The 288,358-nt window shown below is 44.3% G+C and overlaps 3 protein-coding genes across 5 annotated transcripts; 1 reads left to right on the top strand and 2 right to left on the bottom strand.

The window, feature by feature from the left end:
• Positions 1 to 45,982: 45,982 nt before the first annotated feature.
• LOC120902500 lies at positions 45,983 to 47,708 on the bottom strand. The gene is made up of 4 exons (XM_040311295.1): positions 47,182 to 47,708; positions 46,774 to 47,116; positions 46,615 to 46,713; positions 45,983 to 46,554 (listed from the first exon to the last, which is right to left on the bottom strand). The coding sequence occupies exons 1-4, from the start codon at positions 47,685 to 47,687 to the stop codon at positions 46,348 to 46,350; spliced, it is 1,155 nt and encodes a 384-aa protein (XP_040167229.1). The 5' UTR covers positions 47,688 to 47,708; the 3' UTR covers positions 45,983 to 46,347.
• A 31,784-nt stretch (positions 47,709 to 79,492) lies between these two features.
• On the bottom strand, positions 79,493 to 237,217 carry LOC120901567 (protein O-mannosyl-transferase TMTC2). Of its 3 annotated transcripts, none has more exons than XM_040309607.1 (13): positions 237,059 to 237,217; positions 230,387 to 230,399; positions 228,118 to 228,690; positions 216,264 to 216,350; positions 168,371 to 168,926; positions 150,869 to 152,672; positions 128,325 to 128,439; positions 113,458 to 113,543; positions 96,726 to 96,970; positions 83,404 to 83,544; positions 83,216 to 83,300; positions 81,843 to 82,000; positions 79,493 to 81,713 (listed from the first exon to the last, which is right to left on the bottom strand). In XM_040309607.1, the coding sequence occupies exons 3-13, from the start codon at positions 228,138 to 228,140 to the stop codon at positions 81,537 to 81,539; spliced, it is 3,477 nt and encodes a 1,158-aa protein (XP_040165541.1). In that variant the 5' UTR covers positions 228,141 to 228,690; positions 230,387 to 230,399; positions 237,059 to 237,217; the 3' UTR covers positions 79,493 to 81,536. The 3 variants fall into 3 exon arrangements, with proteins under 3 accessions (XP_040165541.1, XP_040165540.1, XP_040165538.1); XM_040309606.1 differs by having other exon boundaries at positions 236,883 to 237,217; XM_040309604.1 differs by lacking the exon at positions 230,387 to 230,399.
• LOC120901568 lies at positions 164,435 to 167,467 on the top strand. The gene is made up of 2 exons (XM_040309608.1): positions 164,435 to 164,963; positions 165,278 to 167,467. The coding sequence occupies exons 1-2, from the start codon at positions 164,726 to 164,728 to the stop codon at positions 167,464 to 167,466; spliced, it is 2,427 nt and encodes an 808-aa protein (XP_040165542.1). The 5' UTR covers positions 164,435 to 164,725; the 3' UTR covers position 167,467.
• Positions 237,218 to 288,358: the final 51,141 nt, after the last annotated feature.

Raw genomic sequence — 288,358 nt, forward strand, 5'->3', positions numbered from 1 at the left:
TTGGGGTGGAATGCAACGAGTGCAAAAGTGAAGGAGTCTGCCTGATTTCGATTGCAAAAGTCGAAAATCACACGTGAGTGAAGGCTTAAGAATAGGGAATTCAACCGGGTTGGGAGGGGGGGGGTGTTTCAACGGGCGAACGATTGTGGTTGTGTGTGGCCTTCACCGTGCGGAACGGTCGATTAGAGACGGCTCGTTATTGTGGAGGCTTATAATGAACGAGCTAGCGGACGGATTTGAAGGATCAACTGCGATTGAGGGAAGAGTGCCGAAATGGACGGAAGCGTTCGGTACGTTGTGCACTGTCACTCGACGTTGGACGTCAGCATCGATAGACGTTTGAGCGTATGATGGGTTCGTTCGATTGGGGAATTGTAGTGTTCCACTGACTTGGATAAATAATCACCAATGCAGGTGTATTGTTCATCGATTATGAGCTTTGTGCAAGTGTGGTTTGTACTATTCGAAGAATATTATTTGTGTTATTATTATTTTTATGAAAATTATGGAAATTATTGTCTCTCTCTGATGGTTGTCACTAAAAATTCGAGGCTTTTTATTGAAAATGAAGCTAATATTAATGTTTTGAAATCTTTAAATCTTTCGAAACTTGTGTGGAATAATTTATGATAGTTGGAAAACGCGTTGTAAAGTTTTTAAATTAGAAAACTTGTTCAATTGATCCTCAAATGCAGAAGAAAATTGTTGTAATGAATAATGTGTAATAGTTCCTAAAATTGCGGAAATGATAATTTTAATGTCTTTTAGGAAATTATACGAATAGAAATGCCTAAAACACACGAATGGTGTTAAAATACATACAAAGATACACAAAATACAGACAAAGGATAGCCGAAAGGATGTACAAAAGGTTCAGTTTACCACCGGGATTCAAAAACGAGTCCCTCACGAGCCATTCTGTACGACAAATGAGTCCATTGTCGAGATGTAGCGTGTTTACAATTAGAAATCACACGTTTAATCCGTTTGCTCGCCTCCCCGCCGCGCGGTCATGGCGTTGATGAAACAAGAAGCCATACAATCTGTGTGTGTGTGTGTGTAGATTGTATAAACCCTCCAACCCGTCGAGAGTAAGGGTGGAAACGGTGGTCTTACATTAGCTGCCCCCGTCGGCCGTTGTAATCGTCGTAAAAAGTAACTAAAACCCGGCGCGATAAACCGACCGACCGTGTGATGGGGCCCGCTGGACGCGCTTGCCAATCGTTCGGCCAGCGCGCCGTTATGCACCGGGAAAAGATGTCGAAAATCATTAAACGTAATGACCGTCGTCATGGTGTGCGCCGCCCCCTTCCAGCCCTGGTTTAAGGGGCGCGTGGGGCAGCAGTAAAGAGTCGCAGCGAATTAACAGCACCGGTACTCGGCCGATATTTGAGATGACTGCGTTGCCAATAATCGGAACGTGAACCTTGACTTGTGTGTTTATCGATGTAGGTGTGTGTGGTTGTATGCGTTTCCGTGCTGTGAGGATGAGGGGCAGTATAAAATCCGATGCGCTAGCAGATTCCAAAGGTCTCCAAACCTGGGAGAGAAGGAAGTGTGTGTGTGTGTGTGTGTGTGTGTGTGTGTGTGTGTGTGTGTGTGTGTGTGTGTGTAAGGGTTGCTCTCGGTAATGTTTTGTGTGTCAGTTTCATCCTACTCAAACATACATAACGGCGCGTTGGGTGGTAATGAACACACACACACAGAGCGCAAGGCAGGGTGTGAAGTTTTGTGATGTGTTTGTTGAACTTTATGATGTGTGAAGCGAAATTACTTTCCTAGCGATAAAACGCATGTTTGCTTGTTGTTTCATTTAGTTGCACATCCGGGAGCCGGGTGTGTGTGTGTGTGTTTGCGGAAAATGTTGCGCCGGTTTGGTAGCGAGCCCGTGCATGTAGGTTAATGTTGCTGAAACGTAATTTAATTCCTGGAATGCTGCTCGGCACTGATGGTCGGTTTCATGCGCAGGTCTTTGTCGGGAGCGGAAGGATGGTTTCAGATTGAACGCAAGATAACGTCTTATAGTAAAATTGTATGATTAGGGCTCAAAATAAATATGATCTATTATTTTTATATATTAGATAATAGTACATGAGATCTACTAAAAAGTGTTGTTCTGTGTAATGCACGCATTCCAGGAAATAGTAACTTCTGGATAAAGGGAAGATATAATAGTTCATGATGATTGTTGTGTTCCCAGAACCAGTAAAATGTTAATAAAATCTCTGTTGCTGAAATTAAATACAAGAGAGCTTTAACATTGAGAAGTTGGATGTAAATCACATAAAGTTTCTCACTCAATGTTGCAAACAGATGTTAATTTAATGTTCAAAACAATTTAGTGATTGAGGCTTTTATTTGAACTAGGTTTAACAATCCTTGTTGGGAGTTTAATTATTTTTAGACCTATTCGGAACTCCCAGAGATAGATTTAAATGAATTTTAGGAGTTAAGCTTTTTGTCAAATGTTGCAATATCGGTGTTTCCTAGAATAGACGAAAGTTTACAAGAATATTTTACAAAACATGATCGCATCACTTGTACTTTCATGATTTAATAGCAATAATCATGGTTAAAACTAGAAAAACTGGTAAAATAATATATTGTTTGGTTTGGATAAAGATAGACGAAATTTAACTGTTTAAACCAATAAAATAATTTTCAAACCCTATCACGCGCTCTTTACTCCGACGCCAATATCTATGCAAGCCTCAGAGTCTTCCGTAGCAACCATGTGCCGCCACATACGTGCAGCAAAACAAAGCCCAACAACCATCACTGTCAGGGCATGTGTCTCCCATTTCGAACATCCTTTTTTCTTGCTCAAGTTTTCCACACAAAAAAAAAAACCCATCTCTTCTACCAATGGTCAACCCGTCCGTGTTCAATTTCTTTAATAGCATGTGTGTGAATGTGTGTGTGTGAAAGTCGAGGGCGCTTTATACCCATCGGCCATCGGAAGTATGGCGACACACGTACACACAAAGAGAGAGTAAGTTAAGATTTTAATTTAAAGTTTACAAACGCTAAACCGAGATCGGTTGCCCAGACAGATGGCCAGCTTCCTCGAGCTGCATCGCCCGAAACTCGAAGCCCCCGTCGTTTGGCAACTCATAAGAAGGGAATTTTAAGCGAGAAAAGAAACGAAGAAGCAAAAAAGCAACCCCACACGAGCCACCCCCAATCGACCAAACTTTACTGTCCGCCCGTTCGATTTCTTGGGCGTAATGGAAACTTCCTGAACGATTTGGTGACGATCGGTTTGCCGGTAGGTTTCGGTCTGGCTGACAGCCGATATAACGCTGATGCCTTCTCCCCGGGTGGGGAGACGAGGGTAAGTTGGCCGTTTAGCTTTTGGGTGAAAAGTTTTTCAATAATATAAAGTTACACACACACATACAATGCCCGCCGGAGACTGCTCGATCGTCTGCTGACCACCCGGTACGGTGCGGCGGGATAGCCATTATGGTGAGCGAAACGAAGTTTGCATTTTGGGTTTTATGCCCCGGCACATAAATTCTTCCCATGGAGTTCACTGCTTGTTGAATGTATGCTTTGTATGCTTTTCTTAAGCAGAGAAAACAGCCACAGCATGTACACCATACGAGCGGGTGAGTGATGAGAAGCTTACCCGCGTGACGGTATTCAGCAAAAGGGAATGCTTTTTTATGTCATTTGCACCGAAAAAAGAAGCGGATTCTAAATGAAAGAATCATTTACGGTGCCCTTTCGTTAAATTTGCTTGCTAGTTTTTTAAGCTTCTCCTTATTTTTGGACCCGACACAAGTGCATGATTATTTTGAAGTGCACCGTGCCACACACATTGTGAGACCGGAGCTTCAAGTGTCCACCGTATCTACTCGTTCACAAGTGTTGTGCTGTTTGCGTCACACAAACATGGTTGGAAGAAAGGCAGCAAAAGCAGCGCCATTGTTTGGCCGAGATGCGATAGTTTCGCTGTGAAGCAAATGTGTAATATTTTTCACAACTTGAATGCACTCTCGAGGCGCACAACAGTGTGTGTGTTCTTGAGGCGCTGTGATGTTCTGTAAGCGGCGGTGTGTGTGCAACGACCCTTGAACACGTTCCAAGACGCCACACCCAAGGGTGAGATGCCCCAGTGCTGGTAGCGAATTTTCTTTCGCAGCAAAAAAAAAAAGAAAAAAAAAATAGTCTTGAAATAAAAAATGCAACCCTTTCTTAACTGGGTTATGTTTTGTAAGCGGTGCTAAAACACGATCATAATATCACCCACCCACCCCACCGAGGAGAAGCTGCGACGGCTTAAATGTACAGCCGGGGCAGCAACCGGGAAACCGTTCGCGCTGCAGTGTTCACTCCGAAGGTGCAGACTCATAAATTGCCCTCTTAAACGTTGATCCTCGAGTGCCAGAACGATGCAGTTTCGTGTGAGCGTGTGTGTGGCTTGGAGGTCGCGAAATACGGACAGTTTTGCAGGTTTGTTTAACAGTGTCCCTGCCCACACTGCTATAGGGCAAAGAGAATAATATGTGCAGCTCAGGAGAGATTTGTTCGCTGTTATTCAGCGGTGCAAGTGATGGAAGATGGAGCATAAATTATGCGACCACAAGCTACTGCGCTTGTTGCGAAGTAAAGTGAACCAAGGGGGGGATTTTTGTTAGGGTGACAGTTATTTTTGTGTGGCTTTCGCGTAAGCAAGAACCCCGTTTCCTTAACCGAATTGTTTGCCCGCGAGTGACAGGCAAGGATGAAGTGGTGCAATATTTTTTGCAGCAATTTCGTAAGCGATACAAATGTACGGTAATATTTTGGGTAGATTTTTATTTAGAAGATGATTAGTTCAATATTTCTGGAGGTTGAGGTAAATTGGATGTGTTTTATTAGCATTAGTGTAGAGTATGAGTGCTAGAAACTGCCGCTAGAACTCGAAAATAAGTGAAAATAATGCATTCTTCAGGCTGACACTGAAGGTGTAATTATTATGTTTGGTTTCTTTATTTTCTCTAGAATGCTCCCCCTAATTCTCACAGGGTTTTACTTTTTAGCCATAAAATTTCTGTGCACAAGTATCGTATCATTTGAATTGTTCCAACAATGAGTATTTGGAGTCAGCATGGGAAAGTGAGACTAATTTTAACAGTGAATTAATTGAATCATACTGAATCATTAATTTAAATTTGGCCTTTGCAAGTTAAATTTTCATGCCTTTGAATGTTATATAAATATAATCTTATTTGAATCTCCACATCAACCTGTTGCTCACATCGAATTGAATGATTCATGAGTAAAACAATTAGTTTGAGGGTTGAATCTCGATGCGTGATTTAACTGTCCACGTGCACTAGTATCTCACTCGCAGCGAGTGATATCAGCACCGAGAAACCGACGTGACACTTCGAACAAAATTAGCTTCAAAAGTTGTCTCAAAAAATTAGCCACGAACAGAGCTCATTTTGACAAAAGTGATCGCCTTCATTGCAAATGATAGTACTTTCGTGTGGGACAGTTTTGTAACGCAAGTGTCACGTCGGTTTGTCGGTGATATCAGTTGCTGCTAAGTACCATTTCTGTAATGAAATGTTGATTGAAAGTTGAATCTTCATGACGAGTAGCTACTCACTTTGCTGTAGTTTTTCATGAATGAAACATTTTAGGATTTTATCCATTTTTTTAACGGAGTTTACCGGTTGACAACTGAAATCATATAAACGCTCCATGCACATCAATTTACCAAGCCCCCCGAAGCATGGACAAAATGTAATTAGGTTGCATATTCAATAAGGTTTGGGTATGGTTGAATATTTTACTGATTGAAGTTTAAATATTTTGTCAAAAAAGTTCAAAAGCTATGTAAACGGATGTTTTAAAACTGATTGAATGTATTGCACGTTTTAGGGGAATAAATCGATAGTACAGAATTTATGCCTAATTCAAAACTAATATTGCGGAGTTTGGCTATAAAAACTACAACTCTTATAATATTGATATTAAAATTGTATGCACTGACGGTATGAAAATGCAGCATTAAAGTAGTTTCACTGGATATGGCTCTAGAGACTCCCTCAGCTCCATGATTCGGGTGTTTAATGAAGTTCGTCATTTGTTTGATGTTGGAACTTCAGTGAAATCCTTTAAAAACCGCCTTCGAAACGAGTTATTAAGTGGATCTTTCTATTTATTTTAAACTAATATTAGACTAATATTTTTTCAAACTCACACGGATCACTCTTATGCATTGAACGAGACATAAACAATTAAACAATAGCTAATACAATCAACGCGAGCGTTCTAAGACAGTGTTTTAAGTTCTTGTCGGTACTTTTATGACAAAACAGTGCGATAAATTCTAGTGATTTTGCAATACATTTCCTATCTTGAAATAGAATCGGGAAAGAACGTTAATTGTCTCAGATAGTATAGTAAATGCAGTATCATACTATTCATGAGTCAATTTTGTACTTATTAGTTAAAAGCGGAGCGATTGAATTGTCTCATCTAATAGTTCTAATCATGCTTTTTTATAGATAGAAAACAAATAATCTTCTGTTCCTCTTTTCCTGCAAACAGAACTTTCGCCTTTTCGCCACGCTCAATCGATGCAGCAGTAAAGCAAGCCAGGATAATAACATTATGATAACTGACCAATTCCACTAAAGAGCGTTCGGATGAAGATGCCACGAAATCAATTGAACACACACACACACACCCATATGAACTCAAAGCTTCATAGCGAGAGCGCACAATAATGAACCCCCGGAAATCAACCTCAATGGCAGTGAGCATAATTAAATCCACTTTACCACCGACAAGGCTGGGCAACCGTGTTTGCTGCCCCTATTGTAGAGGATCCCATTCCCCCATCGACTCTGCTCGGTGGTTTCGATCCTTCCTCTCTCCCCCTTCTCCCTTCCTTACTGCAGTGGCGATTTGCCAAGGGTTGGGTCATTACTGGCGCTGCTGTTGCTACCACAAGCAAGGCCAATGTTGTCCGCACACGGTTCACCTCTGCCGGTATCATTAGTCAATGGGGTTTCAATTGGTTCTGGTTCGACGGGGGAAGCATTGGGGGCTGGGGGCGTTGGGGCGGATATTTAAGCGTAGCAAATCGATTGATCATCGTCGATACAGCTTCGAGTGAGGTGTGGCGTTTCCCCACAGGATGCACTGGAACGCTGGTGCGCAGGTGGTAACCGGTCTGTAATCACTGTTCAATCATGGGCAATAACATATTCGATATCCCCAAAATGTTTTCCCCATCGCACGGGCCTCTGACCCCTCAGCCGGACGCAGAACGCCGTTGTTTGGTTTCCGCTTATTGTTTCGCATCGTTGTGATGCGGTGCAGCAGCAAACGGTCGCCGGTTTGCTACCATAGGCCATTCATATATGCAGCACGCGATCACACCAGCAGCAGCAGTAGCAGCAGCAAAAGGTGCTGAATCGTGCGAAAATATGCATCCAGCTGGTTTTTGGGAACTGGCAGGGAACAGCGGACAAAGAGAGCGTGTGTGTATGTGTGTGTTTCGGGACGTTCATTTTTCGAGGCGGGGTGGAAACAATATGAATCAATAATTTGCATTTTGAAGGTGGAACTTGCTGGTCGGCCTGGCCTGGTTGAATGGATGGGTTTTTGTAAAATGGATTGTATGGCATGTATGTAAGCGTACGGCTTCATAAAATATTCGATGCATTGTTTTGGTTGCAGCTGCACGGTGAGGATCACTGTTGGGAAATATTGCACAATGCACTGCGGCAAGGGTGCAGAATGCTTCGCGAGTAATGGCGTTATTCGTTGGAAAATATCGTTAAGATTTTGAAAGCGCTCGCAAATTGCGTTTATTTGTAATACTTTTACTCCATTAAAGCATCATTATCTCTGTAAAAAGCGTCAAACTTTCCCTTCGTTTAATCTTTTGGGCACTTTTTGCCGTACTTTTTTCAGACTTTACAGCTAACGTTTAGAGTCGATTGATTGAGAATGTAGATAACTATTTCGATGGTAGCAATTATTAAATTAAAAACAAAACATCCATCAACATGTTTTACTATAGCTTTAAAGCCACATTTTCAGCAAAGGATCTGGTAACTTTATACACATCAGCGTACAATACTAGCGCGAATGTAATATCTCGAGCTGTGCTAACATATTTCACCATATTCCCAAACATTGTGCTTGTTTTATCATTAAAATCATTGCTCTGTACGCTTGCAGGCTCCCAAACTTTGGATGAGATGTTAGCCAAACTTCTTTGTTTGGATTTATTAACATAGCAACAACAACCACACCACTCGCGTTTCAATACGCTTCCAAACATTATTCAATTTTCGATGCACAAAACAAGCATGGTGAATTGCAGCGAGGGCCAATAAACAATTCGCCTGCCCGAAAAATGGAAAGCAATCGCAGCCGAATGTTTTAGTGCAGTTTGGCGAACCACTTTTTGCGCGGACCTCGTACAAGCAGCGCCAAAATCACGGCCCCGCCACATTATTATTCGCGTGAAATGTTTGTGCATGCGGGTGTTCAGCTTTAGCCGGTACGTGACGCAGCGCCGGTACGCCTTTCCCGATCCGGCTTGAAGGACCACGATTTTGGGCAAACACGCCCCGGTTTCATGGTGGAGATTTTGTAGGGGTCGTTGCACGTTCCTTCTCTGCAGGTAGTAGCTAGTGGGTAGCAGAACATTTGGAAATTCAAATTGCGTCTAATGGGATTGCTCCGGCGCGGTGTCACCTGTTGGCAGAGGGACCGAGTTGACAGTTGAAGTGATTTTTGCATCTGGAAACGTCGCTGGGCGAAGCAGCGAGCGTTCCGTTTCGGGCACGGCCGAGAATCAGCATCAGCATAAGGGTAGGCCTTTTCCAAATGAGTAATCTGGTCCCGCCAGTGCCGCAAAAGGTTTCGTGCGAATGTGCGGGTTTGTGAAGCAACACAAAAAAAAAACTCCCAGTTGGACAGAGGGATAATTTATGCTCCTGTGAGACGGATGTTGTGTTGATCCCGGCAGCCAACGGTTCACGCTGAAGTTGTGCCAAACAAACGGCCCCCCGAGAATGTCGTCCACCCAAATGACCAACCCCCAAGGGGGAAGGATGGTATGAGATGAGGCTTTGTACGCATTCGAGACCGGAATAATGATGGAAATGAGCACCACCGAGATAGGACGGCCGTGGGTATATACCGTCCGGGCATATGTGTACGTGTGTGTGTGTATACGGTCATCATTTGTCAAACCGGTGTCTGGTTCGAGCCGCTGAGAGCCCCCGGGGCAGCTGGCTGTACGGCTTTGCCGGTGCTACCCCCGGGCGATGGGGACCTTCGGGGACCCGGAGTGAATTATAATAAAAAGCAAATAACAACCAACCCCAGGTTCGTGATGATGAGTGAATATTCATCAATTTAATTTCATCAACCAGTGACAAAAGTGAGTACCAGGAATCCGGCTTGTCCCTGGGCCGGCATCATCCACCATCCGGTTCTCTGTCCAGCTTCTGTCGTGAAATGAGTAACTTGTGTGGGAGGCAGGAATTATACGCACCGGAAGGAGATAAAATAGAAAGAGAGAGAGAGACAGACAGAGAGAAGGAGATAAAAAAGCAGGATGCTAATGCGTTGGGCGTGCGAAAGCTTGACGATGGTGGATAATTTAATTTGACAAGCGAATCGAGGTCAAGCCGGTGAGCCGGAATGGTGCTGCGAGCGGGTTCGATCTGGATGTGTAACAGTGTGAAAGCGAAAAGAAAGCCCCCGCTGCCAGCGAAAACCGGGTTTACCGTACCGGGAAAATCAAATCCTCCCTCTCTCTCTCCCCTTTTAATCATCTTGCGCGGAGGACAGGGTCGACGGGTACGGGATGCGTTTGGTTGGTTGGTTGGAAATGTTTTTAATGAAAATTGTGTCAATTTTCATTAGGAACCCGGTGGTCAGAAGATAAGGCAAATCTGGGGTTGGGAAGAGGCTTTGCTGTGCCTGCCAGTGCGGCCCGTCTCAACACCTCCAACCAACGGATTGGATGGTGTAACTGTGAACCTGCTGCCCGTGGGTGTACATTTAAAATTACTTACTTACCCGGTCTCGGTGTGTGTGTGTGTGTGGCCCCAGTGAACGAGTGCTTTACCTCAAAAGCGGGCTTAATAAAGAGCACGATCGGTAATTGTGTGCGGCTCACTCGGTCCATCCGCACCGGGGATGATTAATAGTAATCAGTCGCTAGCGCACTAGCCTAGGTTTCGGTGCGTTCAGAGAGGATTAAAAGCGTGAGGCTGCCTAGGAGAGGGGAGGAAGGAGAATGTGTAATGAGGAGACAGATTTAATGCAGATCATGGCCAAAACACCGCAAAGGAAGGGAAAGTGAGAGTGTGCGTATAACTTTTAATTTAGCTTTAGCTGTGGAATGAGTCGTACAATCGAGGCTAGAAGGGTGGATATTAATGATCGTTGAACTTTTCGAGACGCAATAAAGGTGTGGGGGAATTTGGAGTAATATAAAAGATTTGGAGATTTTGGTGGCAGGGGCTAGTAGTTTAACATTTAGCTAAATTTGTAACTCATGTTACGAATAAAATAATAAAATAAATAAATAAATAAAAGCAAAAGTATTAAGTTGTTATAGGACATTTAAATGTAATTCATTTGCACTTAAATTAGGTAAAAACTGATGTTTATTCAACGGGAAAATGAAACAGAAAGCAATATTATAACAATCAAAAATAAACAATAATGAAGTAATTTTTAAAAATCTTATAACAAAAGACATATAAATGGAAGACATTTCAAAATTGAATGAATGCAAAAAAAATTTTTTATTAATCTAAATTAAATTTTTTTTGAGTGGTGTGTTTTTAAAAAAAATGAGCCTCAAATCAAGCACTCACGTCAATTTTCATTTTAGAACGCTCCTCATGTTGCTGGAACATCGCTTCATCCCTTGATTCTTGCAGCGTTGAAAATGAACAGCAAACACAATTCAATGGATCACAGCCCGTCTAATGGGTAGATGAAGTTTAATTGGGCAATTACCTTTCGGGCTCTACACATACAATTTAACAGCACAGAAGAGAGCAACAAAAAAAAAAAAAACGTAAGTTCAAAAATTGGTCCGAGCATCGTCATGAACTGCAAGAGCAAAAGCATTTTAATAATTATCCTTCCCTGCACTCAGCTCGGCCACTCGGAAGCCCTCGGCGCCAAGGTTAGTTGGAGAAATAATTCCCCATTGCCCCGTCCGCGCTGCGCTCCAACTTCAAAGAGCTTCGATTTGGCTGCCCGCTTGGAAAGGAGTAGTTATAACGAATTCATGAAGCACCCGCTTCGTTAAGACGAGTGTGGAGGGTTTTCTTTCGTTCGGAAAAGCGCTGCACAACGCTGCGTGTATTGTGTTGTCGAACGGGGGCGGCAGAAGCGGCAGCAGACGGTTTTGGGGGTGGAAAAGTTACGCTAACGGCAGCACCACACACGCACACACATGGTGAATACAGAGAGTGCAGCTATCTGTTCACATTATCGTACGTTTCGGCCGCTTTGCGGAGGGAGGAAGTGGTGGGTCAATTTACGTTTCGGTGACGGTAGGACGGCAAGAGCCAACCCGAGGCACCCTTCGAGCTGCTCGTACAAAGTCGTCTGTATAATGCAAAGACTCGCTCGGATAAGGACTAATCCTTGAGATTTATTATGAATCATGAATATTTGTTGCTCATTCATCGCATCCCAAAATGTTGCCTTATCCAGCGGGGAGGGCGCGCGCACACGCTCGCTTTGTGGAGCAACGATGCACGGCGGAGGCTGGGCGACCTTCTTGGCCGTTTCTTGCGCACTGGTACACTGTTTCCTCCATCATCATTCTTGCTTCCCTTTGGCGGGGAAGAAGGAGAGAAGAGTGCCATCAGCGGTTCCTGATATAGCTTCTTGGACAAAAGGTTCAAAGCCTCGACAAGGCAACGCAAACGGGCAACTTGGTATCCGGCCCGGTGCTTAGACGGAATACCTCGTCAACCCCAAACGCCTGCAGGCCAGCGCGGTTGGAATTCACATTCGTTCCGAGCGAAAAAGGGACACTACAATCCTGGACGGGCATTCCGGGAAGGGTGATGTGCTGTAGCGATGTATGTGCCACGCCACCCCGCGCAGATACATCCCTCTTGCCGCTGTACGAAACCGTCCGATTTCTGTGCGGACCGGACAATCTGGGAGCGCACAAAGGTCGGCCGAAACTTGCCTGAAAGCAGTCTTTCAGCAAAGTTGTTTGAAAGCGATCTACCTTCGGGTGGCAAAGCTGTGTGGTATTTTGTGGAGGCCTGGAGGCAATAATGGAAACGGGATCAGGATGGCTTACCAGGGTCCTGGACCGGATATTACGTACGGTGGTGTGTGTGTGAATGTCTGTATGTATTTCGGTGAATAGCTCGAAGGAAGGAAAGTGAGAATGAAATTGAATTAACATTCAAATTCGTAAGCTCTTTTCATTGACGCATACTGATCCGAGCGACTAAGCCCTAGGAAAGGGAGGAAATGGACACAATCCCGCACACACCAACACTCTTGCACATACAACTTTCCCTCGTGGCGGGGAGTGTGCATCATTGGCATAATAAATACCATCATCAAATCCTTGGTAAAGGATGGGCAATTCGAAAAAAAAAAAAACAAAAAGAGAAAGACAATTTCACTCCTATGTGTTAGAAGTGCTTTGTGTGTTTGTGTTAGGTTCGGGAAGGCTCGAATGCAAATGCCGTGCCGTACCCCATGTTTTTTTTGTCTCCGCAAGTGGCAAACGAACATCCCTTCAATTGTCACTCAAACCAAAGCCGACCCCGGTTGTCACGGGTTCGTTGCCGTGCCTCAAGGGATGGGTCATTATGAATTCTTTCCCTTTTATCCGACCTGCCGAGCAATCGTAGCATATTTTGCCTGCCAAGACATGCGGACAGGGTTTTCCTAGAATCGAGAGCCCTGCACGTGTGTGTATGCAATAGTGGGTGCTGAAGGTGCTGACACTTCGCTCGGATGAGTTGCCCGGACGAGATCCAATCGGCCAAGCTTCTACAAGGCCGCCGCTCGCTGGAAAAACTGGAGGAAATCTTCATTCGGCTAGAGTAAGAAAATGAAGCTTTTCTCTTAATTTTCCGCCAGCTTTGCAGCATCATTGTATTGCTCCAAGGGGGAAGAAAACGTAAGCGGAACACATAACACAACACAATGGTGAAATATGAAAGTGAAGTTATAAAAACAGATTTCCCACAGAGGAGTTATTATCGTACCGGTGTGGGCTTTGGCCGGGGCATTATGATGAATACTTTACTATGTGACAATTTGCCCCCGGAGGGCCAGTGGTTTGCCCACTACCAGTACTGGAGGGTGGTCGTTAAGGGCTTAAAGGGAGCAGAGCTGGGTAGAGCAACTTTAAAGAGAATGCACAGAAGAGAATGCGCGGTAGCTTGTTTTTGTTTTTCTGCCATGATTGTCTGGGAAATAGTGAGCAATACATTTTCACTTCCACTGATAAGAGCATCAATCAATTTTTTCCCCGTCTCTTTATCGTTGGCAGAAATGCAGCAAACGCTTCGCCGTACGCAGCTCGTGGGAACATTAATTTGAGGCAAAATTCATTTCGTGCATGATAGTGAACAAAATACAAAACACGAAGCAAGTAATATAGCACCACACATGCCACGCATGCAGCATGTATCGTTTAGTTTAGCAGCGTTTGCGCTAGCCGGGAGTATTGCACCGTACGAGCGACCATGCGTCTCCATTAGCGTTGGGGAAATGAAAAACGAGCATGGTTTCATAATGAAAAATCCTTTTCCTTTTGCTGGCGCTACCATCGCAGCGTGGCTGGACAGTCGAGATCGTGTATGGCATATACGATGGTGTTACGGATGATACAGTTTCTGAGGTGGATCATATTTTGGGGAGGAAGAGGACGAATGAAGTTAGATGAAGACGAATTCGTTGGGGTAGAATGATGTGTTTAGATTTTTTGTTGTTGATGTTTTGTTTTTATTATGCTTGTACTGTTTTTCAATATGCTCGGCACAGAAAGGATAGTCGAGAGTGCCTTTTAATGCACTACGATGTTTATCATGTGCGCGTCGCTATAGGAAAAGTTAAGGTCGTGAATCAATTTGGAATACAGGAATACAGTTCTTATACGTGTCATCTGCATTTCTGACTAAAAATTTTCTGTATCGACACACGTTCTGGAATTTGGGACAAGAGTTTTAGAGGGGTAAAATTGCCACATTTTGTTTGCTGTCACAAATTAACATTGTTGTGGAGAGTAGCGGTATGTTGAGCTATTATGAGCGGATTTTGCTCCGGAAAAGCTAACTAATAGCTAGAATACTGCGGAACAGTTCGTGGTCAAAAAGGGTACGTAGGTGGCTGAAGACATAGGAGGCTACACACGAATGCCACGTACGTTAAATTTAAAATTTTCCAAGAAATTGTATTATTTTGCTCTGGTGGTCTTCTAGCCCCAGAAACAGTTATTCATTTTTTCTGAGATTCATTTGTATATGAAAAAATTGATGTAAAATGCTATTAGAATTAAATCGGATTTTGATAAACAGGTTTTTGGTGAGTCATAGCATGAAATGCTTAAGGTGGCACACTTGCCCCAAACTCCGCTACATGGTAGAGAGTTTTAGTTCTATCCCTTGAATTCCAAATGAACAAAATTCGAGCTTAGCTATAAAAAAAATCAATTTAAATGATTGATAAATGTTTACTTTAGGCCATTCTTGCATATTTTAAACATTGGACATGAGTTCTTGTTTCACAAAACTAAAAGAAAGTTTTCAATATTAAGTCATCACCATCACGTACAAATTAATCTTTATTTGGTGAAAATCTGCTACAGTTACATACAAACACAGCCATAAAAGATCACAACACAAACAAAGAGGTTTGCTCTACGCCCCTCTCATCCATCCATCATGGCCAGCTTTGCTGACCTGGTTCGCGTGCAGCTGAACGTGCAGAACATTATCAAGATTTCGGTGCCGCAGTGCATCCTTTCGGGCGCTTGCAAGCTGCCACCTGCTGTCCATTGAAACACAAAGTCACATCACCGGTGCCGAATTGCCTTAACTCCCCCTTGACCGGATGGAGTAGTTCGTTTGCATTACGATTCCGGATACCAAAAGCTGTGCTGTGTTTAGTTACAGCACACACACACACACACACACACTGAAGAACAAAGAGGCACTGTAAATATGCATCTCTTGCTTTGTCTCGGTATGCCAGACTGTTTGTGCGTGGCTATCAACAAAGTCTGCGCTGAAGCTAATCTTCTCATCGCATCCTTACCCATCTCCAGCGATCGTGTTTCACTTACACACACACACTCACACACGGTGGCAGTGTTTGGTAATGTCGACCGGGAAACTAAATTACGATTCCCGTTGCCCTGTTGCTGCACTGACGGTAGCCCTGCACCGTGGGCCACCCCAGGGGTGTTAAAGACCGCACCGTGAGCCGGAATCATCCCATTCTGGTAGGAAAAACATCACGCCTCTTGGCTGAAGCGACCAATGCGATGAGACACACGGTTTGGCTTCATCTTTCCTTTGGCCGACGGGAAAGGCAAAACCCCTGTACTACCGAGTATAAGCTGCATTTGCATGGCGTGTAGAGAGAGGGAGAGAGATTGCGAGGGACGAACGGGGGCGCAAAAGATGATTGTGTTGTTTAGCACCGTCGAACCGTTCGTTTCCGGGGTTCAGGGCCGAGCCGAGCTCCTTCGCCCGTACGTCATGCTTAAGCGGAAGGTAAATGTATGCAACATCTTCATCAAAATACGATCTATGTCCCGTTGCCTTGGACGCACCACCAACCTTACCTTGATGCCGATGTTTCCGTTTTCTACGTCGGATGCTTTGTCAATTCTTCTCTCGTTCGCTCGCTGCATAAGCATCTAATTGTATGCATAGTGCCGAACCACGATTATCCTCGTCAACGTCATCGCTGTCGTCGTGCCGGCAGTCGTCGATTGAAGCCATTTTGGTTTCCTTCTGACAAAAGGCGCTGCCGTAGACCCTGGGCGTAAGGGATGTTTCACGACGCGCAGGAATAACACTGACGAACGAAGACAGGCGCCTGTTCCTGTTCGTTAGGTTACGTTTTGCGCTCATTGTTGCTGTGTCCATTGGAGGAATAGGGGGGTCGGACGTAATTTTACTCCTTGTCGCGTAGCGCGCCAAGGTAGTGAAGCGAACTTGCTGCCAGCCTCGGGAGCTGTAATTTGCATTTATATTGCTGAAATAAAGGATTAAAATTGAGCAGCACAGTAGATGGTGGAGGAAATGGCAAAATAGCTCGCTAATTTTAAAACGGAGTCTTCCGCGGTTAGCTGCTACTGTGTTTGCTTCTTCTATTTCTTCGTTTGAATTGTGTGCTTCTTTTACTACTCCCGAACCGTACCACCGTTCCGGCTAGTGGCAGTGAAGCATTGTTGTCGGTAATTCGCATCCTCGCTGCCGAACAATAGCTAATGATCGCCTTTGAAGTGATCGTGAAGTATATTATTTTAACGAAAGCAATTTTCCCGCTCCGTTATTTAGTGTCGGCTCGTTTTGGGGTTGTTTGTGAATTGAATATACATCCCCGGGTTGATGGAATGGATGTTGAAAATTGAAATGATCTGATCGCAAAGACCGTTGCGGCTTCCCGATGGAGAATAGATGGTTCGTGGTGATTGATTTCTTCTTGTGAAAATTTGTATTTCGGCTAGCTGGGCAAAAAGGAAAAGCACAATGCTAAAAGAATTCACTAGAATTAATCAGTAATTTTCAGCGGAGGCACCGAACTCGAACGTGCTGCACGGTTGATTCGGCGAAATGTGATTGTGATGCCCCCACAGGATAGGGCTGATAAAATAGAGCCCTGATCCCAAACTTTCGCCGAAATCGTACAATCGTTTGGTTTTCGAATTCAGCCTGGACGCACCCTCACCACCCGGTTTCATCATTCATCCGGTTTCGATTCACCACCGAGAGGGGACAAGGGGAAGGAGTGGAAAAAGATAAAACCTATCAAAACTTTTCCTTCAGTTTATCAGCTATTTTCACTCCATCGTGGCCTTTCCAGCTAGCTAGCTCCGTTGCTGTTCGCTGGAAGTTCGTTGTTTTGCCACTGTTTGTTTGACAGGCCTCGGCTTGGCTGCTGGCTGTAGTGTGGCGTGATGGAGCACGTTCTCACATCACCGGCTGCGAGAGTGAAAGTTTGTGTGACGAAGGATGAATAACGAGAGTCAGACCATACAAGCGGGCGGGCAATGGAAATGAAATTTTGCAAAACAAAGTCAAACAAACACGATAAATTAACTGCGTCGAGCCATGCGGTGCGGAGGTGGCTCTGTTGTGCTGGGCAGGGGTTAAGGGGCAGTGGCTTAGTGAGTTGGTTGGTCTTTGGAAAACAATTCCTGTGAGCTCGCTGTCAAAAACCGACCGACAGACAGAAGGGAGATGGATTGTGCTGTGTGATTTACGAACGAGGGAGAAAGTTACTTTCCCCCGGGTGGGTTCTCTAATGGTTTCTAGCTCAAAAACTGAGTTTTTGTTCATAACTGGACGGTTAGATTTGGATTTATATCACTCGTCGTTTAGTCTATGGTCAAGTCTATGGTTTGAGCTCGCAGTCTAGGTCAAGTGGTCAAGTGGTCAATCTTCAATTGAAAATAGCATCCATTTTTTAATATAAAATTTAAAAATATATCTTAAAAGCATGTTGTGATACTTATTTGTTATGAAAGATTTAAGAAAATATCGCTGTCCTCCGCAGGGATTTACAAAATCGTGTATTTTCAATTTCATGAAAATAGGGTTTTTACCATACAAAAACAGTTTTTTCACTAGCGTTTTGGTAATTTTATTATTGATGTTGCCCAACGTGGTGCGTAGTCGTCAACTCACACGACATAATAACATGCTCGTCATGGGTTCAAGTCCCAAATAGATAGTGCCCCCATACGTAGGACTGACTATCCTGCTAGGGGTTATCAATAAGTCACTGAAAGTCAAAGCCCAATAATGGTGTACAGGCAGACCTTGGCCGACATTGGTTAATGCGCCAAAGAAGAAGAAGTTTATTGACATGAATATAGACAATACTAGGAAATGGGGATGTTAAAATAGTAACTGAAATAAAGCAGATACAAAGAAATCGAAGAAGAATCTTTTCAGGCAGTTGCCGTAAAAAATAAAGTAGACTGGCAAATGTACCAGATTTAACGCTTAGATTAATTGGATTTCAACTTATTGATAAGATACTATCTTAGAATTAATCTACTAGCTTGGAATAATTAAAAATCAATTTGAGGAAAAAATATGTGGCCTAAATGATTGAAGACGTTGATAATTTTATAATAGCAAGATCTGGTGCATTTGAAAACATTGAATGAATCGTTTACGCACCAAAAATTGATTGTACGGCATATTGGATCGAGAAATGAAGGAGTTGAATCATAATCTTTCATGAAAAAATATAATGATTATTAATTATTGAATATTGTTTTGGTGCATAGACCGTGTATTTGCGTGACCGTGTTAATAAAAATTAATTAAATATTACTTTTGAATGTCACCAATACTCACACAAGTAAAAACAAAACAAAAAAAGGTAAAAATAAGGAAACCCACAAACAAACCCAGGTAGGCAGGTTTTTATCCCACCGTACAACACTGGTCATGGACAAACAATTAAAATAACGAGTTTCAAGAGAAATAATTGGATGAAATATCTATTATTTATCAAAACTTGATCAAATATTAAAACTTATTTAATTTGTGTATTTTATTTGTTTATCTCTGATTATACTCTTCAAAAACACATTTTTCATTGTCACTTTCTACCATCAGGCAAGCAAACGATAACACTTTTTAGGTGGCTTGAAAAATGTCTCAACAAAATAGCTCACTGGCGCACTTTATTGGCGGTAGCAAAAGCACGCCCAGAAGAAAAAAAAAACGGGTCAATATGTTGGATTGATAGGTCACGCATCGTATTTTCACCATTTGGCCACCAAAGCAGCATTGATCGATCTTTGTTGTCGATGTTGTTGTTGGTACTGTTTGTGGAAGCGTTTCATCTTCGTTCGGTGCGATGTTGGTACATCGTGTTTGAAAGATATTGTGGGTCAAGCTTAAAATAAATACTGCTTCTACCGGGTTTGGGGTGGCCCGGTTCCTTTTTTTTTATTTCCCATGACGATGTGCGAATGGGATAAGACACAATCTCGAGACGGATAAGGCACATCACTCAAATGGGAAAGTTTGCACCGAAAGGACGTGCTGGTAAGGAATGTTTCGGGTGCGCCGAGTGTGCTTGGGGCAGGGAGCCCCAACAAGATCCTTCGCCAAAATGGTTTCGTGTTTCTTCCGGGAATGACCATTGAAGCGAGAAAAGGAAAGCAAAAATTGGAATACAAGCAAGCAAAAAAAAAAAAACGAAAAAGGTCTGCGAGGAATGAGGGGAGGATATGTTTTAAATTACACTTGAACCTTAACAATAAAAACATTCCAAAGTGGTCGTGTGCACGTGTATGTGTATGCCTTCATGGATCCCGCTCGGCGGGGACAAAACGGGAGGCAGTGGACGTGCGTATGGACACGAAACCCCGGCGGTGAATGTTTTTGTTTCATCCCGGCACGCCACATCCATCTCTACCGCCCGGGTACGGTTTGCGAAAGAATTCTTGTCCACTTGTTTTCGGCAGGTTCGGAAGATCTTTTGTAGCGTTTTGGGAACGGGAAAGTGTGTTAACCGAGAAGGCAAAGCAAATGAAAAACCTCTCAGAAACTTGTGCCGGCTTGGCTGTGGGATGATCTATCGTAGAGCATTTCCCCCCTCTATCTCTTTTTCTGTAGAATTGGCTTGACAGGGGGAAGGGAAGGGGAGTTTGTAGTTTGAAGCCCGTAGTACGAGTAGCCACTTGTAGGCTGTGTCAAGGAGCGGACACAAAAGCAAGAAGCCGGGTTTCGGGTTTTGTCATATCCAAATTAAATTTTAAGAAAATGTTAAACATTTTGCCAATTTCGAGCTTCGCAGAAGTGGAAGCCCTGGGGAAGCGAATTGCATCCCGCCGGCTGACAGTGTGGAGCGTGGAAGCAGCAGGAAGCACTTGACGGTTTGCTTTGAAGGATCATCCTCGTTTGCTTTTGCATAACAACTGTCAAGCTTTTTTGAAGTAGCAAACGAAGAAAAGTTTGGCATTTTCCCGTCCCCCGCCGTGACTGTATCGCCTGGGTCTCGCTCTCAGTCCCCTCTGGTTGTGCTCCCACCGTGCTGGGATCGGAATGTTGCTGGTAGGAATTTTGGGGCAAATATGGAAGGGATGTCGGTAACTTTTAGCAGTCGCAAATGTGCGCTGTACGTCACGTGGATTACTTGTAATTTCGCGGAAAGAAAGCTTACGCAGACTTTGTATCGTTAGTGACATGTCGTTTGCGTTGCAATCCGGCCAAAAGGCAGGAAGCCATAATTGAGAAAGGTATTAAGCTTACGGTAGACAGCACTAATGATGTACACAATGAGTACTGGAGGAAAAAAAGTCGTTTCGACGAAAACTTTTGGAGCTTTTCAATGTTTCATACATTGATGTTTCGTGATTCGTATCGTGTTTTATGAATTAATAAGCTGTTCTTGTGAGATTGTCGAATTCATTCATTCCATCATAAAAAGTAAAAAAAGCTATCAAATGCGTGTTTTATTTCAATTGGTACTTTATAACTACTCAACAATGTATCACACCCAATGGGATGCTAAGAAAAGTCACAAACTCAACCACTGTTTTTGTATTTACATTTCGCCATTGAAGTATCACGTTGCATGCTGATTAAAACCCGTTTTCCATTCCCACCTGAAGCAACGTTCGACGAGCTGGACCAACAAAACAATCCTATTCAACACTAACTTTGTTAGCGCTGGCACTTTGGCCGCCGACAGTCCGAAGACGGATGGAGTGAATTTGTAAGTTGATAACGATCATAAAATCGAATTAAGAAAACAATCGTATCGACCGAGTTGAACAAAAGGCGCACAAGCAAAAGTGAAAAAAAAAATCGTACCGGGGAGACGAGTTGTTGACGTTATGCAAAGACTTCTGAGCTGGTATTCCTCCTGCCCCAGGGTACACCGATCGCGTTATTGGGACCGTGGCGTAACAGTATACTGAACAGTGAACTTTGATGTCACTGGCTGGGATGGGGTGGAGGACAAAAACGCAACAGTCGTTCGACTGTTGTTTGGTGTAAGTTTATTCTTTCGTTTTTTTCCACCTTCCCTTCGATCCTCCCGTTTCGGTGGTGCAGTCTCTGTTATTGGATATCTTATCGTGTAAGGGAGGGTTTGAAAACAAAGGAAAAGAGGGAAAATCATTTTTATGGGCGCTTCTTGAATGTAAATATAATGATCAAATCAAACACAGACAGCAGACCTCCGACACCCGGGCATATAAATTTGGGGCGCAAACCGACAGAGGGCGCAAAGCGATCGGGGAGGAAGGAAAGACACTCTCAAATGGATCACACGCTTTTCCAAGCAGCCCGGCGCAACACGCTTTCCTGCTAACAATGTAAGTCAACAAAGTGAACGCAACACAAACGAACGCAAACGCAAATGACATCAGCAATGACTTTGCAGAACATTCGCTCGGATTGTGTATGTGTGTGTCTCTCTCTCTCTCTCTCTCTCTCTCTTTCTTATACTAGTGGGTTGATTTCCCACTCACGGGGCTTGGCTTAAAAAATGGACGGCAGTATAAATTTTAAAACAAAGCAACCAACGGTACTGGCGTGTGTGGACTAAAAAGCTTCTCGTGAACGTGCCGTTCGTCAGGTTGGGTCAACAAGTTGGGTGTTGCTTATCTGTTTTTAAATCTTTTCGTTTGCTTACAATTTTTGGTTCACTGATTTGTATTTTCAGTTTTGAATCCTTCTTTATGGAGATAAAAGTTTAAAAACAAATCCTTACTTGCTGAAATGAACCTCGCAAAGTACTGTTCACGACGAACAATTTCCCACGCTGAGAGCTCACAAGATGGCAAGATGGCACAAATGGTGATTGTGTGAAGATTGTACTGTAGGAAGAAATTTTTGTAATTCCTTTGCATTTGTTTTATTCCACTTCTAAGGATTCAACTTACTTACCACATAAAGTGAGAAATCTTGCGACGAAAAGCTTTCAGTGCTCGTCCCGTTCCACCACCTGCACCAAGATGGCCTGAGCTTATCGTAGGAAATAAATCAAACTTTTATCCTGCCGCGGTCGAGTGGTGATGAGTTCGTTCGTTTGTTTTGCTCACTGGTAGAGAGAGAAAAAAAAGAACAACCTTCGAATAAAACACTGGACTAACGATTTGTTCCCCAGTGACCAAAGGAACACTTTTAAGGGACTGTGTGTATGAGTGTGCTCCCGCTGCTGGACCTTATGTTTGTATGGTTTCTTTCAACCTTTCCTTTGAATGATATCCTCTCTGCTTCTGTGTGTGATGGCACTGAGAGGGTGTGTATTATTTGGAGTGTTTTTCTTCGTTACAACTTTGATGGCGTTTTTGAACCGAGAATGAGAAAGTGATAAAAGTGGTCAGTTTTTGAAAAACTTTTGGAAGATTATTAGAGGTAAAGAAAGGAAAGGTCTGTACTAAAACGAGAAAAAAACATTGTGCTTTGTTCCGTTTTTTTCATTTTTGACAATCCCATGTCCGGTGCCAGCTGGTGGCAGCTAGCATAATCTGCCCGAGTACATCTTTATGTTCGAAAGTCATCGCTCCCACAGTTGACTCCTGTAGTGTCAGGAGCTCTTGACCCGTTTGGAAGGAGAGTTTTACGCCGTGTGATGTGGTTTGCTTTCGTTTCCATCTTGCTCACGGTGCTGTTTTCTCAAAGAGCTGTCGTTGAAATGAAGATCTACTATGTGTGTGTGTGTGTGTGTTATCAAGATAAAAAATAAAGACAAAAACAGGGATGAATTCTGGAATACGAGCCGTTGATGGAAATGTTTAGTAGCTAAAGTTGCTTTCTTACGAACCATGTCATTCCTCGGTTCCACAGATCGGTCACAAATCGGGACCAAATGTTTGGAAAGCATCTTCTTTTTTACACCCCAGACAAAAGACAGCTGACAATGATAAATAACTGGTGAAGGTTGTAAAGAAAACCCAAGCTCAAGCTGTGAGGCGTCAGGGTAGTTAACCATAACCAGCTTCGGTTTACGGGGTATGAGTAGGTTAAGCGTCCTATTGTCAGCAATTTCTTTATATAATGCTTAGAATGGAAATAAAGTTTACGACTCACCAAACACCTCTTTCTCTCATCGATCGAATCGCTTTAATCGATGTTTGATGCGTTGCGATGTAGCCTGTTGGGTGTTAAATGTGTGCTTGAAAAATACCATCTATCAGCAAAATCTCGAACAAACTTGCAATAAAATGGTTAAACTTTCAACACACATTGCAGCGGGCGTTTACGGAGGCCGTTTGACCAGGATCTACAATTAAGTAATAACCCCGCCTGGAGTCAAACGGCCACATTTAATGGCGTCGCGTGATTCAATTTATTTTCATCCCCATTTTCTCCGTAGCATGTGGCTGGCCGTTAGAATCCGCCGGCCCCTTAAACCGTGGCTCGATCGATGCCGTTCCACTAAAAGGTAGTGTCACCGGATGTTGCCATAAAATGTTATCCCATTTTAAAATGGATAGCACTTGGAAACTTCACCCCACTCGCTGGACGGAGCCGGAGGGACCGTGGGACCCACTACTGGCACGCCGATAAAGAGGCTAAACTTATTTATTACCAAGATGATGTCGATATTCGGTGCCCACCCGGAGCCAAAGAAGCAAACCTCGGGATCCGAACGGTACCGAAAGCCCAAACAATCTCGTCACCGATTTTAATCGAACCCAAAGCCACCATCCTCGCTCCCGGTTTATTTAGTGTTCAATTCATGCGGAACTGAAAGGTCACGCAGGGGGAAAAGGATGTTCCTTGCTGTAATGGAAAAGCGGTGGCAAGATTGGTGTGTGAGTGTTTGAGTATACACCACTTTGAAGCTGTGAAATTCAGCCCTTCCGGGATAGTGTATTATTCTGTTCGGGCTGACGAGGGTAAAGTAATCAAACTCGTTTCTCGTTCCAACGGCCGGAAGCTCGATCCTTAACTCGCCCGTTGGCCCGCCAATTGGATGGCAGGCCTGGTGCAATAACAAACGGTGGGAGGAAATTAAATCGATCGAAACCATTGGGTCGGTTTTGGCGGACACAGTCCCTGGTTCCGCGCATAAAGTAGGATGACTTTGGTTAAAAATTGTCACTTTTATTGCCCCTTTGTGGACCGGCTCGAGAAGTGAAATCGGTTTCGATGCGGTGTACGGACCTACGGTGCTTGGGGAATCATTTTTTAAACTGGCGTTGGCAGTGCTGGATACGAGATAAACACAATTCCGATGCAGATTACAATGTTTTTATTAATGTTGGTCAGAGTGGCGGTGGCTAAGGGAGCGAAGAGCGCTGTAAGGAATGGTTGTAAAAAGAAAGGTTATGGTTGTAAAAAATGAAGAAATCAAAGAGATATATGGTTATGATAAGGGGTGAGTGAAGATAAAATTGTTTTACATCGATTTTGGTGATTTCTTGTTGGATCAGTTGTGTCTTTTCGATTAAGATAAAGATAACGAAGAGGTTTTGTAGATTACAACAAGCCTTAGTAAGCTAATAGTGTACGAGGAAAATATGTTCATAACGCTAAAATGTTAATTAATCGTTTATCATTTCTCTCTAGCATTTCTTATTTGTCTTTCGTATGGAAATACATATTTCTTCTAATAATGTAACTTTATATCAATCTTTTAGGAGAATAATATGAAAAATTTTTTTATTTAAATAGTTGTTTACTTAAAAATCATTAAATATCACACCGGCTATCATAAATCATATAGTTTGAATTCTGTATTCTGTAGTGTGTTCTATTCTGAATCTACTAATATGTCAAATACTACATACTCAAAAATGATATTTAGCTACTGCTTTGAGGTGCAAAGTTATTTAAAAAGAAATAAACTTCAACAATGCTTTCTAGACAACATAAGCACTGGTTACATCATTGCATATTCTTCAAGAGAACTGAACTTATTTGTTGGACTTGTAAGTTTGTTGACACCTCCTAGAGCATCACATAATCCAAGAAGCATAATTCGCATACAAATTGTTGCTGGTAATTGTTTTTTAAGGTGTCTCAGCTCTCAGTTTGCTCATTTTGTTGGGGTTAAGAACATGTTAAGAAGAACTGTTAAGAGAGTTGCTTGAGAGTTAAGAGAGTTGAACTGTTTATGGTGCTGAGTCACCTCCTGAACGGGGAGACAAATTAATTGTAGTGGTTTGAAGCATTTTGAACCCAACGAAGAATCTATACGAAGGCGCAATACTGCGGCAGGGAGACAGTGGATACATGAACTCAAAACTTTCCATCTTGTTGGTGGTCGTTTCGTCAATGTTGGATAGGCAGTAAACGTCTTACAAGACTCTCCACCGGACTGAAAATTGTACTACCGTCAAGTTATCGTTATTAAATCGTTTAATTACCTACTGAAAAACTTGGGTCCGTAGGTTGTCCATAGACGAAGTAAAAAAAAAACTACAACAAAAACATCCACCTCAACCCGTTCGTCCTTAAGTTTCCCCCACGGCAGTGGCAGCAAAAACGAAAGCACTTTTTCCATTAAAACTTTTCTAGCCCGATTAGCGTACTTTGAGCGATTAGGGAATAATTCGGTGTTCCCTGTTCCAGCATGAGCCACACGTCTTCGTCCTCCCTTGTACCCTGATGCCTTTTGGGTGTGAGCTGCCTTTAGTCAAATGCTTACTAACGACAACCGGTTTGCACAAAATTGTTTTCGTTAATTGTTCCGCCACCCAGTGCTGCTCGACCACCATACCACACCGCGTGCGCCTCCGCATCGAAACTCCGCTTCCGGGAGCTGTAGTAGAGGGAGTCTGTACGGCGCGTTTGCAAAAGTTAGGACGTCGCCCGGCCCTGCCTGATGGATGATGATCAGCCTCTATCTGACGCATACCGACGCACAGCATGTTGTTGCGCTCGGAAGGTTTGCAGGTTTTTGGGAGAGCTGTCTGGATGTTAAAATTATAGATTACCATGTTCTATTTGTTCCGGCAAGTTGTTCATCCCAAGTTGGGCTCAGCCACAGCAAAGCACAGGAAAGGGAGAGATAGAATGGCCCCAGGAGCTTGGTGGTGATGATCATGTTCCATCCCCGGCCAGCTACGGAAGGGTTCCGAATGAATTAATACGACCGTGAGTAATGAAGCTCGAAATGTTAAGCTTCAGTTCAGCCGCGCAACCAATTCTTGATGAGCGAATGATGTAAGGGCGTAGTTTTGGGGGTGACTATTTTTGCGCAACACATTTCGGCAAGCTGGGCGTGTGTTTGTTGCTTATAACGTGAACTAAACAAGACCAGCACACGGGAGGTTGGGCGGAAAATCAGCGTGAAAACATTTCCATCGGCACTCGCCTCTGGATGGAATGGAAAGTGAAACTTTACAGCTTGCTCCCAGTGTGTGTGTGTGTTTGTGTGTGTTTGGGATAAGTGGAAACTCTTGTAAACGGTGTACTGCTCACCGTGGCACTTACCTCACTGCCCTGGGATAGTGTTGTGTACGGATTCCGCTCCCGGCAGAGCTTACCTTCTGTGCCGTTTTGTTTTGGTTGTTTTTCCAGGGAGATACTTTAATACGGCTTCTTGTTTTTGGGGGAAATGAGTTGGGTGAAGGGAATGATTACGGGGAACGTGGAATGGCTGTGAATCGTTAGAAAGACTTTGCAAATTTGCTGCTTATGAAAGCGTTACCATTTTTGGATTGTGTTTGAAGAAAGAAGCTTTAGCTGTTGTGTTGCTGCTTTTCGGCACTGTAATGATTCCTTTAAGCTTATTTTCTTGTAACAGTTAAATAAAGAAGCTTTAAATTAAATGTTGACGTTGTGGGTCAAGATGAATATACAGTTGTTATAAAAATAACTTAGAAATAACATGCAGCTTAGTGTAAAAAGACAACTAAATAATCACAAGAATTACAGATTCCAGATTAAAAAAAAATTGAAACTGATTGTGTACTGAATTGTGAATATCGGATGAATTAAAATCTTCTTCAATGAGTGTCCAACGGCGGTTGCAAATCAAATTCTTTCTTTTGCAGTTTTGGTATTTGAATACTGAGGGATAAGGCATTCCATAGGTAATATACTATTTGCTTTTTATTCATTTTTTAGCGATTGGTTTTCTCCGTTCCAGCGAGCTCTTAAAAACGAATACTATGACCATCAAATCGTTAAGAGGACGCTTTGTTCAAAAGATATCTACACGCTGCATTTAATGTATCTGCTTCTTGCTTTTCAACTGATGAAATGGACCCTCAACCTCTCTGCACAGTAGCTTCCATCAGGTTTAATTACCTCACCAAAGAGAATCTGTTTATTATCACTACTTGCAACTGAACGGGCATGGATCTCTCTCTGACTTCTTCAACCAGCCCTCTCACGAACAAACGCGGGTTTCCCTTTCACTGCGTATCATCAATCTCAAACAAAGCAAAATGAATGAATGGACCAAAGCAGCAAAACGGCGCATTCCACCATTCAGCGCAGCCCTAATGCCCGTTCACGCAAACTGTTTCTTCTTGTGCGGGGTCCGTTTTCTGATGCTTTTGCCTTTCTTCTCCACACCCTTCTCCGCCCGCCAAAACCGTAGTACCATTCCAGTAATGTTATGTGATTACAAAGCAGTCACCAGCAGACGCCATCTTTCGTCAGGATGAGTTATGAGAAAAGTTATGAAATTTGTTGCTTTACCAGGCGCCTGCCCAACGGTTGCGGTTCGTTTCCTTTTGCTTAATCTTTCTGCACAGGCTACGGTGGCAGAAAAAGTACACAGGCGTGTGGAAGTGCGGGTTTCCTTGGTTGATTCTTTCGTGCCCACCTATCCAACGTCGCTGCTGGTTTTTATGTGTGTGTTCCAGAGCTGCCAGAGTGGCCATACAGCACTGATGCTAGGCGGGAGATGGTAGGTGATTGTCTTCCGCACTGTCGTCCATCCCGCGGCGGAGACATCTAACTACACAAAACACTAAACCACTGTAACTTTTCTTGCCGCTTACTACTTTCTGGCGCGGACCACAAAAACTTTCCACCCGCTCTGGTTTGGTGTGACGCCGTGCGCCTTATATTACCATCATTTCCTGTTACACCTACTACTTCTTATTGGCTCGTTTAGGGAGAGGGGGTGTTAAATGATGAGCTTTGTCGGTCAGGATAAAGGCTTGAGTGTCGGGCTACGCCTACACCCAGCGACACTGGCAATGATAAACTTCTTTACGGTATTTAATGGATGTTGACCAAAATGCGAGTGACAGAGAGCCATCGAAGCAAAAAGACATTATAATCGTTTTTGGGGTGGGAAATTGAAGAACGTACATTGATCATAACAGCAGCAACAAGTTTATGATACCCACAGAGTTAAAAAATCAAGTAGATATCACCATGTAAGCGTCTTTTTAGACGAAATCTTGTATGGATAATGTTTAACCAAGTAGACGTTCATACAAATCTGTTTTAAAGTGTTTATATAGCGTCGTAGCAATATAAACCCAAATTAGGAGCTTAAATGCTTATCATGTTTGCTATACAACATTTAAACTAAACTTGAAGATAATGAAAAAGATCTTTAAATCTTTTCGTTGAATGACATGTATTTTGAAATTTGACATTTATTACAGTACCGTCTTCCTTTCGCTACTTGAAGAAGGCCAACCCTCGTGTAGCCTTGGAACACCCTTCCCCGTATGTGTATGTGTCGTCTCCCAAAGGGCGAACGTGTACAGACCAACACCCAGGGACAGGGACATCCGTTCGCAAAGGTTAGCATCGATGCTTGTGTGCTTGTGTTTATTATTTACGCAGCTCGTATGGGAGTTCCTCGACCGAAGGCGACCGGATTATTCCAACCGGTTGAATCTGGAAGTTGGGAATAAATCGATACCAAAACTGGGAGCTGAGCACCCTCCTTTACCACCACCATCACCACCGCCACCAACACGATAAACTGGAAACAACGTTGCCCGGCTCGGCGAAAGTCAATCCGGCCGTCGCCCCAAGACGGTCGGGCGAAGAATTGATGTGGAAAATTGCTTAAGTGATAAGAAAATTTGCACTTAATACTGGGGCTGCCTTGACATTGCCATACACTTGGCAAACGGGGCGGGATAGCGGCAAAAGCTTTGAAAGCAGTTGCCATGGCGCGGGACGCTGGGTAAAGGGTTTTGCTTCGACCAGCGTCGGCGATAATGGAGTTTATCCACCAAAGCAATTCGCAGAGTGCTGTCCCGTGGTAAGCATGGCAGGTGTGGTAAAGCAAAGAGCTCACTTATTTCCCCCGTCTCGTTCGTACCACGCTGAAAGTAAACAATACCGCAGAACCGTTCACAACCCCCGGGCTTTGCTGTACCAACCCGGCGATTCAATAGAATGTTTTATTATATTGACCGAAGGCATATCGAAGGCGGGTTGGTGTAGTACCTGTTGGAGCCGTGCGTCGGGCACTTGCCCAGGATAGTTGGGATGAATACGTACCGTACGCCCGGTGCGATGGCCGCCGTCCTTTGCCGAAAAGCATATTCCACGCAACCGATCGTGTAAGCGATGATTTATGATGCGTTCGACGCTGTCTCGACCGGCTCGAGTTTCCTGCCTGACGTTCGATTAGTGAAGCTATTTGTTAGCAATTTGAATTGATAACTAAGTACACGGTGATGGGCCGTAGTGCGAACGAGCAACGGTACCGTAGCTTGCAACTGGGGGGGAGAGAAGATTACTTTGCCTTAGCACAGCCATGAATCATCCGGCGCACCGGTATCCATCATAACGGACGCCCATCCCATCCGACCCGGGAAGATCAATCGAGCTGAACTTTTCGGAAGCGTTTTGGCCCAACTTTCATAAAATTAATACTCCAGCTCTAATCACGAAGAACAAAATCACGGTTTCGGAGTGTAAATAAGAGGGAAGACAAAGTTCGGCCCCAAAAATTCGAATCGTTTGGGCCGTTTTCCCTTCTGATGTACCTTAAACGAAGCCGCGGCCTATCTACGGTCGAAGAAATTTAAAGCGAAACTTTTCCATTTCTCTCCATCCCATCGCTAGGGAGGTCATTCCGTGCTACCGTTCGGGTGCGGTGCGAAAATTAATTCCTACACCTGTTCCGATAAATAGAGCAACTTTGTCTGGTGCGTTGGTGGTGCGCTTGTTTCCAACACCACAGCTTCCAGCACCCTACCAGGAGGTGTCTGTGTGGTTTGATGATGGTACAGCGTTTTTTATTATTTCATTTTCACTGGAAATACGCACAACGGAAACAAAATCAACCCCCGCCAGTGCGTAAAGGAAGGAGGAACTGGGCAAGGAGAGAAGATATTTCGTTGTGACATATTTTTACCATCCATTAGACCGTAGTAAGTGCGCACGGATCATTAACATGGCATAAGGTACGCTGTGGAGAGCACAAAAGGGAGCGAAAAACGGCGAAGAGCATCGTTGAGGTAGAATGGTGAAGCAATTGAATCCTGCGGAACATCATTGTCGGTTGACTCTCCGTGCTCGGTATGACCCCGTGTCACCTCGTTGTGGTACCTTCTGCTGCCGCTGCTGATGATATGGAAATTTTGGTCCCCGGATGGATACTTTTTGCTGCACTCAACGTTTGCACCATCACTGGCTGTGCGGGAGTCACCGGAGTCATGTTGCTTTACACGAATTCCAATGTACGGAATGGAGTGACACTCTCACCCAACAGCTGCAAGCATATGAACGTATCGGGTATGGAAGGGGAAATATGTTTTTCGTACTGGAATCGCGCTTTAATGTTGTGAGCAAAGTGCACAGCCAGTTCGATTACCCACGGCGATATGTATGTGCGAGTACTTCTGGGTAGTACTACTTATGAGCGATTTTTTTTACAATGAAGTGCCCGGTGGTGGCGCCCTGGGGAGGGAGCCTTTTTTAATTTTCAATATTTCTGCACCATAAATGGCTTAAAGAATGGGACTGTGCGAAGTGTTGTTTGGGACGTTTTTTTCACATTCTCTTGCTTCAGAATGTTCTTGTTTTTTTTTTTTTTGCATTATCGTAATGGGACAGTTCCATGCATGGAGTCGTAAACGAGCAAATGACCTGTCGATAAAGCGACTGAAAAGTGCACCAAATGATACGAGGAGAATGATCATGTTCAATTCACGGGAATGATGAAATTGGTATGGTTTACCGGTGCATCCTTTAATGAGCTGAACATAGTATGGTTGGCTGTAATATGCAGTGGTTTGCGTGAAATAAACAGAAGGTTGTGAGAAAAGAACTTATATTTGCTGATTATACTTAAAAAATCGCATTTGAGGGAAAAAAAGAGTTACTTTCATCAAAAATCCTTATATGTATAGAGAAGTTGGATTAAACTTTTCAAAAATTGTTAGATGAATCATGTTTTTTAATAATTAGCAATAACATTTGTCATTTCGTTGTTCATAAACTGTATTTTTGATTATTTATTCAGATATATTTTTCCTTATTGGACTCATCAAGCTCAAACTAAAAGTACCATAAAAAAGAAACAATTCTTCATTCTCAAATATCTAATATCAGGATTGCCACCGTTTATTATAAATACCATTTTCCATTAGTGAAGCTGGATTCAATTTTAAAACAGCTTGTTGGAATTTCTGTTTACATTATTCTGTCTCAATTGGTAACCTTCTCAATTGGGATGGGTCAAATATCTTTGCCCAAACAAGGGTCGTCCGCAAAACTAATAGCCAAACAGCGGCTTAGTGGCATCAGTTAAAAAAAACAGTGAGAAAAAAGCTGCTTCATTATTTCGCTCCACTGTTTATTGCGATCGAAATTGCTTTTTTAATTTGTCCACTGTATTGGACCCATGAAATGAGGTTGTCAGCCTGCTTGTGTTTGACTTATGCGTTGCCGTACACGATCCCTTGCTGATGTCGTTTAGCATATACGAAGCAACCATCCCAAAAGCACGCGAAAGGAAACTGTGAAGAAAAAAAAAATATATGCATGAAACATGAACTAAAGGACAAACCAAAACACAATCACCCTTGGGACAAGCATGTTTTTTTCTGCCAAAACACGCATATCCCCCAGGAGGGTAATGCGTAAAGTTTCGGTTGCGTTTTCTTTTGCGCGGTCGTCGACGCTTGCTGGCGACTGACAAAAACTGTCATCAACTTGCACTGATTGGCGGGAAAGGATGGCAGCGGGCTGGTCCATCGCACCAGGGGGAGGAAATACTTAATGGCGATAGCAATTTTGGTACACTTCATAAATTTGATATTGATTTTTGTTATGGCTTTGGATCGCAACCCCGTGCGACGCTTTTGCTAACCGGGACGCACCGGGTGTGGTACAAAGTGGAAACTTCACAAAAACTTACCAGTTTGCGCTCCTTCCATGAAAAAAGGTGAGCGACGGGATGCAAAGTTTCGTGCGACCTGCGTAGGTGGCTGATTGGATTTTATTGTTCAGCGAAAAGTGCGTCCGATGAGGATGAGCATGAAACAAAAGGCATCATTTTGGGGTAACGGTGGGAAATATGACTGGTTGTGGGAAATATTAAGCCTGGAGCATGTTTAATCGCATCCACCGTTTTCCGTGGCTGACACGTACGACAAATGGTTTTAATTATCAACACCAGTAGACATTTTAATTTTGGCCAACAAATGTTCGTTAAACAGAGTTTATTATGCGTGTGTCAAATGTGTCTAAAGCGGTAGCGAGTGTGGAAAAGCAATCATCTAAAATATACTTTTTATTCTAAGTAAGCAGCAGACAAAGAAAATATTGTTCTACAGTCTTTTTTCGCATTGTGTGCTGAATTGTGTGTTGTGAGGCAATGTTGATGTATTTTGTTGTGTTTTTTGTTCAAAACCACCGTTACAAACACACTGCCACAGCGAAACACAGCGATGTATCAAGAAAGGTCGCCTCACTGCTTTGTGGTAAAAGTTTCAACTGTGTGTTTAAAGCGTGTTATTGAAGTGAGTCAGAAAACTTTACAGAAACAAAAGCAAAACACAATTTCTCACTTTATATGTTACACTTCGTTGAACCTGTCCAATACCGCCTTCGCACATTTCAATTTTTTTATCGTTTTATGATGTTTTATTACAAATCATCAAAAAAGGCCATCTACTTTGCACAACATCCAAGCAAACGCCACTGCTTTTGTCCTGAAAAGTACTTTATTGCATTTAAATATTAAAATTAGAAATACATTGGTGCAGAGAATAGCAGTTAACGATCAGGATATGTACAATCTGAGTTGTGAACATAGTTGTAACATTTTTGGAATTTGTGTTTCTTAATGTTATTAAATTTACGAAATAAAATTAAGACCCAAACCTAACTTAACTTTCACCAATTTAAAATGTCATTAAGCTCGGGGTACACTTGATTTCAGAGTCAAATTGCCCGAGCACCAGTTAGATAATACAGCCCAAAGCCCCAAAATTGGAATGAAGCAGAGCATTAACCCTTACGCCCTTCCGCCCTTGAAATCCGCTGTCAACGAGCACAACACGAACTTTGCCTCTGAGTAAAGAGGGGACCCACTGTCTAGAGGTTTTTCCGTTTCGGCATTGCTGTAAATTGACACATATCATTTGATACAGCGGGATATCATTATCCGGAAATAAATTTCCACTCCACACATTCACCTTCACCACCAGAACCTCCCCGACAGCAAGCGCGTGACATCTCGTCCGACGAATTTATGCGAAAGCGCAACACCGAAAATGTACATAAATCTAACCCGACAAGTCGCGCCCGGGCTTGTTGGGCATAATTGGCTTTTCCTCGAGCCTCGCCCAAAACCGGTGCGAAAGGGGTGCCAAGCGTGTTTTGCCGAAAGGCATCCCCCGTGCCAGTTTCGTGACCGGCGAGGCACTTCCCGGTACAACACGGCAGGCACGGTGACACCGAAACCTGCCCCGCGTTGTCCGCCGATCCAACAGCAGCAGCAGCAGCGGGATTGTGTTTCATGGTCGAATGTCGAATAGGCTTTCCGATTGGATTGGCAGTGGGAAGGAGAAGGCAGAGGATGGGAGGGGCGAGCATGTTAAGGAGACGCGAAACACGGTGGCACATGCAAACAAGATGGGATTACTTTGGGTGAAAGGCGCCAGGCAACAAGGGATACAAGAGTATGTTTGTAGCTAGTCAATTATAATAATCCAAGCGAGCGTGTTACTTTTGCTCGCTGGGTGCATGACCTTTGAAAGTCCTCCAGAAGGGTAAGGTTTTATTTTGGCAAGTTGAGGTTAGGGTACTGAGCAATATCATTTTCAATGGTTTTAAAGTTGATGCAGAATGTTGATAAAACTTTAGTAGGAAACAAACAAATCAATAAAAGAAATCTTACCCTTATTAAATTAATAAACAATACTCATCTGTTGCTTGGGAGATGCGTTATTTAAGATCGTTCAAAATAAGTCATTCTACTCAGAATCAAACCATCAAGCAACGGAATGAATATTCAATTACGAAAATAAAACAAGCAAATGATGAAATGAAATAATAAACTCCATCCTACATTCGCAATGAATTCGAAATGACGAAACGAAAGCATGACAATTGAAGGGCCCAAAAATTGATTATTGAACATTAATAATCTTTCTGTTGCGACTGTCATCAGGCCCGGCAGGAATCATGTTCCACCAAGCCACCCGGGCCGTGTCTGACTTCTATTCCGTTCCATTATAATGATCCCTAGCAATGAGGGAGCGCTTCCCTCGATACATTTTGATCACCGTGACATCATTAAAATGTGTTCATATTCTCTAGTCGTTTTGGCAAGTCGCTTGAATTTTAGAAGTCCTGGGAGGGTTTGGCTAAGGGGAGACAGGAAGGAGAGACAAAAAAAAACATTATCATTCATCTCGTCCCGTGTGCCATCCGCGAAACGACTGGCACGGCCGAAACAACCGAAAAATTATACATTCCAAACAAGTCTCCTCTAGAGGCGCCCCGCCGATATCTCCGAGCTGCGTAGGGTTAGTAGCAGTGCGGCGAAAAATGCCTCATCCGGATCATGTTTGATGGGACATAATAAACCATTAGATGACACGGGGCTAGGTTTTGACCAAGCGGCGGCATCGGGACCGGGAGAGGCGTACTCCCAGCGGACCAGTGCTAAGAACCGTCACCGATGGACCGATATTACGAGCATGACAAATTCTGCACCATTCACCTGTAGGATATCGGTCGTTTATCATTGCCGGAATTGGACTGAACGTAGCGCTCTGGTGTGCTATGGTGGGTAGGTGGGTGGTGCGTAGACAAGCTTGTTGTTGTTTCGTCCTAATAAGATAACCTTTGACCTATCCAGGCGTACGAACGAAGGATGACGCTCACTTCTGGCTAGCGCAAAACCCTCCGGTACCTCCGGATAGCGGGATGGCTTTTGGGCCTTGTTGTCGATGATGACGTTTGACAAATGAGTTCCGTGAGTATGGTGCATTAAAAATGAATAAAAGCACAATGGCAGAAGGAAGAAAAATGACACACCGGTGTGCGACAATGGGTGGCAGATACTGGGAGGGATTCCTGTTCGTGATGAGCGAGATGCCAGGATATTGTGTGGAGTGTGTATTTTTCACGCGTTGTTTATGTTGGATGTATCAATTTGAAGTTTTATCATGTTGCTATCTGTTGTTGTCATCCAGCAGGTGTGTCACAGTAAAGAAACTTTAATACATCATTGTGCTTTTTTCATTCAGTGAAAATGTTAGACGATCTATTCTGTTTGAAGTTTGATGGTGAATTTTCTTTGAAATTATATTATTGCTACAATGTTAGGTCATATTTTTGTTCTTAGTGAGTCAATGAAGTTATCAATGATGGAGGGGATTGTAATTATAAATATAAATAACTTGTTCTTATCATTTACTTATTTGAATATTAGATTGAGATCTTGCTCAGACTGAATAAAAACCTATTGGTGGCTAGATTCCTTGCGTCAAACATATAGTTATGCGAGGGACATGTTAAGAACTGCATTTCATATGTTTGCTTATGTTGATATCTATTCCGAGATAATATAAGACTAAGATTAAGGTACATTGTCGGTTTAGTATTATGTCTCAAATAATATCCCGATTTTACATACAATTTTTCTTCTAATAATAATTGCATTTTACTCCTTATTCCGACAACAAAGACACATCTGAGCACGCACAATCCTTGCAATGCATTTTAAGGCACTCTCCAAACAATCTCCTCTTCAGCCTGCCCCAAAACAATGCCATATGCCACCAATACACATGCACAGACTCAACACGCCCGAAGGGTCATCAATATGAAGGAGGGTGTAATAAATCACGCCGCTGCCAAATAACTTTCAACCCGTGCGATTTGCACACTCTATCATGCCATGAAGTGGCCCCCGGGTACAGCGAAGATGCGATGATGAATATTGAATGGAGCTGCACCGTTTGCCGAACAGGTGTACCGCAAAAGAATGTACCTGTTTGAGTTCTAACGTCGGTGAGCGCCGGTTGTCCTGTTGCCTCACGCTCGGAAGTAATTTCGCACACCTTTTGTGTATGAATTTAACATCAGCCGCAATCCGCAGCCGCTGCACGAAGGGATGATGTATTACGTTTTCTTCTAGCCTGGGATGTATTATTTTGTTCGCCCTGTGAATATCTTATTATGGAGATGAAAAGACAAGCTGGGAAGGGGTGGCTATGGCCTAATTTTATTCCGAGAAAGCACATGTGCCACTAGAAAAGTTCATTTAATTTTTTCGTGCAAGGAAAGAAAGCCAACTAGTAAGAGAAAACATTAAGCTAGAAGATAAGTTCTGGTACATCTTGTATTTTGAATTTAAATCAACCACCCGCTCGTCAACAAGCGACCATCTTTGTGCGAGAGAAAATCCCCTTTTTGCTCCACAGCATTGAATTGATTATCATGCGAGGCTGACATCTGTCGCGTACACATCATTGAAATTCCAGCTTGTCCTTATCTGATTCGAGCCATCGGGTGAATAACGTGGCGGCGGGCAAAAGTTCAATCGTAACCCGGTTCTCTGTGGTCCCCTGGTTGGGATAACTTATTTTTCTTTCCTCATTTCCCATCCATTGGAACGGCAATGGCTAATGATGTGTGAAATGTGAAGCGTTGCTACTGGAAGTTTGTCTTTGTGAGTTCGCTTATCTTTCTTGATGGGAAACCACGATGGAATTTGCTTGATATGATGTGCGACGATCAAGCTAGAAAATTGTGTACCATTATTGGTCTTATTACCTTATGATTTGACCTCTTACAAGGTCATCGGACGCATGGTACTACGACACGTAAATAGAACAAACTGTAGCTCTACTTAGCTCCAACTCCTTGCTTGCGTAAAGGATGCGTGTGCTAGCGGAAAGCGAACTTTTACTTTCGTGCGTCACTGACATCGTGCTGAGAGGTTGAGACAAAAAAGGGGGGGGGGGGGGGGTGGCATTTGTATGTGACTCGTGGCGCTGACGCCCAGTGTGACGGAAAGGATGAAGCAGTCGGCAGAAAATCGGGTAAAATTGTGCGCATTTTTCCCACGAGACCGCGTTCGCTCGAAAAACAACGCTGTAGATTGGGAAGCTTGGAAGCCCGTCCCTAGCCGCGGCATGACAGCTCGGAAAGTTTCCCACACGGCCGTTGAGACAGGAAACATATGTCAAAAAACGACTGCACGGCACAGACGGTTGAACGGAAATGGATGGATGAGGTGCCCAAGGAAGACACATCGCACGTACACGCACTCGGTGGAGAAAGAGGTTTTCCATTGCAAAGTGAGGATAAAGAATGCTAATCTCAACCCAGTTGGTGGTAAGTCGGTTTTGGCACGAAGATGCGTGTGTGTGTGTGTGTGGATTCTCTTTTCAACCACCGTCGAAAAGGTGGAAATTGTTACCGTACCGCACAGTTGAGATTGAGGTGGTTTTTACCCTTCGCTTTCGCTTCTGCATTATATTGCGTTCTCGTTTGATAAAGGCATACGTTATCAGGGCCGAATGAATCTTGCCACTTTTGTGCGTGGAAATTTCAGCGAAAGGGAGTTGAGATAAGCCCACTGGAACAAATGCGCGATTCAGAGACCTGCTCCGGTGGATGGATGGATGGAGCTGTCAAGAGCAAAGGGGAACCCTTTTGCGGTGAATATGTATCTCTGGCACTAAAAAAAAAGGGGGAAAGATTGAAAGGAGAAAATTCGTTCAGTTTCTCCGTAAATTGTCTTTCGCAAACGGACGAAATAAATGTGGCTGCGAAAGTTCATAAATGTAATTTATTTAAATTCTTTAATGCTTTTCTGCATGATTACGGCTGAAGCTCTCCGGCTAGGATGGAATGGGTGAGAGAGCAAAGACGCAAATGTGGTTGTGGCGTTTATGAGCGTTAAATATGGTTTGGTTTTGAGGAGATATAAACAGATTTATTCCATGTACAAGCTTAGAGATGAATGTCTTGCGAATGAGCTGGGTTTGGAGGAAGGTGCATGAGGATGCTCTGAGAAAAGAATTGTTTCACACAACCGCGCGGTGTAATTTGCTGGAATGAAGCGAGCATTATCCTTTCCGCAACGAGAAGGCAACGACTGTTACCCGTTCTTTGACGTCTCATTGCGTTAATAATACGTGCAATGATCTGTGTTTTGTTTGTACATTAATTACCGTACGCAAAGGGCGGCCTCATGTGCGCAAATGTGATGGTTAGTTAATGGATGCTTAAGCTGTGGAGGAGCCGCAGGAGCGAGATTTTGTTTGTCTTTTATTGAGGATGGACCGACAGGCCGCATTGCTAGCGTGTTTGGTGAAAATACTACTGTTTGATATACTATTTGAAATTATCGATTTGGTTTTAATCATATTTTTCCCTTGAGTACTTGAACATCTTAAGACCTGTTTCGAATGACTAGTTTATTCGATGACTGATATGTGCTTTTGTGCAAGTCCAGGCTGAGCTCAGCTCCAGTCTAAAATAACCCGAAAAGAAGTTCAAATAAATATTGGTTTGAGTCTAGTCATTTTAAAAAATCATTATAAGTGTCATAATAGATGGTAAAAAGATATTGTACGTCTCTCTCAGCAGTTTGGCAAGAATAAAAGAGAGGATTTTGTCCTTTTTTTCTTAAATACAGGGTTTTACAGTCCAATAAACAATCTTTAAGATGCTTAAAACAATGTCTGATTTGAAAAACATAATTGTCTACCACTTGTGGGACGGTCCCGTGGTACAATCGTTAACTCGAACGACTCAATAACATGCCCGTCACGGGTTCAAGCCTAGAATGGAACGTCTCCCCGTAGCAAGGATTGACTATCTCAGGCTGCGTGGTAATGAATTAAGTCTCGCAACAGTCGAGCCTGTATAAGCCGGCATGTCCGCGTAGGACGTCACACCAAATAGAAGAAGAAGAAGAAGAAGAAGAAGAAGAAGATTTGTCTACCCCTTGGAAATACGTCTACCAACATTCTGTACACTGTCCACATGATTTAAATAATTGTCTGTATGTAATAAAGATATTGTATATATTTTTAAAATAGTCTCTAAGACACTGAAGACACTCGGATTGAAATAAAACAGACTGCTGAAACTTTATACTTGTACTATTGTGCGACTATGCGTAACATACGAAGAGTTTTAAACGTTATTTAACTCAAAGAAGATTGTGCTACGCACACACATTCGGTAAAAATATTCATCTCACATTCATCCAAGCACACACGTTCCCGTTTTTGCACCGTTTAAGCTCGGAGAAGTGTATTTACTTCCCACTCTGTAATGGAGCCTACCACCACCACCACCACCATCAGCGGCACATCGGGGGCCACAGGAAACAGAGCGTGTGTATGTGTTTTCCATTAAAAAGTTTGTTCCGGAAGTTCGGTTCCACCGCTTTCGGTTACTTTTCCGGTACATGGGCACCAACGGTCTGGCCATGGTGGATGCCTGCCTGGCTGTTAAGGTGCCTTTCCTTTCCACCTCGAAGATGACGTTGATGGAAGGTAGTACTTTCTATTTTTTTTGCTTGTAAAGCAAAAAAGGTGCTGGCCCACACGATAGAAGAAGAGCGGATAGACCTAGAAGGCTGAAAGTTGGCATGGGGGAATGTTAGATGTGAGATTTACTTCCGTTTTATTGTGTGCTCGGTGATGAACTATGTGTAATGCGTGTGTTTTTTTTTGCTTTTTACTTTCGACGCAAGGATTTTCCCGCGAGATGACGTTTCTTGGAGTAGCGGGTAGCGGGTGAATTTATGTTCCCCCAGGGGACACACACACAGCTGGGAAGGGAAAAATGGAAGTAAGCGTAAGGGATGAAGGCAATCGGAGACGTTTTTCGCGAAGCACGCTACGGAGGCGCTTTGCAAGGTGGGCTGAAATTGGAAAACATAGACAGCCTAAGAGACGAGCGCCATTTTCGATGTGCATACGGTGTGACACGTTGCGTATTTACTTTCCCCATCCCAACGACTGTACTTACACGGTGTCATCCCTACGGAGGAGCGATGACGCTATGGAGCGTGATGTGCGTAGCGAAAACTTTCTTACGATGGTTTGCGTTTGCGATGTAAAGTTCTTTAGTAGTCATTGTTGCGTTTGCTAGCACTGAAGTTATTCACTGTTTTACTTCATTCGTATGTTTTCGTTCCTATTTGGCCTATGATTGAAAGTTTTCTATCGGCGTTTGAAATGAATCCAGGCTCTGCTAATCTTGGATAAGTAGGCTTTTGAACTACACAATTCACAAGAAATGCTTAGTATCATAGCTTAACATAGCTGTATGTAAAAGCAATCAGTATTATTTCAATTGAAATCCATATTATTTACGTTTAATCTATTCCGTTTGCCACCTGTTATACAAATCCAACGGATTCGGATTCGATCTTAAAGCACCTTAGAAAAAGGGCAATTTTGTTTCACTTCCAACGAACTAATGCAACCCAACTATAGGTAACATGAGCACATTTTCACCGGAAATCAATTCACGAGCAAGTCATAGCATTCGCTTCTACAGTACGCAAGCAGCAACGCCGAGTGAAGTTGCATCGTCAAGGGAGCGAAAGTGTCTTACATCATAAACCATCTAGCGCCTCATATATCATTAAAGCGGTAAGGTAAGATCTGCCACTGCCACTGCTCGGAACGCAGCTTAAAGCTGTACCACGAATCCAATAGCACCATGGCTACATGGCACCGTAATAGGTGGGTAAGAGTTTCCTTTCTTCTTTCTCTGCTCTAGCTACGATTTGGACCGCTACCAACCGGAAAGGACGGCTAGCCAACGAGCAGCTGGTAGCACAGAATGGTGAATCGTGCAACCAGCTCCAAACTACGCAAGCACAGCCGGAAGTGGTGCGAGAAAATTATTGCCGAAAGACATTTATACTTGCGATTGTTGAGTTAATGTGTCGTAAAAATGCTATAAAAATATTAAACGCATGATAAATGGCACACAATCCTTTCCGGGCGTGGTTGGAGTGGCTTTTCAGCAACGCTGTCTAGCTTCGCCGCACACACAGAGAGCTGTATCACTTCATCGAATGACGGAAACGAACGGTGACGGGTTTTTGACGATTCAAACTGCAGCAAAAAAAGAGAAAAGGACCCTTTATACCTCCAATATAGCTCCCAGTGCCGCGATGTGTAAGGTGAAAACTACTTCCCTCAAGCACCACACCTCAAAGTCGACGGTGAATTTTCACAAAGCAAACGACATTGAACAGAAACGAAGGCAAAAGGCAGTGGAAGCAGCAGCAGCAGCAAGAGCAATAACACCAGCAACATAATGTTTTCTCGAGTGTGATTTCAACCAAGGCAAAGGAACTGGTAGGTGGGATGATTTTAATGTGCATCATGCGGTGTTGGAAGCGGTTCGGTTGGCAGCGAGCGAAACCCCGGGGCAGGTGGTTTATGTGATTTCAAATGTTGCATGTTTTTCACCGCCAGCTTGCGTTTGCTGCTGGTGAATGAGCCTGGCGGGAAGGAGATTGCTTAAGCAGCTGTGAACGTCTGATAGGCACTCAGGTGGGCTGAGATGGATGAGCGATATGAATGATGATAAACGAGCAATTAGTGGATGGATGAAGGAAGATTTAGCGCTTGCTTGCGTTTTGGGACGCTTTGTTTAAATATTTACCTATTAGAGTGAGGCGTTTGTTTTTGAGCAATTACATTCGTTGTCTCTTTCTTTAGATAATAATCAAGTTGCTCTTCAACTCTTATTCGTCTCTTCGCTTAAAATCCTATACATAGTGCAAATTTTTTTTTAATGAGAATGTTCAACGTGTGCGGGTTATTTTGGTGAATTATTAAAATCCGTCACTCAAATACTCACACCATTGTGGGATAATAATTTTCCCCGAAGCTGAATGAATTATATTCTCTAGGAATTTCCAATTAAGAACGCACTTTACGAAAATTGGACCATTTCCATTTTTTGAAACGCTTCCCGCTGGGGTAGCCGTTGGTCAACCACTAATGCGATCCCAAGAACGGGAGAAAAGCATTCGGAAGGAAACCGTTTTGTTCGGGGTGTTCGGTTGTAAGAGCACTGGCATGATAGCCCTCGCTCATGCTAGATTTCCTATCAGACTTTCGTTAGCCGCTTTTCGAAGTACGATAAGATGCCAACGTTTGAGAAATTTGCTCACGTTTCTGTTTTGTTCGCGTTTGATGGAAGCGAGCCCAAACTGTCTACGATAAGAATAGGTGCTAAAAATGGCGCATTCTTTCGGTGGAAGGTGAAGAAGGAGAAATGAACCATAGAAAAAGGGAAAAAGAGGTGGCACCAAAGTGGCAGGGTGTGAAGGGTGTGAACGATGATGGAATGGTAGCCTAATTTGTAATATTTTACACCAATTTATCAGCACTTTGACGGAGACCGATGACGCGGCGCGGCATGACGGATGACGCGAACGGTTCAGTGGGCTGAAGGTGGGCAGGACAGCATGCGCTTTCCCATCCCCCGCTTCCCCGAAAAATCCTTATACAATTGATGATGATGGTAGATGAAGGATCTGTGAAAATGATTTCCCTTGCAGCGGACAGAAGCTGCCAGTTCCTCGGGGAGGCTTGTATTTCTAGTGTGCTGTATTCTACGGGCAGACGTGATAGCTTATTCCATTCGTTCGGACTTTGATACGCGATCGATCGCAGAACACACTCACACAGTCACACATATCTGTTACGCCGTCCCTGATGGATCATCAATAAGAAAAGGTTCGGTGAAGGACATGCCCTACTGCACGAGCTGCTATTCATTTCGCTCCTTCCAAGAGAGCGAATCGTTCGACTTGATGAGGAATCTTTTCCCCAAATGTTTCACCCGAAAAACGCCCATCGTTTGTTTGGCTTGCCGCTCGGAACAACGACCACTGGGACGGCGTTTTCGTATTCCATCCTGCGCACGTTCCACTGCTAATGGGTTGGATTCTAAGGGCTCGCATTTTTATGCGATCCAAGAGCTGGTGGACAAACACCGCACTGTGTCATTGCGATGGAGCACACGAAACGGAATAGCAAGACAGCACCACACCTTCGCCTTCTTCGCCTCTATGGCTCTGGTCCTTTCGAATAGCAAAAGGGATCCCCTAGCTTTGGTCGCATTTTGTCCTCACCGGGTGCTTCGGGGAGTGCGATCGATGTCAAAGTCAAGAAGTAGTGGACACAATTAGAGAAGGGTTTTGATCGATGTATGGTATGGATTCGATTTAGTATTTCGGTCACCTACGGTTTGGGTCGCCTGCGTGCACGGAATATGTAATACGCTTCCCGGGCTGACAATTGACGACTGCTTATGGGCGCCATGATAGGAAGGAGCAACGAAGCCGTACAGTCAAGTGCTGTTCGGGCAAAGGAAACTAATCATCTGTTAACTTCCAATTTGGGGACGCTTTACTTATGATAGGGTTATCACGAACTTCGGCTAGGAATTCTTCGAATCTTTCAAGAGCACGCAGCCCGTGCCTGACATCAATCAATCCGGGCGCTAGCGAATGAAGTGCTTCGGAAAGCAAATCACCCTTCCCCCGCATTTGGTAAATGTGTGAAAGGATGGGCAAATTATTTGAACTGTATTTAATTTATGCCGCATTTCATTGCCCCGACTAATGGAGGGAGAAGAAGCGCCGATGGTGGTGGATGGATTTTTGGGGAAGCGAAAAGCAAACATTCCAAACATTCACGCATCGTTACAAATCGCGAGCATGACGGCGGTGGCGGCTCAAAATCAATAAAGCTCAAGCATCCGCATCCAGACCGATTAGGCGCGCGTCAAAGTAATTCCTGCACGGGCACGCTTCAAAGGGAATATTTCATCAATGCATAAATCAAAAACTTTCGCGCCGGGAATGAGCCAGGCAAGCGAAGCGACTCGAATGGATTGCGGATGGTTTGTGTCGCTTGTCGCCATAGTTTGACTCGCCGACTTGGCCGTCATTCATGGTGTTCTGATTTGATGGTGAGCGCGCGCGAGACAAGGAGGAGATATTTATAATGTCAATTATTCATTGCCAGCTGCAGTGAAATTTCGGATTGTAATGATCTGTTGGCTGAAGGTTGTTGATGAATGGCGATGACTTTGGAGTGGATCTGAGTATGCTTAAAGGGAATGTTTGCAAATGGCAGATCACTTTAATTGTCTTGAATATGAGTGCCACTGTTTTTAATTACTCCCAGCATTGGGACAGAATATACCTTAAAGATAAAACATTAAGTTAAAGATACATCTATTAGTACAATGTACTGTTCACGCTCTATTCGAACATCAGCTTTAAAAAATTATTTTTTTGTTTGGTTTGTGATGAAAATAACTGCCGTATATTGGAATTTATTTATGATCTAGAAACATAGCCAAGAACAACAAAACAGTAAAAAAACTGATTTACTGTTTGTTCCACCTCAGCGATCAATTGCAAGTGAATTTTATGACATTTTTTTGTATCATTAAGTTCGACACGAGTGGCCTATTTTGTACCACACACACACAAGCACACCCTCCATGGAAAAGCCTCACTTGCCCTTTCGGATGCTTCTTTGCTAGCGGGGAAATATCGCGAATTGCCCCGGCAACCTAATTTGCATCGTGCCCGAAAAAAGGGAATGAATTTTTACGGATCGTTAAATTTCGTATCCCCCAAACCTCTCCCGCTTGCGTTCACTTCAAATTTCACGCAAAACTTGGCGAGAACATGGTAACGCAGGGAAATTGAATCTCCTATCGAGTGTGTATGTGTATGTGTGTTTGCTCGCATTCGTTTGAGGGAGAAAAAGGAGAAAAATCGCATCGTTCGTTTATTCGCTAATAAATACTGTCCCAATTTTCTCGTTTGTCGTCCTCCGCCGGCCCAACTTTACACCCCGTGGGGAATGATTTGAAACAATAAAACAAAGAAAAAGCAGAATCCGGAGAACATCAAACTAGAATGCTGCAGCACAAGCGCGGGGAAGGTTTGGATAGCGGAAACAGTATAATGTAGCTTCGTTCGCTGTACAAACCGCACAGGGCCGACAGTGTACCGCACGTGGGAGTGTGGCGAGGGGTCCTGGAGCTCGGGGAATCTACTCGGTGACAAAGTAATAACGCATAAACCTTCGGATGCGCTGCTGCAGAGGTACAGAGTGGGAGAAAGAATTTATGAGCGGAAAATATAATGGCTCCAGTTGATTGGTTTTCGTTTTTATGTTTACCCAAGATCATGGTTTGCGGAAATCGTATAAATGATTCCAAGGACATCGCCTTGGGTCGGGCGGGATATTTAGGAACGAAGGGAAGTGTTATTGGTGGTGTGTGATAGAATTAAATTAAACATAATATACTTGACATGAAGCAAAATCTAATTTCTACTAATCATTCCTTTTGCAATTCCGAAGCGTACACTGTATCATAAAACTACACAAGCAAGCCAAAGTGGTTCATATATTTGGATTGTTGGGGCATTCCAATGAAAGCCTCTTTTCATTAACGTTGAAAGGCGTGTGTGGGTTTCGGATGAACAGCAAGTGGGATCCTACACTAGTATGGGCTTAACCACAACAAGGCTGCAAAGTGTGTCGAAATAAAGTTTCAAGTGGATTGCTCCTCGCCCACTGACCACAGAACACAAGTTCCAGCGCAAACTTGCGTAAAGAAAACTTCATTCTGTGGTTTGTGTGGAATGAGCGGTTCTTACTATTCATCGTTCAAGATCTTCATAAGATGGTGTTTCTATTCGAATCTTGCAGTGTATTATTGATGTTTGGCCCCGAGTTTAAAACACATTTTTCAGCACCAAATAAAATGAGTAAGACTTTTGCACCATCTCACTGAACTGCAGTACATTGGCATAGAAAATCTTGCCAGCACTCAGGATGATCGGTTTCTGCGAGCGACGAATCATGAAAAGAAGCTGCTTTTGTATCGAGATCGACTGATCGTACCAAGCGAGCTGCTGGAGCGCCATCAGGACCTCTTCACCCTTGAGTTAAAGCAAAAAGATTATATTAGATTTGTCCGCATCTGGTTGTGTATTTCTTACCTTATCGGTCAGCTGCGTTCCGAGTGTACAGTACGTGTAGGTCTCTATCGTCACTATAAGCAGTAGTATGAGAACGTTCAGAATTCTGGAGTCAAACCCCTGAAAAGAAATCAATGATGTTTTAGTCAAATCATGATTCAAACACGATCCTGCACGTACCATCAGCAAAATGTAGAACATCATCAGACACCATATCAGGCTGCAAAACGTGAGCTGAAATAGAAGCGATAGATTGAGAGCTTCCTGCAAATATTGTGCGCACAACAAGGTGTCCCGATGCGACTTGATGACGACGCTTAGCTGTGCCTGCGAGATGTTATCTTTTAGTTCGCGAATCTGCATGGCCGTCGTTTGGAATAGTAAGCAAGTGGTCTTGATGACGGCCACATCCATTATGTCCTTGATACACAGAGAACCGGCGGATGTGATCGTTAGCAGACAGATAACGATCGTATAAAATGAAAAGTGCAGCAGATTGAAGCGAATGTTCAGGTAGTAGAGGCTTGAAACGATAAAAAAGGGGTTTCAATAAACAGTAGATACTGTAATGTTAAACCTCACACGCACTTCATCTCGCTGGAAATGATAAACTCTTCCGGTTCGGTCGTCTTGTTGCGCTGGTTGCGTACGTACACAACGGTCGATGCTATCGGTGGCATCGCACAGTACAGAACGTACGCAATTGTAAAATATTTGCAGCAAGTCACAGAAAGTTTGTTGATTTTGGCATTCGATTTGATCACAAATTGATCGATCGATTCCGAGTACTGTTTGTTTATGCAGGTTTGAAGCAAATCCACCAGCCGATACAAATAACTGCGTCTAAAATACAGGCCCAAAATTTGGGAGTAAAGGTACGAGACAAAAGCGAGCTCGGAGCCCAACCGAAGCAACATTATCGTATCGTCGATCTGTACCAAGACGCGTGGTATTATACTAAACACGAGATAAAACACACACTGAACCCAGTAGAGAAGCTTCAGCTTTTGGTCACGCCCCAGACCGAACAGCTTCAGCAGCCGGCAACCGATCGGGACGACTTCACGGGGATCGTCAATCTGGAATAGCTTCATGCTGTGTTGCACTATCGGCGAGTTGACTATTGACTTGTTTGCTGCAGCTGGACTAGTGAATCGGTTATATATAAGAAGACTGCGGGAACGATACAGCCAATACAATCCATTTTCATAATAATAGTTATTCAACAAACCAGGATGGTTTATGTTAGCCAAATATTGACTAGTGATGAGCCTGTTGTTTGAAGCACCTTCAAGTATAGAGCACATTTTTCAAGGGAAAGGAACCAGCTGGTTCCTTTGAGGGATAGTGCGAGTTGTAGGTTCAATAAATAAATCATTACAACAAATGATGACAACATTGCAGTATCTTTGCATTGCTGTAACTGATCGGGTTTACGGCGATATAGTGCCGTTTGTGTGGCATGTGCATTTCAAGGGTACTTCAATAATCATAGGCTTGTCGGTAATTTTGCTTGCAGTTGTTGTGAGGTTCACTTACCTGATTATCAACAACTCATTGTCTTTGAATAGCGGTGTGGGAACTTGCAATGTGTTCTGAATGCTCGGCAGAGTCATTGTGTGTTGTTTCTCTTTGGTTCTTTATTTTTACCCCAGAGCAATGATTAAAAGTAGGGAGAAATGGTTTTTGGTGTTAAAATCTAGCATAATGAAACATTCCGTACACAGATAAGCCTTAATAAATGAAGGATTGTTTTGAATGAAAATTGGCGAACAGGGATGAATATGGTTTTTATTGTTAGTAGTCTTTCGGAATAACATTGTCCAAGTTAGTGTGTCAGTAGGCTTCAACTGTGCCAAACAGCTAAAAGTAAAACCAGCGGGTTAGAGATGACGCTGACACACGCCTGTAAAAAGCGTCAAGCTAAATGAGTAAAGATTCAACGAGCATTTAATTGCAATGAATAATTTAACTGTAGGTTTTGTAGCCTGCCTGGGTGGATAGAGTTGAGCCTCGGTGCTTTGGTGAATGCCTCGAATGACGAAGGAGTTGGCTAATGTATGAGCCATTGGCAACACAGGCACGATACGCGTTATGAGCCGTTCTTTTTCTCACTCTCCAGAGAAACATTCTTTGTGAATGCTCCGCTCCGCTTTCGGATAGCGCCCGTGCCAGGCCCAGAGGAACCCTATCCAGCGGAAAGAAACGATTACTGGGAATCGTTCCCAAACTCTCTTCCCGCTCGCTTCAGGAATGCCAAAGCGGGGAGCGGTCTAGGGGATTCGGTCTACAATGATTGCATAAATTATCCATAATGTTCGCCTTCGCCGAAGGGCGTGAAACGAGATTTCATTAAATTTCTTTGATGGGCGGTTTTTGGGAAGCGAGGGAGGGAGGGACGGAGCGAGTTTTGCTTTGGGAGTGTTTGAGTAATGAGAGAAATTAAAATCCCGCCCAAGGGCTTAATGTTTCAACGAAGAATTTCACGTCCAAAGGCGTAGCAAAGCCGCTCCCGAGCGAAGAGTTTTCGCATTTCTATTGAGTGATGCTTGCCGGCTTTCCTTCACTCAGTTGTGCAAGCCATTGGGGAGCTTGATGGTCTGTCATAAAGCTTTGTGTGGCAATGGTTTTCGGCAAGGATTGGTTCAAACACGCACACAGACACACACACACATACCCACTGGGAGACGCTAGTTAAAGCGAGAGCTTAAGGAACGGAGCTATAAAGATTCCACACCGGACGGGGTTGCTCACTGTTGGGGTGATCTGGTTTGTGGTCGTAAAAAATCACGACGACATCGTTCGATACTTGGCGCATACGGATTGCAGTTTCTTTGCACAAGCTGAGGGAGCGTTCGTTTGGCAAGGATTTCTTTTCCGTAGAATGACTTAATGCAGTTTAACCGTTTTAAGCTTCGTTGGTTACGGTTTGCTAAAACGGGAACAGTGCACTTTGCATGCATCTGTTTATTGTCAACCTCCAGGAGTTAAAGAATCAGTCGATAGAAACAGTGAAGTAGCTGAATGTGTCAAGGTTCTCCTTGCATTCGATGCTGATACGTCCGTAACAGTGCTGCTGACTGGAAGGTCATAAAACGGCAAATAGCAAATAAAAATTAATGTTTTCCTAAAAGTGCCAAGTGTACTTAAGATATCTTAGCAATATGAGCTCACGGTGACTTAAAGGCTTTAAGGACGCAGGGAAAAGCTTCTGCATTTTGCAATGCAATGGAATGGACTTAAACAAAATCGTTTGGAATGCAAAAAAGATGGACCGAAAATGGTGCACTTGGTTTCCAATTTGGAAATGAGCCCGCGAGGACAAACTAAGCACGAAACTAAGCAGCGTCATCCTTTTGCGTTTCAATTTACCGCCACATTACGCCTGAGGAAACCTCAAACGTTAATTTCTAGCCGTCCGACTGGCTGCTTGCTTGCTCAACCGCAATCCACACAGCTCTGGCTCAATGCGAATCAAGTTCTGGCTTTTCCAGCTCGAAAATGAACCACATTTTGCGTTCTGCGGTGGCTGTGCCAAAAATGCCACCGAAACAGCACAATAGCTTCAAAGATCAGCTCAATACGCACACTAAAACCGGTGGTGAAATGCATTAATTTTCGCTACCCAAATGTTCACTCTCAAACCGGCACGGCACAAGTAGAAGCAAGTAAGTAGAGAGGAAAAAAGGTGTAGCCAAGGTTGCCGTTTCTAGCTCCATCACGGACGGATCGGTGGTCACCACCAGTTGCTGCTGTGCTTCGGTTGGAGTCGAATTTTGTGGAAAGTGTTAGCCGTTGCCTCTAATGTGCCAACCGTGTTTCCCGGCTTGATGTATGTGTGAGTGTGTGTGTGTGTGTTTGTGTATGTGTGTTTGTCTTTTTTGGCAGACGAGAATAATCAACCGAAATTGGCAACAGTTTTTCGAGTTGCTCGAATCTGTCTATGTTGCATCGTGGACGGTGGGGGCAAATGGATTCAACACGTTACCACAAACCATCAGACCGTTAATGTACCAGGCAATGGTCAAGCCGCATGGTATTGTCTCTGTACGGACCGGTGTCTGGAACGGAGCGGAGAAAACCTGGCTGGCTGCTGTCGATGCTGCTGTCTTCCTAGTGCTACCAGATGCTGGCGATTGTACTGGCTGTTGTTGTCGTACGGGTTTCAACTTCAGTGTCCAGGACCAAACCTCCGAAACCGATTTCAGTTTTGAGGTTTGTTTCGCATAATAACAATCACTCTGCATGCCGTGCGCTGTGTCGACGACAAATGTCATTCGGATGCATTCCGTCCGGATGCCGTGTAGCCCAGCCACGGGCAGGGACGTACTCAGGCTACAAATTACTTTGAATTCTAATTTCGTCAAGCTCTCCGTACTCACCGGTGTGCAGGGTGGTAATTTATATGTACATATAAAGTAACGGATTAATGCGAGACGCTTGACGACGGACGGGATGGGAAGTTTTCCTTTAACAAGTGGTTGCGACCATGTTTGGATGGGAAAACAATCGACAAAAGGGACAGCTCAACAATCAGCTGAATTCGACAAAGTGGTTGTCGTGCGACAATGTAAGAGGAATATGGATGAATGGTATAAGAACTCAATACACATCGGAGAGTTGGCAAATTGTAGAATATTTTATCTATTATTGTTGCTATGTGTTATTGTTTAAAATTCAAAATCCGCGAGTGACTTACAATGAAGACAACTTGTTGTATACTTAAGCAACTCATTTAACTTTTGAATGAAGGTTAAAAAACTTGAAGATCATAATTGTTGAATTTAATAATGTTTAAATGTCAGTATGTGATGACTTTAACATAACTCTACCTTTTCAAAGTTGAGGTGTAAATTATTTTATGTCATTTAAATTGAATATCTGTTAAGTTCGTTTGTTCAAACTGGTAGATCCATTGGTAAGTTTAGGATTAAAATATATCAGCTCGATTCCAAGTTTCTAGGCAAATTTTGATTAAATAAAATGTGTTTTAAATTTAACGAGTGATTTCAATACAATTGATACAATAACAATTTATCATTCGAATTAAACAAATCAAATAATCACACTACAGTTTCATAACACTCAGTTAGCGATGAGAATGTCAGTTTACTGTTACATGTAAAAACTGCAAAACAATTCCATTCCAGCAAATGTACCAGTTGTCGGTAATCGTTACAAAGCTCTATCCAAATACGCACCGCACGTATCTAGCATTCCAGCTAAAACCCGTTTCGTTTTGAACGTATTTTTGACTACCATTTCGGGTAATGACGCGATGCTGCTCATCAACAGGAACCGGGCTACCAGTGTTACCCTCCCCTACCTGTCTGTTGCGGTTCGGCCACATCCGAAAGCGGTCCGTATGCAAACGAACCGTTGCGCTGTCTCGTTGTCCGAAAAACTTGATGCCATCTTGCCGACCCATTTTCACGCCAACATGAGTGAAATGTTCCATCGTGGTGTATGACACGTTGACGGGTTGTGTGCTGCATCCGATAGAATGGTACACAGTGCCACTGCCTTTGGTCGGTACGATGTGGATGGATGCTGATCTGGACAGTCGGGTTTTACGGGGAGTCGGGATCGTTTGTTTGAGCAGGGATCTGACCGGTGGCATCAGTAAAAGAATCAGCGAAAACCAAGAGGTTTGCGGTTACATAGTGTTTTGACTGTTTGGGGGAATACAATGCGTTGTTTATGCTACATTTAATAATGCTGCTTTCAAAACATTACGGGTTTTTGAGGGTGGAAGTATTACTTGCTATGAGTATGAAATTCGGACAGTTTCAACTATCTGCTCGGTTTGGTCCGTTTCAGTAAGGACGATGCTTTTGTGGGAAGGCATAAACGACGCCGTTAATACTCAAGAACATGTGCTTGAAGAGACTTTCGGTGGTTGATGGTTTACATGAAGAATAAAAAGTGTTATTTAACAATTTGTATCTCTTTTCTGAAAATACAGTCATAACAAAGCAAACATACAACCATAACATCAACCTGATAAAATCAACAGGCTTACTCTTCTGGGAAAGAATGTAGCACGGATGTATTTTCGTAATCCAAACAAACGCACCTTTTCTTGAACGTCGGTTCGACCAAACCCTCGATCCACCAACTCCACGGCACGTGAAGTAAAGTGACGAAAAATATTGTTTTTTAATTTCCCCCTTACGGATGTGAGATATGGCTGGGTTGTGAGCTGCAAAGGCCGGATATTGGTTTCAACCCTGAGCATCATCACCGGCTTGTAAAAATATTTCCCTTCATCGAGTAGGCCTGTTGCCGCCGGGAAGCTTCGAGGTTTAAGCTTCGAGAAAGCTCTCCACCAAGCGGTTCACAGAAGGTAAGTTTGTGCTTGTGTTAGTGTGGAGTGTGTTTTTTTGGGATAAATTTTGTGCGTATGTTTGTGGTAAGAAAAACGTTCTAGGATGTACTTTTTGTTAGCTTTGTGTCGATTGACAAGGAGCAGATCTGTTTTTTTTCGCATGTTTATAGAAGGGCATTGTTATGAATTTCAGCTTTGCTCAGACACTGGGTTAGAGAGGTTTTGAGATTGTTTTACAACATGATGAACACATACACGGGCCATATCTTTCCGGCAAGGTATACGTGTATTTCTAACGAGATGTATTGTAATCTCAAAATCCGTTTAACGATTCATTGGAACAATGTGCTACGGTAAAGCTACGGCACTATGATATTTATTTCATCGATCGAAAGTTGGCTCAAGTGAATTTCATATCACAGAAATATCATAAAGAAAGCTTCAATTATGATATTCTACTAAACAACAATCGTCAAACAACATAGCTGCAGAGGTATGTAACGTTATTTTCCAAACGTTTGACGAGCAGAGCGGGGGATGGAAAACTATTTTCATAAGCAGCAAATATGGCAACCATTTCTCCGTGGCAGAGAATGTAGAACACGCGAACACCGTCGCACAGACTAACCCATCAAAAGCGATCGCTCGGTTATTTTGAGAATGGCGAAAATTTATCATTCAGTCCACTCATTCACAATTAATGGGCCTGCGCGCGGCTCGTTTTCATTTCGGCGGATTTATGGCACGGCAGCAGTACCAATTTTCACACTCGCGTCTGCCAGCCAGCTTAACAATTCTGGCCACGTTTTGTGTTGCAAATATCTCCTATCCTATTCCCAACTATCGGCGCGTTTCACACGATGGAAGCGGGTGTGAACGCGGCCAACAGGGCAGAATCACGGTACACGGTGGATCACAGGTTATTGTCACGAAAATGCAATACCACGTACTTGACTCCTGCTTGGCAGTGGGGAAGCCGATACAGGAAATGAAGCCCGGGAGAGGACAGCCATTCAGTTGTCACTGGTCACGCACTTGTACGCACTGTTGATATTTGAACCGTGCAAGTAGTTAGATAAACGGACGGCAAACGGTGATTTTTAAGGGGCGCCTGGGTGGCCCCCTATGCGCTTTGCCCGAAAACATAAGGTTATCAATCATTAGACAGTCAATGGTGTGTGTGCCGAGGTCGAGTGGAATTGTTTAGAAATGGGTTAATGCGACAGGGAAAGGATGCATCAGGAGGTGGAGTTGATGGTGTTGCGCAATTTGATACCGGAACTGGTGTCAATGAAAGGGGTAATAGGGAAGCAGCAGCAGCGTCAGAGCATAATGGATGTTCGATTGCAATATTTGCAAAATGGACCACCACCAGCCACAGGTCATTAGCTAGGCGGAGGAAAAGTGAAAAGTACAAGGGGGTGAGGGGTGCTGGTGTGCCGGTCCGGATGGTTGATGTTTTGAAATGGTTTTGCAAAATGTATGAGGCGCTGCATTTTGAATAGCTCATCGATGCAGCAGCAGCACACACGCTTTCGCCTGCAATAGGCCTTACTGTTGGCGCCTAAATGGCTGCAAATTTATAGATTGTAAGATTATAGGAAAAGGGTACATAGGATTACGTTAGTATTAGTGTTAGCAGGACTGTCAGGGTTATGACGAAAATATAAAAGGATTAGTAGCAATCAGACAGTCGACTCGGCAACATACTTTTGGAAACCACAAAAATATCACAGTAGTTTATGAGCTATCGTTCATTGGTCCTTCGAACCGGATCCGAATTACGGATATTATTTGCTATTTTTGTGGTTTATGCTATTTGGTTACCGAGCGACAAGTGGGAGTGCAAAGAAATATTGGATTTCTTAGCAGAACGGTGTGTTCTCCACTCCATTCGTGTTGATGCTACTGCTGCAGGAGCCGGACACTCATCGTTGGTTTGTGTGTGTGAGAGAGAGGACGTGAAGCCACGAAAGGAGTTGCGTATCTGTAGGCTGTCGGTAAACAGCAAAAGACGAACTGTGCGACGACGAAAGGTGCGAAATTGTAATACGGTGAATAGTTGAATTTAGTGCGTGCGTGAACTTTCCATTAATAACATATTTGTGGATAATTAGTGTCAGCGCAGAACATTTTTGAACGAGTGAGTGTCGTTCAACCGTAGTAGTGGAGTGGGTGTGCGTGAGTGACTATCCTAGCGCCATACTTGGCACCCAAAGCTGCGCGCGTATTAGTTCAGGTGTCGACAACTTCCAGGGGTACTCATTGCTGTGCGTTTTATTAAAAATTGTGTTAAGAAGTGCCTAAAGAACAATTATTGGGAGCAAAATGCCAGCAGCAGATAAACGAGTGAAAATGTTCAATTTAAAGAGGGTAGAAATTATGAACACTTTGCAAGATTTCGAAGAGTTTACGAAATCCTTTGATGCAACCATCGATGCATATCAGATACCTAGTCGGTTGGAACAGTTAGAAGAGTTGGTTAGTGAGTTTACGGAATTACGTAAAGCATTCAACGAAACGGTAGATGATTCGGAAGCGTTCGATATCATGCAAAAAGATCGGCGTGAATTTAACAAACGGTCTCACGAAGTAAGGGCATTTTATTAAAAATAGTTCCCATTCTGGGGCGTCGAGTGGGTTGAACACTACTCAGGTTAACACAACTATTAGTGCAGGAACTCAAAATCATCTGCGCCTTCCTAAGGTTGACCTTCCAAGCTTTGATGGTGAAATAACAAAATGGCTTACGTTCAAAGACAGATTTTCATCTATGGTGCATGACTCGACAGAAATGCCTGAAGTGTTAAAATTGCAATATTTATTATCGGCGCTTAAGGGTGATGCTGCGCATCAATTTGAACACATGCAAATAACGGCCGATAATTATTATGTGACATGGGAAGCTTTGTTAAAACGTTATGATAATTCTAAGGTGTTAAAAGAGAATATTTCAAGGCATTTTATTCTCTAGAAAAATGAAAACCGACTCGACGGAAGAATTGGCACGTATCGTGAACGAAGCAAGTAGATTAGTCAGAGGGTTAGAACGTTTGAACGAGCCTGTCGACAAGTGGGACACTCCGTTAACAAGTTTATTGTTTTACAAATTGGACAGTAAAACTTTAGTGGCGTGGGAGCAGTACTCGGTGGATTTCAAAACAGATGAATTCACAAATCTAGTGGAATTTTGGAACAGCGAGTGAACATTTTAAAGAGCTCTGCGCAAAATATTTGCAATCAATATTCGGCTAATTCGATCATGGTGACCGGCAGGCAGGCGAGAAGAGATGGTAGGAATGTGGCATTACCAGTACAGCAAACGAACAATACATTTAAAGGGTATCTCAAGTGTCCACTGTGCAACGAACAGCATCCTTTGTATGTGTGTGAGAGATTCGAGCGTCAGTGATAAATCGAGAGGAGATAGTAAGAAAACATGGCTTATGTTTTAATTGCTTGCGAAAGGGACACTCATCACGTGAGTGTAGATCGACGTATGTGTGCCAGCAGTGTAAAAGAAAGCACCATTCGAAACTGTGTAAGATAGGAAGATTATCTGAAGTGGAAGTGGTTCCGTCAACGTCAAGATTAACTGCTACGGCTCAAGCAAATTGTTCGAAGAAAACAGTTATATTGTCTACCGCGCAAATTATAATTCTAGATGTTAACGATCAGCCATACAAAGTGAGAGCATTACTCGATAACGGCTCTCAATTAAATTTCATCACGGAGAGAGTGGCACAAGAACTCAGATTGAAGAGAGCCCGCGTGAGTGAACAGATAGCTGGTGTGGGTGGAGCTATTATGAGAGTTGCAGGATCAGTTGTGGGTACCATTCGATCTCTCACCACTGAGTACACAACATGCTTAGAATTTTTAATTTTGCCAAAATTGCTACCGATTTACCATCCGAAACAATGGACGTACGAGGTTGGAAGTTACCAAAAGATGTTCGATTAGCGGACCCTACATTCTATGAAAGGGGCTCAATAGATATGTTGATCGGGGCAGACACCTTTGTTGAAATGATAAAGGCAAAAAGATAAAGCTTGATCATGAGTTACCAACACTACTTGAAACAGAATTAGGTTGGATTGTAAGTGGTGCATATAAGCATAATAATTTAAATCAATCAATGGCATGCACAATTGTTAGTCAAGGGGAGAAAACGACATAGCTTCTTTGATGAACACATTTTTTAATATCGAAGAAGTTCAAGATCAGAATTTGTGGAACGTTGAGGAACGAGAATGCGAAGATCATTTTCAAGCAACAACAAGGCGTGATGAGAATGGAAGATACGTGGTGCGATTACCACTCAAGGCGGAGAGGGAATTGGGAGAGTCCAAGGAAGTAGCCTTACGGCGGCTGATTGGACTTGAGAGAAGATTTGAGAGGAACCGAAGGTGAAGGAAGCATATGACGCATTTATGCAAGAATATATCACTTTGGGGCACATGAGTGTCAGAGAAAATGAAAATAGTAGTGACGGTTACTATATGCCGCACCACGCTGTTTTCAAGCAAGATAGCACCACGACAAAGTGTCGTGTCGTTTTTGATGGATCGAGCAAAACGTCAAATGGTCGATCTCTCAATGATATATTAAAGGTAGGTCCAACAATACAGCAAGACACTACGGATATTTTATTAAGATGGCGACGTAGAGCCATAGCAGTGGTCGGTGATGTTGAAAAATGTACCGACAAGTGTGGGTTCATGAGGAGGATCGAAAGTTCCAACGAATACTTTGGAGATCACATTCAAGCGAAAAATAAAAACATATGAGCTTAATACAATAACCTACGGAACGGCATCAGCGCCATTTCTTGCGATACGAACCCTAAATCAGGTGCTAGAAGACAATAAGAAAAAATACCCACTAGCAGCATCGCGTATAAATGACTTTTACGTGGATGATTTTATTTCTGGTGCGGATTCAGAGAATGAAGCAAAACAATTGTGCGAAGAAACCAAGGCAGCGTTAGCAATGGGTGGGTTTCCTTTACGCAAATGGGCTTCTAATTGTCCCCATATATTACCATCTGAAACCGAATTAGATAATGTACAAAGGGTAATTGAATTGAAGTCAAGAGAGGGTGCAGTATCAACATTAGGACTTGTGTGGAATCCGATCTTAGACACTCTAGGTGTAAAAATTAGTAAACCAGAAACTTGTGAGATATATACAAAAAGATCGATTATAAGAACAATCGCAAAAATCTATGATCCATTGGGGATTGGATACAGTTAAAGCAAAAGCAAAACAATTCATGCAACGAGTTTGGTCATTAAAAGAGAAAATGGTGACTCATACGGGTGGGATGAAGAAATTCCACAGCAAATTAGACAAGAGTGGGAATTGTTTGAGAGTCAGTTAACACATTTACAAGAAACAAGTACCGAGATGCGTAACGATAGTAGGAGCACGTAATATTCAAATACACGGATTTTGTGATGCTTCTGAAGAGGGTTATGGAGCTTGCGTATATGTGAGAAGCACGAATGGAGAGGAAATAGTTTCGCGATTATTTGTATCGAAATCAAAGGTCACCCCATTAGCTACAAAACACACAATAGCTAGATTAGAACTATGCGCAGCTCATTTATTAGGAAAGCTATTGGTGAAACTCAAAAGGGCCACAGAAGATCCATACGAAACATTTTGTTGGACAGACTCTAGCACAGTAATTTATTGGTTGAAATCGTCTCCAAGTCGTTGGAAAACATTCGTGGCGAATAGAGTATCACAAATACAAAATGCAACAAAAGAATTTGAATGGAGGCATGTGCCTGGGATTCATAATCCAGCAGATGCGGTTTCGAGAGGTAGAAATCCGGCAGAGGTTGTTGAGGATAAGCTTTGGTGGCATGGACCAGATTGGCTAAACAAAGAACCAGAACATTGGCCTAAAAATATAGAGTCAGGAAACACTTGTGAGACAGCGAAAGAAGAAAAACAAACGAAAACTACATTAACATGTATGGTGAAGAGGAAAGTTTTGTAAACAAACTATGCGAGAGAGTAGGTTCATTCACAAAACTAAAAAGGATTGTCGCATATTGTCATCGTTTCTTCGATCGTAAGCGAATCCATCGCAAATCTTATTTTGAGTTGAGGGAACTAAAACGAGCTGAAAAGACAATCATTCGATTGGTTCAAAATGAAGTCTATGCAACTGAATACGAGTGTATCAAACAAGGGCAACAAGTAGTGCGAAAATCACCATTGAGAGCAATTAGACCAATACTGGACAAAGATAATGTCATGAGAGTAGGAGGTCGGTTGTCAAACGCCGACATAAAAGACGAACAAAAACATCCTGTTATTATTCCAGGAAAGCACAGGATTGCAGAGTTGATTGCCGACAAGTACCATAAGATACTTCGTCATGCTGGGGCTCAACTGATGATAAACACTATGCAGTTAAGGTTTTGGATAGTGGGAGCGCGCAATGTAGCGAAACGTACAGTTTTCAACTGTGTGAAATGTACTCGTTGTAGACCAAAACTGATTCAGCAGCCAATGGCTGATCTTCCAGAGCAGAGGGTGAGACAAGCTAGACCGTTCTCAATTAGCGGTGTGGACTACGCAGGACCGATAATGGTAAAGGGCACACACCGACGGGCGGTGCCCACAAAAGGCTATATTTCAATATTTGTTTGTTTCGTAACAAAAGCAGTTCATATCGAACTTGTATCAAATCTATCCTCTTCTGCATTTTTAGCTGCACTGCGTCGATTCGTTGCGAGGAGAGGGCATGTTACGGAATTGCATTCGGATAACGGCACAAACTTCCGAGGTGCGAACAATAAGTTGCGCGAACTGTACAAATTACTAAATTCTGATACACACCAAGACGAGGTTGTAGGATGGTGCGCCGAACGAGACATGAAGTGGAAGTTTACACCCCAGCTGCACCACATTTTGGAGGTCTGTGGGAGGCCGCGGTGAAATCTATGAAATTTCATTTAAAGCGCGTGTTAGGTACAGGGCATTTAACGTTTGAAGATTTATCAACCTTATTAGCCGAAATAGAAGCATGTCTAAATTCTCGACCAATTACGGCAATATCAGAAGATCCAAATGATATGGAAGCACTTACCCCAGGGCATTTTTGGTAGGGAATCACTTACACACGGTCCCGGAGGTAGACATCGCAGATGTGCCAACAAACAGATTAAACCATTGGAGACTGATACAAAAACACATGCAACACATTTGGAATCGTTGGCATCGCGAATATTTAAGTACATTGCAGAAGCGAGCAAAGTGGAACAAAAATGCGATATCGATTGAGCCAGGAAGATTAGTAATTCTACAAGAAGACAATGTTGCAGTATCTAAATGGCCGATGGCAAGAGTAGTGGATTTACATCCAGGAAAAGATGGTGTTACACGAGTAGTAACGTTGAAATGCGCAAATGGCAAGGAAATTCGTAGGCCAATTCATAGAATAGCTCCTTTACCTATAGAATCGTAAATTGAAATCAATAATTTGAATTATGTTGAATTAAGATGAGGAATTTAAGAAATCAAATAGGAATATGAAAATGAATTCAATCATTACTGAATATGAAAAACATTCGTTTTTGGTGACCGGAAATGTTGGCGCCTAAATGGCTGCAAATTTATAGATTGTAAGATTATAGGAAAAGGGTACATAGGATTACGTTAGTATTAGTGTTAGCAGGACTGTCAGGGTTATGACGAAAATATAAAAGGATTAGTAGCAATCAGACAGTCGACTCGGCAACATACTTTTGGAAACCACAAAAATATCACAGTAGTTTATGAGCTATCGTTCACTTACCATTGTGCTTTTCAAAAGCGTGCACCAGGAGGAAGTCAGGCCGGGTTACACAACCAGCACCGGAAGCTGAACGAGTTGCTGAAATATAAGAGCCCACGACGTAGTTGCTAGCGCTTTGCAAATTAGTTCGATTCTAACGCCTTATCGTATCGACCAGTTTTTGGGGGGGTAGGGCGGAGACAGTTTGTTGCAAAATTAAGGCTGAGAGAGAAAGAGACGGGAGCACTGCGGAAAGTGAAAGGCAAACCTTTTGTCATTTCCGGGACACGGCAAAAGATATACGACTGCAACGAAGGTAACAGCAACAATAACGAGGAAGGTTTTGTTGTTGCGAGAAGCCTTGGATTAATGTGCAAATCGAGCGTAGACGAGTCAGAACCGGTGCAGGGATTGCATTTTGCATTGCATTCGCTGCTCGATGCAAGCAACCCATTGTTGCTTCAGTGGACAGAAGGCTGTGGGAAGCCGAGTGTAATTATTTATCACATACGCTCAAGGTGCTGACAGTTTACGGCGTTTGGAGCTGGGATTGGTGTACCTGGTTAGCGGAAATGTTCGGTTTAATCGGCGTTTGTGTTGCATTGGAAGCCGGGATGAAAATGAGAAATACAATACCTTTGATTCAGGAAATGGTTTTGAGCTTCGAAATGGATCTTATGGATAAAAAGTGCCTGTGTGAAAATTTCAAGAATAATGAACTGTTCATCCTGATTGTTGCGTTAGCAACGTCCGGTGATATATATTTTTCCCGCAATTATTCACTCGCGACGGTTAGTTAGGTTCTCTTAACTTCACTCTATTGTAATTCTATTAACGCAGTACGTAACAGTGGTACTGTAAAGTTCTTATAACGAAAGTGGTTAAAAAATTCCACTACTTCTAGTTGCGCGGTGATGACGAGAAAAGAGAAAGTGGTTTCCCAAATTTCCCTTTTATATTTCCACCATTGCAAATTCGCGGGCTTGCGATTACCTCGATCCTCATCATTAGTCGAGCAGTCCCACAGTCGAGCAGTAACGTGGGTCAAATGTCACTGCTTGACACTTGCGCTGACGTTCGATGTTTTCCTCTGTTATCAACAATAACACTGATATTATGATGATATTATGATATACATTGTGCCGTAGAAAATATTTAAATGGATGTTACACTTAAAACACTTAACCCAGTATCTCACGGAAACGTAGCCACGACAGTGGGAACATTATGATAAGTTTGACAACTTTGGCCGTTATAGAGACCGCAGATAAGCAAAAATCCGAGAATAGATGATTAACGAATGATTATTTTGAAGCATCGTAAACATATGCTAATTAATCGACTTCGATGTGCAATTGTAAATTTCTTCATCATCTTTTGGCTAACGTTCAATATTGTAAGCATTTTGTCCAGTCTATTATGATATTCGAAAGAAAATTTGTCATTAGGTCAAATTTCGATAAAACGTTAGGAATGATAGAAGTATGGGTGTGATCGATGGTATTTGCCATTCCCCTTTTTAATGTGTTTCAATACATAACACTGCAAATGTCATCTAAAATCACACGATAATGTTTTTTAATATAGCTTTTGTTTTTTAATATTCATGTGATGTTTATACTTGAACAGAAACGGTTGGAGCAAGAAATGTAAATAGATTGGTTATTGTCATTGCACACTACATAGAACAATCGACTTTATTCCTCCTGGTCTAGGTTCAATCAGAGTTCAATCAAGAAAATGTGGTTGTTTCTCCGCTTTGCTAACACACTTAACATCTTTTACACGAATCTAGTCCATTGACAGAACAAAGCCTAAACAAGTTAGGCTTCCAATGCTCAATCCCATCCGTCAACGTATCCGTCACGCAGTCGCCCACTCCCACTAGCCACAGCAGCGTAGCGAAAGGCAAATCAAGAATGATTGCACACAAATTGAAGTCTGCAGCTGCAAGCCCGGGCCCGGGTGTAGTATGATAAAAAGGAAAGCTCCCATACGATCACCAGGCCACAATCGAAGCTGATGTTGATAAAGATGATGATTGCTGGTGCGCTGCGTGAGCATTGAGCCAATGAATCAACCGGTCAGCACAACCAGCCACCACAGCCAACCGGAAACGATGTAACGGTAGTACGTGACCAAGTTGACGATCGGAACCTTTCAGCAACGTGCGTGCCGTATGTGCCGTGGCCTCTCTCTCTCTCTCTCTCTCTCTCTCATTTATGATGTTCTGCGTGGTTTTATCAGAACGGAAATTACAGATTTGGATCCGAACGAAGAAACAATACCCAAAATGAAGAAGTTTTCTGACTCGCCCTATATGCGTGAACACTGCGTGGGTAAAACGTGTGCCGAATGCCGAATGCTCTTAGGAGAACAAGTTTCCCATTCCGCACATACGCCCAACAACAACCAAAAAAAGGTCCGAAAGTAGGGACAACTGCTGATGAAAATTTGTCCGAAATTGATTTATCCTTCAATATCCATAAATTGTTCCGTCTTCTAATAAATCCAACCACACCGGTACCGGGGCTAAGCGTTCGGGGAAAAATTGCCCGCACAAGGGTGCAGGGCCGGTACGTGATAAGAAAGCAGCCAGGCAAGCGAACGACGACGAATGTCGGGGTTGGATTTCGGAGATCCTGTCGTCGTGAAGGGAAAGTGCAACGGAGGAGCAGCATCATCTTCAGAAGTCAATCCCCTGTGCCAATCTTTTCCCGCTCCCTATTTTGTGACGACTTTTCCTCCCTATTTTGGAACACGTACGCTCTGTGACGTTTGCACGTGTCCTTCCGGGAGGGTTTGGTGTAGGTGATGTGTGACAGCAGAAGCCAGCAAGGAAGCCTTTTTGTCCCATTCCGTTTGCCGTGTGCCCAGGTTGACCAGGAACGGTTTTCTAGGAAGCAGGGTCAGCATCGGGGTTGGAAGTTGTCATCTCTCCCTCCGGGGAATTACTGGGATTATTTTAAGAATGTTGCTCCTGCAACCTGCATACAGACAGTGGCCGTAGGATAGCGCAGGCCCGAGCGGCCGATCGAAAATGCGCCAACAACAAACGGAATTTAAAGCCTCAAAACATACACACACACATGCACAAAGCAAAACAAAAATGACTTCCAGCTCCAGGGATTGGGGCAAAACAATGGCATGTAAATCCGCCCGGCCAATGGGAGCAAGCTTGAGGAAGGTTGATTCTGTTCCCTTGCTGGATGGAAGGCATTACTCTCTCACAATCACATATATTCTGCTCCACTGCTCCCCGCCCTGGTTGGTTGTATGTAGCAGAAGCACAAATCCAAATACCGGATCTGAAATTATCATAGATATTGTTAGTTTCCTTTGCTGGGGCGCCACTCCACCGAGAGGCCTTGAACGGATGTCACTGCTGCCTTCTTGCCGCCTTTACCGTTTGTTGAAAGCTTAAAGATCCATCTATGCCTGGATTTGCAAGCAGATTACTGTTTCGTCTTGCGTTTGCCGGCCGGTCGGGGCTCGGGTTTGTGCAAAAGAATCCTTGGTGAGCCTGGTCGGTGCTTTCAGCGTGAGAAAGAAAGGTCACAAATCCGGCACCGGGTTTAGCTCAATGCCCATTGCCTTTTTCCGAAGAGGGGGAGGCTTTTATATGTCCATTACCTGGCGCACAGGTTGGCATGTACACAGGCGTTCCTTTCAAGCTGGTAGATTATATTTTTGCCATTTTTATATCGATACAGGGGTTGAAATTATGGGATGGGGTTGTGTGTTTGAAATTCCAGTTTTCACACGTCCTCCCCATGACCATTATCTTTATTGACGTTACAAATGGTACGTACGTGTAACGATAATGCTTGTTTGCGTTCGAACAGTTGCGGGGCAAGAGGCGATGCGTTATGAAGATTCGGGTGCCGCAAAACATTTTGCTTTTGCGAGTGGGAATTTATTGGCTTTGAAATTAATTCTTGAGCGTAATGGGAAAGATTTGTTCATGAATAAACCATACTTGTGGGAATTTGTCTCTTACTTATCTGAGTGCGAATGTGCAATTATCAAAATTAGATTTAGGTTATGTCGTTTATGGTTGGTAAAAAGGATTTTAATAAAGTTCGAATAATAAAGTTATTCATGTTGAAATTGATTGGACGTTTATTTGAGATTGTACATCATTAAATAATGTTTCTACGAAGAACTACGGTTGTAAGTACATGATATGTTTCATTCTGATTGCTATGTGGGCATGTGATGGCCTTAAAAAGGTTTATTAATCTTATTGATACACGTCACAGTGATGATACACAAATGATACACGTCTTGGCGTTTCTTCAGCTGCTGCATCTTGCATTAGAGCTCATAGCAGAATGAAGATTGAAGAGTGAAGATTGTTGGAATGTATGAATCTGAAACTTATCAACAGACCAAGGGTTTAATTGCTGACTTAAACATACGCGTAAAATAAATATATTAATGGGGTCCTTTCCGTTTTAAGTTGGTAGGTTGAAATTTCAGCCTGTCAGCTTTTTGCATTGTATGGCAGTTTTCGAGCAACTATCTTAGTGGGTATAATATATAGGTGGGCTTATCCCAAGGTGTATTAAATTAGAAGGCTGATTTTTATCGCTTCTGCTTCTGAATGAATATTTTAAGAGTGTTTTTTGTATTCGTCAAGCCTCCAGAATTCTTGTTTGAACAAAAAATTTCACCCATCCTGTCAAAAAGTGATATTCAAATTTTTTTATAAAAAGACCACCTGGACTACATACACTTTGATGCTGGATTCCATCACCAGATCTCTTTAATACACCTTGGGATAAATGTAAACACCACCTTGTTTTGCCATTTTTCGAACAGGTACTTGAATCTAATTTTAGCTTTAAGGCTAGACTATAATCTAGACTGAAAATTGCAGGCTAGTTTTATGTGTGGTTTTGTATGGAGTGTTTACATGATTTCAGCCTCCAACTGTCAAACTCCGTACAAAAAGCTGACTAGAATCGTGAAGCCTATGTTGTATTTCTAGCAAATTATGACCTCAATCAACGATTTAAAAAGTTTGATCTTCTAACGAAAAAATGTATCTCAACGCCCCCAAAGAGAAGATTATCTTTTTTTTCTCCCTAACGCTCTTGCTTGTAGAAAAGAAAGCAATATTGCATACCACGAAAAGACATTTCCTTTAATCTTTCATCAAATGTACCGCTTGTAAGCTAAACTAACGAAGGCGCGAGAATAAGCTCACGTGGCATGCTGCTGTTTACCCAGAACACTCCCAATGCCCTAACACCGCGCGGGAATTTGGCATATTGTTTCTGCCTTCTAATTAGGCTGACGCTTTCCGGGCGCCGGGGCAGCATGGCCTCTCCCTGTGTATGTGTGTATGGCTCGAAATGCCACACCTAATTTGCATAATAAACGAGTAAGTCCACGGCGTAAAGGCACGCTTGCGGCTGCGGAAGCACACCTTCACGGTCGGCCGGGGGAACAAGTTTTGACGCCCCGTTTGTCGATGTCGGGGTGCCGTGGCGTGTCAAAGGAACTTATCTTCCTTCAAATCCACTAAACACACACACACACACACACACATGGCCAAATCCCACCGTTCCGAACTTGTGGCCCTGTCCTGCCCTGTTCGCGTTGTTGCGCATTATTCAATTCCCCAATAAAGCTAATTTCATCGAAATTTAGCTTTCATACGGTGCGTGCTCATTCCCGTACCTAACGCAGACGAAGATTAAAGCCGGGGGGTTGTTGGTGTTCACCTCATGCTTTTAACCTCGCTAATGATCGCGCGGCAAGCGGGGGCTTCGTTAGCTCATCCCTACATTAATCACATTTTCCGCACAGTAATGTAAACACAATAAATATTAAATCGCTAATTGCAAAGTCACCGTAAGCGTAACCTGCCGGGGCCGCCGTCTTTTCCGACGTAACGGCTCGCAAAGCAGCGCCCAGTAAAAATGGCAAACGGAAGCGTTTCACCTTGAGCGTGGGTTTGATTCGAGGTGCCGCCCGTGTTTGGTTTGGTGGGGTGTAACGGGCAACGGGGTAGGGGGAAATATTTTTGCTCATCAAGGGCAACAGGGACCATGACGCGTACCATAAATCAGCCAACAGTGTGTGTACGAATCATGTGCGGGAGAAGGGGAAAGGGCTTAGGCCGCTATCCCGTCGGCCGTCAACTCGACTGACGAGCTTTGTCAGGCGTCATTACCCCGCGTGGAATATATAACCCTGTGGTTGTAGGCTACTTTCCTTTCCTTTGTGTGTGTGTGTGTGTGGTGGGGAAAAGTTTTTCCCACATCCAAGAAATTAGTTTGATCACGCAAAGCAATTGTTAGGGACATCCTTTACCATACCCACACTCGCTTAACAGCATGGAAGTGGGCGAAGAACGGACGCCCTCGGAAAGGGATAGCTGTGGGGGTGTTTTATTCCGTTCTTATCGCCAGGGGACAGGCACCATGGCCAATAGGTGCGTGCGTGGGCTATAATCTTACGGAACGTTCGCTTAGATGGCAGTAAAGGTAAACGAACACGTGTACTTCTTGATCTTGGGCGCGACATAAACACGCGCGAGTCCTGTTTCCTGGCGCCTTCGCGTTACGCCGTCTGCCATGGGGAAAGGCTGATGATGGTCAACTGGTCAACACGATTCGCAACTGTGGAGGTCAAGTCGTGGTGCAGTAAAGTTCACACGTTCGCTTGCTGATGGCTGGCTCACAAGCAAACACTTGTTGGATCGTTATTTACGATGAACTGGATAAAGGCGACACGCCGGGTGTGGGTGAACTGGTTGCAGGAAAGACAATGACAAGCAAGGATATTTGTTTCAATAGAGTAGTAATAGGTAGTGATGGGAAAAAATCGGAATTATTCCTGACTAGTTCCGCTGTTTCCTGAAATTGATTCCAGATAGTAGGTCCGAAATCAGTTTTCGGAATCAATTACTAGGGTTCCGGATTTGGGATCGGCTCTAGAATTAGAATTAACTCCGAATTTGCTCCGAAATTGACTACGGAATCGGCTCTGGAATCGACTAAGGAATTGGCTCCGGAATTGGCTCTGGAATTGGTTCCGGAATCGAATACGGCTCCGTTATCGAAATTGACTTTGAAATCGAAATCGGTTTTGAAACGGAATCGGTTTTGACACATCCATAAGAACAGGCGTTTGGGTCTAATGATGCTACTAGGTCATACGATTCATTTCACGACTTGACCCGGAGTTGGGTGCGACCTAGTCGGAATTGATTCCAACCTGCGGGTGCAACGAGATCAAATCGACCCGAATGATGAGTAGATGCGAGAAAGCACAAGCGACTCTGACTCGTTGGTGCAGCGAGTTTGGGTCGAGTATTAAACCAATATTGATTCGACCCGACTCGAACTCGTTGTACCAACGGGTAGGAGTCGATTATGCTCTCTCGCACCTACTTATCATTCGGGTTGACGCGAAAACGCCTTGACTACGGGTTGGAATGAACCCACCTTGGCCCCAAACTCGTTGCACTAACGGGTCGGAGTCGCTTATGCTTTCTTGCGCCTTTCGGAATCGTTGCACCTACTGAACATTCTTGTACCCTTCAGGTCGACCCGAACGACTCCGGGTCGTTTACGGATGGCTCCGACTCAGTAGGTTCGGTTCGACCCACCCATCACTATATGCAACTTATTTATAGCCGCATGGAATTAAAATTTATTTGTAAACTATCCATTCTCATGGAGATACCTGGATTGATTTCGCTTCTGAAACTTCTTATATCAATTCAGGAACTGATTTACATTCCGGAGCAAATTCCAATTCTGGATTCAATCCTGATTCCATGACCGGAGCAAATTGCTATTAAAGGTCGATTCCAATTCGGGAGCATATTCTGATTCCGAAACTGATTCAGATGCCGGATTGAATTCCGAAACCAACTCTGGAATCGGCTCTGGAGTCAAATCCGGAATCGGCTCCGGATTTGGATTCAAATTCAGCATCGGAATCGGCTCCGGAAATGATTCCGAACACGGGTAGGTCTGATCCCGGGCTCCCACCACTAGTAATAGGTAAAGACAACTTTTTGGCGGAAAAATTGACTTATTCATTAAAATTGTATATAAATTAAATTCTATTAAACACCTTCATTAGTCTTAAAATTGACTTCCTCACACGGTCTAACATAGACACCTCGTTAAGCACGGCATTGCATTCGCTTCCACTTAAGCAGTACAATTAGCGCCGACAGCTGCAGTACTGTTTGCAACCTCTGCTCCCACCCTCATGCTTCCCCCGTGTTCATCTCCTCCTTTACTTTCAACCGCTAAAAACTCCCGAAATCAAACATTTCAACTATTCCAACTGCGTCTTTTTTATGCGCGTACATCGTGCCTGCCTCCAGAGGCTAAAAACATGCAGCACCATCAACGAAAGCGAACATCAGCACAATTGCAATTGAGTTCTCATTAGGGGCCCCCTCCCAAATAGGATTGAAGCAGTATCGACAACTTCCATCAGGGCGCGTGGTGGGGCAAAAGTTTGCAAAAAGAATTAAGCTCAAACATCAACTCGTAAAGTAGAAGCAAAAAACGAAACCCACACACACACACAAACAACACCATTGAACAACAAATTATACTTCTTCACTCTGCACTGTGAGAAACCTCCCCCCCCCTCCTTTCTGCACTGGGTCGTAAATCAATCCCTTCGCAATAAGTTCGTTTCGCTGGCAGCAATTTCCAAACCAGTTCCGATTGTGGACGGTCGCTTGTCGATCGTCCAGCTGCTTCCTCGCCTAGTGCGCTTTTCCCGTTTTGCTGGAGAATAATCGTCTTGAGAATTTGCCGAAAGCGAATCGAACGCCAAGTGGCTGCCGGCGCGCAAAAGAAAGCAAGCGAACGTGGTGGTTTGGTCTCTGATTAGTTCTTAATTTCGACAGACTGCTGCTGTCAGTTTCCTTCGAGTCGCACATGCTGTATAAACAGCACTCCGCCGCTCGTGCCCGTGGCTGACTGGCTGGCTGGCTGGCTGGCTGTGTGCCATCCGTGTGCACACGTTGCACACGTATCGTACCGGGCGGTAATCACATTCTCCCTCTGGTGCGCAACTGAGGAAGTGCAACTCGCACAAGAGGACGAACCACGTGAGTGTGTTCAGTTTTTCTGCTCACGTACGCTTTCCATCCCACCCTCAACCAGTGCCGGTAGCATCTAATCGAGCAGACGGAACCCGGGCAATGGTGCAGCAGATTCGTTTCTTTCTTTTTTTGCACCCCGTTTCGCCACTGTTTACCGCTGCCACCCGGCGAAGGTGTGCTTGAATTGAAGAGATTTCTCTAATTGCTGTCGAAAAATGTTTTTCTTTTTACCACTCTGCACGTCTTCACCGGTTGGTGGTAGATGGGATCGGGGTTTTTCCCTCTTTGCTCATTCTGTTCGAATAATTTCCGGAGTCATGCTTTGGGGGGGGGGTGAAGAGGTCTAGCTTCTTGACTGGTAAGAGTAGAGCAGTGGTTGCACTGTTTGCATTTAACAGTAGAAATGTTTAGTAAAATTACAGTATAAAATTATGTTTGATGAGCTATGAGTAACTGTTTACAACTTAATTTTTGAAACAAACAATCTTATATACAGTATACTAGGTGAAAATAAAACATCTGGTTATTTTGCACAAATTAAATTACTCATCCATTGATTTCATTTCAAAGCATTTGTGCACTGTTGTTTTTTTCCTTTCGTCATCCGGTGTGTGTGTGTGTGGGTGCAAGCGTACGACACCGCTGGAATGAAAATATTGACTCACGAAGGCAACGAACGAACGTCTGCTGCTGCTGTTGTGGAGTGCAATCAGGGCAAACAAGAGACGTACGGTGTGGATGTGGCTTCTACCCGTTCCTTCGCCACCGGAAATAGCTGCCAATGAGAAGATGAACGACGTGCGGCATGACAGGAAGCTGATCGCACTGATCTCTTCCTTATTCTGCTATTTTGCTGCTGCTGTTGCTGCTTATCAGGTTTGATTTGGCAAGTCAGGCAATCGAAATGATGGTGGGGAAATATTCGTTCGATACACCTTTCTCTCATCCGGTGTGCTTTTGAGCTTTATGTGGAGGTTTTATTGTGATTTTTTTTTGCTGTAAATTGTTTCTTTTTCCAATCGAGTGTAGTTTAGCACCAAATAGCGCTTCATCATAAACGGACAAAGGAGTACGATATCAACATTCTTTTAACTGTTGTTTTTTTGCTCCACTTATGATTGAAGTACAAAATGATTCAGCACCATTAAGCACACTACCATTGATTGCTGCTGTTTTAGAGTAGATGTTGCTATTTTTTCCTCCTAAAAGACCTTTCCATGACTAAACATCAACCAGAGCTAGTAGCAGAAAATCCCCCAAAGGAAGAAAACATGGCTTTCCCATTAGATGTGCTGATTGTGTTGGGGGAAATGATCGGGGTAACGGGTGTTTAACTTTCAATCGCAGGGGTTTAGTTAACGATGACCAGACGAAAGGTTTAGTAAGACCGTGTTTGGCAGACAAATCAGACCGAGCGCAGGTAGTTTGTTGTGACAGTTGAATAATAATATTACTTAAGTTTTCAATTTATTAGCTATCCATTTTACGAGCCATTGCATTTGGAGCTGAGGGGGTATCGAAGAGGATTTGAGCTCGTTCGACTTGTGCTGCGCTTCAATGTAAACGCAAACGGTACAGTGAGGGGTATGAGTGTGAGTTAAAAGCGTTTTGTGTTATGTCAGTAGTGAACTTAAGAAAATCATTTCATTCCAATAATGTTTCCCGAAAGATTTTTTTTTCGGCAAATTATCCAAATTTATGCTATTTTTAGTTCTGTTGCCATTACGCAAATAAGATTTAGTTAATGCCCATTTCAATGGCCTCGTTAGGCTGTGTGAACCTATTTGGACATAAGAGTAGTTACTATTCGACAAAAATGTCATTAGCCGTATTTTGACGGAGCGATATCTGCTTGAAAACTTCTTTTAAAACCACCGTTTCCTATGGCAACGGAATATCGAGTCTTTGCTTGTAATCTTTTGACAGATGCGAAGAAACCTGTGTATTCGGTATTTAAACTTATTTTCGGGGGTTAAACAATTGTGGGAACCAACCAATAAATCGAAGGAAACCCTGAAATGTGTATTCTTTCCTTAAATCGCTATTTTCGAATCCACAGAAGAATCGTGGCAAGGGAACGCAAAAACGTTCCCGAATTTCATTTTTGACGTTGGAAGGGAAAATATACGCCGTCAAATAATTGTGCCGTGCAAAGTTACCTATTGCATTTTGAAACGGACTATTAAGGATGCAACGGATTGAAAAAAAAAATCATAACAAAATATGGAATTGATGTGGCCTTTTTCTAGTATCATAATCGCACTCTTAAATACATTCCCCACACTGTTCGTCGGAAAATACCATTCTTTCCAACCTCTTTCCAGGAGCAGCAGCTCATTGTAAATGCTTAAATACTGCAAACAAGCACAGTGCACAGATTGGAAAATGGAGCGCACTGAGCAACGCCGGGAGCAAGTAGCCTTCCATTTGCGCTCCCCGTAAGGTATCCAATGATACAGCACTAAAAGTAAGACCAACCGTGATGGTTCTAGCATCTATTCTCCAGAGCCATTCAATGGGTGGGTGGGAAATGTGAAAGGGTAGCGAAGGAAAAAGGGAAGTAAATTTCATTTGCCACCGATTTATGTTTCATCCACCGGTACTTGCTGCCGGCCGGCACTTTCCTGCACTTTACCTTTCACAACAACGCTGCTGCGTTCCTGTGGAAGTGAAAAATATTGTTCTGCACGTTGTTTTGCGAAACCTCCCCCCCTTCTTGACAACTAAACAGCTTTACGTTGCTTCCCACCGTGTTGCCTTTGTGCCTGTAGAAGAACACCGCGTCCGCAAAGAGGCGCAAAACTGGCTTGTTTACCAGCCGCGAAGAGCGTTGCCCTCTCGCAACGGTCGGGGCTGTGATGCATTGTGACGCACCGGCCGTACCGGCTTGGCGAAAGGTTGTCGCTGTTTTGAAGATTAATTCGGAAAATGCTCCACAAGCTGTGTGTGCGTTTGTGTGCTGGTAAGTGTGTTTGTGAGCACGCTTTGCAGAGCTTTACCATCCATTAAGCGATGAATTTCCCGTTGACGATGCTGTTTGTGCAAAATGCTTGCTTTTTTGCGGCGAAAACCAAAAAAATGTAATGCTTTTCATTTGAGCACGAGTGAAAGAAGAGTCCAATGGAAATTGGAGTGAACAATTTCCAAGCATCTACTTTTACCAAGCAAACCAGAACAGATAGGGCAAAAAGTATTACAGTAAATTTTAATACAAGCAGTTGCTGTTTGCTTTACAATTAAAGTTCTAGCAACAAAGGATTCAATGTAAATGGCCATTATGCAAGGCTTAAGTTATTGAGTGGAGAAAGTACCATTTCTTACAGGGCTCGGCTCACCTGTTGCCTAAGCCATGGCATTTTTATGCTTCCGCTGTATTAAACTCGTATAACAAACCGGTCCCCTATCGATGTCCCTGCTTTCCATCTCATTGCTGCTTGTCCCGCTAGTAATGCGCTGCTTTCCGCTCACGTTGGTGCAATTTTAAATTAAAATATATTGAAAACCGTTAGCTGGTAATGTTTACGGCTTCATCGCCGTACTTTCATCCTGTAGCAGGTAGCCGATCTTGGCCGTGCCATATCTTTCAACTCACTATAATCCACTTTAACCGTTCCCTTGTTCGCCAGATGGTCAAGAAAGGCATCTCAGGCATCGATATGGATGCGGTTTTACATCGTACCCTTTTCCCATTTCCCTCGCCCGAAGGATCGCAGTTCGCAGTAAAATCTTACCCAGGTTATGTTTTTTAATAAAAGCCAAGCCAACCACGGTAAAATGAAAAGACATTTACCACATCCGGTGGCATTATGAACCCCCCCCCCCCCAGGCGCGCTCACATCCCGTAGTAGCGTTTTGCGGGGTTTTGCGTTAACTTTTGCGCGTCGACGGTGAAGCGTGTTGCCAGGTTGAAGGGGTTTTGTTAGTTCGTTTTTGCTTCGTGTGTTGTTGTTGTACACCGCTTTTACCTTTCTTTTGTCGCGGTGAAAGGAAGCGAAGATGCATGGGGAGGGTTTGTTTTCCCCGCGTTTTGTACGACGACTCATGACGATTAATGTCCTGACCGCAATTTACAGCCCCGTGTGCGATTCTGCGGGGGATTTCCTTCTTGATCTGTTGTCACAATTTAACTCTGTTTGGAGGTGCGGGGTTTTGGGGTGTCGGTTTAGGGGAGGAGAGTGACTACGTGCACACAAACTCCTTCCGGCTGAGCAGCCTAAGTTCGCGTACGCCAGTGCTGAGGATTATGAAAAATATTGTCAATAAATTTCTTCACTGTGAAGGTGGTGCTGGTGGAGGATTTTCTATTCGATAAGGGTTGGCAGAGTTTCAGTTTGGTGGCGTTTGGCGTTCGGTGGAAAAGTGTGCTTAGTTTAGGAAATTAATTTTCATTTCACCGTAAGATTGTGTTGGGTCTAAGGTCCGTTTACCACGAGCTCGAATTTACTGGAATGGATGGCACAGGTCCGCATGTAGGGTAACATTCCAAGAAACTAAGACATTACTCTTTGTGTATCTCAGAGTATTCAGAAAATTCTGAAGCTTTAGTTTACGTGTAATAAAAAATGTAAGAAAATCATTTCAACAAAAGTTTGTCTTGATACAACTTATAATAATTTGGAAACATTTCCATGCAGCTATACATGCAGATTTATTTTAATATTTCTTTTATGTGGCTGGCCGAAGAGCATAATTATTGTAAGCATAATTTTGAGTGTGCAAAGTCATAATTGGTGTCAATATTAATCGCTAATAAATTGGTTTCAGACAGCAATCAATGTGCTTAATTTTAAAAACTTTTTTAAGGTTTGTGGCACTCTTTTATCGAATACATCGAATTTTGTTTGGGGTATGTGTACCAATAATGTCTATTATATGCCGTCAAGATACCGGCTTTACTCCTGTAAAAATAATAGTTGGGCTGGATGTCAAAAGTCTGTACGTTTTCTAGAAGCCTGAAAAATTGTAGAGTACTAGATATTTTATACAATTCGTAGTAGAGAAATCGTGGTAAACTTCCATAAGAAATTGCATCTTAAGTATCAATTACGGCTATAATGTTCTCAGTAATTCGTCATATATCTACCAATTGTGGCTAAAACTTCTGGATATTAACACCAAAAATTATAGGGTGGTAGTGTAATCTAGTAATAGTAATTTTACTGCAGATAAATAACTATTAGAATATCATTAAATGTGTTAACTAGATAGGTTCAAATATCCGTTTTCTGTCACTGGAGGAACTGCGAAGGAAAATGGTAGTTTCAGTACGCCTATTATGACTATTTTGGAATAAAAGTATTGTTCATTATTGTCATAATTGTTGCTATAGTCACAATTGGTACACTTACCCTAGATATTTGCCGAGATTGCGTTGGAATAATGTGATTTAATCGTAAAGGCCGGGCTACATTGATCGTACTCTCTGGTGTAATTTTGATTTTCACTAGCGCATCTGGCGGCGGCTGACCGAAGCATTTTTCCAAACAATTTGGAGCCGCTTCAGAAAATATGTTATTTTTCCATGTTTTTTACCTTAACTGGACTGGAAAAGCTTTGTAATTGATAGATGAATATGTTTTGCAAGTATTTCAGCCGTTTTCGCATCAAAAAACGGTGAAAAAACAACTTAAATTTGAGATCCGGCACGACCATTCCCTTGAAGACCAAAAAAAGCTTCCACCAGCCGCCGCCAGATGCGCTAATGAAAATCAAAATTACACTACGGAGTACGATCAATGTAGCCCGGCCTTAACATTTCAGAATAGAATAAAGAGATTAAAAATAAAATAATTAATCTAAATTAAAGTATCCAATCTAAACAAAGCGACATATTTTCATGCAATTATGTTTGAGCAATGCCACATTTTTATTTACTTTCACCGAACGAACGTTCCAAACCTTTCTTAAGTGCTACCGGCAAAACTCTGTTGTCCGATGTCCGACGACACGAGCATCGCTGAGCCCCTTCCATTTAACCGTGTCTGTCAGATGAAGCGTGCGGATTACCCCACTGCCACTGCCAAGCCCGCAACAAAGCGCAAGTATTTATCTTCATTCTTGTGCCAACATTCCTCCGCTCGAATAATTGCTCGAAGGTCACAGGCCGGTTCGTACATCCGCGGACATCTTGCCAACATTCCACCCACCCAAAGGGGCTATGTTTTCAACAATGTACTTTCACTTGGGCAAAGCTTCAAAAACTTGACGACCTTCCAAACCCCACCCATGATTGAGCGAGCAAAACTCAGAGGGGAAGGTGAAAGAAAAATAGAAACTTTCACGCGAGTTTGAAATTATATTGCATAGGCCGGAGGCGCTTTCCAGCAGCATGCTTTCTCGCATGAAACAAAAGCGGCCGAAAGAAGAATGAAGCGATGGAGCGCTCCGTTATGCAGGTCTGTCGCCAGCGCGTGAAGCAGCACGGGGCAAACATCACGGGGAAAAATTCATAAATCCTTTACATAATGTTTGCTGTGCTGTGAAGGTGTATTTTTGGAAAGTCGGTACCGGTGTGCAAACACCGACTGTGCCTTGTATGAGGTGAACACTTCCAACACTGTTTGTGGATAGCGTTGTCGTTGTCGTCATCAGCAGTCGCTCGTTTTTTGTGTGGGTTGTGGTCGATTATTTATGAAGTTTAAATAAATTTAAAACCCACACAAACGCATGCTGACTGAGCTTATTTCGTGGCCTTTCGAGAGAGTGTGTGTGTGGTTGAATAAGGCGGAGGCCAAGTGAGAATTGCAACATCACACGGACGCAGTGAAGCAGCCTACCTTTGCGATGGATCCAGACCAAACAATTACGACCGCAATTTCTTCAATGTTTTATCGCGCACACAGTCTCGAAGGATGTTGAGTGAGTTGGTGCGCTTGTGAGTGTGTGTGTGGGAGAAAGTGTTTTGGTTTGCAGCAGTGGCCATAAATTATAACCTATATTTATTCTCCATCACCACTCCGGCCGCAGGCCAGGAAGCTTGCTACACGTGAGAGGCGCAAGATGATTCCCGTGAGACCAGTCGGAGCTGGAATTGTTGTTTGCGTGAAATGAGTGCGTGAAATGTAGAGCGTGAAAAAATAAACCTCAAGTGCAGTAACATTTTTTCCGCTCACCACCACAAACCACCAACCGTCAGCCTCCGCAATCGCAGCACAAAATGACGCTTTAATAACAACAAACAGTGAAAGAAAAATCTGAGGGCGTAAAATCAGCGGGGAAAACCTTGCGCAAACATATTCCGCAACTGGTGTAACGGTGAACCCGCGGCGCGCGATTTATATCCGACGATAATTTCCACCTGTCAGAGGCAAGTGAAACAAATACAAATTTATTGCGGTCGACAAACGGTTGGTGTGGCTTTACACGCTTCTGTTCTGTTCTCGCTGTGTATGTGTGTGTGTTGGTGTATAAAGGGGATGGTGTGGCAAGCGTGTAATGATTTAGTCACCTTTTTTTATTTACAGTGAACGCATTTTGTGCGGTGCTTTGTGCAAACTTTAAAGCTTTATCGCTCTTCAGCACCTGGTTTGTCGTTCGGTGAAGGAAATGGGAAAATCAGTGAAAGTGATGTATTGGCGTCAGCTTGAAGTGAGTTATGAGTTATTCGATTCAGCGCTGTTTAGATACTTAAATCGGCTTTAAATCTATTTAAAGAAATCTCAGCACAGTTGTGCTCCAAGTAGAATGAAAGTAACAGCAAGAGAGAAAATTTATTTATTCTATCACTAGCTGTTTTTATTTCTCACAGAACATAAACGCCACTCTGTATGCAGTGGGAAAAAAGGATAGATCGTAAAACCGAATGATAGGATGATGATTTTATTACCATCGCAGGATTACTACGCAAAACCTAGGGAACGGAAATGAGATGAGCTGGGTTGGTCGGATAGTTTTCGCCACTGTTCCGGAATCGAGTTATTATTATTGACACGCTTGGGTATGGAAAGCTTGGCTGTGCAGGGTAAAGCAATGAAGTGAACAATTTATATTTACGAAGGGAAAAAGTTATGTTACAGACTCGCACACAAACACAGGGATGTGAAATGGTGTAATATTTGCAGTTGTATTGCACTTAGCAAAAAGACAGAAAAATCTTATGGAGTGAGTGATTTAACGAAACGAGTATCAAAAACAGTAGAAAAAGCTAACAACTTTTAGGGTAATGTTTTAGTAAAATATCTCTTCGTATGATTCAAAGATTAGGAATTTTATGTACCAATTCATAAAAAAGATTCATTGACGCCTTGATCAATGGAAATGGCTTGACAAAATAGATTTTCTAGTTTAATTTTCATTCTTATTGCTCATTGATGACAAATAGTAAAATTCTATTTGTAAAGAATTCTTGCAGCAAAACATTACATTTTGAATGAGAATAATCATGTCATACAATATTATACATACTGCCACCATTACCAAATCATACGGACGGTGTATTGCTTCATCAACCACTGTACTGTTCTCATTCCTCTCCTCAAATTCGATTGGCGCGCACGTAAATGTGTGTCTGTGCGATATCTTCGCAATTTATTGACCTTTCGATCTTCTTGCCATGGCTCCCTGTAAGTTTGTCCCACAGTCTCTCGCACCCATTCCATTATCCGAAAAGGTTGCCGTCGCGTTTATGATGATTACTACCATTTGTGAGTTTTTCGGTGAGGTGTCCCGAGGATTTTGGCACCGGGAGGAATGCTTCCGGCGCTCGGTTGGATGGATGATTTCCCTGGGTGGCAATAAAGGCATGAAAAATATTCTAATCTCAACGGTCGATGGTACGGGCCCAACACCGCAGTCTCTCGTCGTTTCTGCTGCTGCTGCTACTAGTGCTGAAGTGATTGGTTTTGTAGCTGGGTACACCGTGAAACCTTAATTGGAAAGTGTGGGTTCATGGTGTGTATCGATAGGAAATAGGATATTACATTGGAGTAGGGTTTGGGAAAGCAACCCTGGGCTGTACATACAACGTTAAGAGTGACAGTTTATGATCGGGTATGACGAACGTGCCCCTTTCGAGCTGCTGTTTAGTTAAATCTTACCGAAAGCGGCAAAGGTGCACATTCGAAGCGTACGAGTTTGTGCGAAAAGCGCCTTTAATATCGAATCTTTAGGGAAGGTTCCCCATCTTCGTTCGATTATATAATTAGCAGCAGAAAGGTGGCAGCCTCATGACGTATAAATAATTCAGTTTTGCCCTCATTCTATCGAGTTTGTGAGCGGCAACACTGAGATTGGTAAGTTAATTTGCCCAGCTGAGGAACGTACCCAGATGTTGCCGCTTTTTCACTGCGGAGGGAGACTTTATATTGGACCGTTGCGTGGATGTAAGTTCGGAAGAGTCATTAGCGTACACGTGTGCCCCCTGCTCAGGATGGAGGCGCCTGGTGCCGTTTAGCCTCGGTGGAGACGCCTGGTGACGCTAAGCGCTGGTGGGGACGCCAGGTGGCTTGTACTTCCGCAACCGTTACGCACCAACACTTGTGCGAGATTTTGGGTTGAAATGGGCGTTCAAGTGTGTCTACTTGCTAAGCGGGAAAGTTTTGCCAAAGCATTGGAAAATCTAAACGCCCCATCAGAAAGGTTATCTTGGGGCGTTGATGAAAGACGTGTGAAAAACGGAGTCGAGGTCGATCCTTTACTTACCCTTTGACGGCGGTACCGTAGCTAAACGCGACAAAAGCTACACATATTTTCATTAATAAATTTGCATTTTATTCATAAATTTATGTCCGCAGTACCGGAACGTGCCCGTACTGTACAGCTGGTTGCCATTTCTGGTCTGGTTTTGTTTTATTTTCGTTTGCCCTGGGGAACTTGCAACTAAACCTGTTCTTTGCTGTTGCCACTGTATGCACCTATTTTTTGTAGGTTCCGTTTTGTAAACCCATTTAGTCAATGTATATTGTATACTCTTCTGGGGAGGTTTTCCGGTGCGGATGTCTGGTGCGGGAGTGAGAAGAAGATGGGTATGTTTATTTTTGCATTCGAGTTTTACTTTACGCCACTTGGTTTATTGATTTTGAGGATTTTATTGTTTCCGCAACAGCAACAACACTGATTGCATTCTCACCGCTTTCGGTATGCGTGTGTTGCGTCGGGTGTGAGTGTTTCCTATTAACAACGATTCGATGCAATGAAGAGCTTGGGAGCGTACGTCCAGCACGGTTTCGTTTGTTTGCATTTCGATTTCATTATCAGCAAAAACAGAACAAAAAGCTTCATCTCATCCCTTCTCCTCACACATACACATACATACTCTGTCTCCTTTCTACAGGTTTCGTTTCAGTATGTAATGCATTGTAATGAGTATTCTTTTTCACTGTCTGATGATTGAACGCAGTAATGATAATGAGACGATTTTATCGTTTGTTTGCGGCCGTGTGCTGGTGAAGTGTGATTTCGGTTGTACAATTTCCACAGAATGGCAATGTTTGTTCGAGCGATAACGCCTGATTGACACCTATGAGTGGGAGAGAATATGAAGGGGAGAGAGAGGGAAAGAGTGCACGAAAAAGAGCGATTAATTACTATTGTTAACCGCACTTAGTGCCAGAAGGGGGCCGAATAGTAAAACAAGCTTTAATTACAGTTCCATTTCCACTTTATGCAACTTGGAATGCATTTCCTCAACACTGTACCATTCTCTCCCTCTCGTCACTTCTGCCTCTCTCCCGCTCTGAACAAGTGTGGCTTTCGATGGAATGGTTTGTTTGAGGGAGGGGGAAGTTGCTGCCTTTATTACTAGCGTGTGATTTTATGATAATATTTGTATCCCTTGTGTTGCATTCACAGTATCCGCGTTGTTTGCACATTGTTGGTCGGCCAACAACTGTCCACATTCTGTTTCGTTTTTCTGCGCCTGTTGTCTGATTATCAATTATATACAGCACTATGCTTTCTGTTTGTTTGTTTTGTTTATAAACTTCGTATGTACAATATAGGTATGATAAGCGGGCGCTGCAGAAACCCCAGCCAAGTGTGATGGAATTAAAGGGCAACACTAACCGTAGCCACCGCTCATAGCACAGCACTTCGCATCAATCCCTTCGATGGTAGAGAAACTAAACAGTAATAAATCGTTGTCAAACTCTCGGTTTCTCAGCATGTTTCAGCTCAACTAACAAAATCATTTCCTTTCCGTCCAGTTTAGGCTTTGTTTGGTTTTGGTTTTGTTTTTTTTCAGATATACTTTCAACGAATTTCCAACACAATTGAATCTAATGCTCTTGTCATTTTCCTAGTACGCGTACCCGTTCTTTATCAAACTATTCAATCGATTTTGTTCTCTAACTAACTTTCGCATGTTTTGGTTTTCCCTACGTAGCCTAATCCCGCATTTGCAACAAATCCGTTCCCAAAAACTCTCTACACACCACACCGTTTTATGGTTTTGTTTTCCCTTTTTTGTTTGTTATTTACAATCAATTTTTAGCTATATACTTTTTGTCCTCTTTCCTGTCTGGTTTCATAAATTCCTCTCTTTTTATTGTTACTCTACACACGCACCCGTATGCACATACACACACACGTCCTGTCTTTCCCTCTCGTTCTGTACAACAACGTTTTGTCCGATCAATTCCCAGCGAGCATATTTCCCGGTGCATCCGGTCGCTTCGCGGTGCTTGGCTTCAACACGCATCGCCCCCGGTACCGGTCCGTCCCGTCCCGGGTGGCAGCAATCAACTTCCGGGCTTTCCGCGGACACTTCCCGCCCGGCGGTGGTGGTTCGCCTTTCATGAGATGGCCGGCACGCCGAGCTTGGCCAGGTTCGACAGTGTGGTCAGATCGTCCGGCTGCAGGCGCAGCGCTTCCCGGTAGCTGTTGGCCGCTTCCTGCGTGCGCCCGAGCAGGTGCAAAATTGCTCCCAGGTTGGTGTGGGCTCGGGCCTCCTGCGGTCGAAGCTTCACAGCCTTCCAAAAAAAAAAAGAGTGGCGGGAAAAGAAGAAGAAGAAGCGGTTAATAATGATTTAATAATTATTCATCAGCGCGCCGCGTTGGGATTGAGCCGGATCGGGGGCTATTTTGAGTGGGCTGCTTACCTGCCTGTACCATCGTTCGGCTTCGAGCTTGCGGTCCAGCAACCGTAGGCTTGATGCGGCCGCCATCACCAGGGCGTAGTCTTCTGGGGCCAGTTCAGCCGCTTTGACCCGGTACTGGAACGCTTCCTCCGTTCGGCGCTGGGAGGAGAGAAACTCAGCTAAAGGAATAGGGGGAATATGAGAAGAAAGTAAAGGATGAGTATACAACTTAAAAAAACCAATTGAAATAAAGCTAAAGGAAACCTTCAAGTGTGTATCTATCTGGCAAGCCAGTTGCACTTTAGCAAAGATAAGCCACAGTCAAGGGAGCACAACTGCACAACCTTCCGCAAGCTTTCCTCCAAGCGAAAGCATAATGATAGCTTTCACCCAGAGAGCACTGACATCTGGTCGCATCCGTCAGGCTCCTTAATTGGATACTTGATATTTTATTTCTGATTCAAATCATTCAGTCCGACCCTGCCCCCATCCCGTTTGCAGCATCCTCGAGACGGGGTTTGCGAGCAACGCAATCTATTCAATTTATTTGCTCGTCATCTTATGCACGACGTTGCCTGCAGCGTCTTGGCGCCTGGCAGTGAAGGAAGACAGCAGAGCAGCATCCTTCCGACCGGCTTGTTACATATGATGGGTGGTTGATTGTTATGATTTTCTTTTGAATTGTTAGTCGCCCAACCGTTGGTGGAAAAGGGGTGACGCGGGTGACAGTGAAAGGAAGCATACATAACAAGAATGCAAACTCACATTCACAACAGCCGAGTCGAGTGAAGTTTTGCAGTCGGGTGAACAAAGCTTTTTTTTTCTCCCCCTCCCCAGCTGGAAGCAGGGTTTGGCTGGTTGTGCAGGGGTGAAGGAGGTAGAAGGGGTGGGTGTGTATAACAATAAAGAAAAGCGTACCGAGTGCCCCGTTACGCTCTCTCTCTCGACAGTGACTAATGATGGCGTTGACGTTTGTGCATCGCTTTGAAAATCTCGCAAGGGAACGGCAAGGTGCATGGCAACGAACCCGTTTCAAGGAACTCTTTGCAAGGTATCTTTGTCGTCCCTTTCTATCGCTCTGTAGCCCTCAGAGACCAAGGTGGGAGAACAGAGCCAAGATGTCTCGTGTCTCGTAATGGTTTTTTAGTTTTGCGGGTCAAGATACGATCAAAGCTTCGTTGGGGTATACACACAAAAAAAAAACGAATCTTCTACCAGATTGTCGTTTGCCAATGCTTGTGCTTTTCAATAACTACTTTTTACTCCGGCGCTGGCGTTTGCTGATCGCTCCCCCGCTGTGCTTATCGATGCAGGGTACAATTTGTATGTCTTATCATTGGGGGGGAGGGGTAACATGGCTGCCGGTTGCACTTGTGAACCGCTCGCTTACTTACCGTAATGATGGTGTACGCTGGCATCGTTCGGTGCTAGCCGCAGTGCCCTCCGGAACCACTGCTCCGCCTCGGACGTTCGGCTACTCTGTAGTGCGGAGAGGGGTGAGATGAAAAGTAAAGTTGTGAGTGTGCGTGTCGGGATTGTCATGTGCAAATTGGGATACGATTGGAAATCGTACGATACTTACGTTACGGGCCAGCATCGTCCCGTAGGAAAGATGGGCAGCAATGTGATCCGGCTGGGCTTCGAGGGCTGCCCGTTGAAACCGTTCCGCTTCGCTCCACTGGTTGAGGCGGGCGAAGATGTCACCGAGCCGATGGTAGATACCCTGCGGGAGTGCACAAGTGAGCGATAATGAGCGGACATTGTTCGGAGAGAGCGTGGTTGTAATACGTATTTTCAGATGAGTCAAATGAGATGAGAAGTTCAGGTTACGGATGAGAAAATAACACGTCAAGTAGGCATTGTACGATTGTTTCCTGAAATAATTCGTTTAAATCAAAACTCTTTATTGATCTTGAGGTACCGTTATGATTTATTTTCAACGGGTAGCTTCAAACCCCAGATACTCATGTTGTTTTTATTAAATTTCTTCATATACCTTCTTTGGCCATGGTCCTTTTTAATTTTAGCTACTTTCCATGATGTATTAGTGTTGAAAAACGTGGTGGGTTTTTAAAGAAAAAATACTTTATTTACGGAATGTGGTTAAATAAAAAAATTAGTGCACATGTAACGATTGTCAATTTTCAACTGCCAGGCCAGGAGTGTAAGAATCCTGACCCGTATCTCCTAACTTATCTTTTTTATCCTCCCTCTCACTCTCTTCTGTAGCGTTATAACCTGACAGGCTGTTGGGCACTTCCAACAGTTTCCAACAATTAGAATCAATTAAAATGTGACTGACCTGTGGTAAGACCTCAAGCCACGGTGAATAAATATTTTCTGTCGATCAGATCACCGGCGGAGAAAATTCTTATCAGTTTTTCTAAAAACCGACACTAATGTAATTCCTTCGACTAATTAATCTGGTTCAGATCCGATACAGCACATCGAAATTCATTTTAGAAGTAGTGATGAACCTGATAACAACAGTTACCACATTAGCTCTGATTGTCAATAAAACACGTATTAAATTATGAATGAAATTGGTAGCAGTTTTTTTGATTTTTTTTTCTGAATTGTCGAAGTTAATTGTGATTAATTGAATGAAAATATGTTTTTAAACAGTGATAAACCATTGTTAAACCCTGCTGTCAGTAAGACCGTCGTTCTGTCGGTCGAGCAGGACACCGACAATCGGTATTCGATGTTCGGACCTTTAAGGACGTACAAAACTAAAACAGTGTAGTGTGTATGTGAATGTGAAAATTATTGGCGATTTTTTATTGCTATCTGGAATAGGAATCAAAACGTCCATAATTCGTTGTAGAACAAAATTAATTTCTTGTAAATTGTTGGTATAATACTTGTTGGGACGTTATCAACAGAATTCTTTATTTCACCCGAATGTACAATAAATGTGAGATACAAAAGCGTTTTTTAAGCAACGTTAGTTTATTGTAGCTAAAAATTCAGTCGCTTGGTTCGGGGATCGATAAATGAATGGCTAAAGATCGTAACCTTTGCCACGTTCGGGAATTATCGTGCTATCGGGATTGCTCGGTTATCAGCACGACTCCACTGCGATAGTGTCCTCTATCGGGATTGAAGGAAAACACCACTGTGCCATAGAATTGACCGTGAATATTTATTTTAATACAGTAAACCCTCTCTTATTTGACACCTCTCCAATTTGAAAAACCTCTCTTATTTGAACATTTTGCACAGTCCCTTGATTTCCAGTAGGGGAAGGTAGGTAAAGACGGACACTGCGGGTAAGATGGACACTTCTCATAAATGCATGAAAAAGGTAATTTTCGAGTAATTCAACAATGTAGAATCCAAACTGAAGGTAAAACAACACATTTGAGAATATTTTTGGCATAATATATATAAAATTGGTTAAATCCACGAACAAAACAAATTTTCAATCGTGCGCACCTTTGTGGATCTAATTTGATTATTGCGGGGCTTAAGCTTTGTATCTTGCATTGTTTATATTTTTGGAAGTTTTATTACATGAACGATTTGTCCTGATGGTAAAGCAAAAAACTGGCGAAAGAACGAGAATGAAAGCAATACAAAATCTTGTTTTCTGATGGTTTAAACATCCTGACACTATAGCGGGAAAGACGGACACTTTGTCATAGGGAAAAATGGACACCGAATTTGTTATTTTGAGTTATTTTTCATCTTATATCAATTGGTGATAAATATATTTCTTCAAACACCTTAGATAAGGGTATTTTGAAGATATAAACCATTACACAACTAGAAAAAGAAATAAATAAGCGAGAAATAAAACACTGGTCAAAATAGCAGTCATGCGTTATGATACTCGCTGGACGCTGATGAGGTTCTTTACGAAATCCAATATTTTGTCACGACTTGGACAACTTTCATAATAAAAAAAGATGAAGTACTGATATCAAATCGTTCAGGAATAGATGAGAGATTCTATGGCTTTACAGAATGGGGTTCAAAAAGTTCAATCTTCAATGTAAGAAATGGCTGAACCCATTAACAAGTCCCTCAAATATGCTGTGGTCGCGGACTTTCTGCGGAATAATTTCCTAAAGCGAAGTTTTAAATTGTTGTTCTGTAAGCTGATGCAACGTAGACACTGTTAGTGCCTGATATTAAATAAGATGCCTTAAATTCTGCATTCTACGTTCTATTAGAAGCGGTTTCCTACAATTCCTAAATTCACCGTTGAATGAATCGTCGTTGCAATTAGCCAAGAATTGGTTTATAAACGTACCAGGACGTGGAAAGCGGTAGAATTTGTTAAAATACTGTAAAACTCTTCAATTTCCAACGTTTTCTAAAGGTGTCCATCATTCCCATATCAGGTGTCCGTCTTACCCGAACATTTCAAAACTGCACGAAAAAAATCATGTTTTTCATTCATGAAAAAAACGCAAAAATCGATAGAAATTTAAAAGTTTCAACACATTTTCTGATAAAACATGAAAGTAAGATAATGTATACACATTTTCATGGTCGTTGCACCTATATATCCTTAGATTTTTACCATTTCCCTTAACGTGTCCGTCTTTACCTACCTTCCCCTACATTTTTGTTCCTCTAATTTGGAAAACCTCTGAAATCTGTGTCCCTCTTATTTGTGTATGGTGTTGCCATGGTTATTGAATGTATGCTGATGTATGCTCAAATTGGCATTCCTGTTCGCAGTTTCCTATAGCAACAGTTAAGACTGCATACTAAATGTTCTGTCTCTTTCTTGTCTTGTATGGACCTTTCATTCACTTTCCACCTCTGTGATTTGAAAACCCCTCTTATTCGACAGTCCCATTGCCTCTCAAATAAGAGAGGGTTCACTGTATTTAACAAAACTGATTTAATATACAGTGGAGCGCCGTTTATCCGGGCTTCTCGGGACTTGACCTCGCCCGGATAAGCGAATAACATGGATAATGAGTCAAATGATATATTTTATCACCAATACCTGATTAATTTTTGGAAAATTATCTTATTTTTTGATAAAAATAACCCAGTTTTTATAACCTTCATGCTATTTATTAAGAATATTTGAAATTTGCCTTGAATTATCGGGTCTTTTGTTATGACAATGTGCTCTTTTAACCGCTTTTTCAAATATCCTCCTCATAACGCAATGTCACCATTGTATTGAACTGTCATTTCTCAACAGCACGGATAAACGGATAGCCGGATAAAAGGTACCCGGATAGACGGCGCTCCACTGTAATTAAAACCAGCTCTAACATGATGAAATGATGTTTTTTGCATCTCAGTGAAAAATGCATCTGTAGATGGATTTTATGTTGGTAATCGATGCGGCTGCTCATCTGGACTGATAAGCAGATCTATAAATGCATCAGTATGTTTGCATTTAAGCGTTATAGTCCCGATGAAATGTGTATGAAGAGCCATGAAATAATTCAATTTATAGTAACTTGCTTATAGTTAAATGCTATAGCAAGAAGTAGAGGAACCTTAGAAATTTATAACCATTATACTCAATGCTTGTTTTAACAGCTATAAACAAGTGTAATTGAAACATGCATTTCCTTTCCAATGAGTTGCGAACTGACTTAATATTTCGTCAAATAATGCTAATACCAGTACCAGACTAAATGAAATAGCGTTTAATAAAATGTACACAATAAGGAAATAGCACTGCGAAAGAAATGCTAGAACTGGCTGAAAGTAAAGTCTTCATAAAGCGTTAATAATGCTTTCGTTATGGCACACCATGAAACGAAATTACATTACCCATTTTATTCCATCCCAACTATCGCCCTGCACTGCATTCCACCCATTCCGGTGCGCAGCCGTTCGACGAAATCATATCGTCCTGTCCCAATCGAGACATACCGGACATACCTCACAAGCAAACAGAGCAGCAATTTTGTCTCGCTTGTCCGTACACGGCGTACACGTACCGGACATTTAGATACACAAACCCACTGAACCGTGCTACAATAACGCATTTATGTGCGCAATAATTTCGACCCGACGGTCCACAGAGCAACTACAAAAAACAGATGCAGCAGTAATACAGAACGGCAAAAAGAAGAAGAAAAAAAAGTGTTGAGTGGTGAAGTGGTGAGGAACTGGGGACAGAAAAATATGTTGACCCATAATCGTAAAAGTGCACAATTGCTTCGTTTTGCTCGGCGCAGGTCTATTGACCGATGATGACCTAGAAACGAAAACGAATGGGTGAACCAAATTGCTGGCCATACGAAGATATGGATGGGTTGGTTGTGCGCCAGTTGTTGGAGGGAAAATTAGATTTTCGTTTTTTTAGTTATATCGGCCCATCGGATGCCGACGAAAGTCAGAGACCTCATTGTCTCATTATCATTGGGGAAAGTGGGAAGATGTGCGAACTGCAAAAAAAAAAAAAAAAACAATGGCGAGCGAGACAGGTACAATGGCAGCCGACAGTGTGCAAATGAGATAAGGTGACAGTTAAGAAGCGTACCGACTGTACTGGGAGGCTTCTAATTAGAAATGATTATCCAATTATTTCCGACACTGGGTGCATTTTCTTGAATTCTCTATTTTCATGTCGTTCTCCTTTTCGTGCCACCGGATGTGCCACCGAGAGGCACAATTTTCAAACGATCGACTGTAAATTGGTGCTTTCTCTTTTATGTCATTTATGCTTAAAAGCAGTGAAGAAGCATCGGCACGTTTAAGGGCTGTTTTCTGTGAACTGCATACGGAATGCACTCGGAACTGCAAGGGACAGATGATTAGCTTTCCCGCGCGTTCAAGAACGAAGCGAAAAAAGCTTCATTAAATTTAATTTCTTTCAAAATGTTTTCAAACTCCTTTTGAAAATGGGTTAAGCGTAAAAAGCCATTTAAATTTTGCTGCTTTTGCTACAAACACATTCGTGCATTCGAGAGGCAGCCATTAAAGCCAGCTAATTTCATCCTAAACTGCACTTTCTCACCAAAATGATCGAGCATAAACTTTGCAAAGCGAAACTTTTCCACATCTTTTCGTGAAAATAACAGAAAGCCAGGAAAACCAAACTTTATTGCTTTGCTCATTTTCCAACCAAGCTGATGACGCTGGCGCCCTCCCCTCTGCTCACAGGGTGAGAAAACTTTAATTGATTATTTTGTTTTATTTGAAATGGTATAAAATTTAATAGGGTAATTCCGTACCTTTTACCGGGGTGAACCGATACGGGTTCGTGCACATGGAGTGAAAATGACTTCAAACTCACCTTACCCCGTGAACCCCTGTGCCCTGTGCCAGGCTTTCGGGGAGGGCAAAAAATCGAACCGGTGAGTCAATTTCCTGCCATAAACATATCTTTATCGGAGCGTCCTTCTGCTGCAGGTTCCTGTGGCAAAACCTCCTCCCAAAGGACATTTGGCGATGAGACGTTGACCATTACCCGCGTAAGCTCTCGTGGCAGGTAAGCACACGGAACGGAACACTGACACAACATGGTGTGGAAGATCGTTGTTCGGACGGGAATGGCCAAATAGATAAACGTTTATTACGGGGTGTGAATTGAATTGGTGGAAAAGATTTAAACCATGGCCGGGACGCTAGAGCAATCATTTCGCTCAGAGCGCTGATATTGGATAGGTTGTAGGATGAGTGTTTTTTTTTTTTTTGGAAAAACGGTATCAAAGACATAAAAGAAGTATTGCAAAATGAATGTGAGAAGCGAAATGGTGCGCTGAAATGGTGAAGCAATAAGCTATTAACATCCGCAACGTGTTTAGCTGTTATTCTTATCACCGGCAGATGATGATGATGATGGTGACCGTTCGAGGGAAATAAAATGATAAGGCGTGATTGAAGGTGGAAAAGGGGTTTATGATGCGGTAAACGATTATGTGTTAAATTAACGATTTTGTTGATAGCTATATGTGTGTATAATAAATTATTAGTTTAAAAGCTATCCATTGAAAGGGCGATTTATTGTTTTTCACAGAGACTTTCAATTTTTAATAAATATTAATCTACATATTATTGTGTTTTATTGCATTTCTAGCAAAATATACAGTTTTGTATGTCTTTTAAACGTATTGTATTAGTTCCCTATGCAATTAGGGAGCAATATTTGCACTGAACAATGTGGATAGAAAAAATCCCAATAACAACAACGTTCTCTTCTTGCACAAAACATTGTAGCGTGTTTGTGACCACTCCAAGTGCAATAACCCGCGGTGCCGGCACGTGGAATATTTCTTTTTTACAAGCTGGAAGCAACAAGCATCACGTGAATGTGTCTCTTTCCCCTCGTACACCATTTTATTCGCAGCTTTTCATCCTTCATCCAGTAGCTCACAGAGGGAAAAGAGCGTGAGCTTGCGAAAATGACATGCGCAGCGGAGCAAAGCATCGAAAACGCTTCACGTTGGGTGGACTACTGTTAATTTTCTTTACCTTACAATGGTTTTGTTATGAATTGCATGTATATTTGGATTGACTATTTGACTACAAAACCAATACAAGAATGAATAAAAGTGAAACACTAAAATTGAAATAAAATTTATACAATTATCGCTAGTCAAAGATGATGCATATATTCTTATCGGGCATGCAACGCAAGACTTTTTCTGCTGCGAGCAAGTGCAAAATCTGCAGAAACTAATTAAGAATAAACTTGTTTTCATAAATCACACACCCTGCCCCGCGTTTGTGATAGTAGCGCATATCACCAAACCACGTCTCCGTGCCAGAACTATTCTCTCCAACGGTGCAGCTGCGTTTAGCAGCGATGTGCTGCTTTGAAGTTGCGCTCGGCCCGCTCGAAATACGGCGAGCAAGATGAAGTTGGATGATTAAGAACGTCTCCAAAGATCTCGTCGCTGCACCCGAAAGCGGACATTCTTTTAATGAAAGTGCTTCCCTTGCCGCCAGGCACACTGATACAACAACGGATGGATTGCCACAACACTGAAGAAGGCGAGTGAGTTGTTTGGAGCGTTGAAAAAACAGCAAACACACACACACACACACACACACACACACACACACACAAAGAGCTTATCAACGTGACAGCACTTTGTGTTTTAAACATTTTTCCTTCACTATTTCGCTCATACAGGGTTTCCCACGATTTATTGGTCAGTTCCCATGATTTATTGGTGCGTTCCCACGATTTTTTGGTCGTATCCTATAGATTTTTGGTTCGTTCCCATATTTTATTGGTATTTTCCAATTGGATATCAATACAATTGGACCAACAAATTCTGGGAAACGACCAAAAAATCGTGGGAACGCACCAAAAAAATATGGGAACCCACCAAAAATTGATGGGAACCAACCAATAAATCGTGGGAAACCCTGTAAACAGCCCACGTGGCAAAAACGAAAGCAAACAAAAAAAAACAAGAAGCGAACAAATCTAAAATTGTCTACCAGCCGGTACTGCTTTACCGCTCAAACTTCACATGTGTAATTCACCCAGAGCAGCATAACAAGCGAAACCGTTTGCCGAGCGAAGTTTTTGGTGCGGGAAAATATTTTCTCTCCCGTTGAGCCGGCACGGAGGAAACAGGAGCTTTTTCCCAGTTTATCACAAAGTGTAATCATTTGCAACTTCGTTGTCACAGATTGTGTACAACTTTTTTGCATCTACACACACACACACATACACCCCTTTTCAGGGCCCTCCGAGGCAAACAGGGGGCTATACACTGTGGAAGAGTTGGGCAAAAAGTTGCGTCTTGTTCCTTTTTTTTGTGTCTCCCAGTCTATACTCACACATGTTCATATCTCACGTGCGCACCATCAGGCTATGGGAAGAAGCGCAAGGCAAGAAGGGTGCTGTGCGTTGGCCGGGAAACCGTTGAAGCCAAGTTTAGAAAGTGTGTGTGTGAGAGAGAGAAAGAGCTAGGGCGAGAAAAAAAGCATCAAGTTGGCCGGAAACATTTTGCATTTTGTTCCGCTTGCGTAACCGGAAAAGTCGTCCTTCAGCACCGCCACACCAGTTCGAAGGGAGAGAGAGCGGGAGAGAATGTTCCGGGAAGGGTTGGAATGAAAGAAGGACACATTGGCGTCGGGACACAATTGCTCACACACACATACACACATACATGTACGCACACACCCGCGCAAACAGTATGGAAAACTTTCACTTGTTGGATTTGCGTAAACAAATCGGTACCGGGTTTGTAAATATTTTAATACTTTTTCCCACTCGGTTGGGCCCAGAGCAGGTGGCGGTGGTGAGTGAGCGTGGAACAACACCCCTGTAGGGCGAAATTGGCGCGATGAAGATTAAATTCGTTCAGTTGACTTTATTTTCCAAAACGGGTTCCGGTATAGAGATGGGAGGTTTGCTCTGTGGATTCACCACATCGGTTGGTTGGGCGAGTTTATTAGATACCGCAGGGAGTGAAATGAGCAACTAGTGAAATGAACAAAATGTTACTAGAACGAGGTGGAATTTATGTTAAAACAGTCCAAAACTATTGTTGGTCAAGCTGCTTCAGCTGCTAATGCAATGGTACAGTTTTGAAGTTGTTTTGAGCTTAATTCGTTTTTGGTATGAATTGGTTGAAGTTCCGTTTCTGTTGAACCTATGATTAAAACTTGTTTAGCTGAAAAAAGTCATTACACATTTTTCAACTGAAAGAATGATTGACAAATCCTACTCTACCACATTTATAGCACAATGTGTACATGACGCTGTTGGTGTATTTAATAACTTTCCATACGATTTTTTCCTTACAAAGCTGTTTGATTGCATGATAGAAATTATTTATGTTAATATCGCATTCTATGCCAAAGGGACAACATTCCAAACTGTTGGATATTGAATGTTGTAACTCTCAGTAACATATAAGTTGTTTAATGTATCACTGTCGTTCTTATATTTCTACACGCCAGCATGGTTTCTTTCCTCGACGCAGTGTTACCACAAACCTGTTGGAATTCGTCTCCAACTGCCACGCAGCCTTTACTTCCGGAGCTCAGATGAATGCAGTATACACTGATCTTAAGGCTGCGTTTGATCGTGTGAACCATCGCTTGCTGTTGGCTAAGCTCGCCCGGATCGGTCTCTCTACTCCGCTGGTGAATTGGTTCAGGTCCTATATCTCTGAACGTAGCTACTACGTACAAATCGATGGTGTCTCCTCTAACGTTTTCGAGAGTTCATCTGGCGTCCCTCAGAGCAGCAACTTGGGACCACTGCTGTTCTCGCTTTTTATTAACGACGTCACACTGGCCATTACGGAAGCAGATTGTCTGCTTTATGCGGATGATGTTAGGCTGTTTCGTATCGTACGGAACACTTCCGACTCTCTTTCTCTGCAGAGATCGATTGATGTTTTCTCTGACTGGTGTATCAACAACGACCTGCTAATTTCTGTTGATAAGTGTACGTCAATGTCTTTCTTTAGAATAGCTAGTCCGATAAGGTATATCTATAGCATATCAGGGACACAACTACCGCGGTGCAATACGGTCAGGGATTTAGGAGTCACCCTGGATCGCAAACTAGATTTAAGACAACATTACTGTGATATTTTAGACAAAGCTAACAAAATGCTAGGATTTATTCGTCGACATTCGAGAGAACTCAATGACCCACACTGCCTGTTAACTCTGTATAAGTCCTATGTTCGTTCCATCCTCGAGTTTAGTTCTACAGTTTGGTGTCCGTTCTCTAGTGTTTGGTCCAATAGAATAGAAGCTGTCCAAAAGAGAGTTACTCGTATTGTCCTACACTTCACTCCGTGGCGTAATGTAACCCCTCGTCTATCGTATCATACTCGTTGTTTGTTGTTTGGTCTGGACACACTTGCTAGGAGACGTGATAATGCCCAAAGTACGTTTTTGTCCAAACTTATTGTCGGTGAGATAGATTCGCCAGAACTACTGGCTAGAGTCAACATAAATGTCCCTCCTAGAGTGTTCCGTAACTACAGACTAATAAGAACTGACCTTACAAGACGTGCATACAGCGAGAACGACCCAATGACTGCGATGGCCCGTAAGTTTAATCAGCGTTACATTTTATTTGACTGGCACCTACCTACTAGATTCTGTTGATCCGTCTTGTCATTGTACACTGCGTTAGTTATTAAAGTTTTAGTTTTAATTCAGTGATAAGGCCGCTTGTTTGGCCAATCACTTAATACAATAAACAATACAACAACAATACAATACAACAATAAGTTAGCCCTTTTTGGCCACATTGAAATCTCTTGACCCTAACATATCGCTGCATGACACTAGTTTATCTTTAACGGAAATAAAAATCACCTTCAAACGTTTTCTTCGAATGAAAATTGAAAAAACTATCTAATTCTAGTAATAATAGCAAGTCAGATAATAGCTCTGGGCGGTCCCGCGGTACAGTACAGCTCAAGGTTATGGGCTCAAACCTAGAATGGACTGTTCCGTAGCAAGGACTGACTATTCGGCTGGGTAGTAATGCATTTAGTCTCGAAAGCCGTTAAAGACCGGCACCTCCGCGCACAACGTTACGCGAAATAGAAGAAGCAAGTCAGAATTTAATTTTGGACTATTAACATAAAATCCAATAAACTCAAGAAACCCAGGTACTTTAAGGATAATAGAGACAAATCACAGTTTTTCTTTAACATTATATTACTGTTTGTTTTAAATTTGTGTTTCATTGCAACGTTGACGAAAACAAGTTTTATTCTCTTCAACACAATAACCAACTTTAACTTGGATATGGTAGCTCAACGTGCCATACGACATTATTCACATTTCGCTTTCCTCCAGTTGTTGTCCGCGTGCCTCCACATTTGTATGGCTCCTCCAGTTATCCAGTTCTCCAAACCTTGCCATAATTTAATCTTACCCAGCTTTACAAAAAATCAAAAATTATGTGCCAATGACATTTTTCCTAACCATCTACTACGCAGACCAAACTATTCACTCTTGTTCCGTTCGTTGCCGCCGCATCTTACTCCCACTGTCTACTCCTACGACGAAAGAACCCCAACAAGCGAAGCCAGCTCGTAAAACGTCAGAAAATACTGTCGATCTAATAAAACTAAACTGCACCGAGGCGGATCACCGTGAATTGTGAGCGATTTGGTAGGCTCCTGTTTGTTGCTACATTGCCTAGCACCGCAGCGCTGTCCACCGAGTTCATCCGGTACGTATTTCCGCACTGGGTTCCGAGGTGGGCGAGGTATTGGTGTGCGTTATAAGACTAATAAAATTTCCAATTTATACAACCGTTGGTAATAAAATAAGGATGTGAAATGGAAGTTTGGTTTTCGCTTTCTCCCAACATGATGCAGGAGAGAATATTGGCAAAAAAAAAAAAATACACAAAGAAGTCTTTAGTATAGTTGGACCTTGAGGGTTGGTCCTTTTTTAGTATTATTTTCTTGTTCCAAATAGGTTTTTCTTTCCGTCAGCAAAGTTGGTGGGATTGTTTTTACTTTCTAGAGGCGTTGCAATCATGCGCAAGGTTTGCAGATGCAGAAGGGAAACTCTCTCTCTCTCTCTCTCTCTCTCTCTCTCTCTCTCGCTTTTTCCCAATAGGGAGTTTTGGGCAAGCTCTCATGCGAGCGAGCATGTTTGTACAAGCAGCCCCGGGTGTGCTGAAAATGTGTGCAGGTACACTAGGGTACACTGCTGGGCGCGATCCAGCACGTTTCGCCGCCTAACCGAGGAAACACCGCCCGGTGACTTACACAGCACGAAACAGGAAACGTAGCGGTGCGATCCATTTCGGGCGAAAGCCGGAAAACCCAAACCCAAACGATCCGGTATAGACAGGGAGATGGATGAGATGGATGGTGAATTCCTGTGCCGTGTTTGTGTGTGTTTGTGCTCTCCCCGGTTTAGCAAACGACGAGTTAACGAGGTGTAGCAGTAACGAATAAAAAAGAAAACCGACCCAAACCCGGTTGATGATGAAAAGCCCGCCCCAAGCTGAAGGTGAGTGTGTGTGTGAAGGGAAGGTAAAATGGGGAAGAAAGTGTAAACACTTTTCCAACTCTCTCACCTTTCTCCCTTCACCCAAACACTCGCTCCTTCTCCGGTCGACGGGGGAAAAAATCAACCCAAAGAAATAGCGGAAATACGTTCATCCGTTCGTGCGCCATCGTAGGTAGGTTTGGTACCACGTTTCGACGCCTCGCCTTGCCTGTAGTTAATCCCAGTGGCTTTCTCCGTCCCGGCAAAGCAAAGGGGCAGGGACAGTGGTGCCAGCTGTGGAACCATAACTATAAATATGAAACGTCACCGGCACACGAACGAACGAACCAAAACCACCCCCGAACGTACCGATAGGTCAGTCTGGCCGGGCACAGCAGGAGCGGGCAGACTTTTCCGCACGGTGAACCGGCGAACGGTAGCGTGGGGCTGCAACGGCAAAGTGTTTATAAAAATCTCTGATATCCGGATTTGCCATTTCCGGTGATAATTTTTCCCCCGTGCGCACGGTGCTCCATCCGAGTGGCCCGGTTGCTCATGCTGGTGGCAGACGGTTGATAAACGGGGGCGCATTCGAAGCCGGGACGGTACGAAGTTGGAGCTGGTTCGGTTTCCGGAGCAGTGGGCCCTGGCAGCTAGTCTGCCGGGGGGAATGAATGAAGAAATGGCCCATGGTGTCTCTCCCGCCAACCGCCGAGGTCGACGAGGAACCAGGAACGGAAGGAAATCATTAAAAGCTTTTCAACACTTCCGCTTAGCCCTTGTGGTCTGGTGGGGTCGGCGTGGAAAGGGAAGCGGTGAATGAAGATACATGATAACGGTGGTTGGCACGTGACTTTATGAAGCCATAAAGTTGGTCCGCGCTAGCTGCTTTCGTTTGCCGCTAACGGTAAGTAATGCGATTCCTGTGCCACTTTCAAATCACACCACGAGTTTGTCCAAGGACACGAAAATGTAATGTAAATGATACGCGCTGTGGAAATGGGAATAGGGTAGGTAGTGGCCGCTTACCTGTGGCGGATATCGTTCCGGCAGTGTGTGCAACGCCTCCCGATAGATGGCCAGCGCGCGCTGCAGCTTTCCCTGATCGGCGTACAGATTGCCGAGCTGTAGCAGCGCACTGATGCGGGCGTTCTCGTGGGCGGCCCGATCGCGCAAACCGGCACCGTCCAGCTTGGTGCCCTCCCGCAGGACGCTGGCCGCTTCCTGGCAGCGGCCGAGCGCTATCAGCGAGGTTCCAAGGTTCAGATAGGCAACTGTAAGAAGGTGAAAAGAGGTAGAAAAATGCAGATTAGTAAAGTTAAGTTGCGCTGCGGGAAGAATTTCGGATTGACAAAATGAGTTGAGATTATAGTGATTAGGTAAAACACATAGGAGAACACACTGGATTTATGACCAAAAATTTGCCTTCCCATCACGATTTTACTCTTTGCAAGTCCATGCATTTGTGTGTTTTTGCTTTCCCTGTGCGGCGGAATATTCGCAATGAATACGAAATGAATATGAACTGTCGTCATCAAGCCAAACGACATCCGTGGTCGGTCCTCAACACTTTCCTTACTAAACGATTTATTTATCTCAAGCACAACTTACCAATGGGCACAAAACAACATTTCCCTGTTGTTTAACAACCATGTGCTTCGTTTCTTAAATACGGCAGGATAATTGGACATCACTCTCGCTGGCATGGAAAACGTGCAATGCCGCTGTCGCAATGAATGAAAAACGACCCTCTTGAGGATGCAAGAAGACGGAAGAATCACAGCTCTATTACGATGCCTTTTCATCCAGTTTCATTTTCATCCAAGCTGTGTGTGTGCGTTATCTGCACACTATCAACTAGCTGCTGCTGCTGGTGGTGGTGGTGCAAATGTTTGACGATGGTTTTGGTTTAATGCAGCATTTGGGTAATGTCCCTGCACAGGTGCTGCTTGTCCCGGCCGTGTGTGTGTGTGTGTGCGCGCGCTAACGTGTGGATGATGTTTGACGTATAGCCGTAAAAAATAAAGAAGAATGCACCATTCCCCATCCATCCATCCATCCACGAGAGCCTTTTAGCGTGATTTTATGACGAGTGAAATCGTAAAAAAACGAGCAGCGCGTGCTTCACACCGTACAGTGCAGAACACTCAGCCTCATTGACACAGCAAGCGGGAAATCTTGAACCGCTCGGCGCTCTCTTGCTCCAGTGGTGGATGGGATCTGGGCTGAAGGATTTCTCGAGTCCCGGCCACCGACAGCCGTCATGTCCCATATCCATTAGGTGTGCGCTAGGGAGCAACCCATGCAGCCGGTACCGTAGGAAGCGGAAGGATGTTCCCGGTAGATAACGCGCAAGCATGATGATACCGTCGTTCGGTGGAACGACAAAAAAGGCCTCCTGCTTTGCGTTGCTTCTGGCCGATCCGGTGCACCGGAGCGGGGTTGTTTTCGTCCACCTTGCTTGCTCGGTTTTTAGCACACTAACCCTGCCCGCCATCCTGTGGCCAGGCGAAAGGCTGAAGCTGCGTTGTGCAAGTGGTGTAATCATAATTACTATGAAATATTAAACGAGGAATGTGGTCGGGCAGGGCAGATTTTCCTTTCATCTTGCGGGGTGTTTTTTGACTGAATAGGTAGAAAGATGGAAAGGCAAACGAGGCTGAAAGACGCTGCTTACGGTAATGGTGGGCAACGTGATACACGGCTACGCTGGCAAGCAGACCAGCGAAAACGGTGTGGATAATCAGAAGGGAAATGATTTGCTCCCGTTTGCAGCAGGAAAAAGCACACAGTGTCAAAGGCATGCTCACGTTTTAGCATCGGTGGGAGTAGTTTTACGATCGTTTCTTTCTTTCCTCAGCCAAATGAGCACAAACACACTCACACAGACAGCAAAAAAGCACTGACAGCGTAAACGAGGTGAGCAAAGTAAGTAAAATCGTTGAAATCAAGCCACACACACACACATAGGGCTGCATGATAAAAGAGCACACAAAGTGTCAAGTGTCTTATGAATATTAGAGCACGTTTTTGATCAACGGTAAACGGTAGCGCTAGAGATGGCAGTGTGGGCTACGAGTACGCGGTGCACCGTGTCATGAGAGGAAGCTTTTGTGTGATTGCTTTTCACAGGAGGTTTTTAAGCCGTCATACGTCTTTTGGTTGACTTTTCTTTTTTAAAGCCGAGCAAAATGAACAAAACTGTATTTGAATGAAAGGCGTCAACGGGTGTCATTAGATTTACAGAGGTGACAAGAGGCCAAATACTTGGGCGTAGTACTGTTTATAACATGATGTCCTACAAAACTACTTTTCTACAAAATGTTTATTGTGTGATTTTAATGATTCTTTTTTTCAATCTTTAGTAATGGCTTAGCTATCAACTGCAATAATACAAAACCCACGTATAACGTATGGCTTAACGTTATAAATGGCAAACAACTGAACTCGGATCAAAAAAGCTATATTTACTTGTTGGCCAATGAAAAAGTATACACTCAGGAGTTGAAATTTAAATACAATTTAGTTAACAGTCCTAACTGTGAAAATTGTGGCTATGTTAAAGACATTCAACCCAAACTATAAGAATGTCGAGAGAGAAAGAGGAACTGGGAACTATTCAATAAAATAGCTCAAAAGCTCAAAATTAGAGTACTGCCGTACGATAGATTGATAAAACCAGACTTTAGAATAAATTTGTATAATATAAATATCTATTGTATAAGGGAATACAATTAATCAAGCTGAAATGAAAAACAACAACCCAAGTAGGAATAATTAAAAATTAACTCCACCCGCATGTAGATAAACAAGGTTTAAAGCAGATACTAAATTTAGTCTTAACAATAAAATAGGTGAGATTTAATATGGCGAGATTTTATATTTAATGATAGAAAGGCAACAATCTATAATTTTGGTGTATAAAATGTTATCTGAATACAAAAAACTAATAAAAAAAGTTCAAAAAGCTTAGCAAACCAAGCCAATTGATGTAAATAAAATTGAATGTACAGATGCTAGGCCCTCTTTTATTCCACTCAAGCTCTCATCATTAGTTGGGTAAGTCGCATGATATCATCATTTGAAACGGATTCTTTTCAAAACTCTTCCAGTACCCAAAAAAAAGTCTTTAGGTACCGTCGAGTCTTGAGCAAACAGAGCGAAGATGGCTCAATGAAAACAAGCAAGCTAGTGGATCATTCAGCACTTCCATGCGTCCATTGTACGCCACCAAACGAACAAAAGCAGTTGACAAACTACGTGCATCATGATTTGTATAGTATTTTGTGGCCCTTTCCAAAAGGCAGCCGGACGAATAAAGAATCGTGAGTCAAGTGAATTTGAACCTCCTTTAGAACGAACCGAGAGAGAGAATGAGGAAAAAAGAAGCACACACCAACAACCATCGTCCGATAGCACCGAGCTTCCCTTACACTGTCAGCCATCCGCACAATGATTGCTAAATGATCTGTGCAAAATGAACACAAAAATGGAATCGAGTTACAGGATGGTGTACCGTCGCCCAAAGACTGATACGCGTTCTCTACTGACGCTTTTCCAGCCAATTGCATCCCGGCTCTGTCTCAGGTTCTACCAAGCCATAGGAACAGGGGAAAAACTAATGCCCTGCGATACACACACGACACGAGCCAGTTAGCTCGCATGGCTAACCTTAAAGACCGTGGCACTGAAACTGAAGCTGCACGCAAGCATTATACGTGTGCGAGTGTGCTCACTACGACTATGTTTGCCTCCCTGCCGCACACCATCGGTACACGATGACAAAGTTCATCGCTTTCAATTTCTTTTTCCCGGCTGGGGAAAAGCGGGTAGAAGAATTCAGCTCGCTTGGCCAAACAAATTCCTTCACTCACTTGTGCAGAAATTCTACTCCCTCAGCACAGCTGTTCAGGTTCTGCGTGTGAGTTTGTGTGTGTATGTGTGCCACCTGTACAGCCACATCCGCAGCGAGTCCGCAAAGCTTATCAGTAAATCTGATCACGTCCCAAACTCGGGTCGTGTGGCCGGAAGTGGGCTGCGCGTCAGGGCGCGCGAGACGACAACCGAAGTCTGGAGTTGCTTAACGATGTCTTGTGAGCGTTGTTTTTCTTTTTTTTTTTTTTTTTGGTTTGCTGTTGCAGCAAGCAAGGCTAGAAGAATGGGGAGGGGGGGGGGAAGGGGAAAAGATGTATGGCTTCGGTGCTGGGGATTGACGCAGCTTTCTTACAAAGTACCGGGCGTCTCCATGACTTTTTAGTGGAGGCTGTTGCTTGAGTCGTTTTTTTCCTCTTCCTTTTGCTTTCTCCAGCCAATCGTTATCAGTTTTGTCATCGGCGAGAAATGGTGCAAAAGGGAAGTAAAAGAAGGTAAAAAAACACCCACCCAACCATGTTACTCGTTGATCACTTGTTCATATTTGCTTTCTTCCTGTGTGTGTGTGCGCGCGCGCGTGTGTGCACGTCCTGTCAAAGAGCTGCTGCCCGAGACACCCCACTCACACCCAGCCCATCATTCAAACACTGGTGCTGCAGTGAAGGCAGCAGACACACATCAGCAGTCGTGCTATCATAAATATTAAAGTCCATCCACGCGCTAGCCCGGGGTCGACTCCTGTCTCCTGTTGGACTACTTTTAGAAGCAAACAAGAAAAAAAACCCTCCGAGAAAGGGGAAAATGGAACGTACGAATTCTCGTTTACTAGCCGTTTATTCAATGCAACTCCGACGTGCTTCTCCCGGGTCCAGCCGATGCACCAGGCTGTCTTTTGTTGGCCTGAATGTTGCGGCCCGGGCAGTGAGCAAAGGGCTGCAAAGTTCAGCCCGTGCCGTAGAGCACATCAGTGCTCCGCTAAAGACCGGCAGCTAGGCTGCCCGGCTGCCCTTACGAGCAGAGTCGCTGCACCGGAATGATTAAATTCCCAACGGTCGCTCCCTGGAAAAACCGTGTCGTCATTCCGTCAAGCTCTCGTTTTTTCTTTCTTCTACTCAGTGCTTAGGGATGCAGCTGGGGGCCTACCCGCCCTCGCGTGGTGGTGCACACATTCGAATGCCGGACACTGTCACATTCGAGCTTTGCTTCGTGCCGTAGCTCTTTCGCAGCATGTTGTGACACTGCAGGGAGAAAACTTCGAGTGAATCACTACAGAAAAAAGGGGGGAAAACATCTCCCTCCCTTCCACCCGTTGTATAGGATCACCAGCAAAGCAAGGGTCAGAAAACCGGACGTGTCCCGTGTCCGAAAGACCACCGTTTGCGCGCGGACCGAACACCGAGGCACATCGAGGCAACATCGGAAAAGCAAAGTTGAATTATCATCTATTTCACAAAATTGGAAGTAATGGTGCGGAAAAATCATTTATATTTTCCCGCGCTTTGCCTCTCTGCCGCAAATACATTTACCCCCTCGAAAGCAAGATGTTTGTGTGTGTGTTGTATGTGTGTTTTCTTTGTTTGTGAGCTAGGAACGAAGTGCTGTCTTTCACCTTCGTTTGAAGATTGTTCGAAAATCATATCACATATGGCGGGCGGATTGTTGACTTGCGGAAAATGCTTGTACAGGAAGTATGCACACATACATACACACACTCATACACCCAAACAACCCTCATAGATTCTACAGCAGCTTTAGCAGTAGGAAACGAAGGAGAAATTAAATTTTGTGGCTCAGCTGAAATTGGAATTATTGCTTGCCAATCATTGCCCACCCCAACGGGAGGTTGAGGGAGTGAGCGCTGGCAGCAAGATGCAAGCAATTTTTATTTCCCAGGGCGTATCGAATTTGAAGCCAGACGTCCGGTTCAAATTCAATCGGTTGGAATCAAGCACGGAAGCATGTGCTGAGGGTGTGATAAAAAATAAATTGCACAATTAGCTTCATAAAAATAACATAACGACGCCGCTGGTGATGATGCTTCACATGGGGAGACAGTGTACAACATACCGAAGTACACACACACATTCTGGGACGAAAATTAAGCATAAGTGAACAGCATTTTCCGGTGGAAATTTTTCGGGCAAACACGTCAAAGTTGTTGCCTCCGTACAAAGTGCAAGCGGGGGAAAAATGTATTGGATGGGAAATTTACCCCTCTCTCTCTCTCTGCCTCTCGCTCTCTGTCTCTCTCTCTGCTCCTCTTAAAAAGTTGTATCTGTACACGAGTAGGGTACATTATGCTGCAACACAACAACACGAAGTAGTGTGCCTTCCACTTAGCCCACTTTTAGATGAATAGTGGTAAGCCCTTTTGTGCTGAATCACACACATTCAAACACACACACAAGAGGACAATAGTTAGTACATTCTCTTACATTAACGACAGTGGAGGGGAAAAATAATTCATACTCACATACTACTACTATACACACACACACACACTCGCTTACAGTAAATTAAGCAGCTTTCAACTTTTCCGGCCATAGTTTGGGGGCTTCCGAAAACAACGCAGCTCGGCAGGAGCAAGTTTTTCCCTTTGCAACGGAAAGCGTTACGTTGCGTTGGTGGAAAATGAAAGAAACAACGAATTGATCCTCACACACACCCACACACATGCAGCAGGACGAGCGTCCTCCAGGTCGATGAATCCTCTTAATGGGAGCTTATCATGTAAAAAAGTTTGCCCAACTGTTTTTTCACCTTTTTCTTCATGCTACATTGGTTGGTGTTTGGTTCGAGTAAACCATTTGTCTTATGTTCCGTAACAACATCCACCGGGGGAAAAAACGGGACGCTTCAATGTAAAAGTGCATACCATTGTGGTGCTAGTGAATAAATTATGAGTGAACAATATTATTACCCTTATGTGACCTTTTCGTTTTGGCAGCGGAAAGAATGCAAAACACTTGCCGAACGCCGAACCCCGATGAGAAAAGGCTAAGGAATTTGAGGGCAGAATGGGACAATGGCGTGATTTTCCCTTATTTTTTTGTGTGCTTTTTCTGCTACTTCCCAACCCAACTAGCAGGAAGCGTGAAGCCACGTTCAATCCGGAACGACAAAAGCACTTCGGTGCGCTCTCCCAGTGAAAGCACTCGTTAGCACGTTGCAACTGAATTGGACGGACGGATATATCGCTTCAGGGCGCGCAAGCACACACACAGAGAGCTCACATGGTCCCACGCACAAGACAGCGAACAGCGTGCCTGGTGCCCGGTTTGATGCGTCGCGATGCAATGCTACATGCGCTGCTGTCATGCCAGCCCTTCGGCGTGACTTTGGCCCGGTGTGCTTCTTCCCGAGCGAATAGACTGCTCCCGCCAAAAGCGCTGCTTCAATCGCACCGTAGCGTAATGGAAATTGATTTTACCCAGTTTCCTCGCTCGCTCCTGTGTCCAGCGCTAGACACAAACACACATACACACATGTCTTGGAACGGTGCTGACCACCGTGTGTGGTAGGGTTTGACCGCGCACAGTACCCGGCACGGGAGGACGTACCCGGGCCGGTGTGGTTGTTTGAGCTTGGTTTCAATTAAACTGCTAATAGACTTTGATTTAAGACTCGCGAGCGTCGTTTTGGAAGAGTATCAACGATCAACGAAAGAATACGGGATACGATCCATCGAGGTGACACCTCGCACGGCAAGGGACGACGACCCCCTTGTCAGCCCGATCGTTTAAAATGCCATCAATTACGCTTTCAATCAGGCGCTGTTTAGCAGTCACAACAAACGCCAGCACACGCGTTTTGTGCGCGATTAATCGGTCGTAAAATGGTGGTGGTGGTGTGCATACTGGCTGCAAAACTAAAACAGTGCAAAAATGTGTGCACTCTCGCGCGCACACAGATACAGGCGTAAATAAATAATTAAATAACCTGACGCTTGACTGTGTAATAGAATTCCCGCCACGCTCATTGCACGGCATTGCTAAAGTAAACAAGCGCGCTCTCTCTCTCGCTCTCCCTAAAACACCCTAAAAGTATGCAATTTGTAGTCGTGCTGGTGATTTAATCTTTTCTCCTTCCCATCGCCCACCGCAGTGCACACAGGCACACAGGAGCGTTTGCTGAAGCTGTCAAATTATATCCAATTATTGCCAAAAGCAGCAGTGCCGGTCGGGTTTGCACGAGTGCGTGATAATAAATCAGTACCAGTTTTAGTCTTTATTGCCTTTGCTTAGGAAGGACACGGGAGGAACAGGAGGCGGTGGTGATCCCATTGTATGCCATTAGAATGGCAATGGTAACTAATTTGCACTCTCCGATGCTCTCGCCGATTGCTGTGCTGCAACGGGCAGCCTGCACAAACAAACACCTCTCCCCTTTTCAGTCATAACAGCACGAATTTTATGTCCACTCAGGCGCGCACCGGAACCAAAGCACGCCGGCAAACACACACACACACGGTCAACACAGTGGGCCGCCAGTGGGTGCAGTGTAAAGGTGGGCCTTAATAAAATATAAACTAATTTATAACCCGGCGCGTATCCGTCAAGGGCGTTACCTCTCGGCGTTACCTTCCCTTCCCGTTCCGGTGGAGCGTGTGGTACGATAGAACGGACCGTTGGTGGTTTGGTGGAGAGAGCGTCCACCGTCACCCATTGCAATCAGCGCCCGCGTTGCGTGCCAACGTCCAAGAATCAACAAAGTGCTGTCCGTCGTGTGTGCGTGTACCCGCCACGTTTACATTTTATCCCCTTCCATGCCAACCGTGTCAACCACTCCTGCTGGAAACTGTTTGATTAGGGCGCTCATTTGGCTTTAGCGATGGACGGACCTGCCCGACATCCATCGTAAACCGGCGACAGAGGGCAAACATTATCACTTGGCGGGATTTGAATTGATTGCCGCTGCAAGTTGGCCGCTGGTTTTTGGCGGACAGGGGACAGTGGAATGGATAGATGGATGGATTGGGCACCGTGACCGCCGAGATGAAGGATGATGCTGTAGCGCGGTAAAGTGGTTGCACGGCCATGCCCCGGAAGGGCGTTCGGAATCTGTCGGATTTGATTGATATGTTTAGCGCGTCCACGCGCCCCAACTCGGCGGAAGATGTTTGTCTTCGCTCGCATAAATTATCGACCGACTGGGACTTTGGGATGGTAGGGAAGGGGTCGCTTTTGCGGGATTGAAAGTAAGCAGCTGCGCAAGGATTGATGTAAGCAGCATGACGATGTGCTGATAAGTGTTGAGCAAGCTATCTTGAAAATCCCACATGTACACAGCTGTACAGTGTTAAAGTCGCAGGTGGAGCTTTCGAGATGAAATATTTAGCTGCAGAAACGGGTGTTCCAGGAAAATTACTGCAATTAATACTTCAATTAAAATAAACTCTCCATTGCCAACTGGACTACAGGCACAGGAGTTGAGCCTGCTATTGCCATCTGTCAATAGGCTGCTTCGCTCAATCTACCGAGACCTCAAAACATCAGTCACTGCTCGGTACATAATTTACTTCCAGCAAATTCCCACTCCGTAAACGATTAATCACTTTGGGGTTGCCTTTCTCGTTTCAAACCCAGAAAAGGGTTGAGCAAAAGAAAAACCCTAGTTTGGTTCATTTTTTTCCCCTACAACTTTTTCGTCCCCAAAGTTTCTCCAAAAACCCTTTGGCAACTTTGCACAATTCTATGGCCGAAATGGAAATGAATGGAAAACGGAAAAGAAAGCTCACCAACCACACACACAACAAAAAACGAAAAAACGATCAAAAGTAGCCCTGCCTTTGCGTAATCCTGCGCCTTCCCTTCACCAGGACGGGACTGAACTTCTCCTCGGAGCGCGCTGGGAGAAAGTTTACCTCTTTTTCTAAAGATCTTGACGCTCTCTCCCACTGCCCGGAAGTGAATCTTACCGGGTGGTATAATTTCAATTCAATTTCCGCTTCCTCGCCCCCATCCCATCCGCTCACGCATCTCGCACCGCTCTCAAACTGTCAACCGTTTTACATTAATGAAATCATCAATTTCACGCACACCTTTTTTTCCTCCGGAGGGATTCCAAACCGGCACTGACGTGGGGACTGACGGTCCGAATTGAAGAAAGGAGCTTCGTTTTCCATTTTCTCTCCTCGCTTTCTCGTTTGTGCTGCTACTGCTGTTGTTGTTATGCGGTCGATTTTTGGCCCTGTCGTTTTCGACAAAATGCGTCCTTTTCTTGGGACGACCTTCCTTTTACATTGCTTCTTTCGCCCGAAACCTGGGCAAACCTTTTTACCGGCTGGTGAGGATCCATCACCGATGGGAGAAAGACATTTCAATTGGTCAACCCATTTCAGCTAACGGTGACCAAATTTTACTCGTGGGAGCGTTCAGTTTCAGGACAGAGGTAGAAATGGTTTATTTTGTTGAGGCAGATGGACAGAATCACATCGTTTCTATCGCCCGTTTTCAACTGGGAATAAGTGTGTGGTGCTGTGTTAAGGTGCGTTACCTTGAGAGTATACTTTCGAAATGGTTAAGCGCTTGCTAACGACATGCAAGTGGGGAATATCATTTTCTGCACTATATCTTACGAATGAGGTCAGGACATTTTTTGCTCAGCCCCTCAGATTCTAAAGGGTACCTCAGCAGAGCAACGAGTTGGATAACGATGACATGTACTTTCAAGATCTTTACATAGCGTGGAAAGCAAAGACGTTTTCTATTGAATGACGCTTCTATTGGATGGCTGAAGCTGTCGTGGATGTATAGAATATGCATGCTGCATTCTAACATGTTGGTTATAGAGGGGAATGGCTTCTACTGTGAATCGTAGTTGTTGCGGGAAACATGATGACTTGCATTGAGTCTTTTGGGGCAGATTTCGATGGTTTGTACCATGAATAAGTTATAACAGAAAGTCAAACTGTAAGAAATCATTGTAATATTTTATAAATTTTATATGTTGGCGACAGCTGTCTTCAAGATTAATTGTACAATATTTGGACTAAATTGCCAAAAAACAATAACAGTAACTTTTTTTGTGTGTAAATTAATATTGTATCACACGATCTTATGTAGTCAGAATATTAAAATTGCAACAACAGAATAGATGCTAGTATTATACTTAAATTTACAGGGTTTTCCAACTCAGCTTCGAATGTTTACATCACCTCCAAGATGATTTGCAACAGCTACCAAGTGGTGCATTTGCCTCAAAACAAAAATTTTAATTCTGAACGCCCAGTGACATTGATCGTAAATCGATAGTGAAATTTATATTTTCACAAGCGCATCTGGCGGCGGCTGGTGGAAGCTTTTTTTAGTCATCGAGAGAATGAGGGAATGACGGATCTCAAAATAAAGTGGTTGTTTCATAGATTTTTGACCAAAAAATATATGTATTGATTACAAAACTTTTACAGTCGAGTTTAAGTATCAAACATTTAAAAATAACATATTTTTGAAAATCAAAATCACACTAACGATTACGTTCACAAAGAACTACTAAACTCAATCCAGTTTGAAACGTGTTGAAAACCATGTGTAAAAATTGAAATTGTATTTTTATGCAAATACATCATTTGACAGCTGTTGAAACACTGTCTTGAACGTGCTGAACAATGTGGTCAATCGAAAGTGACTTGGAAAACACAGTAAAATATTTCATAATATCATATATAAAAAGTAAAAGAATTTTTAAATTAATGAAATGAAGAAATTGGATGTGAACAATCGTTATGCTTTAATTTGAAAAAAAAAATCACTTCTTCATAAAAATACCTACACATACGCCCAAACAACTCAATTCTAATCGATCCGATCAACCTTACGCACGCTCCCGGATTGATTCGACCCAAGCTCCGCGATTATCCGATCGCTTCCCGTACCTATCCTCTCCCCGCTGGCTAAATCGACCCAATCAAACGGGGTGTTTAAAATTAACGATACCACCCGGTTCGCAGTTTTCCATCGCTTGCAGAGCAAGCGAGCAAAATAATTTGTGATTAATGGAAGGTAAAATTTGCAAATTACAGCGCAAAGGGACCGATATGCACCGAGTGATCGGGTGACGGTGGTGGTGGACCACCGGCTACCATCGTGCGGGATAATTAAAGCCATCGGGTTGGAAAATTGAAAAGCATGTTTTTGCACGTTCCGTCCAGCGTTCGATGGGATTTCCGCAGTCTCAAACACTCTCACCGTCCTCCCCATTGTGGCCGATGCGGGAGACAGTTTATTGGTACGATTTTAATGTGCGTCTACCGATTGCTTGCCGCGGGCGATAAATTCAATCCGATCGCTGGCCGATGGGGATGAAAGTGTCCCCCCTTTTTCGTATCGTGTGTGTGTCTGAGTGTGTTGTTTTTAAGTGCATGCGTTCAATATAGTTTGCCAGTGCTGCCTGGGCAGAGCTGCACCGTGCACGCTGGGAATAGATTATGCAAACATTTAGCCCCAGCTAACCACGAAAACCTGTGCGGTTCGTGTGGGGTGAGGTCGACGGGTTAGGGCAGACCAGCAGGAACGCTTCCATCCCGAGGCTAGAAGCTCATTAAAACAAGCTCACCCTCACGTGGCTCCGTTTTGTGTGCGCCCGTGTGCATTCCCGCAAGCGGCCATGAGTGCTCTTGTGCGGGGTTGGGGCAAAAATCCTTAATAGAAGTAGGGTAATCATGGTCAAAGGAAAAACCTCAACAAACGCTGCCAAGCCATGCCTGTTTCGTCCGCCTCGCTCGAGCTATATCGTTCTAATGCTCGGTTTTGCCTCCCTTGTATAACCGCTTATGCAAAACTGTAACAGCAAAGTGTATTTTTACGGCAGAACGGTTTCACCTGTGATGTGCAGCTTCGGGGGGGCTAGGTACTCACTTTGACCTTATGATAGTGATGCTTTTATTATGAAAGCTCCCAGCACCTTTTCAACATTCGCTATGGTTGAGGTTTTTATGCTGCACTAAGATAACGTTCACCTACCGCAAGTAGTTTTGATTCTAAAAAAAATTACTACAGCTCGCATGAAATGAGCCTTCATTGAGCGAACGCCTAGAGCTGATATTTCCGGTCAGCTAAATCCGGATCACCTGGCATCACTGCGTCCCTCTTTACCCTGCGTCACGGATGAGCAACAACGCTGCGGGTGAAATAATTTTCGGTCTAATTAAATTAATTATGCATGTGTGAATGTGTGCTAGCGTCCGACGCTGCCTCGTGACACGAGGGTATGAGTTCCGGCGTCCCTTCCATCCGAAAGCACCATATTGCAAGCCAATCATCTTCTCACCGAGCCGAGGTGTTGAATCGACAGCGAAAACCTTTCCTTTTTTGGCAACAGCTCTGGTGACTATGAAAGAGAGCTGTTTGTGTGTGCTTGTGTATGTGTGTTTGATTATCACCCGGCGGCGAGTGTGCCAATTTTATGCGCCAGCATCCGGGCGAATGGAAGATTCAACAACCGTGCCGGAAACATGGTCGGTGGTTTTCTGTTTCCTGCCGCCAACCGATCGCACGGGAAATGAATACGGGCACGCGCACGCGTTAATGGCGATGATTTGTGATAGTTTTCGGCAGTGTTTAAATATTTGAGAGAGGAAAGATGAGTACTGCGTGGTACCGGAGTGAATGTACCAGGGCATTGCAATTTTTTTTAACATAGCGAAATGTAGAAAAAAGCAAGAAAATCACTACATGTGCAATCTTAAATGAAAATAATATTTCCTGTTTTAACATTGTTTACATATTCTTTATATTTTCTAAGATGTTATCTAAATCCTGTACTTCGGAAAATATATTGTCGTTTTCTGTTATGGATTGAGAAGATCACACGAGCAATCATTAGTTAGTTAGTAAAGCGAACAGTTTAGATTGAATTGATGTTGATAAGAGTAAGTAAATAAAACAAATGATAAAAGCAGTACAAGAGCATGCAAACCTCAATAGCAATAGTTACCTGTTTAAGAACCTAATACTCAGAACCTAATAAATAAAACAAATGATAAAAGCAGTACAAGAGCATGCAAACCTCAATAGCAATAGTTACCTGTTTAAGAACCTAATACTCAGTATCATGTTTAAATATAAAAAATTAATGCCAGCACAACGTGTTAAAAGAGGTAGAGTTTCAAAGTGTTGTTTGGGTAGGGTCATGCGATTGGTTTCGATACGATTATCTAAATCTATGGATTTAAAGATCTTAAAGATCTTAAACAATCAATCATAGTTAAGATCGAAAGGAGAAAGCGACTATTAAAAGCCTAAAAAGGTGTTATTCATATAAAAGTATATCTTTCCCATTTTTATAAACAATTCTCTGCTCAATTGAAATCATTTTCTCATCGTTGTTAGCATCGCAAACAACCCAAGAAGCTTACGTGTTTTGAGAAAACCGTCTTGGAGCAAAAGCAAGATTTAATAATACAGTACTTGCTTCGCCGAAGGAAACAATTTTCACTGAAACACAACAAATACTTCATCGTAGGGTACAGTGCATTCGGGCTATTAAGAAAAAAAATGACCCCAATACAGCGTACACCGACTGGGTAAACAGAGCGACCGTACCACACCAACGAGACAACCGAGCGACCGCCCGAAGTTCCTTTGCTGTGCCTCGAGCCACTGACGCTGTAAGTAATCGTAACACTTCACTCGTTCGACATCGAAATCCCATCAGAAATCCCTACGGACACACGCAGAGCGTGTGCAGGGAGTATGTAGAAACATTTGTTACTAATGTTCCATCCCTTATGCCATTGCATCACCCGAATAAGGGGGAATAGCGAACGTCGAAAAAAAAATCTTCACTCCTACGTACATTTCCAGATGTGTTCACCATTGACTCTGTGTGTGCGTGTGTGTGTGTTTTGCCTCGTTTCGGTATGGAATTGTTCGACAGGTTGTTTTGCGAAACCCCCATGCAAACGTGAAACATGTGTGTGCGGGCTTTGACGTGCCGCTTGACAAGTGTAAAGCATGTTTGTGCTGCCACAAAAAAAAAGCTGGGAGGCTACTGGACTACTTCCTAGAGTAGCAGAGAGAAAAAAAACACCCGAGTGTTACGACATTCGAACGAAAAGTGCCAGCGGCACAATCAGTGAACCGCACTCGGTTTGGGAAGGGACGGGGTTCAACCGAAAATTTCCAACCGGAAGACAGATTGCACACGTTCGGACGGACACCTCGCTTTACTCCATCGCACCTTGGAGCGTCATTAGCTTTGCGATCGATTTTTGCTCACATCGACAGCCACCCGTCGGAATCAAAATATCTTCCCCTAAGGACACACGTCACACACACACATACACACAGCGCCAACGACGACGAGTGCTTTTTGAAAAAGGGAACAAAATGTATAGTCCAGCTGCTGCCGGTTGCGATGGGGTTTACTTTCGTTGTTTGTCTGTCCCTTTCGCTACATCACGCGTCGGCTGGAGCTTTTACAAGGCGAAACGTCGGCTTAGTGTCACATCTTGCTTGGTTCGGGAGTGCTTTTCGTACCTCATCATCGAAGCCCTTTTCCCCGCACGCCCAACTGTGCGGCCCCGACACCGATACGCATCGATTTACTGACCAACATCTCCATTTACTTTCATCGTTGACCCAGCCGCCATTCTTCCCTTTTTTGAGGGCAGAAAGGAAGGAAAAAAAGAAAAAAGCAAGCTGGAATCGGGACAGGTCACAAATTTCCCTTACTTTATGAAAGTTCCAATGATCCTGCCACCCTCACCCGCCCGAGCACAGTGATCGCCCACCGCCCCCGGGAGTGTAAGAAGATGTGTTTCGACCCCCGGAAAGGCACACACACTTATCCTATATGTCACACTAATTGACGTGGGTTTTCTCGCTCACCCGCATTCCTCCCGGACGAGGCGCACCGAATGAAGACACTTTCCGACCGACCGGTTTCTACACACACATACACACACACATGTACGCCCGATTTTGGCGCTTTCTCGTTTTTGGCTCCTTCCGGTGCCATGATGATGGAGCCATCTCCGGTGTGGAGGAGAGAAGTCAAGACGCATCAAGAGGAAAAAGGAAGGAAAATAAAACGGAGCGCCCAAGCACAGCAGATGGTGCCACGGATTGCTTCCATGTTTTTTCACCCAGCGGGAGGTCGACAAAACGACGCGGGCGCTAGCGAAAGGTTTGAGGAAGTCTTATCAACAAACCCTTCCTGTCCCTCTCTGTCTCTCTCTCTCTTGAAGCGTGTCGGTGTGTGTGTGCGTTTGGACGAAATTGGATTTTCTCTACCATCCCCAAAATAAGAAACCACTCAGCGAAGCCGGCCAGCGTCACGGCAGCGTGCACGGGATGGTCCATCCGCCCCGTCTCCACGAATGGAATGCCAATAGGATTTAAGGATCTTTGCGCCGGGCGAAGCCGGAAGCAAGAGCCCGGCCCAGGGGAGTCCAAGAGGGGGGAGGAAAGGGGGATAAAATAAGGGTAAAGGACAGAATTCTTTAAGACTTCCACTAACTGACAGATGACGCAAGTGTCAGAATATACGCCCTTTTACTCGTTCGCTCGCTGGCGCGCTGCGGGAGACTCAGCGACTACGGTTCCAGCCGGTGCGAACCGGTTTCCCTTCTTCGCTCGAGTACCGTTTGTGTGTTTGCGTGTGTGTGTGTGTGTGTGTGTGTGTGTACGGAACATGCCGATATTTCGTCCCGTTGCTCCAGGTAAAAGCCCGAATGTTTGGACCCGGCACTAGAAGACTTCGAGGGAAAGTAAATCAGAGCACACACAGTCACCTTTACGGTGCTTCTGGATGGAAGATAAGGTGAAGATCACTCGAGGCTCCTGGGAATGCCTCCGAATCCGGGTAAGGTAAGGTAAGGGCGAGAGTGGGGTGTGAAGTGACGGCAGGGGAAAATTATGTGCACACATATTATCTGGGAAATACTTACGTGCCAGCGATGGTCGAAAGCGTATCGCTTTTCGAAAGCTCTCCACAGCCTCGTTGTAATCTTGCTGGTTTTGTAGCAAGATCCCTCTGTGGGAAAAGGAAAATGGGAGAAAAAAAGGGAAAATAGAATTAGTTTTCAAGTGTCTTTGTATGGCAAAAGTACGCTGAAAATAGAGTTTGATGATTAAATATAGAAACATTCAGCTTAAAAAGCAGAAATATTGTTAAAATTTGTAGTAACTTGGGATAATTTTACACTCATTAGTTTTAAATTTAGTACAAACATTAAGGTAAATAATCTATGACACAGTTTGTAAGACTTATCTTTTGTAGACCTATAGATTCAATGAACATTGTAACATAATTAATACAAATTCAGCCTTAAGCATTAAGCATCAATAAATAAATCAATTTTAGTCACATCAAACTTAATCGAAAAGAATAATCCTACCAGCAAAATCCTGAATTTTTATTTCTAAAGCTTCGAAATAACATTTAAATTCCTTCTTCTCGCTGATCTAATCGTCTAGATTCAATTTTTGAACGGTGTAATGTTTTGTTTAGTAAACATAAAAAAAAACATCCCTTTAATTTCGTCCTACCTCTAAACACCGTTAAACTGAGTTAAATTGTAGACGGAACATAAATAAGCATATTTTATTATTCCCCCTTGTGTGCGTTTTACTCCACACGCACCTTCGTGAGCCAAAAACGGCCCGATAAAAACCACGGCTACGCTTTAGACCCGGCTGTCTTCTACGAGCCCAAGATTTCTCTTCCTTTTTCAATTTTATCGCGAAAATAAGCGCGTGCCACCGGCTCAACCCTCCCGGCAGGAGCCGGGAATGGAAATTAGCTATTTGTTAAAACATTTTATTCCCTAATTTGAGAATGCCATTGCTAGTGCTTCTGTTCGCCAGCGTTCTTTGTGCGTCTGTCGGTGTGTTTCTGTTGTCCCCATTCAATCCCCCTCTGTGGTGCGTCTGGGTGCTGCCCGGAAAGCAACGTCCAGCACCACAGTGCCGGCACTAGTTTTGGCATTGTCGCCGGTACCACGGGGTGTCGGCTTGAATTACCATCTAAAACGACGACAACGAGCACCAAACCACCTTTGGGGAGGGAATTATCTCGACTTTTTGTCCGCAGGCGCAGATTTTACCGGGCACCAAACGGAACACGGAAAGGTAAGAAGCAGCGGACGGTCTCAGCGCGCACGGAGCAATTCAGCTGCAGCAAGAATCTGAAACCGTCGTGTAATGCTGCCGTGCCGGCATTTGCAACGGCGAGATGCTGCGTTTGTTTAACCGTCCACTTTTTCTTATTGTTCTTCCGGATCCGGTTACAGTCGGTGCGGGGTTGCTTGCCTGCCCAACAGCTCCAGCGTGCAAATGCAGCAGACGTAAGCGTGTTGATAGCGTCTAATTTTCTCGTAAACTGTTCTATTTTTCAACCACGAAGCTGTTGAATAGTTAATGTTTCGCCTTTGCCTCAATGGAATGGAAGTGGCGTAGGTTTTTTTTGTTCTTTTTCGTGAAGGATGCAGCATAGTCTTGCCCATTCACTGCAGACGATCATTTGGCAATGGGTAGAATGCTTAGGTAGGCTGTAGGACCGTTATTTTGATAGAATTTAAGTGAAATGATTTGTTCTAGTGCACGGTATATTCTCCTTTCAATAAGTTGCTCTCTTTTGATTTTAACATGTTCTTAGGGCATTTTCCATTCATATTTTTCAATTGAAAAATGATCTCTTTTAAGAAATTTTCTATACTACCAGGTACTATGCAAACCACATAATGACAATAAAGTTGGTAACTGTTTTGTTTTGAGAAACATTTTCAGCGAAAAGATTATTACCATTCCTCGAAAAACTGAATCAAACAACGCTCAACCTCCGAAGGTTATTCAAGACGCGAAAGAAAAAGTTATCAGCAAAAACAAAACAAAAAAAGGAGAGATAAAAAAACTACCGAGAACAAAACAAATGCACAGATGCAACATTCTACGCGGCCTTTCCCCATCCAAGCGCACTGCAATGGAACTCGCCAATGCATTTCCCGAGCAGAAGTATTGTGAATACGAAGTAATGCGAGCAACAAAAAAAAGTTTATTTTAATCAAGACTACACCACAAAGCTCAACGGTAGAGGGAATGCAAGAGGCAAAGGGGGGTTGGTAGTGGTAGGGATGGGTTTGAAACATATAAATAACTTTACCCTGTGGGTTTCTAGTTTCCACGACTTAAAGTAAAAAAAAAACTGAAAAAAACTACAACAAAAAGGTGAGCTTCAGTGAAAAAAAAAAACCGGAGCAAACTGCAAACCGGACGGCTTCCGGGCACAGGAATGTGCGATAAGAATTAACAGGTTGAGGAGCGCAAGTGCTGATTCGTGTTTTGCCTGTGTTGTTTTCTGCGCGTTGTGTGTGTTTTTGTTGTCGCTCGCAACACTCTTATGACCTCATCCTTAAACGCAGCAATGCAAAACACTTCCGGAGAGCAGAACTAAAAGGCACTCCTTTACTTCGCTGCAGAAGCTTAAAGTATCGCTCTCGAACACATACACTACACAGACAGCTGGGTGTATTGTGAGAAAGATGCAATTAAAAGTTTAAATGCACTCATGCATGTGCAGCATTGCAGCCCACTGGCAGGAAGTTGTAGCAATAATGCCTGTTGGTAACTTCTGCGCTCCTGCGAAGCGTGCTGAATGCGGCTTGCGGGTATTGTTGGCCCATCGCACCGCACCAGATCGAGACCGATCGAGATGGTTCGGGTGGTCGAGTGGGAAAAGATGTAATCTGCGATAATATTTCCACACCGAGGGCGTAAGCGGTCTAGCGATAATTTAGTGGCTAGCCACACACATGCACACGCCCATTGCTTAGTCGTGCTGGAGCATTTGTGCAGGCGAACGCTTGATGGGGCCGCCGATAACGGCCGTCTAACGAGAGGTGGTGAGTAGTGGTTTGCAAGGAAAATTGGTCTTCGAGAGTAATGCTTGCTGATTGTATATTACGTGCAATAGGTTGGTTTGAAGAGGCTTGAATAGTTTATAACGTATAAAAACTGCTACATATTTACAGTATTTTCCTTTAAATCAGCTGTAGCCAAGTCGTCAAATGTACTCATACATAGTTGATAACGTAATTTAAATTTTAGACAATATTCCGCAGAATGGCAAGCTTCCTTTAGACGTCATTTCAGCGTCTCATTCGCAATGCATTGTCAGTCACATGAAAAAAAACATTGTTTGGGTCATGCCATAACCGTCAGCAACAGCTTAATCCACTCGAAACTGTATCACTGAACTTTTTTCTGTGATAAACCCTTCAACCCTTATTGCAGCAAAATCCTCCATCGAAGCATATTTGCCCTTGGACACCTCAATAAAACTGAAGTATCTTCGTGCGAGAAGTGCTTAGTCCTCTGTTTGGAGCGTAAAGAGCTTTACATAATTAATTTCAAAATTACACCAAAACACACAACCACACACCTAGTTGCAACCTAGCGTACAAGCTTGAGGATGCTATGGTTTTTTTCCACCCATTGCATTCAAGTGCCCTCCATTTGAATCGCTTCAGCTCGAAAGCAGCTTTTTGTCATCGTCTCGCTCGTTCCCCATGTGTCCAAGTACCATCCGACACGTATCACCCCCGGAGCGGATACGACCTGCCACTGAGTGAGTGCCCATCCATCGTTGCCCTGTGCTCATTCACCAGCAAGTGGTTCGAATTCCGATCGAATGGCTTAAGTTCCGCCCCACGTCGAGTGCCTTTATGTTCTCCCGGGCACACATCGATCAATAGTTCCTGTTCCTGCTGGTACCAAATAAAGGGTAGGGCTACCACTCCAGCCCCAAGCATCAGACTCTCAACACACACACACTGACACGGTGCTCGCTGTCGTGTCATTTGCATGTGTGACTTAAATGCTTGATCTCAAGAAGGTGTCAATGAATGGCCTGGATCGCGATGGCAGTTGTGCTGTTGTCGAGAGTTCGGGGCCCTCCCCGGATGGGCACATCGTTCATTTTCACGCCCATCGGCACTCATCGGTTGGCAGGTGCCATCAGACACCATCATCTAACACATTCGCACACACACAAAAACACACACACACATGCAAACACTCGGGGGATTGAAATTCAATGAATATGCATTATTAATCAAACAGAGCCCGCGTTCGCGAATGTGTGCGCAAGTGCGGCGAATCGAACGTGGGGCGGATCGAACGAGTACTAACGACTGCCACTGACATCTTGTCGGTGCCGAGTGCCGGGATGCACTTGAAAGTTGATGTGGTCCGGCAGTGGGTAAGTGGATGCCGTTTTGGTAAAGATAGAGTGGAAAGTGGTTGTGAGATTGAATTAAGAGAGAGACAGAGAGAGAGAAAGTGAGAAGCTCATTATCGTAAGCAAATTTGAGTAGTCACAGTTGTTTGAAGAAAAGAACCATTCAAAGTTTCCGTTATTTTTCCTGAAAATCCATAAGTGATTCTAATATGAATAGTTTTTGATGAAATATGCTTTGAAACATTAAAAAAGGCTACTTTTAGTTAGCTTGATTTAATCCAAAATGGTCTTTGAATAAAGACTTAAGAATAATTTCATCACAATACAAACAAACACAACCACCATTGTCTTAAACGCCAGCCTTTCACGGTGTACGGCTATAAGACTTAAGAGTTTTGAAATATCTCTGGTGCTTTAGTAGATGATATACATTTATTTAGATGTAATAGGTTGTGCATCAACATAAAGAGTTTCAAAACAAGCATGCGAAGTAACAGTTAATAAGCTGTTTTATTGAATGCTTCAAAAAGCTCTGTTTTATTTATTCCTTCCCGTCAGACACTCGCAACTTTAACAACTTTAAAGCTCTCTCCTCCGCTCTCCATCTGCTGCCAGGGAAGCGAGCAGGCAAAACAAAAGTCAAAACATCCTAATGTTCGTTCGCTTTCGACGTCCATCTGTGGCAGCCCCGTACTGCAAAACCATTTGGGAGTGATATTTTCTCACGAAATTCAGATTTATTTCCCAGCTAAGCAGATTTATCTGTCAAACTAGCATGTTACCATACATGTTGCAGAACGTGTCCCTTTAAGCACACGCTCAGCCGGAACGGTACGGCCGATGGTGATGGTGGTGTATTTTTACGGTTGTTCAATTTCATGCCCAAAGATTTCGTGCGGCCCTGTTACGGAATGCCGGAACATCCCAAAAAAATATGCGGAGCTTGCTGGAACAGGGGGAAAACACGGGCCTTGCGGAAAGCAGCACAGAAACATTCTTATAAATTCATAATTTTATCGTTTTCTCCACACAGACAACAGCAAAAAAAAACACACACAAACACACACACAAACACGAGAAATGATGCATCAATGCTGAGATTTTGTGCTTTGGTCACGGGACACGACACCCAACATGAGCCAACCAACTCACATGACACCCCGCCCAATATGACGACACATTTCCCGGCTACCATCTACCGGCATTATGTTGGTAATGGTAGGGAGGGCTGGCAACATGGGAGGGCCGTTTTTTGGGTGAGGTAGGCATGCGAACAGCAGCTCAGGGGGAGGAGGGAAGGATGAGTAATTTATTATGCCACACATGAATATTTACTCAGTACGAAACGAATCCGTCACGATGTTTTACCGTCTAGCTGGCTGTGTTTCGTACCGTTGGCAACAGTGTGCTGAGCACGCTGGTTAAAAGGGGGAAGGAGCACCACCCTCCCCGCTTCCTTTCTGACTTTTCCACCCTACGGTCCCGGGCCGTATGGTTTTGGAATGGTATAGGGCATGTGGCCGATGTTGCTGTGGATAAATCTGCTATCATTTTCTCGTCAGTCCAGCTCGATTAGCCCGGCTGCTGGAAATTGGTGCACCGACCGCTACCCGAAAAACAACGACCAAACGCCCCTCCCGACCCGCCCAGTCGAACAAATGACGTTTGATGGACATATTCATAGCAGCCAAGCAGCAAAGCTCTCCTCTGGCTCCTCTTGCCCTTTGCGCCCGTTCGGCAACGTTGTTGCTGGGGATTTTATTTTTCTCGTGCCTCGAGCCCCAACTAGGAGGGACGAGGGCACGGGCGACTCGGCACTGACAGTTTGCCTATTCCTGGCTCCACTCCGCACGAGCTGTCTCATTCGTTTGAGATCTCAATTCTGGCTTTGGCAGCAGTGTGTTTGTGTGTGTTTGTGGGTGTGTACCGAGAATTAAACGTGTGCGGTTGATGCCTCTTCATTTACGCTTTTTTTTTCTTCTCTTCTTGTTGAGTGATATGGGAAAAGGAGCTTTTCTCTCTCTCTCTCTTTCTATGGCGAAGGCAACTTTAATGAGTTTTAATAATGAAAATGAATGAACCAAGTACCGGGAAGCTGAAATGCTGACACTTTTTTTCTCTCTCTCTCTCTCTCTCTCTCTCTCTCGCTCTCTATTCCGAGTAGATGCTGCTGTTTGCAGAGTCTTCCAAGCAGCTTGACACGTGTGTTACGTTGAATAGCCTGACAGTTGGGAAACGTTTTGGTTTGTCAGCTTTCGTGCTGGGCAGATAGACAGCTAGCAAAAAGTTAGGTTCATTTCTCAAACATCATTCGTGAAATTTGTGAAGCATTTTGAATATTGCATTCTGGATAATCTAATGCAGTTTTAACGGAACCATCTATGGAAGGGCGAGATTCAACTGTGAAAAGTTAATGCTATCAGCTGATTGCTAGATTATTCCGGGAGTCATCTGCCTTTTTCCTCTCTTTCCATTTGATCATGTCATCGTTATGCGTTATGATCTAAACGGATAGCATAGTTTATGACTAACTTGTTAGAATTCGCATGATAGTTAATAAACGAAACGTTTCATACTTTGCATCAACAGTTCAGTTTCTAATAGCTCTCTGAATCAACAAACTTCTCTTCCTCAATTAGTTGATGCTTTTGCCACATGTGCAATGCTGTGAAATATTCAAATGCATCAGTTCATGTCCAGCACACTCATTCTGCGCTTTTTCGTTTGCTGTCAGTATTAATCTATTTCTGGAAAGATGGTATCCATGCTAGAGCAATTATTCTGTGTTGCTAATATTCTCTCGAAACTGCTTATTCCTAACGACCCAACTGTGCGCTGTATATTTCCAGGAAAAATTAATCGTTTAATCTCGGTACTTCGATGTTGGACGATCAAAACCAGTCGATGATACTACGCCGAATCGCCGTGGGCCAAGGCAAATTTGCATGGTGGTGGCTAAACATACCCCGGGTTTCGAAATGTACCTTCCAACCAGCACATTCGAAGCACACATTTGTACGCTGAAACACCTACAACACTTGGAACCGGTGGAGAAAGTTTGCCGGAAGTGTAATTGAAGCTGTACGGCACACGGCTCGGCGAAACGATTTTAAGAGTAACCGAATAACCACGACTAATACCGTCAGACAAACAAGCTGCAAATCTTGCAATGCTCCAGATTGCTTGATGTGTGGTGCACACAATATCGATCGAGCCGTTTCATCGATCTAGCCTGGCAATTTCCGGACAGACGTTTTACTGGGATCCCGTGCCGACGATACTGGGGTCAGTACGTTCGTGCGGGCTGTGATTGCAGCTCGAACTTGAGTGAACTGCAGCATCCAATTCCGAGACTGCATTTGGTCCAGTGGCCGGATGTAATTTATTGAACGAAGCGCCCCAACGTCTGGGCTTCCTTTGCGGTGCGTTCGGCTTCATTTGCCTGTCCAAATAAAATGACGTACAATTGTGTGGCGAGCGTCAACGGGAGGAGTAGTAATGAAAGTATGAGCGAACGAGCGATTGCATCTTTTTCGCAATGGGTTCGTACTGGTGGTGCGTACGGGTTTGCGGCAGTGCAATTGACCATGGTCTGAAAGGTAAGCAACCGCCCTGCCCGGAAGTCTTGTTTGCTGGGTTAATTTTCCGGCAAGCTTCAAATAGTCCAACACGCTCCGGGAGACGGTGTGATCGGTGCAAACACAATTTACTGTTGATACTTTTGCATGATGGACGTTAGTGGAGCTGTAAGACACCGAAATCAGTGATCAGTGCTACTGCAGGAGTTCGATTCGAAGATATGAAATGTTACATCGATTTCGAGCCAAAATCGCCTTGTTACTTCATGGCGTATATTGGCCCATCGTGGCACTTTGGCTCTATTGCTCGAGCCCATGCCGGCTTCTTGCGAACCGAACAGATGGTGGCAATTTGAATAAACGAAGGAAGAGCACGTTTCACCACCGATCGCTGTAGCTACAAGAGCTATCATAGGGGGCAATAGAAACAGCAGCAAAAGAAGCTGTTAGATGTTTTTTTTTCTCTTACGCAACATATTTCGAAAGAAACACACGTGCTCACGAAATACTTGGCGCTGTGTACGTGCAAAAGCGTGCCAGCGTGTAGGGCGGGATGGAAGGCAAAGAACCAGACCGACTATTTCCGACCGTGAAAAATGAAAACAACCACCGGGATGGAACATGAAAAAAGTATGTTGCACCCACACGTTGAGCCCATTTAAAAGTGCCATTACTATCAGTGTAATCTCTACTCGTTGTATGGGTGTGTATGTAGCTGTGGCGCTACGTAATGTTCGCCCGATGTGGGATATGGTTGTCGGTCGAGTGCGTTTGTATCATTTGTTTCACCGCACACAGACATATCGTGGCACCGTAGCGAAAATGTCCACCACTGCATGAGATATTTTATGAAGCGCGCACCACACCCACAGAAAAGCAAATAAAAATAATCCTCAAAACTAGGACAGTGGGCCAGCCATGTCCGTGTGTCCGGGGGTATTTTATTTGAGGGTTCATCTTTTTTGCCGCCATCCCTGGGATCCCTGTTTGGCTTTGTGGAAATGATCGTATGATATTTTGTATGCGTGAGTTACATAGTGTTAAAAAATTGTACTATTGAACAAAAATTATACTAATGGAGTGATTTTTTTCAAATATTTTATGTTTAATATTGAATAAGTATTGTTTAACATTAATATTAATAATTTTAATTAAAATTTTAATTATAAAAGAACCGTAATTTCAGATTTTTAAATTTCAACTGATTCTTATACACATTTTTGAAACATTTTCACACCAAACATTTAAATGAAACGTTAAAAAAAAATATCCACACATGGTAAGGATTCCGTGAACTTATTCCACCATTCTATTCCACAGCCATCCCAACCAAACTGGAGCGCCATCTCGGTAGCAAAAGAGCGGACCAGAAACGTACAACTAGCCACAAAACCCATGCACGGCACACTCGCGTCCACCGTCAAAGATACAGAGGCTCACAACCCAGCCGACAAAAAAAAAAAAAACCAAAAGCACAGCCGATTCTTGCCAGCGCCAAACACCGTGCCAACCGGGGGAAAGTAATTTATAGTTTTAGAATGTGTTTATTTAATTTGTTCGCATTAATTTTTAATTTTCATTTTGCGAAATCGTTTCCGCAAGTATTTTTCGACTTCAGCATACGGCTTGGAAGCCTGTTGATGAGTGTGTGTGTGTTTCAGTGTACGGTTGTTAACGGCCAGTGTGCAAGCACCAAAGCGCCAGCAATAGCCAAACCACGAGACGATGGCTGAATAAACAGCATACAACAACAAGAACGGGAAGGTAAAAAACACAGAGCACACTAAAGCGAACGCTTTTCATGGCGAGGCCGTTTGCTGCATCGGGGTTTCAACTGCACCCGGAATTGCACTTTTCCCTTTCGGATGTGTATGTTTTTGTGAGAGTGTGTGTGTTTTTTTACATTCATTTATTTTGCTGCCACTCATTGGACGCGCACCAGTACAGGCTTGCCAGTTGGGAAGCGGATTTTTATTTTTATAAGCTTTTTGGGAGGTTGTTATTTTTGTGTATTCTTTTCAAAGCCCTTCTTGCGCCACCAGTCAGTTTGGTTGTTTGTTTTCTGTGCAACCGGGATTATGTTACAGAAAAGCTGTGAAATAAATATGTTTTTTTGTTCTGTAGAGTACTTTGCTTTGCTTTCGCAATATAACCATTGCAAGAAATACTATGAAATTTAAACTTTTTGTAGGTGAAATATTTGTTCTGTATTTGTAAAGCCCTTTTATTTTACAACTATTTGATACTAGCAAACGGAAAGAAAAGCAAAGGCAAATAGTTCACTAGACCACTTTTCATATCAAGAGCTCTAAGCCCTTAAATCATTAAAACTTAGCTTTGTTAGGTCGTATACTAAAGAAAAAATAGTTTTTTTGTTCCTTTTTGCGTGCAAAATAAACCTCTACCAACCAACGCATCCGATTCTCTGCTCTGACGTTCATGAACATGTTTGTCATGTTTGAGCATCACCGTAGTGAAGAAAAAGCACTCAGACGAAGCTTTATTATCGCCTGCCCCGGAATCTCCACGCCTGCTGTTGTTAGCACAAAAGATTCCCAGTGCCCTCGATGCCACGTGTCCCTGTCGCCCCGCCGCCAAGGCGGAACGTACGTTCTATTGTTGTATTTTTCACAGATTTGTCAGCGGCCTTTTTCTACCTTCATTTCTGCGAACTTCTCTTTTCATTATTAGTCTACCCTTTGGCTTCCTCCATACTGCAGAAGCAGCATCAGCACCGCGCCGCCACTGTTAGGCCGTACAGCCGTATGCAGTGGGAAAGATAATTCTCATAATGAGCACCGTTTGCCGTCACAACCGGTTGATACACGATGCGCACACAATAGACATCAGCAGAGGTTGGCTGGTTGGCTGGCTGGCTGTTGCTGCTGCTGGTCCCATCATTTTGCTTCACTGCTTTGCCCCGCCGGTACATTGGAGCACCATTGTCACGCGAAGGAAGTAAACATCATTGCCTTTTTCACACGGGTAAGTTATATCCATTCCTGCAGCAGTCCGGGTTCTACCGCGTAGCAGGGAGTGAGTGCAAAAGCTTCCGAATGGTACGAAGCTGTAGAAAAGGGAACGTAAATGTGCATACATTTACGTCTTACGACGGACGAAAGCGAAGCTCCTGAAACGAGCAAAGCCGAGCATTGCTTTTACCTTTGCAAGAAGATTTGCACTTTAATATAGAAAGTACATGCAAAAGAAGCATTCAGAGAATGACTGTTACGAAAAAGAACGCCCATTGCGACAGTTTTGCAACGTTTGCAGCACAACGCAAAGTAGTTTGCCAAAGATCTTTTGCCTTTTGGCTTACGCTAGGCGTGCAGTCGACTAGAAGCGAGCGGGTTTTTCGAGTCGCTTTGGATTATTATGCACGCTACCGTGAACCCGCAGCAGTCTATCGCTTTATGACAACTTGTGTGCGGAAATGCTGGCGAAGACTTTAATCTTTGAAATGGTTTCTCCGTTTCACCCAGCCGGACCGACTCACGTACCGTGGATGTGGTTTATGTGCATGGTTCCACTTTTTCGCTATCAAGCTGATTGTGTGCGATATGTTCCAGTGACACATTTAATCACTCCAAGCTCCTTGAACGCCCATTGATCAACGGAAACGGATGTTGTGAAGAAAAGCCCAACGAGGTACGACTCGGTGCTCTTCTTTTCTCCGTCATAGCCGCCCTACCAACTCAATTCACAGTTAATTACCCACACATTTATGTGACACTCTTCATCAGCTCTTGACTCTCCGGTCAGCGTGCTCGGTTTCCAAGCCGTACGAGCTACGTCAGTATCCCGTTGGCATTCTGTCAAAACTGTCCAGCACGAATGCTGGACCGGTTTCGAAGAATTGCGCCCGTATTGACCAGCGTTCGGACGGATGAAGAGTTGGAGAGAGCGTGTTAAAGCGAGGCACTTCCTTCCGAAGCCACTTCGGCCCTCGGTATTCTGGCAGTGACGGGTGAAATTTGTACTGCTTGAGATGCCGCATTGTCATGGTTGCCACTTGATTGCTTATTATATTTGGCTCGCTTTATTTCGGGGCACCGGGAATGAAAGGACGTGTCCGGTGAGAAGTGCTCTGGAAGATAAGTGGAAAGAAAATCAATTAAGCCAGTCCAACGCGGCTGTCCAGTTGAATAGGGTTTGGATCGAACGTTACAGGTCCAAGGACTTGGATATTGGGACGTTCAATGTAATCTCCCACTTGGTATATGTATAAGATGTGTGAGAAATGCACGAGAGATCACCGTGCATTAGATTTCAATTCAATCTTAGTTGAAGACTAAATAGTCGTAAAATCACCTAGAGCGTCGAAAACTCCACATATTTTGTTATTAAACTTATTATAAAAGAACCAACCAAAAATATCTGTAGCGAAGCTTTAGGTCCTTTGTCGGAACTGAAATACAACCCACACGATGTAATCACAGCCTTCAAACAATCAACTCCAATGCTTTCATATATGTTTGCGTCATTCCATCGGCTTTCGGAATGTCAACATTTTGGCTTTCGTACTTCCCATTTCTTCAATGTCAATGTTTTCTCCATCAGTGCTTTCTTCGTCAGTATCTTCCCTTTCCCCGCTCAAGTAAACGCTCTATTAAGACGAATAAAGCATCCCAACGCCGACCGAACCTGTACCATGACTGTACCACCGCCCAAGAAAGACAGCCGTCTTCCACACGACGGTTCCAGCGTACGTCACACGGCCTATTTATCTTTTGTGCCTTTCGGGCAAACAAATATATATTTTTGCTGCGGTTATTTATCTATTGTTTCTCGCATCCCTTCCGCTCCATTTCCATCTAATGCGCCGCTTTCCCGGTTCGCATTCCCAATGGCAATGGCGTGTACGTGTTGGACACGATAAAGCTGTCAGCGCGCGTTTTGTCCTGCTCGACGTGACAGTGGTTCTGGGAAGATGTGTGAGCATTTTTGTTTCCTTCTTCTTCTTGCCCCGCGGACATCTTATGGCGTAAGGTGCCGACACGTTAATGTGGCTTCCCTCCCGCCCATTTCTTTCGTGGCGAATGGGGACAGAGATACGACCACCACCACCGAAAAAAAGGAAGCCTCTTTTCTATGCCTCCCTAAACTGTCTGCAAAGGGCAATGGGGGTGGTGGGAAAGCAGAACTTAAAGATTGCGGATTAGACCGGAGCACAAAGAGTAACTTCCCGTTGTGCCCGCACACACTTTGATGCGGGTCGGGATTTAATAATTCAAGTTCAACTGGTCTTTGCTTTGGCAAGCTGTCGAAGCAAACACACCAACACCAGCTTTTCCACCGTGGAGAGAAAAAAAAGCCCCACCCCAGTTTGGTCACTGTGTCCGTGTTTTGCGGTTGCTTGTGGATGGATTCGTTTTAGTCGGCTTTAGAAAGGCAAACCCCACCTGGCGAAGCGGACGGATCGAATGAGTTTTAGCCGCTAATCTGAACCTTATGAAAGGCTTTGATGTAGGATTTTCAATCAATTGAACCTTTCTGCTGCCCCCTCCCGCCCCCCGCCTCAGGTTGCTCTGTTCCGCTGGCTGTCTCGTTCGAGTGTTTGGGATTATCGTTCGATAGGAGAAGTGTTTCTTTTCCAAAGAATCTTGTTCACTGCCTGCTATCCCGCTGCTTTTGAGTCGAAGCTTGTGATGGTTTATATCCGGAGTTTTTTTTTTCTTCGGGTCGTCTTCCCACTCTCGTAGCAAAGTCGAGAGTTGTCGATTGGAAACGGTTGAATGATTCAGGCGTTCGCTTCGGTTCGATTCAAGCCTTAATAAACAAGCGAAAACTTCTGCACAAATCACAAGTCACAGTGAAACACACACCAACACACACATACCAACTGAATGTATGATATAGTAAGGGACGGGTAGGATACGAAAGGTTTCGTAGATGAAATCTTCAAGCGTGTATCCGCCTCCTGATCCCAGGGTTTTTGCAGGGTGTCTGTGTGTGTGTTTTTTTTCTTTCTCTGCACTAAGACTGAGCTGGAGTAGATGGGATGCTTCCTTCCTATGCTAAACTAATAAATAAAGGAAAATTTATAGGCTCTAGACAGCGTCACTCGGTCCCCAGGATGTTGATCGTACGGAATATTGATCGGGTCTTTTATCTTCACACCGGCAGGATGTGGCATGCTTGCCGTTGGTCTCCTCTCTCAAACCACCAAAACATGACAACCTGGACCGATGATACTAGCGGCGAAAGATGCGGAAGAGCAGCCGGGCCGACACAGGTCGGGGCCAATGTCAGATAGCATTCGTTTCCTTTCGATTTTCTTTATTTATATTGATCGCCTTCCTTCTGTGACGCCCCAACATTGCCTGCTGTCCGGGGGTTTGCGCAAAAGCCCGGCCTGTGCGCTGTGGGTTTCCGGTCTGTCCGCCCTCCGTTCCCACAAAAGGGGCCCGGAATGGAAGGCTAGTCATGATTTTACCCAGTGCTCCTTTCGGGTTTCGATACCACGGAATGCTTTTGGACGCACGGAAATAAAGTGACATTATGGAGAGGTTATCTTATTGAGTTTAGCATTTCAATTGATAGATTACGCTTGCTGTGCGAGGCGGGATGTCTCGGGGGTTTGTGCTGTTTTTGCGCCAGCTTTGGTAGATATCCAGGCGAAAAGCTATAATAGGGGAGATCTCAAGTTTTTTTTGCTGTTGATAGAAAAGTATCCAAAACACAACATAGAAAAGGTTTTTTTTTTCTTCATTTGAAGTGGTGAACCTGATGGCACATTTAAATGAAAATGTATTGCCAAGATGAAACGTTTCAGCATTTTTTTTTCTTCAGGCAGAACTGCAAGATAAGGCAAAAGTGTTGCCATTCACAGCGTTAAATGCGGTCAGGTTTAGGTTTCATTCGGTGTGAATGTTTTGCTTTTCTGCACGAAAAAGATTTGCACATGAAAGCAAAACAGTTAAATGATTTTCTCCAATCGATTTTCTTTTTTCTTTTTCTTTACTTAAGGGGTTTTGATCGGTTTCGGTTGCATACTTACAGATTATAATGTACATCCGCCATGTTGGGGCGATGGTTGAGTGCTGCTTTCAGGGCCTCCTTGGCTTCCTGATAGCGGCCCTGCGCACTAAGGACACTTCCTAAATTTCCGAGAGCTGCAAAAGCGGATAGAAAGAGAGAAAGAAAGCGGAATTAGTATACCGTACACCGTGCGAGAACAAAAACTAACTTCACTCATTAACGATGACGCAGAAGGTCGTATAAAGAAGGGGCAGAATTACTACATTTTCAAACGTAATACACACAAAAAAGGTCCTTGCACAAAAGGAACTGAAAATTTAAACCCATTTACGTGGTGGACTTTTTAGAATGGTGATTTGCTCGCGCTTCTACTACCTTGAAGGACGCGCAAGCAAGTGCAGCATAACGAAGGTACCGGGAATGGTGTTGATAACAATGCAATTAGGGAAATTATCACTCAAAAAAATGGAACACCCACCCGGGGATGCCCTTTTTGGCGGCGACATTAACAGAAATTACCATTACTTCCAGCGTTCAGGTAATGGCGATGGTGGAAAATTACTTTTTTGTCCCATTTTGTCCATCACCTGGTGCGGTGTGGTGTGGGTTTTTTTTGCTTATCAACCGAGAAAACCTTTTTTAAATTTCGTTTACGTAGCAAAAAAGGTCAATATTTTGTTAGGTTAGAAAACTCTTTTACGATCTTTTCTTCGTAATTTTGAGACATTAAGCGAAGAAGCAAAATCATTTCTAAGAACATAAACCCAGTTCCATCAGTCATATCACTCTGTTTTCAAAAGCGGTTCCATATTGCGACAACTCGTTTCGCAAATGTTGACACAGACACTCGTTTCTTCGTTTTGGGATAAATCACCAATGTGCCCACAAGCAGGGGGTTTACCGCAAAGAGAAGGTTATTATTTGTTGTGAAAATTGAATTTTCCACCTCATCAAGCGAAACGAAGTTCCCGCCCGACTGGGCTGTCTGTCAAACTTCTAAACGGTGGGGCAACCTTGGCCTTCGGTACACTTAATGCCATTGGCAGTGTGCTGTCGGCGCTGTCTCGCAATCCCATTTGCTGCGTCTAGCCCCAACCGGTTCAAGGACTTTTTAAGGTCTGAACAAGATTTCGTAAGAAAACGGTACAACCTGCTTTGTATTGTACTTTTCGGACAGAAATAAAAATTGGGTAAAGGTTAACAACATGTCAGCCAGTGATGAGGGTTGAAGTGTTCTCATATCCATCTATGCGTAATGTAGCGTCTGGAAAGTGGGATCTTTTCCTTGAAAGACAATTGCTGAGCAAAACAAAATGAGTGCACGAAGAAAAATAACTCAAAAAATTAACTGTTTGCATTTCATCTTATGTTCTAATTATAATATAAAATGACAATTAACGAACCAAATATTTTGCTAAAATTTTTTCTTGTTTGGAGGTTGTAGTTACGATTTACGTTAATAAATTGAACCAATATTCTCTCATGGAACCTACTCAAAACATGCAGTACATTTTGCATGTTCCGCACACAAAAAATCAGTCAGATTTAACAGCTAATTGGAAACTGAAATTTCAATCCTTTTGACACAGATTCAACAGTTCTATTCACAGCTTAACCACCGCTACATGGCATGGAAGAAAGCTCCAAAGCTTGCATAAAATATGCATTCCTTTACCCACCTCCCAACTGTGCCCCTCCTCTTGTCTTTATCTTGCACCCATCATTAGCTTCACCGTATTCACCACCATCTTAGGGAATGGGAAACGTTTCGGAATGAGCAAGTAATTAGATCCATTAGACATTCCTCTGGCGCATGGTCTGCCAACGGGAACACATCCTTCTGTGGGTGGGTGGGGTAACGATGTAAGGATGGAATTAAGCACCTAATATCCACATTTCTGTAATGCAATTTTTCATCAGCTTCTCCGGGGTGTGTGTAATCAGATTCAGTGAAAGCTGAGAATGGGAGACGTTCCACCGGCACACCTAGAACGCATTTTGCAGTAGGGATTTATTTCTGTGCATTCTCTGCAAGTAATTTATCTTAATGTTTAGCATGAATGCTTTTTTTCTGCATGCCAACTAATTATTTGCGTTGAAGAACGCACAACTTGAGCTTATTGTAGAATTTTACGACTCCGACAAAAGCTTGCCACTGATATTGCTTTGATCGATGTAAAGATTTACTATGTTTAGCAAGAAAAAGTGTGTGATCGTTGATTTCAGCTTTAGGTGCTGCAGTGAGCGTCTATTCACACCTTTCGTAAAGCGCCCAAGCTACTCATATAAAAGCTTGAACACGACACAGCTCGACGGGTAAATATTGGTTGAAGAAAAGTTAGCACTACACCCAAATTACCAAAACAAGCTAGCACAAAGAGCTGAAGGCACAGAAGGGCAAGGTTTAATTAATTCACGCACCGCGCTGCTCTACTCTTTAGGAGGAAAGTTAGATGTGCATATGTGTAAGAATCTGTGTGAATAAAACAAAAAATCACACAAGAAAGTACACACAGAACCGGCGAACTAAAGTACATTTTTTGCCTCTGCCTTGTCTGAAAGGAAACTCCAATTTTGCAGCGCTTTGACACAGAAAGGTGAAGCTGCGTTCAAGGTACTGTTGAATTTAGCATTAACCTTTTCCTTTGCTTGTTTTCCCTCGCTACAGCCCCTCCAGCTGTGAGGCTCGATCGGTTGGGTAGGTATTTTTAGAGTCAGCAAAATTCAGGATAAGCCCGTCATCGCATCGTGGTGTAACAGCACACCGTGTGAGGAAGCACGACCGACGCCATAAATTACCTCCTAGCTTGCTGCTGCTGCTGCTGCTGCTGCACAGTAAATAAACGCACACACACACACACACACACACATGGTGATTTGGTTGACTCGTATCCGCACACCCTTTTTTATCTCGTCCACCTTGCCTTGTCTTGTGATGCGATTTAAAAAAAAACGCTCACCATTGCGGATACACGCGATGAAGAAAAATCGCGTCCTGTAAGCAAAACGCCCATCCTACGCCCCCGTGGCGTGTGTTGCGATGAGGGTACGGATTTAACGAAAGAAATGGTGAAAAGTGACGGAGAGCAATTTTGCCCTGTGCCCACACACGAAATACAGCAAAAAAGAAAGCACCACCACAAGCAATTTCTTTTGCTCTGGCGCTGTTAAAACAGAACCATCGAAGTGAAACAAAAAAAAGAGGCACCCACAACCTGCACCTGTCATCAGAATTCAACGTGTGATGGAAAGGAATTGCTTCCTCACGAAGAAAACACATCGCGTACCTACATGGCTTTGGCGTTTTGTAGCCTCGATTTGGATTTTTTTGGTCCCGTTTCACCACGATTCGTTTAAAGATTGCTTGATTTTGGTGTGGGACATCGGTCCCCTCTGCATAAGGTTCCAGTGCTGCGGGAAAGGGGCACGATTGGCGCGAAAATTTATGCTGATTGAAAAGAGATGAACTTCTCCCGGGGGCTGTTTCACTCGTGTGCTGGGTTGGGATGGGTTTTGTCTCGTTTGAGCGGTCCATAAATAAGGCTTACCACACCTTCCCTAAAATCCAAAGGCAGTTGGATTTTGATAAGGGTTCGTTGTTGGTAGCACCACCCTTCGGCGAGTGGCAGCGGCTCCCGATCGTGCGATACGATCAAAATCAATTAAAACGTACGAAACAAATGTTGAAATATTAATCGAGCCTTTTTCGCACAAACCCCTTTTCTGTCCCGTGGTACCTTGCTTTGGGTGAATGGGTAGGGGGTGAAATTTGTTCCAGTGGTACACCTTCCGCTGGGAGTGAGCGAAAATGTAGGTGCTCTTTTTTGCTGATTTTTCAACACAAACTCACATACACATACAAACATTCAAACCCAGTTCGCATTTGATAATGTGGAAAACTTTACTTTCACTAAAAACCCTTTTTCCCATCGGAAAATCCGAAAGCAAACTCACTCTCCCACTCTGCACTCTGTCGCTCGTTGTCGGAGCATTCTCGTGGGAAAATGGAAAAAGGTAAACCTTTTTGCCCCGGTAATGTACGTTTTAGGCAAAGCAGTGCTGTGGGGACTGTGGCCGGGATATTGTTTGCTTTTGTGCCCGGTGGCAGCAGCGCGCACTTCATTAAATCAACAAATTTACTACGACTTCATCGAGCTTTCTAACCTAAGGAGTGCTTGAGAGTGTGATTTTTTACATTGCCTTTTCTTTCGATCGGCACTGAGGGTTGGAAATCGTTTGAAAGTTAATTAAACCCCATTAATGGTCCGCTTGTTTGTGCTGGTTGCGAGTGTTTGTCGCTTGGGAAAACCCGGTGTATAATAAGTTATTAATTATTTAGTCGTTCCGAGTTGAGAGCATAAACTAGACGATTTCAGTACAATATATGGTTAAAAGAAACAAGAAAATGTTAACGTGGGGCCTTAAAAAAGTGCAAGGGGCTCTGCTGTATAACTTACTTTTTATTAAATATTTTAATCATTTAACTTACATAAATAAGACGATACTTTCTCATTTGAATGTTCCATTGCTATCGTAGCAACTACTTGTTGAATTTTTTCCCATTTATCCATCCATTAATCCCAGAGCGCTGGAAAGCTATTTTGCACACCTTAAATCAAGAATATTTGATGGTTTGACATCGTTCGCGATTTTTGCACCCACATTTTAACTGTCGAAAAAGACAAAAACATGTTCCCCAAAAAGTTCACTAACGCTTGACTTCATCTTTCGCAACAAGCGTGCGCATATTAAAGTGGCATTGGCAAGTGGAAAGTTTGGTGGTCGAGATGGGCCCGCCTATCGGCAAGTTGCGCCAGTGTTTGCTAATGGCTTTTCGAGAGAGTTTTAATTTCTTTCTGTGGTTTCTTTTCTGCCGCTCTTGGAACTGGCAAACGGACTGACCTTGCCAACTTTCTTACAGCCAGCCCAGCAGCAGCAGCAGCTCCAGTTTGCCTGGGGCACACAGTTTTCACCGCATTACCGGACCAGATCATTCATTTGGTGGAAGTAAGTGGACGATGTGCAACGAGAGGGTAACCTGGGTTGCGAGGGAAAGGTCGCTTCTTTCAAGCTGCAGCAGAGATGTTTTGCACAACCGAGCGAAAACAAAAACCCCAACATTGCCATCGATGCGGAAAAACGGCAAACCTCGACAGCAACCGCCCCACGAAGCTTGAAGCGTTGGAAGTGGGAAAGGTCCACTACGTTTACGTTGTGAGCTACCGCACCAGAAGGAGCCGGAGACAAAAATAAATATCAAAATACTCGGCCAAGATGTGCAGCCGAGCCTTGGAAATTAATTTCTTCAGTTTGAGAGCGAACAATTTGGGGCGGAAAACAAAAAATCAACAATGCTGTAAAAATAAAAGCTTCCATTGTTGGTGGCGCGCACTTACTGCACACTGCCGGCAAGCATAACCAAACCGAGAAAGTGGACCTTTGCTTCCCTCCGCACCTTGAGGTGACAGCATTGCGAGGGTTGGGTTCACATTTTGTCCCTCCCAGTTCGAAAGCGACTGCGGCATTGTGTCTCTTTTTCCAGTCCAGTGAACCCTCATTGGGCAGAGATGGAAGCAGAATCTTGCGAAAAGTTTATCAAAACCTCACTTTCGGCAATCTAGAAGCGCTGTCCGTGGTGTGCCGGAAGCAATGGGTGGAAGAAAAAACCCAACACAAACTGGGCCAGTTTTTCCCGAATGCGTTGGAAAATAAATATTGACCAGGCCCCGTAGGCCTAGTCTGCCCGGCCGAGGGAAACCTGCCAGTTGGTTTCAAGTTTTCTCAAGGTGCTTGTCGTGTGTTTGAACGTATAAAATTGAATCGTAGATGTTTCAGGTTCTACCCGCTGCTCTAGCACTAGCGTATCGTTTTCTGGTGCCGCTCGAGTGGTTTACAAAGAAAACAAGCTCGAATCGAGGAATACCCGAGGGTAGGATGAATAACACAACATAATACGCATGACGAAAATTCGCTTTGAAACGCAACGCAAGACTTGGTTTACTTTGAAACGGGGTTGAAAAACTCGACAGTAAAAGCAACAGAAGGAAATTACCTGCTGCTCACTCTCGTCTGCAAAGGGCAAAGCTAGAGCAACGTAAAGTATGTATCTAAATGCCTATCGATATCTTGATATTGCTTTCCATTACCCCTTTACTCTCTCTCTCTCTCTCACACACACACACACACACTATCGCTACTACCACGGTCATAACGCCTATCATCGGCAAACTATCATCATGCTGAAGCTTGAAATTGAATCTATAATGACGTTTACGGGGGAATTGAATTAAATTTATATTAACCTGTGACTGGCGGGAGAAGGCACTATTGCGCATAACGATAACGAATGACGACCGATCGAACCGGAGCGCTAGTGCTAGTGATGGTTGTGGTTGCTACCTTGCTACCCTGCTGCTCTGCCATCAGAAGCATCGGCCCTTATGCTTTTTGCCACCGTTTGCTCCATTGTTTGTTGGGGCTTGTCACCCTCTTCAACATCGGGTGGTAGATGTTATCCAACAGCCACTAGCAAGTCTTTCAAACAAGATGGTTGAGGTATGCCTTGCAGACGAAAGGGTACGAAAGGAATATTGAAAGGAACGGGTGTTCGCTATCGAAAAGAAATGATGGAAGGATCGGATCGGAAAGTTCTGAACTGCCCGAACGCTCCATCGTGTCGCAAGAAACATGACGTTTGCGATGGAAAATGACAGCTTCAAGCTAATTTGAATACAGCGAATGGTGTAACAGTTTATTACACCGATGTCGATAGTGACACGTGGGGGAGTTGGGAACGAACACTGACGGGTTGCAACGTTTCGACTGAGTGTTAGGTAAATTTTCAAATACTTAAAAGGAAGATTTGTTTTTATGTTTTTTAGCAAACCAATGAGTCGTGGCAGGGAAAATTGTCTTCAATCACGCCACCACAATTCATATTCCCCAACAGAATTCGGCAGAATTCCTTGCTCATTCCAAAAACGTATCGAAATTCGTGCACGTACCAACAACCTCACCCTGGCGGTTTAGTATTCGTTTGACGGCATCGGAAGCATAATTTATTTCCATTTGTCTTGGGCAAAGCGCACCATCCTTCCCGATTGCTCTCCCTCTCTATGGCAGTAATTTCCGTCGCAAATTGATTCTTAATTGTCCGTAAATAGGTCAGCGCACATTATTTCACAAGCACTTCGTCTTCGTTGATGGGACACCCTCAAAACTGGAGCGCCCTCTGCGTGATAGGAAAAACGCCGAAGCCAAGGCAAGTTCGCAGAGTTTCGCCGCCATGGCAAAAACTTGTCGACAGTAAATTTTATGCGAATCACGAATTTTGGTGCTGCGAAAAATGAAAAGTGCTTCCCACACTTTTCCATCACGCTTCAAGGGAAGTTTCGAGCTTCCGTTTGGTGCAAAATATGTTTGCGGTGCGTCCTTCGGCGACCCATCGACGGGCGCGGTTATGTATGCGTGGTCAGTCATTGGGAGAGCGGTTTATTTATGAACTGCACGGGGGAGGGCGAGGGTGATCGCTAGTCGTAGGTGAGAGATTGCGTAAATTTATGCACCCCGCTCTAGAGAGTGAAAGCCGAGAAATCTTAGCAAACAAAACCACACTTTGAACGGACGGATGGGGGAATTGCATTTTGGGATATCGGGAATTTCTTCGTCCAGAGGGCGCCACAAGCACGTTTATCATGGGTACATGAAATGCGTGCCAAGCAGCAACAGTGGCTACCATTTTTCTATTACTTTTTGACCGAACCTTCTCTTTTGCGTTACAAATTCAAGCTTATTATGCAGAGAAAACAACAACATCAACTGAACCCAAGCACAAACATGGGAAGCGTTACGTTCGAGTGCACGATCTTTCCTCAGGGTAGGATCGTCCATTTCCATTTCCCCTTGACGGCGAGTGTAGAATTTGGAACGTTTTTTGTGCTCTTCTCACCCACGCAGGGAAGCTACACGAAGCGTTTTCCGACACGGAATCCATCAATATGTTTTCCTTTCACTGCTGTCACAGACTGAATGTGAAGCATGCAATTTCCTAGCAATGTGAAAAGCTCCAACAAGTCGCAGAAGATTGTGCGGTCGTTTCTTAGACGTTTCTTTTTATTTCAAAATGAATGTGAAATTTGTCCAATCATTACGAATTCCGTTCACATCCGAGCAGCTGCTGTAAGAAAACATTTTTGGCACTAACAAGAAACCGTCACCACTGGTTACACCGTGCGCCGAGTCAGTCCATGTCCAAGAATTCGTGGATCAGATAATCTTGTATGTACATTATTTTTAATATCGAATCAATTTTTTTCCTCTCTCTCTCTCTCTGTCACCATTGCGCGTCCCTTAGAGCTGGAAGCTTCGACCCCATCTGTTGGACGTCAGGGTGACTAGCGCCTTGTCCTACCAGTTTCAGTCGGTTCGATCCCGCTGATTGCTTGATTGAAAACTCTCAAAGCAACTTCATTAGACTTGCTGATCGGCATTTTCCGCGGTACCGATCCGACATCGCCCAACAGCGGTACCATCCGACGGTACCATTATTGGTGAAATTGACTTTAATCAAAATTTATCGACTCTAATTGGTCGACTCCCGGGAAAGTCCTCCACGCGTTCGGTAGGAATTTCGATAAAAGAGTACCGCTTACCGTCACCAAGCTTCTTCGGTGACATTTTCGGCGGAAATTTGCAGCTGAAGCGGGCGTAAAATTTTGCGATTTAGCATTTCCCGATGATTCAATTTCTACTCCCAGCCTCCGGGTGGAGCAGTGGGAACGGAACGACTTGTTGTCCCACAGGGCTGTGGCCTCTTTTCCATCGCCCCGATATTTACCGAAGTAAAATGATGGTTCAATGGTGGGGTAAAGAAGCATTACCCGATGCGGAATTTTGATTTCTTCCTCCCATCCAGCGCTACAGCCTACCTTCCAGCATTTGGGGACGAATTTTCGCTCAATTTAACGATGATTTCGTTCCCGAAGGAGTTTGATGCTGGGAAGGGGCACCGGAGCGGAAGTTGGTGGCGGTAGACATTCACCAAGCTGACGGGTTTGGGAAATTTTATCAATGCTAATGAGGCTCGTTGTTGTTGGTAGCGCACCGGTACCGGCCGAGCGGTTTAGCTGACGGTAGCCGATTGTCAGTGCAGCTGCTGTCGTCGAAGATTTGTATCGTAGAAATTGAATAATTTCGTAAGTAAATTTTACGGCCGATGTTTGTAGCAAGTGGTGAACGTGAGTTTATGTTGAATATTTGGTTCAAGTGATTCAATTCGCGTATTTTTATTGGGTAGTTGAATAAAGGACAACTTTGGATCTCAAAATTGAAGTATAGTATTGCACCAAATTTCTAGTAATAATGTTCCAATTTGATAAATAGTGTCAAAAGATTCAAGTATTGCTATTCAAACTGTTGTTTCATGATTAATCGAAAACATTTCAAAACTATTTTCAAACCATCTGAAAAGGACTTGAAGTACCTTAACTTTATGTTTTAAAATTTTCTGCACATCTGAGTATGTTGAAGAGTGTGTTAGTATGATCATCATCACTTTCTTATGAGCTGAATAATGCTCCCTTAAGCTTCAATTATTCCCTTTCTATCAGAGCTTAATCTTTCCCATTAGAATGTCGAAAACGAGAAAAGTTCACTCGATTGCGATGCAATGTTCTCTTCCTTCCAGGAAATCTCCAAACTCAACATCGATTGAACAGGTTAGAGCATAGAAAGCTGGGGAGCAATGAAAAAAAACGAATATAGCCCTCAAATTAGCTCCATAAAAGTTTAACCACTATCGTCTCACACGCTCACGCCAGCGCTATTTTCCTTTTAAAAGAAACGTAGGAAATTATCAAAAAGCTTACCAATAGGAGAAGATAGCAAATCGTTTTCTCCCCCCTGCTTCTCCAAAGTCTTCCCTTCAATAGGTGAAGCCAAACTCAATCTCTCACCTTCCCACACACAGGAGCTGGAAAAACAGACCACCCTGGCAAATAGGGTTGAGCATTCGAAACGTACACGAATGGACACAGACACCACCAAACAGTAGTGGTGGGAAGAAGAAAACAGGAAAAAATAGCAGGAATGAACCGGAAAAGACGAAGTACGAAAACACGGCTTCCCCGATAACTACCCTCATAAATCATTCCACGACATTCGCTCATAATAATTCCGACAAGTTTATAACCATAAATTATTAACTACCTTCTACCGGCAGTACGGGGCTAGAAATTGCTCGTCTCGGCTTTTACCGTGTCGTCGGTGTGATCAAGAGGTTGTATTTTTTTATTCGACTGCGGTTCTTTTTCAACTTTCTCTCTCTCTCGCTCTGTTTTGTTTCCACCGGTTTTCGCTTTCCATTTCATCTTTCTTTGTCTATTCTGGTGTATTTCTCTTGTTTTCCAACTGCACTCCGATGGAATCCTTTCGGTAGAAAGTTGATTTTGAAGGGGTATAAGAGGGAACAAGGGAGAGCCTGAACCAAACGGGTCAGTGGTTTTTATAGCCAGTTTCGGTGGAAAAACTCACTACATCATTGATAATACACACCGATCCGGGCCTGAGAGTCGATTTCATATTTCCTAACTTTTTGCCTATTGAGTGTTCCCCCCCCCCCAATCTCTTTTTTACGCTCGTTGTCCGAACAACGTTATTGACAGCTAACCAACGTTTCCTAGTGGTTCGCTTATAACCCTTCCCCCGAACATCGAAACAAAATGCCATACAGAAAAAGGGGATACGGTGGGAAAAATGAAGCGTTTTTCAACCCCAAAGCGAATGAGATAATTTCCACCACTCCCCCCACATGCTGGCTCGTCCCCGTGATAGTGAAACTAGAATTTTGGAAGAGTTTTTAAAGAGCGTTGATCACGGCATCGACAAAAGCGGGACATTGAGCGCCCCGGGAATGGACAGTGAGGGAAAAGTTTGCCCATCTAGCTGCGATGACACAGAATACCGGCGAGTGTGAGAATGGAAGTTTCCCCAATGACGAAGAGAAAAAAAGGGGAAACATCGTCCCTATAAAGTGATGAAATAACTATTTTCTCACAGAAAAAAGAGTGTATGAATTCTACGAAACTGTAACTGGTGGAAGGTGTGTGTGAAGTAGGGTGTGATGTAGCGAATGGTATTGGAGTAGCATTCTCGACCACAGGATCCATTGAAAGACCTGTATCATATGAGCTTTTAGATGTTGGTTAGGAAAAGGAAAGTGTTTTATTTTGTAAACCAGATATGAATGTAGCAACTCGTTCTTGTGTGGAAGATATAGAACATACAAATCATCATGACCAGTACAAACTCCAAGGTATGTTCGTTTTTATCAAAAATTAAATGTTAACCCAGTTTGCATTGTTCATCATATTAATACCTCAAAACGATACCTACTTGGAACTCTTCACAATTTTGATGCACGTTTTTGCTTCAAAAGTGACACATCAAACAAGACGACACACAACCAAACGCTATTACTCATAACCGTACCATCCTTCCGAGAATGTCAATGATGTTGGGGTTTCACACCCGATTCTATGTCTGGCCCAGTTTTTTTACCCAACCTCAAAAGTGAACGGTCAACCGAGGCAGAGAGAGATATCGAGGCGCATCCGGAGAATTGCGGCGCAAACCACATCGATGAAAAATTACACTCAAATACACCACAGCCAACCAACCCGAGCAAGAGGAGTAGTAGCAGGGAGAAGAGGCGTAAAAAAACGAACGATATAAATTCTGTGATATGTTTACCAGGGCCCGAACCAGTGTCGATGGGCGAAAAAGGCCGATGGAACAACTTTTACCATCGCTCGAGGTAGAATATAACCTTCCAAGTGCGGCCCGTACGAAAAACCTGCAAACTCTTTCCTTTTCGTTCTATCTCTCTCTCTCTCTCTCTCTCTCTCTCTCTCTCTCTCTCTCTCTCTTTGCCTTGGGCCTAATCGAGCAAAAGTGGTTGGATGCGGTCAGTACCATTACGGGGTGGAGCACACACACAAAAAAAGCGATGGAAAGAGATTTTTCGTTTTCTGATTACCTTCACATTGCCTCCCATTCTCTCTTGCCCACACGACAGGATCCGTTTCTTTCCACGGCACGGCTTAATCGGGGAAACCTTTATACGCTTCCGCACCTGCCCCCAGGGGGGAAATGAAACCAACTTTGATCAGACATTATTTTCACACCTCGCCTCGTTCCCAAGGTGAACCACGCTGATGTCGGCGGGAACAGCGAGCAGGAGCGCAAGTAGAACGGAAACGTTCAACTGAATGAAACCGCCGGCTGCATGCGAACCGAGCTCCGTTATCCCACTAACTAACGTAACTTGGTTGGGGCAGGATGGAGAGGGGAGGGAGGGTGGGTACATTCTCATACTGTTACACCTGTGTTACAAACGCGGAAGAAAGAGTTAAAGGGAATAAAGGGAAAAGGAGGGATGGTAAAATTTGTGGGCAATTGGAACAGTCGAAAATTGGAGCGAAAATGTTTTCCGCCCCTAGTTTCCTATACCGGCCGTAATAAAGGTTGCCGTTTGTGTGTCTGTGCTGGTGTGCTGTGCACTGTTGTTATACGGGTGTACTGCGTTTGCCTTCGTGGTACAATTTGGGAAATCGGTTTCCCGGTGTTGCGCACGATATTTGATGAGGTAATGGCATTATTCGCTTATTGCAGGGTAAAGCGGATTAAAGGTTTGCTGCTTTGTTTTGTTATTTTTCAACACAGTACGGTTTTTTGCCAACTTGTTTCAGTGTTTTAGTATTTTAGTTGAACGTTTGCACTTTTATACAACAAAGAATGAAAAATAAGATGACAAAAGCACATATTCACTATCGCTTTTGGAGTTCTCAGGCTCCATAAGGTGCCTAAATGCTACATCCTCTTCAAACCCAGCAGACACATACACACAAATGCACCCAACCAAACCCAATAATACACAGGATAGGAAGGAGAAGTTAATAAAAAATACCACCAACGAAAAAAAACGGATACATCCTACCCAAAACCCTCCCCACCTCAGCAAAAAAAAAGCAATTCTGGCAGACGGGATGGATAAATATCTTCATTTCCGGAGTGCCGCGTGTCGCAGGTCGGTACCGGTTCGGTTTCAGTTTTGGTGCACGACGCACACACACAGAGACGGGAAAAAACGGCACAGTCAACCGTTATGATGATGCTTTTTTTCATGCAATATCAAGCAGCAGAAGTTAGTAGCAGCTAGTAGTGGTGGCTGCAGAGACCAGTAGCTGCACCGGAAGGATTTTGGTTTGGTAAAGCGACTTCACAATTTCCGTCCAGGTTGAGGGAGCAAAAAATATATAAAGCTAGATCCTCGTGTCCTCGTTTCACCAGGAAGGAGAGTGTAGATAGATAGCAGCATGAATGCGTGCTTATATGCTACGGAGATGAGACCTATGGTACTAAATCCTGGCACTACCTTCAAAAGGGTTTAGCCGTTTTATATGTGCGAGTGTGTGAGGATGAACTTTCTTCCTATCATCCTGTGCACAAATTGGTAGATACTGAGGCACCGAAGGAAAGGAAAGATGTGATTTCTGCCCATTTTTTATGGGCAAGCGAGTTCGTTTGCCGAATCGGAGAGTCCGGCCAGCTTTGTGGAAAGCGCACCGTTACAGAGCTAATAAACGAGTCGATTAAGCTGGTGTGCTTTTCGAGCAGCAAAGATCGAGTTGTTTTTATGTCTTTTTTTTTGCTCTTTCCATTTCGACTCTACAAACCGAAAAAAGCATGTCGAGACACGTTTCTGACTAGATTATGTGTCCGGATCGGAACGGCTTCACTTCACACCGTACCCATTGCACCGTCTCTGCGCGAGCACGTGGTAAATGGTTTTGATTTAGATAATTTGTACCTTTAATCAATTTGCTCTCCCAGCCACTAATGAGTGGTTTGGGCTCGTTTCCAATACCCTCTGCTAACAGCAGGGGCAGGGATCGATCGAACATATTCAACGGTCAGGGTTGAATCTGTGTATATTAATAATCGATCGCACATTGATGCCGTGCACGTACACAGAATGAGCGAAGGATTATGCTGGAGAAAAGTAGGTGATTACGTTCTAATGGCGTGGAAACGCTACAGAAGGGGGAGGAGTGCGAATGTACGTGTGAGAATGTGTCTGGTATGGTATATCTAGCCTGAGCTGCCATTACCACGGTCTTTGTGATGGTGTCTATTACTATCGCACGGGCCTGGTTAATAGGTTACATGATATACGCCCGCGAGAACGGTTCGGCGCGCCTCGGTGCGGTTTCACCAGAATTCCTGCTGCTGCCAGTGCCTTTACGAATTAGGATCATTAGTGTGAGATTATGAATTCCACGAGACGGGATAACATATGTATTTTTCACGCCCTTCCCCAATGGCCGGTTGGTCCCGCTCGACAGTAAGCTTGTTTGCAGCTCGATTAGAGGGCAAGCGTTTGGTGCACGGAAATCAACGTGCAGTGTAATCGTCGCGAATTTATGATGCTTAATTGAATTCTGCTGTAATCTAGCGGATTTTGATAATGGCTCGCAGGATTTGGCAAGAGTTGCACTAATCCTTGTGTCGGTTGATTTTTCACTGAAAAGAGATAATTCGTTGTTATACTTTGAGTTGCCTTTCAAATTGATATTGTGCTCAAAATATTGTAACATTCAAAGGCGTCCAAAGTACACAGTCAAACATTGTTAGATCCTTTTATTGCCCCCTCAGAGCCTTAAAAATCACAATGGTAACTTCTGAAGAAGAATTTCCCTTCGCTCATCCATGTCTTTGGCGTCCTACAGGTAAGAGGTACAGGTTGACAACACCCGTACAAACTACACTCCAACACTTTTATCATAATAAGCACCACTGCCTCAGATACTAGCAGCTAACGCCACTAATAGAATGATAATCTGTCCACTTACACTGATAATCCCTCACGAAAACTAACTTCAACCGATTCTAGTTCCCGTAAACGAACCCAGTTCCGGCGCGATTCTTCGGCCACTAATCGTACGAGCCAAAACTTTCCCTCTGCAACTTGTTTTCCATGCCAATTCATACCTTGCCGGAGGGGGGAAATTTGAGGTTTCCATACCTCCCGCATTTGAGTGCTATTTCAATTTCCCGGTACGCTCCGGTACGCTAAGCATAATTCCCTGAATTTCTGTTATTCCTCAGCACAACTACACACGTCTGTCGTCTGTATGGTGTTGCGTTTTGATTGCGTCCTGGGATAAAAAAAGATAAAACATACATACATACAAACACACACACACTCACATCCCATAATAACCACAACCAGCCAAAACGATATCGATAAAATTCAAATGAGCTCATCGCACCATCGATAAACTAATAAAAAGGCGTCTGACCAAGGCTGTGCCAAAACCACAATTACGTAAAGGGTGTACCGTGTGTGTGTGCGTGTTTGTGTCCAAGTGTGGTTCTACCACGAACAAAACCATAGAAACTACCGCACACAACCTTCACCGGTACGACATCCGGGCGGTTTGAGGTGCCGGTTAGAAGGAAACGATCCACACACACACACACACACACACACACACACACACACACACACACACACACACACCGGAAAAAACCCGCCATCATCCGTCCCTTTTTGCCGGGCCAAAGTGCAACTCAGCGCAAAAGTTCAGCCCTTCGGCATGGAAGGTGGCTGAGTACGACCGTTCGATCGTTGTCGCATCGATGGGTTCTGGCTGGGTGGTGCCTCGGAGCCATAGAACCATTGGGGCTATGCGACGGCACTGCGGCAGTTCGCCGTTAGTTACACATGGTCGGGTTTTTTTTTCTCTCTTCCCACTGCCTAGGAGGCGGTAACAGTGGATGGTGCAAGAATCAGCGTCGCTCTGTTTTCGTTTTATTTTGTTGGTGCTTTAATGGGAAATTACTCTGCCCGGTGAGGACGTGACGCAACTGGAGGATTCGAAAGGAGGCAGAATCGATTGCACAAATGGGCGGAAGGCGGCTAGAAAGTCAAGACCAAACGTGCCCTCTGGGGAGTGTGTTGTACCCGCAGTTTTTCGTTTAGTTTGTCCGGAGTTCCGGGTGAAATTGGAATCGGCTAGAGGTAGGTCATTGATCGGAGTTTGTCGAAAACACGTGCTTTAAGTTGGCTTGAGGAAAGGAGCTTATTTCCTGCTGTATTTTTACCTCTTTTTCTGATTTATAAATACTTCTCTCGCACCCTTTGAAAGTTTTTCCAATCTTGAGACTTTAATTCTTACATTCCCAATGGTGCTTTCTAGCTTCATTCCACAGCAGTAAGCTTTAGCACTAACCCTCCACATCACTATTCCATCTATAAAAAAGCTATTCCATCGAGCAATCACTATGTACATTCACTTGACAGGTGCTTGACACGGAAGTTACATGTCACCGAGACCAGCGATAGATCAGGACCTCCGGTAGAAGATCAACAGCCGCGTGGGAATTGTAGGAAATGCAACATTTTCCAGGAAATGCAGGAAATGCAAGCACCAACACCCAGGACCACAAGCGAAGGCAAGCGTCGAATGATTCGCTCGTAGGATTTAATCCTACCGCACACTCTCTCTCTCTCCGGCAACTCCACGCCCTGCCTTTGCTTATTGCTTCCCGCTGGAAGGGAAAGTTCCGAAAAGCATTACGAACCCATAACGGGCACTTGAGACATTGCACACGCTCTCGCACTCTGTGACATCGAATTGAATTTCAACCCCCGGTCGTTGTAGCATCATCACATTTTCGAGCTTCGAGTGGATTATAATATTGAAAGTACATTGACTGGAAAAATATGATTGCAAACTCGGTACGAAGACACACACAGATACACTCTGCATGCTGTCGAGGTCGCAGGGCAACAAGTGCCGTGAGAAACCAAATGGCAGCAAAGTGACACCTCAGAGTTCTCGGTAGTGAAACGTGTTTCTTTTTTCTTCCTGCTTCCATTTTACCTACAAAAATACACTTCAGTGACTTTGTTCAACACGAGCGTGCATGAGGGCTGAGAACATTCCAGTATATAGGTGAGCAGCGTAGCTCCAAACTAGAAGTTGGGAAATAAAATCTAGTAAAAGATATAAATAAGCTCACAGTGATATAGTGTGTGTGAGCGAGTCGAGTGGATAAAAAAATCAAATTCACTGCCGAGTCGAGTGGCTCCATAGAGCTGCTCCGGTGAAGTATGGGAAGTGATGCGTCACCAAGTCATCATTATGCTCTCGGGATAAAGATTGGTTGATATTAGGTGAAGCTCTTCCCCTGGAAGAGCGATTCTTACCTAAAGGATTAAGGTAATCGTGACTTGTTGTACGTCAGTGCCAGCAGAATGATGAAGATATCTCCGGGTTTTAAAGAATTTGCTCTCTTTAAATTGTATTTTATAAGTCGATCGTGAGTTATGAGTATGGAGTTAGTCTCAGACCTATGAGTATTTTTTCTTGTCTTGCTCGACTGCGAGGAGTTTTTCATCTGCACACCGCCACCGTGCCGCCATATCAATCTGTAGTCATAAATTTGAGCCCCAGTAAGCCCTTCAACCGGAGGGATCTTCCCATTGCTCGTATGCACCATCATTAACCGTCACCCTCGGTGACGGTGGCCATAGCCCGGGCAGATGGCGTACACCATCCCTGTCGGGCTGTCTGACAGGCACCCGCTGACGAAGACATAAACTGTCAAATACATCAGCTCGGCTCGAGCTAGTATTCTGTGCCTGTCAGTGTGTGTGTGTTCCAAACGCCACCAAACCAACCATGACGTTGCTGGCGCTGCGCAGAGCCTTAGGACATTGCATTTTCTGCCAGGGCTGGCAGTACCCTTTTTTGTTGTCTGCGCTGTGTGCGTAGAAATCACACACACACTCACTCTCCCGGACATCGTTGACAACGATGACGATGTTGACGGTCGTGACCCGGCTTGTCGGGCGCGGACCGACGAATCGACGGGACGCCGATTGGATGCGCCCGTGAACCAGGAATGTCACATGGTTTTTTGGGTGACGCGGGTGACGAATCCACCCGAGGTGGGGTGCATTTGCGCCCTTGCTGTTAATTGATTTTCTCTCTCCCGCAGGCACGGGCATGGAAAGGTTCCGTCTGTTGCTTCAGCTGCTGGATTGGTTTGAGTGGTTTTCAAGCATATGGTGTGTGTGTGTGTGAGTTGGGACGGATTGTCTCATACCGCAGTGAAGCTAACCCGTAGCTAACGACATGAAACTCATCCAATCATGGGGAGCGTGTCAGAAAGGACGTCAGAAAGTCCATCAGCCGGCGCTTCAAAAGTAACGGCCGAAGTAATCTTCACTGGGAGGGTTTTTGGGGCGGGGGCTATGGGAGGGATTGTACTGGAGAGCGAGATCTGCACACCGTCTAGGCACTGGCACGAACCGAACTCATCGGGTGGTCAAGCATATTGACGCCGTGTCTGATGTCTGGCATCCATGAGGTCAAGCACACAGCACGCACAGAGGCTGTCACCTTTTTTGAGCGACCGAGCGAGCCCAAGAGTGATCGATCTGTTCGCGTACTGCGCCACCGGAACCTGGAGTCGGATGTGCAGTGCATTAAATCACAGCGCGATGGTGCACGATTGTGAAATAATAATGATTGAAGCACTGTGAGCTGTGTGGAGTAGTTGCACTGCAGGTTGCTGCGGTGGCTGCGGTTGTTTTCCAGCTTACCGGAGTTGAGTTGCTTCTTCTCTGCATGATTTCGATCTGGGACCGATCTTCGATGCGTTTGTTTTCCCTTCATCACAGCCCACCAGCTGAACAAAGCCTACGGTTGGTTGACAAACGACACGGAAAAATGGTTTGCCGTCACATCGTTACCAGGTTCCAGGCGTGACAGCAGTGCACTGCGAACCGGAGAGTTCAATCATGGTGCTTCACATGTTGCCTGGTAGGTAGTATTTTCGATATTGAACGTGAAGAATCGTATTGAAAAATCGCTTTAATGATTGATTTTACAAATAAACAGTAGACAGGATATTAAACAAAATTTTTTGGAATTATACATGCCACGACCTATCACTTGCTAAACGTCTTTTTTTTCAACAAAAAACAGTCGCTTTGACATCCGAATAGCACGCCGGGGATGATGGCTGTCTATGCTTTTAATCCAAAGCTCGCGTTACAACCTCCACTAACAATTATTACTCACGTGACTCATGGATAATATTATCCTCTTGACGAGCCCATGAAGTGAGTGTAAAAGATGACCTTGTCTTGTCACTGACTTTTTTGCTCCTCCTCATCGGATTCCGAAATCGTTAATCCTCGCGCCACAGGCATCAGCTTAACAGCGCCCGTCCGTGTTCCACGCGATTGCCACGTCACGCCAAACGACACCCCGACCTGACCAGCGTCGTTTTATGGCCGCGTGTCGAAGTGTTTTGTGTGGTCTCATGTATTTGACACCGGCCAGCATAATGGTGCCAACATTAAGCGTAGCCTAGGCGTACCAGCCTGAAGCATCGACGTCTGGAGCGCTGCTGCTGAAGATCGTTGGTCACTAAAATGACAAATCATGTACACACTATAATCCAAGCACTTGTAAGCGCCGAGACAGCGCAGGGAGCGCTTCAACCGTCCATCCACTTGGTTTGGTTGACCGGGCTCAAAGCTGGGAATCATTCAGATGTCATTCCTCGGGCAAACTGTGAACAGCGAACAGGCAGCAGCGAAAAAAAAGCGAAAAACATTAAACTTTGAGCTGTCATTTATCAGTTTTCCAAGGAATGGAGCGACGGAGGAAAAAATACAATCACACACACACTGCCCATAAATACCAGTCTGTTGGTGGTCAGTTGGTAATTTATCATATTTTTTGCCCTTTTGGTGTGTTTTGATACCATTCGTTTTTCCTACTCACTGCCGCATTGGCCCAATCGCTACTTGTTACACTCACGCAAATGGTCCGGCAATGGACAGCGGTAATGTGTAACGACCGTTTTCGTTTTCATGCTGATTATCCCTTTTTTCCCCGAGCTTCCCACCGGGCTTGCTGGCTAGCTTGGGAGTGTGATTAATCAATTAGGATGCCGGATTCAGATTTATTATTTCATAAAGTATGCACCACCACATTAACCGGGCACCTCGTTTGCCGGGCGTCACACTGTTGGCTACTGTTGGTAGCTCCTGCAGATTATGTGTTTTTCACTGATTAGCTGTGATGGTGGCAATGGTGGATGGAAGTTAATTTAAATTACATTCTCAAAACGGAACTGGACAGAGCAAAAAGTGTAGATTTTAATTTAGCTTTTTTAAGAGTTGTTATTTGAAATAATTCTTTAATTTTATTGGTAACTTCCCAAGCAGTAGCATAGGAAAAACTCCAAATTCTGTCAAAATTTCAACGGATTTTTGAATGAATCCAATGATTTTGGACCGCATATCTCAAGGTTTTTGCTCTACGGCATTGATGTTTGTATATATGTTAAATTAATATTTCTATTCTACCAATTTCTCACTGGAAATTAAGTCAAATGTTTTAGAGCAATTCCGATTAGCAATTTTCGATACAACGGCAAACATCCTCAAAATTTGGCAACGTTGAAGCAATGTTAAGCGACAAAGGCTTCAATTGTCAAAAAATAATTAAAGGAGTACCTAAGAGTGAACAATATTTAAACTATAAATATACAGACCAAAAAAAACCTTGTCTTAGGCTTTCCAATCTCTTAACCACACCTTCTCGAACACACCAATCTGCTACATACGTCTACACTCTTTCAAAACGCCTGCAAACTCCGTAAAAAATGTTCCCATGAAACCACGAAAGCGGCTTCATTTTTCTTTCTCACCAACACCACCACCGACTGATGCTGATGTGGCCCATCGCTAACCATCCTGATTTATGCCGGCCCATTACCCGGTTAAGCCACTACCGTCGCTTTGCTTTACCCAAATACTTCTCTCCATCTTACCTTTCCTCGCCTCCAAAAAGTCAATCAATTTTCACCTCACCTTGCAAAGACACTTGAGCGTTCTTTCGGTAAGCTCGGCCGGGCGAAAAATAGCACCAAGCCCTTTCCCCAGGAAGGCTTACTGCACTCGAGACGGAAACGGGGGAGTGCTGCAGAGAATGATGTCAGTGCCTTCCGAGCGAATGATTTCTGCGGCTTTGTGCATCTTTTTGCTGCCGGGAGCTTTGTTTGGAGGCAGATTTCGTACACCAGCGAAATCATTTTCGCTAACAGAGCTAGCTGCTGGTGTGTGTGTGTGTGGGACGTTGGTAACACATGGTGCGATTCACAGAACGACGATTCCCGTGCGTGTTAGAAGCACGCAAATGGCGCAGAAGCTTCTTTTGGAGCTTTTTGTCAGAAAAGCCGAAGAATAAATCGCCCACACTGATTGAAATGGAAGGCTTCCGTGAGTGTGTGTTTGTGTGCCTTCGGTCGCATCACAATCGGTTGACGGTTTGGTTGACATTTATTGAAGCAGAAACACAATTCGGCCCTTTTGTGCACATCACTTGCTGTGTACTTGTTTGTATTTTTGACGCTAGGACAATTTAATTTGACCCTTAAAATGTTTCTCTTTAAAAGCAGTGCTCCTCCTGCACTATTTCTTTTGCGCTTTTTCCAACGACCGATATGTTCCAGCTGTCACATGGTCTGAGACAATTCAATTTAATTTTCCCATTCCATTGCGACGAATGGACAAACGGCGGAGATTGAATTTAGATCCCATCCGCGAGATCGCACAGGCCCTATGTTTGCCCAAAGCGAGCGGGGGAGGGTGACTGTGGGTGAAGGAACGGAGGGTCACAAATTCCACTAAAGTTTACATCCCATTATGCCAGCGCGCCTCTGGTGCGCTTGTGTGTATTTGCGCCGCGTGGGCCCGGGTGTGCTTAGGCTTATTTATCTCCGCGCAAATGATCGTTTGTCGTCGGGCTGGGGTGACTTGTTTTTTTTCTCTGCTCCCCCTTTTTTGAACATCACATAATGTTATCTGTGCCATATAACATTGCTCTTCCTACCCGGCTAGCCTTCACTGTTTAATGGAGCTTCTGTTAGATCCCTCTCGCTCTTTCTCGGCTTTTTAAACACACACCCGCCATTAAATCGAGCCTTTTTCTTTGTCGCAGTACGCTAACAAAAAACCCATGATGGCCAGCAACGTACACCAAAGCTCGCCGTCTTCCCAACCCGGGGTTGCGTGTTGGATGATTGTAAATTTTTTAAACCCACCCAGCAGACAACTCCCGCTTCCGCGGGCACCATAAATACGCTCGGTGTACACGCTTGAATCACTTTAAACTCTCATAAAATGCTTATGTCAATGGGCGCGAGCGGCACTGCTTAAAGCGCACATAAGGAGGGGACAGGACACTTCACGATGGAAGCAAACGCCTCCTAGCCTGTGTTTCGAGAATGTTGGAAAGGGCAACAAAAAAGAGGAAGAAAAACGTTAAAATTTATCTTTTATCGTGCCGCGCGTTCGTCTTTATGTGTGACACTTGAACGCAAACGGCCGGAAATTTCCGCAAAAAGAACCTTGAAGTTTTTTTTTTGAAAAAGGGTTCACAAAATGGTGTTTTTTTAGGGGCATTTTCTACCTACCTTTCGGGGGATTGACCGCGACAGCGCTACGGAACAGGCTTTCCTCGTCCGCCCAGTCCCGATTGCGGCGCACCGTTTTGGCGCTGTACGCGATCAGCAGCAAACAGACGCACACGAGCACGAGCTGTCGGCGCCGCGGGCCGAACGGTTTCGTGCTCCGGCCCGCACGGCCACCCCTACTGGCTGTGGCCGGCCGGGAAGCTTTGCATGACACGCTACCACCACCACCACTAACAGCTTGCACACTGACACTGGGCGCAACCATTCCGTTGGTGCGTTGGAACTTGCCGTACCGGCCACTAACACCGCTACCATTATCACTGGCCGTACGGTGAATGCTACCGCTGGCATCATCACGCACCGCAGCACCATCACTACACACTGCACCCCCGCCGGAGCGATCACCGGGAGGCACCAGGGCACTCAAACACTTGCGCACGAACGTACCGAGCCAACGGGCCGGCGGCCCGTTTCGCCTACCACCGCGACCGTAGCTCGAAAGTTTTCCGCTGATCGAGGAGCCGGATGCTGGGGACGAACGGCCACCGCCGCCACCATCAATCAGAGCTCCAGCGCCGAGCCCAACCAGCAGACAGTAGCCAACGCTGGGCAGGTACAGGATTCGCTCGGCGACGACAAAGCCCACGTAGAAGAGCAGATTGCTGGCGGGCAGGAAGGGCAGTGTGAGCAGCGCCACGGACATGAGCAGTGCGGCGGCGGGCGAGTTGTGCAGCGAGCTGCCCTCATCCGGCAGGCACGGCTCGTCCGTCAACCCGTCCGCACTGTCACCGCGCACCGAGGACGCACAGGACGAACTGGTGGAGGAGGAGGAGGATGACGACGAGGAAGATGAGGTATAGGAGGACGAGGACAGGGAGGGAGAACACATGTCCGCCGGAGCCGTGAGCAGTGTGGTGAACGGGAACGGCTTCTCCTTGGACGCCAGGGACGTCGCTCCGTCACCGACCGTCCCGAGCGGCCAGTGGCAGGCGAACTTCTTGCCGACCACCGCACCCTGGAAGCTCTGGTTGTAGTTGATGCTGGCACTGTCGTTGTTGTTGGTGGTGGTACGCACAGTGCCTTTACTGCTGCTGCTGCTGCTAGAGCCGGCCGTCCGGCAGAAGTAGCTGGCCAGCTGGGAGGGCGCGGCCAGTGATAAATATTTGTATTCCGGCGCGTAGCCACACCCGCACATGATGGACGACAGGCCGTTGTTGTTGTGCAGCGTCCGGCAGGAGCTTGTGTGATGCAGCCCGGCATCCTGCTTGCATAGTGCACAGCCACCACCACCACCATCACCATCACCACCATTTTCCCGGTCGTCCAGCTGCACCACGGGCAGGGAGGGCACACTGGAACCTTCCTCACCGGCACGCAACCGGGCCAGGTTCAGTTTGTTCGCAAGCTTGCGGTTGAAGCTGCTGGCGCTGGGGGTTGTCTTCGATCCCGATGGACGTACGGGCGTCTGCTGCCGGTTGACGAGCGCCCGGCAGCTGGACCACAATGCCCACCCGAACGCCAGATAGAAGAGGGCAGCCAGTGCCACCTTACGGTCGCACACGGTACCGAGGCGCGGTATCGCGTCCATGCCCCAGTCGAAGCTGAGCACGTCCGGTAGCAGCAGCAGCTTGAAGTTGACCACCGGCAGGTAGGTGAAGGTGAGAAAGCGCGTCCACAGCGAGCCGCTACGGGCTGTCGGATTGTCGGCGGTGGAGAAGAGCGTTGCCGGCCGGGGCAGCGTTAGTCGGCAGTGGACGATGAAGGCGAGTGACAGCGCAATGATGCCGAGACTCCGGGCCCGGTGCTGTGGAGATGTGGAGAAGATAGAGAGCGTTGGATTAGTGTGTCCGGAAGAACGGTTTTCATTTGAGCAAATAAACTGAAAGGTGCAATTTTGGATCAACTTTGTAAGCGAAACAATAAACACGCTGGCGTCTGGAAAGCAGCACCCGGTCGCATCTTGTAAGAATGCACGGGAATGGAACCGGCGGGTAACTGTAATGGAACTGGGAGAGCTGTACTTTTCTCAACTTTGCCCTTTTCTGAGATTGGCTTGAGATGAGCAAGGGCCACACAGCCGACACTCGCCGAGATGCGCAAGAGCCCGCTCTAATTAAGCTTTCCGTGACCGCGCATACATATTACAAAAGCTCGGTTGCGGCAAACTAAGTAGCACTGGAGGGGAGAGAAAGAAATCGACAACAGAACCCACTCTGTCGTGCATTATTTATGCAGCCTTAATTAAAGCGTAAATAAATCATCCAACCACAGCCACGTGGCAACTTTGGCATGTATATTGGATGCTCATCTTGGGTGTAGCGAGCGAGCGAGCAAGAGTTGGAGGAGCAAAAGAATTAGTTACTGGCTACCAAACAGAGACACGATGCCGGCGACGACTACGACGACTACAAACGTCGCCGAGGATCATTGACTTTTGATGGGTTCATAATGGAGGAATAAAAAGATTCTTCATCCTCGTGCCGGAGGATGATGGAGATGCTTCCACGCCAGCCAACTGGTGGTGAAGCGGAGCAGCAGTCTGGCAACGCATTTATACAGCCAATAATGTGCCCTTGTCGCAAGGTAGACGTGCGAGATGGCCGCCCAGCATCTCGGTTTGGATTATTCTATTACGGAGTCAATGTTTGTGCTCAAGTAGATTTTTATTTGCGACATATTTCTCCATCATCTCCGCTCACAACCCCCACCTCGATTGGAGTGTCAAAGTGGCCAGCAGCAGCAGCAGCAGTAGCAGTTTTCTTAGTGCCATCTTGAGAACCATCGAGCCCCATCTTGGCTTTCGCTGTGTTTGCCCTCTGGCAGCTAGCTGCCATGTCGAGGAGAGGAGCAAAACAGGTAATCGATTGATGGTGGAGCGGTGGCTAGAATTCTTCGCATTCGGTGCTTTTCGATGCCCGACGGCGACGCCACTCGATGCAGTCGACAGGAATGGCGATCACGCTAATGGAATATGATGGGAAAGGACTGTTTGATGGAGTGAGCGAACCAGAGCCCGAGAAGAAATGGAAAGGTTACGGTTCAAATATTGTCACCGAACAGGTGCCTGTTGGGACGTGAGTTGAATTTATGACGACTTGATTCGGCACAGCGAAGAGGAGAGTTGGCAGTATTTCTTCAAGAAAGCTCCACAGACACAAACACACACACACGCACTCGCACAACACATCGGAACAACCAGAGAACGGATGATGAATGCATGTGTCTGGCAGGTTGGAGTTAGCGTAGCTTTATGGCTGAACTTTTTGACCTCGTGTCTGTACATTTCTTAGAAAGCCTTTTTTTTCGATGAATTTTCTGGCACCAAATACCCAATCAAAAGCATCAAAAACAGCACTTTCAACTTCGATCGTTTTGATGGGTCCAAATTGACGTTCTTCCGATGGTGGGAGAAGGAGGGGGACAGCTTTTAATTTGCCATCCCATCCACGACGATCCAATCTCGGGTGTTTTGCAGTAAGCAATTTCGCAAGCAACACAAGAAGATGAGCAAAATTCTTTCTGTTCCAAGCAGCGCATCAAAAGTTGAACGCATCCCATTATTAGTGCTCCGCCCCCTTCCCTTGTTCTTCTTGGAAAACAGGAGTTTGTGTAAAAAGTTGGGTGCCAAACTTGGCTGGACGGACGGCGATAGTTTATGGTAGCTAATTTATTTGCCCAACTGCTGGAAGTTTGTGTCCAGCAGCCGGTGGAGCATGGAGTACGGGTAGAATTTTAGAATAGTTTCACCCAAGAAACCACTCAAAAGCTCTTGGCTAAGGTTCAGTGGCTTCAGGGGGAAACTCAGTCCCGGGGATCTTTGGTTATCATGCTGCCGGGCAACAACAACAACAAATAAAAACAAAAAAAAACAAAGGAAGCTCATGTTAAACGCACAAAAGATTCTGAATAAAAGTTTCGCCAAAGATCCTACCCGCCCAGAACCATTTCACCAATTATTCCCGATCGAACAAAAGTTCTTCTCGCACCAATTTTACCGAAACTGTAAAATTCCAAACTTCTTCTTTCGCAGCGTCGCTTTCCCACTGCTTGCCTGGATTCATTAAGTCGGAACCTTTACATCCATCTTCGAACGACTGGGAAGTTTTGACGTTGTGTAAGGTATCTAGACACACTCCAATGACGCCCAACGGGCCAAGAGCTGTTGATCCTTTTCTGGAGCAGCAAGACAGACAATCTTTGAATAATTTGATTTCATCCCATTGTGTTACCCCCTCGCCACGGGCAACCCGATTCGATCGAAAATGAAATCGAATCCCACCACGAGTTCTTTCCCTGCCGGGTTCCGGCTACCCACGCGTGCCACTGTTGAGAATGGAACAATAAAAACTAAATAATAACTATTCTATTCTAACTTTCTGCAAACCTTCTCCCCGCCACTCGGCAAACGAATCAGCCCCACGTTCGAATCAGCGTTGATGAGATGAGAAAAGTTGCCTAACTATCTCGGTTTGCTCGGTGTGTGGATAGGGCAGTGGGAGAAAGGCTTCACAATTTCGAGTTTCGAGATGGAGTGAAGCAGTATTTACGCTTATTTTCTTTCCGAGCAATCTTCAGAACGGTTCGGTTTCCATTTCTTGTTTGTGATGCCGTTGTTTTGCTGCCCCGCAATCATTTAAAGATGCTTGCCGAGCATGAAGTTTGAGCTTGGGATCATTCCAGCAGAAGTACACTGTCGGCAGTGCCGGGCGACAAGGCTAGCTTACAGTTTGTGTGCTAAAGCCCCGGGATCTTGTTTTGCATTTGAATTGTTATACTTTTCTCTCATTGCCCGCGGCAGCAACTGAACGGGAGGAGAATGCAGAGTTTCCTCGAGGGCAGGGTTTTGTTTTATTGGAATTGTTTACAGCTACACGCTCCGTCAGTTGAAGAGAATGAAATGAAGCGAATAGAATGGTTATTGGAAAACTGGTTGTTTGAAGTTTGAGTACGTTAGATGTTTAGTCAAATCGTATAAGCGTTTTATGTGTAACTTAGATAAAAATTAATCAGCATCCAAGATCCCTAGTTTCTGTTGTTCGCATTGTTTAAAGTTGATCAACTAAATGGTTCACAAGGCTACCAAAATCCATCCGTGCGCTATCTAGCCTGTAAAATCTAGGAACCTTTTCCCCAAAAGCAGCTTCGTTAAACAAAGGTGGCGAAACTCTTTCGACCCAAAAACGGAGATCTGATCTGTAGCTGCTTTTGCAACGTTTTTTTGTTTGCATTTTGTATCACTCGGTGAATAGTGTCACTGTTCCATTCACCGAAACGAACAATAATAGGGACTGAGAAACAGTATCTCTAACGATCGATGGATGGTTTAGGGCACACAGTCAACCCACCATCGTTGCCCGTCGTTCCACCCTCATTGGACTGAAGTTTCAATTCATTTCGGTTTCCCATCGGTCTGCATCAAATTGCCAATTAGTTGTAAAGGCTCAACGGCATGGTTGGCGACGGAGCTGCCTTCCTGTCTCGAGATGGCTGATTAGTCGAGCGGTAGCTTTATTGTAGAGGAAAAGTTTCGTGTTCGATAGTGGGAAAGCACTCACTCACTCACTCACTGTGCTCCAGGATGGCTGCATAAGCTTCGACCGTCGGTGGCTGGGATGGTTAAAAAATAATTGTAAAACTTGTAAACTATCCGCCTTTATCAGTAGCTAAAAGTTTATCCTTCAGCCGGTAAATTGAATTCTGGGCTCGGGCCTAGCGCTTTGAGCGCTGAAGGCTATCGGCACCAGGGTCTGTGATTGTGAACTAACAGCCCGGGAGGACCCATTCGTTCGGTGGCTCAGGAGTTGTTGATGCAGCAAAATGAGAGGAGAGAAACGTTAAGGCGAACAATTACTTGGAACGAAATTGAGCCGTTGATGGAGAAGCAGCAAAAGCTGCAATGAAACTATTTCAATTTCACATGCAGTTTTTACAGAAGTGAAGTATAAATGAAAGGCGGGGGAAACTTCTCTAATTAAGGGATTATTTTTACTTGGCTGGAAAATTATACCTTTAAGTTGTATTATTAGTTCGGTAACAAGCCTAAAATCATGCTTGTTCAAAGTCCTGCGTCCGTATTTATCGGTCGTTAACCGTTTAATTCCTCCCTCAATGCATCATCTATTAGGCAAACCGGAAAATGCAATTGTGTACCATGCCGCTTAAGCTATTGTCGTGATTAGCACCATCTATTGAGCGGTTGAAAGAGCTCAATCAAAAGGCGCCAACAGCAAAGATCGTCAGATCACCGATAGCGCTGATGCTGTTGATGATGATGATGATGATGTTGACGGAGATGATTGTGCAAACAGCATTTCCATTTGTAACTATTTTTCATCCATCTCCTGCACGCTAGCAAACTCATTCTAAACGTCTGGGAATGGCATTGGCATCACATGGCCTTTGCCTGGGAAATTTCGCATTTCCTAGCTTCCGGTTCCGGATGCCCCCTTCGCTTTTTTATTCGAATGCAGTGCGGCGAGATAGAACGAAAGAAAGTAAATGGTAAAGTCGACCGCAACCGTACCGTACAGTGGGTGAAAAAAAAGCAACGGCCACTGAGCGATGACGATGGTGTAGCATCGATCGCTAACGAGAGCAAACCCGGGGGGAAGTGAATTTCTTCGGAAAGGAGTGCGGCTTTGCGGTTGATTTCGATCAAACGCCCTTTCAACATTCCGTCCCCGGCGCATTCGTAGGTTCGTTTCTCTGGCCTCTTTTTCAATTGCCTCTGAGCCCTTGTGCTCACCACTGCCACTAATCGCCGATAGAAATGGTTGATTCAGGAAGATTATTTCTGCTGTGGATTGAATTGATTTCACTAGTGGCGAGCAGAGGTGTAACGCGATGCGGGTGTTGCTTTTGTGGTTGAAGCATTTTTCCGCTCATATAAATGTAGCAAGGTTCGGAGAAGAGCCGAGCTCAAGTGAACAGATCGGTTATGGGTGGAGTTAAAGAGCGTTTGAAATGTAAAAGAATAGATCTTTATGATTAAGGATCGTCTAACAATCATCTATAAGCGTTTGGTGGTAAGCAGTGTTTGATATAAAGTTCGAGATGGATTGTATGAAGAATACAAATAGAAATTAAACTGAGTTTGTTATGTTTTTCAACTGAACTAAAGAGCTTAGTAGATACAGAAGATCAAGAAGTTGTTGTTACTTGTTATCGATTAAGAAGCGATTCAAATCAACACACTTCTAAACGTCACTATTAGAAGCACACAAAATGACTAGAATGCATCATATATCTGCTGGCTTGGAGGTTTCCGAACGCGGCATTTGCTCTCGAAACAACTCCAGCCACCATATTTGCGAGCTTTCCGTTTCGTGGAAAGCATTTTCAAAGGAATAAGTTGAAGCCGTTTGGGTAAAAATAGCTCCTTGATTGCTGCTACAGCCGTACCGAAACCCGTGCTGTAGATCCTGTAACGTTCCGGATTCCACAACATCCTACGCTACGCGTTCCACAGAAAATCTATCTTCACAGCACACCATACCCGCGTACACCAACCCACCGAGAGACCTTTCACACCGGCTACAAATAGCTCGCCTCTAAGGGAAACCTTGTTTTGGTGAAATTGTTTGACAGTTTGAGGTTTCCGTTCATTCTCCGTAACGCCGGCACACACCGTGAAGAAAGCCCCGAAAGTTTGAACCTTTTGCGAGTTTCATCCGATCCGCAGCCGCAGGTGGGGGCGGAGACAGGTTGCACCAGGACGGCATCAGCACTTCTGACGAGCGATTCCAAAAAATGATAAAATGTACGGTTTCCTGCTTTTGGCTACTTTTGCCACCAGGCCTTTTTCGTCAATGTGGGAGGTTTGGTCTGCCAATCTCTGCAGCCCCCCGCAGGGCAGCCCAAAAAGGGTTCACTCAAAATTCGAACCACAAACCGAACCGACGGCGTGCGAAAGTAGACGCGTAGCAGGCATTTAAACCGTTTATCCGGTGTAAAAAGATTACGTATTAACGGGGTTGTGGAATGGACTGTGTGGGAGTTTTACATTGATCTCTTTTTATTGAAAGATTTAGGAGCAAAATATAAATGGCACGTTCGACGAACGGGCTTTGGCATGTCAGCAATCACATATTGGTGAGTGCAGGGAGTCAAAGCACTTTATGCGTTAATCTGGCTGATCGGGAAAGTTTAGCGTCGGATTTACTGCTTACGATTTTCATCGAGCTTTTGTTGAAGTTGACAATCTCAGATTACTTGAAACGGTGAAAAGAGGTGAATTTTACTTGCTGTTTAGACGTAAAAAAATACACTTTGCTGTGCATATTGCATACTTTTGGGCGGGTTTGTGCTTCAAATCCAAATTATTACTTTCGAAACACAATTTTCATTTAAGATTTCACACGCCTGGAGTTTTTAAATCTTTTGTCTCCGGAAACTACAAGAATGATATACACATTTACTTTTCCTAGACAGAAAAGATCCGTAAATCAATGTGAAAAGCGGTAAACAACTCTTCGCATCATGCTCTGTTTGTACGTACATGCTTAACATGCCACTCCAATCTCGAAAGACTTTCTTATCATCTCAACCAAGCAAGCAAGCTCTCCATCATCACACTTCAAACCCATCCAACACCCCCTTCCCAAGCGTTCGAGTGCTTATGCGATCGATTTTATTCCTTTTAGTCCGCTTTGCCCGCCAAGTCGCTCGTTCCACGCCCGGGGGAAAGTATTAAGTCCAGCTGGTAGTCATTAGTCAACGGTTTCTCCGGCCAACACGGAGCGGAGATACTATAGCCGGCGTGCAGATAATGTTGAATGGGGAAAGAAACGGCCCTTATGGTGGGTGTACTGTGGCGATACAGTCGCGCCACACATAACACACACAAAAAAAAAAAACCCAAGTAAAGAACGCTAAGAGCTTTCGCGCTGGATAAAACGGAAAGCCCTAGCTCGAGAGGATCCACTCGAGGCTGGCGAGAGGATGAAAGTTTCCCCTTTTGCAGCCCGCATAAACCTGTGATGGTGGAAAAAGTTTCACCCTACCAGCCAGCGACGGGCTAACGATGGGCAGCAGCACCTTCATCATCGCTATTATTGTGATCATCGTCTTCGACAATCGTGTCGATTACGGTGAACGGTGAAGCGCGCAGGTGTTGTGCTCGTTCCTTGTTGCTGTGCACCCAATCAAGCACCCAGGGTGGAGGCTGTGGCTGTGGCGTTCGAAAGCCAGGCATCCTTGGAATGGGCATCTCCGCCCGCTCTCCAGGGTTACAGTAAGGGGAAGCGTGTTGCGTTTGCAGAGCGTGGCGCTTGGAATATTAATTTCGCCCCGTACCCAACACAGAATAGTTGCTCCGCTGCTGAAGGGCCACAAATCGATTGGTACAGTGCAACGCAACTGGTGTCCTGGTATGGCGAGGCTCCGGCGAGGAGTGTTGATAATAGGGAGATGTTTTTCACCCTTCATCTGGTGTGGGCAACACAAAAACGCCAAACAGGTGGACCAACTTTTCCCATAATCAACGATGAAATCCCGGTAAAGTGGAATTCATGAGCTCCAAATGGGTGAACTTAAATTGACGTACTCGTGCACCGTCTTTCTCGCGTTCTCTTTGCTTGCTTTGTACGTTGAACCACATTAAGTATGCAATCCCGTGTTTCAACCTTCGAAGGCACCATCAACGGTGCCTTGCCCAAAACTGCTTTCACATCTTACAAAATGGAAAAGGAGAGCGAAAAGTCACTTTAAAAAACACACAGACACAACATCATCTCTTGTCAAATGTCGCATTCAATACGCCCGAACTCACCCGGTTCGATGGCTGCAGTTGAAAATGAGCTGGTATTAGATATACCAGGATATTAGATGCTTCCAGCACTGGTGAGTCACCAGCTTTGGTATGTGCATCGTTCCCTGAAGAAAAGCTGTGTCCTCCGGGTCCCAGAGAGCACAGACTGGGAATCGAAAAGTTGTCACTAGTCTATTTGCGTTCCGCTTGTAAATGCACGTTCCATGTTTGCCAGATTCTTGATTGGATTCGGGTAGCAGGGCAATGGAATTGACACATTGACACAAGCAAGATGGGGTGTAGAGAGAAAGGGACGCACTGCGCGAGATTTGCATGGTGTCACGACACGACAAACACGACAGAAAGTGGGAAAGCTCTATGCAACGAACCAACCAGTGACCGTGGTTGCACTTTAGGTTGCATTAATGATTTTAAATTCTGCAAAACTTTAAGTTGAAAGCGTAATTAAAAGCAACGTTTATGCTCGCCCGAACTCCTAAAGAAAAACACTCGAATGAGTCTTTCTAGTGACAAAGCGGTACAAATACGTCCATTATGTTCCATCCTCAAAATCCCACTCAATCCAGGACACCTCGCTGAAGGGACACGATCCGATCCGTGTAAGCCAAATCCAGTCTATAGCGGCAGCACCATCTAGTCCACCATAAATCGCTTCACTTCAAGACACACCCGGCCGGCCGGTCAAACGGGAACACACAATGGAATGCACTGCCTCGTGCGAAAACCGTGATCGTCAAATGGTTCGCAACGACCGACCGACGGACCGATTGATCCGAAACGGATGGAAATAAATCTGTTTACCAGGAACATTCAATTCCGTGCGTGTGCTGGTGTGTGTGTTTGTGGTAGTATGTATGCAAGCAAGTGCACGTCTCCGTACCGGCAAGCGAACCGTCTGCCGAGAATAGCTTCTTTTCAGCTGCACCAGTAACAGCAGCAGCAGCAGCAGCACGACAACACACCAGACAGAAAGGAATTCCGATCGGTGCAGGCTGTCGCTCGACTTCGTTGCACATGGTCGGAAGTTATTGTGAGAAGGCGTGTACCGATTTCCCACTTCCCCCGGGGTAAGGTGCGTCATATACTACCTTCTGGCGTGGCACAAAAAAAAAAACCAACGCATCCTTACACGAGCACACGACGCTCCAAATTTATCACAATTCCCACCGGGTGCCAATCTGCATCCGGTGGAAGTGAATGTTCCAAGGGGATAAGGAAGAAATGCCGATAGGAGAAGAAGAAGAAAAAACGCACGTTTAAATTGCATACCGAACCAAACACACGACTCCGATTGGCATGGAAAACACAAAGAGAACACAACACACACACACGAGCATTCGAAAGAAAAACATCAACCAAACTGTAGACTAGCTCGGGTTCAAACTACCGGCCGAGTCTTAGTCACTTCCGAAATAAAAAATAAAAAAAAGAAGGCGAGGGAGCAAACAAAAAAGGCAGCACTCCTACCGAACCTGGGAAAGCGAAGTGAAAGCAAATATTTGAATGGAGTTAAATTCACGGTTGTTCACCGAGAAAGATGATTGTAAAGTATGCCCGATTCCGGTGTGTTTGTGTGTGTGTGTGTGTGTTCCTTTCCCTTTGGACCTCCTTCGTTTCCTGCGATCGATTTCGACATCTCACCTTTGGCGCTGTTCAGTTTATACACGGTGAGTTCTTGCTGTTGGTAGTACATTGCTTGCCATCAGCCTCAGACACACAGAGAATCAGAGTGAGAGAGCGTGCGGCATCATTGAGCTGCTTCTCGGGTTGGCATCAGGCACTATCCGGATCAACCCAGGCCACCACCGGTGGCGTGGTCCTTCGCCAGCTTTCAGCTTCTAGATTCTGGACACAAACACAAAAGCATCGGTTGCAGCGCACTTGATCAATGGTGCCGTTGATTATTCCTCCGGAATGTGCTCTTCGTGTCCTTTCTTCTAGCTCTCCACCGCCCGGTGTTGGTTCTGAGTGGAGCTCGAGTGCTCGTGGTGCCTGTTTTTTTTTGTTTGTGTATTTTTTTTGCGTACTTCCAACTTCATTCCTACCATTCCATCCGGTGATTGGAGTTCGCTATCTGGCTATTCCCGCAGCAGCAGCAGCAGTAGTGGTTGTGCCGTCTTTTTTTTCTCCTCCATTTTGTTCGTGCCAGTGTCCTGAAAATGGCTCCAAAAGGTTTTGAATAGTTTCATTCAGCTGTCGCTATCATCTTCATTCCGTATCCGCTCCATTCCGAGCGGATGAGCAAATATAACATCCGCACGTACACAGACAAGCAGAAAGGGACAGGGACGAACGAAACGAAAAAATCCGGCAAACCACCGACTTTAGGAGCGCACAGTGTGTGAGAGGAGTCGGAGAAACTCACGTTTATATATCCTGTTGCACTACCTTTTTCCCGCGTCCCATCTAGGTTCGAGGGTTGCCCCTGTGAGGGTGGCGGTATTTGTTTGTTTGAGAAGAATATAGAGTTACTACTTTTGAATGATTTTGATTAACGGCTCGCCGTGCTCGGCATGAGGAGTGGGAATGGACGGCTGTTTGCCCCGTCCTGGGGAGCGGTTGCTCCAGGCTGTTGAGGAACCTTCAATACGTGATTTGTGTACTTCCTGCGTGGGGTGTTTTGCTGCAAAGCGGCAGGATGCTGCAAATAATGTTATCCGCGTGTAATGAGATGTGCTTTTGATTCACGTTTCATGGGAAAGAAACAACAACAACAACAACGAAAATAAAGGGTTTTCAACATTATTTTCCATTGCTAAAAGCTTGTGTGGTACAATTTTTCTTTCAGACTTCTTCCCCTGTCCGTTATGTATGGCAACCAAGGGAATGTACAGTAGACTGTACCTGCCAGCATCCGTCGAACTCCGGTTGTCTGTGTGCGGCCACTTCATGCTGCCAATCGGGTGCAAATGGGAAAGATACCACCGAAGCTACCTTGCCGCATTTGTGCTTTTGTGCACCGTCGGTGCTGTCTTTTGAATTCATGCTGCACCATTTGCCTGCAGCCTCAGGCCGTGTTGTGGCGTGTGCGAGAGTCTGTGGTATGCGGTGTTTTTGCATGGTGACATTTTATCTGTATTTTTTTGTTGTTGTAGAATGGAATGCAATGGAATGGACAATGTTTCGCGAGTGGATTTTGCTCTTTCTGAGCTGAAGCTGCATCGCTTATTGTTGTGCGGCTGATGCAACACACACACACACACACTGCGCGGAACTGCAGCGCAAAGATTTATGGGCACCAGGCGGACGATACTGCTGTGCTTATGGTGCATTCTTCTGGCGAGCATTGGTGTGTCGTTATCTCTCTTCCCGTTATTGTTTTCATTCGCAGTTGCTGAGTTTTTGCGATGCCATTTTTGCTTCTTGATGCGTAGTTCTTTTACACACTATAACTATCCAACACTCTTCCAACAGTCGCTAAAGAAGACGTTTACGGTCGGCCTACATCTTGGAAAGTGCATAGCAGGTCACGATAAATGGTCTAGACAACGTGAAAACAGTGAAAGTGTGACCGACGTGAAAGCGGCCAAGACGAAATGTTGCCTCCACACACACACACACACACACACACACACACACACACACACACACACACACACACACACACACACTCACACACACACGCACACAAACGAACACACCGTTCGAAGATGCGATAATGTGATAGGCAAACAAGATGGCTCAACAATTCTCAACCTCCCGGTGACTCGTGACTTTGGTCGCAGTTCGATGCCGTTCTCACCGGTGTCTTTTGCTGGCACGCCAATCGCATCGTTTGTTTGTCTCGCACACTCGATCGGGCGTATAATTGCTTTCTTCACTTGGCACCAGCGTGCGAGGGAATACGCGCAGAAGTCATTGCGGCTGTTCCGGCGGTGATCAATATCAGTGCGACCGCAGAACGCTTCCGGTAAGGTCACAAAAGATCACAAGAGAACGGATTTTCTTTTGCGGCTAAAGTAAAGAGAATGATTGTGAGGTGAAAGACAGTGGAATACGCAAACAACGAACCCGAAAGTGTTTGAACAGTGATCGATCCATCTATTTTTGCAAAAGATTGGTTGTTGGATGTGATTAGTGGTGCAATAATGGCTCAATTGCACACCTTTTATGTGCTAGTGCTGGTATTCCATGCATTGCTAGCCGAAGCGCAGCAGTTTACCGTCCAGGAGGAAGGATGCCCGAAAGCAACCCGCCCACATATGACACGGTGCGATCAGTACTATCGTTGCACTGTGCTGTCAAAGGATGCGCACGTATGGGTAGCGACCCAGTGCCAGAAGGGTCTTGTCTATCTGCACAAGCTTGGCACCTGTGTCGTACCGGGTGAGTACTGTTGCTTGCACACGAAACTAGGCCAACCTCTTAAACCAGCCGTCGATCAGTTGTGCACCTATCGACTGATCTAGTTCTAAATGTGTGATAAGTGAAACTTGGCAGCTCTCTGCGCGCAGTCCAATGCAGGTCACACGACGCGATAGCGCGTTGAATGATACCGTGCTAATGAGACGTTAAACATGAATGAGCACGAAGCAGCCAATGCGAACACTAGTGAATGTGTGAAGCTCCTGAAGCATGTCGAATGAAAGTGGTCGTCAACGTTATGCTTACTTGGTTTTGCTTTTTATTTCCCTCCACAGATAACGATTGGGAGTGTGACCTATCGGCGGAGAGTGAACGAAATCACAGTGATGAGAATGTGTACGGAATAGATAATCTTAACGTCCCTGGACTAGCGTCAAACTCTGCCAACTCTGGCAGTGAGGAACAATCGGAGGAAACTCAGACATCCAGAACATCAAAAGAAGATCGCACCAAATCGAATGGATCGTTCCAGATGGATCAGAATGATCTTGAATCAAGCGGTGATGGAAGTGGAGAACGTGATGAAATTCAAACGATCGCTCCACTCATCACAACCACCACTGCCAGCACTAAAGTTCCAGGTCGTGTAACAACATCAACAGAGAGGATATCTGGAAGCTTAAACGCTTCACAGCTCGATTCATTTCTAGCGTACTACGACACGCAGAACGCACTAAAGCTTAATGCCAAACCGTCCCCACCGAAGATGGATGAGCAGAACTATCTGAACCAACTGAAGCAGATAGTGAGCCAGCAGAAGCAGCTCAACGAAATGGCGCGAATTCCAAGCAACGAGCTCTACTTTTCAAACCAACCGGCTATTCCGGTGCAAGAGCTTATTAAAAAGAAGGAACCCGAAACGGAGGACACTTTATCGAAACTAAATCTGTCCCCGGGAATGCAGGAGATCATCAAGAGCATTTTGGACATCTCGCAAAAAGCGATTGCGAATCAAAAGCAAGCCCCAGCTGCTCCAGTAGCAACTCCACAAGCAAAAGAACCAATCGTGAAGCCGATACTGATACCGATCTCGGTTAACCCCGTCCCTGTACCGAATGTGCCGCAAGCGCCAACAACTACAGAGCAACCGCTTAAAGCCAGCTTTCCGTCGAACTATAATCCAACCACGCTCGGGTCGAGTTCATCTAATTGGGATCATGGCGCAATGCCACACAATGCCCTAAGAACGAACGACACTAATGAGCCACAAATGTTTCACAGCTTCCCACCGCAGCAAGTACTTTACGATGCCTACGGGAATAGCTTCGTGCCAAAGGATGCTTTCCAGCCGGTGCGGGCAAGCTATCCATCTCCAACCTACAACTCGTACCTTAATCCAACGCCCCAGCAATCATCGATGCTGATAAATGACTTTCCCGCGGGCTCATATTATTCCACCAATTCTCGACCCTCCTTAAGGATTCCTCCTTCCCGGTTCAGTGAACCGCTGTCATACCTGCATCGTTTAAGGCCATCGTTCCAGCGCATCAATTCACCAGTTAGCGATTATGATGATAGCGTCGATGACGGGTACGATCGGCTCAAGACACCCGGGTCAATTGAATCGATTGAAGCTGACGGTAACGATGATTTGGAAAAGGATCTCCCACTTCCCGCCAACCGGCAGACGGACGAGGTGCAGGATGACAGCTCGCAGGAAGATGACGACCACCCGACCAGTGCCGATACGACGTACAAGCGCAAGCTGTTCACGCTCGGCGACGCGACGTTCGATTACGAGCAGTACAAGGACAGCATGCTGCCGCTGGTCGATGCTAACCCGAACGATGAGCGTATCTCGGTCGTGCTGTGCATGGTCGGCAGCCGGCAGCCGAACAATACCGACTGCTTCCGCTATTACATCTGCAACCCGCACAACGGTGCGTTCCAATCGTACACCTGTCCACCGTTGACGGCATTTAACAAGAACTCTCGCATGTGTGATTTAAGCTCGTACAAACCGTGCCAGAAGGCGATGGCACCGCCGGCCCTGCACCGGCCACTGCTGCGAACGCACAAGCCGGTGTCGGCAGCCGGCAGCCGGCAGCAGGTCGACCAGATCAAGCACGAGCTGCGGAAGGCACAGAAGTACGTGGAAATGATACGGCTCGAGGCGAACAGGTTGCGGCGCCGGAATGGTGCATCGTCACCGTCGTCATCTTCCGGGCAGAAAGTTATCTTACTGCCCTCGCTGGCTGACCACCGTGGTCCGACGGCGCCCTCGAAAGGGCAGCTGCGAAAGGAGTCGCCGGTTAAAAAGAAAGCGTCCACGGCAAAGCAGCCGGCGCGCAAGGCACCACGCTGCCGGCTGGAGGGTCGTATGCCGGACCCGATGGACAAGAGCAACTACTACGTCTGCCACCGGAAGAGCCCGAACAAGTTCATCAAGCTTAAGATGGCTTGCCCGGCCGATCTGCTGTACTGTGCCGATACGCAGTACTGCACACTGCGCACCAACTGCTGAGGGAGATGCATTGGGGGGTACACTGAAAGGGGGGGGGGGGGGGGGCATTGCTTATTCTACATCGATTATTTATTCAACACCCGGGGGTTAGACGTGCTGTCTGAGATGTTATGTACATGTGTAAGCCGCTGCAAAAGCGTCCGTTAAATACATTGAAGATAGAGAAATGGTTGACTGAATGCTTGCGCTTTATGTAGTTTCTAGATATCACACCGTCTCTCTTTGTCCTAACCATGTGCCGTAGCGTGTTTATGTTCGAGGGCGTGCCACAGTGAAATAAAAATGCTTGAAGGCATTCTCCAACAATGCTCATCTCGTTTTTTGTGCATTCCCACAGCTTTCAATACAGCTCGGCCAGTTATTTTTACTATGCTGTGCTATTTTTCTCTTTTCTCTGCAAAAATGTCATAAACACACGCTAGCCACGGGGAAAGGTGGAATGCGGCAGAAACAGTGCCCGACAAACCCTCGGAGCCGACATTCCATTGTCAGCTAACGCGTGGTAACCGGTGGAAGTAACGACAACACAGTGGAAAACAATCCAAAGAACCGACACTGGGATGCAGCGGGCTTGATGGTGCTGTTGCTGCTGCTCTTCTCGGTGCAGATTGCAAATGCCACTCGTGCTCGCAGAGTGGCAGTGGAGAGTCCCTTGCTTCCTTGCCTCGGTTCCAAGCCCACCGGTACGGTATGAGTCGTTATTTTATAGGCCTTGGTGGCATTCTAGTGGAAGCTGGACGGTGGCACAGTGAACACGCTGCGCGGCCCGGGGTATAAATAAAGCATATTTAAAATTAAATGTATATTCCCGGGACAGTGCGCATTCAGCCCCAGCTAGCAGACAGACGGGAGGAGGGTCACGAGCTGAAAGGCAGGATGTGGGAAAGTGTGGGCAGGACCGTACCTTATCTCTGGATCCGGCGTATCCCTTTATGATGTCATAAATCGCGCAAACCACTAAAGCTGTCACGGCCGTTTCCTTGCAGAGGAGGGCAGCGGCCGCGAGCAGGACGGTGGCGGCCAGCGCCAGCCACTGCCGCCCGTCGCCCCACTGCCGCCACCGGACGTGCCGGATGTAGGCGAGCAGGGCGAGCAGGTAGAAGATGCAGCCGGTCAGGTCGGCCCGCCCGACGACGCCCGCCACCGCCTCGGTGTGGATCGGGTGGGCCGCAAACAGCAGCCCGGCGATGGCCACGCCCGACCGGCCCGCCGGCAGGAGGTGGCGGGCCAGCTTCACCACCAGCCCGGTTGCGAGCGAGTGCAGCAGCACGTTGACCAGGTGGTAGCCGAACGGTTTGAACCCGTCCAGCAGGTAGTTGAGCTTGAAGCTGGCGACGCACAGCGGCCGGTAGGAGCCGTGCGAGCCCGAGTCCACGAGCGGTGTGCCCCAGAAGTCGTTGTGCAGCATCTGCGACCAGCTGCCCGTACCGAGCACGTCCGGATTGCCAAGGATCGCTCGTCTGCAACAAAAAAGGAGAAGAGAAGTGAAGAAGAAAGACGTCAGTGGGTTGGGTGTGAACGTTGGGAGTAAAGGTAGGTGCGCGATGCCGCTGCTCCGGGCGTTATTGTACACAAATACATCCACAAACATACACTTACACACACACAGGCTAGATACTAACTAATAGTGCACTAATGACGGAATCGAATTAGCAGAAGACGACGCGCCAGACGACGACGGCGACGGCGCTGCAATTGCATTATTCACATTCACGCGCCGTTCGTTCGATACAGAGAACCGTTCGCGGAAGAGAAGAAACACTTGCCACAAAGGAGTGAGCAGGACAGGAACTGCCCTGAAGGAAGCGACTTTTGCGCTCATGCATATTAATGTCCTCCCACCGCCCGAGCCGATGGTTTCTGGCAGTGAGGCTCTCCACTTTATTGCCAACTCGCAAGCTCGCAAGCGACTAGGAAGACGCCAAGGCGCTCGACGGTGGTCGCACGGAAACGCGCGTATGCGTCTGGTACGGCGAAACGACAACATTTATAAATTAAAACCATAAAGTATAATCCATGCGCATATTTGATACAATTATTTTCTCATTAGAAGCTTAAATCCACTTCCGACTGCTGTGTGTGTTTTGTGCGTGTTTGTGTGTGGAATGGAGTAGAGGCGATGCGAGTAGAGTGTAACTGGGCAGGAGGACGTGCTTTGGATAAATACGCTTGAACACTTTTAACCATTCTTCGAGTGGAGAGATAGAGATAGAGGTTGGGAAAGCGGCAATCCTTCTGATTATGCTTCGTTTGTAGATTATACCACAATGTCTATACTAACACAAACTTACACACACTCGGGTAAAGGTACACCGAGATGGAAACGGTTTTAGAGACAGACAGCAAACTTTGTACCCACTGTAGAACGAGCGATGTTGGTCGGCAAATGTTTGCCGACTACGGACTAGTGAGTACCATTTTTAGTTGCTCCATTCTTCTCCACGACAAGATGCATGTTTATAACTGCTTCCGTACGCTCAATGTACTGTTCATTATTAATTTCTTTCCCACCCACTAGCATGCATTAGCGCAATCACTCCCGCATCACTGATAGTGCGTATCGTAGTGCGTATGCGGTCGCATTGTTGCACTCGCACGATAATCCGTTCTTTAATATCGCTGACAACGAAGCCACTTATCCAAACGCCAATCACCTCGTTCATCCCACTTTGCACTTCATCCCGCCGTTGCAACGGTGACCCAAATTCTGAACACGTGGACAACCATTCTTCAACGCAGCAGCAGCAGCAGCAGCAGCAGCGGTAGCTTGACGCGAAATATTCATGACGCGATGAAATCGACGTTATCGGTGCGCAATATACGCACCACGGCCTGTGCAGCGATGCTGGTGAGTGAAAGTTGAGACATTATGCTGCAACCCGAACCCCTCCGAACCCGAACCGATCCTTCCTTCGCACCACTGTCAGTGGTATGCTAAAACTAATCGATCATGCAGACTATTAACGTTCGCTTCCATTTCATTGCACCTTGCCTCCCCCAAATGGAGGCTTTACAGCCCACGTATGCTCCTGTATTGTTCCTTCCCCTTCGGCGAAGCAAAAGGATATGCAATTCCACCAACCGCCAAACCATCTTGCTGCTGCTGCTGTTGCTGCGAGCGATAAACCACAACGCCATCAACTTTCACATTACGATGTACCTCAACCGTACTCCAGGGCTCGGCTTCCAAAACCGCACCCACACGCACACACAAACACACACACGCTGCACTGCACACGATCAATTCATCACCGCTGGCACCGCGATCTCCGGCCTTCGCTGCACCCTTTGGGAGGGCCCTGGAAGTTGATAAACATATTTTATCCAACAGCTCCACCGTACATTGACGCCTGCTAGCCAGGGCCAGGGCAATAATAATGGTACGCCAACAGCGCTACAGCTCTGCCTGTTGTGTGTGTGTCGTGCGTCACTACTGCAACTGGCATATTACTTTCCGACCGTTGCTGTGATGCAAAATGGGCGAGTTATTATTTTGTGCATTTCATGAGCTTCCCGAGTTGCATCCTTACATCGCTGTCTGGCGTCGTTCCGCTTTTAACAGTGTAGTAACGGAAACCAGGGAGCTAGAGCCTGGAGGGACTGTACAGTGCCTCACAAAACTCGAACACGGTTTCAATAATACTCGGTGCGTTGTGATGTGATAAAGATTTTATTGCTTCGCTTTATAGGAGACAAGCGATGAACACAACAAAAAAGCAGTCTTCATTTCGTTTAGTTGCAAGATTGTAGGATGATAATAGGCCACCATCACCCGCTTCTTGCGCGAAGTTACCCATCGTCAAACGGAATGTTGGTCCCCAAAAAATGTGCTTCAAAATGACATTCAAGTTTTTGCTTCCGGTTTTGGAGCCCGTGGGACACTGTTTTGGGAAGGCGAGGGTTCCGCTCTGTCAAATTTCCTGTCCCAGGAATGCGTGATTGAAATAGCTTACCTATCCCCACAGTGCACCCATACCCCAGCTTTTTTTTGAATATGTGCGAACTAAATGGAGAACGTCGTGCAATCGTGCGGGCTGCACACATTCTGCTGGTCAGAAGGATGGAGATCCTTTACTGGTGGTTGGGTTCTATCAAACAGTGCCGCCTTCGCTGCCCCGAAAGATATGTTTACTCTCAACGCCATTGCTGTGCGGGCTGAGCTACACCACCCCTTATGTCGGCCTCTCGGTTCTTGGAACCAAGCATGACGACGTCGCGATTTAGGAAGCTTTCCGGTGCCCTTAAATTGATCGCGCACATACGCACACAGTACGGAATTTCGCCCATCAACCGGCGGTTGATGTTGTGCGTCATGACGTGATACCATCGGAGGCGCAGTTTGGCGACGGTTGAAGGTTTGGCTGTGGCTTTTCTTGGAGCGGTTCACCATCCCGGAAAGCCCAAATCCTCCCGCCCCATTGTTAATGCACACGCATACAATCGGTTTTCCGTTCGCCGTTGTTTGCCGTCGGCAAGATGGAAAGATAGGCTTAACGCACACAAAACCCTGCACGCGCGAGTTCATTCCGTTCGGTGTGAGAGGACCAACCCGTCGCTAATTAGTTTCCAAGTCTGGCTTGGGATGATGCTGATGATACGGTAGTGACAGGGCGACGGTACTTGCGGTTTTCAATCTCGCCATTCAACCTGCTGTACCACGCCTGCACAGCGACGGACAGTTCTGACCGGGATGCGGGATGATCCTGATTTGGACGTCGTCAGTGAAAACCGCACACCGGAACTGCACCACCATTTCAAAGCGCGAAGTGAAGTCGCGCTTGGCTAGCTGCCGCTGACCAACTATAGTCCGGGTTGAGGTTGAGGCCACCAACCCGACAGCAAATCCCTTTCATCCACGCCAGTCACTGTGTACCGGAATGAAGAGAATGGAACAAGAATGGGGCTGTTGTTTGTACGGAAGAATTACCTCCCGCTTTCTGTTGCTTGTTGGTACCGCATCGGTGGGCTGCACAAGTGTTTGATGTTGTCGAGGTCGTCTCGACTCGCTACAAGTGCACGGTGCCATTACATTATCAACATAAATCTTGCCCGGTCTTCGACGCCAGTTGTTTGTCTACTTCGGGGGAGCCAGAAGGAAAACTAAAAATTCAATAGACATGAAACAAAGAAACATTGTTCCTTCCTCCCTAACGGTGCTCCAAACGCCGGATGAGAAATGAGGGTGCCTGTGAGTGCTGCATCACTGCAAACCAGCTCGCGTATTGCGGTGCGCTGACCTTATGCAAAAAGTTTGCAACACAATTGCAAAAGACTTTGTACCAAGCAGTTCCGGTACCAGACGGTACGTACGGTGGTGAAGCTACGGAACCCAACAGAAGAGCAGCTTCAGCTCGCAAGATATATGATGGCATTCAAGATTGCAAATAAATAAACACAATCACATGGTCGGTCCTTGTGCTTTGGGAAGGGAAGTACACTCGAAGGAGTTTACCTTTTTTTTGACAGCGGATTCGAGCACCGAATGCAATCCGTTCTTGAAGAGCTTGCACAAGAGCAAAACTGGGTTTTATTTTGTTTTACATTTTTTTATACACCCACATGGTTCTGTTTTTAACCTTTTCCGACCGATTCAGGATATCGGTGGTGTTGGGTACAGGAAATAAAACGAAACAGGGAGACAAAACAAAAATCCTTTGAGCAGAAACCCTTAGATTCGGTGGTCCATTGCCATCGTCGGTGCGCCCGTCTGGCATGCTTCGAAAGCACGCGCATGGGATGTATTTTTGTAACCTTCTCCCCCCCCCCCCCCATTTCCGGTGTCGCAGACGTGTCGGGAAGGTCGGCTGGCGGTGAAATTCACCTTTAAATTGACAAACACTGAAGCAACAACGAACAGCACAACGGATGTCGAACACGGTTCAAACGGGGCAAATGTTTGTCGTTTTCCAGCTTTGTTTTCTCTGGGCAGGGACTGTAGGGGATTATTTGAAGGATTTCGGCAGGTTTTCGCTTTTGGAGCGGTTTTTTTTTTTATTTTCTTCTTTTGTTTGTCAGTTACTGGGCAAACAATCTGGGCAGGAGACAAGAGAACCGGATGCACCGGAGGATACCGAAACCGGACGCTCGAGCTGACGGGTTTCCCATGGTTGGGGAGTAAAAAAAGGAAATGGTTCGCAAATGGATGGAAAATTAGCACCGTATTGCCGCGTGCAGAACCGAGCATATGCTTTTGGTGGGTGGCGAATGTGATAATACTTTCGGGCAGATGGTTGCCGGCTCGGACTTTAAATTGTTGCCGCTGGACTTGGTATGGTTGGGAAGAATTTGAAGCCTTAAAGCCACATGTTTTAAGAGTACTGGTTGAAGAGCTACGAAATTTAACATTAGTTTAAGATTTTTCAAATCCAAACTGGAACATTCGCTGAAGAGGATGATGCTCTGGTCGAATTTCAAGCATCTCCAAAACCTTAAGTACACAGAATACACTTAGCCATTAAACTTGAACCATATGCTTTGTGTATTGTTTGCGCTGCCCAGGCAATGTCTGTAAATCGACCGCCCCATTTGGCCATTGTTGTGCAAAGTGTGGGCATGAAATAGCAAACCGTCGGCGGTCCTGCTCGAGTCCACTTCACCACTTAGTGGCGTAATCTAAAACGTTGCTGGCCGTGATTAGATTCCACTCGAAACTGTCAATGATGCATTACGGTGTAGTCTGTTTCGACGTTTAAGGTTTGCTTTCTTCCCCTCCTCGGCCACTCCTTAGTTAAATGCTTCGGCCGTTCTTCACCCTCCCTTCCAGGGATGGTCATTTTTGCCGTCTAATGCTGGCCGGAGGACCTCCTGAGCGGGGAGCAGCAAAAAGCAAAAACCAATCCCCCGGCGATGGCTTTCGGGCGCATAGGGTGGTGTTAGTTGGGCCGACGGTCCATTTCATGAAGCTAATAGCCCTATCCTAGAAATCTGGACGCTGTTGTCGTTAAAGGAAAGAAATGAAAGGGACGGTTGGGTGGCAAAAAAGACGTCCCCGTCCCGTCGTTGTGTACCCGTCTTAGCTGTTCCCTCGCAACGAGAAGAAAAGGCGGCTGTCAAATGCAGTGAAAATGAGACGCTAGGCTAAAGAGGAAAGCAAACAAGATTTATGGAACAAGCAAACGTCCAAAGGGGGCTGAGCGGCCCACGAAACCCAGGAACAGTCTTGGGCACTGCTCGAAAGATGGAAGGGTTCATCTCGGACGCGTAAGATGGACGGTTTATTGACCAAAATGAGGTAATGGAGCCTTGGGAATGGAGCTACTGCGCGCACCGGTTTGATGTACGGTATAGATGAACCAGAGTTGAAGCTGTCGCTTGATAATGATGCTCATAAATCTGTCTCCCTTCCGTCTCCCTAGAGACAACCCGTCTCACGCCCGTACGGGACATTGTGATGGAGTCTGGGTAACCATTCATTGGTGATGCTTTATAGCAGTGAGCTTCCTGTTGCTTCCTGCGCCGGCGCTTCGTACTGTTTTGTGTGGTTAGTTTTTACACCTGTACGTGTGCTTTACGGCTGAGAAAACTGGTCGGTTCTTGCATCGAGCTCGTTGCCAGCAACTGACTAACGAGTTCTTTAGAAGCTTGAGGGTTTGCAATGATGATGATGATGATGATGATATCTTGCACGGATGCAAACCATTCCTTTTTCCTGCTGAAACTCAGACCATTATCATTTCAGAAACCCTTCCGGAAGACGTCGGCAAGAGCCCGAGCCAAGTTGTTGCACCCTAAGCTGTGGGTTGTGGTTACACATTGGCAAGCTTTATATAGATATTGCAAGTCAGGAACACACACACATATCTTCAAAGTTCTTTCCATATTCACTGTTGGAGCTAAAGTGTTAGGTGAGATAAAGCCGTCTTGCAACTGGACTTAAGATGCACCGTATCGCCACTGCACTGAAGATTGATGAAACGATTCACTAAAAAGGAAGATAACTAAGGGAGGAAAAGCATGCTCTTGGCTACGATGCCAAAACCAAATGCATCTAATCTTACCGACAAGATGTATGGAAGGAATTAAAACGAGAGGACGGCTCATATCTTGTGCAGCGGAAGGTAGTTGTGGTTGCAAAGTAGTATGTATTGTATCGTCATGTTTCAGCCAGAAATTGGCAAGAATTACAGCATCAAATTTAAGCTTTTTGCTGTTTTAAGACATGCAAAATGAAGATGAAAGATGAAAGTTTTCATCCAAAGATGAAGATGGTACAAGAAAGACGATACCAAGACTCAATGTCCAGCATGGTGAGAACTCGATAGGGATTTGTGGTTAGTATGGATCCTGTCTCAAGATGACAGTCTTCTTTTTCCATTTGACATAACGTCCTACGCGGACATGCCGGCCTATACACAGGCTTTCTAGACTTAATTCATTACCACGCATCCGGATAGTCAATCCTTGCTTCAGGGGAACGGTCCATTCTAGGTTTGAACCCATGGCGGGCATGTGATTGAGTCGTTCGAGTTGACGACTGTACCATGGCACCACCCCAAGATGACAGTCAATGGTTGCTGAAATCGTGATTAAAGTGAAAATATGTATACCCTTGTGTTATTTGCATTTCTATCCAATTGTCTTTTAACACAAACTTAATTTGTATTTGTATGTTTGTATTTTATTTATGTTGTGCTTCCCTTCTTTATCCACTCCACAGGGAACACATTTACGACACAATAACTCGCCCAAACATTGGTTGTCAATGCTGTTCATCGAAATAAGGAGGATCACTCCACCAAATTGGTGACAGAAAAATTAAAAGCATCCATCCTATGCGGAAAGGGTAAAATAGGAAAAAAATCAAGTCCATCTTTCCGCTTCGATCCCGATTTCCGATCACGTGTTTTTTGTGCTCGATTGCACACCACTTTCCGTCGGGTGGAGAAGTTTTTACGGCCGCCGGGACCCCACGATTTGTGTCCGCTCTTACTCGGGCAAAGTAATTGAATTTCTAATTATTCGCAAATTAATTTCCGCGTTCCTTGCTACCGGAGGAAACACATTGCCAGCGGTGGAACGAGTCGACACCATTAAAATGCTGAAGAATAACAGACTCAGTCCCCGATCAGGGTGTGTCCGGGCGAAGGAAAACGAGAACATTCGAAGACGTTTCTCGACCAGATGGCCCACTGACACAACTGGTCGAGATGGAAGTAGTGTGAAGGAATGAATCGGAAATAAAATGGTGGTTAGTACCGATGTCAAAGCCGGTGCTTCGCGTTGGTGGTGAATGTTTGTGAATTTTATTTCATTCTCATTAATTGAATTCATTTAACGCTTTAGCTATAGTTGCTTTTAATAGGGAAGGTTGTGGGAACAATCAATAAATTACCGTATGTCAGGATTAACCATAGTCGGATACAACATCATCACAAAAATAGCAGAGACGATAAAATAAACGGCAATGGTTTCGGTGCGAACAGGGGACAGAATATAGGACACACATCCTTGGTGACATCATTTGCACCTTCAGTTCTCGGACACTCTCGTCAGTCAACTGTAACCGCAAGATTCATATCGTGTGATTACGACATTGCTCGTTATAAAAGCATATTTTAATTCATTTTTAGGATTATTGTCGTTCCTATTCTACTAGCAGATACTAACTAGTGGTAGTGTGTGGAATTGCAAAAAAAAGTAAAGCGCTGCGGTTTAAACCAAACTATCGTGCAACGTTTGTAAAGCATAGGAAAAAAGGGACCACACCGCTAACCTTGCACTACTCATTTATGTGTCTGCTGTGAATCGAGAGTAGTGAAGCTTGCCAAACCACCGGCAACAGAGTTGCTTTCATATATATTTTGCGTGTGTTGGATGTTGACCTTCTTGTGCATGGTTGCATATTTGTTTCACTAGTAAAATTACGAGCCCTTCAGCTCTGTGATGATGCAAAGAGTATGTATGCATGCGGTTGTGTTGGAAAAAGGTAAAAAAGTGAACATTATAAAAAAAATCTTTAATAGACAAAGTGAAAGTGTATGTGATATGCTATGCTTCGCGTTCATTTCAGCACGATATAAACCGCACAGCTCATTGTGTCTGTGTGGTGAGCGAGTATAAAGATAGGATTTCTGAAAACTTGTTTTGTTTTTATTGTGTTTTGAGCAAAGGAGAAATTCTGAAAAGAATTACATCTTTAGGAGAGACATTTAAGATTCATTTACGCAGGCATTTGTGATGGATTATTCCTGGAAGTTAATGCAACCTCTACAGCCTAGACAATCGTTAGCTTCCTTTGAATGACATTTGCATGATTCATTGATTGTGCCAAAGATATTCATACGTCTTCTTATCGACATCATGGATGCATGATGTTTTATTAAACTCGATAAAATTTTGGATGAATTTCGCTTACACTTTCAAAACAATTTCAACGGCACGAATATATTATGTGAAGCAATAAACTTTTTCTAGGAATGAGTTGTTCTTGCGTCTAAAGTCAAAAAGTAAATCATGGTGTAACACTCCCCGGAATGGAGTTGTGTTGGCTTGTTTTTGGTTTGTTTTGTTTTGGTTTTTTGCCTGCGTTCATTGCATATGCAACAGAACAGCAGCATCCCCTCAGCAGGAAACATAACAAACAACAGGCAAGGACACCAGATTCGATGAAGTGGCAAAAATGGTAACCCTTTGCACAGCCCGTTTTTCTTCCTCATCGAAAGCCTTCACGTTCGCAGTATCTCTCCAAACCCGAATGTAAACGAGTTGGAAAAACCGACCAGTCAGGCTGGTTACTTCCGGAGCGACGGAACGGTATAAAGCACAAAAACTAGGAGAAAATGGTATGCATATTGTGTGTGTGTGTGTGCACAAACAGTGTGTGGTGGTGTGTTTTGAATAAAAATATTACGAAGTTACCGAGCGAGCCACATACGGCTTGCCGGCAATGGGTTGATAAAAAGATGCTTGCCGGTTTGGTGGCAACGGAGTGATGGCAGTGGGCGTTAAAACAAAAACCTCACACAGGCACTGGTCCACGCACACGGGTGAAGCTTTCGAATGGACCAAGCGGCGTAAGCGGAAGCTAAGCTTTGGGGGGATAGCGTTGGATTTTTCTTTTTTTTTTTGCTCATCCGTTTCGAATGACTTGTTGTGTTTGGTTCTGTTTGCTCAACGGGGTTGGCAGCTGCAAGGTGAATGGTTCTGCTCGGTGTGTATGCTCGGAACTCCGAACAGTGCGATACGTGGTGTATGCTTTGTATTTCCTCTTACTTCATCTCCCCGTTTTTTCAGCAGTTTTTTTTTCCTGCTCTTCCGGTAAGAATTTTGCGCCCGTGTGGTCGCTCACGTGTGTGTGTGTGGTTGGGAAGGTACCTGATGGAGGCACCAAAAAATGATTCCGGACGAAAGGATACACTGTTGAAAATCAGGTACCGGTTGCTCTTCAAACATTGTACGATTTTAGAATGCCGACCGAGGGCTGAGAGCGTGGTGACGTCTGCTCTATGTGTGTGTGTGTGCTTGGGGTTACTCGGTATACGGATGTGCCAGGATATTAGTGACAATGTCCGGAATTCCGATGAGACATCAGGCGTCGTGCCCAGTACACGGCAGTACACGACGTCAGGCAGAACTCTCGAGCATGTTCACTGTCGCTTGACTGGTGTGCGCTAGGGCTTGTTTGCGGAACCAACTCCCGGTAAAGCAACCAACTGGCACAAAGTTGCTTCACAACGGGGTTGAACCCTGGTGGAGGGTTGGGTATGGACGACGAATATCAAATTGTTGCTTCTCATGTACACCCATTTACTGGCCGATTTGGTTTTCAAGGCATTGTCCCACGGCATCGCTTTTTGGGTCACCTCTGTTTTTGTGAGCGTATGTGATCCTTATATAGCGTATGGCTTCCCCTACCTCTTTACGTAGCTTCAATGGTGTAAAATGAGACACAGGAAAAAAGCTTACGTCCGCACAAAATGTTGCCCTACCTCTTACCCCTTGCCAAGTTGTTTGAAATGCAACATTTTGTCAAGCCGACGTTTAGTTTTTTTCAGACGAAAGTCAAGCGGGAAAAGTTGTAAGCCCAGACATAGAATCGTATGTGTGTGTGTGTGTGTGTGTGTGTGTGTGTGTGTGTGTGTGTGTGTGTGTGAAAGTAGGGTTTTTTCTTACATTTCCACTAACGGGTTTTATTTTCACTAAGCCTAATGTACGTAATGGTCGAATGTCAAAGGATTAACACTGAAACGTGCGCAGCAACATAGTTGGTTGAACCATTTAAAGGGTCACGTAGATCGTCGCGTTTTTTTGTTATCGTTCACGGTTGGAATTGGAGCTAACAGAAAGGCAAAACAGTGTAAGTTTAGCTCAACTGCTTAAACACGTTGCTTAACTTTGTTAGAGTGTATGACAGATCGGCAAGATGGTTTAAAATGTTTTGCAACTTCTTGTCGAGCCTGTCGACGATATTTAAATACCTTTAACCAGCTTACGTTTCTCGAAGACTTCATTTTAGTTACCTGAAACGAGGAACAAAAGAACAATAATGGTCGTTAGATGTTTAGTTTGTAGAATTTAGGCTTGATAATTTTAAAACATTGAACGTAAGATCACAAAAAAGAGATCTTATTTGAGACATTCCATTTGCTCAAATAGAAAGCACTTCTTTGTTTCCGAACATTTCCAAATGCGATTAAATTACGTTTCAATCTTCTACGTCGCGTTTTCCAAAGAAATTGTTTACGTTTTCCACTTTGTGCAGCTTTTTCCACAAAATTGGGGGTTCCAATTCTACGAAACACTGCAAAAAGCCCGCCTGGTTCGTGGTTCGTTAGAATTTCAGCGCAATTCTACACTGGAGCTGGTGCAGCTGATAAAGAGCAAATCGATGCGAAATGCAAGGAAACAACAACGAACCACCGACCTCAGCTTCTCCCTGTCGGCTCGGTGTAAAGCGCTGTTTGCCATTTTCCTGACTGCAATCGCATAAAGTGAAGCGGCCAAGCACTGAACAACATACCGGTCGAATCCATCCAAACAAAAAGGGGGTCGTGGATTTTGCTCTTGCTTTCGAAGCGCCGTTTGCTTGTTATGAACATTGGTGGGCAGAGCATCACGTATAAACAGGTAGTCAAGCTCGTTGAAGATTGAAAGCCACCCACAGGAGTTGAATTCAAAGAAAAGTGTTCTGGTTGGCGATCGGCAAGGAACGCTAAAAAAGAATACCTGCAGCGGCACATGGCTCCGACTCTTAGCAACACTGTTTACCGTGTGGCCACACTGGCCCGCTGCACATACTATAAGCTGTGTTTTCCTCGTTTTTTGTTGTTTTGTTTTTGCCAAGAAATGGCAAGATGTTTTTGTTCCCAGCTCGTTTGCTGTTTGAATCAAATGACCACGTTGCTTTCATTCGGCCAGCAAGTTGGGAGTTGTTTTTTCTTCTGTCTTTCTCTATGAAAAGGGCCAGAAACCAGACAAACAACAACAAGATAACAAGATGCTCTCGAAACGGCTTGCTAGCTGACTGGTTGGCTCGAATGGTTTCGGATTGCAAATGTACCCTTGGCAAGAGCCGCGCTCATTCAGGAGAGGGTTTGCCTTTTTACTGAACTGCTTGCATTATGCGAACGCGAATTGAACAAATCATCTGTTGAGCTTTCTCCGGAAGGAGTCTCTGGGGGGGGTTTTGTTTTGCTACGTTTATGTTATTTTCCACCAGTCAGCGATAGAAAACGAATGACTCGAGCAAAGGGTACTTGTTTATGTCTGCCATTCTGGCATGATCCGTTCTCAACATCGGGAAGTGTTGTAATTTTTCTTCTCACTGAATCCCCATTTCCGATGTACATTTTAGTTACAGCAATGCAATGCATCATTCGCAAAATTCAGTTTAAATGAGAAGTTGCTTGGGGGAAAAGGGTCATGGTCCATGATAAATGCAGTATGTCGCTTCATATATCGTTATATTACTAATTTAGTCTAACAACATTAGCAAATCTTGCCATTTATTATTTGTTTCACACTGTAATCTAGGTCCTTCACATTAGATATCATTTCTTAGGGTTTAATTTCGCTTTACGAGTTCTTCGTTTGCTTGATTTCTCTCCACCTGATAGACGTTCATCCACGATCGAAATCCCAGGGCAACATAAACCCCAATTTGTTGACGTAATAAACCAACGCAAAAAAAAAGTTGATCCTCATTAAAGAAAGTTCTCACAGCCTCACAGGCTCGCAGAACCTTCTGATCGTAAAACATTTTTCCCATTAGTTCTCCATCTCCACCAGCTTAGTTTGTGTTGCTCGAATAGGAATTTGTTATATTTTACGCCATTTGTCAATAATTAGCACCGTTCGCTGTCGCAGTCGCCCCATCCGACGTGAACGATAAATCCTTTTTTACGATTTCTTAACCACGTCCAACCACCGTCGTCCACCGCTGTCGGTATTATATGGCGTCGATGGAGTATCGAGTGTTCTGGTTTTCTTGCCCTTTTCGACACCGGCACCCGTACCGGTTGCGTCTCCGGTTGCGTCAGGCCGGAAGCCTTGTAACAGGATTTGTGTTGAGGAACGGAAAAACATGAGCAGCAGCAGCAATCCATCCTGAGCCGTTGTCGTCCGTCAATTATGGCAGCGAAATGGCTTCCCATGCGGCTTAGCAATGTGTGCACCGTAAAAAAATAAAGGGGGAAAACATGCCAGACTGCACATATTTCATACACGGCCTTAAATGGCGACTTTGCCCGTGGTTCATAAATTTTACTCATCAAGAAAGCGGGTAGAAGACCACTACCACCACCACCTCTAATCTCAACTAATTCCACAACGAAAATCCTTTCCTTTTAGCACTGCCCACGGTGTCTGCTTTCGGTTGGGTGCGAGTGGAAAGGTTGGGGTGTAAATCGGTTCCAAAATTGTGTCCAATTTGCACCCTTATCCCTTCCCGTAGCAATCTTATCGTACGCGCAGCGCGTGCTGGTCAAGACGTCGTAAGGTTTAATGACCTGGGATGAGATGAAACACGATTCCTTTGGTGATGGCTCGGACAGGGTCAATTTACGGCCAGCTCAGCGGCCACAAGGACTCACACACACACACACACACACACACACACACACGCAACAAAGCAGAAGGAAGAGTGAAGGCGCTTTGCGTTAATCCACGTTTATAGTGCAGCGTCGGAGGGCTTTCTTTATCGTCTCGGATACGATCTAAAGAATGTTCGGGGGGAGAAAAAAGTTGACGGCTTAACAGCAAATGGTGAAAAGGAGCCACAAGATAACACCCATTCGGGGCAGTTTTATTGCCATGGCATAACTCGTGCTAAATAATTAGGAGCAACTGCTTGATGAAACATCTTAACCGAAAAATTTACCATCAAAACCCCGCACCCACTTACACCCGTGGCCCGTACAGTAGGGGATGGTCGTGTAATAAGGCGCTATCAAATGGAGGGTTTTTTTTCGTTGGTTTTACGTAAAAGAACAACACAAAATTAACAACGAGTGGGCCCCATCTTGTAGTGTTAGCCACTTTCACAGCGGTAGAAGAATCCATAAAATGGAGGCAATTTTCATCAGCTTTCTGAAAATGGATGGTGGTGTACCACACGGCGTCCAGTTGCGGTGCCTCCTGCAACGCCCATAATGATGCAAACCTATGACGAGTGAGCCGAAGCTGGTGCGCACACAAGCGACCGTGTTGTAAGGGCTAGCTGTTTTTGTGTGGTTCATTATGGAGGATGCTATTGGTGACCACTCACGGTCGAGCAGGAGGAGGATAGAAACGTGCTCGTTCACCTCTCTTTTGAGTATAAAAACAGCCCACCCCCGAAACGGTCTCCCATCACAACCCAGCTCACAGCCGATGTACGCTATATTAAGCGTCAATTTCGCCTTCGACCTTGTTCGCTTTCGGATCGGTCCACCATTGCGACAGCATGAGCGGAATGAGGCTGTGCGTTTGTCTATTGCGTCCTGTGCTTGTTTTTTTGTATTCCCTCTATTCGCTAGCGTTGATGAGTAAAGATGATAATGAAGATGATGATTCCGGTAATGTTGGCGTGGCTCCCGGTTTCCCCGGGAAGCACCAATCTACGCATCATTGCCCGTTGCCGGGCAAAATGTTGTGCTGCCAAAAAAAGCACAGAGGCGGGCACAACAAAACGGCATCTCTCGGATGGTAAATTGTAGAAAATTTTCGCCTCATTTCAATTGAAACATCAACACGGTTGCCTCACCACTGGGCTCGGCTCATTCGTGACGGCGGATCGAGTGCGGTCTCGTCTAACTGCCAAGCAACAGAGAAGCTAAATTTGTGGGCGAAAATTGATGAGCGTAATGAGATTATTTCTGATGGTTGTGTTACACCCTGTTGTCGTCCGGTCATCGTTACGGAGTTTTGTGTGCGAGTGTGTTTCTACACTACTGCTGCTATTAGGTTGGTTGCCAGTTCAGCACAAACAACGAAATAACCTCCCTTGGAAACACCGTTATGTGTGCGCTGTTTTGCAGATTCCGGCCCGCTTCCGGCCATCGGGAAGACGGTGAGTGTTTTACTTTTGCAATGTGGCGGCGAACCCGTGTCGTGTTTCAAACATTAGGCAAAAATGCGCTGCTGCTTAATGGGACGGCGTGAAATGCTATCTGGACGTGTCGACGTGCGGGGAGCTACCGTCGAGCTTTCAACCGCAGTGCCCGCGCAGTCCGGTCCGATGCGGTTTGTACAGCGGGTTCTCTTGTATACGTGGTCTGTTGTTGGTCAATTTCAATTCATGGCCATGGGGTGCTGCATTTTTTGTCTGTTTTTGGTCTGTGTTGGGATGTTTCACATTTCTTGCCCATCAGTGTGATTACTATTATTATGTGCGGTTATGTCAGTTACGCCATAGAACAGGACACACGTGTGCTAGGGGAGGATTTTATGCGTGGATCTTATTTACTTTGTTTCTACTTTGCCATGTCTTATGAGGTTTAAATGATTTGAGGATTATTATTAACTCATGGGAACTCACTCTATATCTTCTAATAAGGTCCAATTTATGTAAACAGTCAACATTTTATGAATGGTTTTATTTTGATCAGAAATACCTACACAATAATTAGAAATAAGGTAATCAAAACCCGAAAAAGAGGCAAAAAAAGTAGAGCGAATAGTTTTGTTCTTCTTTCAAAAACTGTGATCTACCGATGCTTTTGGTAATTTGGGCTTGGGCTTGGGTAACATTTTCTCAGAAAGAATTAGCAACGGATTAGAAATAGTTGCCTTCAATATTATTTCTCGTTTCTCTAAATAAGATTCTAGGAAAATGGAATTGATGTACCATGCTTTTCCTAGAATGTTGCTTTCATTTTGATGCAATCTTATACCCTACAATATATGATATCAACCTCACAGCCAGCTTTCTCGGAACAGTATCCAATATTGCCATTGATGTCAACTGTTCGAGACATGTAACAAAAATGTCATATCAGAAGTCTGCAAAATGGTCGTAAAAGTGAAGCCAAAGCCGATTTCCAAGGACTTGCTGGTTATGAATGAATTATACGAATATATTCAATAGTTGATGAGATTGGTGATAGTGGAATGTCATAAAAAATGACCATTTTTATCAAAAATACCTTTGAGGAGTTTGAGTCATTAGAAAGATATTAAACTTGTCACGAAGACCATTCATATCAATGACATGAGCTTGTTATCGTTGTTCGAAGAAATTTTCCAGCAATTAAACAACACAAGTGACGTCTAAATCAATAGCTTTCCCATTCATTGCCTTTTTTCTTTAACTTCATTAAAACGTCCAGCGGTCCTCTGTTTGTTGATGGCAACAAGCAGTCTAACTATAACGATAATGATTGTGAGCAAAAAGTGTACCATTTCCTAGAAAGCTGTCAAGAATTTAATATCACTCAACTCTTCCCTTTCCCGCCATGGCCCCGAGTGGTTATCATCACCCAGGCAACAAGAAGCGATAGCATCATCGGACTCCAGTGCCACACGGCACGGTTTGTCGCACTGTTGTCAACTGTTCCCCGCCCAATGGTCGGCACCACCAGCGCTCGTGCCTCGTGTGCGAAACCACATCCACCGTTACCACCAAGTCAACCATCCCGAAAGCTCTCGGTGACAAGTTGTGACAGCTCGTGCTTGTGGCACACGGTATTTGCGGGGTATTGGATGAGGATTAGGGATGGAATAGCGTTCGAACAAATCGTCATCGCACTCGCTTTCAGGCGTCCATCTTCGACTTACAATCACCGGCTGTCACAGCGCTAGAGGAACCCGGGTAAAGCAGCATCACCCGTTGGCATGTAGCATCCATCTACAGAAAAAGCCCTTCAGGCTCATGCACACAAAGATGCACCGCCGTGAAGCGAGACGAACATTACGGGCGGCAAAAACATGAGATGTCGGGTTGGTCTCTAGCGAGTGAGCTAAATAATCAGACATCAGCTCCCCTGGGAGATCCTGCGGCTTCCATGGATCCGTCATCGTTCGTCGTTGCGAGCAAAAGGATGGTTGGTATGGTTTAGAAAATTTTAGCACGTAATAAATTATTATTCTACTGTTATTTAATCCACGCCCAGAGCCAGCACGCAGCTGCACAGCAACAAGCAACCACGTTGCACGTTCCGATGCGGTGGCGCGCTGACCGATCCTGGGCAAGAGACTCGAGCTTGCTCGGCATTCAATATTTCCACGCGGTTTTTTTTTGTTCCACCACTCCATTCAAGCTTCTCCAATTTCGCGCCGTCTGTGAGTTCTTTTTTTTTTTTGCGCAACTCCCGCGATCGTGCATGGCTCACCCGGTGCCGGTGTGAAAGGATTCTCTTTCGCTTTCATTACTGCATTCGGGGATCCGGGAGATGTTTTTTTTGTGTGACGATCTCCGCAATATAGTACAACAGCATCAGCAACAGCAGCAACTACATCCATTCTATGGTCGTTGCCGCTAATAGAATGGAAGCAAACGGCACCGAACACCCGTACCGACCATTATGTAAACGCGAAAAAAAAGGCAGCTTCTATTCAAATACACATACACACACATTGTGATGGGTGGCACGTCGAGGGAAACGGTTCCGCAGCGGGGTGTGGCAAGCGAGAAGGACGCTAAACCGTTGAGGTGAAGATTTTGCATAATGTAAGGAACAGAAGCGTGAACGTTATTGGATGCCAAACTGGGGAAGGCCGGCGGGCGAAAGATACCATTAGCGCAAAGGCAGGTTTTCTGCTGCGAATCTTCTTGTCGACGAAGCAAAGCGAACCAAAAACGAGCAACCACGCCGTGACGCATAAATAAACACAAAGAAGCTTAAATGAATCTAATGAAGTTCGGATGAAAAGGGTTTTGCAGTAAGTGATGTACCTTATTCGCGGTGTAAAAGCGAAAAGAAGCGTCGCTTGGCTATTTGATTGTACGAAAAGGAGTCAAAATGAACATTTTTAAATTAAATATGGTGGCTGCGGGTAAATAAACTTTTCAGTAAGTGAAATAATCAAATATTCATTCGATTTTATTCTGACACTTCCAAATTGTAAATCGGAATTTCTAACAATTTAAAATTTAAATCGTTTATCAAGTTTCTGAGAAACATTAAGCAATAAATAAATTGAACTGATAAAAACACGTTTACATTTTCAAATGAACATAGATTTCCAAAATGACCCCTCCAGCACAAACAACCAATCGTTCGTGGAAAGCGTCACAACTGCAGCGCAAGTGCAAACAACATCATTCGCTCGATTCTGCTCAGGTGTGAGCTTGGTGGTAAATTCACTTATAGACAAATTAATATTATCATTAAGCTTTAACATTGAACTGCTCTCAATTATACCACGCACACACTGCGCATATCACATTGCGGTTGCTGTTGACCATTCATGGTGTTTACTTCGTACTGCGCAAGCTGGCAAACATTGCTCAATGAGTCAAATAAAATTTAACAACGCGCATTTTGTACTGTAGACGAAAAAAAAAAACAACCCCCCGAACGATACACAACTGGCGTGGTTGATGGAAATATGGCAATTTTCCCTGTCCCAGGACGCTTTCGGTTTTGGGTGGGGCAATGTACCATTCGGCCAGGGGTGGTTGGTGATGGCAGTGGTTTTTCCGGCTTGCTTGATCGATCGTTATTTTCCATCCGATGATTTATACCATCTGCAATCGCACGTGTATTCCTGTCCCTCGGGGGAGGGAAAGTGAAGCACTCACATCGATTACAATCCTTCGCTGACAAAGTGACAACTGCAAGCACATGCTGCACGTCCCCTTGGCCGACTTGCGCATGGGGACATTATTATTATTATTGTTATTTTTCTTTTTCGTTGTAAATATCCCTGCCGCGCACCAACGCAATGGTACCAACGGCAAACCATTTTGATAAATGATAAAAGTATTGATTTTGTAATTAATTTCCAAATGAAAAATTGAGCTGCCAAGCAACGTTCCCATGGTTGCCCATGGGGTAGTTACGCATGTATCAATGGCACCACCACCATCATTAACCCTCCGCGGGAGGCTTTCGTGGGGAAGGTGTGGCGGCTGTCTCTGCCGCATGAATTCATCGCAACGGATGCAGCTGGTGCAACGGCGTCGGTGAGCATATGTTTTTTTGTGTGTGCAAGCAGTTATGCAGTGAGTGGGTTTGGGTTTTGTTGATCCAACACGATGACCTTACTCGATGATACTTGGTGCGTTTTGCAAACGCCATCACACTTTTACGCTCCAAATGAGGTCATCCGTGTCGATCGTCCGGCGCGCTGGTTGTTATTTTAGAGCCATTGTTTAATTCAGTGTGCCGCGGGTCAAACCACGCTCAAGCTCTGTTTTACACTTCTCAACCTGACCTGCCACTTGAGTTTCAAAGTGGTTTCCCGTGTCATGCCGCAGCGCCGGACACAAATGTACAAACATTGACCGATACGGTATGGATATCGGACCGTGGATTGTGGAAAACAAGAAAAACAAGCCCCGAGGACGGTGCTGGCAGTTGAGCATAACAAACATATCAGGTGTCAATAATGTCCATCATCTGCGGGCAGACAAATTGTATGCCGCTCCGAACCAACTCGAGCGACCAAAATGAATTCGCGTTCAATAGGCTGGGAGTTATTGATATTTTGGTAACGTCCCGTTGATGATCCGCTGTGCAAGCGATGTAAGGGGCGCGGGAAGAAAACCATAGTGGGTAATGTTTATGTTTTAATGTTTTCCATTCATTCACTTATCCTTCCTGCGTACCGGACACGCGATGATGATGATGTCGATGTACCTTTTTGTGGCGTCCTTTTGTGGTCGAATATTCAAACGAAACTAGAGCGGCGAGCGGCAGAGATTAATCACTCCTTCATGCACGCGTGCTGGGCCGTGCTGGGGTTAATGGATTATGCAGCGAGGATATATGGGGCTGGGCTTAGATATTATTGAATAACTTGATAGGGGTAGAGGAAAACTGAACCACGTAGGGGATAGGTGCAATTGTCAAGGCTCAAACATATTGTTGTCATGTTTTAGTTACCGCTCGCGGGGTGCCGAGCGTGATGGTATTGTGATGCGTTTGTACCAATTTTCGCTTATCTAAATATTGATTGATTGATTTTTTCTTGAACTTGCAACAATCATTAACAAACGGGGGATGCTTTGTGTATGGAAAATGGAGTTTGTTGAATGATCACAATGGTGCAGAGTAGATTTATCACACGTGTGTATTAGCAAGCGTCGTAAAACAATTAATTTTTAATTCAGAATTTATAGTTCCATACGTTTAACCTAGCAAACGCCTTCATACAAGAGCTGAGGTGATGAAAAACTGTTATATTATATTGTTCGATATAACATTTAAAATCCACTCTAGTAAACAAACAAAACACACAACGAATATGTACACTTTTCAACGTTCACTTTGCTAGTTTTTAAAACACAAAACCCCTGGCAATTCTCTTTCCAAGCATGCTGACCGGTTTTCGGATTAACAACCAACAAATTTCAATTCATCCATTAAAAGCGAGCGAAAAAGTTGCCGCAAATTTGAACATCCGCTTACCGGACTCATCAGCTGGAAAGCTTTCCGGTTGCAGCGCTAGCGTCGCAGTAAGGGATTAAAACTCTGCCCATTACGGGAGAACGGGTGTGAAGGTTTTTGGTTGGCCAGACATAGGTAGAGAAAAATTAGGTCACCACCACTTGTTTAAAAGCCTCACCGCGTAACCGTGCGGAGGCGCATCACACGCCACATTTAATATATTTAAATTGATGCGCAATGTTGTGGAGTTGCATCTGTAATCGACAGGTTTCTTAGAACCAGCTCATTGGTAAAGGATGCAAATAAGAAGTTGAAGCAACCCTGCCAACCCCGCCAGGTGTGTGAGCAAGCGAGAGGGCGGTAAAATATTCATGGCGAAAAGAAGGCGAACAGCAGCACCCGATTGGATTGAGGCAAAAGTTTAGCGATTTCGATTATTTCCATTCCATACTCTTGCTCTTGCTTTAATTGGCTCTTAAAGCTTATGCAAACCCCTTCCCGCCCACTTCCGGCCAAAAGCACAGAAAAGCGCAAGAGTGGATTAAATCCGTTGGAATACATTTACGTTAATTTTGCAGCTTCTTGTTTTCTCAGAAGTGCTGGTTTAGTGCTGAGGTGCTATCCGGAATGGGTTGCGAAACTTTAATCGTAAGCCGGCTTCTTTTCCGATTCTTTTTACTGCATTTCGCAGCAGTGGGATTTTTCCTCTTTCTTCTGTCTCATTGCGTGCATAAAGTTTGTTTCGATAGAGCTGAGTGTAAAATTTACTACCAACACTATAACACCTAAGCCATCGTTAAAAGGAAGAAGTATGGAGTAATGGGTTTTTTTTTGTTGTGTGTGCAAAGAAATCCTTTCGATTTTATGGAAACCTCTTCGCGCAATTTTAATTATCAGAGCAGGGGTGGAACTTGGACTCGATGTAAGTGTTTTGAAAAAGGTGTGTCCCGGGCACCACGTGCACAAATGTTTATTTGTCAACCCTGTATGTCCACTACAAGGGTTGTGAGTTTTCAGCAGCATTTCCAATCCCCCGTGAGAGCACCACCACCACCACAATCAGGCAAAAACATGGCCGGACATAAATTTAATCAAATTACTTTGACTCATTTCTAACGCTAAACGCCTTTTTCCTTTCCTGTGGCCCTGTTCTTATAGGAGGAAAGGAAGGACGCAACAACATAAAAGTGAGTTCCGTGCAATTCAGTTGCCCCCGAGCTCCCGGAAGGTGTAATTCGCTCCCCGGAATCCCAGGCCCTCTCTAGGCTTTACTCCAGGTCCAGTACGTTTGATGGAATTATACAAATGTGATGTCACTTCACTCACACTCGCTTCCCTGTTTCAAACCGTGTTTTGCTCCCCCACTCCCTCCAGAACGATCGAACGAACCGAGGCCGGGGCTGAAATTAGTGATCATAAAATTCCATTTAGTTTCCTTTTAATTGAATCGTCCACCCGGTCGAACTGTAGTACAGTGGGACAGCAGCAGCAGTAGTAAAAACCCGAAACAAAGCAAAATAAAACATCATATAAAAAGTGAGGGCTGGAATACGTGACTACATTGGAACGGAGGGGTGTCCAACACGCTCCACACCGCTGCCCCGGCCCGTCGTTATTAATTAAACACGCAAATCGCGCGATATTATCAATCAATTATAGAGCGCGCGCGCGCGCTTCGTGTAACGGGTTCAGCGTGCGTTGTTCGCAAGGGGTGGGCGCGGTGGTGACTTTTTCCACCGACACGCAACAAAATATTTAATTTGTTTTAATGGTGGAGACGTGTTTTTCGAAAAATGTGAAAATTGTGGTTTGATTATTAGCGCGGGGACGAGGAAGAGCGTTCAAATGTTTCGATGGACGATGCTGCTGGGGTTTTAACTTTGTTACATTGTGCTGTGCATGGGTTGAGGGGAAGCGGGAATTTGATACTATTTATCTAATTGACTGTAGCTGTAATGGAGGAAAATGGGTTCGAACTGAATTATAGTAATTAATGGATAATGAAAAGCGCCTTTTTTAACTCATTTCAATCTCATTTATTACTAACGTTAAATCAAAGGTGCAAACAATATTGATATTAAATACAATGTTTTTCACAAAATTGATACACTTTTATCTTACGAAAAAATCATTATCAATCATTAATAATTTAGTATTTAGATGATAGTGTTCCTTCAGCATGATTGCTGTTGTTGTATACATATTTGATTGTATACATATTTGAGTGATTGTTGTATACATATTTTATCTTTTAAATGTATTTAAATTACAGGAGTATTATTCTTTATAACTAAACTTGTTCATAACCATAGCCATGTTACATGAAATACTCCCCATCCTCATGTTACATGAACTTCCCCTTGTTACTATCTCCTTGCATTCACCGGACTACGTTTTTGCACAACACAGCAAAGACCCATTGCATGAAGCACCTTTTGTGCTGTAAAAATGTCCGATCGTGCAGTTGCGATAACGATCTACCATGAGAGGTGACTGTCGTTCAATGTTTTACGACTGTTGCTAGTTCTAGCTCGCGTACAGCTCGACGCAGCGCTGTATACACAGACACATGTGCTACAGTTTTGTCAACTGTAACTCGCGCGGGAACAATTTCATGGTTTGTTTCGCTCACATCACGCTAAACTCGGGCGGCCGCGATGTTTGCTTAAAATAAGCACTAAAAAGTATCAGAACAGTTCAGTTGACTGGACAATGTTTCACCCCCTTAGGCACGTCGTGTGCAAAACAACAGAACCATGTTCAATGGGTCGGTCACCGGTCAGTACGGTTGGAGTATACGCCTGGAGCATGACGATTTTAGCTGCTGCATTCCAAAAGCAAAGTCTCGTGGGAAATCAACGTCCCCGAAATGTAATCCACTGTCAGATTAACGAGCCAGAAGTCATCAACCATCGATCGGACACATTCTCGGCTTGTGTGCGCGCGCTATGTTTTAGGAGCTTCCAATACGTGGCCACACAAGCCGATGGACGAGCGATGGAATCGAAACAGACTGAGCTGATTATGTCACCAGCCTGAAGAAAACGGAGAAAAAAAAACAGCAGCTCAAAGTATCCGGTCCCGTTGCGTTGAATAATGTATCGTTACGTAGCGAGATGGCGGAGTTGTTTTTATCGTGCGCTTATGTCATCACAAAGGAAGTCTTCAGAATTGCAAACACTGTTTACACCTCGTAAACTGTACCCGCACGTACATAGCTCGATGCCCAGTGGTTCAATGTGCTTGCTCAGCCGTTCCGTAATCAAATAACGTTTATACTTTACTACACGCTTCGTGACCTCTCGAAAAGTGTTATTACTAATTAAGCATTTGAGGAAATGTTTTTGACTAATTTTCTTTGCTGCTCGGATGGTTTTTGTTTTGGGCGTCGTAAAAATGGAGCCACGAAGGGCACGCCACGATACAAACCTCAAATCGAATCCAAAGCGTCCGGTTCGTGACCAAAAGTAATGAATAATAATTTTACATTACAATCACAATAACGACTCCCCCGGGGGAGGAGAAAGCACCGTGCTGCGGATGCCACCTGTCCAACAAAATTCTGCGATGCGAAGCCATGGCGTGTCTTTCTGCCTTCGCCGAAGCAAAAAATGAAAGAAGAAAAGCAGAGCACAGAAGATAAAAAAACTGCTATTCCCTTGCCAAAATAAAATACCAAATGTCAGCTGGACACGGGCCCGGGAAGGAATGCCAATCGTTTATTTTCAACGGAAAAGGGCACTGCTCTTCACTAGGCCAGGCAGCTAAACCTGTCCGTCCATTTGGCAAGTGTTTGCTGAGTACGAGTTTCCCGCTCCTCAAGGGAGTTCCCCGTCCGCGACCAGACAGCCAGACACGGAGAGCATTAACTAATGAAGAAATTATTCATTCCCTTCCTGTGCGACAGTGTGTGCGACACCTACCCAGGGCATCCTTTTGCATCAGCGCACGGATGTGTCCGATATAGCCGCTCCAGACGCTGTGTGCGCCTAGCTCAGGTGGTTGGCAAATATTTACCTTATCAGAAACTATCCCCATCGCCCGGCACGAAGCTCATCATTCTAACAGCCTACACGCGGTCTCGAATGTCCCGTTGGGACGCTGTCACTCCGGGACGCCCCTTCTCCTTCCCTTGGGGCAGTCTGGTTTGGTCCCATCCACACCCATCCGTACCGGTTAATTACAAAAATGCTTTATTGCCCCGAACGACGACAGCGACAGGACCTCGGGGTGTCGGTACTGATGGGTGGCGGTGGCCACCCATAACAATCAGCTTATGGTGTTGTATTTCATTTTATTTCATTTCGTTCCATTTGGCCCTTCCCACCTTCCCCACTGCCACCTGTGCGTGCGTTGCCGGGAGTTAAATGTCGCTTTCCTATTCACGGCTAATCGTTTGGTAATGAACTAGCCTTTAGTAGCTTTTGCTGTGGCTCCGGGGGGAAGTAGGGCAAAAAAAAGGGGAGAAAAATGTTTGGCCTAATGAACGAAACCAAACGTCAAGCGTGGGGCTGGCGGGGGGAAGCGAAAACATTGCTCTTAATGTTGTACAAGCGCTCCGGGTGGCTAATTGTGATCGCAGTGCAAACAGCCGTCCGGCCACTACGGATAGTGGCAACACGGTGATGGCGGTGATGATAATGATAGTGGTGTAGGATAATTGTAGTCAGTCACCTTTTGGTCGAGTGACATTTTCGGCTGGCAAAGAAGACAGTTATCTGCTGGTGTATTTTGTAGGCATTTGAATAAAGGTCATTTTATGGCTTTGTCAGGTACAAAGAGAAAAAAAATGTTATGATGCATCTCATACAGTTCTATTTTACTGGTTGGTTATAATATGTTTAAGTGCCAGTTATTTTATTACTACCTGAACATTAGCTTGCTTTCTTATATAATCGAAAAAGAATCCTTTTGATAGTTATGATTGATTTTCTTAGATAAACTTAGATAAAATTAACTATAAAATACTTCTCAATTCCATGTTTTATTAAGTTTTATACAATTAACAATATTGTCACCACACCGACCACGTATCATGGTATTTTGTTGCCCTTTTTAATTTAAATCCCTTTTGCTATGCTTAATTGGTGGTAGGCTTGAATGTTCAAAAAATTCTCTTGATTTCTAGGTCTTTTCTAATACCTAATCAAAGTCTCGTGACGTGAAAGTACAAACTTAGTAATTATTTGTCATCTTGTTAGGAGTGGAGTTTCGTTCTTTATTAATTATGTACTCTTAAATACTTTGAAACAAACTGTGTAGTTCTTGGTGTTTGGTTCTTCCAAGTATGAAGTGGTACCAGTTAATTATCTTTATCTTGAAATGCTTCAAATTTCAAGAACCATCTACTTTATTGAGGCGTCTCCAGAGTTTAAAAAGTTCAAAATAATATGGCACTTAGCTTCGTGTAGCTTAGTAAAGGATTATTACAGGAAAGCTCGGAAAGCGACATCAATGTTAATAATCAATGAAAACCTATCTACTCACCTGAAATCTGTATAAGATATGAATAAATTAATACCAGTATTAATGTACCAGAAACGCAATAGATAAAATCGAGCGAATTCCAATCTTCAGCACACATTTTATGGAGATTACAATTGCGTGTTATTCAATCTGATGTAAAACTGTTACGCAAAAGTCATAAATGAATTTATAGGGCGTCATTTTTTTAAACAGATAAAGATCTTTAAAGATACCAGGAGATACTATTTGATTGAGCTCTAACATCAACGGAAGGACCCTTACTTTAACAACGCTAAGCGCGGCTGCATAGCAGCATGCCCATCTAATCTTTAATGCCTTATCGTGTAAGCTTCACGCATCATTTTTAACTGGCGTTTCAACAGCCACATCAAATGAATGTATCTACGCTTCCTCCTCATCGATTGCCACCGTTCAGAACGGTGAGCTGCAAGCGGTCATAAAATAATTCAATATCACGATAACGAACGCTTTGATTACGTACAAAAATGTCACCCCCATCCCGCACTTTTCAACGTTCTTCATCATTCCTCCTTCCCCGTCAATGTTCCTGAATGTTCTTTGACAAAAAGCATTTTACAAAAAAGTGATTGAAATTTTATGCATCTCGAGCAGCCGGCGTCAATGATCGGTACCGCTGTCGTCCGCTATTCGATTTCCCAGGCACAAGTGCAGCCGTTCGCTCAGCCGAAACCCCGACATCAAATGACTGACGCGTCCCGGTGCGTTTGAGTGACAGAGGTGTGGCGCAGTGAACGTGAAGGTTGCATCCGTGTCACCAAAAACCGCCACTTTCCGTGTGGCCGTGTGTCGAACGAATGCGCATAGATTTTCACTGCCAGCGCAAAAGCGAACGAGCGAACGAGAGAGTGAACAAGGAGGGGATGATATCTTTTCCGTTCCTTCCGCTGGCTCAGGATAGCTCAGGCCGAAATTTTTATCACTCTCTGCCTACTAACACACTGTGCCTCCGCCCGGCCATGCTCACTCAATCGGAATGAGCCCACGGGCCACAAAACGGTCGGGAAAATGGCCATAAAAACAACACGCAATATCACACAGCCAAACACACACACACACACATTGGCACATTTTGGGTTTGCCCATCTTCATCCCGTGGAAAAAGTTTGGCGAGGGTTCGCGTCCGTGTCGCATCGTGTCGCATCGCCGCACGAGCGTCGCGATGCGAGATTGTGACAGTTTTTGTCATTTTTACGCCCATCAACCTCTATATATCGGTCGCGCATACATGTGGGGACGCACGGTGCCAGCATACCAGCGCGCAGCATAAATTCAAGCCATACCCAAACAGGCACACACTCATACAAAATACAGCCATCGAATGGCGGCATCGAACTCGGCAGCAGCCATCCCGGTGGAAGGGCGATCATCGTACGTGGATCGTTTATTTAAGCTGTCAATCTACGCGAATGCACGTTGGCATAATAATGATAAGCGCGCCCGGCTGGTGACGCACCGACTATTCATATATGCATGTGAATGTCAGCCACCCTTCCGCCCGGTTCGTCCTGTTTCTCCCGGTGGCCGATATTCATTCCACCATGTACGACACGCGGTCACAAAACGTCGGGGGTCGAGCCGTTCGTTCTCTCTCTCTCTCTCTCTCTCTCTCTCTTTGTCTCTTTCTCTCTAGGCCGGAAATCGAATTGTCACCGTTGCGGTGGTCGTGAGCGCGCGAAGCAACACAACAACTCACAACAAAAAAACGCAGCAAGTGTCCCCTTGCCACCACAACCGCCACTTTGGCGAACAAGGAATGGAGACACGCTTTTATTTTATTTTCACCCGCTCCGCTCCACCCGTTTCTGGAGCCCGCCCTGTCCAGCAAATTACGACTGGCGTGATTTTTCGCGATGCCATTACCGCTCGATGTCATAAAAATGATCATTGGCGTTTTTTTGTTACACACGCACATCGGTGCTTGCCGGGCGTTCGTTGTCTGCTTTGTGGGTCGATTTATCCCGTGTGCCAATTGTGCTCGGGAAGGTGACCTCGAATGGCTAGCCAGGTTTTTTTGTTGCGTTTTGAAAATATCGCTTCGCTTCCTTCACGTTTTATAGCAAATTGTGGACCCCAAAACCCCACCTCACGAAAAGGACTGAAATAATCCTTCGCGTTAGCAATAAACAGGCGACCGGATTATTCTGCACTATCTGTGTGCATTTTTTTGTGTCTGTTTCATTTCTCTCTCTCTTTTTGTTTTTTGTTCTTCATTTTATCTATTTTCACCCTGTCGTCGTGCGCCATCGTTCTCTGGTCGGTACGAGCTTAAGGATAATCCGGAAAAATTATGTATCGATTTGAAATACTTTTTTTTCTCTTTGCTGAATGTATTTACACTTTCATCATAGTGCTTGGGAGGTAATGGGTTTGACATTGGTGACATGATGTACTCACTCAAGTATCAAAGCGATGCGTCTTACCTGTAAAGAGAGGGAGAGACAGAGAGAAGAAATCATTATTAAACATTGTTCGTTCTGTTTCTGTGAGAAGCTATTGATTTCAGAAGAATAAAAGTAGTCCAGGTGTTGAAAAACTTTTACGAATGGTTGAAACTATTAAGTGCTCTAAAGATAAGGTTTCCCAAGAAGGTTCGATTGTTTCTTACATCGATTTGAATTCTTCTAATCTTTTGTCAACAGATTTCGAGCTTAAAAGTATACTGGACTATAGTGCTTAATATCTGAGTCAAGCGGAAAGAGTCAAACAAAACCACACGAAAAGAAATGAATTTGGATTTATACAAGCTTGTAAGCGATTTCTCTTATTCCGTTAAAAAATGGTTTCGAGAAATGGAAATAAATAACATAAAATTTTATAAATAGGTCTACTAAGAGTGTATTATTGTTCTTTAATGAGGTTAATGATATATTGAATGCCAGCGCTTATTTGATTTAGTTATGTCTTATTTCTTGTGCATTTAGCTTTTAACACACATTTAATATGCAATTCAAGCAATGTGAAAAACATATAATAAAATTGTAAAAAAACGCTTTCCATAGCTATAATCGAACAAAAAGCTATTTGAAAAAAAAAAAAGGTTTCCGTTTGAGTCAGGTAATGTCAATCTCTTTTGTGTCCTTAGTCATGTTGAACGAGCGCCCAAAATGAGTTGTCTGGCACTGATCACAATAGAAAATCAGCAATTTTTGACACTTTTTCTCTAAAAGATTTACATTTTTTTAAAGATTGAATCCTTACTATCATATTTTAGCAAGAGTTCATTTAAACGCTTGATATATAATCTATGATTACTATTATTTGTTTCCAATAGAAAATCATTAAAATCAAAGCGTGATACACTGATTTCGTACCATACCACTTTTTCATTCATTGCCACTTTTCGTCAACATTTCACGATCGCTTACTAGTTCTATATACCTTCCAATAAACCCGTTGGTTACACGCAAAAAACAGCTCCTATTACACATCACCTTCAAAACCACACTGCAACCACCCGCCCAAGACTGCCTGGGGTGGTAGTTAATTCCACGGCATGAAAGATGAGCTCATTTCCTGCCGCCCTGCTCCCCACTCACTGTGTGTTGATCAAACACACGGGCGCCACAGACCACCTGGCAAACAAATGATGGCGTTTGCTGTTTGCAAATCCAGAAAAACCTCAAAACCTTCACCGAGAGGTGGGCGCGGTATTGATTACAAAACCGTTGACTTTGGCTTTCCATTTTTGCACCAGCACACAGCGTTAGCAAAAGACGCTGGGCATAGCGAAAAGAAGCGACAAGAAAAAAGGGTTTGCACCACCAACCAAGGGTGAAAGAGCCGAGTGGAAAGAAAACTATGTCGCACCCGCAAATGCCACCGATGGGGAGAAACAAAGAGAGAGAGAGGGAAGGAAAGCCGTAGGAAGAAGGTGCACCATCGTGCGGCTTTCTTGCGGGTATCGATATTTTTCAAACAATTCCAAAGGACAACAATCGCTCGGCCACGGTTTTTGGCAGGAAAAGGGTCCAGGAAAAATAAGGCAAAAGTTTGGTCAAAAGCGGATGCTTGAAGGTGAACCCAGGGACCCTGGGAAGCGGGAAAGAACCAACAAAACATAACCCAGCGGGACAAAAGGGCAAGAAAGCAAAACGCGGGCGACAGTGGTTTCGCTTGCATCGACAATAATCGTAACCTGAGCCGGGCGGTGTTTACGAAGCGAAAATGTTTCCACACTGCCAACATCCCTCTTCTTCCCTCTTTTCCTGCTTCCTGCACAAACGAAGGAAGACAAGGATCGTTTTTCGTTGGTTTCGCACCCTCACCACAAACGGCATTATGTTCAGCCCCTGTTTACCGTTGCGCCCGTTGGACCGTTGGGGGAAACCGTCTTATCAAGGAGTGCATCGTCATACTGGTGAAGGTGAACGACGCTTCCTCGCTTGGTGCGGCACAGGGTGACTCCTTTTATTTCAAAATGCACCAAAACTCCGTGTCCTGCTCGCGCCGTTGCTGCGGGACACGAAACGTAATCATAATCAAATGATTGTTATCTCTCAACTTTATGAAGCATTTTCGGCTTACCCTGCTCGATGCCGGGTGCCGCGGGAAATACAGCGAAGCACAGCGAGCAGCAACACTGCACACAGCAGGAACGTAAGCAAGCTGCCGTAGAACACGAGTGTACAGCGAAAGGAACGTGTTTTTGGAAGATTGCCTGTCGGTCGGTGTCTGTGTGCACCGTCGCTACGCCGTCACCCTCGGCATTCGCTCTTCTCGGATGGAATCTGCTCATCCACACGGCATGTACCACTTCCTCCTCTTCATCCCTTTCTGGAAAGCCATATGCCCTTTCCCGATAGCTGTTGGAGGGAATTTGTTTGTTTGAAGAGCTGTTCTTGGTGTTCGGCAGCGTGTTCGGAACGGGTTGCCGCCACAAGAAATGAGGTTATGTACCTCCGCCAAAATCGACCGAACCCAATCCCCAGACCGTTGTTTTTGTGCGAGTGTTCCACTCCCTTTCTTTCCCGTGGTGTGTTTTGGGGTGATTACTTCTAGGAAATTATCTGATTTTCCTTCCCGGCACTTCCCGGAGCAGTGGTGTTTGTGGAAGCTGGCGGTGAAGGAATGGAGGGGCGGGGGGATCATCATTGACGCCTGCCGAATTTGGGTTTTTGGGTGTATTTTGGCCCACCGTTTCACTCCCTCCAACCCTACCTCGTGCCAAAACAAGGGACTGTATTTTCCCGAGGTGTCATAACCAACCAGAGACAACAAGCCCCGGGAAACACAAATTCTTGCACCCTTCCGTGGAGGCGGAGGTAAATAGTTTTGCGGCAAAGCGACGATACCGGAGGAATGCAAAACAATTCGTTAGTCTGCTGGGAGGGCAGGCGGGTAGGCTTTGGCACTGGTATTGGCACAAACCAGCCGCCACCGAGACAGAGCTGCTCTGCTTCGGCTCGGGCGCACACGGTACGATCGATATCGAAGGTTCAAATTTAAATTGAAAACACTACGCAAAGCATCCATGCTGCATGTAAAAAGGTAGGCCAGGGGGACTCGTGCTGGGTTGTGCCAGGGCAGAGACAAAAAGAAAATAATTAAATTCTGTTATTTCAACCGAAATTGCCCACGCCATTAACTGCGCGTCGACGCGGCACTCGCAGCTGGAGCGCTCTCGCCAAAAAGGTCCTTCGAGACTCGTTCCTGTATTAGACACGCACAGGTGTAACACAAGAGCGTGTGGTGGTGTTGTTTTTTTGCTGTTTATTTTGTATTATTTAGAGCTCGCCCTATAATGTGAGCTGATCAGGAGACAAGGTACGTGGTAAAAATGGGGAGTCCTTGTACAATTTTGCTTTTCCACCATCAGTGAGCAATGATGCGAACATGTGGGCGACACGAGTTTGCAATTTTTGGTACATGAAACAATCATAATTAAATGGTACAAGGGAAGTGGTACAAAACCGTGTTTGTGTTCTATTTGGTTCTGAAATGGAAGGTCATTTAGTAGGTCTTTTAGTGACATGATAACAACACTAATGAAGTGTCTGTGACATGTTCAATCATCAGGGAAGATTTTTTTAATATAAAAAAGTTAAAAGCTAACCGCTAGCTGTCATTCGACCATGTTTTGTACACAACAACAACTACCTCAAGCAACAAGCTGCGTAAAAACGAGCTTCTGCAAATTAAAGTAAAACAAATTAGAAGAAAAACGCTAAACAGAAGGAAAAAAAATCACAACCACCGGTAAAAAAAACCCGCCTCCTCTTTGGCCACTCGTTAGCGAGTAAAGTTTCCAGAACGACTCAACTCAAACTTTGCACCGTTTCTTTACGCCATCGCTGACGTTTACTATCCGGCGGGGGACCGGATAGGGGGAAACGTTCACGGCTCACGGCCTTTCTTTACAGCTCACCGTCGTTTCTTCTGTATTTTTTGCTGCTCGCCATCTCATTGACAAAGGAGTTATGGTGCCTTAATGATTTTATGCCCTTTTGCCCGTCGTGCCGTCGTTCCTGGCCAATAAACTCATGGTGGAACATTGCAACGCTTTATGCGCCCCAACGGACACGCGAAAAGCCACGCCAGCTCCCGGTGAATGTCAATGGCGTTCCTTCCCGGCCTTTCCACGTGATCTTTTTTTCTGTCTTGTCCCCCTTGCTCCTGTGTCTTTTTGTCAATGCGCAACTGTAACACACAGTGCCAGAGCTCTTACTCCCCATAAAATGAGGCGCAAAAAGGAAACGCAACTGAAAAACGTGCTTCCAGCTGACCTTTTTGTGAGCGCAGCTTGTCATGATATGGCAGAAAAGGAGGGAAAAAAAAGCAGGAAAAAGCACGATCGAACCCATCGCCCTTTTTCGGAAACAATGGGTGAATGGGTGTTACCATGCCGCTCCAGGACACGGACGGCTTGTGTGCGGATGGTGATAAAATTGTGAAAGAAACACCACCATGGGAGGGTGAGGGTGCTATGGAAAAGTGAAAACTCATTTTCATTAGCGAGCCGCTTTCCCGATGGATGGAAACCGATGACAATTTATGGTGTGGGCCCTGCAAAAGCACAGACACACACACAGAGTTCGGTGTGACTGATATTGGTTCGAAATTAAATGCGGGCGAGATTTTGCCTTTTCTTCATTATGGTTTTCTTCACTGGTGAGCATTCTTTTTACATTGATTTTTTTGTGCTCGTTTTTGTCAGTGATCCTTTTGATTAATTTGCGTTTGATTCTTTGTCAGATCGGTAGGGAAAGAGTGTATGCGAACAGGGGTGAATTTCTTGCTTGCTTGATATTGATTCTTTCGCCCACCAATCCGTTACAAAGTTTCATTAAAATATGAAGTATAAAGTCCGTTGATTACGTTTCAATTGTGCAGCGCGTTACATTGGAAAGCTTTCTTCATTTTGCCGGCTGCTACCTGTCTTCGGATGATTTATTAAACAAGTATTCAGGTTTGTTTTTTTCGTTTGTTGCTGTGTGAATAGAATGGTTGTAAGTGGACGGGGGAGTTCTGTGATTGTAATCAGCTGACGACATGACTTACGATGGAAATATGCAAATGCTGCTGTCATAAGATGGTATTCGCAGAAACACCAGGTGATGAGATGAGACTAATTAGAAGGAGCTTTTGAGAAAAATACTCTTTACTCATACATATCGCGTTCGAAGGACCAAAATGTGTTACAATGTATTACAGTAGAAATAACGCAGTAAATCAGTTAGAAACAACTTTTAAAGACACATCTTCACTATGTTTTGTATTGAATGTTACTGTAAACATTTATTTGAGAATATACGAGTAATACTGCGTACACATTCTTGGCATCATTCTTTCAAAAAATCCCTAAATCGATCCTTCAGCTGCTGCCGATCAAAGACATCACGATGACTCCGCTTCCCAAGAACCAACCCAAGACCAGAACGCACCAAAACCCAACCGGAAGTTATGAGAAAATTTGCCCCCCTTTTTCCCACCCAGTTCCACACCACAATCAACCTTTGTTTTGTCCACCATGCTTTGTTTTCTTTCTGTGCTGCTTTCTCCCTCCCGTCGTTGCCTTTTCATTTCAGTGGGGCAATTTTTTCCCGCTCGTTTAACAATTCCTAAAACCCAGCATAAAAGGCAAAATGGCTTCGTCACGATGGTCTTCGGCTTTCGCGCCAAAAACTGTTGACAGCGAGCGGGGAGTATGGTATGGCCAGGGAAGTGGTTGGTGAAGCGACACGCAATGCTGCACAGTGCCGCGCTAGTGGCTGTGGTGTTGGCGTTTGCGGTTTTTTTCCGGCTGGACGCAAGACAGCGCCAAAAGGAGAAGGTTCCGCTTGACTTGGCTGGAAAGCGAAAGGAAAAGACAAAAAAAAAGAACACACACACACGTGACCGTCCCTCTGAGCCGTTCGCTGGTGGTTTTGTTCACCTTTTTCGTTCGCTGATTGCTATCACTTTCCCTCCATCACGAACAGGCAGTCGGTGTTGTTGGTGTTATTGTGCTGCACTTTGGAGGTTTTGTTTTCCCCCCGGTTGGTGGTGGAGACTGGAAGTAGTTGGTGGTGAGAGAACAGTACCACAGCCCTTCGTATCAACACTCATTTACACGCTACCAGGAAGGTCGGTTTCGTCGTTAGTTTTTTTGTGTGTGATCGTTCTGATGGTGTATGAAAACAGTAACGTGACATGGCGCTAAACAGGAAACGTGAGCTGCGCTTCGTGTTGGCATGGTAGAGGCATGATCCCAAAAATCAAAAAAATCCATTCTCTTCATCGCATCCCCCCCCCCCGCAGTGGATGATTTGCGTTATGGCGTTTTTGTTGTAGTTGTATTGTTCGTCCTTTTCAGCTCTAGCTGGCATCGACTTCTCGTGGGCCTCGTTTTGACCGTTATCCATGGTCGAAGATTGCCATGCCGTAGGGTGACGCGAGATGAAGCGTGTGGATAAGACAGCGCCATTGACGAGGCCACATTCGCATTGCTGACCGGAACACCCAACACACACCCAACCAGACATCGGAATGACATCAAAATTGCTCTTTGTCATGTTGATTTGATGATGGGTTTATCGTTCTGCAGATTAGTCCGCTCGATTAAACGCACTGTGCAGGGATTCGGCTCAAATTGGTTCCATTCTTTGGGAGCGGCAGCTTCGCATGAAAAGGCAGCGCACACACACCCACACACACACACACACACACACACACAGAAAGCCAATGGACCATTGCTTATTGCTTATCATTGCTGTAAATAATGCGCAACTCGAGGGCGGGCTAAAGAGCCGGCTGATGATAGCGTAATGTAATGTTGCTTCAAGTTCTAAAAAATCTAATTTAATCATTGAAACAACACTTCATCAAAGAGATGGCATAAGCATTGTTTAGCCATTATCTACCAGAGAGTAACAAATTAAATTGGAACAAAAGAGATTATCGAAAACAAAGCTCCCTCCAGCCAAACAGTGGGACTGAAGATTGAATTATCCAAATCGAATTTCCTTTGATGCCAAAATTGAAACCGAAAATATTGGGGAAAAAAAGAAGAAAAAAAAACAACTCAAGACGCATTCCATTTGGCCGTCACTCGTTGTTGGCCGACGCTCGTTCAGTTATTATAGCAAAAGTAAAAAGAAACATAAAAGGCAAAAAACATTACAAAAAAAGAACAAAAACCAATCACAAACTGTATTAAGAGTGGGCCAGCTATATCTTGCATGAAGTGGTGGAAGCGAGAATGAAAGAGAAATAAGAGAAAACAAACGAAATGCTTTTCCTCGCACAAATCAAAGCACGGAAGAAGCCTCGCAACATACTTCACAATCTGTTTACGATCCGTTTCGCTTCTTTTGTTTTCTGCAGATCATTTTCATCGATTTGATTTAATTAGGATTAAATTTCCTTCACGTGTTTCCTTTCTCCTTACCCGTTTTCTGTCTCTCTCTTGTACGCTCCCAAACGATGGCAAATTTCCAAAACCTCGCCGTACCCGTCGGTAACGTTTGATTCTTCCATTCCCGCTTGCCACTTGTTTTTGCGCGGACTTTTCCTGCCCCCCCCCCCCTTCCACGCCAAACATGGCTCGTTTTGGTGGTGTTCGTTTTGATTAGCGGTTTGCGAACAAATATTTGTCTTGCCGAAAGGAACAGCTCCCTTCCCCGTGGATGACAACCACCCACCCGAACAAACGGGGCCGAGACTTACCACCTCGCGGTATCGGAATTCGAGTGGAAACGTGAAATGAAACGAAACGAATCGGCTCCCCAAAATTGGGCGCAGCACCCTTGCAGTGCACAGAGTGTGGTTCCCAAACCACCACGCTTGAGTGTAAATCGTGGTCCTGAAACCAAACAAAACGAAGCAACACCGAGCGGACCGTTCCTATCGGCATTAAGTGTTTGTGCTTAATCTCGACAAGATTACACAGGAATTAACGCTCGCCTTAGCTCGCCTGCTTTGCCAATTGCCGTCCGAGGCGCCAGTCGGACAAATGAGTAGCGAGCAGCGAGCCAACCAACTCGGGGCGGGGAGGAGCAACCGGCACCAAATAAATTGACCACATTAAATCGATTAAGATAAGAGGCGCTTCCGGCGGGGAGTTGTAATGTTACCCCGGGTTTGGTCCGCTTCAATCGCTTCAATATATGTCCGTGAGCCATCGCAAAAGTGAGAGAAAGTAGAAGCACAAAAAACGGACCCAAAGTGTTGCCCTGCGTCGCGACGCACCAGCTGCTAATGGGCACTACATTACGGTGCGTAAATCTACACAGCCTCAAAACACCGTTCTACACCGCCGCGTCGTAAAAATGGTCTAATGCCGGCTTTTCCGTGTAGGTGGCAGACGACAAAGAGATCAGACGAATTTGTTAGCCGGTGTGAACGCTTTTCAAAATGGCTGTAGCTGCTGCTGCTGCGGCTGCTGCCGTGAGGTAAATATTTTCTTCGAATAATGATCTAGCCCTGCAACTCTAGTGAGAGAGGAAGGTGAGTGGGGTTTCTTGGAAGCGAATAAATTCGGCAAGCGGATTAAAGCGCCACGTGATGCCCTTGGAATCATCTGTTGGTGAAGCGGATGAAGAGTTTCTGCAAAATGGCATAATTAGGATTAAATTTTTAGATCAATATTTAAGCTCCGGCGAAGCAGCTTATCATCCACTGGGGGTATTTTGGCTGGGGCTTGTAAATTCTTTAAGAAAGTTTGCGATAGCTTGCAGATATACCCCTTGATTAGGTTTAATTTATTGGTGTTGGAGTCGAGTTTCACTTGATTTTATTTGGGTATTACCCAGAAAGGGCAAACAGTTGGCAGCGAGTGGAAAGCGCTTTTTGAGCGATTGCTGTTTCCTTAAAGCATTTTCACTGTCAGTAATCCTTGGTAACAGCTTTGCTATATTGTTGAATATCATCTTGTTGCTGGTGAAAGTTCTTTTTAAATCAATAAAAAAGGTATTCACAAAACTGAAATAATCTTATCATCTCAATGGAAATGCAAATACGTTTACGATACCAAAGCAATTTACGTGGTTGAAAATGATTTCTCAAGATTAAAAGATGTATAAAATAGATCAAATATGTCCAGATCTTGAAGTATAACACCCTAAGAATATTGAAATAATTATCCACATGCATCAGAGAGGCTAATTTCTTGATTACTAGTAATAAGATCTAAAGCATTGACAGAAGTTGATATAGAATTCGCTTATCAAAACTTGTAGAGTCAGCCATCAATGACTTTGTTTCATCCACCAGTTTTGTACACATTATCATCATCAATCAAACTGGGTGCGTTTTAACTCCATTCCATTCCGGCCCACGTTGGTTATGAAACAGAAATTCCAATTCCAACGACGCGTCCCATAACGCAACCGCACGCAACCCGTCATCGGCCGGCTGGTCGGCAGGTCGTCAACTTGGCTGACGCCGGCATCCGGAAATAGCAACTGTTGCTACTCGACTCGAAGGCGAAACAAAGCACGCAACGAAGCAGCAAGAAAAAAATGCGAAGCACTCCTGTTGAACGTTTGATGAGCGCTGAAAGTCCTTCGACAAAATGTGCCACCAGAGAGGTCACGAAAATGGGTGTGAGAGTAAGTGGGTTATCGGATGGTCTTGAGGCACAGAGACTTGAGGTTCTCCCTCCACCGGTGCGCTGTGCAGGCTATTTCCGTTCCCAAAAGCCCTCGCGCCAATGTGAGCGGGCGCGGAAAACTTATCTCAAGCGGGTAGAACTACGATGCCCCTTCTCCACCGGCCGGATTGGCCGGTTTGGCAAACGGGAATTAATAGCCAGCTCGGCGTATCGGTCAATAAAATCACTTTTACGATCACTTTCCATTGCTGGCACTATCGTTCGATTCCTTTGTTGTCCGGGTACGCTTGTTGCCGTTCCCGACGCGTCAAGAATGCGACCGATTTTTGGACCGACCGGAGACGACCGTTTCCTGACAAATGACCTACCAGACCCGCCCTCCTTGGCTTGACTATCCGATGGAGGTTTTGTATCGCACAAAGAGACGATACGATCGCTGGCAGTCGTTACAACTGGATATCTTCACACAAATGATGCGCGCTGAACAGTGTGTTGCGAGGAGGAAGGCGGTAAAATTGCCAAAATATGGCAACGAAAGGCACGTCAGCGAAACGCCTCCGCCGGCCTCCTGTTTTACCGCTTGCACGCGTGTCGTTGTTTTCCCCGGCGCAACGATCTTCGGGGGGAAATAAATCGCCCGTTGATATCGAGATACTCCGGTTTCCGTATCGGGTTCGTTATTAATTTGGACAAGCAGTTTCGGTTGCTGCTGTGTGGCAAGTGCCCTTCCTTTTCCCCTCTCTACAAGTTCCAAACGATTCCACCGCCGCAACGAGTCGGGAAGGAAACGAGAAAACCATGGAAATACCACACCAAAAATACCACAAAACATATTTCATTCGGTTTCGGAAGCTTTCTCGACTTTCCCGAGCCACTGCTTTTCCTCCCCGGTTTCGGTGCTTTCCGTCCGTTGGTACCGCGCCGGTAAGCCATTGCCGGTAGCATTAGATCATAATTTTCATCAATCATTGTCATTAGATTGCTTTTATAGGAAAATAATACGGGCAGAGAAATGCGCGAAGAGCGGCGACAACGGGAAGTCAGTTGGATTCGCTTCGCTTTCCCGGTTGGCGGAAGGTAATCTTACGGGGGGCCGATGGTGGGGCCAGACGTTTTGCCATTTTCTTGCGCGCTCTGGGAGTAGGGAATGGAACAAAATCTTTTTCCCCGAAATTCTACGGGAGACGGGTTGTTTCGCTGCGGTTGAACGTGTGTGCGGATGTGTTTGCTCTGCGGTGAACAAGAAAGGATTTGCACAGAGTGAGATGGCCCGGGGGGGGGGGGGGGGGGCTGTGTCTTTCATGGCAAAGGAACGCGGCGTAGCAAAAATCGATACCGCGCGCATACCGGCTGCTAGTGCAGCAGGAAGTGAACTGTGCTTCCGTGGGATAATGTGTGACAGACACCAGAGGCGGAAGGAAGTAACACAAGGAGGAAGCGCGTTTCGGGTTTCAGCTCTCGTGTGGCAAGCGATGGTGCAGCAATGAGTATAACATTTTTCGGTCCGCTCAGACAATTGATGCGAGAAAGTGAAATTCATCGCCCAAGAAGTAGCGCAACACGTTTCGGTTTTTGGGAGCGTTTGAAATTGGAGTGAAATTTGATCATAATACCATTACTCTTGGGCTTATTTAGGGGAAATTAAGCGCTGTAATGGAGCAGGCGCTGGAATGTGCTTTAATTTTGTATTATAAAATTGGTTTAAAGATGTAGCTACCCAAAAAGGTTGTTCAAACATTTAAAATAATGTTCTTTTTTTAGTATTTGTCTCAATATAAGTCTTAAAAACTTGAGTTTTTTTAAATTTAACACAATAGCTTAGTTTTTTTGTTCAATTATAAATATTCGTTCATAATAAGCCATATAAAGCTGAGCATAAATAGCATTATTGAACAAAACCCAACGTTGGGGTTCTTTCCGTTTTAAGTTCGTAGGCTGAAATTTCAACCTGTCAGCTGTTTGCATTGTATAGCAGTTTTCGAGCAGCTATCTTAGTGGGTATAATATACAGGCGTGCTTATCCCAAGGAGTATGAATTTAGAAGGCTGGTTTTTTCGCTTCTTTTTCTGAAAAAAGATTTTAAGAATGTTTTGAGTATTCGTCAAGCCTCCAGTAAGCTTGTTTGAACAAAAGTTTTCACCCATACTGTCAAAAAGTGATATTCAAATTTGATTATTAATAACATGCTATGAGACCACCTGGACTGCATACACTTTGATTCTAGATTCCACCACGTGATCTCTTTAATCCACCTTGGGGTAAATGTAAACAATACCGTGTTTTCGAGCAGGTACTCGAATCTAATTCTAGCTTTGAGGCTAGAATAATCTAAACTGAAAATCGCAGGCTAGTTTTGTGCGTGGTTTTGTATGGAGTGTTTACATGATTTCAGCCTCCAACTGTCAAACTCCATATAAAAAACTAACTAGAATCGTGAAGGGCTCCGTTGATAGAATATTCATAAATGATTGGATACCATACTTAAGTTAAAATGAAATGTAATAGATTTGTCCTCTAGCGTTATTGCAAACGTTTTCTTTCGATAAAGTCATCTGATAAAGGTTAAAACAATTTAATTTTTTGTTTTCGAAAAGGTCAACATTTCTGAAGAAAGTTGTATAGTTTTTAGTATTAGTATTAGTATTCAACAACATGCCCGTCATGGGTTCAAACCCCTAATGGACCGTGCCCCCATACGTAGGAAGGAACATCCTGCTATAGGTAATCAATAGGTCACTGATCAATAGTCACTGCTAGTGGTACAGGTAGGCCTTGACCGACAGTGGTTGTTGTGTAAAAGAAAAAGATTATTTTAGCTTAAGTAGAAGATTTTCCATGTGTAGAGAGTCATAAATAGAAGCATAGCACTTTCTAATTACCAGTTTTTAGGGTTTTACGACCTACTCCGTCTCGTGGACTTTATTAAGTAAGGGATCAGCACTCCCGAGCAAAATCCTTAAAAAAGGTTAAAATTAACTTGGTACCCCGATGCATACGTCCGCCAATTTATTTGCGGAATTTGTCGTAGAGGTCTTGCTGTTTTTAACGAAAATCCAACCACCCAATAAGAGCACTGTTTCACCAAAAACTTGGAAGAAGAATTTAGTTCATTACATTGGAATTCTCATTCGATTTATTGGCAATTTCTGGGGTGTTCTTATCAGGAGCCTACGTGCTTCGTTGGCGATACCTACATTTTCTTGTTTAATTCTCGTTGCGTTGACACTATTCCAAATGGATTCATTGAATGGAATTTCTATCCAATAGGAATAAGATGTAATGCGTGTTGCCTACGCTTGAGCGTTATTAATTCATTGCCTAACTTACGGGTGTGTTCTGCCTATCTCAAAATCCAACAGTTAATAACAGTCACAATTCTAACATTCAATTTTCTTCATAAGATAGTTAATAGTTTATGGTGTTTTTTTTTTAAATGACAGGATAATTAAACGGTACAACTAACATCTTTGGTATATTTTTAATTTCAGTGCAATTCCTTCACATTATAAAAATCTCTTCATACTTTTCTCCAAATCTGTCAGCTGATGTTTAATTACTACCTCGTAGTAGTGAACAAAAACAAATTCCTCAAGAGCTCATCCTTCTCATCTGTAGCTGCCAGCAAGAAGTTAATCACTGTTTTCGTTTCGAAGCGTTTTAAAACACTTCACATTGGTGAACGAAAAAAAAACACGCCCCACGCATCACGCAAACAACCCCCTATCATTAGACTATGGTAACGGGGTCGACATGACAGCAACATGATTAAATTATCATACACGAAAATAAATCACTGCTCAAAACCCTTTGCCCTCCCTCATTCGTACAAAGTTGATAAGCGCTCTAACCACGCACCAAGCGGGTGAATGGAAGGATGGAAGGGAAAAGAAAGAGAGCGAAGGATAAACCTCAGCTGGCATACAATATTTATTCGACAAATTGTTTTCCCATTATGTATTATTTCCCGTTTTGCCCCGAAAACAACCATTTTCAATCGAACCCATTTACTTTCTTCTTTCCTTCTTCTGTGCTGCCCGGAGATTGACGGTGGTACAGAACCCTTCGGGGCTCATATTTTGGTGGTGGAAAAGCGTGTGCAGTTCCACTTGTTTTACCTCCGGTTTGCCGCGGTCTGTTTGTGAACCTCCACTGTGAGAGTTCACCGTCAATCACAGGTAAATGTGTTTATCGTCAGTTGCTTAATAATCGAGCATGGTAGATGATTTATGAGTGGCCCGTTATTGTCGATTCTCGATACCCGGCAGTCAGATTCGACCCGTTCGGACCATTTAGACTGGGGAGGGGGGAGGTTTTTTCTGTCTTTGCTTCATTCTTTTTTTTCTCCCACTCTCCACAAATCATGCATCGCATGCTGAAATGTTTTATCATCATTATCCGAATCATGTTTGCTGGTTCGGTGCCTGTCCGCTTCAGCTACAGCAAACCATCCGCAGCCATTCGCCACTCAATTGTAGTTTCCTGCTCGTTTTAGCTTTATTTCCACCAGGTCGTATACCATCGTCGACAACGAGAGGGCATTTGTGTACGCGACTTGTCATGTTCATCGTCCGTTGGGTCCGACACACAGCAAACCAAACCAAACCAAAAAAAAACACGCACCCGATAAGCGATCGTACAGCAAACCGGTGACAGACAGTAGGGACGGGAAGCAAGCGGCTAGAATCCTTTTTTTACCCACTGTTCAGTCGTTGAAGGCCGCCTGCCCTCCTCATTCATGCCAGCTTTGATTCAATTGACCGTTTTTCTTCCACCCTTTGCTCCTGAAATCCTTCTGACCCTTCGACGGGGTTTGTGTGATTTGTGCTCGCTGATACATTTCTTCCATGTTCAATTGAATAGTTTATCAATGTGGAAAGCGCAGACAGAGCAGGCGAGGTTCCCTACCGCCCACGCAGGCCCGTGTGTGTGTGTGTGCGGTTATAGGGGACATTGCTTTATGTTTTCCCGTTCTAAACCATACCTTGTTGAAGTGATATGTGAATACTGCACAAAAGCGGTTCGTTTGAAAGGGGCGGAAGGGGGGCGGATTGTGATCAGCGCTGGAATGTACTAAATGTTCAGCAAACGTCGCGCCTTTCGGTAGGTCGATTAGGAATTCGGTTGGCGTGGCCCGTGCCCGACAATGGAGCCGCCTGGTCGCTGGTGGAATTTGCTCGCTGTACGGTATTTTCATCAAAATAGCTTGACAGGTGTATTTCGGTACCGTTCCCATTGTACGCGTAACGAAATGTGACATGGTAAATTTGGACCGCCCGGTTTAGTTTATTGCCTTGGGCGATGAAACAAGACTGCGGGAAGCGTCTGATATGCATCATTTTTTGGTGATGGAATGAAGCAGTAAACTGTCACGCAAATGAGCTTTACGTTAGCTTTTGTTTTACTTATTTTTCAGTAGAGGTAAAATAGATATAAGTAAAATGTTGGCAAAAAAATATTTAAATTTGACTTTGAGTACATATTTGGCTAGATATTTCATAACTTCATAGAATTATCAATTAAAAATAAATGCATCAATCTGTTGCGCATCTTGTATTTCATAAACTGGTTGGGATTAATTACCTTCCCCTGTCGTCTAAACTTTTTTAAACAAATGCCATCATCACTTTGTTCCGCTTTATAATGAGCTCAGCAGCAGTGGCGATTGAAAATTTGCTCAACCAGCTCATAACCCGTAACAATTTCAACTACCCAAAACTCGAACCCTTCACAAAGCACCAAAAAAACAGAGTCTAGCAATATCAAACTCTTCTCTCTGCTATCACATTGCAAGCGATCCGATGAAATGGGTGGCCCATAACGATTAATCAGATGTTGCTCGCCTGCCGGGTTATCCTCCCCTCCTACACGCCCGTGCGTCCATTATATACGTATCATGTATCGAATGTCGGTGCGGTGTTACACTCCCAACCCTTCAGCCTAACCTTACCCGAAACACATTCCAACGCTTCTCATCATCATCATCATCACCATCGCCATCGGTTGCCGGAGCGCTCCTGCTGGGATGGTTTCATATGGTTCACTGGCATCATTAATTAGCCGTCGAAAACAACTCCCGTTACATGGGCGTCGGCCCACTGCCGCCTTCCGTTGGCATTTTTCTAACGGTGGGCGAGCGAGCTCGGAGCTGGGAAAAAGTTGTCCACTTATCGGTACGGACGTAAATGAGAATTCCTTTCCCATTTTGTCCAAAAAGGATCACGTATGAACGTATACACGCGTGGTAGAACAGAGAGACGAGAAAAAAAACCCTGCATTGCAGGTGAGGATGGTTGCGCTGTACTGCCCTTATCTCGGATGGCCTCTGCGGTAATGTCCTCTGCAGCAAAAGCGCTCCACACACTCCACTGACAATGGCAGTGTACAATGCCGGTGCGCCTTTGTAAACGGGAGATGCCGAACGATGGTGTCCATTACACGGTATCGTGTCGAGCGTGTTTGTGTGTGTGTGATGCAGTTTCAAGTATGCGTGTGTCTGCATTATTGGACAGTTATTGAGCACAAGATATGGCTCGATAAGGTTAACTGGAGGTGAATTGATCTATGAAAACTTGCAAGATGAAAAGTATTTTCAAGAGAAGCTTCAATTTACGGGTATCAAAATCGAACTCCAAAGTATCTATAATATAATGACTGTGTTTGTGCGTGGTTCAGTAAGTACAAAACCTTCATAACTTGCACACCTACACCATACCTGTACTGTGATACCTGACCCACGGTGTGAAAGTGATGAAAGATTGCGTGTACATAATTACTCCCCTGGGGGTCGAACCTGTCCGAGCGCTGTTCTGCTCGATCTTACGCTGCTGTCCACTTGCTTCAACACAAACATATCCACAACACAACAATTACAAATTCCCCTTTACATGCTCAATACCAAAGCCATAGCAATGTCCAAAATCTTCCAGCTTGAGCCACCTCTAGTGGCCTCGGGCTGTAAAGCTGTTCCCAAGCTCGGAACACCGATTAGCCCCGCTTGTTAATGCACCGTACCAACGAACCTACCCGTACCTGTCTTCCCGGATGTGTTGGTTTGGTTCCGGAAACACAAACGCTCCTTTGGAAACATGGGCGAGCGCGTGCTGCTCGCGTCGCGTCGCGAGACGTAAGGAAAAGTTCCGGTGGAATGATTTAAAACAAAACAATAACCGTAACTCAACACACACACACTCACCAGAAGGCAAACGTACGTGTGTCGGTATGTGTAAGGAAGAGCGTTTTGTGTGTACAAAATGCGTCTCGAAATGGAACAAATCGTAGCCGGAAGTTGTTAGCGAGCGAGCAAGCGTTAGCGCATGTGGCAAACATTTTCCACACCTTTCGTCACTTTTATTTCACCAACCAAGCCGGAAACAAGAAATTTACCCCCGATGGCTACGCTGCGACATGGAAAGCGTAAGTGAAACCTGCCGCCAAACACGCAAGCAACACTTGGCTGTCAGCTTGTGTTGCTTGGGATAAGACGATTGTTTTGACTTTCCGTTGGGGGGGGGGGGGGGGGGTTTTCTAACCTTCAGCTGGGGGTAGAGAGTCACGCTCTTCGCTCTTCTTGAAAACCCGAAACCAACCGATGAGACACGATCGTGTGTCTGTGTCTGCCGGCACACACACACATACCCGTTTAAGTGTTGGCGTAGTGAGGTAAAGGTTAACCCAGTGCGTCGTTACCTTTTCTCTGGGGTCCCACCGCAAGATAAATTGAATTCAGACACACGAGACAGCACAAGAGGAAGATAGCTCACCCCACACCGTGCGGTGAGAAAAAAAGGCAACCCTCAACCTCACTAACACACAAACACACACACACACACACGTACAGACACAAGATAGACCGCAAGAAATAATCCAGAAGCGATGAAATAATAACCATTTTCAAGCCCAACCATGTAACAGACGACCCGACCGGAATGTCCGTACAGTCGGGTCGCTTGTTTTCATGGGCATGGGCCCGCTTTTCCTGCCTCACTTTTCCAAAGGTTCGGTGTGCTCTTTACTGTATGTGTGTGTGTGTATGTGGGACGTGAGATGGGGTTTTCCATCGAGGTGCGTGTTTGTGTGATAATACACTGAATAATCTATTGTGTCTATGGGTGTGTCCGTGTGTGTGTAGGAGAGCGTGTGAGTGAACATGGTTTATTTGAATATAAATCTTCTTAATGTACTTATCTACTTACAGACACGCTGCTCGAGGGGTAGAGCCGCCAAACCGCTCGAGAGAAGCGTGTTCTTCCGTTCGAAATGGTGGTTTGTGTGTATGTGTGTGGTCGGGACCATTTCGAGAAGAATTTCATTTCCGAGCTTAAAGGGAATGAACGCATCTGCCTCTGAACGTTGGCCTTTCTTTCAAATGCCAGTGCTCAACTTTTGATTTTGCCTTCGTGTCAAAAAAGATTGTTTAAGCACCTCAACTACTTCTCAGTTGATGATAAATTGTCAATGCTCGTTCATTAATCTAGCAGATGCCGTAGTTATTAGACCGGTTTGCCGGTCCTTACTCAACCATTGCTTATCAGACACAAAATCAGGCTTATTTTCACTCTCCAACTCCCGACGGGAGAGCCAAATCAATAGCCCTCGACCATTCCGTTCCACCCTGGTCTCACAGCCTCTCACCGTCAGCAAACTCGCCCGCTCGCAGTGCAAATAGAAGTGATGGAGTGAAATTAACTAGACGAATTAAAATTCAATCTATCACCGGTTGCTGTGCCGGCCCCGATAAGCTCCCCCAGGAGAGCCGATCGGCCTTCCCCTGGTTGCCAGACCCGGCCTGGCTTGTCAATACGCCTTTCGAAAGCTATCTATTTTTCATACCATGATTGGTGTGCCGAGTAGATTGTGGATTGTACTAATGAAAATGTCGTCCTCTGTCGCTTTGATGAGAGTGAAACCTGGGAGGATCGGTGCTGAAAAGGGCCTTGGTGGGGGAAATTTGCTGACAAGTTTACTGCTCGAGGATTTGCACTGGACAGGGAGGGCAAGGGTAGCGCCTGGTAAAATCAAAGCAACTCTTTGATATTGGTGAAAGACGCAGTGCTTCGTAATGAATGTCGGTTCCTAGAATTTTTGCGTCGAGTTGTCGGAAATAGCAGAAGCAATTTATTCCATTCCCCACAGCCAAGGAATGTGCGTGTTTGTGGATATGTGTCTACAAGTGTGTGTGTTTACATTTATCCCGAAATTGATCAGCCATCGTTTAACGCAACCGACTCAGGTCGATCAATGTCGATGTCACCCGCTACGTTCGCATACGTTCGCTCGTCACAAACGTTACTTACCTGTCATCGTAGACAAATCCCGCGCTCAGTGTGTTAATGTACAGTACGAAGGCCAACGTGCAACAGCCCAAACTAACGTAATCCATGCTGCAATGAGAAAGAGAGAGATAGAGAGAGGGAAGATCAGTTTCGATTACGGGGTTTTACGTGTTAGTTCCAACCCGATAGCCAACCGCGGCGTAAATGCATCTAAGCTAATCCTCTCCCACAGCGGCTCCGGATTTCCCCTCAAAATGATGTTTTGCTTTTCTTTTCTACCTTGCCCCATTGCGCCACTGTGCTTCAGCTGGTTGCGATGCTAAAAGCGTTTACCATTGCCTGTGAACCATTGAATGCAAATATCGATTTTAGATTATATCCCTGCCGTGGTCCCATCTGCCCGCAATTGTGTGTAGATGCGTGCGGGAGGAAAAGTGCCCGATTGAAAGGGCTCTCGAAAGTATCCGAATTATTTCGCAACAGGTCACGCACATAAACACATACAGACAGACGTACACACAGAATACAAACCCATCAGGATTTGGTACCGTGCTGACCTTTCACAATGTTCGTATCCCAGCCGCCCTTCCGCCGGTCAAGCTGTGAATGTATGCTGGGGGCGGCGCAAACCATTCATTCACCCGGCCGGTACCGGAGCAAATCAAAATAGCGTCCGAAAGCGTTATTCGAATTCGATATCGATCAGTGAGCGGGCTTGGTGCCTCCAATTCCCCGTCACAAGCCTTATTGAGCCTACTGAAAAATGCCTTTCCCCGGGGTAGCAAAGCAAGGAGGTGGGGGGATGGGTTAACGTCGAATAACCGACTGTCGATACGTTTTTTTCTATTTGCTTTCCTGCCCAACTCTTACCCTGTATGAGTTTGTGTGTGGACTCGCACTACTTCTTCCAGCCCACTAGCACAGATTATCGTAATTAAATTCGTATCGAAATTCAATTTATGCACAATTTTGCTGCCCACGGCTCTGCCGAGCCTGCCAGCGCTCGGAACGCGAAATGCTCCGAATCCAAGCTCGGGATGAAAGGTGATTGCTGGAAAAAGGGAGGAAGCGGAAGAGCGGATCGTTATAGCTAGCAGGAGGGCATACATACATCGTCGTCGCTTGCTCTGTGGCACCGCTCCGGGGTAGGGCACAAAACAGTAAAAACCAATAATTCTCAATACTGTCCCGGGCTTTGGTCATTAAATCTGAATAAATTGATGGCGTCTTTATGTGTGCATTTGTGTGGCCCCTTTGAATCACACAGGGGTATAGGTGGAGCAGGAATATCGGAAGGAAGAAGAACAGATTAAAAAAATACCCATTCATCCTCGCATTCCAATCACACGAGCGGCAGCTGAAGAGCTTCGAATGACACATACGCGCAAGGAACAAAAAAACACTGGTTCAATTTAATCCGGCTCGAAGGACCAATTTACGTCACTTCTCGAGAGGATGCGTGAAATGCAATCGCAAACCGCCGGATGGAATGCGGAGTGGGTAAAGCAGAGCGATTTAAGCGTACCTTGAATGAGAACATCCTACTTCTTTTATTCTTTCAGTTTTCATACCAAACATTTGAAAAAGGAATAGCAGTTAAAGTTAGTTTACATAAAACATTAAACAGTGGAAGTACAGCTCGTGGAGGAAAACGTCATACAATTGAGCACCATAGCATGTGTCAGTTGTCTGCTAACTGGCAACGCTTTTTCACCAACAGCTAGAGTGTAGCGTACAAATTGTAATATCCTAGCACTATCCCCCGCACGAGTACAATTAACTCCGCCGAATCTGTGTCAGCGTTAGCGGAAACTTTAGATTGGCGTGCATAAAATATTCACAATTGCTCTAGCCGTTCGCCAAACCTTCCAATCCCTTCGCCGCATGTACAGTGGGCCAATAACTGGCCTCGACTTAACTGGGAGGTATTTGCCTTTCATCAGCGTGCAGCGAGAATTCGGCGAACGTAGAGCTCCTGTCGACAGGGCTCATGAGTTCGCTCTGCGTGAGTCTGTGTGCACGGGTTTTTTTTTTGTATTCCCCGGTAACGCCCCAATCGGAGCGCTTGCACATTGAAGCTTGCCGGTGAAAGCTTTAAAATTGGGATAAAAATTGCATAATCCCAGTGCGGTTGGGCGGGGAAACGTGTGTGTGTGTGTACCTTAGTAGTTGGAGTTGCCATGATGAAAATTCACACCTTCAAACATGGTACCATGTGCCCGGGCTCCGGGAGAAGAGGCTCGAAGGTTTGCAACATATTCATGAGCCTTGACGTACGATTTCATCTTTTGCTCGCACACACTCACAAAGACCGAAAGAGAGATAGAGAGAGAGAGAGAGTTTCATTTCAGCAAACGCGCGCGTCAAACAATAGATGAATGAAGCTTGGGAGGAGGGGACTTACGGGACAGAGACATGGGAACACGCCACACACAAAAAATCCCTTACTGCCGTCAGGAAAATCCTTTCGAATTTTGACTTTTCCCGAAAGCATTCGCAACCGGCAAGCGCCATCATCGAAATGCGAGCTTTTTGTGTGCACCCGGGTCGTGCATGGAAATTACACACACACACACACACACACACACACACACACACACACACACACACACACACACACACACACACACACACACACACACACACACACACACACACACACACACACACACACACACACACACACACACACACACACACACACACACACACACACACACACACACACACACACACACACACACACACACACACACACACACACACACACACACACACACACACACACACACACACACACACACACACACACACACACACACACACACACACACACACACACACACACACACACACACACACACACACACACACACACACACACACACACACACACACACACACACACACACACACACACACACACACACACACACACACACACACACACACACACACACACACACACACACACACACACATTAGGCTACAGCCGTGTGGTAGCGCTAGATATTGGGCCTGCCTTTCCATTGCACCTGTGTCATCTCACCTGGGTTGCGCACCGCTACTACTGCCTGAGTCCTTTTTCGCTTTTCGCTCATGCACCGAAATGCATTCCGCTCGGAGTGTACGTGTGGCCGCGTTTATACCAGCCCCTCCCCAAGCCGGGCCGGTACGTGTGCGCAAGATTGCAAATTGTGCGTTTTAGTACCCGGCGGAGCGGCCGCCCGACAGCGTGACAGGACAGACAAACGATGGAGGAATGCCCCCCTTTTTGCCCGTGGCCCGTGGCAAAAGCCGAAGTCAAAGTTAGCGGTAACGTGATTTATGCCAAAATTAAACATTTCTACGTACAAATTATAATCAAAAATTCAAATTCAAGCCACCGTTCGGAAGCGGCCGGGTGGCGCTCTACACTCGGCAGTACGGTGTTGGTGGTGATTTTCAACGACTTCATCAACCGTGTGCCGTTCCGCCGGTGTTCCGTGAATGTGGTGCACCTATCACCTCTGTCGCTTCCGTCTCGGTCCCGGATGGTATATGCGTTTTCTAAGCAGAGCGGGATTTAATAAACCTTAAAAGCTGATGCCAAAGCGGGACAGTGTGGAGGCGTATGTGTCGAGGGCAGGGCTGCTGCGCAAGGTGCCAGTGGTGGTGCAGTTGAAGTCGCTTTTGGAGGGTACAATTGCTATCCTTTTGGGAGCGCATTTGGGGAAGAATTTTAGAGATGCATTTGCAGCAGTCGAGATTTGATAAGACATTTTCCACACTCACAATGGCTCGTGACAGAAGCGTGACAGGCATTGCGATGCAGCTGGGATTTTACATTCTTCCGGGAGATTGATGCTGTCTGTGGGTATGATTCTTTGCGATTGCAAAGTAAACCTGAAAAGTAGCATAAGTGATTTTCTTTTAAACTAAGGGGTGATAAAAGAGAACTGCGTAATTAATGCAAATTTTCATATTAATTTGAGTTTCCGCGACGCACAATGCACACGAACATGAATTATTTCAGTCTGCTATTATTGCTAAACGGTTGAATTATTGGAATTTTCGGAAATTCAAAGCATCAGGATAAGCATTTTGCAACACAAATTTCACTGTAATTTACAGCTTGTACATGGCCAATTGATACATTACAATACAGGTTCGCACATCAGCTTCATAGTGTTTCGATTTTGCGAATCCAATTTACTTAATTGTAAATTAAACTAAAACAATACACAGAAAGATCCTTTTACTGTTCGAACTGAAATGTTTTTCCAAGAACATTTTGGCTCTGGATTCACATTCAGCAATTTAAATATTCACACGCTTACTACAGACAAAGTAATTTCGCAAGTGTAATGGAAAATCCACTTTTCAAAGCTTAATCAAAAGAAACCCGTTTCGTTTATTGACTGACACGCCCGAATGCCGGTTCATACATGCGGTTTAAAGTGTGTTTCATTGAAGCAGGTTTCTATTGTAGTGTGTGTGTGTTTTTTTCTTTTTTCTTGCCTTGCCTTACCATTTCCTATACAAATCTTCCAGTTCATTTAGGTATGCTGTGTAGCCGTTGTGAAACGACTGCTAGGAAATCCCACATCATGCCAGGAAGGACAGAAAAGGGTTCCGGAGCGTTCCGGCGTCCCAAGCGTTGGGTTGACCGCGCATTCTGACAAATAATGGAAACAATTTAAACTTTTTCATCAACTTTAATCAAAGTGGTGGAGGCGAGAGCACTCTTCTGCTCAGAAAAAATCACCCCCACACACACACACATAGAAGAAGACAGCTGAAGCGAGGCGAACTTTAATTTTCACTCCCATTTGCTCCTGAATTGCTTTCGGTCTTTTTGTGTCGTTCTGGGTTTGCTTTCGCCGCGTTTGCCACGCTTCTGTCAGGCCGTTATTTTTCACAATTTTCCTATCCTCCCGCTTCCGCAACGAGCTCATGGTGCCGCTTTTTCTCGGTGGCCCGAGCACATTCTTCCCGCATCCAAGGAATGGCCGGGTTGCATTAATGGCCGCTCGAAACTTGAACCAAATGCTCATTAAAATTAAGATGGCTTCGGTACGGTGGGCTTTTTAAACCTCCCGGCAGAGGCGTGGGGTGCGTGCGGGTGGCGAAAGTGGCAAAAGTGGTGACCGTTTGCACTCGAGTGCTCGAGTACCGCTAGGAATGTCTTCCCGCTCCCCATCTTCGGTGTGCTCGGTCGTCTTTCCCGGGACGCTGCTAAAGATGCAACCGCACAAACACTGCTTCGGGCCGATTCAGATAATGAAATTTTCGAGCAAGACAGTTTTCTTCCCCATGGTGTGCGTGTGTACCCACCGCGTGCTTCAGTAGTGCAATGGCCGGGACCAACCATTTCCCGCTTCGTTGAACGCTTGCTGGGACGGTATTTCGGGGTTTGCCCGCCTGCACATTAAGAAAACGGCGCAGAAGGGTGTGCAAGCAGTCAGATCAACATTGGAAAATAAATAAAACGGAAAACTTTCCGCAACTTTCTCATTTCCTTCTCGGGTGTGTGTGTGTGTTGTTGCTAGTTGAAGCCTGGCTTCGTTCGTACACTGGCATTGCTTCTACAACAGAACGAGAATGGTAGGCAAAAAGCATTCTGCACACCCGCACACCAAACCAGCGCAGCATCTGCAGGATGTCACGGAGCAGAACTTTGCATTCGGTAGCAGCGGGCTGCAACCGGGAACTCCGGTCCGACTGAAATCGAGTAGCTCTCGACCGGACCGAACTTTACCGGCAGGAAGAAGATGGACCAGATTTTCCACACGGCTGCTGTTGCCCTGACCGAGGAAAAGCGTGCGAGGGAACTGACGGAGGGTTTTGAAAGTTTGGTCCTACCAGCCGCTCGGTTCGGTCAGCTCAAAAGCTCTTCAGACAGGAGGCAATGGGGAATGGGAGCACTAAAGGAGAGAAAATCGAGTGCATGCATGCCGGTTCAATATGACCCGGCGGCGACGTCGGTGGCTTCAAAATGGCCGACTCGCGTGTCATTGTCGACAAAAAGGCTCCTTGCATGTGGGTAGGTGAGTGTGTGACTTTCTCCTCTTCCATCGACTACCACCATCCTCCTCTTCCCATGGCCGCGTGGCCACTTTGCGCCCGGTCAGTACCAATTCGACTGCTGATCCGCAACATATGCAAATGTTTGATTGTCATCTTTTTTTCTCCCATCCTCTCCTCTCACCCGAAGCAAACGAAGACGAACAGCAGTGGCGTGTGGGGGGGGAGGGGGAGGGAATAAAGTTTTGCTCCCATCTGGGCCGACTTTGGCATTCAGCTCGGTGTGGCTGTCGCTGTGTCTTTCTCGGGCCATCGAATTCTTTTGACCCCGGCGCAATTGAAAGGCACAGCCGGTATTTTGAAGGAAGAAGTTTTCACGGGGCCTTGTCTCGTATTCTTGCCTTTGTTTGCCCCTCTCCCCGAGCATCGTTGGCATTGCCATCAATGCCAAGGGATGATTTTTATGTGACATCTTTTGTGGCAGCTTGCTTCTTGCCGAGGCGTTGTTGTGAAACCACACGTTGGCATGGTAGGAAGGCTAGGCACTTGGTTTGTCTGTTGTTTTTAGTCTCTTGCTTAAGACTGGAAGGCGTGCCCAGTCTTTCCAGGATGGAATGTTTACGTGCTATCGCTTCCGTGGCAGATTGGTTTTGCTCGTTGCTCCCAGTTGGCTTGCTGTTGTTTTAAGAGCATTATACCGGTTCTGCAAACACGTGTATTGGTTGAATTTCACTGCGAAATGGAACGATTAAAGTGACTTTTGTCCATACATTAGGCATTTGGGCGAGAACTTTAATTCAAAAGATCGTTTTGTTTCCATTTTTGGTTCATGGAGTATTTAATTTGAATGAGTTATTGCAAATCATATTTTCCACAAAAATGTTTGAACTCTCCGAAAAAAGATCTTTAAAACATAAAATGGCTGGAACAGTTTTTTTGTGAATTTTTTTCCTATCTTTGTTTTCCAGAATCGTTTGGTACAATTTAGAGGGATGGAAGACTTATTTTGTTATGTGAATAAAATTTTGATGTCTTTATAACAATATTTGGCTTAACTACAACGTTCTGAAAACGTCCACAGGCAACAAACAACAAAGATCATAAATGCTACTTAAAAGAAGAAAATCGATCAAGTCCTGCTATTTGATTTAAAAATGAAAGAACAAGCAGCAGGATTGTGTTTATAAATGACTCAGTATTGAATGACATTCATGCCAATTTATTATGAGCAATTTGTCCATTTAAGTTTACATCGTTTTAAAGCCTAAAACTATTCAGAATAAACCTGAAACTTTAACGTTTTATACTAAAATTACTTTAAGAGCACATTTCAAATGAAATAATCAATTCCTCAAACTTCATCGTCTGCAGTCCGAAAACCCCTACATTGGAAATGAAATTCCACCAGCATCATCATTCGGTGAAAATTAAAACATTAATTATCGAGCCGGGGTTGGCATCAATTGCAATCGCTCCGGCCTAAACCGAAAACACGCGACCATATGCTATTTGGTGGGTTTCCATTCCAATTGGTTTTGGGTGATAGAATGTTACCAGGTACTCCCACGCATGCACGTATGTGTGTGTGTGTGTGTGTGTGTCTATCCACCAACAAACTTCTGGCCCAAAAATCCATTCAAATGCATCTCCAATTGGTACAACCTCCGCGATTGCAAGGCCTAAGCTCCAATGCGTAGCCACTGTGCGATGGGGGTAGCGTTTTAGAATGGTGTGTCTCGCCGCACTCGGAACCGACCGGGATGGGGCTTTGACGGTCGCGTACAGGTTGCTTTCGGTGGCATAAAATAACCTCAAATTTCCTGCACCATACACGCCAGCGACCGTACAATCGCACGGTGGTTTTTTAGTTATTTCCGCTATCGAGCAGCGCAGACAGCAGCAGTCCCGTTTTTATGGTCGACAATCGAATGCCTACGGGCCGTGTGTTTCGCGAGTGTTGGAGTAGGCCGGTGGAGAGTGGTTTCGCGTCACCCTGGAGTACGTTCCAAGGGCTAGAGGTCACGTTGTCAACCGCAAAACTGCCGGTGGAAATAATGACCATTTAACTTCTAGTTTTTGCTAGCAAAACGGTGAATTGGATTCGTTTTCCAGTGGGACTTCGACGTGGGATAGTGTGAGGAAATTTTCACCGGGGGGACAAAATAGTATGCATGTTTTGTGGTTCCAGTTTTATGTTGAAATTTAAGGTTAGAATGCGTTCATTGGTATGCTTGAAATAAAGCAAATGATGATAACGGAGGATGAACATATAAATGTTTTGTTATATAGATTAGGATATTAGGATATAGACATCAAACTATTATTCACCAGTAGCTTAAACAATATCCCTCCCCGGTGTTAGTATAAAAAAGGATAGTTTTGTTATTTTAAACCTCCTGGTCGTCTAATTAACCATCATAAAACGCAATGTCAAAATTCATTACGGAAAACTACCCCCTTTGAAAGGCACGTTGTACCTTCACGTGCCTCGAGATCAATGGCTTAGTATAACCTTCACGTAATGACCAACGGTACAGGTGTTTGCTAACCTTATACATCCTTATTTCAACACCACTTTTCTCACCCATTCCCTATCCGGTGGCATGTTAATTTCATTCGAAGCAGTTTATGCGAGCCACTTTAATAGAATTTTCACCCAAGCTTTAATTAATTTCTCTCGCTGTAAATCACTCCATCTCCTTCAACCCTCGCAGCAGCCTTACGTGTAAGCAGCAAAACAGATGAAAAAAGGCGCAACACAAAACTCGGACAATCAACTACCATCCAACCAATAACCTTTTGCTTGCTTCATTACGAGTTTGGTGTGCCGCGCTGGTAGACGGGGAAAAGCGCTTTCCTGCCGCTGGATGCATATAAGCGTAGCTAGCGTCCTCATTGTCGTCAACCTTTGAATCGCAGCACAGCAAGGTTCGCTCAGGAAAAGGCAATGACATTGACGAGAGCTCCCCAAAGGGCACACACAAACACACACACACTTAATTCCAAAGCTGCCTCCGCTGCTCCGTTGAGGGATTTCCCGGGGTTTTTGGCTTTAAAATTCCGTACCTCGTACGACAGGGAGCACCGTTTCATCATCATCACTTACGTGGCTAGTGAGATACGTTTTTACGACGAGATGAGCCTTTTCGGAGGCTGTGGAACAACACTGTTCATACTCATACCACGGTGTTCGGCGATGGCACGGCATGACGATGCTGCTCATGATGCTGCTGCTGCTGCCGTTAGGTTTCTTCATTGTTCGGTAGCTAATGGATCTCCGGCGGTAAGGAAACCTTGTACGCTACCAGGACCATCGTCGTGCGAACGTGTAACATCTCCATCATCATCATCGTCTTTACTATTTTAATAATTTTGCCTCGCTTCTCGCTCGGACCCATGTCCGGTTAGTGGAAGCGTCGTCGGATGGGTTTTACGTGCTGCTCATAATCACTTTCACCCTTATGCTGGGGTTCTTCTACAAAAAAAAAAACCCGTAACACAGGGGAAAAGCAAGCAAAGGATGAACGAGCTGCGAAAGCTTCCCAGCAGAGGCTACGTTAACAACGGCCAGCAGTTTAATGGGTACAGAACGGGTCAAAGTATACCAAAACCTCCAAACCAGTGCCTAAGATGCCTTTCGTTTACATTCTCTCACACCCGCAATCCTTTCCTGTATTATCTAGTTAAAAAAATGGAAAATAATTTCATCCCAGACTGGACAACACACTTACCGCACTTCCTGGACTATGTGCCACTCTCTCCTTGCATTCTACCGGGTGTGTCCGACCACTCCGGTGACCGTAAGTTTTACAACAATTTTTACATGCCAGCGTTATGCAGATTTAATCAAATGTAATTTATTATCTTAATGGTGTTTTAATGCTTGCCTATGAATATAAATTATCAGCGTCTCTCGCTCTTTTGCCAGCATTTTGGTCAACACAGGCAATTCCACGCTGCTCCGGTGTGGTGTTAGGTGTTCTGCGGGGAACTTCTAAACTCTCTGCCGTTGGAACCGACTGGCCCTGACCGAGTATAAATATGCCGGAGAAACCCGAACTCCTTTCTTCGTTTGTTCAGCAGCAGCCTTGGTTGCGGAAATTATACCACAGCTGAGTTCATTGCATCTTGTAGTTACGGGTAAACGCTTGTCTTCTACCAAAGCTCAATGCAGTTTGGATGAGCGGGGAAAGGCAAAAGAAAGGTCGCTTATACTCTCCCTTTTAAGGTAGCATCGAAACTCGGAAAATTTCCAAAACGTATCTCCACCACCGTACATATTGGCTCGAGAAAGAAAGCTCCATGTCGGGGTTTGGTAGACAACGGGAAGGAAATTAGTTTTATAATTATTTCACGGCATCGATCCGAGGCACAAGCCGGTGCACTGGTAACTCGTACCTTTGAATAAGCTCGGCTTTGCCCTTCCAACTATACCGGCAGCAAAGGAGATGGAGCTTTTTCTTCGCTCCATGTTTTACCCGAACAAGCCGCAACTAGGGCTGCAGGTAAAGATTGCAACGAGAACAAGGTGCCAACTTGCACGATAAAGAGGGATAGAGGAGCGTTTGCTTGCCGGTAGAAAAGTGTAGACGAAAGTTTTAATTAAAGATTAACGCTAATGCTTTTTAATAAAAGCGAAACCCAGCACCACGGGTAAAAGGGGTAAGGGGTAAGGTCATTATCCGCAACGGGCCAGGTAAGGCAGTGCACGGAAGCCAATGGACAGCAGTTTAGCAATTATGAAGGGAGAGGATTAGAGCAAGCTTAGTTTGGATGAGATTTAATGGAGGTTCTCTGTTCCTTCTACGTCACATTCTCTCACTAATGCGAGGTCAAAATAATTTATAAAGAATTGTTATTTATCTGCTCTTATTTCTATAATTCTATTGTTTGAATACTTCTAATTACTTGGCGTCTAAATTAAACTGATGGCTCGATGGTTTGACTAGTTTCAAAACAAACTGTTTTAATATGACAGTTGAAAATGCAAGTCTTCTTATAACTTGGGACATAAATTTGGTCCTAAAAGCAACATAGCAGCATTTCAGGATTTTGTATCGACTTTTCGCTACAGTTTCAAAATATTTCAATTATTCTGTAACAAGAATAAGAAGGCCATTGAAATAAACCAAATGTGTAATCAATAGCTTCAACCAATTGCTGAGCATAACTCAGAGAAATTAATCCCAAACTGTAGCATTTCACCTCCAACCCATGCACTGCGAAAGCCAATTTACTTTAAAGTGATCTTCTTACACTACCATCAATACTTAAACACAGCTCAACCGCCGATTGCCATGCACTTGCGGTGTAATAATGCAATTATAATTGAAATCGATGAGCATGCGTGAGATCACACACACAATGTTCGCTGATAATGAACTTGAATGAAGTGACTTGATGACTGTTTGAGCGAGCGTATTGTTCACAATCGATTTCATGGCATTACAACTCGACTTGTGCACTGACACGCTGCAATTTGTGTTGTAAATTATTGAACCCTAGGGGAGACATTTAAGATGGCGCATTACAACGCTGGCCAAACTGTTGTTCGGTTCGGTACAAGTTGTCCATTTCCCAAATGCGCTTTCATGTAGTTACATTTTTCTCCTTCCATTTCCGTTCCAAAACTCCCCCGCCCCCGTGCGGTGGTAGCATTAGCAAATTATTTCCAACCCTCAATTGAGGGCAGCAGCAACTCAGGCGTACCCAAATGCACATCAAATGGTATGAAATGTGCGTAGAACATTGATTTCACGAGCTGCTGTGGCCCATGTTTCCATGCTACACTTTCTCCCCCTCCGAAGGTTGGCCAAAAAGTTTCGATTTGTGGGCAATGTTTTCACATACCATTGCCAGTGTAACCTACCTTGACTTGTTGCGCTGTACCATCGTTCCCGCTAAACCGTTGCTAAACTTGCCGTTGCGCCGCTCTGGTTGACGGTTGCTGGAAAAATCATATTACGGTTCACGGTCGGTTCACATGGCCGCTTATGGGCGCGTACACACTGACACAGGCATACACTTTCTCTCTCTTGCACACACACGCACCCACACACACACTCGTACTTGAACAGATAACACTGGCCTACGAACCGGTACGCACCACGCACCCTTGGTTACTTCGCAGAATTCGCGCAGCAGCAAGAATATATTTTAACTTTTAACAACTCCACTTGACTTTCGACTTTCTTTTAACTTTTTTTTTGTGTGCGGGCGCTTTTGTAACTTTCTTTTCCTTTTCTTGAAGCTGCGCGTATTTATTCCACACTTTGACTTGATTCGTATTCTTTATTTTCACACTAAAGTAGCACTTTTCGCACTGCGGGCGTGAATGTGTATGGGCGCTCGGGCAGCCTTTTTCCCGGATTATTCGAACACGACTCGTTTGCTGCCTTTTTTTTTGCTTGCTTCACAATTTCTTTAACTTCCACGAATCAACCTAATCAAATTGAAGGAACAAGATGGGAGAAAAAATGGAGAAAGGTAGAATAAAAATGGCATATTTTATGCAGTTTGGTGTGCAGAGCCGCAAACAGCAACAAACTGGATAAGGCAAGAAGTTGGTTTCATTCAATTTCATTCGTGGCCTTGCTCACTTTCTTTAGAAAACCGCTGTGAGTAAAGAATGGTTTCATTCTAGTTCCGTTTTTTTTCGTTCTGAAATGTGAAAACACTTGCGCGTTTTGCCGTAAAAGAGTGCCGCTCAATCTTGCACATCTGTCACTGTCCAGTGCGCTCGAAAACTTTCTGTAATCGAAAACTTTCGCCACCGGAAAATGTTTCGTCTTTAACCTCTTTTTTGTTATAAAATTATTCATTTTCGAAAACGGCACAACGGAAGCAAACGCTACCTGAGCGAAACACGCAACTAGAACTATTTATGTAAATTCAACTTGGTAACTTGACTTTCGTCGGTCGTCGTTCGTCGGAAGCTGACTTGGAGTGGCTCAGGCAACCGCACGTCTGGGAAAGATCCTCTCAGCTCAACCTTTACACGCAACCTGTGCTGGTCTAAGTTGTCAGTTTTATTCCTCCAGCTCACTACGGGTGGAACGTCTCTGGCAGGTGGCGTACGTACACGCCACCGGGACTTCTCTCTCACCGGCATGTCTCCACCAGACTTAAGTATTTGGCTTCCCGCTGGTGAAGTATTTTCCACGAGCGCATTACACTATGTGCGTGCTGGGTGAGCCAGTCCTGCCGCTGCTGCTCCTTCGCGGCAAAACCGCGAAACCACCGCAGCAGCACAACAAAGTTGGTGTTAGTCTTGTGTTGCCTTTTCTGTCTCTTACCCCACAGCTGGAGACAAAGCTGGTGGATTAGTTGCCCTCGCGACTAAACTAAACTGCTGCCCTTGTCAGGGTGTCGAGTTACGTCCCGTCGGGTTTTTTTTTCTCTCTCCAAAATTCTGACACTCGGAACTAAGCATTTCTAGATCTTCTTTGTCGTGCCTTTCTTTTTCTCCCCTTTTTCATGCATCCTCCGAAGATGATGCTACCAAAAACGGGTCCGTTTCGAACGTTTCGCGCATTTGCCACTTCTTGGGAAGTCAGATCATTGAAATGGGTTTTGTGTGTTTCCTTCCTCTGCACGCAAAGCAAGACTGTTTTTTCCCCCCTTAACGAACTTCGGAACTGTTCGATACCCCAAACGGACCGGAACGCCGTCAAAAAAGAAGTGACTTCTTTGGGCGAACAAATAACGCAATGGTGGAATCTCCGAAGAAACTCTACGCAGCAACAACAACAAACACAAAAAAACACAGTCTCTGGTGTGGATTTCGCTTCGCAGATTGCTGTTTTTCTTTGCTAAACCACCCGACGATTGACGACGACCCTTTCTGCCAGCCTTCCGGGATCTGGGAACAGTGAACTGCGGAGCTTAAGTTCAGTATAGTTTTCTTGGAATGTGGGAACTTTTTCCTGCTCCGGGTTGAGGTTTATGTTTTTTTTGTCTGTTTGTTTGTTTCTTCCCACTTTCTTCCGGGGCGATCTTTAAAGCTTTGTTTGGTGTCCCTTGGTCTTCCTTTTTTTTTCGGACGGCGTTCGAGCGATGGAAAAGTCTTTGATGAGACTTTTCATCGAATGCGTTGCGTTTGAAGGTGCATGAAAGAACTGCCGAGACTAAAAGCTCACTAGTGGATGTGATCTGGAAAGGGAAGACGAAAAGAAAAATGCTGGTTAGAGGAGATTGAAATGGAAGTACTAAGAATAGCACACAAAGGCAACGTGTCCTCGACGCGGCAACTGTTGTTGCTGCTTGTAGCGAAACGATATAATATCACGTAATGAGAGACCCATTGGAGGGACAAATTCTTCCTCTCAAACATCCCACGAGACAAAGATCGTCGCGCTGGACCAGAAAAAGAACCAAGCACGCCAGCTGTATTGTTATTTTCATCTTTCCTTTCTAACATTCACCTCAAAAGGCTCTGTGTGATTTGCTACTTCTTTTTCCATTGCTCTGTGTGTGTCCCTTATGGTCATTTGTAGCTCGCCGCCAGTTTTGCACCCACTGGTAAGGAAGCGTGTACAAACCTTCCTAGGCACGACATGGAAAAGGCAGGCAAAACACGGGCAGGAGAAAAACTTTTCGACTGCCATTTTGCAGCGCACCAGAATGGCTATGCCACGTGCTTCACGTCAAATGTGTGAAACGTGTCCATCTTCAATGAGGTTTGCCCCTGGCTCTGGAGCCGGGGTTTGTGCAAGAGGAACACTGTGCAGAACACAATAGAATGACACCAACAATGAAGGGAAAGAAGGAAAAAAGCATATCTAAAACAAAAGTTGCAAGCGAGAGAGAAGTGTAGCACAATAAATGAAGGATATTGCGCTTTTCCGTTTCCGTTTGTTCCATGTTTATGAGTATGTGCCTGTGTGTGTGTGTTTTTCCCCGAAAAGAAAAGCGATCGTCTCGGATGTGGATGACTTCCAGAAGCAGGAGAAATGGTAGTAGTGTAGCAAATTTCTTTTTTCACCAAAGACGATAGTCCTTTCCTCTGGGTGAGCAAAGTCCAGCAGCTGGGAAGTACAATCCACCATCAGTTTTATTTGGTGAAGGTTGTGTTTTTCTTTTCCTATTATTTTTGCTGTGCTTTTGTGTCAAAACCGGATGCTTCCAAATAGATTGGATTCGCTCAATCGTACACCAACTGTTGGGCTGAGCTCGATCATAGCAAGGGAGCGCAAAGGTATAGTGTGCCGATAGTTTTGTGTCTGTCGTGGGCTGTCGGTTTTCTCGAGTTTATCAATATTCCGCACCGAAGCGTGAAGGTTGATGAAGCAATTTAGAGAAAATGTGAATATTTTCAACGGTGTTGTGTCTTTCTTTTATAGAATAATTTGGGAGTTTCTTGAGAAAATGATGCGATTTATGAGTAAATTGGAATGGTGCAAGGTTTTGTGGTAAAAGCTCTCTTCGTAAGAGAAAAAAGAGATCATTTTTAACACTTTTGCGTGTTGATTTCCGTAGCTCAATTTTTTGGACCATTTAACGAACCTTTTAAAAGCAGTTCTTCAAGCACACTTTAAATAAAAAATACCCTAATCGAGCTAACAGAGAACGGTTTTTGTACTTGCACTGCTTGCTGCAACCTTTCAAAGACAGACCTTGAGACAGTCTCCTCAACAAAATCAACCACAGCAGAGCCTCACATCACATCGCAACGGTAGCGAACGAAATCAAAACCAGGATGTCCCCTAATGGGACACTGTCGCGAAGCTAATCCAACCAATTTCGTACGATGTACAGCACCACCATTGAGAAATGCACAGAAACGCTAGACTGGGGCGATTTGGGTGGAAATTTATATCGTCATAAAATCTTAGCATCCTTCGTGCGATTCCAACACTAAACCTACACACACACAAGCACTGCTGTTCAGAGGCGAAAGTCTAGTTAGAGCCCCCAAAAGCACACGTTGCCTTTAACTTACCCTCAGCTTGCTCTAAGCTCAGTGTAAATAGTAATACAGCCTGCGAAGGCAACGTCTTGTGCCTACCCGACGCATAATACGCGCAAAGAAATAGGTATCATTCACGGCCTTAAATCCTTGGTGCGCACTAAAACAAGGCAGCAGGGCGAACTTGCCGTCGTCTGCCTCGATGCAGAGAAAATGCGGCTTTCGCTTCTCTGTCGCCATCTTTCACCATGGAGTATTTTTTTTTTTTAGTGTGCTCGTGCTCGTGGAATAAACGTGAAGGAAGAAATGATTTCAAGATTCAAATAGCCCAATAAGTAAGCGAACAACAAAAAATCTCTCTTCCCAAGACAGAGTGTTTTCCGCACAAAATTCACGTCAGCAAAAGGCACTACACGGGCGCAATCTCCGGCAATTTCACTGGCGATGGAAAAGATTTGCAAGCAAAAATCATCACGCACTCGCAGTGAAAGTGTACGGAAAATGAGGCACAAACAGACACGCGCAAAACAAAAACGAGACAGCTCATCAAACCGCGAAAATCTCTGCACATTCGGCACAAAAGCGTGTAGTGTTTGTCGCTGAGGCACACAGTGTTGCACAGTGCGACATAATTTTCTCCCATCCAATCACCAGCAATTGGGCGCGTGTGTGCGCCTTTGTGAGCCGCTGCTTCTCAAATTGTCATTGTTTTTCCGCTGTGTTGCTGTGTGCAAAAATTTCCCTAAAACCAGTCACACACCCACACCAATCAAAGGGAGAAAGAAAAACGCAAAAAAACAGCAATTCAACTGCCATTTCAGTTCGTCGTTTCGAAAAGCAGCGCCCAAAAAGTGAAATAGAATAAAGTAGGCGAAAAAGTTTACGTTTTATGTGCTTTGGGCTTTGTCGTTTGTGTGTGTGTTTGTGTGGAGCCTTATAAATTTATCTCTCAATTGGGAAAGTTTGAAAATTGCAACTGATTTGCCTTTGCTGAACAAGGAGGGGCACGGTACGGCGAGAGCAGCAGCAACTTACTCAAATTGGCAGATCGCAAGCAGGACGGCGAAAAGGGGCCGGAGTGTCTGTCTTGGGAAGCGTTTCTGTTTCTGTCGCCCTTCCGAAACAAACCATAAAACACACATATAAACACCGATTCCGGTTTATGCGGGTAAGAGAAACGACGCCAACGACGACAATGACAATGAGGAGAAGAACAAGCGCATGGATACATATTACCCATCCACAGCCCATTTCCATATTATTTGCTCGTGCGGGTTTTCGGGGTGTCCCTTTGTTTCCGGCGAGCTTTCGTTTCGACGAGCACCGCCACCGTCGCCGGTGGGAGCGACTGGTGAAGCAACAACAGCCCACAAACACAAAAAAACCCGAGCCTTTGCCATTATTTGCTCGAAACCAATATAAAATGTGGTGCCGCTTTTGTGATGCCGGTGTTGGCATGTGTTTGCATTTGTGAGTTTGCATGTTCGTGCGTGCGTGTGTGTGTGGGGGTGAAACTTTCGTTCAAAGCAACCTGCTTTCTACAACAACTTTGGCAGAAGCAGGATGTGGTGATGCACACCTTTCGGCTGGGGTATGGCTGCTTTATTGCGAAACAAAAACCGGCGTGGCGTGGCGCGTAGGCCTGTGTGCGAAGCAGTTTGAAGTTTGTTTCTATTCTATCTGATCCTGTTGCGATGGGCGGGATTGGGGCAAGTTTTAAAGTGATATCTTGTTATACTTTCTGGCGGGTTTGCTCGTTATCGTTTAAAGCAATGCATGGGGGTAGTTTTTTAAATGTGAAAAGTTTGTTGCTATTTTCTTTATTCAAGAAAATCAAGCAATATCTGCAGGATATGTACAAGAAAACATAGATTTTAAATCCCTTTTTTTATGCTTGGTTTTTAAAGGCAAAAGACACTTCAAAGAGCGCACGAGCACGACGATGATAAAAGCCAGCCATTATTAACCAGCTCTTAGCTCTTCATAAAACTTCATAATTCATCAGTGTCCGCGCTCATTAGTTGGCATTATAAATTCACTGCCACAGCAACTCATCTCATCACAGAATTTAATTCAATCTGACTATTGCATAGCAAGGGGAGCAAGGTGTGGCAGCATACGCAAGCAAAACATGATAAACAAATCCAGCCAGTTTATAAGAGGTTCTTTCCAGTGTCTTCAAGATGCTGCTTCACTACAGACTTCACTGGAAAGCATTTCATCCACACTACTCCACCACCGCAGCGGTAGTTCTCCGCAGCCAACGACGGACGGACGGACGGACGAGCATAACCAATTAGGAGGAAAATGTATACCGGCACTGGAACGCAAAAACGTTCATTTCATCCCGGCTAATAAACAACACTTTGCACAACACTTTCCTCTGCGCTCTGGTTTTCTCTCTCTCTCTCTCTCCCTCTCTCTCTTAGCGCACACACTCGCATTCACAAATTCACGGAGATACGCTTCTTCGGGGGTGCACTGTTTGCAGACATTTATCCACTTTCGCAAGCCTTCACTTTGCACCAGCAACACTGCGATCTACACACACACACATACACAGACACGAGGTACGTTCGTTTCGTGAAACAAGAGCCCTTAAGGAACGAGATTCCCTGTACAAGAACGTGCACTCGCTGCGAAGGAATGCCTTCTTTCTAAAGCGAAACAACGCAAAGGGGCAGCACCAGGGTAGGAGAGGGCACTACAGCGTGGTCGTTTGAAGTAAAGGTTACGATACGGAACATGCGGCAAAAGCGTGTGTGTTATTAGCGAGCAGAGCGAAACAGGGTGGGATGAAATCTTCTCAAGACGTGGATCAGCTGAAACCAATCGTTTCAGCGCCAATTAAACACTGCTACTATTTATGGCGTTTTTTTCTTTGTAGCTCTCACTGCTTGTATAGAACAAGGAGGAACCTTAAAACGATTTCTATCGACATTCTCTTACACCGTGCTTGCTTACCGGGTCCGCCAAAAGCTTTGAGGGTGAGAAGGAATTTAAGAAGAGGAAATGAAAGAATCGCTTGCGAAACCTTCGCTCGTTTTGCTTTGGTGTGTCACAGGACCATAGAAAAAAACGGATACGAATTTGTGCAATTCGAGCTGCCAGGCTTTCCCCGGTTTGCTTCTTCCAAAGGACACACCAAACGAACTTAAAACATCCATTCCATTACTTAGCAAGGAAAGGAAATAAAGAGCGGAAGAATATTCTTTCCACCATCGCCATTTCTTAAGCAATTCGCCCAACATGCCGGCGAATGCCCGCCCGTACCCGGTGCTGTGTGCTGTATGTGCTCGGTTCAGATTGGGTCATGCTCTCCCTAACCTTGCCCAACGCCTTCAAATCGTGCTCCCAACCCGGCCAAGGCGCTCAACACCGACCGACCCGCCACCGACAAGCCGGCCCTAGAGTAACGATGCAACTTGGGAAATTAATTAATTTTCAATTTCGATAAAACAGCTGCCTAGAGCGTTTCCCATCTCCGCTGACTTCTCCCTTCCTCTCCCGTCCCTCGAAAGGTTCACATCGGGGCACCGATAATTTCGGGGGCCCCGGAAACTCCCTCCCTCCGGTGGGGGGGGGGGGTGGGAATAAGGAGGGCGGAGGGAGAGCCTGGGCATGACAGAACGCCGCCGTGCTGGGGCAAAATTGTTGAAGCAGCACATAAATCTTACAATTTCAAGAAAATAAATCGGTGGAAGTAACACAGAGTGAGTGGTTGTGGGGGGCGGTGCGGGTGTTGGAAAAGTGTCATCTCGCCCTCGCCCTTGCTAGGGCCTGGAATGGCCGGGCGGTCGGCAGGGTGTAGAATGGTATGGGCACGAACTTACACCACCATCCCGATGGTGCCGCAGTACGGACCATCCATTCCGGAAAAACTGCAATCACTTTAATGGAAAAGCAAGATGTTCGCTCCATCCCGCTTTCCATCGCAGCCGCTGCCCCGTGCCACACGCGGTGTGACAGAGTGGGGGAACGAAAAGTGGGCAGGATTCATTTCGCATGTTGCTTCTTAGCCAATATAGTGCTTGTGCTCGCGCAAAGTACGCGCTTCCTTTTTGGTGGCGCTCTTTGGTGACGGTCTTTGGGGGGATTTTTTTTGTGTTGCCCGCTTTTGAAGCCATGTGACCAGCACGCCTTTTTTCTGCAGGCTGTTTGCGACAACTTGGTACGCTCTCTCTTTTTTTTTGCTTTTTGTTCCTTCCCTTGCACTCGTTTAAAGGGAGCGTGGATGTATCATAAGGGAATTTCCCTTCACTTTCGTCCCACACAGCTGCCACACAGCTGACTGGAGCGGAGCGTGGCAAGAAAGTTTAATGGTTCGGGGTTCGCGATAGGAGAAAGGGAAAATTTGCAAGAAAATGCGAAGAAAATGTGTTTTCACAACAGCTGCTGCGAGGTCGGAGTTTGGCCGTGGTAAAGTGTTTTTTCCCTTTTTCTTTTGCTATTCGATATGCAACTTCCTTCCGGTTTGGGTGATGGCCGGTTTGGTGGCAACATGATGGACAGGATGGACTCTAACAGGGAAATGGGTGGATAAAATGCATTGCAAATGGATCGTGCTTTTCATCGAAATTGAAGTGCATGAAACACACGATTTACTCAACCAGATGCAAGCAATAGTAAACCGACCGTTCGTTCCCATCTTTCACTGACTTTAATGTAAACTCCATAAGCACACGCTTTCGTTCTCATGTCAACATGTCTAATGGTTAAATGTTCACCTTTTTTAGTACGATGACACACATTGAATGTGCGGAAGTGGTCGTTTCAGCATAAACAAAGACCATTGGAATGTTTATGCATCGCTCGTCGCAGTTTCTTTCATTTCACCTCCAAACACGACCCGTGGGTTGGAAACACACGCGTGACAAACATGTTGTTCCCTCAAATAACGCACCTTCACAGTTTCTCTCTATTTTTGTTTTTTCGGAGTACACGGAAGCAGGACTAATAGGAAGCAGCTTTGGTTTCCTTTTTGGCTGGTTGGAAAACAGCCCTACGCACTATTTTTTAACGCGCGACGCGCATAGAGAAACCCTCCTCCTTTCGGCGTAAGGATTGGGTCGAAACTAAATCCGAACGGGCGGCCGAACGTTTGCTTTAAATGCTACATTCAACAACGGAGCCGCGAGTGGCGGCACTCACGGACGTGGTGAGTGCTCATTTTTTCGGCACGCTCTCGTTCTCAAGACCGTATGTCGTCGCGAATTCTCAGCCTAATATCCTCATTCAGTAATGCCAGCTGAGACTGGGTTGATGTTATTGGGAATGTGAAAGAATCGCGAAACAATCGAACCGAAAGAGCGAACGAGCGAAGGGCGGGAGAGTGAGTGACGTTTCGAAGTTCGAAAAACCACTCACGAGTTTTTCGGGGCGCAGGCGCGTCTATTTTGTGTGTGACACGTGAACGCGAACCAACGCGAACGAAGCGGTTTTCCTTGGACGGATTTTCATGCTGGACGCTCACCCCGCGGCCGAACTACATTTTCTCAGTTTGCATTGTGTATTTTGCTCTCTCGGTGGTGAATATCGTACCGTGTGGTGAATTTCTGTCGGGTTTCTCACGCTGCTGCAGTAGGAGTGGGTTGGGTGACTGCAGAGCTGCAGAGTGTGGAGGTGGCAAATGTTGATTATTGCAACAGACCTCTTATCATGGTCATTGTTTTGTCATCCCGTACCAACATTCTCTCTCGCTCGCTTTCCTGTTGTCTGCTCTCTCTCGTTTACTCGCTCTCTTATTTTCCTTTCGAACGAGGCACACTCTCATTGCATCTCGTGCGGCTTTAATGGTAAAGCCACACAATTTAATTCGACAACATCGAAACATCGCTGTTGGACGGTTACAATTCGGAGCAGTTCCTCTCATTCAGCTATCTCCTCTAGCCACAATCCAACGAACAAAACCAACCATACATTCAGAAAGGGTGCCATCGGTGGTGTGTTGCTCCTGTTGAGACCGAAGGTGGGAGATTTTTCCCACGCTGGTGACAAGATTTTCCACGAGTTGCTCCATCACACCACACCCGACCGGCACCGGCGTTGTATGGGTGCCGTTTTGGGGGCGAAGAGAAAATTAACTGAGAAAGTGTGGTGGCTCGTGTTGCTGGCGTTAGTACGATCGTTTCCCGCTAGAGGATGCTTCGAGGATGCTGGCATGGATTTGGCTCCCCATTCCGTTCGTCGACAAGTGGAGCATTTGAATCAAATGGGTTTAACGGAATCTTTTAAACGTTGGACTTTGTTTAAGATTGAATTATTTAACATCTACATTGATTGTTTGTAACATATGAAACAATGAAGACACAAATCAATTGTATTTTCAATAAACGATTTATTAGAAGTCCTATACCCGTTTTTGTTTAACCCTGTTACTGGCAACCAAAAATACATCATATTCCAGGCAACCGGGCTACCCGGGTAGCCAGCAACTTTGGAAGCTTATAACTTTTGAATTCGTAATCCAATATTGATGCAATATTCTGAAGAAAATTAAAAAATCTTATTCAGTTTTTACAACTGTTCATAGATTGGTTCAACTCGCTACCGTTTTTTAGTTGTAGTTTTTCAAAGTTGACAGGATTTTTTTAAAAATAATTACAAAATGTGAAAACTATTTTTTTCAGTACTTTACAAAATTATCACAGCAAAATGGCTCCAAAAGCTTTGAGAACTGTATGTTACACGTATTGTGTAAATTTTTCAGAATTTTTCTATGAGCCATAAAAAAGATAAAGGAGTTTTGATTTGAATAAAAACCGTTACATAATGACCCTTGCTGGTAGAAAGACACCAACATCAAATAAACTTCACACTAATAGTTTTATTTCAGTGTCTTCACAATATATAATCAACATAACTTACCAATAGAGACCATTTTATCAAGTTTTTGCATTTGTCGCAGATGTGCATTTTATAAAATTATCAAGCCCACTGTATTGTAACGGTTTTTATTCAAATCAAAACTCCTTTATCTTTTTTATCGCTCGTAGAAAAGTTCTGAAAAATTTACACAATACGTGTAACATACAGTTCTCAAAGCTTTTGGAGACATTTTGCTGTGATAATTTTGTAAAGTACTGAAAAAAATATTTTTCACATTTTGTAATTATTTTCAAAAAAATCCTGTCAACTTTGAAAAACTATAACTAAAAAACGGTAGCGAGTTGAACCAATCTATGAACAGTTGTAAAAACTGAATAAGATTTTTTAATTTTCTACAGAATATTGCATCAATATTGGATTACGAATTCAAAAGTTATAAGCTTCCAAAGTTGCTGGCTACCCGGGTAGCCCGGTTGCCTGGAATAGGGGTATTGAAAAATTTAATTCTAAAAAACAGGTTATTTATACTCAAAAAATTCTACGAAAAATTCCAGTAAAAGATGGCTGTAGATTACACACATATTCCAAATTTCAAGTCAATCGGATTCCTAGAATCAGAGAAATGAGCAATCAAAATCGATTTGGCTACTCGGGTAGCCGGTTGCCTGGAATAGGGTTAATGAACAGAAAAATGTCATGTGGACAAAATACGTGTCCAAAAATATTCAGCATATTTCAGAGAGTAGTAAAATTATTTCAATTCAAGCTCCTGTGTAGACTTTAAGATCGGTTTCAAAACGCATTTCTATATCGGCAACACTTTCCACAATGTTAAATACATTGAATTCCATTGAATAAAACGATTAATCAACCTTACAGATATATATATATATATATATATATATATATATATATATATATATATATATATATATATATATATATATTTCAATCATAAACACCTACTGTAAACAATACCATGTTTGGCATGATGTTTGCAAATTGCAGTGTATATAACATTGGTAAAATGTACTTTCCCCTCAACCCAGCAGAAACAATCATTTCACCAGGCAGCATTGCGAAACGTTTTGTAAATTTCACACCCACTTCCATGCATCGCTACCAAGCACTGCTAGACAGCTAACAAGGCCTGAAATTGCACCTATCGTTTGCCCATCGGTTTAATTTAATTAAAACGACTTCTCCACCCCTGCCGACCAACCAGAAGTGCACGAATAAAACTCGAGTGCAGTGTGACGCGAAAAAGGCATGGTGGGAGTACAAAAAGAAAGAAGGAAAAAACCATACTACTCTCAAATCCGTTTACCGTCGTAGTTCGTCGACATCAGCGAGCTGCGGCTCAGCATTAGCGGTGGAAAAGGAATTAAGCGAAAAAACTGGGAAAAGGGTTTGCAAAAAGAAAAATGAACACGACGAACAGGAACAGCAGCAGCAGAAGCACCAGCTCGATAGTTTGAGTGAAGAAACTCCCCGCTGGCCGTTTGGAAGGAAGGCAAGAACAACCGGCTGGCTGATGAAAGAGCGATTCCTTTAATCACCACACATTCCATTTAATTGCTTTATAAATTCAGCATGAAATTTCGATGCACGTCGGTCGAGCGGCCGGTTGCTGCACCTTGCGAGATTCAAATGGTTGAAAAGTGTATGCTGCCTTGCACAAGCAAAAAAAATGTATGTATGTATAACTCACAAAACCATTGCTTGCTGAACGGGATAAAGTGGACGGTGGCCAAACAGGAAATGAGATTTCATACGAGGCGTTTCGGCAAAGGAAATGGTAACACGGTGGAGTGAGCAATGCGCGAAAACTTACCGTGCCTTTCTCGTTTACGGAAATATTTGGTAGTGCATTGAAGCTGGGTTTTCCGGTGTATTTTTTAAAAATAATATAACGCTGGATTATTTTACCCGTCTACGGTAGGGTTTTGGTTTACTTTTCTTGATGTTGACTTTAATAGATTTAAAAATATATTTTTTCCCCGTTAAATGTGTTTTAAAACCAGAATGAAGTGAAATAATGCAACTGCCAGCATCGCTCCAACCGTATCACTACGAGTCGGGGCGAGATTAACGGGTTACATGATCCATTTCTGTTCTGCGCGAGTGTGTGTGAGTATACGTTTGAGTGAGTGAGAAAAAACGGCAACTACCTGCACACCCGACGGTGTGTTGGGTCAGCAAAATACTACAAACGGAGCTCATTTTCACTGGCATCATTAGCACTGCGTTTTCGGCACTGCTTTGGGTTGAAATGGGAGGCAGCAAATGAAGGAATGGAATACCTTACCATTATGCCCAGTTTCAGCCCTTTCCCTCCCCGGAAAGAAGGGGTAGCAACCTAGAATCGAAAGGCTTTATTCTCGTGGTAGAGATCCGAGGGTGTGTAATTTCAAACCCGTAGCAAATTAAAATTTTGATTTTTTAACCCCCTTTTTGTTCTACCTCCTGCTATCATTCTCTTGCCCACCTGCATGGGATCGTGTTCGGATCTGGTCTGGTATGTTTTTCTTCCGACATCCATTATTTTTATTATGTACATACATTCCTGCGCGTTTGCGAAAGTCTTTTCAGCCTCTTTCTCTCTCTCTCTCTCTCTCCTTGGTTGGTGTTTGCTTACCGCCGCATCAGTAGTGAACATTCCTTTTGGCCAGTGTTAGCGGGTTCTGATCCATGGAATACACGGTTTAGGATTTTTTTGTGTGTGTATGTTACACGATCATAATTTCAGTACGGGTGTGCATTTTTATTACACATGTACGGGCAAATTAGAGCCGGGGGCGTACAGGTGTGCTTACCGTTAGTAACGCGAGCCCTTTTTAGCCGCGCTGGATAATTAACAGGAAAATGGGTTATAGAATCTCGCGTTTTGCCTGCCGTACAACACTCCTTATGGATAATGGGAAAGGATGTACGCTGCCTGTAGGAACCGTTGTTCTTGTTAGAATTTTATAAAAATAGGGCAGACAAGCTCTTTATAATTTTTATGTTCAGGGAAAATTTATAAAGCCGCAAAAAAGGAATGTACACTGGAACAACTGGAACAGGGCACATCTGAAAACACGATCCCCGTGTTCATCAACATGTCTTCCATCAGATACACATAAGAACCTTCAAGAAAAAATTATTTAAATTTTCTTTAAATCTACAGATTTTTTTATTATCATATTCAAACTCTTTTAAATTGAGTTGTTTGAATATTTTCCTATAATAAAACAATAATGTGATTTCAATCATGTGATTTGTTTTTTCAGAAATTCTTCCAATGTTGCGTATTTTATTACTGTGCTTTTAGATATCCAAGTGAGATAAACATAAAAAGCTTAATTTTGAACTGCTCCTGTCTGTCGATGCTCTCCTTAAAAAAAAACATTTGGAACTTGTCTTTCCACTGTCAATCAATTCGTGTGAGAGGAAATGGCTAACTTTGCGTAGCTCTTGGTTGATCTCTTTCGATCAAAAGGAAAAATAATACATTTACCATCGTTACAGGCAGCATTGAAGCCGCACAGCGTGCTGCTTTATTGACAAATCATGTTACAGCTCGGTGCCAGAGAGCTGGCTAGACCCTTCACTCAACACACCTTCTCACATCGTGCCCACAGCAGTTGGCCCAATCCCGACCTTTGCCGCAAATGTTTCGCATGAACAATCGGCTAACTAGTTGTTCCGCTTCAGTATAACTTTCCCACAAAATACACACACACACTACCCATGTGGCTGGGGTTCGGATGGTCGGTTGGTGAATATTTAAGTGCTTTGAGGTCACCTACCTTGATTTCCTCCTAGCGACCCATAAAGCAAGCAACAATTTTACACGTTCGGCATCGGTTGCAAAACTCATTACCACAATCTTTTTGAAGATTTATGAAATTTTAACTAGTTTTACACACCCAGATCAACCCAGCCGGAAGTATCTTTGACACAAACTTAAACGAAACACGCAAAACTTTCCCTGCGCCCGGGAATCGGTTTTTCGGCGAACGGGTCCTACGGTTTTTCGCCGGGCCAAACGGGTAGTGCTGGTAGTGTCGATGAGCCTGCTTGCTGCCCTTTTCCATCGTCTATGTGTGCTTTTGTACATGCGTTTGTATGTGTGTGTGTGTGTGTGTGTGTTGTTCATCGTTCCACAAGCGCCTCGTTAACGATTCAAAGCCCTTGCACACCCCTCGTTCGCTGGGACGCTTGGCAGGACAGTCTTCCTTTATGGGTTGCAAGTGCAGCATCCAGCCACGCAAGATGATTGAGGACATGCAAGACACGCTGAGGCAAGTGATGCACCATTAAAATGTATAACATCTCACATCCTGCCGGCGTACGAGCGAGCTTACGAGCGAGCTTCCGGCTACCGAACCTTGGCACTTGGGTACGGACTTTTTTAAGCCCATCCAACAACCATCCAAGCCCAGTGCATGCGTCCCGTGTGGAGCACTCCCGACGAAACTTTGTAATCCTGCGGAAAATTGCGGATGACTTGCGAGGGGGAAAGAAGCAGGTTAGAAAAGGGTTAGCTCGACGCAAAATAACCCAACGCAGTGTCTCAACAACGAGCTAGGTGATGGTTAGTTGCTGCTGCTGCTGCTGCTGCTTTCTCGGTACAGGGACGACAGATTAAGCCAAAACAAATTAATATGGAAACACTCGTGCTTCCCTTGATCTTCGGGCTGCTTTCGGCTTTCGCAATTTAACAGCAACTTTTCGTGTACTCCTTCCAAAGTTGTTTAATTAACACTTGCTATCTTTATAAATATTTCAACCATTTTCTTTCCACTGCAAACGTCTGGCGTAGATTATCTGTGAGAGTGATGATGGCGTGGCTGGCGTGGCTGCAAGATCCCGATACGATAAAGATGAGACGGGATCCGACCCCTCCTTTCCGCTTTCGAAACACCTGCCCCTATTCCTCGGGGGGGGGGGGGCGAGTTCCACTACCAGTTCCAGTGGCCCGGTCCGGTTTTGTGAAGATCATGAAGGGCCAAATCGTTACGGCGTGCTCCGTGCGTACACTCGATGAATAGTTAATTGATAAGCCACAGGCAACCTACCGTTCCGGGTAGCAAGCGGTACCCGTAGAAACCGCATTATGTCAACGAGACCTGACTGCTGCTGCTTCTGCTGCTGTGCGACAACGGAGATGATGAAGTTGTTCGTGGTTTACTGGAGATGATCGTGGAGTTCTTTTCTGCTGGGCCCCCTTACGACGGACCGGTCGTTCGTTTTCCGTTCCCGAGATTAATAATTCGTTTGACTTTTGGCTTCTTCTGGTGTCTGCAGCGAGCGATTCGATTCAAGCAAAGGGCAGATTAATATTAATGTAACATTTGTCGAAGCAAAGCATTGGAACTGAAAGATGTAGCTTTAGAATAAAAATGTGTCTTTTGGGTACTCCTGTAGTTAAATAATTCAGATCACATTATAACTACTACAGCAACGAGCTTAACATCAGTGCTCACAGTCTAAAAAGGGTAATGAAGCATGATTTACACACCTACTCACTCACTCATGGTATTGATAGCCCCGTCCTCAGGACAATCCGTCCACGGTCGCAATCATAAATCAAGCAACAGCGTTGAACGCAACGTTGATTTTGCGCACGATTCACAAACACTTTTTGCTCAACCGTTCGCCGCTGGGACCTCCCCGACTAAATGTGTTTGTTTACGGTGGCATTTTGTTTGCTTGCCGCGCCATCATCATCAGCCCTGGACGGGACCCTTGGAGCGGGAAACTCAATTTTCACCCCCAACCCTACGCCCTCCTTCTCCATCATTTTACAGTTACGCCCCCTTAATTTAAAGAGCTACAACTGTTTATTTGCTTTTGGAAAAGCAAAACAAACTCGATGAATTGCTGCGGCGGCAAAAATCTTATGTCACCCGAGGAAAGGTACTGAATGGAAGGTGTGTGTATACCAGTATGTGTGAGTGATAGTGGTGGTGGTGGTGGTAAACATTTCCCAAAGTACCCGTGTCCCGGGGAATCGGTTCCGTGGGCGATAAATAATTTAGTCGTTTAATTAAACAACCTTCTGGGTGCATAAGTAATTAGAACAAATGAGCCGTGGCGACGATATCGTACCGGTCGCCCCGGCTACGAAGGCGCCGATGACAACGGAAACGGTGAAGAAACCCCTCCCCCCCCCCTCGACGGCACCGGTTCTTCCGTTCCGGCTACTTGCCACCCTGTGGAGCCAGCCTCGGGGTTTCGGGCTAGGGCAGGTTGAGTGCAACATACCACACTGCCGCGCTTACAATGCCCCTACCACACTGTGGGACGGTGTTCCGCGAGCTCTCTGCGGTGAGAAATGACATCATTCAGCAGGTCGGAAGCAAACGGTGCAAGCGCTGGTATGCCGTAGGGGGTGAGGAATGAAAAATGTCATCTCCCACCCGGAGCGTTTTCCGCTCTGAAGGGTTCCTTCCGGTTTCCTTCACGCAAACAGGCGACCGCTTTCCCTCCCCCGGACGTGGAATGACGTGGTAAATATGGCCGCCTTGTCCTTTTTCCGACCTGACACTACGCAGAACGCGTGTGCGTGCCTACCGGAAACGCGGGGCGAAAAGGAGGGAGAAATCTTTCCTTTTTCCCTATTTTGCCTACTTTCTAGGCTTCGTCGGACTTCCTTTCCCATTCCGCACGCACGGTTAAAGGGGGTTTCCGCTTTCTGTCTTCCTTTTGCCACTGCTACGCTTCCCCGTTGCAGGGAGTTTTGTTTTTTACGCCTTCCCGCACCCATCATTTGGCATGGTGAGGAAAACCCCATTATCAAGCACACTCCGGGAGGACGAAAGATGTCGCGTCTCCCACAATTGGACCGTGACATCAGGTTGCCCGGAAGATGCAGCAAATAATAGTAAAAAAGTAAACGAAAACAGACACACACAGAAACAAAAAAGACCCTGGCAGCACACCCCACCGCGTGTTTGGTGGTGGGTACTCGAGAAAAGTGTAATTTATGCCTAACGCACCCGCCCGCCACGGTCCGGCGCACAGCATGTCCGTATAATTAGCCCATTCGCTGCCCTATTTCTTAGCGCTAGGAAGGATAGACGCTTTCGCTAGGAGTCTTAGTTGTGTTGGTTTTTTTTGTTTTTCATTCGTTTTTCTTTCCTCTAGATGAGTGTGTTTAGCTGTCCTTTCTAGCTGTATAATTTATGCGAGTTTTTTTTTTTGTTGCTGCTGCCCTATTCAACGCCCGGTACTGTTGCCGCTTGCGGTGCTTTCGTACTGGCCCCAGCATCCCTAAATGGTTTAAGATAGCGGTAAAATTAACGAAAACATATCTCCCGAACGTGTGTCCCGTGGCGTACCCGCGGAGCGCGTGGGGGTGGGTCGTGTAGGAGCAGGCGAAAAGGACGAAGAGTCTTGTAGATGTAAATTTGTGACGATAATTATCATCTCCAGCTACTGGGTGGTGGTTTGCATTTTATTTTTGCTGGACAGTTTCTCTTATTTTTAATGATAAATTATCATCAGTTCCGCGTAGTGTTATGGTGTGCCTGAAGAATTCTTTGCATATTCAATGAAACACGAACTATTGTTTTATGTTATTTTGAAAACATTTCCAATTAAACTTTTAAATGCAATAATTAAATTGAAAGAATGCAGAGAAAACATTTAATTAAATTATTTTTTCTGTGAAGTTCAAAAGCAGATCTGCAGAGTTGACGGGACATAAACTCGCTTTTTCCCCTGAAAGCTATTTCTGTCATTTAAATCCTTTCAATTAGCATGCATTCTTATATGTGTGTGCTTTTGAAATTAGAGTGGGATTTCAGTGGAAGGTTAAAGTGGACTGCTGACTTTTCCACAGACAAATGGTTACTATGAGGAACAGCTAACACGACACCGCAGTTAACAATGACAGCAGAATAATACTTCGCCTCCAAAAGCATTACACGTTTTGTAAGGTAGACTGTGGATTAAAAAATCACGAAAGATTTCTCAAAAGATCATACAATGAATAGGATGATAGCTCGGGCCGTACTTTGCCAGCTTTCGCCTTTACTCTGCGCGATATGAAATATTGGGTGTGCAAAAAAGTTTGCGTGTGTTAAAAATACTTGTTTTGAGGATGTAGAGTTGAGAAGAAATAAATTATTGCATATCCTTGGTCAGACCCATTCCAGTTTCTGGAATTATTCCCCAAACCCTTAACTGACCTTAAAGTGTTCATAAACTCATGCAAGTCCCGGGTCATAGAATCTAGTTTGATTGGTTCTGGAACTGGTGTTTAACCCGTACTGATCGTGGCAGTAATGCTGAACGTACTATGAACCCATCCCGAACCAATGCCGGAACAGGTTCTGATCCTGAGCCCATAACGACCCTGAACTTAAATCTGTAACAATATCGTTTTTGAAACCAATGCTGATTCCGTTCCCATCGATGAATTGGTCCCAACTCCATTCCGTTCCTGGAACTGATTCAAAGTCCATATCGTCCCTGGGACTAATACCGTACTAGTAATAGTCCTGGTACTAAAACAGAACTCGCACTGATCCTAGTACAGCTCAGAACGACAAATCACTCATGAACCTGATCTTCTTTTGATTGTGGTCCAAATACTGTACAATTATCTATTCATAAATGGAGCGGGTCGTGAACCTATCCCGGTCATGACTTCAATACAATACCGGCCAGCAAGTAATTCCTCTTCCATAATTGTTAATTAACCCAGCCACCGATATATTAATATGTATTTTTATTTCCTGAGTAACTTTCAGAAGCCTTTTCATGGAGATAAGTGTGTCAACGGAGTCAAGGACTTTTGTCGTCGGTGGCTTTTTGTAACTTGCATCTGTGTTTTCAGATTAAGTTCAGATTAAGAGCAGATGTACAGAAACTAAACTGAGCCACGCTCGGACTCATTGCAGCCTGAGTAACTGTAAATAGATCGTTTAAAGAAGGCTGAGCGACTTTACAGAGCGCTTGTACCTTTCATCATTATAAATCAATCCTACAAAAAAAAAACAAGATGTTTAAACTAATAATTTACGCCAAATGCGTCAACACTTACCGACCAACCCAATAATTTGCTCTCAACGCATGCAAAACGAAAGCAAATACGCAACAAATACCACACCGTAGAATCAGAAAGGCTTATGAGTGATAGTCACCATTACCTCCACGCCACCGCGTTTGCCGTGGTTTTCGCACGAAAGATTGACTCGAGAGTTGCGGGTTGGGTAAGTTCATAATTTTTCCCTCCCAAACGGCACCGTGCACCGAGACCTTCGAACACACCGGCCCACCACACCTCCCACGACAGCACCTCCCACGGGGGAGCAAAACATGTTTTATTTAAAAATTTATGAATACTCCAGCTGCCTCGTTTCTCTTACAATGCTGCTGCTGCTGCTGTTGCTGCTGCTACACACCGGTCGGTCATGGTCGTCGTCGCGTTCGTGTGTACGTGCGTTCGAGAGCTTTTTATGTTGGTGACATGAAAATTGTATTAATATGCAAATGAAGAATAAAGGCCATTGTCATAAAGCGCATGAGAAGCGGGTAGACAGAAAAAACGAGAGAGAATGAGAATAAAAAAGGCGTAGGCACTCTGGCACTGGATCACCCGTTGAAGCATCGGGTAGATCCTTAACGGTGCGAGCGGAGGATGGAGGTTAAAAACAAGATCCAACCGGGCGTGGAGAATGGACATCGGTACCGCATTCCTTGCCCCGGAGAGAGGCCATCCGCCCATAGCGGAACTGCCGGAAATGGAACTCAAACTCAATCCATTTAAAAACGTCCCGCAGCGCTGGGTCTGCAGAAAGGAAAAGGGGTGTAGTTAACGAAGTGACTTTGTCCTCCAGTGCCGGTGAGGACATTTCCAGCGCGGCGACGAGCAGGTACTGGTGAGTGTTAATGGCATCCACTGTTTACACAGCGCGGGGAAACAGGAAACCCTGGAATCATGCTAATGGGCACCGCCCTAAGAGCATTGTCCGCTCCGAGTGGCCGGCAAGGGTCAAAACAAGCAAGAACATGCGGCCGGTTTTTTTTGGTTGTATCCATGTAATAATGTATGTGTGTGGGTGCATCATTGTTGACTGCACGGTTGCTGTTGCCTGCTAGTGTCCTTGAGTCCGTGGTCAGTGCTGTTTTTAGCATCCGGCGAAAATGTTTGTCTCATTGAGAGATTTGGGTTGGAGCGAAACAAAAAAAATGAACGCGAAACTTTTTGCCTCCACCAACTCCTAAATAGTTGCCACCACCGGCAATTCGGGGAGAGTCACGAGCACGATGAAGGCGGTGTTGTAAAAGTTTTAATGAGTGTACCGTACCACCGTATCGGCATAATGTGGCGCGGTCCGCCATGATACTGGCAATGAAACCGGACGTTGCCGGACGTCCTGCACTCGGACACAATGGCTGTCCGAGAGATGGCAAAGATTCTTGCCCTGAAATGTGGTGGAGGCACGGTGGTGAGAAAACGGCCAACTAAAGCGGACTTGGATTATTCTTTTTCCGGTCATTGCGCAACGGTGGACTTAGTGGTTCCATCCGCACCGGGAAAGGTAAGCTCATTTAAGCTTATTTTTGGTGCCTTGTGGTGTGGTGGTGGTTTGATGTAAAAAAAATATGCAGCAATGCCTGTAAGCATATTGAAAGTAAGCGATTAAAATGGTTCCCTTGCGGCAAGGGAGCCGCTGGATTAGAGATTGTTGTCGCTTTGATAATGTTACTTAAGCTTGAGGTTTATTTGGATACGATGTGAGTAAAAAATAACTTGAAATAACTTGGTGTTGGAAAATAATAGCATAAAAGACTACAACTATAGCATGTAAAAATCACATAACAACATGCTTTACTCATCTACTAAAGATGCCGACATATTAATGAAATCTCATTCAAGTGTCCTTCAAGAAGCGTTTGTTTCTCAAGAGTTGTCAAGAGTTTGTCGTATTGCTCAATCAGACTTGCATTTTGAACTATTTTAAAATCATACTAAATCATGTTTCACAATGTTGCAATCAGCTAAATAGACTATAGTGACTATAATTTTTCGTATTGGTCTTCAATCAAAACTGTGCAAAACAAGGCTTAATCGAACTAAATTTCTAACTGGAATTAATTAAGCTCCGTCCGAATGGCCTATTTTAGAAAACCTGTTGGGAAACGTATTTTCATACAATAAATGCAAAATTTAAAAGATATCAATAACCATATACAAAAATAACATATAAAAAAATACTAATATTAAGATGCAATATATTAATTCATTTGAGTTTTCAAACTTCTTCTATTTGGCGTAAACGTCCTACGCGGACAAACCGGCCTATACAAGCTTTCGAGTCTTAATTCATTACCACGCAGTCGGATAGTCAATCCTTGCTAGGAGGAAACGGTCCATTCTAGGTTTGAACCTATGATGGGCATGTTATTGAGTCGTTTGAGTTGACGACTGTACCACGGGACTGACGGAGTCTTCAAATACACTGTCCCAATATAGGCAACCTAGAATACAGATCGATATGCAAAATAAAAAAAAAAGGTGTTTTTATCGTATGTACCAGATAAAACATCCCTTCGTTGACACGTTTCTGTGACATCAGAAGCTTTTTCATGGCACGCTTTCCAGCCAATGTTCTTTTAATCTCCACCACAAATATGAACAATGTTCATACGCACAGCCATTGTGTCATCGATATTTATCTGCACATCTGCTCTCCCGGCACATTCTGCCCCTCTGAATGATAGTTTGTCCTTACTCTTGTTTCATGTTTTTCACCTCCCAACTCATACTAGCCATGTTCGTTTTTAACCACTCAGAGTAACCTTTTCAAAGAACAGAAGTATACTGCAGGAACAACGAAACACACAAAACAAAAAAAAGCCCCAAGAACAAAGCGCAGCCAATAATTCATAATGGACGTAATAAAATTGTCATAATTTATAGTGAAATATTGACTGGCCAATATCGTCGGAGGCAAATGCAGCCAGAGCATTGGGTATGGCCGCAAAACTCGCCCCGTGCCACTGGGGCAACGAAAATCGCCAGCGCGCGCACAAACACACACACACACACGCACTTTCCATTTGGCGTGGAAAATAAACGACACGTCGATAACGAACGAATATAAATGGGACCAAAGTAGTGGCAGCGAGACGAGTGACTGCAGAAAATAAATGAGTAAAAAAAACGAAAGGCACGTCCCATGTTTCTGTGACAACAAAACTCAAGTTGGTTTGCTGAATAATGGAAACAGAAGCGACTGGTCTTCTTCGGTGTGGCTTCACTTGCCAAAAAGGCCAAAATGGAAATGAGATAACCCCTTTGTACGGTGCAGGGAACGGCGTGCAGTCAAACGTGGATCAAACGAGCATAAGAAATGTATGCCGAACGGACAAAGTGAGACCTGAAGCTGATTTGCATACCAAAAATGCGTCCGTTTCAATTTTAGATTATGAAAATCGATATGATTTCCTTCTTTCGTTTTTTTTTTCGAAAAGAAAAGCACACAAAGCGGGAAAGGGCTCAAACTGCCTTGTGACAATGTTGCGACTGAAAGTCATTTGTAAACGATCCAAACTCATCTGCAAACATCTTGAGCAGGAATCAAATTAGCCCTCTCTCTCGCTATGTGTGTGTTTGAATGCTGAAAACCATCGTTTTTAACGTCGTTTAGGAAATGGAGACACATTTCCCGGTCGGTTTGGGATGAGGTTACAAGTTCAAGATGAAGTTCCAGCGCATTGCCATCGTCGTTGTTTGTCGCTGCGGTGACAACCAGCTAGGCGCATTAATTCGATTACGAGCAATCCCCCCCTCGCGGGAATGATTATGATGCGTACATAACAGTGTGAGTGTGTGTGAGGAAGTGGAAATGAGAATCAAATTAAGCCATTTACGGAAAGCACCATCCTCTTCCCTTGAGGGAGTATATTGTGTTCAGCCCACCCTTGTGGTCGGGGAAATTATTATGAGCTCTCGGCTGCTTTTGCCTGCCGTTTACCCACTGTCACCTACAGCATGTCTTGCGCCGGTATTCACATAATTTATGCTGTAAGCGGAGAGGCAGAAATGATGCAATTAGACCGGGGTTCTTTTTTTCCATTTGTAGAATATTTATTATAACGGCAACATAAGATGACGGAGGCCGGGTTTGCCTCTTCGAGAAGGATGTTTTGAAGGACGGTTTTCCAAGACTGTTCTTGCGAAATACTTAACAGTCTAGAACTATACAGAAAAGATATTTCATTTCAATGGAATTCATTTCAATAAATGGAAAGGGTTTCGGTGGGCGATTCATTTCCCGAACGGGTAAAGGTTCCGTCCAAACTGTCGCTCCGATGAGCGGCGAAGGAGCGAAGCGCACAATGCCTTCATGCCTTACACAACTTCCAGCACGTTCCCGAAACCGGGAGCCATTTTTAATTGAGTCAAATTTAAATAAGTTGAGTGATTTTATCCATGAATAATTCAGCGCTTAATGGATCATTTCAGAAAACTTCAAAAGAAGGCTCCCGTGTCTTTGTGCAACCCTTGTCCGTTTTCTCAACGTTGCAGGGCTGTTGTTGTTGCTATTGCTGGTGTATTTTACTTTTGCTTCAGTTGATGGACGAATTCCGACACCATGCACATCGTTTGCTTGTTCGTCCGGGATGGGATCGCAAAAGGACGATCAAACCCGAACGGCTTGAACTTCTGTAGCCGTAATTGAGAATTATGATTTCCGGTGGCGAGAAGAGTCAAGCAAACATTAAACTGCTTAGCGACAGATTCGTGCAAACGTAGAACGACTGGAACCAGTGCCGCCGCTCCAGTCAGTCCAGCAATGAATATTCAATGAGTATTTTGATGAGGAGCGAACAAAAAAAAACTAACTATTTCAAAGTTGCAACCGGACCTGGGAGGACTCGCCAGCGAAGGATAGTTTTCTTTTGAACTTTATCAAAACTGTGATTATCGTTCTTCCGGGTGAGGTGGGAGAGGAAACGGAAACGGTTGCTTTGAACTATAAATGCAAGCGCTTCGTGTCGTTGCATAAAATATAAGATTTTTGATTAATTGTTGCCCGCTTGATGCTCCATGGGGATAGGGAATGTAGCTTTCAGTGAAAATAAGGAACACGTTTCAAGCAGTTTGTATCACGAAAGAAAGATTGCTTCATTTCGAAGAATGTTTGAAAATTATTAAAGATGAAAACGTTTTGAAAAAGGTTGTGTTGAAAAGCACAAAAAATTGGAACAAAAGGTTAAAATTGTGTACAAGATACAAGATTTCTCGCGATTTAGTCCATTTTTGTTGATCAAATGAGAAAAACAGTTTAGTGAATTTCGCTTGATTTGTATCAGACCTGTTTGTGATAAAAAAGGATAAAATTGCTCCTAACATGAGCCTTCACTCTGTTCATGAATGTATGTATGTTCATGTCGTACAACAATTTAAAAAATTAATGATACCTTTTATTTCCTACTGACACAACACATGCAAGTAAAATGTGTCTTGTAAAGCTTGTTCAATAAAACTGGAAAACCTTCCTTTTGCCATTGTTCGACATGGTTTAGGTGTCAGTTTTTAATTTTCACTCAGCACAACGACCGGCGTCTCGTTTCAGCTAACTGATTTTAATGGCATCCCGCGTGCTGGTACGCCATGCGTAATGCACCATTACTTCGCACCATCAAACCGGAAACATGTCGCACTAAAAACTCACTCCTCCGCATCATCAACCCAACACCAGGCCCACCTCCATTCGAACAATCATAAAAACGCATTACACCAACGCCTGCAGGCGCCTCGATGACTGGCGGAAACGATCTGGCGTTATCCGGCCAAAGAAATACGCGATCATAACCTTGCTTGCGCCTGTTACGATCCTGCTGCTCTGCACTGCAGTGCGAGTTGTGTGTTGTTTTCCCCGCCTTTGCTTCTTTCTTGAGCTTTTCCCTCTTTCTCACCGGCAAAGAACCAACGAAACAAGCACCGGGAGTTCCGCTAAACATTTTATGTTGCTTTACGATTACCGCTCTGTACCACTCTTGTGCCCTTGTCTTGTGATGATACGGTGCAGTGCTGCTTCTGCTTGCCCACGCAACGATCTCACCCCGGTCGACAACCCACCCGGATCTCCCGGAAAAAAGGATGCTGCACGTGTGTACTCTGGTACGTCAGGGTTTTTTTCTCCCTGTTTTGTTTTTATTTCTCCACCGCTATTTCGCTCCATTAGTGATGAATAATTTATGCTGCACAAACATTAGGAGCGAAGAAAACGCACCCGCACGGTAACAACAGATGGCCCCGGTTTCTATTGCCATTTCTGTTTTGCCTGCACCGTGTCTTGCTTTTCCATTTGTTTTATTTATTTTGAAAGCATCGAAAAACCGCCGAAAAATTCCACCACTACTTCGGTGCACGTGGCACAACATTTGACAGGCGACAACGGTGTGTGGTTTTGCGTTGCGTATTTTGGCTGGCCGTGGTCGGTTTACTGTCGTCGTGGTTTTGTTACCGCCGAGCTGACAGTTTTCGGGGTAGTGTGTCCGTGGAATTCCGACTCGAGCCCATTTGGAAAATGCGAACCCAAATTTGTATTTTGTTAACGTAATTTAATGACAGCCTGTCAGTTTCGATTTGAGGCGTGAGCTGGTTTTGTTATTTTTTATGTAATTTTATTCGGCAGCCTTATTTTAATGTCAATTATTATTCAATTTTGTTGGGCTGGTGAGGTGTATTTTCTCTCACCATCGTCCCGGGTATTGTAACTCCCAAAACTCATCACGCCAATATTTCGCGGTCAAATTATCGACCGTGGTAAACCTCCATTTTCTTCTCGTGTTCCCAGAGGATGCATAATTATTTTCGCTTAAGGCATTCTTCCAAAAAAAGAAACTCTGTCATCATTTTTAGCAGACGTAACAATTGAAGTTTCCAATTACCAAAGTCATTGAAGTAAAGGTGTACGCCATGGTTAGCAGCAAAGCACAGTTGTAAAGCAAAAACAAAGCGAACAAATGAGATAGAAATAAAACCAACCTTTTCTTTGCATCCATCAACCCCTAGGCATTCTAAAAATGACACACACCCTTCCATGCACGAACACCGCAATGGGAGTTATTTTCTCGGGGGAAATTGTCGCGTGCTCACATTACGCAAAATGTTATCTTTCCGGACATGCCCCGACGAAGCCGTATACAAAAAAAACGAGCAGGGGAAGCGAAGAGCAGAATATCAAATTCAAACAAATCACAACCTGTCAGAGTCTCCCAGGACTGTGGCGTGACCGTGAGGCATCGGGGATTGTTCCCCCTTTCATTTGCAGCCGTTACCAGGCAGTGGCGCGGAAGCGATCCGGCCGCTGCCGTCTATATTTGATTAAAGTCCTATCAACGGAAGAAGCAGGATAAAGAAGCAAGGCGCAACGCACGGTGACGCACTGCATCCGGCAAAGGGAACTCACTCCGTAGGGAACTAGTCCCGGTACGAACGACAAGAACAACAAAATGGGAAGGAAAGAAAACACCGCCAAGAGGGTGAATAACTTACCACCAACTCCCTCGAAGGGAATTGGAAGAACAAAGCAAAAGATCTCGGCTGCAAATATCTCTTTTCGGAGCGCTATCTGCGCAAAAGGGACAGCACACACCGAACGGAAACCTCCGGAAATGGGAGAAAATTAAACCGAACGGATACAAACACAAGACAAACGTCGGTGTGTAGGAGTTGCACGAAAAATTAGGGACAATCTGTTGGGTACGGTTCCGGATATCGGGCTACGGGCTGGCGCAGATCGATTGCCGGCTTGGGTAATGTAATGAAGTGGACGGCGGTCAATCACTGGAGGCAGCACTTGCGAACGATGGTCGTGGTGGTCGAGCAGTTTATTGATTTTACGTTCTTACCATCTGTGGGTAGAATAAATAATCGAAAGTCGCAGGATTATCGATGCACCGCATATGGTGTTTTTCATCAACGAGCGTAGGGGTGTGCGTTTGTGGGTAGAATTAGAGGGGAGAAATACGATACAAAGGCGATGGAATAATAGATCAAAGATAAAGATGAGCATGCTTGCAGTGAATGAGCTTAAGAGGATGGTTCAAGATCGATCGAAAGTATTGGTAAATAGTGCATTTGCGCGAAATTGAACATCTTGTTGATCCCTCTCGAGAGGGGCATGTAATCGTGACGAGCTTATATAAACAAGGTGAAACTAAATTCCTGTTAAACATGAGGGTTGGAAAATTAACTGCAAATGATTTAGGGAAACTGAAAGGTCAACGCAATTCTTGGAAGAAAATGGTGTGGTGAAATATTTGGTGGTTTTTGGCAGAACCGTTAATACTATTGGCTGTTTAAGCCCTTTGTTTATAAATTTTTTTCCACCCCAAAAGGATTATGTTTGACTTTTGAAGGGTTGCTATACAAAATCCAAGTTTTCTCCCCTGATATCAGTTGTGATATATGTAATAGTTGTACATTCTTCGCTGTTAATGTGGTATATGGAATAACATAAATAAATTAATAAACTGAGACTTTAAATTGTAACATTCATAAGCAGACAAGTCTATATATTGAAGTTAGTGCTACAAGTGCTACAATTAAAAGTCTCAGTTTATTAATTTGTTTATGTTATTCACCTAACTAAATAATATTTCCCAATCCGTTTTCAAAACATTTATTGAAAACAGAATTGTTCTGAAGAAACAGAAACAGACTGAAGATTGCAGTTTCACAAATATTGTTGGATGGGTTTGATAATCGTGGATTAAACCGTGAGACAAATTCATAAATAACAACTTCAAAAAGTGCTAACAAAACCAACTAATAAACCATGTAATAAGGACAGTAACAACGTGTACACATCTATTTAAATCTCATTAATGATCAAAGACAAAACATATTCCCAAACACGACAGTGTGATTAGAGCCCAGGACATAAGTGAACATCCAACGTTTCAAAAATCATTCATTTATTATCGCCAGCACCATAACTTTGTTGTAAGTCATTTTTAAAACACAAGGAACACCTCCACTACCACTAAAGCATCTGAATATTTCCACTGAGCTTGTCAGAATCTTTCCTTTATATTTCACCATCTTCAGCCGCTGAAAAATGTAATTTAACAAAGCATTAAAAACACAATATATTGTACAAGTTACAAGTTATAATTAACAGGAAAAATGTACGTACAATGTTAGTGGAATTGGCTAGTTTAGATTCAGCGTTTGACTTCTAGTACACCGTGACAACTGATCATTTACAAACCTTTCCTCACGACGTCATTTACAGCAATGAAATAATTCGCTACACTCACCGGGTTAATTCCAACCGGTTCATGCAATATTACGACCACAATCTCGCTGTGCTCCACTGGGACCTACTGGTCTCTAACCGCACATCATCTACCTGTGCATGAAATTGCCTTCCATCCCAGCAGACTTTGCTAGCGCGCTAACCCGACCGATCCCGCCCTGCGCTTATCTTCTCGTATGACACTTTCATCAATCATTTGTGGGCCCAGCATGCCGGCGCTGTCCAACAGCTCCCAGGTTTGATGTCCCGCTTGGGGATCGTTTGAATTATGATTTGCCCTATGCTGCTGCTGCTCCCTAAAGTCCACGGCCACCGGCAGTGACACCGCTGCATTCATAAATGATTATCCTTAACTCGCCCTTTTGGCAGCACCGGTGTGCGTGTGTATCATAAACCGGGTGCGTCCTCGCCCACTGCCGCACACGAAACCGATTGAAATATTCATACCAATGATTCCTAATGTGCGAGCTCAATCCACAATCCGCACGTCCCGGGCCGGTGCTCGCCGGGAATTAATCTGTTTCGGACCTAACGTCCCCCGTGTCCTCAGTATTCATTGGTAGGTTGAGCTCGAGACCCGTACCCCCCAGAGAGATATCAATATTCCTCACGACGCAAACCAACCAGGGCATTGTTCTCCGACCGTGACCAACAAGCTGGCCAGCCGGAAGGAGGGGGGAGGTAGAGGAAATTGTCCCATAAACAGACTTGCAGCCCGAGTCCCGGGGCCTGGTTTTTCATTTGCTGCACCGTTTTCCTGCTCACGAATCATCCGCCGGGAGTCGTTTTACTCTGCATTTCGGTTGCTCCCTATCACACAATCCAAGCGCCGGGTGCGGGATTGATTGTAGTTCTGTAAAGTCACGTTTCAACCTGGCCCAAAACCCAGTCCGAATGCATTTGCGAAGCGGATGGATTGAATAACGAACGTTGAAAGTGCTCTCGACGGTGTCGGTCGGACAAAATAGGTCCGTGCAATAGGAGCGTAGTGGAGAACCGGCCGCTTCTTCTGGCACAACCCCGGTAAAGGATCAGTTGCTTTGGGGGCCCTAATGGAAAACGAATCAACTGTGACACGGGTTCAATGCACCGTGGTCGTTGTTCGGTTGTTTTGGGGAAATGATTTCCCCTTCGCACGCCTCACTTACGTCGAAAGCGTCCTGTTCTTTGCGTATCGTGTTTTATCTCGGTTCTACTCCACCCGGACTCCATTCAGCCGGTAGGGCATCGAAGTTACCGGACTTGCAGATCGAAGGAATGCAGGCGACTACTGAATGAATGGCCAACTCTATCTTCTGACTCACAAAACTCGCCATCATCATTGTCGTCTGTCCTCGAATGCAGCCGGACAATCATAGCCAGTGACATCCATCCAGCCACAGAGACCCGCACACCGTGTGCGCTCTTGTGATGCACACACGCGCACCGAAAAGTGTTGATCCGATTTGAATGATTTGCTTTCCAGCGTCATCGAAAGCAGGGTAAAAAACCTGCTCAAAACATCCCATCCTGTCGTCTTCTCCCGGTTCAAGAGAATGAGAAAATCGGTTTTGAATCGTGAAGCGGATGGAAGCAAAGTTGCTGATGGGAACGCCACCACGCAGGAGCGTGTTAAACGAAGGGATGAAGCCGAAACGAAAGCGCTCCTGTGTTGGGAAAAAGTCTGATAGGATCAAACACTGACCGACGTTGAATGGAATCGAATCAATGCTGCAAATGGGAGGCATTATTTTTAGCATCTCCAAACGCTACTCCATTGTTTTGGGGGCTCAGGAAAAGGCAAGTGGTTCAACCTGCGGTAATGTGTCCCGCAACGGGAGCGAATGTGACTTTTAAAGGAAACTGTCAAGATGACATGAACTAGAGAGCTATTTTCGATCTCGATTCCTTACAATTTGGTTGTCGTTAGCCGTGTCTAGTAGTGCCTGCTGTAGTAGCTGCTGTATATTGTGATTGACTGGTATCATTATGGATAAGTAGAACCATTTCTCTGACATGATTTTTTCTGCTTTTTTGTAAAAAATGGTATAGTATTTATACGTAATTTAATACGATATGTAACCTGAAATTGGCATGTTGTTCCCTTTGCTATGTTCTATGTTCCATTTACTAACATCCGTTTAAGTGATCCAACCATTACCAGTGTGAAATGAAATCATTTCTAAACATAGCTGTTTTACTGCATACATAAAATGCCTCAAATTAATTCATTTTGATTTATACTCTGAAAGTCGTTTGGTTGTATTTTAAAGGTTCACATGTTCATCATTTTGATCGATATTTCAACAAAAAGAACCTTAATAAAACGATTTTTTAGTTATTTTATTTAAAAAAAGGCTTTTCCGTTGAAATTTTTCCATTTTCCACTGCTGTTTGAATGTTTAACAAATTTTTTTTGAGTCAATCGTATGTCTTATTGAATTAAAGACACTGATGGTTACTGATTGTTTTTTGGAAAAAATAAATAACACGTTTAAAACTGAAAGAAAAGCTGTCAGTCAACATTATGAACTTATTATAACTTATCTACTTATAACTCAGCCCTACTTTACAGCATTTTTTTATTTATTTTTTCCTTTAAAACTGGAATGATGACTTTCCGTTACTACAACATGCAAAATGAAGTTAAAAATTATGTATTATATGCTACAGTGGTTGATTTAAATATATAATTGTAAATGATTTTATTATACTTTCATAACAATTTATCATATCCTTAATAAAAAGTTTAATCGATAATCCAATAGTCCTAGTTCTTCTTTTTTGACGTAACATCTGTCATCAGTCTATGCCTGCCTAAGCCACTAATTAGCTTAGCTATCTGTGACTTGTTGGTATTCTCGTAAACAGGATAGACAGTGCTGCTTGCTACTTGATCCATGCGGGACTTGAGCCCAAAATAGGCATATTGGTAAGCCGTGCGAGTTGATCGGCTGTTTCACGAGATCGGACTACTTTTAATCAGAAGCAACAGTTTGATTTACATTTTGTAAACTTTATTATTTTCCTGAAATTTCGCTCACATTCTATGCAGCTCAATTAAATATTAAAACACAACCACCCACGTCATTCCAGAGCAAACTGGTCTCTTAAATCCACTGCTTTCCCTATCTAACTTACCTCTTCATTATGGTGCACCCTGTTGATCAGAGCAATTACTTCCACTCCTCTCCAATGTACCACCATGACGCACACGGTCTACCGCCTGTCCTACAAGAAGGCCCTTCGGGGTGTTTTCCATCACATTGACTCGAGTGCATACTTGATTACGCCAATGCTTCAAACGCCTTGGTTCCAAAATTAAAGGGATGAACGGCATTCATCAACCACTGTCTTGTTTCGTTCTTTTGCTTGTTTCGTATCAACATTCCGAATAGCTGTGGGGTGTGTTCCTATCAAGCACGACTGCTGCCGGTGGCGAAACAAGGTGTGGAGTGGAAACAATTTCAAGCACGTTGCACTTGCTTGATTTCTTGAATGGTGCTGCATGCTAAGCGGAACAATTGCGTCTGAGTGTGTTTGCTTTTGTTGGAAGCGATTAAGATAATTGATGATTTTGTGTCGAGCCGTTCTCGAGCAAGCAAAAGGGCCGGACCAACGTTTGCATAGAGCGCACACATACACAAAGAAAATAATCAACAAATCCAAGCCCTTTCCCCTGTGGTTGTGGGTTCATGTGTTTTCCTTTGGAAGTGAAAAGAACACAAATTTGCAATGAAGATTTTCTTTTGCACACAGAGAGAGTCTTTGGAAAGTGGGAAAACAGCGGCAGGCGTGCATAATGTTTGTCCCGTTTGCCGCTTACCAAGTTAGCCAAGAATCAAACCCCTAGAAAATATCCTCTACAACGGGGCTGGGAAGCTGTTCATCCCTGCTTAAAATATACCTCGGGTTTTTTGGGGAAAACCCGAAGTGGAAGTACCATCTTCTCACTCGTTCCTCCGATCGGGTGTGGTAAGCTGTTTTTCCTGTTCTGGTGCGAAAAGTCGCCACAGTCTGTGGTTTTTTTTGATACTACTATCTCGTTCTCTCTTGCTCGAAAACCGTACCGTCGGTTGCTGAGATGAGCAAGCAATCTATCGCTCTCTTAACGTGCGAGATCCAGGGAGCTGCTACTTGTTGGCACCGAGGCACTGAGCTCCAACGAAAGAAACGTTCCACCCCGCGATGAGGGATGCTGCAGTGAGTGTTCTTTTTCCCTGCGCCGAAGGAAAAAGGACGGTTACCACTCACACCACTGTTGCTCTCATTCTTTCTGCCGCATTTTCTCACGCCCGTTCTTGGCGAGTCGGTTTTCTGTGTTGTCGTTTCGTTTGATTCTCCGTTTGCTTTTTTATCATCGTTTTTGTCTTCTTGCTATAAAACCAAAGTGAACAGAAAAATTGTTATCACTGTGAGCAGTGGGGCTTTTTTATTTGATGCAACAAATTTCCTGCTCCACACGAACGAATTGTCGATGGAATGGGAAGAAGTGTAATAAAATGCAAGGATTTATTACATTACCATTGAGGCGCACTATCAAAGGACGCTTATTGTATCTGCATAATTTTATGGCAAACGCAATGATGCTTTTGAAGAGTGGATTTGAATAAGTAAGGGAAAAACAGGATATTTTGTTCGACCCTGTAATACTTGGGTCAGAATTCTTGACAATTTTTGTCAAAATAAAATGTTTCATAAATTGTGCTATAAAATTTTCTGTATGATTTTGTATATTTATATAAAAGAATGTCATAGAAAAAAATCTGCAAATCATCAGAAATATGAAATTGGTCATACTAAACACTAAATTTCTTATTTTTAATGCTTCGGAACGAATACTATTTCGTTTTTCATATTTGTTTTGGAAACTCAATCAATTATTGATTTTATTGATAAGTATTGAAGTTGGTGACAGCGAAGGTCATTATGCTGAATTGGCAAATAATTGACTGAAAAATCTACCAGAAACCCCAGTAAAACTTATACTAATACAGAGGAAAAAGCTCTCTTACTTATTCCATTGAACAATGCCTCAAGACTTACACTTAATGTAATGAAATCATCTCTAGGAAAGTTAATTTAACATTATGTCAGAACCAAATAAATAAAAAGGTTTCTGCAAACAGAAGGAAAGCTTTGATCAGATAAAATGCCCTATCAAGAGGAAAAGACACCCTCCAGCAAGATCGCTATGCCAATTAACAATCAAATAACTTTCCTTCCGTTCAAGATGTCTGACTCTGTTCGCATGGGGTTTTGTTTTTCCTCAGAACAATAGATCAAGATCCATTTCAGTGGAATGCAAACTCAGCCCAAAGCAACCGACTGCGCGCCTTCTCGCGAATCCAAACAATTGTTAAGCGGCGAAGAAAAATACACCAAAACAATGTTCCACCCCATCGTTCAATCGATGTCAGCACTTTTGCGCCTCCCGCAAGACCTCCGGCGGATGTTGTATTGTTTCGATCGGATAGAGCCTTCCCCGGCTAGCACAAGAACACCAATTATTCCGTTCCAATTTCTTGCGCTTGTCGAATTTGTTGCTTGAGCAGCACATTTCAACGGCCCATGAGATTGGTCTCCGGTGCACCGTGTGGTTTCAAATTGGTCCAGGTCTTGGCCTTTGGAATGGAAATCCAATCAAAAGCTCCATTTCCACACATTGCCATCATCATCATCATCAGCATACGATTGCACCCCGCATTGCAGCGGCGCCTTTGCCAGAGCTCATTAATTATGGTTTGTTTTCCATTTTCTTCGACTAATTGGCAGCAGTGCAGCGCAAGTGTGTTTGACGATTGCACTCCAGCTTGGCACAATGGTCGTAGCATTAGGTCTTTGGTAGCCTTCTATTTTCAGTTTGCATGCACAGCAGAGGGGAAAAAATGAATTTTCGTAATCAAATGCTCTTTTCTTCAATATTGGGGGAATGGATGAAAACAATAAGACCGGAAATGGCACTCAAGCAGGCAATCATTACGGGCAACCATTTTCAACTATACCATTACCGTTGGTGCACATCGATGGGTTGCATTGCATATGCGGTTTTGTGGTGATAGATGAATTGGCATCTGAAGCAACTCAAAGCGAAGGTCCTTTCAGTGTTAAACAATTTCCTCCCCCAAACTGCTCTCAGTACCCTCCAGCGATGACAATTTCATTACAGCACTTCACAGGGCTCGTATAATGTCCTTGGGCTCCAAGTGGCGTTTTCTTTTTGTGCTAAACTCGCCCGATTTAATATTACAAATAAACCAAAAGATCTCCTCCATGGCTCTTGGAGGGAGAAACTAATTTAAATGTAAATCGAGCCAAATCATCAGCTCTCGCCTCGGATCACCGAAACACCAACTGGACCAAAGGATAGGGATCCTTATTGAAACCATCGCTGAGGCTTCTGCAAAAGAACACACACACACACACATCCACAGAAAAAGGACATCTTTCTGCTTTATTTAACATTCATCGCGCACGAGCTCTCGATTACAACGGCTCTGGATGGAAAGACTGACTGGCCCCGAAAGCAGCTCATTGTTCTTGGCCATTTTGGACCAGTTTGGCAATCGTAAAGACAACCATCTCCAAAGACAAAGTTCGATATAAGAAGCAATAAAATGTAATGAACTTTTTTTCTCTGGCCGGGAGACTAAAATGTGGGAGGGTTTGCCGGTTGCAAAACCTCACCCAACAATCGACAGACGCCTGGAAAGGGTTTGGTACCATATCATTTACCATCGGTTCGGTTGTATGGCGCCGAGCGGATGATTTCATCGCTTCATCTCTCCACGGCTTGGACCGGGAGGAAAGAAAAAAAGGTTGTCGAGAAGGTTGCCCCAAACGGAACGGAAAGTCCAAACCCGTGCGACATCCGTTTCCATTGTGCTGGGTTCGGCAAATTACCCAAAGGAATAGAAATGATACAGACAAGCACTGTGCCGCCTCATCAGCGCTTCCACCCCTCCTCCCGTAAAAGCAAGAAAGGGTTCCTCCTATTGCTGTCGCATGCACAGCACGCTGCAGGGGGTGAGCTTTCTTTTTGCGATGTCCCGCCGACTTTGATTAGTTTGACGAACAAAATCAATAAAAATGTATCGCTCCGAAATAGTACGTGATAATCGTACAGAGCATCGCAAGTGGTAGCATACATACGAGGGCTATCAAAACTAGCAAACGATTCCTAGAAGCGATCGAGCAGATCATTTCGCTGGACAGTTTGGTAAAATAGTCGTGTTTGTTTGTTGGGTTATGGGTTTGTTTGCTTTTGTGAAATAAGAGCAACGGTGGTTGGCATTAAAGTATGTTCCAATCGGAATAAAACGATCTTAAGCTGTGATTAGAGCTTTAACGGAAAAGGAAAATTTAGATTATTTATTATATTTACTACACTGCAAGCTGACCTAACACAAAAGTTTTATTATTGACTGTCAGTCTATATGTGTTGGTGGCTTTTTATATTGGAATGCAAATTTTGATGAAAAAGAAAGTTTATTTATTGGGGACTTCAATAACCTTTAGCATGTTTCTCATTAAAAATAATCTCAAATATTTCAACTGCACATTCTTGCTATCTCTGTTCGTACTTTTAATTAGAGATAAGATTTTTGAGTACGTAGATATGCATGAGAAAATGCCATATCGTTTTAATCGAGTAATGTACTGTCACATTGCGTTCGCCATTTGAGAAAATTCACTACACCGTTAGTATCATATATCTCGAACAAATTTCGAGTGATTTTCTATTGACAGTTCATGCTGTCGGAAAAACGCAGTTTCTACCTTTAAATTAACTGTTATCACTGTCATTATTAGTTATAATACTCAAAATAAGTCTACCAACACTTTTATCGTTTATGTTTAACCCATTTGGAACAAATATGTGAAAATTATTTCTTTAATTAAAGTGTTGCATCAATTTGCTTAGACTTACACCTTCCGTCAGGTGTTTCGACCAACTATCAAGCACGCTGGAATAATAACAAACAAGTCGACGAAGCTTTCATCGACTCGAACGGCGAATACGATACCTATGATTGTCCCCTTCGACTCCAGTGCTTCGTTTATATTGGTTTTTAATAGAAATATCACTAAAGTTGACATTTTACACGGCTAAAATTTCATAAAAAAAATGATGGTCTTATTTGAGCAATTCAATCCTTTGTTTTCTTAGTTGATAACATTTCATTAAGAATGTTCCTTACCTGCTTCTTTTATAATGCCACCAACTGTAGATTGCTTATTTGCGTATCTCAACGTATTGTTTCCTTTCATCCCAAAAGCCTCCCTTCCACAATCGCATTCTTGGGAAAGAAAGGAAAACCTCCACTGTACCGAACTGTTCTTCGACAATTTCCTACCAACGCCCCCTTGTCTGCAGCATTTGCTCCACCTCGCCCAAATTGCATGTCGATAAAACCAATTTGTCTGCTTCATCCACATCGTGTGACCCACATTCGAATCCATGCTTTTCCAACCAATTACAGCAACTTATTCACCACCACCAACTCGTTTCATCGTCGACATTCAACCAGCGGCGGCTAACTTCTGCATTTGAGTTTGGATTTGGGCGACGACGGCCGGCCGTGTGTATGTTGATTAAAAAGCATAAATAACAATGATATTTATTTGCCCCTGATTGCTTACAGTCCCAACCATCGAAACAGCCACACATACGACGGACGGGCGGATTGGATTGTAAGGAAAAACCTCCCCTTTCACATACTCCCGGGTGGGTCTTATTTGTGATGTAATTTGCTGCCAGCGAGAGGAAAATTTGTCCATCCAAGTGCTGGGATGGTAGCACAAAGTAAACCGCAAACGAAGCCCTACCGCGCTGCTGAACGGCACGGTACGGGTGGTGGGAAAAGGTTGATTTGAATCGAAAACCGTAATAATGCTGAAACCGCAGCAGCAACTTGTTTCCCTTCTTGGAACTGGTTCCAACGTCCGTGCGGTTCTGGGACGCTGGAAGTGTTGAGCCGGCCTGGTGCGAAAGGATCAACCGAATGGAATGGAGTAACAAACTTCTGGCACCGCTGGACAAGCTCAAGAAGAAGTCGGTCACCACCACCAGCAGCAGCAGCAGCAGCATCAACCCGTAGCTTCGTTTATTGGTTTGTGTAATCCAAAAGATTCAAATTAAATTGCTCAACCTTCCACTGGATGCTCGCACGCCGTAACGTAAGCTCGGCTGCAGCCCGTGAGGGAAACTTTTGCCTTAACATCTTCTACGACCTCTCAAGCGTCTTCTATCATTCTCAAACCGCGTACCTCGCAAAGCTCCCCACACCTCGTGGCCAAGAGGCAACAGAGAAGCAAAACCCTAAATCCCTGACTTTTGCCTCCTTGTGCACAAAGGAGAGAAAAAGGGCAATCCGGAGCGGGGTAATCCTGGAAATCCAAGCACCACAATCTACCTTACGCCAGGGCCGTGTGCTGTGCGATCTCATCTTGCTGCTCGCCAAAACCGCACACATTAAGAAGAAACTTTCAACTGGATTTGCAAAACCACCGAACCGGCGCGCTGACCGCAAACAGTCGTCGTTTGTATTTGCCCAGATGCAATGGAGTTGTGGGTTGCATCGGAATGAATTGTTGCAGCAGCAGGTCAAATGTTTTCGTAGCCGTCAGTAACCAGCACGTAGTTGTATGTATGCCTTCGCCCGTGACGGCAAGGAAGCAGACTTCTGATGGAGTGATTAGTAACAGTTGAGTGCGAAAGAGTGTCTGTAGCAAAGGAATTAGCGATTCTTACGCATCGCAAATTAATATTTAATCAAGAAAAATTTTCTCTTCTAGCATATACTGCTGTATTGTTTGCTGGTTTTTACTTCTAACTCATAACTCTGTTCAGGATATCGTCGAAATGGGAATACATCCATGCTCAATCTTGTGGCAGTGTAAAACAATTTGAGAACCAGCAAGATGGTTCCCAAATACTTCTGCCTTTATTATTCTTGTGTAAGCTGTTTGTGTGTTTTACTTCTATTTACACTGAGCAATTTAAATTATTTCCTAATGAATTTATCTTGAAACAAAAACTACAGTTGAAATTATGTATATGTAATGATATAATAATATTCTAGATAATGAGTTAATTACAGGTAATATAATTTTGCTAAAAACTTCTCAAACAACACAACAACTCAAAAACAATAACCAGACTAATGTGCTCGCATTCCATTACCGTTTGCCACTTATCTGTACCGCACTGTACATAAACACGCCACCGAAACCTCATACACCGAACGGAACAATGCTTTACCCGTGTGAAGTGTTGCAAAACTCTCAAGAGGGCTAACCTCAAAAATTGCTCAAAAGACAATAAAATATGTCCTACCGACTGGCTGGCTCTATTATTTATCGAGCCTCGGCCCTGTAATCTACGGCATCGGCGCACCCCGTCTCGCAAACCCGAGGAATGGTGCAGTTTCTTGTGGTACTCCTTCTGCCCGCACGCCTCTCTGTTATCTCTTTGAGACTGCTGGGTGTGAACGTACGAGGTAGGAGAAAGTTTTCACCTCGCCCATCCTCGTGCTCGTCCGCGACGACAAACTGCCGGTGAAATGTTTCATGTGCCAGCAGGAACCACTCGCAATTGCACTCAAAGGAATCGGGAAACGATGCGATGCGCAACATCGCGCACGCGGTTAACCACAGCATCCACACAAACACACGCGCGCACACGTACCAGGGATGGGCCCAAAGCGGAACTACCGCAGCGGAAACCGTCCCCATTCCTTCCCAGCCCACATCATACCGCCGTTCTCCAATGCCAAAAGCTGCTGCTGCTGTGTGGATTACAATGGCGAGAACGGCCTTTTGTGGCCAATGGGCCACAACAGCCTAATTCTCATGGCCCGTTGCCAAAGTGGGCGGTTCCTCAGCGCGGAAAAAAAGAATTATTTCCAAGAGGTCAAACTGCGTTTTGGCTGCGGCGCCAAAGATGCTTCCGCTAGTCGTTGTAGGGTTCGTCGTTTGCTGTTTTTTTTTTGTTTCGTTGCTATTTCCACGACGCCACCATGGCGACTAGCTTTCTCCTTCTCATTATGCGGCACAGCAGGCGCTTTTCTGCATTCTTATCGACTAAATCAGACATGTGAGAAGCATACGATATGTGCGTGTTCATGTGTGTTATTGGTGAAAGATAAACTTACAGTACGACATTCGTGAAGTTCTCTTCATTTCTTTCTCGGGCTAGAGATCCAACTAGAATTGCATGAATATTCAAATTCTTTCTAGATAAATGTCATCAATGACCCCTTTTACGGTCGTTTCTAAACCATATTTATGTCACCAGTGTCCATCGATCTTGTCACTTCGGCTTTGATGACATCCAGGACCAAGGACAGTGAATGTGTGTCTGGGCGTTTCGGCGCACAAAACAAAGCACCATAATTCTTCAATCGTGCAACCGTATCTAATCCATGTGCAAAACGAGATAAGGTAGAAAAAACAATTGCAGTTGCTATTTTGCACGTTTCACAGAAAAAGACACACATCCACACACTCTTCTGTCACTCTGCTGTAGGCAAATCGAACCAGTTATCGCACCGAAACGGCATTAAATCGTAAATCCATCACCGAAAAAAGGCGATCCTGCTAACCACACTCGTGCCGAGAGGTGTGAAAGCATACCGAAAGAAAAACATGCACACTGGTCACAGTGAATAGTTCCCTGTCCCTGTTCCCCCCCCCCTCTTTTTGTGTCACCCCGATAAAACCATAAATCCTTTGGTGCAAAAACCGTTACCATTCGCCACGCCATAAATCCATCTCCCAACTTGTGCATCGGAAGATATCGTATCGTGCGTACCGAATGCCCGGGTCGGGCCATCCAAGCACTTTGGGCTAAAGCTTTCCGCCAAGCCAGCTCATTCATGGCCAGACCAGCTGACCATTTTCACAGGCTCTATAATGGGACCGGGACCGGGGTGCCTGAAGCTGGTTAGCTCTATGATTGCTCAATAAACAAATGGAATGGAATGAAGTTTCTTGGCTATCGACACTCGCAAAGATCTGACACCGTGATCGCAGCCTCGCTCACGGCTGCTGCTCCTGCTGCTCGGTCTCTGGTCGGAGAAGCAACAGTAGCGGGTCAGCAGGATTAGCAATGGTGGTGTTTATCTTTCCTTTCCTTTAAGCCGTTAAGCTCGACCGATTCGTAATGGATCGGTCCCACCCGGTGGTAGGACCGTGTTTGGAGGCTTTGCTGCAGCATGCTGAGCGTTGTTCGATGGTGATTATTTTAATGGAAAACGGTGAAGTGGTGAAGTGCACAAACGCACAGAAAATATTGCTTTTGACACATGCGTGTTTGAGAAGGTGTTTGCTAATGGCTGTTTTAAATGGTTGTTTTAGATCGTTTTATTTTATCAATGACGTTTTGTCTTCTGTTAGTTTAACACTTTAACAAAATACTATTCGGTTTGAATTTCAAATCTCGCAGTCCACTAGAGATTTTATAGTGTGTAACGAAAACTCAAAGACTGTACGCTGGAATAGTTGTTTCTGATGATAAAAATTTATTGAACCGTGGAGTTATGTTATCATTGTAACGAATTTCAATACATTTATCATCGTGACAGTAACATTGCAAAATAAAAAAAAATTAAAACGAATAATTATTAATGTTGCTTGATGGTTTCCTAGTACAGCTTCCCGAGTTACACAGTTTATAGGGACCGAAAACGGTCACAAAATACCGCATATCTCGAATTTCCACGTAAGGCGAATCTTGTGATTTTCATCCAAAATATCACTAATATTCGTATAAATTTGAAATTAGGGGATGCTTTAAGTCATTTAATTAATTATTTCATATGATTCTGACAGAATTCAAAAGTTTGAAAACTTTTGAAATGGTTCTAAACCAACCATCATTCGGGAAATTATTTCTCATTTGACAATTGATGTGTCAAATCACTACAATTTGCTCATAGAACTGTCAAATTTAGAAACCTGCGTATCTCAGAATCCGTGTATAACAGGTACCTTGATGCTCGGGGACTACTTGTACAAGGCGTTTTGAACTCTCAAGCTCCAATTGCTCGCACATACATTTTTAGAATTATTTCAATGTTTTTATAGCTATTGACGAGAAATTGCATGTAAAACAAGAATTGTTCCATCAACAGGGATAGAAAAAAACTACATTGAACCAAAAACTGGGAAACAAAAACAATCTTATATACTGTATCATCTATCAGCCAAAAACTTTAAAAATCATTAGTTAGCAAACTCATTAAATATTGCAAAAGGCAAAGTGCGGGCAACAATTAAATGATTACAAAATGCAAGCAAAATAATACACGTTTTTGTTTTTCTTATAATAACTGATGAATCTTAGATGTGATTTTTGAGAGTATTTTGGCTAGTGTCAGCTAAAAACTCAACATGTGTTGGATTAATTTTGCTACTTTTTAAACACCGCTAGTTTCACCTTTCAACATACATTGGCATCAACATACAATAGCAAAGCTGTTGAAAATGAATTTCGTCACGAGTTTCTACATAGTGTACTAACTTAACAACATCCCACTCTATTTAAATTTCCTTCGGAAGATAAAATGAATCCCAAGTGATATCATACTTCTCTGAATAAACTGAACATACATCCATAAATATCCTTTATCGAACAGCGTTCCGTCTTCTGGGAGTTGAAAGTACGGAGAAAGAAACTGCCATATTTTAGCTAAAACGAACACATTACGTGAACTGTGAGCGATTTATCGACGTAACACCGCTGCACGGGTGACCCATTCATGCGCGGTGAAATATTCCGATCATTTTACAGTCACTAGCACCCAGTGGAAGCAGTCTCAATCCGTCGAGGAGGCGAAAAAAAAAACACCCTGGCGTTAGACAAATGTTTGTCCCCGCTTCCATTGTGCCGTGCATGTAGTCGAAAAGATACGACAAAGCATCCCGATGATTCGATCGAAATGGTAAAGTTATGTTTATTTTACCATGAATATATTGCCCCTTGGGAACCGCAAACCGGCGTGGCCAGGGTTGCAGGAGGAATACATTTCGTCCAATAAAGTCCTCACCGGCAAACACACGTTCACACGCTGCTTTGTATGGTTGATAGTGAGATGGGATAGGAAACCGGCTACCGGAAGCCACCGGAAAACCTTGAACCGTTGTCCCAGCCCCAGCTTCTTATGCATCTATTTATTTTTCAATTCTCTACCAATCCAAATGGGGGCTGTTTTTGCACATGCTTACTGTATTTTTTGTGGGTTTTTTGTGGATACTATCAGAACGGGCGTATTCTGACCTTCTGACGATGTGTGCGAACGTTTGCTTTACGAGGCCAGAGTCCGACACGAATCGATTGTCTTCGGAGACATACTTATTTATCTTGGGACAAGATCACTACTACAGGATCTACCGAACAGGGCGGGACAGAAAGGGCCACACCACAGGGCCGACAGTCGAAAATCTATTAAATCGAATTTGTGTTTATACGGGGAAATGGAGAACCATCTGGTGCAGGTTAGTGCGATTCGACCGCCACAGTGAGTCACACAATGCCTGGGTGTGTGTTGTTTTATTTCAAATTTTCATTCCATTTTACGAGAAACAAGAAAGTCTGCCTGCAGCTCCGGGGGGAAATATTTGGAAAGAAAATTTATACACACTTGTGGGCAATTTTCATCTTCAATTCGTTTTCCCAACGACACCAAACGTTGACCTAAACTCGCAAAATTGCATTCTCATAGCGAACGTACGGCCTTCAGCGGAACAACGCCGCACGACGAAGTCTCCAAAGAAAAAGCAAACGTTATTGTATCAGCAGCTGCAGAAACCTTCATTCCCATGCTCTGCAAATCCAATCCAAAAACCCACCGATAACTCTGCCCCATGGTTCCATTGAAATGGCTTATTTTTACTACAGAAAAGCCTCCTCTGAAGGTGGTTTTGTGGTGGTTTTGTTGGAGGATGCTTTTGCATATTGGATTGCATCTCTGTTTCTGTTTTATCCGAGAAGCTGGTTCTGTTTTTTCTTTCAAAGAAAACAGCGAAAACCGCAGAATATCTATGTTTTGTCTTGTGCTTCTCGTACATCTTGATAAAAATCGTATTTGTTTCCTCACTGCTGCACCCTTGCACGGTGCTTTTGTTTTACTAAATTACACCTGTTTCACGTCAAATGCATGGTAAAACTCTCTGGAAATAAAATTGAGTAACCAAAAAAAGGAGGCAAAAACACTCGAACGCAAATAGTTTTCTCCTCCTCAAACCCCTCTCACACACACACACTCACACTGCACCACATGAACCTTAACCTGCATCAAGATAAGAAAAGTTCCCAGCTCTTCCCGCAAAAGGGCGTTCCTCCCGACCGGTGGTGCAAGACCGCGATGGACGGCGCCAAAGAAAGGACGAAGAAATTGAGCATGAAATCCATTTTGCAAAAGGATTTCTTTTCGTGTTCCCATTTCCCTTGGCTAGATGGGGCTTGCATTGCCTGTAAGTGTGTGTCTGTGTGTATGTGCGGTTTTCTATTCAAATAGTGTAGTACCGATGGAAAGATTACCAACCTCTTGGCAAAGCAAAGCAAAGAAGCGGAGGCTGTGTATGGATCTACAGAGATGTACACACTCACACACTCACGTGCACGTGCATGAAAAGGTAAAGGCAATGCAATTCTCCGTAGTTTCAAGCGATAAGAGGAAACATCTTCTCGGCGGCAGCCTTTTGAATCCCGCAGCCCCACCCGCCCAGAAGTATGGATTTGTCGACAGAGGGCATGTGGATATTGTGTTGTGTTGTAGTGTGTTTGGCTTGGCCCAATGTTGATTTTATTTCCACAACACAAAACACCCTTGCCGGTACCTCCTTGGAAGCTTTTCCATTTTCCATCAAGGTTGAGAGAAAGAACACGTGAACGTGAGCTACGCGCGTTGGCTGTACAAGCGTTCGATGCACTGCTGCACACCGATACCATCCTTCTTTCAATGCCCTCTTCCGGAATGGTACCACAACCGCACATTTGTACGTCTAGCGACAAACGTAATCATGTTTGTTTCCCCACGCCCCTTCCCTAGCGACCCCATTTGCCATCTTCTGACCCTTTATCGATCAACGCTCCTTAATACCAGTGTGCCGTGTGCAGAAGAATAAAAGCTTTTGCAGCACCACATTTCCCTTGCTGATCTGTGGTGCGTTTTGCCTTCTGCGGAAAGAAATGCGTCCTTGTCGCATGTGCCTTTCCAACAACCGCATTGTCATTAGATTAAAAATCAATCTGTCATCCGTTACCGATTGCGACTGGGTTGTAATGAGATTATGGTTGGCTAGCTGGCTGACGCTTAGATGACGCATGCATGGCGATGCAAGATTTGCCATGTAATGCGTCATGGGAAACGTATTTCTAGTTGATTAAATTCTGTGGTTTTATAGCGGATGGAAGGAAAATTAATCCTGTTAAGCTGTACACGGGATAGCGCATGCTTCAATGCGCTTTGCCACGAAGCATACTTCTAGTTTCGAGATGACATGCAAATAAAATAACCTTTTTCTAGCACTAAAAAGCAGGCTCAGCATTTTACGGTTCATCTACATGTATTTCCAATAAACACTCAGCCTTGCACAGACATCTCACTCTTCGTTAGCAAATTTGCGTCGACTTCTTTCACTGCAATTCGTAGCTCATCCATCATCGACACACCGGAGATGCGCCTGATGCGACGATCTCTAATAATCACTCGTGCACCAGAATGTGTCAGTAACCATCCGTCCAGCGACGATGAGTGCGTGATCCCGGACGGTGCCACAGGACAGATAATATGGATTCTAATTGTGCTTGAAATATGATTGCCATCACTCTTCAATCAAATTTAAATTAGCACTTGCTTCATCTGTGCGGCGTAAATCGTACGTCGTTCGAGCCGGTTGTCGAGTGGAGACTAACCGTACGTACGAATGTTCTTGTTCCATCTTGTCCAACGCCATCCCCATTCGTCCGTTCAGTTTCCAACGTTGAATGTGCATGAAAAAGTATCCTTTGGCTTCGCTACGCTCCAAGCTGAGCCGGATCTGAGGTCTTACCTGGAGCGAGGGAAATGTGACTCCGGGCCGGAACCTCCACCCAAGTACGGACACTAATTGACCTGAACTTTTGAGTCCTGGCCGTCATCTCGCTGACCAGGGCTCTACACGCACCATCTACACGCATGAGGTTCTCTCTCTCTTTCACTCTCTTGCTAACACTCTCACACGCACACACATGCAGCTGCATGCGTGCGTACAGTGTCAAAGAGAAGCAATTTTAATTAAACTCCTGTGATTGTTTCCCTCTCGCTTCCCGTGGCTCATTTTCCGCTTCAAAACCGACCAAACCGGGCATGGGAGAAGGTTATTGCAATCGGTTAAAAGGGTTGTAGCAAAGCCTGCTGCACCGGCGGAAACTAACTGCCTTCGGGGCTACAAAAAGGGGGTTTGGTTAGCGATGCAGAAGGATAACAGCGGTAGAAGCAAAGCAGGGAAAACTTTGCCCAAAGCGCACTACAGGAACAAAGGATCAAAGAACAGAACAGGGGTAGAACAGGATGAGGTAAAGCGGAAGGCAATGTACGCCTGTTCGTATATTGAGTTCCGGCCGGTCGGCCGGTCGGCTGCTAATGGTTTCAGATTTCACAAAATGACGCACCTAACGTGTGTGGCAGATGGGTGGGCAGGAGGTGTAGGACAAGATCAATCTTCTACCTGCGCAAGGCTGAGATTTGATGAACAATAAGGCCATTTAACAGTGGCCCAGGAAGAGAAGCATCGAAGAGTGTCAGAATAGAGTATTATTAAAGTTGGATGCAGATCATCCTTCGCAACTGTTTTCCTCTAACATAGAGAGGGTTTTGAGGGTCGTTTGTGGCATTTCTAGTGCGGGAATATTACTTCACCGAGCAAGCTATTTGCTCGAGGATAAGGAGTTTGTTGTGTCGATTGAATCTTACGAGAGTGTTGCAATAATACTCGAATCTCCATTCAAATCCATTTTGTAATTTGTTTGTAATTTGTCAATTCGTCTATTTGTCCATTTGTCCATTTGTTTGTGTAATTTGTCTATTCAAATGTATTTTGTGTAAGCCAAATAAGTTTTTTTTACACTAAACTGTCTTCAAAGATTTGATAAGTGTTACCAAACCATAGCTACCATGAACACAAAAAGTATATATTCATTACTTGGCTTTATTACATATTACAGGTTCAAAATCAACGATTTTTAATACTTTAACATTCTATTTACATTCAACAATTTTTTATTTTACATTCAACAATCAAAAAAGTTTGATTGAAACCCGAGCAGCTACATACAGCGATAAATTGCAACATCAAAACTAATCATTGAATTTGCTGATCGATAAAAAAATACCATCACAAACACTAACCGAGATCGATTGCAAGGTAAACCGTAGATAAATTTACGTCGTTCTTCAAACTCTATTTCGAGCACAAAACGCGAACACATAGACCCATCCCCGGGAACTATTTCCACACAAACACAAACACACACACACACCATCGGCACCATCACGCTGCCATCGAAAGTATGCAAATAAATGAGAAGCAAAAGTGACTTTTTTGTTACCGTTCCACAGTCCCGTCCCGCGGCCAAACTGTTAAAATGAAATTGCTGCACTATCTGTCATCAGATGACAATTTAGTTAAGTCGTTTCTGGGGGGGACAGAACGCTTCAACACGGGGCTGCAACGGCGTTGTAAGTGGTGGAAACATTTTATTTTTAAAAATATTTGATTTGTTCTTGTGACAGTTGGATATAACAGTCCAATTTCGTTACATTTCGATTTCGGGTTGGTAGCGATATCAATGGTGAAATCTTCATTTTTCATTCTGCTCTCTCCGCTGCCCCCATGCACATCCACACTCGTGTCCCAGACACACAATGGATAACAGAGCAACAAGCAAAAAAAACGAATTTCCCGTGGGCACTATTGCACAACGGTGAAGGCAGGATAGCTATCAGGAAGGGCTGGCCACACACAAACACACATATCCCGTTAAAAACGCACACGAGCGAAAAGCAAACATTGCTGCGAACGGAGAAGAAAAATTGTTACAAATAAAAAAAACAGTCAACAACAGCAGCATAAACAACACAAACCATTCAACACAAAATTCCCGAAGCGCGATAAGCGCCTGGATATCGATAAAAACAATTTGCTCCCCATTGCGACTGTCAACTCGAACGCGGACCGTTGAGCGAGACCGCCTGGTAAGCGCGCGAGCAAGAAGAGGGACGGCTGCAGAAAGCCTGCAACATAATCCAACATAGAATCAACCATCGCCCTCGCTCTCGCCTCCCCACCAGTTTAACCTCATTCCGTACAAAACGCATGCGGTGGCCGTGCCCGTCTAGATGCCAACAATCGACAAATATATTTCATTTATCTATAATTAAATCTAGAAACTATGGTCCGCTGCAGTGTCCCGGCTTGGATTGTGTGGCGCACATTTTTCGTGTCTGTGCGCTAGTGGTAACTGTGTATGTGTGTTTGTGTGCCCGCGCGTTTTGTCCGTTTGATTCCAGCCACGCTTGGCCAGGCTTAATCATGCTCGAAAATCGTGTCTCATTTTTAGTGCTATTTTTGGCTATTATTTGGTCATTTGTTCGCTTTTGCAAAGAAACGAAACAAGAAACGTGCCATCGTGCCTCCAAACCCACTGTGGGATTGGTCATTTTTGGCACCACGATCGATGAGAACGCCACTGCCCGGGAGAGGCAAAGAAACATTGCCTTCAAATGAAACGTGAAAGCAAACGGAATTCGCTTGTGTATTCTATACCGTGTTCCGTTCCCTGTTGCTGTTTGGTTAAACGTGGTTTAATCCGTTGATGCCTCGGGTCACTCCTACCCTTCCCAGAGCATTCTCCAGCCCTTTGACAAATTTCGCGTACGAACGGGACGGAATAAAACAGAACGACGGGACAAATGCAACATTTATTTTGTAACATACATTAATCTCTCACCCATCGTCTTGCCTCTTGGTCCTCCGAGACCATCTGGGCCTACAATGGGCCACAGTGACAAGGATCAATTCCGTTTCCTCCTCTGGCACACTGCAAGTACGAATTGGGCTTCATTAGAGGGCAACCATTGGAGGCTCGTGGCCCGTGGTCCTAAAGCGATTGCAACCATATATCATATTCGGATAGTTGTTTGTGCAAGGTTCCCGCTCGGAAAGGGGCTGTTTCCTCCCCCAATCGACATCATCAGCTACATTGGTAGAAATGTCTTTTTTGTTGCTCTCTTTCTCTCTACCCTGCACAGCAAAAAGCTAGCAAAAATTACACTAAAAGCCTTCTGCCCATCGAAGCCAGCCCACGCGTCCCAAACCAAGCAGTGGGGATCCATTTGCGCAAACAGTGCCATTCATCGGTGGCCCGGGGTTTGCTTATTGGGTTTGCTTTGTTGACGCACAACAAAATGCAAACAATTCGAACCGATTTTCAGGGCGAACATCCTTCCTTCCAGTGAACCAATCACACATTCTGGCAAACGTTTTACGCTTCCCGTCCCGTGTGGACTCGCTTCTCGCACAGAGCGTGGAATTGGAAATTTGAATTTATTGCTGGGCAGTTTGATAATCAGTTAAATGCACAAATTTGATTACTTTCCGACTTACCAACCGGGACGGGTGACTTTACACTAGCATGGCGGGTGTGTGTGTGTGAGTGAATGCGTTTGGGAATGCATTTCCACACTCCAAACCGTGGGGTAAACTGTAAATAAAACGAAAAGCCCAAATTTTGTTCGTACATTCTATCCATGGGATGGAAATGTTTTATAAAATTGCACTTGCTTGCTGACGCTGGACGCCGGTCGGGTCGGTCATCCCGATAACGCTACAAATTGGCGTCGGGATTTGTGGGATGGAATTGTGAAAACAAATCTGATTGCATAGTTTAATCAGATTAGCGTTTTGTTGATGGTTTGGTGCAGTGAGGCGATCGCTGTACGGGAATATGCGTACGGTTCGACAAGTTGTGTCAGTTTGGGTGGAATGGAATTGTAAACATGTCGATGCTTCATAGGAAATGTGTTCAGAAAAGTATTTAAATAATTCTTGTATTTCGTTTTTTTTTTGGTGTAGTTTTCTAGCCTAGCTCTTACATGCTGATTTTATTTCGTTTTTAAGTTGTGTTTTATAATTTCATATCAAATAGCACGTTATTTTTTTAGAAAGTATACAAATATTCGATAAAACTAAGATGAATTTTAAGAGAACATTTAAATATATTTTTAAACATTTTTCTTACTCATGTTGAGTAAAGAGTGATAAATGATCACATGATCATGAAAAATCACAATTGAAAAATCCAATGTATTATGTGCTTCTTATTGGATTATTATGTTGAACAAGCAAAAGGGACACTAATATTTTTTTTTGAAAATCTGATTTAATTGAGGAGCAAATATAAAATTTTGGGAAGCTTCTTGAGATCACTTGTATATTTTATTCCGTAAATAAATAACAAATTTTTAATTGATTTTTCAAGCCATTTTATCTAAGTTTGTATTTCTCACGTAATAAAATATAGATTAAAAATATTACTGTTGCCAACACACACATATAACCTACGTTAAAAGTGACAAAAATGGCCCAATCAGCCTACATCAATGTGTTCAGTGTGTTTAAAAACAAATTATTGTGGAAGTTTCTCGCAGTGCAAACGAGTTTTCCCTCTCCATGTCGCTTGATCAGCCAATCGTCCCACCATAAATACCCTTCGGACCGAGAAAGGTTCGTTTTTCTCATTACCGTTTAAACGAAACGACAAGCAAATCGGAAAAGGGTGCATGTAAGGCCCAACTTTTCTCATAAACAAGCTCAAAACAGCAATCTAACAATCATTAAGCACGTATCGTTGTTATCATGTCGTGCCTGAAACACAAACACACACACACATGAGCATGTCCCCAAAAAACCACGGCAAGCAAACAACAATTATCGATACCCGAACGGAACGCAAACCCCGCCGTGTTTTTCGTTTCACAAGTCAGCGTTGCTGCTGCTGCTGCTGCTGTTGTAGTTGATGTTATTGAAAAGGAAAACACTTTCCTTCCGCACAAAACCACAGATACACATGTACCGTATCTCCCTAGCGGTGTACCGCACAAGCGAGCATTGCCGTGGGTGTGTGTGTGTGTGTGTGTGTGTGTGTGTCTTTCCTTCCACCATTCTAGCGTCATTTATCTTGCAGTTCAATTTTGCAAAAATAAATTTAGCACGTAAGAGACTGTGCTCGCGTGAGACCCACCGCCCACCGTCATGGATTTCCTGGTGGAGGCGCCCAGTGTCTAACTTTCTCGGCTGTTTTGCCACCGCAAGGAGAGCGTGCGATGTACTTGTCTATGTGTGTGTGTGTGCATCTAGGTTGAAGGCGCAACCACATCCTACCATCATTTGGCTCATGTTGACGGTGAACACACGTGTGACAAGCGATAATTAAGTTTCGACTTTCCGCTTCATGTGCAACAGTCTCGGCGGCCCTGCATCGTCTGCGGCACAATGCAGGGTGGTAAACAATATAGCTTACGGGAGTTTTCACCTCACCGTGACACCGAACCGCGACGGTGGGACGAACACATCGTGTGGGGAGGGAAAGTTCTTCCGTCTGCCTGCGCTTTCTTACCTTCTCCCCATCTTCCGGTGCGATAACGAGTAAACTTCATTTTGCTCTGCTTACGGTAGCGTACGGGGAAAAACTTTTCCCTAGAACTGAGGGCTTTTCCTTCCCCCCGCTTCCCACCAACTCACATCGTTGGCTTCACTTTTACGATTTCTTTCTACCGGTTGGCTGCTTGGGTGCACCGGTGCAAGGTGACACTTTCTTGGAGAAAACACCGTGTCCTTAAGAAATACAACCCACACACACACACGTACAGGGAAAGCGGGTGATGTATCAGGGTTATTGCGCGGTTTCTAGCAAACATGGTGCAGCCGCGCGATATAAAACGCATTCCATGGGACGAAAACCCCAGCCGAGAAAAACACCGGAACAAGTCGCTTCCCACACGAACCACCTCACCGGGCAAGGTGAGGAAAACAAATAAAACTCGTAAGTCGTAAATTAAGTTGCCTGCACAGCGCACAACAGCATTAGGCGCAGGTTGTCCTTTGGGGGATGGAGGTGGAGCTTTTTTGCTTCCATCCCGGTCAATCGACTTTCTTTCAGCAGTGGTGACCGTGTGTTTTATGTGACACCACCAGCAGCAACGCCGTTCCTATTGCTTCCCCGTGCTTTCTACAAGCATTGGCAAGAACGAAGTCATTGCCGCAGCAGGCACACAGTGTCCTGCAATCACTGAACTCCCACCCAACCAGGTGGGATAAGGTGAGATTCCACCATCTCACGGAATCGGGGGTGCCGCTTATGTGCCGCAAACATGAAGCGCAGGTTCGTGAGTTATGACCCAGCCTTAGCCAACTCGCATGCGGGTTGCAGGATAGGGGGTCGTTGTTGTCGTCGTTAAATTGCACCTTTTTCTTGCACACAAGCTCACGGACCAATCACGGGGCGCGCGGGAGTCACGTACAGCTTCCCTTTTTGCGGTGCCGTGCGAAGGTCGTGCAATAGAAATTGCTTACGAGCGCACGGGAAATTCATCCAATTAATCTAAGAAATAACGATCTTAATTACATTGCACCAAGCTTCATGCAGCAGCAAGCAGTGAGCAGCGGCTGCAACGTACACCGACGCAAACCAATCAATTTGTATTTTGCTCATCGCATTTTACCTCCCCCACACGTCCCTTAACACCGGCCACCGGGTTCGGGTGTGACAGCCTGTTTGGTGCTCATTTAGCTACAGCCCTGATCAGCTTTTCTTGTAAGGGAATTTCCCATCGGAAAAGTGGCAATGCGGCACCCATGTTTCAAAGGGAGGACTTTCCCGAGACGGGTTGCACTTCTTAATTGCTCCGTAACGGATTTTTGCTTCAATTTTGCAGCGCGACAATGCTGCCGGTTCGTCGTACGTCGGGGCGACCTCGTTAATTACAGCCGAGAATGTTCGTCCGGGTTGCATTGCTTAGTGGAGAAAAACATAATTAAATATTGCTCAGATACTTGATCAGGTCGGTAATTGGCTTGAGTGCTGCTTAGGGCAGCAATATGAGAGTTTGAAGAAGATTTGTTAGTAACAGAATTACGATGGTATGATTAGATGGTTAATTTATCGTACGTAATCTGTCCTTTCGGCACTCCGTGATGAAATTCTACTTTAATGTTATAAGTTTGTTCATAATGTATCGTATTATGCGTTAAACTAATGCTAGAAACGAGCATCCCTACTAGAAACAAAGAGTCACTTTTAAAGATCAGTAACGAAGAGCATTACGGCTGTGTCTGATGATTAATCTGATGCTCATGGTATGAAAGCATATCTTTGTGCAATTTAACAATAATGAATTAATCATTAAGTCATTTGTAAGATGATTATAGCTAATTTTTAGGAAATTGGAGGCTTTCACGATACTAGCTTTTACATATGGAGTTTGACAGTTGGCGGCTGAAATCATCCCAGTTGACAATTTCGAGCACGGATTTTTGAGAATTTGAGCTATTTCCTTTAAACTGGCACCTTAAACTTCTCTTAAACTGCACCAGTTTAAGGGAATTTAGAAAAAGCCCTTTAAAAACACTCTGTAATGTGAATTTTTTGTTTCTTTCTTCTAGTTTTGCCGGAAAATAACGTTTCTTATCGATATAATAGGTGATTTATCCGTTTTATACCTTTTTAACACACCGAATTTTCACAAAAAAAATACTCCACAGAGTTTGCTTGCGTTCTACATCGATTACCAAAACTATGAATGTAAAATGAGCTGGACGTTATCGTGTATCGATCGAAGAAAGTCTAGTTTACGGATACACAAAATCATGGCGCTTTCGACACACTTGTTCACACATAAGTCCCCAATATCAGGCGTATCACTCGATACTAGTCGAGCAGAAAGGGCAATACAATTTCGAGAAAATGTCACTTGGAATGTCAACACTCCATACAAAACCACCCACAAAACTAGCCTACGATTTACAGCCTAGATTAATTTAACCTCAAAGCTAGAATTAAATTCGTGCACCTGCTCGATACAATGTCAAAACAAGGTCGTGTTTTTAATCATTCGCAAGGTGCATTAAAGAGATCTGGTGGTGGAATCTAGAATCAAATTGTATGTAGACTAGGTGATCTCGTCCCATGTAGTTTGACAACTAATTTCTGAATCAAAAAAGCTCCATTTGACAGAACGGGTGAAATGAATTTCCAAAGGAACGGATAATTTTTCATAGTAGCACATACGTAGCAGACATTAGTATTTGCATCGAAGATGTTGAAACGAAACTAAAATAAATGTTAAGTCGTTCAGATTTGATTTAGCTTACAATTACCAGTATTTCACGTGTTGGAAGAACGTTAAGTAAATAGAATGAAGATTTTAGTATTTTATGCATTCGTGATGTTACCACGAAGCCTGTTCGAGCTAATGTTTTCACGCGACCAGTCAAAAAAAATCAACCTTTACAATACCTAAATCTTGGGATAAGCCCACCTATATATACTGGCCATTTTGATAGCTGCTTGAAAACTGCTATAAAATGCACAACAGCTGACTGGCTGAAATCTCAGCCTACGGTCTTAAAAGGGTGAAGGGCCAATTGTTTGCTTTCTTCTCATTGCGAACATGAGTAACAAAGAAAAGTTCAAAAGTGCAAAATCTTGTCGTCATAATATCAAAAATAATCGAATACAATACAACAAACAAAGCGTGTCACTAAATAAAGTTCACGCGCACTGCAGTAAACAGCGCAAACGGTGTCATCATTCGTAAAGTCAACGATCAGCACGTTTTCCGCATCCGTTATTTGTTCTTCCTGCTGTTGCAAATCATTACGTGCCTGCACTCTGCCGACTGCACCCGTCTCCTCATGGCACCACTGTTGATTAGCCAGCATCAGCAACACTCAAATCCACACACCACAACTATCCCTTTATAACCCTTCTGCAGCCCCTCGCCTCCACCCACCCCAGTAACAGCAAAGTGCGCCAAATAGTTTCAATAGTTTTGCGCTCGTTTAGTTTGATTTATGAAACGTTAATATTTGATTAATGTTGCCACCACGAAATTAGGATGCAATCAACGGCTAATTCGTCAATTATGATTATTTCAGCAAACCGCACACAAAAGCCATGGGGAGGGTAGCGCCATTTTGCGGTACCAGCGAGCACGCGAGACGCTCCACGGCCCAATTGTCAGTTTCCGGATGGCTGGCCATACACTCGACACCACCCAGCCGGTGGGGAAGGGTATATGTTTTTTGGATCTTGTTGTTGTTGTTGCTTTATTCAGCATCGTTTTTTGCCCCCCCGGCAACACCCCGACAACGGGGTCAGTCAGTCAACCACAACCACGCTGCGTTATGTTTCCGATTGCAAATTCCAAAACCACCAACGCTGCGCTAACGCTGATTAGCCGCTCGGTACGCTTTCGCCCCTCCCTTTTATGCTGTACCGTGCTGTGTGGTGTTGAAAATTGGTTCACCCTCTGCGTTCATTCCCGCTGTACCCATCCATGCCGATTCTCATTTTTGTATCGTTTCCGGTTTATCACTTATTCATCAATATCCTCCAGGCAGAAAAGGGGCTTGGGGAGCGGACGAGTGGATAGACGTATCTTGGCGCTATTTTGGGGATTTCGCATTATGGAGCCATTAGGGGTAGCAGTACAGCCTTTGAGAAGTAACGCAAACGAGGGTGTGTTTCTTTTATTCATACTCGAGCACCCCAAAACGACTGCCATTCTTTGGTTTTCGTTCTTTCACCCTTCCCTACGGTCGCTGCCGTGTGGCTACACAATCCTTGCCCCCAATGTCGGATAATGTCGATGAGGAACGAGGAACGTCCAAAGCGGGAGGCACTGAGAAAGCTACAGCAATATCAAGCGGCCGAAGCAAAGCCCGACCGAAAGCAATAATTTCGTGGTTAATTATTCAGTTTCAATTACTGGCACTCGAACGTTAGTCCTTCGAGCACGATCAGAGAGCACGCCGACCGTACATCGAGAGTAAGATCCGTGTTCCCATAGGATTTCATTCAGTGACCACCAAAAAAACGGGAAAAGGTTTAAGGGAAGACTTTCGTTAGCGAGGCGCTTCAGGAATGCTTTCAGGTTAACTGACCAGCAAAGCCCAGCCCAGGGTTGGGAGCAACAGTGTTTCCTGAAGAGTTGGAGTCCTCATTTCCGTGTACCTTCCAAAGGGCACGCTCTGGGAAGGGAAAAAGCAAGAAAATCACTGTTTAAAATGAAGTCACTATTCCCCAGCGGCGTTTGGCTATGCTCCTCCCCTCCCCTTTCAACCCACGCCATATCACCAAAGACCTGCCCCGGTTGGCTTCGTGGTGAAATCTAATTAAGGTTTATAATTAACAATTTTATGTTCCACGCTGGCAGTAAATTTAATATTACCGCACACTCAAACAAACAAATATTCCGCTCGAGCACGTCCCTCGCGGCATCAATGGTATCTCAGCAGTGAGAGAGAGAAAAATAGTAAAAAAACGAAAAAAATAACAAAAAAAAACGTACCTCGACACACGTCCGCTTGATGCCCTGTTGTGAAATGGTGCTTCACCGTCGGCTTCATGCTTCACAATCATTACCATTAACTCGCAACGAAGTGGTTTGTGTTCAGCCGAGACGCTTCAGCACCTTACGCTGGAATCGTGTCCGTGCATCGACCAGTGGAGCGGTGAGCCGTTGACGCCACCGTTACGTAGCATCGACGGTAACCGCTGCAAGCGATGGAGGGTTTCGCGCTTTTTATCTTATCTAATCACCGGGCAATAAAACCGTAAACACCAGAAGTTCAAATTGAAATTAGATACATGACTGCATGGATGTGGAAGTTCATCGTGTACTAGGACGCGGTGTGTTGGTGTGTGTGGATGGAGAAGGTTGAGCTTCTTCCGGTTCCTTGAATATTCCATCCATCGTTAAAATGAACCCCTTCGTAAACGCTATCACTAGCGTTTGTGTCGACAGGAGGTATTTCTATGTGTATGTGTGTGTGTGCATGTGTTTATGTGTTTCCAGAAAGGCAACCAACAATTCCTATGGGGCAGCATGGCTACGTCCATACTTTGCCCGCGACCGTTGTCCGTCGAGAGAAAACCGCACACAGCACGATATCCTGTTGCCTCGAGCGTGAAGTTGTTTTCATTTTCAATTAATTTTCATTCGCCTTCATTTCCTTTCCATTGGGGAAGGGTTGGAGGATCAAGTGGTGGTGGAGGTGGTTGGACAATTGGATCCAACCTATTCAGTTCGGTTTGGTCGGTGTATTGCCGTTGTGTAGTTTTCTGTGTGACCAACTGGCCAGTTCGGTCGTACGCGGGGGCGCTCGAAAGAGCGAATGGTTTATGCAACCCATCGGCCAAACCCGGGGAGGAGTTTCCCACTTTCGATTGCGATAGCAGATGGGGCGAACAGGGGGAAGCTTTTAGCACTTTGTTGCTTCACACAACAAAACGGTGGGGCGATCTTGATCACGATCGACATCAGTGCCAACGCGAGGGCGCGATGAGTTGAATCGATGAGCTGGGAAATAAATAACAACTGGTAAACTGTTTGCTTGTGGTTTTGCGTTTCTTCTTCTCCCTATATCAGCTCGGCGTGGGAAGAATGGGTTGAGGGAAGAATGCGGCTCAGCGTTTTTGCAGCTTTTACAGCGATAAACTTTTCAGACTTATAGCACTTGTAGCACTTATCAGCTTAAAACTGTTTTAATCTTTTAGAAATTGTGAAGTTTTCTGTTGAATGCTGCAATTCAATTAGCGTATGGATAGAAAACATACATTCCACATTGTAGCTTTGACTCAATGGTTTTGATTGTTTCACATTGATGAAATTTGTTCTAAATTTCAATTGTAGCAATCCAGAGCATTACAGACTCTTGTCGAACTTTCAATAAAACATTCGCAATTCCCGATAATGATCTTTGCGATTAGAATCTACCTTTTATTGTACTTTTTCACTGAATATCGGCAAAATCGTTTCAAAAGTACTTTAGCAATGCAATTTACCTCAAAATGTCCATTATATCGATTGTCATCCATCATATTGTTCCCATCGTACAAGCGGAAGAAAGTATTGTTGAATTCTTACTAAAATTAGTCTTAAGACAGCAACAATTCCTCACCCAGGAGCAAGCTTATCTAGGATAACACGATATTTGAAATTGAATTCACTTGATCGTTCTTAATTTTTATTACAAGTTTGTGATATTTGTCAACACGATTTTAGTTATCTTACTTACTTACTTACTTATCCGGCGCTACAACCGCTTTGCGGTTTTGGCCTGCCTCACGAGTGTCCGAAACCGCTCACGGTCTCGTGCCTTCGTCTGCCAGTCCGTTTTCCCGGTCTTAATGGCGGACGCCTCCACGCCATCTTGAGTTACCTTAAGACATGCAAATGTGGAAGCGTCTTATGTGCTCTTAGTTTCAAATAAATGTTTCTATTCAGACCAAATCGATGTTGTCGGTCTGAGTTAATTATGATTGGTTAGTATCAAGACTATGCGCACATATCTTAGACAATTGAATTACAAAAAATAGTGATATACGACAATTTTCCAGTTTATTGATATTTCATTTTACATTGCACATCAGCTGGTTGCTGTGATTTATTTATTTATTTATTTATTTAAATCAAAGTTATCGGGCAGTATGCCTAAATAACTTAATGCTTACAGAGTGCAAGTTTAAATTATGGCCCTAGAACTAACTTGAATATGCTGACGCAGCTGACTAACGGATTGATTGAAATCTGCTGATAACCCTAACCTATTATACACATCAATCATTTTGAGCAGTGGATCATTGGCACCAAAACCAGTCGATCTAAAAGGGCTTCTTAGTAGCTCTCTACTTCTAAGACCTCTAGAGGGAGTAGAAAAGCAAATAAAATTTAAAATGTCAGGTGCATCAAAATATCCAATTAATAATTTATGCATAAAAGTTATCTGAGCCGTAGTTCTCCTATGCTGTAAAGTCTCTAAGCCAAATAGTAAACACCGAACATTATACGAAGGACGTGGAATTTGGTTTGACCAGGGAAGACGATGAAACATAACACGTGTGATTTTTTTCTGATTTTTTTCAATTTTATCTATGTATGTGATTTGATGGGGACACCAAACTACACTGGCAAATTCCAGGATGGGACGGACTAAAGAACAGTATAATGTTTTTAAACTGAAAGGATCTTTAAAGTCGGCCGAGACACGTAAGACAAATCCTAACAGTTTAAGAGCTTTAGTGACGATAGTTTGATAATGGCTAGATAAACTAAGCTTACTGTCTAAAATAACTCCTAAGTCCCGAACCTGAGAAAAACGTGGAAGACAGCGTCATTGATTTTGTAGTTATAAATAATAGGATTTTTTTTCTTTGAGAATGTTATACAACTACATTTGCTAACATTAAGTAACATTTCATTATTAAAACACCATGCAGAAAAATAGTTTAACGAGTCTTGTAACATCATCACAGTCATCAGAATATTTAACAGGTAGGAACATTGTTAGATCGTCAGCATATAATCAAAGTGGGTAGAAAGGAGGTGTCGTCATATAGAACAATTGGGCATCGAGGCTTTAGAAAAAAGCACAAAACCAGGATCGACGGCAGTTGTCAAATGGGACGAATGTTGCTGGTATTTGGATAGGATAAATGTATTGTTTTCGTTTAATTAACATTTGTTTAGCAATAAAAAATTGTATCTTGCATCCACACTCCATAAATCGGCATTTTACACGTTATAATGCAGCTGCTGCCTGTAAACAAATATCGACGGCTGTTGTCAAGCTGAATTTTAAAATGGCAACATGCCAAACGCTAAGAAGACACCTCCTCTATATTCCACCTTGCATATAATAACAATTTAATATGAGGAATAGCAAACACGACATCGTTAATAAATATAATAAATAGTAAAGGTCCTAATATACTCCCTTGAGGAACACCAGATAAATTATGGAATGTGGCAGATAAACTAGTTCCTATCTTAACGTTAATACAACGATCA

Source organism: Anopheles arabiensis, chromosome 3 (genome assembly GCF_016920715.1).
Source record: "Anopheles arabiensis isolate DONGOLA chromosome 3, AaraD3, whole genome shotgun sequence".
Lineage (NCBI taxonomy): Eukaryota > Metazoa > Arthropoda > Insecta > Diptera > Culicidae > Anopheles > Anopheles arabiensis.

Bases quoted from the DNA above. Each gene is read 5' to 3' on its own strand.
- LOC120901568 (XM_040309608.1), top strand. From the start codon at position 164,726: ATGGCTCAATTGCACACCTTTTATGTGCTAGTGCTGGTATTCCATGCA. The intron at 164,964-165,277 runs GTGAGTACTGTT...TTCCCTCCACAG, and splicing joins TGGCACCTGTGTCGTACCGG to ATAACGATTGGGAGTGTGAC.
- LOC120901567 (XM_040309604.1), bottom strand. From the start codon at position 228,140: ATGGTACAGCGCAACAAGTCAAG. The intron at 152,673-168,370 runs GTACGGTCCTGC...ACATCTCCACAG, and splicing joins ACGCCGGATCCAGAGATAAG to CACCGGGCCCGGAGTCTCGG. The intron at 113,544-128,324 runs GTAAGTATGCAA...CTTTTCCCACAG, and splicing joins GCGGATGTACATTATAATCT to AGGGATCTTGCTACAAAACC.
- LOC120902500 (XM_040311295.1), bottom strand. From the start codon at position 47,687: ATGAAGCTATTCCAGATTGACGATCCCCGTGAAGTCGTCCCGATCGGT. The intron at 47,117-47,181 runs GTGCGTGTGAGG...TATCGTTTCAAG, and splicing joins ATCATTTCCAGCGAGATGAA to CCTCTACTACCTGAACATTC. The intron at 46,714-46,773 runs GTACGTGCAGGA...ATTTCTTTTCAG, and splicing joins TGTTCTACATTTTGCTGATG to GGGTTTGACTCCAGAATTCT.